We start from the raw sequence: 258,860 nt of genomic DNA, 5'->3' as shown, positions 1-258,860 counted from the left end.
TGTTTTATCCTGGTAGAGTAATATATATATTGCTCTACTTTCCCCTATTGTATTATTAATATGTAGCCTTAGAATGCCTAATCTCACAGACTTACCACTGTATATAACTTATCCCCACCTTCCCTTCTATATCTATAACCTCAGGCAATTAGATGTAGTAAAAAGACAAGCAGGAGTTAAGTTACACATAAAATAATGTATTACTGATAATATTCAGAAATAATAACAAAATGCAAAGTAGATTTGAATATTGGCAACCATACAACCTGATAAAATGGTGATGTGTAATTCAGGTGGCACACAGACTTGTAGTTACTTAAAATGTCTCTAGTTAAGGCATCGTTGGTGCTCAGCTTTCAGCCACATGTCTGTTCAATATGGCTGCTGAGCTGTGCTCTTCATTGTGTTGTCTTCATCATCACAGGTTAGCAAGAGAGATGCTTCTTCATCATATGTGGGTCAGAGAGAGAGAGAATGTGGTTGAGCAGCTACATTTATAGATGTTCTCTCCAATTCCTAGAGCCAATAGGACATCATGGTACTTAAAGGCCTCTGAGACAAGCCAATTCCAAACAGCCATACCTCAGACCAATGGGAGAAATAGGACATTTTAACACCTCAACCCCCCAAGACCATGTGTTACGCTAACCTGGTTTTGTGTGGGGGATCAAACTGGTTTAAGACATCCCCCCAAATCCTGTCATAAAATTACAAAGAGACAGTTGTAAAAAGGGGGGTGGGGGGAAGGCAAACACGAATACCTCTAAATGACATTGGTTTGCTTAAATTATAAATAAAGACATACAAAACATTTATCAAGTTATATGCAAAATCTCACATCACAACAGTTGTGAAACATTCAGGTTTATTAACATTTTGGATTGACTTATAGCACTGTGTTTGTTCCATATTAAAATGAATCCTCAAAAATACAACTTGCCTAATAATTGTGCACACAGTGTAGAGTGAAAAGCACTATATAATAGATAGATGGATAGATAGATACTTTATTAATCCCAAGGGTGAAATTCCCATACTCCAGCAGCAGCATAATGATAAAGAACAATATTAAATTAAAGAGTGATAACAATGAAGGTATAACAGACAATAACTTTGTATAATGTTAACGTTTACCCCGCCTGGTGGAACTGAAGAGTCTCATAGTGTGGGGTCTCCTCAGTCTGTCAGTGGAGCAGGACGGTGACACCAGTCTGTCGCTGAAGCGGCTCCTCTGTCTGGAGATGATCCTGTTCAGTGGATGCAGTGGATTCTCCATGATTGACAGGAGTCTGCTCAGCGCCCGTCGCTCTGCCACGGATGTTAAACTGTCCAACTCTGTGCCTACAATAGAGCCTGCCTTCTAACCAGTTTGTCCAGGCGTGAGGCGCCCTCTTCTTTATGCTGCCTCCCAGCACACCACCGTAGAAGAGGGCTCACCACAACCGTCTGGTAGAACATCTGCAGCATCTTATTACAGATGTTGAAGGATGCCAGCCTTCTAAAAGTATAGTCTGCTCTGACCTTTCTTACACAGAGCATCAGTATTGGCAGTCCAGTCCAATTTGTCATCCAGCTGCACTCCCAGATATTTATAGGTCTGCACCTCTGCACACAGTCACCTCTGATGATCACAGGGTCCATGGAGGGGCCTGGGCCTCCTAAAATCCACCACCAGCTCCTTGGTCTTGCTGGTGTTAAGGTGTAAGTGGTTTGAGTCCCACCATTTAACAAAGTCCTTGATTAGGTTCCTATACTCCTCCTCCTGCCCACTCCTGATGCAGCCCACAATAGCAGTGTCATCAGCTAACTTTTGCACGTGGCAGGACTCGAGTCATATTGGAAGTCTGATGTATATTGGCTGAACAGGACCGAGAAAGTACAGTCCCTGTGGCGCCCCTGTGCTGCTGACACAATGTCAGACCTGCAGTTCCCAAGACGCACATACTGAGGTCTGTCTGTAAGATAGTCCACAATCCATGCCCAGGTGTGAATCTACTCCCATCTCAGTCAGCTTGTCTCTAAGGAGCAGAGGTTGGATGGTGTTGAAGGCGTAGAGAAGTCCAAAACATAATTCTTACAGCACCACTGCCTCTGTCCAGGTGGGAGAGGGATCAGTGTAGCATGTAGATGATGGCATCCGCCGCTCCCACCTTGTCCTGGTATGCGCACTGCTGAGTGTCAAGGGTGTGGCGGACCTGTGGCCTCAGGTGGTGAAGCAGCAGCCCTCCATGGTCTTCATCACATGTGACATCAGAGCAACAGGCCGGAAGTCATTCAGCTCACTAGGACGTGATACCTTTGGGACAGGGGTGATACAAGATGTTTTCCAAAGCCTCGGGACTCTCCCTGTTCCAGGCTCAGGTTGAAGATGTGCTGTAGAGGACTCCTCAGTTCCAGCGCACAGGCCTTCAGCAGTCGTGGCGATACACCATCTGGACCCGCTGCTTTGCTGGCACAAAGTCTTCAGCTCTCTGCTCACCTGGGCTGCTGTAATTGTGGGTGGGATGTCTCACCTATGCTGGTATCAGCAGAAGGATGGTTGGAGGATGCAGTACTCGAGGTGAGAGTGGGTTAGGTGATCAAACCTATTAAAGAAGTTGTTCATTTGGTTTGCTCTCTCCACGCCTCTCTCGATGGTGGCACCCGCTCGAGCTGCAGCCAGTGATAATCTTCATCCCATCCCACACTTCCTTCATGCTGTTATTCTGCAACTTCTGCTCCAGCTTTCTCCTGTACTGCTCTTCACGCCCTGAGCTGGACTCGGAGTTCCTTCTGTACGCACTTGAGCTCATGCTGATCACCACCTTTAAAAGCCCTTTTCTTCTGGTTCAAAAGGCCCTTGATGTCACTTGTAATCCATGGCTTGTTGTTAGCATAGCAGCATACTGTTCTTACTGGAACTACAATGTCCATACAGAAGTTGATGTAATCAGTTGTGCATTCAACAGCCTCTTCAATGTTCTCACTATGTGATCCCAGCAATATATCCCAGTCTGTAGTTCCAAAGTCTCTCAGAGCCTGCTCTGCCTCAGGGACCACTTCCTGAATGAGCGTGTAGTTGTAGGTAGCGCCCTCACTCTTGGTTTGTATTGAGGCTGAAGCAGAACCAGGTTATGATCTTCTTTCCCAAGCACAGGCAGCGGGGTGGCGCTGTACGCGTCCTTAACGTTTGCATACAGTAGGTCGATAGTCCTGTTTCCCCGAGTGTTACAATCCACATACTGGGAGAAGGCAGGTAATGTTTTGTCCAGCGTTACATGGTTAAAGTCTCCAGCGATTAGCACAAGTGCCTCAGGGTGCTGTGTTTGTAACTTAGCAACTGCGGAATGGATGATGTCACTCGCTATCTCCGCGTTCGCTTGAGGGGATGTAAACAATAACAGCAATCACGTGTCTGAACTCTCTGGGCAAGTAATAGGGGCGCAGACTTACGGCCAACAGTTCGATGTCCCTGCAGCAAGTGGAGATTTTAACGTTTACATGTCCTGAGTTGCACCATCTTGTATTGACATAGAGAGCGAGTCCTCCTCCTTTCTTCTTTCCACAGGTACTTGCATCTCTGTCCGCTCTAACTGTGCTAAACCCGGGTAGCTCCACGTTAGCATCTGGGATGGTAGACGTTAGCCATGTTTCACTAAAACACAGCAAGCTGCATTCTCTGTAGGTTCTGACATTTTTCACCAGCACAGCCAGTTCGTCGATCTTATTTGGTAGTGAGTTCACATTTCCCAGGATCACAGAAGGCACCGACGGTTTGTAGCGCCACTTCCTTGCAAGCCGCTTCACTTTTATCTTAGCGCCGGCTCTGCTGCCACGGTACGACCTTCTTACCTTGTCAGGTAAATAGGGAACCACACCGGCGCGGGCATTTGTTCTCTACCCGAGAATGAGTCCCAACGATTCTCATTCATTTGATTTGTGAATGAGTCAGGAGGAGTTGTACGATTCTCATTCACTTGTGATTCATGTGCACCTTTAATGTGTTGCCATGCTTTGTGTATAAAAACAGGACACTGGCCCATAAATTGTCATGTTAAATATATAATGGACTAGCTGTTCACTGCGACTCCACCCACGTAGTAGTGAAACAGGACTGCGAGGAGGGCCCTGCCTGGCTCCACACTCCTGATTTCACACCTCTTCCACCCCTCGGTCCGCAGCCTCTGTCTCAGAATAGCACGAATATGTCGCTCAGCGTGATAAAAGATCTGGATAAAAAATCAACTGGAATGTTCAAGCAAATTATAGGAAAAAAAACCCGATCTAAATCTGTTAAGTAGTTCTCTTGTTTGCTAGCTCAGTGGAGGTAAGGGACGCCCTGAGGCTGGCGCGCCAGTGTGAAACTGCCCCGCAGCCCGCTGCGCCACTCTCGGATTCACGCAAATAAATCGGTGCTGCAATTGAACTATGATTCTTAGCGCGATGAGAGAAGTCGCAAAATATTAACTGGAATGTTCAGGAAAATTCTAGAAAAAACCCGATCTAAATCCGTTAAGTAGTTCTCTCGTGAAAAGCACACGGACAGACAGACAGACGATGGATTTTATATATTGAGAGATAATATATTTATATATTATTAATCATATATCTTCTTATGATTATGTGGCTGGCTGGCTGTTTGTCTGTCCAGGATTTTAAATCACCTGTAGCTCACAAAACCGTTTGAACTTTTTACCTGAAATTTGGTACACATGTCCGCATGGCGGCAGTGTGGCGCATGTATACGGGCACCGTTCTCAATCCTACCACCTTCACTGTCACTTCCACTTCCTCTTCATATCTTAACTCATTTTTGAGGCAGATTGAACACTTAAGTGTCATCTTAAGTGAAAAATTAAGAAAAACGTAATTACAACACAAACACTGACTTAATCGGGCGGCACAGTGGCGCAGTGGGTAGCGCTGCTGCCTCGCAGTTAGGAGACCTGTGGGTTCGCTTCCCGGGTCCTCCCTGCGTGGAGTTTGCATGTTCTTCCCCGTGTCTGCGTGGTTTTCCTCCCACAGTCCAAAGACGTGCAGGTGAGGTGGATTGGCGATCCTACATTGTCCCTGGTGTGTGCGCCCTGACTTAATCAATTTTAATGTGAAAAGATGAACGAAGAAAAGAAGTGGGCCTCTAAGGTGGAGAAATGAGCTGTTTGGGAAACAGCAAGTGTATCAACCTCTGAGCAAACGAATGGTAAACGTAAAGAGAAAGAGCCTGAAAACAATAAATCAAGTGTATTCACTGCAAGTTATCGTGCAGTATGCCATTACAAGTTTATTGATAATTAAAAATGAATTGACAAGCGGTAAAATTAATTATATATTTATACACACACAGACACACACATAAATTATCCGTCCATCCATCCATCCTCTTCCGCTTATCTGAGGTCGGGTCGCGGGGGCAGCAGCTTGAGCAGAGAGGCCCAGACTTCCCTCACCCCGGCCACTTCTTCAAGCTCTTCCAGGGGAATCCCAAGGCGTTCCCAGGCCAGCTAGGAGACATAGTCCCTCCAGCATGTCCTGGGTCTACCCCGGGGCCTCCTGCCAGTTAGAAGTTTCCGGAACACCTCACCAGGTAGGCATCCAGGGGGCATCCTGATCAGATGCCCGAGCCACCTCATCTGACTCCTCTCTCTACTCTGAGCTTTTCCCGGATGACGGAGCTTCTCACCCTATCTTTAAGGGAAAGCCCAGACACCCTGCGGAGGAAACACATTTCAGCCGCTCGCATTCGCGATCTCGTTCTTTCGGTCACTACCCATAGCTCATGAGGCGAGGGTAGGAACGTAGATCGACCGACACCCCAAAATACTGGCAGACTTCATAGAATTGAAGGAAAGACGAAAGGAGAAATGCAGCGGGACATTCTTGATAAGAATCTGCTGCCATCTACCAGGATGCTGAACATTTCAGCAAGACGAGGGTGCCAAACACACAGCCGAGGAAACTCTCAGTTGGTTTCAGAGAATTAAGAAAATAAAAACGCTGCTCGAATGGCCCAGTCAGTCACCCGACTGAAATCCAACTGAAAATCGATGGAAAGAACTGAAGATCAGAGTTTATAGAAGAGGAGCCTGGAACCTTCAAGATCTGAAGACAGTTTGGGCCAAAATCCCACCTGAGCAATGTGTGTGACTCGTTTCTCCACACAGGAGACGTCTTGAAGCTGTCATCACCAACAAAGGTTTTTCTACTATGTGTTAAATTTCAGTAAGTGTGTTCAACACTCATTCCCTGTGTCATTCCACTTTATTACACATAACTTAATTAATGGGCTTATTTGTGTTGATTGCTTTGTATGCGTCGATTACTTGGGTTGTTACCGACATCTGGAGAACATTTCATGTCAATAACCCCATCAGAAATATATTTGCTGAGAAAAACGTTGATGCGTTCAATACTTCCTTTCCCAGCTGTATGTATCTGTTTTATAAAGAGCCTTTCCTGTCCACCTATAATAAAGTACTTAGATTTTATATATTATATAGTGTATATTTCAAACTGCGGTGGGCTGGCGCCCTGCCCGGGATTTGTTTGCTGCCTTGCACCCTGTGCTGGCTGGGATTGGCTCCAGCAGACCCCCGTGACCCTGTGATTAGGATATAGCAGGTTGGATAATGGATGGGTATATTTCAAATCTGTCACTTATGTACAGTTGTGCTTGAAAGTTTGTGAACCCTTTAGAATTTTCTATATTTCTGTATAAATACGACCTAAAACATCATCAGATTGTCACTCAAGTCCTAAAAGTAGAGAAAGAGAAACCAGTTAAATAAATGAGACAAAAATATTATACTTGGTCATTTATTTATTGAGGAAAATGATCAAATATTACATATCTGTGAGTGGCAGAAGTATGTGACCCTTGGCTTTCAGTATCTGCTGTGACCCCCCAACAACTCAAATAAACGTTTCCGGTAACTTCTGATCATTCCTGCACACCCATTCCTCCGTACAGAACAGCTTCAACTCTGGGATGTTGGTGGGTTTCCTCACATGAACTGCTCTCTTCAGGTCCTTCCACAACATTTGATTGGATTAAGGTCAGGACTTTGACTTGGCCATTCCAGAACATTCACTTTATTCTTCTGTAGCCATTCTTTGGTAGAACGACTTGTGTGCTGAGGGTCGTTGTCTTGCTGTGTGACCCACCTTCTCTTGAGATTCAGTTCATGGACAGATGTCCTGACATTTTCCTTTACAATTCTCTGATATCATTCAGAATTCATTGTTCCATCAATGAAGGCAAGCCGTCCTGGCCCAGATGCAGCACATCAGGCCCAAACCCTGATACTACCACCACCACGTTTCACAGATGGGATGAGGTTCTTATGCTGGAATGCAGTGTTTTCCTTTCTCCAAACAGAACGCTTTTCATTTCAACCAGAAAGTTCTATTTTGGTCTCATCCGTCCACAAAACATTCTTCCAATAGCCTTCTGGTTTGTCCACGTGATCTTCAGCAAACTGCAGACGAGCAGCAATGTTTTTTTGGAGAGCAGTGGCTTTCTTCTTGCAACCCTGCCATGCACACCATTGTTGTTCAGTGTTCTCCTGATGGTGGACTCATGAACATGAACATTAGCCAATGTGAGAGAGGACTTCAGTTGTGGTCCTTTGTGACCTCGCCGACTATTACACGTGTGCCTTACTCTTGGAGTGATCTTTGTTGGTCGACCACTCCTGGGGAGGGTCATGATGGTCTTGAATTTCCTCCATTTGTACACAAGCTGTCTGACTGTGGATTGGTGGGGTCCAAACTCTTCAGAGATGGTTTTGTCACCTTTTCCAGCCTGATGAGCATCAACAACTCTTTTTGTGAGGTCCTCAGTAATCTCCTTTGTCCGTGCCATGATACATTTCCACAGACATGTATTGTGAAGAGCAGACTTTGATAGATCCTGGTCTTTAAATCACACAGGGTGCCCACTCACACCTGATTGGCATCCCATTGACTCGAATTTCACCTTCAAACTAACTGATCATCCGTGAGGTTCACATACTTTTGCCACTCACAGACATGTAATATTCGATCATATTCCTTAATAAATAAATGACCAAGTGTAATATTTTAGTCTCATTTGTTTAACTGGTTTCTCTTTATCTACTTTTAGCACTTGAGTGAAAATCTGATGATGTTTTAGGTCATATTTATGCAGAAATATGGAAAATTCTAAAGGGTTCACAGACTTTCAAGCCCATCTGTATTGTCTTTCATGCCTATTAGATTTATTGTATAGCAACTTTTATATCTATCCATTTAATAAATGCCTTTCCTATTGAGCTATCATACATTGAGTATTTCATATGTACAGTACAGTAAATCATATCTGTGTCATATAGCACCTTTTATATAGTGTGACATTTCCTATGTATGATATTGTGCCAGTTTATAGCATGCCTTTCATAGCTACAGTATATGACATAAATGTAAAACACGCTCTAATTCTGTATAGTATTTCCATTGTCAATCATATAGCACCCTGCCTATCTATTTATCTACTTTATGCGGTGCCTGTTTATGTCATATACAGTAATAGATGGGCAGACAGGATATAACAGTCTATATATATATATATATATATATATATATATATATATATAGTCTATACTAGATATAGAGAGATAGATACAAACCCAAATCAAAGTTGGAATGGTATGGAAAATGCAAATAAAAAAATGTGCTTTGACTTTATTTCATTGCAGACAGTAGGAACCCAAGATATTTCAGGTTTTCTTTGGTCAACGTCATTTCATTTCTTAGCATACGTCCATTACTGAATTTCAGGCCAGCAATACATTCCAAAAACATTTGGGGGACAAATTAGGGTCAATAATGAAGTGAAACCACAAAATAAATGATGTGATTACAAACAGGTGATGCCAACAGGCGACTGTAATCCTGATTTGGTATCCACGAGGAGCAAAGATGGGCCGAGGATCTCCAGTTTGTCGACACACGTGTGAGAAAACAATTGAAATGTTTCAAAGCAATGTTCCTCAAAAAGAGACTGGAAGAGCTTTGCAGATTTGTCCCTCTACAGTGCATAATATCATAAAAACGACTCAAAGAATCTGCAGGAATTTCAGTTTGTGAAGGGACAAGGGCGCGATCCTAAGCTGAACCCCTGTGATCTGTGATCCCTCAGACGGTCGTCACTCATCAATGATTACAAGGCCTGATGACTCTGACAAAGCTTTGTCAAGCACCACAATACGGAGTAACACTCACAAATGTCACTTCAAACTTTCCTGTGCAAAAAATAGCTTTATGTTAACCGTGTCCAGAAGTGGTGTCAACATCTGTACCAGGGACTTCCATGCATTTTTCAACAAGATGATACAAAACCACATTCTCTGTACCAGACAAATACAAAGAGTACACAATATGTGACTCCCTAATTAGACCGTAGATAGACAGCTAGATAGGAAAGGCGCTATATAATTAGACAGCCAGCTAGATAGAAAAGGCGCTATATAATTAGACAGACAGCCAGATAGGAAATGCGCTATATAATTAGACAGACAGCCAGCTAGATAGGAAAGGCGCTATATAATTAGACAGACAGCCAGCTAGATAGGAAAGGCGCTATATAGACAGCTAGATTGGAAAGGCACTATATAATTAGACAGATAGGAAAGGCACTATATACAGGGTGGTCCAGATCTAATTATGCAGATCCAGATCGTCTGGCTGACTTTGATTTATGCGGGGACGATTCCAGTTTGGCGTGAAGACGATTGTCGTTAGTTCGCACACTTCAATGGTCTGGGATTTTTCAGGTGATTATCTATGTAAAAAACTTAAGTTATAGTGTAATGAAAATTGCATAATTAGATCTGAACCACCCTATAATTAGATAGACAGCTAGATAGGAAAGGCGCAGATAGAAAAGGCGCTACATACTGCAATTGAAAGACATGAAAGGCACTATATGATCAACAGATAGATGTGAAAGGCACTATATATCAGATAGATGGATCACATACATACACGCTCTATAAAGCAGAAAATGACAAATGCTAATAAAACAAGCCATGTAACTAACCCGGACATTCTCAACCCCACTAGTTATTTAAACAAACACACAAAGGCCCACCAGACCATAATGTAATAATGGCAATATCTGGACATTCAGACTTAAGTTCTCGTCTATTAACAGAGTCAGAGAAATGAACCTCAAGAGAAAAATATAGAAATAAAAAGAAGTTCAGTAAATGGAAAAAATAATTTTAGAAGTTAAAGGGGTCCAATTACAGAAATAATTAATCAGAATTACAGAGAGAAAAAAAAAAAAAATCAATGTTAGAAGGCATACTGCGGCTTAGTCGCTAAAGTGATGGCAAATTCTAGGGATGCCAGTTCAGTTAAGAAGGCTGGCAGGACTAAATCAGGAACTCTGGTTATATAGTGCCTTTCAAGCAATGTCTATTTCTCACTCACTCATCCATCCATTTTGTAGCAATGTGAATATTAGTTTCATAAATAAATTTGGGCCACACAGGCTAAGATGCGAATACTGAGAAGAACATTTTATTTCATACAATGGCTTCATGATGCACGACCTGTACAGATTTTCAAAGACACCACAACTAGAAGATCAATTGTGTTCCTCAGATTATGAATCAAAAGGCTGGCGGGTGCACTTCACAAATTTCATATAGCGCCTTTAACTGCGCCCACCATCCCAGGGTGCCTTACAAACAATGGTTTCTATGGAGATATTAGCTCACCAGTAGCACCCCCACAGGACACACTAAGCCAACGGGCACGCCGATGTCCCCTCGGAGTGTTAAGATAAAGAGCGCTGGATTCAGGCGAGTGGATAGAAGAACTTTACGAAACTGAAAGAAGAGACCCCCGTACAGCATTGGCATCTTCAGTAATATGGCGGCATCACAAAACGACTGCCGGGCGCGGCTCCTCAGGCGCTCTGGTACGGCCGGTAGTGCCTCGTCTCCCGGCTGCTGCACACCGAATTCTTCCGGACTTCCCCGCAGCACGTGTAGCTCCCGTTCTCGTAGCGGCCCTCGTGGCTGATGATCGTCTCGTATTCGTACTCCAGGCTGTTGGCATTCATTTCGCCCACTTCGAGCGTCGAGCACACGTTGCCCTTTTCGTCCTTGTAATGCTCGCCCTTCTTATCCTTGGGGACCGTGCGCTTGTACATCAGCACCCCGTTGCACTCGAACGCCTCGATGCACAGGTTTTCGTAGGTGACGTCTTCAGTTCCCAAAAAGTGTGACACCTCGTGGATGAGCGTGCCCGGTTTGGAGTCCATACGGAGGTCGTCGGGTGCCCCCCAGAACTGCTTGCACAGGTACACCGTGCGGGTTGGGTCGTCGGGGATCACGTAGGCGAAGACATCTTCATACCCCACCGAGTTGTCTTCCGTGAAGCGGACCTCCCGCAAAGTTTTCAACACGTCTCGTAGGAAGTGTTCGGTGGGAACGGCGCAGAAGGTAAACACGTACGGGTCGTGGGGTACGGCGCAGGTGCGCGGGTACGGCGAGGGGGCGTGACAGCCCTTCCTCAGGGCGTCCTCCACGATGTCCAGCGCAGCCCTTCTCGCCTCTTCGGCACTCGTTGCTTTCGTTTCGGTTAACGCGTCGCCCTTCTTTATCTTCGCGTCCCGGCGTTTGCACGCGCAGTCGCCTTTTACTTTGGCCAGGATGGTGGACATCTCGTCATTAGATTCGCGGAAGGCTGTAAGTGAAGTTTGCGGAGACGACGGCTTTCAATCCTCAGGCCTCTTATAGTGGAGGCAGTGTAGGGGTGAGGGTTGGGGGCGTGAAAGTGGCCGGCGAATCAACAGGCCAGGTGAAAACAAAAAAAGTTTAAGGGCGGGGATTCGTGTTCAGCGGAAAAGGTTAACGAGCGGAGGTGGCGAAAGTTCTAGTGATGGGCGGAGTGAAGCCTCATGAAGCATCAAAACGTTTGAAGCAATTGTGTCGGAAATCGTATCGAAGCTTCGAAGCATTTGACACTCACCTCTCTAGTGACCCCTCCTGGCCATTTTCATTAACATTACACAAACTCATGATCCACTTCAATGACGTCTGTTATAACTCTTATTGCTTTTATTTTTTCGCTGCTACAGACTGACAACGAAGAGAAGGGTTCGTCAGCAACTTCTAGTGTCTGATGTCTAAAAATATAAATATATATATATATATATATATATATATATATATATATATATATATATATATATATATATATATATATATATATATATATATATATATAACTAACGCCGACAAGCAGAATGCACTATACGATAGCAAGAGTTAAAATAAGACGCCTCACGCATGGATTCCCGGCTCTTTCAATTAGTATTTACCTTTGCACTGTATCATTATAATCGCTCCTCTTATTAGTATTAGAATTAACCCTCATCTTTTCTTGAGATCACATTTAATAGCCTTAAATGTTTTCCTTGGTTTGACTTAATTAAAATGGAGTAGACGGAAAATAAAGGTTTATCCCTGTACTTTGCCATGATATAGGTAAGCACATTTGAGAAAGAAAAGGTGAAATCCTTAAATCAGTTGTTATTATTCGATCAAGTATTGAAATATTTTATTTATTAGTACTTTACAATATTTTGTGGAGCACGAAATAACGAATTAGCTACAACGAAATGACGCCGTCAATGGCACAATTAACTAAGATGGTTGCTTTTCAAATTCTGAACGTAGTGCTAGCCCGAGTTCGATCCCACTTAAAGACTCATCAAAATTAACAATAATAAAAAAAAAATGATCAGAATTGAAATCTTTATAACCAATTTGAACTAAATAATTTTGAGAGATACTGTGGAAGGATCACATAAGAGATCTGTTCGGGAATCACCAAAATCTCCATCAAAATGCGATGTCTAATTGCGGATGGCAGCTCACGTATTTACATTAATCCATTTCTATTCATTGCCATTTGACGTCCATGAACCCTCCATTGAATAAGGCAGTGGTTCTCAACCTGTGGGCGCGAAGTAACAAAAGGGGCGCGAAGATGTGAAAAAAGAAAACATCTGTTGGAACCAAAACAAATTAACTTAAACTACATTCTGATAATAGAACAATAAATACTGTATAGAGTTAGATAAATGTCGATAAAAGTTAAGTAGGTATAATCAAATATGCATCTACATTTCAAAAATGTTGGGGCGATTAAAACTGTTATGAAAACTCTGGTCTCAAATACTTAAAGGTTGAGAAACGCTGGAATAAGGTGATAACAAAGCCACTGTGGTAGATCAGGTTGAATTTGCTCTGCTGCACCAAACATTCAAAGGTGTCAATCCAGAGCACATCAGAGAGGCTGAGAGACGCGGCGCAGATCAGTCACCTGCACACCGACTCACGCGGGACACTCCAATGTGAGCAGTGCACATATCAAGGTCAGCATTAAAGATTGAGTGCTGAGGCAACAAAAGCAGCGGATAAACACATCTGGACCTTCTGTTGAAAAACATTTGCTTTTAACAGCAGCATCCCTCCCTCGTGAACACATCTTCAAGGTCCGGACAGGCGATCAGTAAAAAGTTTTTAGTCACAGCACAGTGCAATAATAAAACATTTCCTAAAACACATAGTTGTCCAGTCTCTATCATTCCTAAGCAATCTTCCAGTAATAGAGGCGCAATCCCAGTTACTAACACATTAACACTCAAAGCAAGAACACATTCCACCTTATCAATTTAATATTTAAAAATTTAAACCGCTAAACCCGCCATCAACAACTACAAAAACAGTTGAAATCGTTACTCAAATATTTTTTTTGTTATAGACATAAAATAAGATGCCCATTTCCATTTGATATATCTTTACTAGTGTTCTCGCCTTGCTCGCTTCTGGTCCACGCTGGAATTTGCTGTTTAATAAAAAAAAAAGAAAATCAGACTCTTTTGGGTCATAATTTACAGAGGGTGGACGTGGGACCCGACCCCACGTATGCTTTAGTATGAAGCGGTAACGCTACCGCCGCACCACTGCTATTTTCAGGAGGGTGGTATATAATGTATGTTTTTTAATGTATACATGTATGTATGTAGTGAAGACGAAAACAATTATATAAAGATGTTTACTATATGACATACCTTCAGTGTTGCATGAAAACGTTGCATGAGGCGAAGAATGGATATTTAGGAGAGTATTATAGTGAGAGATGTGTTGTCACCCGTATTGCTAAAGCTCTTCTTTGCAGCATTATGCATTCAACAAGTCGGCGTTTGTATGATGTATAATTTATAATTTTATTTTTTGCCACAACATATTATCGGGCACGATCATTTAACATGTATTGATCATCTACAAACTTTCATTTCAATGGTAATTCTGTTGAGTTTTTTAACTCTGTTGATGCCATATGTAGCCTACTTCAAACGGTAGCTCGTTGAACAAATAATGAGTGGAAGCTTTGCGCAGAGTACTGAGATTGCGTCATGACGGGCTTTGAACGGGTCTCCGAAGCCTCAGACATGCGTACTAGTGAGATGATGACGGAGCTACGGAAGCCTCAGACATGCGTACAAATGAGATCGCGTCATGACAGGCTTTGAACGGGGCACCGAAGCCTCAGACATGCGTAGTACCGAGATTGGATCATGACAGGGCTTCGAGCAGACATGGTCACTGGTTACTGAATCTTTGTAAAGCCTCAGCACACTGAAAGGCATTGACCTCTTAATTTTGAGAGTCTATCTGACACTTAACTCTCTAGTTATATTTTGTAATTCGTATTGACATTACACATTTCAGTTGATATGGTTAAGCTACAATTCAGGTAGTTGCTGAGAATTAATTATTGTTCTTGTGGATTGCTGTGATTTCCTTTGTCTGATACATAGTGTCAAAGATATATTGTCATATATTAACTTTATATATATATGAAAAGATTAGGTAAATCGTTCAACCTTTTTATGGAACACTTAATTTTGTTCAAAACCGTACGTCATATAGTATACATCTATACATATAATTTTTTCGTCTTCATTAGGAGAATACAACAATGATACTCTCGTATCAATTAAACCATTTTAACGTGCATATGTCAAACAACATATTTCATCCGCCGCAGTAAGAACAGTAGTAGTAGTTCAGTTGTGCAGAGCTCGTTAATTATCCGGATTAGGTGGCTCAGTGGTGTTGTCGCTCAGGTTCGCGTCGCTGATCCTCCTCTTGTGAAAGTTTTTTCTATTCCTCCATTTAACAAGCTTGGACGGATAGCGAGCGAATCGAGCTATCGAGGGAAGGTTGGGCCACCGTAGTCGGGCAGGTGGCACACGCCCCTAATTATATTGTGTATGTAAAGAGTTTCACTGTAAAATGTAATAAACTTCATATTTGTGTGTTTGGAGACCCTGGTGTCGTACTGAATTTGTATTGTAGAAAAATAAACTACTGTCCAGCATGCCTCAATGTGTCTTTTCGTGTCTGATCGCTATACGGCACTTCCAACTTGGGACAATTCGCTATAAACAGTTTCAGCCAACCAGCGCCTTCTAAACATGCAGGACGACAGTGTGAACCTTTATTATTACGGCGCAGCATCTTCGTTTCAGTCAGTCATTGTCCTGTTAGACTATTTACTGTTAAGTGCTGCTTGAGCTACCGTTTATAGTACAACAGGTGGCCTACGTAGTTCTTAAATCGATATTGAAATGCACACACAAGTCTCCTAAATTATTTATTGAAATGCCTACATTTACAGTGTCCGTTTTAGGAAGTCGTAGTTTTTACTTGTTCCCGTTATTAGGAATTATAATTTCTCAGTGTCACATATTATTCGTTACTACTCGCGAGTCCCGTATCATTGAGATTCTGTTTTATATTCTGTATAAGGAAACTTTTTAAAAGTAGCGTTGATTAAACTGACTATAGCAGACTTGTCATCTTCTTAAAATGATTTTATCGATTTGATATTGACAATTAATCATTAGGTCAAACATCAAGGAGAATTTGAGTTAGCATGGACTGCGCTGTTTCTTTTTTTTCGTGACATCGCGTCAGTAGAGAGTGCGTCACGTTAACAATGCATTCTGTCCTAAGTGACAGCGCACACACTTTTTTATATTTCCTAAAGGCCAATGTGTCTCAATTTTCTCATTAATATATTTTGACAGTGTCTTTTAGTGAGAATGATTATAAACATATTACCTGTGTTCATTTCCTATGTAGATCTGTAACGTTTGGGGAGTAGAAATAAAAAGTAACAACACATATAATAGTTATGTTGCATTGTTTATGATTAACAAAATTCATCGTTTATCTGAAATGTTCTACGTATACAGTCGATTTATTCCACTTCTGAAGGTGTACATTGTCGGTATTACTTTATTACATGTTATTACTGTAACATGGCCTTCTCATAACTTCACTTTAACTTAATCCTGATACTCTGTAAGTTCAATTCATCATAATAACTATTCATGGTGGCTCCAAAATCCATACTGACCCCAACTCTCTCTTCTGTTTCTTTTTCCGGTGGTCTGTGCCACCACCACCTACTCAAACCATCCTGATGCACCAACATTGATGGACTGAACGACAGAAGTCTACGTGACCATCATCATCAGGTCCTTCCATGAGAACCCTAAATACAAAGAGGACTGTTTGATTTATGTTAGGTAGAATGCCCAGAGGGGACTGGACGGTCTCGTGGTCTGGAACCCCTACAGATTTTATTTTTTCTCCAGCCGTCTGGAGTTTTTTTTTTTTTCTGTCCCCCCTGGCCATTGAACCTTACTCTTATTCGATGTTAATGTTGATTTATTTTTTATAATTATGTCTTTCATTTTTCTATTCTTTAATATGTAAAGCACTTTGAGCTACTGTTTGTATGAAAATGTGCTATATAAATAAATGTTGTTGTTGTTGTTGTTGTACAGATTTTATTTTTTTCTCCAGCTTTTGTTTTTTTTTTTTGTTGTTTCTGTCCACCCTGGCCATCGGACCTTACTCTTATTCTATGTTAATTCATGTTGACTTCTGTTTATTTTTTATTGTGTCTTCTATTTTTCTATTCATTTTGTAAAGCACTTTGAGCTAAATTTTTTTTGAATATGTGCTATATAAATAAATGTTGATTGATTGATTGATATTCTCCATTGCATTTTCCCCCGAGTGTAACGTGTGCCAGTGTAACCGAGGGATGGCAGACGAGCTCACGTAATGGGTGACAAGGCACATTCTCATCCTGATGTCCAGGCTCTTGTCATAAATATTCCCATCTTGTGCTTTTCTCGTTCCTGCAAGTTTACTATTATTATTGGACATGTAGAGGAAATGTGTTTTATTTTATGTCTATGAAAGGAAGGACGGTAAAGCCTTGAATGAAACTGAGTGTTGATGCTTTGGGTAACAAGACAGGTTAAGGAGCAGGGAACATTGAATGTGACAGTGACTGTGGGGGATTGTGTAACTGGAAGATGGTTTAAGAATACAGAAACGGCAAAAACTTAGTCTTTCAGTAATTCTATTTACATCAATTATTTACTCTGTTGTGCTGCACTTCGGAAGATTACTTATTTACCCCCCCAGCGCAGCCTTTGATAAGATGAATTCACAACTAAAGGAATGTTGCTGACAAAGTCAGGTGCTTTTTTGAAAGTTTGGCTCCAGATGTGCTTATCCAGCTGCTCCTTCTTCTCAGTACTTGAGTGATCTTTACGTTCACCTTTGGATGAATTTGCAAAGTTTCTTTACAACTTTTTTGTCTCATTAACGCAGAAATCCCGAGGCTTTCCTAAAATTGCAGAAGACACTGTTGATGGCGCTGATTCTGTTTTAAAGACAGTTGTGATTAGTTCTGCAGAACACGCTTTTACTCACATTGCTTTTTGGAAATCAATAATACAAATCAGCAACAGATCTGGGAATCACTGAATAGTAAAACGTTTAATGAGGAATGTCTTGCGCATATACTGGTGTAATGACCACGTCGGCTTTAGTGAAGCATTTCTTAGCCTCTGTGATATGATCGACATGGGGTAGAATAGATTCTGGATTGTTACAGTACGTGCTACCTTACGCAAAATATGCTCATCGATTTGTTACAGATTCTTGGTGGACACAATTCCACACCGAGGAAAAAGGTGCCCCATGTAAATCGTTCATAATGTCTCCAAAATATATTTGTTAACTTTCAAACAAGTACTACTTAACTGTTTTATACAAAATCCTCATTTCAACATATGCGAGCCCCAACTAGGATTTGAACTCGGGTTAGCGTATTTTATCAATATAGCACAGACAACCGCTTTTACGCTTTCAGCCAAAGCACTTCAGCAGACTAGTTACTGACCAAATCGACTGCTGACTGCGCGGATATCAATGACGTCATTACGCTAGCGTGCTCAAAATCACGTGACGGGCGCATTTGAAGCAAGCCTCGAAGCGGTGCTTCGATCTCCAGTGCTTCGATAGCTCGACACAGTGTCGAAACCTGAGTATCGAGCGGCCCATCACTAGACGAAACTCGAAAGTCACAAGTTCTTTACATAAGTGACAGTGTAAGTACCGACTGGAAAAAGTGACATTCAATAAAATATACTCGAGTTAAAGCGTAAAAGTAGGAGCTCCGTAAATCGGAATTTCAAAAGCGGGCATTAAACGGTCTTCCATGTTATCCATTACCGTTAGCATCAACTCTGTAGATAAAATAAACACATTAAAACAGAATAGCGGTTCAGACAAACGGCTGGTTTTAAGCAGGGGCGCATAATATTGTGCCCGGACTTATTTAGCGCTTATCTCCCATATATTGTAGCGAGCTTTGGGTCCGACTGAAGGGAGACACGCTACAAAGGTGACCGCGGTCTGCCCGAGGGGTGATAATTGAATAGTTAGAATAATTATTACTAATAATTAATATTACCATAAACATATAATAATTAAGATTAATTAGTCTATTAATAATATAATTATTGTTTTATTATTATTATGCACATTTACAGTGCCCTCTATAATGTTTGGGACTAAGACAAATTTTTCCTCTACTTCTTCCTCTGCTCCTTAGTTTAAAATGATAAATCAAACAATTCAGACATCATGAGTAAAGTGCGCATGCGGAGTTCAGTTAGGGTTTGCCAATATTTTGGCCCCCATTTCAGAGCACCATAATGTTTGGCACACAGCAATGGCCGGTCTATTAAAGCCACTGTCCTATTTAGGACTGTCGCTTATCCCTCACAAGCAATGACTGCTTGATGTCTGTGATTCATAGCTTGACATCTTTTAACAGGAGTTCTGTATTTATTTAAAGAGCTTCTGTAAAGAGCCACATTTCTCCCTGGGGACTATCTATCTATCTATCTATCTATCTATCTATCGATCGATCGATCGATCGATCGATCTATCTATCTATCTATCTATCTATCTATCTATCTATCTATCTATCTATCTATCTATCGATTATATATAGCGCCTTTCACATCTATCTATCTATCTATCTATCTATCTATCTATCTATCTATCTATCTATCTATCTATCTATTATATAGTGCCTTTCACATCTATCTATCTATATCTATCTATTATATAGTGCCTTTCACATCTGTTTATCTATCTATCTATCTATCTATCTATCTATCTGTCTATCTATCTATCTATCTATCTATCATATAGTGCCTTTCACTATCTATCTATCTATCTATCTATCTATCTATCTATTATATAGTGCCTTTCACATCTATCTATCTATCTATCTATCTATCTATCTATCTATCTATCTATCATATATAGCACCTTTCACATCTATCTATCTATCTATCTATCTATCTATCTATCTATCTATCATATAGTGCCTTTCACTATCTATCTATCTATCTATCTATCTATCTATCTATCTATCTATCTATCTATCTATCTATCTATCTATCTATCATATAGTGCCTTTCACTATCTATCTATCTATCTATCTATCTATCTATCTATCTATCTATCTATCTATCTATCTATCTATTATATAGTGCCTTTCACATCTATCTATCTATCTATCTATCTATCTATCTATCTATCTATCTATCTATCTATCTATCTATCTATCTATTATATAGTGCCTTTCACATCTATCTATCTATCTATCTATCTATCTATCTATCTATCTATCTATCTATCTATTATATAGTGCCTTTCACATCTATCTATCTATCTATCTATCTATCTATCTATCTATCTATCTATCTATTATATAGCACCTTTCACATCTATCTATCTATCTATCTATCTATCTATCTATCTATCTATCTATCTATCTAATCTATCTATCTATCTATCATATAGTGCCTTTCACTATCTATCTATCTATCTATCTATCTATCTATCTATCTATCTATCATATAGTGCCTTTCACTATCTATCTATCTATCTATCTATCTATCTATCTATCTATCTATCTATCTATCTATCATATAGTGCCTTTCACTATCTATCTATCTATCTATCTATCTATCTATCTATCTATCTATCTATCTATCTATTATATAGTGCCTTTCACTATCTATCTATCTATCTATCTATCTATCTATCTATCTATCTATCTATCTATCTATTATATAGTGCCTTTCACATCTATCTATCTATCTATCTATCTATCTATCTATCTATCTATCTATCTATCTATTATATAGTGCCTTTCACATCTATCTATCTATCTATCTATCTATCTATCTATCTATCTATCTATCATATAGTGCCTTTCACATCTATCTATCTATCATTCTATCTATCTATCTATCTCTCTATCTCTCTGCTTCCTTCCTGTTTCGCTGTCGCAGTGCTTGTTGGGAGTTTGTGTTGGCGCGGATGGCGGTTGTGGTGTGTGGGAGCGGATCCTGAGGTATGTGTTGTTTTGTTTAAACTTTAAATCAATATTCTTTTCTTTTCTAATTTTCTTACTTTTCTTTCTAAGTATTGGTGGAAAAGTTTTAAAAGTACTTATTGTGTGGCTTTAGGCCACGGCAGCCACTATGGCTGCAGGTTTGGAAATGTTGACTCGCCGGCATGGCGTTAAACTTGTGTCGGAGGATTTTATTCCTCTAGAGAGTGGAGAATTGGCTGTGGGAGAAGTTATAGGATGTGCAAACATTAAATCAGCGTCTCGTATGAATGGATCATTAGTATTATTTTTAAGTTCTGTTGATTTGGTATCGACACTTGTCGAAAAAGGAGTCGTAGTCGATGGTGTTTTTGTACAGGTGTATCCGCTGGCGGCTCCGGCCCGTAAAGTTATTTTGTCGAATGTACCGCCATTTTTAAGAAATGACGTACTAGAAAGAGAATTGGAGCGTCACGGTCGCCTCGTATCAAAGATCCGATATATTCCCCTTGGGTGCAAAGCTCCTGCAATAAAACACGTATTGTCTTTTCGAAGGCAGGTGTATATGGTGCTTAACCAGATGGATGTGGATCTTAATATTACTATGCGGTTTAGGCTTGACGGTCATGATTACGTTATTTTTGTTACTTCTGCCGAGATGAAATGTTTAGCGTGTGGCAGTGTGGGGCATTTAATTAAACAGTGCCCCGAAAAGGGGAATCAAAAGGTGGCACATAAAGGGGGAGAAGATGAACAAGGTGTACAGCAGGCTGGACCCTCATCAGCCCTAGAAAGTGCAGCGCAGGGGGTGTCCTCAGTGCCGGTAAGATCAGCCAGTGAGGGGGCTTCTGTTAGTGCGCTGGGGGACAAGGGCGCGAGTGTTGATGAGACTGTGAACAGTGAGGGGGGAGCAGTGGAGTCACAGTAGAACTACCTGCTGTTGTGGATGACAGTGTTTGGGGATCGATTGAAATGGAAGAAATTAAAGATCCTGAAAACAATGACGGTTTTAAACGACCGGCTCAAAAGCGCCATTATAATACAGTAGAAGGAGGTTCTCTGAAAAAGAGCAGCAACGTCGCGGCGGAATCGCCTGTTGCTGACCGAGAGCAGTGCGGCCGCCTTTCCGTCACTGAGAGCAGCTTTGCAGTTTTAGCAGCTGTGACGGAGGAAGACGCCGCGGTAGCTAGTGAAAGTGAGGAAGAGGAAGGCAGTATTTCTGATTCATCCACGGTGTCTGAAGCACAAGACCTAAAAGACAGGGGGGGTTACAGTGCCCAGAGTATAAAAAACTTTCTATTAGAGACCGCTGGGCGAAAAGGAGTCGATGAGTCCGAATTCTTTCCTGACATTGATCTGTTTGTCTCTTCAGTCCGCAGTTTAAGAAAATGTCCGTCTTCGTCCGCAATGTTCACCTCACAAGAGCTGGTGAGATTAAAGAACATACTAAGTAAACTGAAGAGAAAGTCCAAAATAAATAGTCAAAATGAATAGGAATATTAAGATTAACCCCCTTCTGAACTGGGGTCTTCTCGTGAATTGTTTTTTTATATCATCTGTGATTATGGCCAGTATAAAGATTGGGAGCATAAATATCAATGGGGGTAGAAATACTGGCAAGAGATGGGCTCTTTTGAGTTTTAAAACAGAAAAATCTGGATGTAACCTTCTTACAAGAAACTCACATTGATAAGGAAAACCAGTGGGAGTGGAGCCGGGACTGGAGTGGTGGGATATTTTATAGTAATGGGTCCAATGTCAGTGCCGGGGTGGCTGTGCTGTTGACAAATAATATCAATGCGGACATCTGTGGGGTGGATAACATACTGGAGGGGAGATTATTGAGAGTAAAGGCACAGATCCAGGGGAAGGTTTTTAACTTCATAAATGTCTACACTCCGAATGATGGCAATGAGAGAGTACAGTTTTTTAAGAAAGTTGAAGATCTTTTAGAGCAGTGCAGTTCGGAAGAACTCGTGGTGTTGGGAGGCGATTTTAACTGTACCATCAACTCACCATTAGATAGAAATAACGGGATTGAGCCTCATCCTCGCTCTGCCCAAGAACTGCTGAGGATACTGAGGGGAATGGAGATGGTGGATGTATGGAGGAGGAAGAATGGGGAGAGCAGGCAATACACGTGGGGGAGAGTAAGTGGTGGGGAGGTGTCACTGGCCAGACTGGACCGTTTTACACATTCAAACATCACCTTGGTCTGTTCAAATCGAGCTCCATCACACCCACTGGGCTGTCAGATCACAGTTTACTAACCTGCAGTGTGCTGCTTACAGCCTACACACCTCAAAGTGCTTATTGGTACTTCAGAATTTCAAAGAAATATTCAGGTTTTTTTGGAACACATGGAAACTTAAAAAAAGGGAGTTCATCAGCCGGCAACAATGGTGGGATTTAGGGAAGGTGCAGATTCGAGGGTTGTGTCAGCAATACACTAGAAATGTCACTAAATGTTTAAAATCTGAGATGGCTGAATTAGAAGCTGAGGTCACAGAAATCCAGAGGCTTCTCGATTTGGGCCCAACCACACAGCTTACAGAGAGCCTCAAAGATAAAAAGAGGGTCTGGCCCAGCTGTTGGACACCAGAGTTAAAGGGGCTCTGGTGAGATCACGATTTCAGAGCCTAAATGAAATGGATGCACCAACGAAGTATTTTTTTAATCTTGAAAGAAAGAACTCGCAAAGTAAAGTTTTATATTGTTTGCGGGCAGCAGATGGGACAGAGAAACAGCAGCCAGTGGAGATCAGGGAGATTGTGAGGGACTTCTATAAGACTTTGTATGCTGCAGAGACGGCTCAAGATGACAAGGACTGCCATCAGTTGTTACAGAATCTTCCTCAGCTTCCTAAAGGAGATGTCACAAACCTGGAAGCAGCTATAACTTTATCAGAACTTTCTGATGCTTTGAGGGGGCTTAATGTGGGCAAGGTTCCGGGTATTGATGGGATCCCAGTTGAATTTTATAAAGAATTTTGGGATCTCATTGGTCCAGACTTCCTAGAAGTGTTCACAGAGAGCATCAGGACGGGTGTCTTACCCCAGAGCTGTCGGAGAGCAGTGATAACCCTCCTTCCTAAGAAGGGAGATTTGAGTGAAATTCGAAACTGGCGGCCTGTGTCACTGCTGTGCGCTGGCCAACAGACTCAGGTCTGTCCTGACTAAAGTGGTGCATCCAGATCAGAGCTACTGTGTCCCTGACAGAACCATTTTTAATAATATTTTTTTAATTCGGGATATTTTGGCTTCCTCAGAGCTTCTTAATTTTAAAGTTGGCTTACTCTCCTTAGATCAAGAGAAAGCATTTGATCGGGTCAGTCATTCCTACTTATGGGGTGTGATGAGGGCTTTTGGTTTTGGGGAGAAATTTGTTAAAATATTCAGTTACTCTATAGTGACATTTCTAGTGTAGTGAAAGTCAATGGTGGCTTGTGCGCCTTTCACAGTTCAAAGAGGAGTTCGTCAGGGCTGCTCTCTTTCTGGAATGCTGTACGCACTGGCATTGGAGCCATTTTTAAAGGAGTTGCGAAGAGTGCTGAGTGGATTGTCAATCCCAGAATATACAGTGGAGCCATTTAAAGTTACGGCTTATGCGGATGACATTGTGGTTCTCATCAAGAATCAGGAGGATGTGGATAAGCTGACAGCTTGTCAAAGAGTTATGAAAAATGTCATCGGCAAAAATAAACTGGGCCAAAAGCAGTGCTCTGCTAGTGGGAGACTGGGCCGGGATAAGTCCACCCCAGCTTGAGGGGCGTCTGCAGTGGAGCACTGGAGGATTATTGTACCTGGGAGTCTACCTTGGCAATGGACACTTTGTAAGTAAGAACTGGGAGGGATTACTACAAAAGGTTCAAGATCGACTGGCAAAATGGCTGGATCCTCCCCAGATGTCCTATAGGGGCAGGATGCTGGTTGTTAATAACTTGGTGACCTCCAGCCTGTGGCACAAGTGCATCTGTTTGGAGCCCCCATCACAGCTGATCAAGCAGGTACAGGAGGCTATTGTGAACTTCTTTTGGGACGGTATGCACTGGCTGAGACGGAGTGTGCTGTACTTACCACTGGAGGAAGGCGGTCAAGGACTTATGGATGTTGGGAGTCGAGTGGCTGCTTTCCGTCTACAGACAATACAAAAACTGTTATATTCACAGGAGCAGCACCCATGGACTTTTTTAGCTCGGTTCTTTCTTGACCAGGTTGGACAGATGAGACTGGGGAAGAACATAGTGCTGTGTGAAGTGGACAAGATCAACACCTCACAGTTACCAGCCTTTTATAAAAGTTTATTAAGTGCTTGGTCTCTACTGAGGGTCACAAGGGATTTTGAAAGGACTTCCTTGTTTTGGGTACTGGAGGAACCGCTGCTGTTTAACCATCATGTCAGCTGCTCTTTGGAATTACAACATTTTGTTCATAATTTTGTACAGTGCCATATTACTAAACTTCGTCACTTAATTGATTGGGACAGATTTGGTTGGAAGGACACAACAACAATAGCAGAGGAGACAGGAGTGCACTCTCTGCGATTATTAGGAAAATTCTTGAATAGACTGAGAACATCATTGATCAAGAACTATTGTACACAAATAGAAGATCTGTTTGTTACAAAGATTTGCCCTTCCAGTGACTGTGATTTTCCTGCACTTGTGGTGTCCCCGGCATGTGAGTGGACTGACAGTAAAACTAATGGCTCACTGTCCATAAGCAACCTGCTGGACTTACCATTGCAGTGTGTGACTGGAAAACAACTCTACAGAATGTGTGTGACTGTCAACCATCAAACTCAGCTGAAGACGCATCCTGATACACCGTGGAGAGAGAAACTCACTGTTCTAGAGGGAGCAAAGCCGGCCTGGAGGTCGCTGTACAGGCCACCATTGGCTCATCGGGTGGGAGATCTGCAGTGGAGGCTGTTGCATGGCATTTTAGCGGTGAACTCCTTTTTAGCAATAATTAGTCCTGGGGTTACTGATACTTGTCCTTTTTGTGGTGAAAGAGAAACCGTGTTTCATTGTTTTATGTTTTGTAAGAGGCTTCAGCCTCTTTTTACTGTCATCAGAAATCTGACCGTTAGATTGGGTTTTGTTTATAACGAGGTGGGCTTCTTATTTGGGTGGAAGGCAACAAAACGAACAGCAAATAACGTGAACCTGGTGAACTTCATCATAGGGCAAGCAAAACTAACAATATGGAGAACCCGCAAAAATAAGATCAGTGGGGCTGGGCTTCAGGATACCATTGGGGTCTTCAAACTGTTATGTAAAAGTAGAATCTTAGTGGATTTTAATTTTTATAAATGTACAAAGAATTTGGAAAGGTTTAGGGATATATGGTGTGTAAATAGTGTGCTCTGTGAATGTGAAGAAGACGAGTTACACTTGATGGTATAATATCTCCACACATATACTTAATTAGAGAGTGGTAGGACAGATTGGTTTGGAAATGTTTTCTTCATTTGTTATATTGAATAAGATTATTTTTATTTTTTCTGTATTTGTGTTTTTTTGTCTGTTGGGTGGTGTTATATACTGTTTTTTAACAATTATATCAATAAAGGTTGTTTTTTAAAAATAAAAAAATATCTATCTATCTATCTATCTATCTATCTATCTATCTATCTATCTATCTATCTATCTATTATATAGTGCCTTTCACATCCATCTATCTATCTATCTATCCATCTATCCATCTATCCATCCATCCATCCCACTGTCTGTCATCGGGTGCTGAAGGTCGTCTCTGGTGATGCCCTGCCAAGCCTCTCTTGCAGCCATCTTCAGCTCCTGCTTGTTTCGGGGTGCTTGTCCCCTTCAGTTTTGTCTTCAACATATAGAAGGCCTGCTGTTTGTCACAGTTGGTGTCTCAGGTGTTTATGATTCCTCAGGTGGGTTTCATGGCTTCATAAGACCCCTCGACCTCCTTCTACCCTTTGGTGTCTGCAGTTGCCATTGTTCAACATGAGGACCAGAGCTGTGCCAATGAAAGTCAAAGAAGCCATCATGAGGTTGAAAAAGAAGAATACAACCGTCATAGCCATCAGTGACACCTTAGGATGACCAAAATCAACTGTCTGGAGTATCATGAAGAAGAAAACACACTAGTGGGCTTAGGAATCAGAAAGGGGCTGCTAGGCCAAGAAGGACCCCCACTGCTGTGGACAATAGAATCCTCACTCTGGTCAAGAAAAAGCCCCCAACGCCTGTCTGACAGACCAGACACAGTCTTCAGGGGGCCGATGTGTGTGTGTCAGAGACAACTATCAGCAGAAGACTTCATGAACAGAAACACAGAGGAGGACTCACTGCAAGATGGAGACCACAAAAACAGGATGGCCAGATGACAGTTTGTGACAAAGGACTTCAAAGAGCCTGTAGAATTCTGGGTAAAGGTCTTGTGGACAAACGAGATGAAGAAGAATCCCATCAGAGTGATGGTAAGAGCAAAGTGTGGAGATGACAAGGAACTGCCCGAGATCCAAAGCAGACCACCTCATCTGTTAAACGTGGCGACATTGGGGGTGTTATGGCTTGGGCATGCATGGCTGGCACAGGTCCTGGCACACTCCTCTTCATTGATGATGAAACTGCTGACAGCACAATGAATGCTGAGGTGTGTAGAAACATCTGATCTGCTCAAGATCCATTAAAGGCCCCCAAACTCAGTGGACGACACTTCATCCTACAACAAGATGAGGAGCCAAACACACTGCTGAGGACACACAGGAGTTTATCAAAGCTAAAAGAAGGGAAAATTCTGGAATGGTCAAGCGAGTCACCCGATTGAAATCAAATCGAGCAGGCCTTCCATACGCTGAAGAGAAAATGTGAGGGGTCAAGCCCCCCAAAACAAGCAGGAGCTGAAGATGGCCGTATGAGAGGCTTAGCAGAGCATCACCAGAGAAGACCCTCAGCCCCTGGTGATGTCTGTGAATCGCAGACAAGAAACAGTCACTGCATGTGAGGGATAAGCGACAAAGAATTAAATGTGACGACGACTTTCACAGACCTGCCATTGCTGTGTCCGAACATTATGGTGCCCCCCTGTAGAAACAGCGTTGGTGAGACTGAAATGTCTGCAGATCCCCTTAAGTGAACGTCTGCAGTGTGCACTTGAATCCCGATGTCTGAATTATTTGATTTGTACTTTTAAACTGTGAGGCGGAGGGGGAAAACAAGGAGAAAGGGGTCTTTGTGCCAAACATTGGGGGGCTCTGTATACACACACACACACACTCACGTTTTCACATTTTTTTATGTTGTCACCGTGCATTAAACTCATTTAAAGTCACACACACACACCCACACAGTGTAATGCACTTTAAAGTAAATTAAATTATTATAGAGTGTGGATTGTATGAATAGTTTTGAATAATCACGTGGCCTTAAATATATTCTAGTTATAAGTTGGTTATTTTCCATCCATCCATCCATTTTCTAACCCGCTGAATCCGAATAGGGTCACGGGGGTCTGCTGGAGCCAATCCCAGCCAACACAGGGCACAAGGCAGGAACCAATCCTGGACAGGGTGCCAACCCACCGCATGACACACACAAACACACCCACACACCAAGCACACACTAGGGCCAGTTTAGAATCGCCAATCCACCTAACCTGCATGTCTTTGGATTGTGGGAGGAAACCGGAGCACCCGGAGGAAACCCACGCAGACACGGGGAGAACATGCAAACTCCACGCAGGGAGTACCCGGGAAGCGAAAGTTAAAAACATTAAGAAAGTACATTTAAACTAATTAAAATGATGACATTATTGGAGTGTGTGGATGAGGACTTTCCTTCACATTCACTAACCACGTTGTAGAATATGGAGGAATATTTCGGACAAAATGAAATAAATAAATAAATGAGTAAATAAATAAAAGTACTGTGAAATGTGAGCATAAATAAATAAATGTGTCATGAAATGAGAGCATAAATAAATAAATGTGTCACGAAATATGTTTTTCGTTGCTTATTTATTTATTTCATTTTGTCCGTAACATTCCTGCAAACCGTCATGAAATACGACTTGAAATAAAACTGTCACTTTCACTCGTCAAAGTTGAGAGGCGGCTCTAACACCCTCTAGTTACTGATTGGTGAATCGATAGCACACGAATTAATTAGAAAAATGCTTACTACTGCCGATGAAATGGATTCTGCCGAAGATATTACGTATTTCAGAGAGAGAATTGAAGATTTATCGGAAGAAATGACAATGTTGGCGGCCCTTTTATATGGCGTTATTTCAGTGCCACTATTCTGAGCGCACGTAAAAAAAGATTGCAAGTGCAAGTGTTGCATTTTGAGGAGAAATTTATTTTGAGCGTACAAAAGCTGAATTTGAGTGAACAAAATTCATTGCTGCGTGCAAAAAATGTATTTCAGTGTTTGCGCTTATCCATATACACACACACAATAGCACCCCCTCTCGCTCAGTTTTTTCATTTGCGCTTGCTGCAATGTGTTGCTAGCTCACAACATTCTCTGCTGCGACGCTCAACTCTCTGTACACCGTTATAAGTGTGCCACAAAACCAACCAATCACAGACTTGGTTTCAAAAATTCTGATTGGCTCTTACGGTCTCCAATCAGCTCGCTAGCTGCTGCATTCCGGAAACAGTCCGAAATGTAGCTAAATCCAGCTAAACTCAATTAAACCCCAATTTGCGGATAATATCTTTAATTATTTTATTTTAAAATATATTATTTGTTAAGACTATCGTTGGTGTAGTATAATGTAGTTGCATTATACAACCATGCCAGCTAGTGAGCTGATTGGAGACCGTAAGAGCCAATCAGAATTTTTGAAACCAAGTCTGTGATTGGTTGGTTTTGTGGCACACTTATAACGGTGTACAGAGAGTTGAGCGCTCGCAGCAGAGAATGTTGTGAGCACAAGCGCAAATGAAAAAACTGAGCGAGAGGGGGTGCTATTGTGTGTGTGTATATGGATAAGCGCAAACACTGAAATACATTTTTTGCACGCAGCAATGAATTTTGTTCACTCAAATTCAGCTTTTGTACGCTCAAAATAAATTTCTCTTCAAAATGCAACACTTGCAATCTTTTTTTACGTGCGCTCAATATTTTTTTACGTGTGCTCAGAATAGTGGCACTGAAATAACGCCATACTTTTAGATCTGAGTATCTGACTCTTGTTTTACGAGTATAAAGTCAGGTGCATATTCGCAGCTACTTTTTCAAACAACTGTACAGCTCTGATCAGTGGTAAAGTTGTTCAGTTCAAAATATTAGTTGGAGCTGCTCTGGGTATTCCATGTCAAGGTACCTAAACTAATAGAGCCGTTGCAGCTCACCGTATATCAAACTGGCTCACTCGCCTTGTGATCGTCTTCTCTGATACACCATATAGATCTGCAATCTGTCGTACTTTTAAACCGCATAACAGAAGGTGTTCTGTTGACTCAGCTGGAATGGCAAAGGATGGACGTCCAGAGCAGGGAACTGCATCACCTGAACTGGAGTGTAGTCGAGTCCGTTCCACTTGTTCTTCGATAATTTCAAAAATAGTTTCATCTATATCGGAGTCTAAAAGGGCCGCCAACATTGTAATTTCTTCCGATAAATCTTCAATTCTCTCTCTGAAATACGTAATATCTTCGGCAGAATCCATTTCATCGGCAGTAGTAAGCATTTTTCTAATTCATTCTTGTGCTATCGATTCACCAATCAGTAACTAGAGGGCGTGTTAGAGCCCGCCCTCTCAACTTTGACGAGTGAAAGTGACAGTTTTACTTCAAGTCGTATTTCATGACGGTTTGCAGGAATGTTACGGACAAAATGAAATAAATAAATAAGCAACGAAAGACATATTTCGTGACACATTTATTTATTTAGGCTCTCATTTCATGACATATTTATTTATTTATGCTCACATTTGACAGTACTTTTATTTATTTACGCATTTATTTATTTCATTTTGTCCGAAATATTCCTCCATAGTAGAAAGCTACATAGGAATCAAAAGAAAATACCGTAAAAGAAATGCAAAAATATAAAGGGAGTTCTACAAGTTTCACCAGTAAATTTAAAATGGCTAACAAAGCACATAAAAACAGAAATAATGTTTAAAAAAAAAAAAAACATAAAAACATCACAGTGGTCTTTATTAGAAGTAAAAAGTGTGGCAGAGCGGCTGAGCAGATGCCAGTTCAGAGCCCATGATGCCCGGCTGTGTGACTCCTCAGAGTGACAGGTCACCTCCCAGTGCTGCAGTTCTTTCCAGTTGTGCCCAGTATGTTACAGCTGTGTGCGATGGTGTCCATGATGAAGGGCGCTATATGACCTGCGCTCCTCAGGACACTCGGCCTAATGCTTTTGGGAGAGAGCTGATGGATCTCAGAATGTGCCAGTCTCCTTCTTGGTGATCCTTGTAAAGTTTTACTTTGCAGACTTTTCTGCTTGTGAATGGCTCTCACAGTTAAAGGAGCGATTTACATTCAAAACTCTCTACTTATAGTGATATAAAATAATGAAGTCAAACGTTAGAAAGGCACAGTACTTAATTAGGTCCCCAGTGTTTAACCACGGCAGAAACAGCCATAATGTGAATTGGATAGTTATAAGAAAAAAAATGAAATCCTGTCATAGTGAAGCGCCATCAGGTGACGAGGACGTCATATTTGCTGTTTCCACTGGTGGCTCCTTTTGTTATTTGTGTTAACGAAAGACTAAAAGTCTCAACAAACAAGAAAACTGACGAACCTCCAGGATGGAAAGGCCCATGACTGCCATGAGCAGCTCCCTAAAACTCTGCCATTGGCACAGCGGGCAGTGAACTGAAGAAATGGCAAAGAACACGGGGCAGCTGAACAAAGAGCACCCGATGTGAGAGCCTGCTGCCCACCGGCCTTCCTTTTATTTTGCACTTGTCCATGATTAGCAGTGCGCTAAAGAGCTTTAGAAGAAAAGGGCTTTAATGTAATAATAATAATGATGATGACAATGATAATCATAGTATTAACATTAGTCATTTATTATTTTAGTAATAATATTGTTACTATGGTTATTATTTTTTTCTACTATAGGGTGTATCTATCTACACACATACGTATACTAACACACCCACGTATATATATATATCCATCCATCCATCCATTGTCTAACCCGCTATATCCTAACTACAGGGTCACGGGGGTCTGCTGGAGCCAATCCTAGCCAACACAGGGCGCAAGGCAGGAAACAAATCCCAGGCAGGGCGCCAGCCCACTGCAGGGTACACACGCACCAAGCACAATTTAGGATTGCCAATGCACCAAACCTGCATGTCTTTGGACTGTGGGAGGAAACGCACGCAGACACGGGGTCTCCTAACTGTCAGGCAGCAGCGCTACCCACTGTGCCACCATGCCGCTCTCAGCATATATATATATATACATATAAGTGCCACGGAGGACAGATGGGCATCCCAGGAGCAGTTCCACCACACCTTACGTTAGGTGGCAGTGGTGAGTTGGAGACGTCCCAGCTTAGACACCCACAGGGCTTCATGGGAACTGGAGTCTGAAAGTGCAACCCTATCAGGATCCTTGGGCGCCACAAGAAGGCGCTGTCATGGGAGGACTGTCCTGGTTCCCATACAAACTGAAAGTGTTTCCCACAAGTCGTGCAGGGTCACTGGAAGCCATTCCGGGTCCAGCATAAAAGGTGCCTGCTGCCTTACCTAGAGAAGTCAAGAGTCAGGTGGCAGCAGGGGACACTTAACTGGAGGTGGAAGGAAAGAAAAAAGGTTCATTATTTGTATGGTTATTGGCTGAGCTTCTTTGGAAAAGTGCCTGGTGAAGTAAAAATTCATCATTGGAATGTGACTGCGTTGGACATTATTGGGTCTGAGTCTTGGGGCTCAGTGGTGTCCCCTACTCATTAATGTATATATAACCCTTTTATATGTATATATATATATTGTCAGGGATGCCAGGGGCAACGACCCGGCCGGGACGCCGTGAGGGACCAGAAGAGGGTCAAGGCCCACCCTGGATCACGTGGGGGCCGCCTTCCCGGTTGCTCTGGGGGCCACGGGTTGAGGGCATGGATGACCCACCCTGTAGGGGCCCATGGTCACCGCCAGGAGGCGCCCCAATGCCGTGGGGACCTGTTACCTCAGCACTTCCGCCACACCAGGAAGTGCTGGGGGGAAGAATAAGGATGTTACCCGGAGAGCTGCCGGGAGAACAGCCGGCACTTCCGCCACGCTGGGGCGTGGCCAACGGGGGAGTGTCGGAAGCACCTGGAGCTCATGTATAAAAGGGGCCGTCTCCCTTCATTCGAGGCTGGAGTCGGGTGGAAGAAGGACGAGGCACGAGGAGAAGGCATTTGTGTCCAGGACTGAGTATTGGGGTGTTTTTGTGCACAATTGACTGGGTCTTAGTGACCATTATATTTGTAAATAATTGTAAATAAATGTGTGGTGGTTTGAAAAACAACATGTCCGCCTGCCTGTGTCCGGGTCGGCTCCACTATATATATATATATATATATATATATATATATAATATGCAGTCATGGCCGAAATTATTGGCACCCCTGGAATTTTCCCAGAAAATGCACCGTTTCTCTCAGAAAATTGTTGCAATTCCAAATGTTTTGGTATCCACACGTTTATTTCCTTTATGTGCATTGGAACAACACAAAAAAACAGAAAAAAAATCCAAATCTGACATCATGTCACACAGAACTCCAAAAATGGGCCGGACAAAATGATTGGCACCTTTTCCAAATTGTGAGTAAAGCGTTTTATTTCAAGCACATGAGGCTCGTTTGAACTCACCTGTGGCAAGAAACTGGTGCTGGCAAAATAGCAATCACACCTGAAGCCAGTTAAAATGGAGACAAGTTGACTCAGCCTTTGTGTTGTGTGTCTGAGTGGGCCGCACTAAATATGGAGAACAGAAAGAAGAGCAGAGGATTGTCTGAGGACTTGAGAACAAACATTGTGGAAAAATATCAACACTCTCAAGGCTCCAAGTCCATCTCCAGAGATCTTCATGTTCCTTTGTCCGCTGCGCACAACATAATCAAGAAGATCACAACACATGGCTAATCTCCCTGGACGTGGACGGAAGAGAAAAATCGATAAAAGACTGCAATGAAGGAGAGTCCGAATGGTGGATAAACAACCCCAATCAACCTCAAAACGTATTCAAGCTGCTCTGCAGACTCAGGGTGCCACAGTGTCAGCTCGAACTATCTGTCGACATCTGAACGAAATGAAACGTTATGGCAGAAGAGCCAGGAGGACCCCACTGCTGACACAGAAACATAAAAAAGCCAGACTGGAGTTTGCCAAAATGGACTTGAGGAAGCCAAAATCCTTCTGGGTGAACATCTTGTGGACAGATGAGACCAAGGTAGAGCGTTTTGGTAAAGCTCATCATTCTACTGTTTACAGAAAACGGAATGAGGCCTACAAAGAAAAGAACAACGCAGTACCTACAGTCCAACATGGTGGAGGGTCGAAGATGTGTTGGGGATGTTTTGCTGCCTCTGGCACTGAAGGCCATGACTGTGTGCAAAGCATCATGAAATCTGAAGACCACCTAAAGATATTGGGGCGCAATGTAGGGCCCAGTGTCAGAAAGCAGGTTCTGCGTCAGAGGTCCTGGGTGTTCCAGCAGCACAATGACCCCAAACACACCTCGAAAAGCACCCAGAAATGGTGAAAGACAAAGAGCTGGAGAGTTCTGAAGTAGCCAGCAATGAGTCCGCATCTAAATCCGATTGAACACTTATGGAGAAGGCGCCCTTCAAATCTGAGAGACCTTGAGCAGTTTGCAAAAGAAGAGGGGTCGGAAATTCAGTTGAGATGCGTAACAAGCTTGGTGATGGTTATAGGAAGCGCTTGATTTGAGTTATTTTTTCCAAAGGGCGTGCGACCAAATATTAAGTTGAGGGTGCCAGTAATTTTGTCCAGCCTGGTTTTTGAGTTTTGTGTGAAATGATGTCAGATTTGGCTTTATGTCTCTATTTTTTTGTGTTGTTCCAATGCACATAAACGTGTGTATACCAAAACATTTGGAATTGCAACAATTTTCTGGGAGAAATTGTGCATTTTCTGGGAAAATTCCAGGGGTGCCAATAATTTCAGCCATGACTGTGTGTGCTTTATTTATATATATATATATATATATATATATATATATATATATATATATATATATATATATATATATATATATATATATATATATATATATATATATATATATATATATATATATATATATATATAGGCTTCTCTGTCCAGGATTGTCTGCTGCCTTGTACCAAGTAAACAGAACTTGGCTTTACTGGAAGTCCTAAACTGGCCTAAACTGCCCGAGTTGTTCTCGGGTAATGATTTAGTGATTCATTTCACAAATCAAATAAATGTGAATTCTGTCAGATGTTTGCAAACCAAATGAAGGAGAAACGTGAGAGTCATTCGAGAAAAAAATGAACAAGAATCGTGTGAGGTGTTCGCCAATCAAATGAAGGAGAGTTGTACGGGTAGTTCACAAAATCAATACACAAGAATTGTGTGAGTTATTCTCGGGTAATGATTTAGCAATTCAAATCACAAATCAAATGAATAAGAATTGTGTGAGTCGTTTGTGAATCAGATGAACGGGACTTGTTCTCAGGTTATGGTTCAATTTGAACTTGGAAAGGATCGGTGATTTTTTTCTTTTTGATATACTTTATTAATACCCAAGGGGGAGTCAAAAATTGTTGCAGGGGTGCTGTACAATTTCCAGGTTAAAGATATATGTGTGATACAATTAATGAGCCCTAAAAAGTGTGCACTAAAATGAAGTTCAAAGCAAAATGGTTGATTGAAATTAGATTTTTTTTGTATTGTTTGGTTGTATGCATGCCCAGCGGTGGGCTGGCGCCCTGCCCGGGGTTTCTTTCCTGCCTTGCGCCCTGTGTTGGCTGGGATTGGCTCCAGCAGACCCCCGTGACCCTGTAGTTAGGCGGGTTGGATAATGGATGGATGGATGGTTGTATAAAAAAAATTGTTAAATGCACAAAGGAACATAAATTTGTTTAAAATGATGCTGATGTATACTGTTTTAAACACCTACAAATAATGAATTGTAAAAAGCAATACGTTCTAATATAAATGTGTTGTTACTGTATTGTACTTGTATGTTGAATGAGAAGGAATTGTCAATAGCAGAGTTTACGTTTTCTGCTAATGATTTAGTTGTAACTACAAAGAATCAGAAGAGAAGTGAAGGAGAGCCGCGAATCAGACAGGTGACAGATAGATATGTGAAAGGCACTATATAATAGATAGATAGATATATAGATAAGGCACTATATAATAGATAGATAGATTGATAGACAGATAAATAGATAGATAGATAGATATGTGAAAGGCACTATATAATAGATAGATAGATATGAAAGGCACTATATAATAGATAGATAGATAATCCCAAGAGGAAATTCACATACAGCGGCACTCGCACATGCGCTTTAGACTAAAGGCGGACGACACCACGCATGCGCTTTAGCTCAACCCTAAGTTCTACTGAATCGACCACAACCCCCGTAAACCCATTTTAAAAGAACGAATCTTTGGCGAATCGCCCGTCAGCGCAGCGCACCTTACATGTCATGTGCCAGCCACCAGTCCGCGCTGCCTGCCTACAATTCGCCCGCTCGTTATGTCATAATGAGACCAGATGCCACTTCCGCTAACCACAAATAGGCGGTGCGAGTAAACCGCATCGGTCAATGCCAGGGCAGTCAGGGCGCTGCTTTTGCGAATCTCTCGTGCAGATGGTAGTGCCCCGTCTCCCGATGTCTGCACACCGAATTCCTGCTGAGCTCTCCGCAGCACGTGTAGCTCCCGTTCTCGTAGCGGCCTTGGTGGTTGATGATCGTCTCGAATTCGTATTCCAGGCTGTTGGCATTGACTCTCGCCACTTCCTGCGCCGTGTACACTTCGCCCTTTTCCTCGATGGCACCGCGCTTCCCCATCAGCAGCCCGTAGCTCTCGTGCACCTCGACGTACACGTTCTTGTAGCTGATGTCTTTTGTACCCAAGAAATGGGACACCTCGTGGATGAGCGTGCCCGGCTTGGAGTCTTTGCGGAGGTCGTCGGGTGCCCCCCAGAACTGCTTGCACAGATATACCGTGCGGGTCTCGTCGTCGGGGTTCACGTAAGCGAAGGTGTTTCGGAACCTCGGCGAGTCGTTCTCCTCGAATCGGATCTCCCGCAAGGTTTTCAGCAGGTCTCGTAGGAACTGCTCCGTGGGTATGGCGCAGAACTTGTAGGGGTCCACGAGCTCCGAGCAGGTGTGCACGAACCTGATCGGGAAGCCGTAGAAGTTCTTCTTCAGCGCATCCTCCACGATGTCCAGTGCGGCCCTTCTCGCCTCCTCGGCGCTCGTCGCCTTCTCCCCGGTCATCGGGGCGCCCTCCTTTCTCATCGCGGCGGCCGCGGCGGACCCGTCCAGGTGCTTACAGGCGCCGTCTCCTTTCTCTTTCGCGAGGACGGTGGGCATCTCGTGGGCACAGTGGGGCTGCTTTCTTTAGCTGCGGTTGTTACTCTTTGAAATTGAAACGGGACCCTCCGCCATAGACGTCACGAGAAGGACTTTATGGAGAGTCGCGTTATCCGGTGAAAGTGAAACCAACTGCAGCCGCGAAAGAAAAACGTGGCGGAGCTCCGAGGCTGTTAATCAACAACTCGATCGAGAACAGCCCTGCGTGAGGAGCAGTAGAGGGGACTTCCTGGAATGGGACTGAAGTTAAAGTGACAGTTGATGGCTACCCAAACATAAGTTTTATAAAGTGTCTACAGCCCTCCATCCACCCATTTTAAAAAACCCAGGCATTCGGAGAAGAGTCGTGGAGAATGTGGAGCCCATCCGAGGCAGCATCTGAGGCAAGGCAGGAAGAATCCACAATAAAAGCAAAAGTTTCAGGTCAACATAAAATGAACACAACTGATTGGCAGTAAATAGTAGGGGCAGCCCTGTTAATATGCAGAAGGATACCAGGCTTCTCCTCTGGAGTCCCCCCTGTGTGGAGTTTGGATGTTCTGCCCGTGTCTGTGTCTGTTTTTTTCCCGGTGCTCTGATTTCCTTCCACAGTCCAAAGACATGCTGGGGTTTGGACTGGTGATTTAGAATTGGACACCGTGGACAGACCCCAGCTCCCTGTGACCCTCAGGTTTTTAAGAGTGATTCCAAAGTACTTCTTTTCACAGCATGTAAAGGTCTTTTAAGCATCATCCCTCCCTTTATCCTGAGCTGGGTGATGGGGCAAGCTGGGGTCTATCCCAGCAAGCAACGGGTGCCTGGAGGAACAATCCCAGGACAGGGTGCCAGTTCATCACAGAGTAAAGACACAGACACACACAATGTCAGGCCGTGAGAGGAAACTGGAGCACAAGAGATGACCCACGATGTGAACCCTGGTCTCCTTATAGCAAGGTGGCAGCGCTGCCATGTGGTGTTATGGGTCCACAGCTCGTGGAGAAAAGGCCATTGATTTTAAATAAATAATCATCGCACCCGAGCGGCTTCCGTGAGGGGGCGTTGTTAGCGGGGCGGGGCGTCGATGTGGGCGTTTCTCACCGTGTGCACAGGTGAGGAACTGCCCACATTCGTGATTGCTCCCGTGGCTAATGCTGCAGCTGTGATGGCCCCTCACGTTTTTAAAAGAAGCGCGAGTCGGTTTTAGGGAGAGAGAAAGAAACGATCGGAGAAAGGAAAGGAGAGGACGGAGGTTACCGGGAGCAGGAGAGGAAGCAGGTCGGTGAGAGGGAGAGAGCCGCGAAGAGCGGGCGGACGTGCGAGCGAATGAGCGCTCGTGGACAGCTGCATGGAAGCTGGGTGTTAGGCCGACACCCACGTGTTTGTGTTGATGTCGCTCCGCTGGCGAGCAGGTAGCGGGAGTGACCAAGGTGAAAGCGACGAGCCGCAGAAAGGCAGCGGAAGTCGGGAGGCTTGGAGTGGCAGTCCTTGGTGTGAGCGTCCTGGAGACCAAGGAGTCCAAGTCTCGAGGCTGGGATGAGAGCCAAACCGAAGCCAGGAAACGGGAGGTCTCCAGTCTTGCGTGTGTTTGAGGAGGGCAGCTGTAGAGAGCGTCTTGCCTGCTGCTTGGCCCATACGGGATAAGCAGGTGAGACGCTAACAGAAGAGCACCGTATTTGTTGATGGTTTTACGACTGCTTCCTAAAAAGATTTTAACCTCTCGTTTTTAAGGATTGTTTTTTCTATTTATTGGTTTTACTCCACGTTCTTTTTATGGATTATTTAATGAATTTGAAGAACTGCACTATTTATGAACACTGTTTTTGTTGACTGTTTTAAATAAAAGCACTTTTGCACTTTCTACCTTCCCCTTGCTCAGTAATTTGCCTCCATTGACTAGCTCATTCGGCAACATTATCGACGGTGTTGGGTTCAAGTGCTTCCAACATCAAAGGGAGTGTGGAGCCAGAACCCACATCGTCACATGCCACTGCGCCACCCCATTGAAACCCCTGATATCAAAGTGTGGCACGTCAGGGTCAAGTTTGTCAAACTTCACATACTTCACATGCCGCATTAACCCAATGGACTCTCGCACTTTGACGTAGCACACCGTCCTCTAAAAGTCAGCCTGCGTATATACTGTTTATATGCAGTTTAATTCAAACTGCAACCCTCGTTGGTATCTTTGTGGGAATCCCTCCATGCCCACCCTGCCTCAACCTGAATGCACTTCATTAGTATATCTTATAAAAGCATTAATTTGAACAATAAATACAGAATAAAGAAAGAAGGAAGCCCACATCACCAACTTATCTGTAACTTAATACCAGTACTTTTTATTTTTTTTAAATTTCAACTTGAAAGTGAATGTTTCGGGGTTTCTTCAGCATGTCTGGTGAATATCACGGCAGCACACGTCAACATCCTCTGAAGGCAAAATCACCTGTGAGGCCATCGCAGGACAGCTTCTGTGCAGGGACTGAGATGATGCTGGTGACAGCCGAGCTGCTCATAAGTGTGTCCTGATGAGCAGCAACTGGCAACTGGAGGGCAAGCACGAGATTTGGACTGCAGTGCAGGTATTTCAAGGCAGTGATGTAGAAATTGGATTTCTTTCACTCTATAAATGATAGACAAATTAGAAGCAGCAACATCATCATCATTATTATTATTATTATTATTAAATAGTCCAGGGTATCAATGTGCTGCTATTCTTTGTATTTTGATACAACCAACAGTATCACTTGTGGCATGTGAATAAACAACAACAACAACAACAAACAAAACAATTTTAATACCACCACCACCACCACCACTACTACTACTACTACTACTACTACTACTACTACTACTACTACTAATAATAATAATAATGGGCAGCACAGTGGCGCAGTGGGTAGTGCTGCTGCCTCTCAGTTAGGAGACCAGAGTTCGCTTCCTGCATGTTCTTTCTGTGTCTGCGTGGGTTTCCTCCCACAGTCCAAAGACATGCATGTTAGGTGGATTGGCCATTCTAAATTGTTCCTTGTGTGTGTATGTGCCTTGCGGTTGGCTGGCGCCCTGCCTGGGGTTTGTTTCCTGCCTTGCACCCTGGGTTGGCTGGGATTGGCTCCAGCAGACGCCTGTGACCCTGTAGTTATGATAGAGCAGATTGGATAATGGATCGATGGATAATAATAATAATAATTACTACTGCTATGACTACTACTAATAACACAAGTATTAATAATAAAGATAATATAAAATAATACAACAAAAACAAGCTACTACTACAACTAATAATAATAAAAATAAGAAGAAGAAGAAGAAATGCTACCACTACTACTAATCCATCCATCCATTATCCAACCCACACTAGGGACAATTTAGGATCGCCAATGCACCTGACCTGCATGTCTTTGGACTGTGGGAGGAAACCGGAGTGCAGACACGGGGAGAACATGCAGACTCCACACAGGGAGGACCTGGGAAGTGAACCTGAGTCTCCTAACTGCGATGCTACCCACTGTGCCACCACTAATATTAATAATATGATAATAATGTAAAATACAGCAACAACTACTACTACTGCAAATAATAATAATAATAACTATTATTTTTATCATCATCATCATAAATACTACTACTATGACCACTATATAAAATATTAATAATAATTATAATAAAAAATAGTATAACAACTACTACAACTACCACTGCTACTACTAATAATAATCTTCTTCGTCTTCTTCGTATTATTATTATTATCCATCCATCCATTATCTAACCCGCTATATCCTAACTAGAGGGTCACGGGGGTCTGCTGGAGCCAATCCCAGCCAACCCAGGGTGCAAAGCAGGAAACAAACCCCAGGCAGGGTGCCAGCCCACCGCAGGGCACACACACACACTAGGGAGGAAAGCCACGCAAACATGGGGAGAACATGAAAACTCCACGCAGGGAGGACCTGGGAAGCAAACTCAGGTCTCCTAACTACGAGGCAGCAGCGCTACCCACTGTGCCACCGTGCCGCGTATTATTCTTATGATTATTATTAGTAGTAGTATGATTAGTATCAAAATTAAAATACTACTACTATGATGACTTTTACTAATATTAATAATAAAGATCATATAAAACACTACCTACGGTGGGTTGGTGCCCTGCCCTGGATTGGTTCCTGCCTTGTGCCCTGTGCTGGCTGGGATTGGCTCCAGCAGACCCCCATGACCCTGTGTTTGGATTCAGTGGGTTTGATACAAGATGGATAGATGATTAAAACACTACAATAACAACAACTTCTACTATTACAATAACTGATAATAATAGTCATAATAATAAAGATAATAATATAAAATACAACTATTACTACTACTAGTACTAAAACAATTAATACTAATAATACTAATAATAGTAGCACTACTACTAATATTAGTAATACTGATAATAGTGTAAAATACAGCAGCAACAACAACTGCTCCTCCTCCTACTGTACTGGGAGTTTGTTGTGTAGACGGTGAACAGGAAGGTGACAGGACGGTTCCCCCCCACTCGAGGTGCTCCAGTATTACGCACCACCATTTCTTTCACGCAGTCCCTCAGCCTCACAAACTGCTGTCTATCGGTCAGGTGGCCCAAGAGCCAGGAGATTGTGGGGGCATCAAGATTCAGAGCCTTAGAATGGTGCTGAAGGTGCTGGAAACACGACCCTGACACTGGTGCCGGCTTTGTCCCAGTGGCAGTAGACTCTGTGGAGCATGAAGATCAGAGCATCCTCCAAATCTGTATGTGCCCGATAGGCAAACTGCAGCGGTCCGAACTGTTGTGAAACCAGGGGGTCACAGATGTTTGAGGACCAGCCTCTCAAAGGTCTTCATTGGGTGTCCAGTAACAGCAAGTGGTGTGAAGTCCTTGGCACTGGGACCACACAGGATCCCTTCCTCTGCGTGACCGGCTCATAGCCAGTCATTTGTCCAGACATATGGCAACTTCTAAACCAGAAGATGAACAGAAACGCGTTTGAGGAAATATGAAGTTGCCAGACTGGCCAATCAGAGTCACAGGGGTCTGAGCAGGGTTCATGCCAACACAACACCTAGTTACGTTTTTGAGGAGGTACACATGAGGCTATGGCATGATTAGGCATAGCTACAGTGCAGGCTGGTCACAGAGTTGGTATCAATCAGTATTTAGGCCACCTTGGTGGCTGCCCATCCGTGGGGCTCCATTTTGGTAAGTAGAGATGAGCACGCCCCAAACACCAAGCGGGATCCCTCATCTCCCTGCTCCTCAATGTCTCATAGTACTGACTGCCAGCCAGACTCTGGGGGTGCCATTCAGGTAAGTTAAAGGGTGCCCGCTCCGGTCATCAGGGGGACCCAAAGCCTGTGGCTCCATATGGGCTCCCACCATCAGTGGACTCAGGACCGATGACTAGTGCTTTATGTTCCACAGTTGTCTGTGCTTATGGAGGGTCCAGTTCATTTTAATGCACTGAGACTTTTTAGCATGGCTGTCCTACTCACAGTACCGGGTATATCTGATCCACATTCTTGGTAGCAGTGCCAGCACTTTTAGATCAATGCAGATGTTCCAGTTGGAGTCGTGGTACTGTATATGTTAACACACGTGCCTGCCTGGGAGATGACTTCAGGGCTTGTCGAGCTGAATTCTAGGAGGTGCTGCCCCCTAATGTCTCTCCTCTCATTCCTACTGCAGATCTGAAGGACCACAGGCAGATGACACATGACATCACTTCCAGGTTTGGGCATTTGACCCCGCCGCTTCTGCCTCATGAACTTCATACCCAGCACCACCACCCTCTCTCCCCAGTCTGGTCCGAGTTTCCAAATCTGTTAAGATGTATTTATGCAACCTTCTTTGTCTCTTCCGTGTACAACAATATATGGGGACCACCAGTCGGTACCCCGGCCCTTCACCTGCGTTTCCGTTTTTATAACAATGTATGCGGTGTAAAGCAAGTATGCTCAGGAGACATCTTCAGAGTTCAGAAGAGCCAGGCAATTCCACATCCCAGCAGAAAGGGGGTGCTGCCGTTAACATCACCAACAGTTCAGAGGCTCACCAGCCAGAGAACGAGTGACCAAGTCTCAACTCGTGTCCACAAAGACCACCCTATTTGGGTTGGCACCATAAAGATCCCAAAGCCACCAGAGATGGGCTTCCTTTGAGGACCGACATCTGAGGAAGTCACAGCGTACACCTCTGCAGCATCCTGTCTTCGCATGGCAGCAAGCCATTTATTGGGCCCTCTTGTGCAATTTCATGACTTCAGCTTTCCAGTAATTTATAAAGTTAGGTTTCTGGCTGCTACTCCAACTCCTTGATGGCTGACCTGTCTGATTTATCTTACAACCGGAGAAGTGGAAGAAACGTTAAACCAAAGCAAACTCGTTCTGCAGAATTACCTTTGTTAAGGAAGAAGGAAAGTCCTGAGCCCAAACCCACCCTAAACCCACCCACCCTTCTTCAAAGAGTGGGAGTTGAGTGCTCACCAGGGAAGGAATCTCCAGTTCCCTGAGGTCATACTGTCCACTACCATGAGAACAGACGTGGTTATCTGGTCAACAGAAGGGAAGGACATAATCACGACAGCGCTGACCAAACCTTGAGAAGACGGATGTTAGGGAGCAGCAGAACGGAAGACCAACAGAAACCAACGGCTAACAAACAAATGCAAAGAACAAAGGATGGAAAACCAAATAATCTCCAGTGGAGGCGGTGTGACGATGCAGGTCGGCTCCTTGCTCCCTCTTCATTTGAACCCAACAGTCATGAACGGGATGAGCGTGGCAGATGAGGATGCAAGGGGATGGTGAGAAAGTGCAAAAGTACTTTTAATAAAAACCAAGTCCAGAAGCGTGTTCAACGTGCAGCGCATAAACCACAATAGACAATCCAATCAAATGAAGGAAAAAGTTAAAACAAATAAATCCATTAAATGCAGAGTTTAAAACACGCAGGCATTGGATCCTTAATGTGCTTTTTGGTACCGTTTAGTTCGCAGGAATCATCGGGTAGAGGGGTCCTTTCATCGGATTGGCTGGCCCAGTGCTGACTCAGCTGTGGAACGGCCAATAGGGGGAGGCGGCTTGATGGCTGAAGTCTCCAGGACTCTCTGAACAAATCCATCCATCCATCCATTTTCTAACCCGCTGAATCCGAATAGGGTCACGGGGGTCCGCTGGAGCCAATCCCAGCCAACACAGGGCACAAGGCAGGAACCAATCCTGGGCAGGGTGCCAACCCACCGCAGCTCTGAACAAATCAGAATCCTCTTATGTGATGTCATCTACTGTTGATTTCTGCTCTGTACGTGTAATATTCCTATTGTACTATTATATTGTATCGCTTCATTATTCTGTGGCGCGTTTCTCAGAGGGTGATCTGGCTCATAAGATCCTCATTGTTGGGGACCCGAGTGGCAGGACCAGGCCAAGGGGTCGCCCACGTAACACCTGGCTGTGGCAGATAGAAGGTCATTTCTGGATGGTGGGACTGGACCATCTGGTCTGCCTGGGGGGTTGCAAATCGGGATCCCGAGTTGTTTCATCATGTAGTGGGTGAGGGAACGCGCTGTACCAGTGCAGGCTCCCCAACTTGACTTCACTTGACTTGGCTTCATTATTACGTGAGTAACACATCATAACTCGGGGACCCGTCCATTACAATCTCCCCGTATTATTGAAATGCAGTAATAATAACATTTCTGAACAAATCCAAATCCTCTAATGTGATGTCATCTACTGTTGAATTCTGCTCCGTACTTGCGATATTCCTATTGTACTCTTATATTGTATTGAGGATTACTTGTGTTCTCTTCTGTGTATTGTGTTGTGTTGACCCCCCTTTTTTTTGACACCCACTGCACGCCCAGTCTACCTGGAAAGGGGTCTCTCTTTGAATTGCCTTTCCTGAGGTTTCTTCCATTTTTTGGGGAGTTTTTTCTTGTCTTCGTAGAGAGTCAAAGCTGGGGGGCTCCTTGTGTGACTTTGGGCTCTACAAAAATAAATTGTGTTGTATTGTGTCCCCAGCTCACCCATAACTTGTGCAGCCGTCGGAGACTGAGCAGCCGCAGTCTTCATCACCTGACCCCCATCTTGGCTGCCTCCAAACAGCTCCTCCCATCATCCTTCACGCACATGCAGTCATACCTGGGGAGGTGATCGGCCATACTTGACCCACTCCACACAAATGATCGGCGGGGTGAACCAGCCCCTGGACCTCCAAAAGCTACGCTCCTCTGTAGAGCCCCTGATCGTGCTGCCTTTCCTCCCTAGGTGGCCGGATCGTCCTGCCTGAGAGTGCTCTTCAGGCTCGTTATTTTTAACCCCTGAAGCCAATTCTCTTCTGAAACCTTTCTCCTTCTCTCCTTTCTCTCCCCAGGACCCATGCCAGGTCTTTTTAAAACTGTTCAGGTGTGAGGAGCCCCCTGATTGATCCGCCCGCCTGTGTCAGACAGTCCCTCACACTCACTTAGATCCTGCACGGACACCGGGTGTGATCATTTATTGTCCCCCGGACCACACGTCACATACCTCCCCTCCACAGGTGGGTTGTCAATGTTAATTAATTAATTAATTAATTACTTATGTTAATTAGTGGGTGGCACAGTGGCGCAGTAGTAGCGCTGCTGCCTCGCAGTAAGGAGACCCTTAAGGGTTCGCTTCCCGGGTCCTCCCTGCGTGGACTTTGTATGTTCTCCCCGTGTCTGCGTGGGTTTCCTCCCACAGTCCAAAGACATGCAGGTTAGGTGGTCCCTAGTGTGTGCCCTACGGTGGGCTGGTGCTCTGCCCAGGGTTTGTTCCTGCCTTGCGCCCTGTGTTGGCTGGGATTGGCTCCAGCAGACCCCTGTGACCCTGTAGTTAGGATATAGCGAGTTGGATAATGGATGGATGGATGATGGAGCTCAAAGTGCTTTACATGATGAAGAAAGAGAAAAAAAGACAAAATAAATAAGAATTAAAAATAGGGAGCACTAATTAACAGTCAGTCAGTCATCATCCAACCCGTTATATCCTAACTACAGGGTCACAGGCGTCTGCTGGAGCCCATCCCAACCAACACAGGGCACAAGGCAGGAAACAAACCCGGGCAGGGCACCAGCCCACCACAGGGCAGAGCTACATCATTTGTATGAAAATGTGCTATAGAAATAAATGTTGTTGTTGTCAGGAATCTCCTACGTGGTCGGTCAGGAGTCTTCTAACCAGGATAGGACTGAAGAAGAACAGCCCAGAGTTCCAGAGAGAGCCTCCCTGTTTGACTGAGGAGATGAGCTGGAAGTCAGGAGGAGATGGGCAGTGAGCTGGAGAGGTTCATTGAAACACTTGAAGTTAGGTACCAGCTGATGACCCCTCCTCCTGGCCAAGGCTACGGGTAGACTCACCCCAGCTGGACTAGTTTGGAGCAGCAGCAATGCCAGCATTGTCTGAATTTGTCACGAGAGGTCCTGATGTTTTTGTTATTACTGTTAAACGTGCACAATCATTAAAAACACTCAGTCATACCAACCTCGATGGTGGCATCGTTTTATTTTTTGTGTGTCTACTTTAAATCATTTTTGTTCACAGTAGTTTTAATCCACTTAACAAATGTTGAAAATAAGCTGCCTGCCTACCTTTTCATGATATGTAAGATATGCCAGCCCATCAAAAGCAGAAACGGGAAAATGATATCCGTGTTAATATTAACCAACTAGCTGCGGTGGGTTGGCACCCTGCCCAGGATTGGTTCCCGCCTTGTGCCCTGTGTTGGCTGGGATTGGCTCCAGCAGACCCCCGTGACCCTGTATTCGGATTCAGCGGGTTAGAAAATGGATGGATGGATTAACCAACTAGACATTAAGCCCGTTACAATAACGGCCGCTAGAACAGTAGTGCATAAACATTAGTAGGAACAGTCAATATTAAATGGCAAGGGACCTCGTATGTGGCTGTAATATGCGTCACTGGATTGTGTGCCTTTCATTTTCTCTCTCAGGAATACTGGTTTGTATTTCCGTAAAATGCCTGTAATTTTGTATGACAGTAATACAGTGGAACCAAAGTAATTTCCCCCATAGGATTGCATGTAAATACAATTAATCCGTTCCAGACCGTATGAACTGTATGTAAATATATATTTATTTTTTTAAGATTTTCAGCACAAATATAGTTAACAATACCATTGAATGCACAGCGTAATAGTCAACTAAATGTAAAAACATTGAATAACACTAAGAAAACCTTGAACAACAGAGAAAACTAACACTGCAAGAGTTCGCGCTACAGCCTTACGACCCGCTCGCTAAAATAACTTTTTTTCAATGAGTTTTAAGCACAGGGGGAAAAAAATGAACATTTGAAAAATCTGTAATTTAATAAACAACCAAGAAAAGTAACATTGCAACAATGCACACGCGCGCGTGTGTGTGTGTGTCTGTCTGTCTGTCTGTCTGTCTCTGTCGTGGGCCTGCCTGTGTGTGTGTGTGAGTGTGTCTCGCCTGTATGCGTGCGTGTCTGTCTGTCTCTCGGGCAGGCCTGCGTGTCTGTCTGTCTGTCTGTCTCTGTCGCGGGCCTGCGCATGTGTATGCGTGCGTGTCTGTCCCCCATGCGGGCCTGCCTGTGTGTGTGTGTGTGTGTGTGTGTGTGTGTGTGTGTGTGTGTGAGTGTGTCTCGCCTGTGCGTGTGTCTGTCTGTCTCTCGCGCGCACGCACCTGTGTGTGTCACTCTCTCTCTCTCTCTCTCTGCACACACAGGGAATGCACAGGGAGAGACTGAACACGTGCCGTGCGGCCCCGCGCATGCGCACTTCACCAGAAGACACACACACGCGGACACCTGGACGCACACAGGGGTTTTATTAAAGAGGATAACATAACAACATGACTCATGGGGCCAGACCTGGTCGTCTAATGAGAATACACTGTGGAAACCCAGGAGGCGCTCCGGCTACCCCAACCCCGACCCAGGCAGGCAGAGACCCGAGTTCCAGCACAGGAAGTGCTTTTTCCATCGCTCCGCACAGCAGCACAGCACTATGCCTAATACACAAGTGCCTTTTCTTCTTCTTTCTGCCTCCACTTCTCCACGGTCAAGCTCTGTCCCTCTTCCTCCCGACTCTGGCACCCCGAATGAAGTGAGGCGGCTCCTTTTATGTTACACCTGGGAGTGCTACCAGGCAGCTCATCAGGATTAACTGGAACAACTCCCAGGTGTGATGGAAACCCAAAGTAGGGTTCACCAGCTCCTCCTAGTGGCTCCCAACAGGGCTGTGCCAAACTCCAACTCCCAGCATGCCCTGTGGGAATCCGTGATGGCACACAGACACCCAGGAAGGCTGCCCTCTAGTGTCTCAGGGAAGGTAATGCTTTATTATGGATGCTCTCTACACCGGTCCTTCCATCCCGGTGGCATCCCGGACAGATAATGGCCATTGATGCCTGTCACAACACAACTGGGGACATCCTGTTAAAAAGAATGTGCAGTGAACAGCAGTGAACTCTGTCACTGCAAAAGCTCCGCCCACATGGGTACCCATAATTCTTCCAGTCTGTGCACTGTAAACCACCAAGGCTCAGGGAGGGAGCATAAAAAATGGAACAGAAGACTTGATGTTGAGAGGAAATTAAACGATAAAAGTGCTGCTCTTCATTCAGGAGCTCTGTTTGGTCCATTTTTGTTTCTTTTGTTTATGCTAATATTGCATTATTATTGTTATTTTTTTTATATATTGCCTGTGTATCTAAGCCCCTTTGTTATGTGCATTGTGTTTTTGTGGGTGGTTTCCTAAGGGGCGGGTCCACCTGCCAATCACGGCCAGGGCCCGCCCACAGCCCTATAAAGTGCAGAGGGTTTCCCACAGTTCCTTGTGGTTCATTAATTTTTTATTTTTTTTTTGCCATTTTTCATTTTTATTACTATTTAATTTAATATTGTTTCTTTGTATCAGTATACTGCTGCTGGATTATGTGAATTTCCCCTTGGGATTAATAAAGTATCTATCTATCTATTATATAGTGCCTTTCACATCTATCTATCTATCTATCTATCTATCTATCTATCTATCTATCTATCTATCTATCATATAGTGCCTTCCTGTTCTATCTATCTATCTATCTATCTATCTATCTATCTATCTATCTATCTATCTATTATATAGTGCCTTTCACATCTATCTATCTATCTATCTATCTATCTATCTATCTATCTATCTATCTATCTATCTATCTATCTATCTATCTATCTATCTATCTATTATATAGTGCCTTTCACATCTATCTATCTATCTATCTATCTATCTATCTATCTATCTATCTATCTATCTATCTATCTATTGGAATGCCCTTGGGAGGTTTTAATAAGTTATTATGTTTCTACTGTGCATATTGTATATATTTTTTTTTTATTATTTAACACTTTATACTCTCTTTTGGATTTTTTGGATTAGGACTATGCTTGTATTGGATTGCTTTAATGTTTTATACAACTCCATTTTGCTTTTTGTGCTCTACGGAGCTTCATTCTTGTCGGAGAACATGTTTGTGTGAATAAACCTTTCATTTTATAAAGATCCTGGACTTCCCCTTACCTGTACAGTATATCTTGCCGGGGTTTGACTGTGTGCCCCCCTCTAGTGGGCATTTTTGAGCATTTTTTGGACTCTCGTGTCTTAACAGTTGTTAGTTGATGTCCTCCTGTTAACGTCACATGTTGTGAGTGGCTGTGATTGGTCAAATTTAATGTCAATTTTATTTTCGAAAACTTGTTATATAGACGTGTGTCATAAAATTGCTTTCCATTTATGTATCCATCCATTATCCAACCCGCTGTATCCTAACTACAGGGTAACTGCTGGTGCCAATCCCAGCCAACACAGGACGCAAGGCAGGAAATAAACCCCGGGCAGGGTGCCAGCCCACCGCAGCTTTCTATATATAAACTTTCGAAATATTTCTAGAGTTAAATGAACTCTTATAGTGAGAAAATTAGCAGTTTTGATTTTGCTGTGTCACTGTATAATTATTTGATAATTTAGTCAAAGGAGATGTTTATTAAGATGTATGTGTGCAGCATTAGCTGATTTCGTTTAAAGAAAATAAAAATTATAAACCTACGTCACAAAACAGGTTGGGCCAAAGAGAAATGTGGGACTTCATAGGTTGAAAGGTGCCCTGTACTGGTGCCATGCCAGGTTAGGAGGGCATCCTAGAGGTGTATGAAAATCTGAACGGAAGAGGAAATCTCAAGCAGAGGTGAGTGCAATAAAACGTGAAGATATAAATGTACAGGACAGAAAAACTGAAAAGTGATGTTTGTGATCAGCAGGCCAACAAGCCTTAAGTTTCCCCTCAGAAGTGTCCAGGAAGCAAAATGTTGGTTTATCCAGTGAAATGAACTCTGTCATCCGGTTTTTCTGATTTCCCACATTCGTGAAGGGTCACCATATTGGAGCAGCCTCCTCCACTCCCATCTATCGTACACTTCCTTCCTCTTTTGTCCTTATATATAGTCCATTCCCTTTCTCTTTGGTCGCCCCTTCCTCCCACCTCCGGACCCCTCCAATTCCACTCTCCTATTCCTCACATCGCTTACCTTTCCCCTCATTGGATGCCCATTCCACTTGAATCTTCTTTGTTGTGCTTCCTTATTGATTTCTCCAACTTCACCTCTGATTCTCCTGATCAGCTTCGTAATCCCACACATCCATCTCAACATCCATTTTCCTTTGTCTCTCACACACACATGCGTTTTTGGAAGTCTAAGCGCTTAACTGAGGGTGAGACGTCAAGTCAGGGGTTGATGAAGTGCACTAATGACTTTTCTCCCTCTTCCACAGACCACCAGAAGGGAAAAACACCAAGATCTTAACCCACTTTTGCTGCCAGGCCACGCCCTCCGACTGACCTCACATCAAGGCCCCGCCTCTTCCTGCCCACGTGTTAAGACCCAACCACCTCACCGTCTCATTCAGTTTCATTAAGACTCCATCTTTTATGATTATTGTGTTGGTCTTGAAATCAATTGGGGTCAGTCAGTGTCCAACCCGCCATATTCTAACACAGGGTCACAGGAGTCTGCAGGAACAAACCCTGGGCAGGGTGCCAACACACCGCAGTGCACACCCACCCACACACCAGGGACAATTTAGGATCGCCAATGCACTTAACCTGCATGTCTTTGGATTGTGGGAGGAAACCCACGCAGACATGGGGAGAACACGCAAACTCCATGCAGGGAGGACCCGGGAAGCGAACCCGGGTCTCCTAACAGCAAGGCAGCAGCGCTACCCACTGCGCCACTGCGCCACCCCATCAATTGGGATGGAACCCCAAATCTTTTTCTATTTCTGTCTCCCTTCATGTGCCATTGTAACCGCCCAGGTTTCTGATTCATAGAGCAATGCCAGTCTGACCACCATTTCATACACTTCACCCTTTAACCCCTTGTAGACGAGTGACGCAAAATCGCTTCAAACCGCTTCTGGCCTGAATGCAGCCGAGGTGGCGCATGTATCCTTCCAATGCCAGTGGATGTGTATTTCAAAACAACATCCCTATGATCGTATTGGAAGCACTGGTCACGCCGTCGAGCAGTCATGGTGGAATCTACATCCGCCTGATGGAAGCGAAGTGTTGGCATGGCTGTGCACATGGATATTGGCTACTAATTTTGAGCAATTGTCCAAATTTGAGGTAAGTTGCGGTAAGATAAAAACACGTACCAGCTAATTGTTTGCTATATTCACATTAACAATCTCCTCTTGATTTCAACAGAGTGTAATTGCAGACCGCAGTACCTATGAGGTCAGTCATGTAATGCCCTGATATCACGAAACGCCCTCAATGTCTGTCACGTAACGCCCATCACATTAGACTATGATTAACATTAGGGCCCCGTGGGTTGTAGGAGGCTTATCTGACTTAACGGGCGTTTTGTGACTAATGGTGTCGGTATTACTGGTCCCTTCTCCTTAACTCTTTCAGAGCAGATGTCGACTTTTGTCAAAATTCAGGGGTAGAGTACGGTAATCAGCCATAAGCTGCGACCAAACTCGCCCTTAACGCTTTAGTTCGACTCTCTTTGCTAGAAGGAAAGTTGCATACAGTAGCTGTGTTGATTCGACCTCGATTCCCTACACTTGCACGAGTAGCAAAGAACAAAACAACCTCTACAATGGCATCGACATGTGGCGAGAGACCAAAGCGAATGAATGGGCAAAACAAAATCCTCCACGGACGTTTTACGGAATTTCGTTGTCAGACTCGGAGTTTGATACAAGTGATCCGGAGATGGAGATCGAAAATGAAAGTGAGGTACCAGCATTATCTGATTGTGGTGCTGAGCACTTTCATGTAGTTTCATATCTGGGAGGACCACCAGGTATTGCGTTACACTGTGACCACAACCAACCATCCACCTGCTGTGCGAAGACAGCCAGGCAGCAGGCCCACCGTATCATTCATGCTGTCCACTGGGATGCCCCCACGCTGCCATTGCCACCTGAGATGCCGGACATGAGCCAACAGCAGCCAGGGCACGTAGCAACAAATGTTTCATGTTGATTTATGTGTGAAACAATTGCTTTGTGTGCTTTTTTAGAAAAAATATTCAGCCCTCAAAGAGTTAATCTAGCATCTGCTTGACAGCAAAAACACAAATCATTTCTTTTTTTATATAATTGTACATAAATGTAGGCAACCCTTAAACAGCCATAACCAGCTCCTGTATTGTCGGTTCCCAGTGCAATTTGCCAGCAGGCTGTAGCTGATCAGTCCATGCCATCCATTCGTCGTGCAGCCAGCTCAGGACCACCGGCGCCCCCTAGCGAATCAGCATCGCCGTCCCTGGGATTCAGCCGCTGCACTAGACTGGCCTGCAGGCCTCAGCACTTATGTCTGTGTGCTCACGTGCAGCCAGTTCAAGCGCGGGCAGCTCGGTGATTTACTGAATTTCATCAATGGCGTCAGTTGCACCTCATACATATAGTAAGAGATCGCTGCAGTAGCTTTTTATAGTTTTTACAGTTCATTGGCGGTGTGTAAAATGAGTAATTGTGATGCTCTTTGCATGGAAAAAAATAAGTGTTTCACTTTTATTTGGTGTATTGTGACGTGTCCTTAAAAAGTGCAGCAAAAAAGCATTTGGCGGTCGTTTGAGGTGCATTAACCCCACCCGGTATGTGGCGGTTTAAGGGTTAATCCTCGTTACGACTTTGGCTGGCACCTTTTTTTAAGGGGACTTACCACATTTGAGATACAATGGGGTCAATTACCTTTCAAGCACAGGCGGGTGAAGTAACTCCTGGTCATACAGGTGTCAGCAGTGGGATCTGAACCCACCAACTGAGGCTTTGAAGCCTTGACCAGTACACTCTCTGTCTGTCACATGACATTAGAACTCTCTAGACGAGGACAGGCCATTCAGACCAACAAAGCTCGCCACTCTTTATCCACATACCTTGATCCCGATTTATCCCGATATCCCGATTTTCCTCAGTGGTATCCTTCACAAAGTCCCACATTTCCCTGCACCAACTGCAGAGAGCGAGGCCCTGATTTCATCTCTTCAGACTTGTGTCTTTGTCCCCCTGTTGATGGTCACCCAACCGTCAGTCAGTCATTTTTTTAACCCACTGTATCCTAACACAGGGTCACGGGGGGTCTGCCGGAGCCAATCCCACCCAACTGTTCACACTTCTTGCAGGAGCCATTTTAAAGGAGTCATTAACCACCGATTCAAGTTAGATATGAAGAACATTTATTAGTTTCCATAATCTTTTGTACATCAAAAAGTACAACATTTAGTGATATGTAATAACAACTTGCTTGTATCATCCAAAGTTCTAGTATAGAAAGGATTGCAAATACAATTTGGTTTGTATTAGAATTACAGTACAGAGACTCAAAAGTAAGAAAAGTCCTAAAACAGCTTGCTACATACAAAACCCAAACATAAGAAAACCGGTGCTAACCATTTTCCAAGAAACAACCCCCCCCCACCCCCCGGAATATGTCAGTGGAAAAGTGATTAGCAGGAATATTGGCTCATTTTACAAACGTTGTGCTTAAACCCATTCTTGATTTTCAAAAACCAAGAGAAGAGTGGAAAAAGTCAAATTTAAAGAAGGTCCGCCGAAGAGAACCCAATGGGCTCGACTCAGGACATCGGAGAAAAAAAAAAAATTTCGCTTGAGCAGGCAAAGAAAAAAAAAAAAAAACGTGAAAATGTCGCTCTACATTCAGCACGTCCGAGGTTACGGTCATCGGAAAGATGACGGAGAGGTTTGTCCCATTCAGCCCGACGCTGGAGCCGCGGGATGCTTCGTATCTCTCTTCTAAAACTGAGAGGAGCATCCATTGACACCCAAAGGGGGGAAATTCACTCGAGGCCCCCTTAACACCTGAGGCAGTGGGCTACATGCGACTGTAAACGAATCCCGCTCCCTTCGTCTTTATTCTTTCAATTTGTGCTTTGTTGCTGTTGCGTTTTTTTCTTTTCTTCTGTTCTCCAAATTTGACTTTTTCCAGTAGACAGGAGGAGTACATTGGTGGTCCACTCGCCTGACTTAATCGTCAGGTTCTTGGTGAGCCGGGGGGCAGACGGATCTCTGTGTGCTCGGAGTGGGATTAATGGGTGTGATCCGTGTCTGTCCTCCGGATAATCAGAATATCAAATGTCCCATCATACATATATATGTATATACACAGACATACGTACACACGCGCACACACACACATACGTATATATTTATAGGTATACACACACACACACACACACACACACATACGCATACATATATATGTGTGTCATGAAATGAATACACACATGACTCAGAAGTACAAGTTTACATTAGATACAAAAAATAGATATGTATGTATATAGTGAACAAATACACGCTAACTCTAGGAACATGTCATCAAATGCAGGACAAGCAAACGTATTCGCTAAAACAGCACACACGCTGGAAACGTTTTGCATTACCAAAGAGCTACAGCAAGCCAGAACTATCTTGAGACAGCGTCGGCTCTCATATTTCGGCTGTCTTTTGTTTTTTTTTTGTCGCTACCTACAAGTCTACACACAAAGTGCAAGGAGGCACTTAACTCATGCGTGAAGAAAACGGTCCAACAGTTCATTACAAACATACCATGCTCCCGATTTGAGTCTACACTAAGTCCCTTCAGGGCCCAGCTCAGTTCCAAAGCGGTTTTGAAAGAAACTCACTCCTATTATCAACCCGCTGAAATACCCAGCTTTGCCCGGGAGGAAAATACATTTTTTTAATTTTTTTTTTAATTGTTTGAGAAAAATATAATTAAAAAAAAAAACAACTTTAAAAATAATAATTAATTAACAAACAATCAAGATTCACTAATGTGCTTGTCTTACAGTCTCGTATGCCTGTTATCATCCAGTTGATGCCAACTCTATTCAGTTTCAAAAGCACCAGGCGGGCGCGGTGGTGGCGCTCAAATATAAAGAATGCTGGCACTCACCTCCAGTTCGCCCTCTGGTGGTCGTTCCGAGTGCCAACTGGATGATAACATACATACATGAGCGCACGACCAAGAGAAGGGGGTGGGATAGGGCTGATTTCACCCTACAGTAATTTATAGTCGATCACACATTGACTTAGATAGATGAAATACCCAGCGTTGACCGAAAGGAACATAAAGTGTTTTTTTTCAATTGTTTGAGAAAAATATAATAAAAAAAACACAACTTTAAAAATAATAATTAATTAACAAACAATGAAGATTCACTAATGTGCTTGTCTTAGAGCCTCGTATGTATGTTATCATCCAGTTGACGCCAATTCTATTCAGTTTCAAAAGCACCAGGCGGGCGCGGTGGTGGCGCTCAAATATAAAGAATGCTGGCACTCAACTCCAGTTTGCCCCCTGGTGGTCATTCCGAGTGTCAACTGAATGATAACATGCATACAAGACCACAAGATCAAGGTAGAGGGTGGGTTTGGGTTGATTTCACCGTACGGTATTTTTAGTTGATCACATATTGACTTTTATATTTAAATACAACTATTTAAATGTCAAATGCAATCATTAGTGCATTAGTGGGCAGACACACTACACTGCAAATGTTAAGGCTGAGTACACCCAATAGAAAGAAAGAAATCATCTTACACACCTTCACAAAAGGACAAGTGTCTGTCTGAGGGTGAAGTCTCTATTATATGCCATTTGGAATGGATTGGTAAAAGCCAAGCTAATATTTGTGACCCGCTGTCTGTTAGAATGACTCATGTAATGCATTTTATTACTACACATGTTTGTGAAGCGCCATCTGTTGGAAGGACAAATGCAATGCATTATTTTTGCTTTGCGCCCTCCCCCTCCATAAGCAATCATCCATGAGGAAGGAGCGAAAGCTTGCAATTTGTCAAAAAGTTTGATCTCCGGTTTTCGACGGATCTCGACATTTTAGGGTCCCCCAATACCGAAATATAGATATCTCGATGATGGGTGTGTGTCCATCTGTCTGTGTGTCACGGTTTCTTGAGGACGGTCTAGAGCTAAAACGACTGGGCAGAAAAATACCAAGCTTGAAATGTAAGCCTGTTATAGAGATGGCGATGTGCTGATTAGTTTTTGAGCCAAATCGTGCAAGAGAATGAGGCGCTCTAGAGGAACACTCAAATACCATAATTCTGTCATTAATTCTTAAATTTTCTCGTCAATTACTATTCTTATTTTAATATCAGAAAGATCAGCATCAGAGCGGTAAATAATGACTGAAATATTATAGAATAGTTTGGGTAACTTGATTCATAGGGCACAAAGCCTACTGACGGCCACGTCCAAATTTTTTTACTATAAATGTTTGTGAACTGCTATCTATTGAAATTAGAAACACAATGCATTCTATTGTAAAAACTGTCTATGATGCGGCATCTGTTAGAATGACAATGCAGTGCATTTTATTGCAACATGCATTACAAAATACATTCCAACAGATGGTGCACTGCAAGTGTTAACATTGAACACGCTGTGGTCTGCTTTGATTACTTAGATTTCAACATGTCTTGCACAGGTAGTTATTAAATAGTGGCCTGATTAACCATGCAATTAAAAAAATAACGCTAAAAAGACAAAAAGAATTCTCATGCCTCTTCGTGCTGAGGTGTCACCCAATCCAGGTGGTCCGTTGTGTGGTGGGTGCGGCAACACGCTATCAGCGCATGCTCCCAACCTCAATTCCTTCTTCATTCAGTTTGTAATCTCTTGAGGGATACAACAAACACAAACTGCTAAGTAAGATTTTCCTCCATTAAAAGCAGAAATTGGTGAGAATGACAACCTGCACTGCAGCCTTAGGGGGCCTCCATGACTGAACTTTGAGAAGCCCACTTCAAGCTTACTAAAGAGAAGCTAAAGCAGTAAATGTCAGGCCACAAGGGGGCAGAAGCAGCAGCAGCTTCAGTCGGTCACCATGTCACTTCCTAAGCAGTGGTGCTCCAATGGTGCTTGTGAAACACCCGGGCAGTGTTCACTTTACAAAGGTGCTGTGCGAGAAACATACTGAGAGACATTTTTATATTTCCGTTTCCAACACATAACCCTTCTCATGGTGTTGCGTATGCAATAAATGTGAAGATTCGAGACTGCCTGCTTGATTCCCAGTCAGATCTGTGGGCAAGCGGTACAAATAGTAAAGAGCCAATCGCACGCGAGCTTCTACACCTCCAAAGAGCCCCAGGATTCTGTGCACTCTAAAAATACCTAAAATGAACCAGGAATCAAAGGCACATTTTAGAGTCCGTACTCCCCTCCATTATTATTACATAGACAGGAATTGTGGAATAGCAGATAAGACACTGGAAAGTTTAACTGCAAGATTGCTGTTTCTGCCTCCTTTGCAATATTGAGTCTAGAACAGGCTCATAGGGGATTGCACTCCCCCCCTTCCGAAGCCCCCCAGACATCACTCTGACAATTGTGCTCAATTTGCCCCTGATGATTGCACTCGACACACTAAGGGGGGCATTCCCGACTCAAACGACCGTACTTGATTCACCAAGGTTGCGAAGTCAATTGAAAATGATGTTGAATTCATCAAGGTTGGACCCCAGCCCAGCTTTGACGATTGTGCTCAGTTTCCCCCTGATGATCATGTTGGACACAGTAATCCCCCTTGCTCTGTTAATAATGCTAAATACACCAAGGTTGGACGCCCCATCTGTTCTGATGCTTGTGCTGGATTTATTATGGCTGGACCCCACTCCCACTCTGATGATCATGCTCAATGTCCCCATAATGATCATGTTGAACACAGTAGTCCCCCTTGCTCTGTCAATAGTGCTAGATACACCAAGGTTGGACGCCCCATCTTCTCTGATGCTTGTGCTAGATTTATTAAGGTTAGACACCCCCCATCCATGCTGACACTTGTGCTGGATTCATCAAGCTTGGACCCCACTCCAGCTTTGACGATTGTGCTGGATGTCCCTCTGATGATCATGCTGGACACACTAATCCCCCCTGCTCTGATAATAGTGCTAGATACCCCAAGGTTGTCCCCCAATCTGCTCTGATGCTCGTGCTGAATTCATCAAGGTTGGACCCCACTCCAGCTTTGACGATTGTGTTGGATGTCCCTCTGATGATCATGTTGGACACACTAATCCCCCCTGCTCTAATAATAGTGCTAGATAAACCAAAGTTGGACCCAATCTGCTCTGCTCTGATGCTTGTGCTGGATTTATTAAGGCTGGACCCCACTCCCACTCTGAAGATCATGCTCAATGTCCCCATAATGATCGTGTTGGACACACTAATCCCCCCTGCTCTGTTAATAGTGCTAGATACCCCAAGGTTGTCCCCCAATCTGCTCTGATGCTCGTGCTGAATTCATCAAGGTTGGACCCCATCCCAGCTTTGACGGTTGTGCTCAATGTCCCTCTGATGATCATGTTGGACACACTAATCCCCCCTGCTCTGTTAATAGTGCTAGATTCATTAAGGTTAGACCCCCCCATCACGCTTGTGCTGGATTCATTAAGGTTAGCCCAACCCCCACACCCTGATGATCACCCTCGATTTCCCCCTAACAATCCCACTCCACCTGATTCGCTGAGTATGCACCTCATCTTCACACTCTGACCATTGCACCAAAAAATGAGTCACGTGACCATCCATTTGTTTTCTTTTTTTTACATAGGAAAGCTGGAACCCATCCCAGCAACCACTGGGCTCAAGGTAGGAACAACACCTGGACAGGACGCCAACCCATCACAGGGTGACTTGACTTTATGATGTCCATGGAGTCCCGAATGAGGCACTGTAGGTGCATTGTGAGGGAGTGTCAGTAACGGCACTACGGCCCCGTGGCGTGACTACCCGAGGGTGATCCAGCTCAATGTTGAGGACCCGAGTGGCTGGACCAGGCCAAGGGGATGGCCACATAACACCGGGCTGCAGCAGATAGATGGGTGGGACTGGACTGGTGTGTCTGCATGTTTGCCAGTCAGGGTTGTGAGCTGTTTTGTCGTGTGGTGGGTGCTCTACCAGTGCATGCTGGCCGACCTGACCTGACCTGACCGACTAGTGTGTTCAGAGTCCAGTGTCTTATCTGCTAAGCCACTCTTGCCCATCCACGTCCTACTAATGTGGACACCCTTTGAGGAGGAGACATGCTGGTTTAGTTTATAACTGCCTGGTGGGTTCCATTATGAGCTGGAAATGCGATCCAATCATCTCTCGCCTTTGTTCCCATTGCTTTGGCTCCTGGAAGGCATGAGAAGCGTCACTTATGGTCAGATCCTCAATAACTTTGCTCTACACCGTTGATGAAGTCGAGAAGATCTTAGTATGAAAGTCACCCGGTTGACATTTAGCCAATTTTTTGAGCCTGCACTTGTCCTGAAAGGAACTTACTGTATCAAAGAAGTAGCAATTATCAGTTATAAAATACAAAAAAAGATAAAAAAGTAAAATAAAAACAGGTAGGTTTTTCTTACCTAACATTATTAACAAGAAACAAGAACTGCCTGCTTAGTTTTGCTTGTAAAATCTTCAAGGCATAGGAGTTGTCCAAAAAAACATAAAAAGTCACACACTTTCATACGGTAAAATACAAACATCTGGTCCCGTGGGGTTTTGCCATTGGGGTTCCACTGAGAGGTCCACTTCACGTCTCGTCGTCGGCAAGGAATGTTTGAGAGATCCTGTTTATCGAGTCGGAACTTTCCCTTTCTCGATAATCAGGCTTGTTACAGTAGCGAAGGTTAAAAATACGGAGCCACGTACTGGAAAGAGACACCGGCTAAGAGCCGCTAAGGGGCTTTAAGATAATAGCCTGGACACGTGTCTCCGCACATGACGGATAATCCGACTCTTAAACGGCTGTACGTCTTAAGAGACAGAGGATCAAGTCATCAATTCCCCCTTTTTGTTTATTTCCTTATGTGCATAGAATCTTAAAAGTAGACCTGATCCTGGAGTGTCAATGAGAGGTGGCGGTGGCAGCAGCAGCACCAGCAGCATGAGGACTCTGCTTACCAAAGAAGGAGAAGACTGCTTCACGTCTTCAGGTCACAGCAATCCACCATCTGAGACATTTGTGTGGTCCTTTATTTAATTATTCATTTGTGTTAATTCTCTCACATGCAATGGAAGGAATACATTCACAAAGGGCAGGGAGCTTCTGACCTCAGGGTGGCTGAGCAAGAAAATGAGGAAGGAAGCCATAAAACATGGAAGCAAAAGGCAACAGAACCTTATTAAATGACTGCCGAAAGACCTCTGCAGATACGTTCACTTTACACGTCCCGTTTCTTCTAGATTATTCCCATGACTTGCTCCTCATCTATATCCAGAGAAGATCCTTACAAACACCCAGAGAATGTTTAAACTCTACAAGCGATACGTCCAAACTGGAGACTGAGCCCAGGTCCCTGCAGGGCCCGTTTTTCATATCCGCTCAGACATACTGGAGTTAGCTTTAACAAAAATGAGGTGTTTTCTGGGGACTCTACAACTGTAGGGGACATGACTTGGTCGAGGTGTGCAGGCTGAGCCATCTTGAAGCTCAGTGCTACTAAAATCAAAGTGAGAGTGCCGGACTAAGCCCAGCCGCCATAAGGGGAATAGAAATCAAAGTGGTCCAGAGGTGGTACTCGGGGTACACCCTGCCAGGAATCTGCATTGGGCTGCCAACCTGCTGGAGTTGTCTGGGGATACCAAGGATGCTCAGGTTATTTTGGCGTGAGCAGAGCATTTGTACACATCTTTTATTTTAGCCTGAGGTTTCCAGTAAGATTTTCTGTGCAGTGTAAGGTTGGGAGGTTGTTGCAGTAGCATGAAAATAGAAGATGCCAACAAACTTAATATGTTAATCAGAAAGGCTGGGTGAATTCTGGGCACTAGCCTGGACACTCTGGCAGCAGGGGTAGAGACATAGAAATGAATATTGATTAAGCTACAGGCCATCTTGGACAACACTTTATAATCTAGGCATGACATCGAGGTCAACCCGTACTGCATGTATACTTTTAGTCAGCGTTAATCAGACTTGATGATATCCTCTGAATCGGGATGGGCTATTGGGGCAGCATAGCTATTAGCTAAATAAATAGGCCTGATGGACTGAATGGTCTCTGTCTGTCTGTCTGTCTGTCTGTCTATCTATTGTGGCAGATGGCTGGGACCATTACCCAGCCAGGGTGTCTCGACAATGGAAGGTCTGGGGGGAGAGAGCTTGTCCAGGACATTATCTCCCCTGGAACAGTAGAGGGCAGACCACCTGGCTTGAAGTGGTTCCATGGGTTTGGAGCATAGAAGCTCAACCCCGCTGAGGCCCATGGTCACTGCCAAGGTGTGCCCGGACATTTGCTGAGCCCTTTTTGGCAGTATTTCTATCACACCCGGAAGTGCTGCCAGAAGATCTATCTATCTATCTATCTATCTATCTATCTATCTATCTATCTATCTATCTATCTATCTATCTATCTATCTATTATATAGTGCCTTTCATATCTATCTATCTATCTATCTATCTATCTATCTATCTATCTATCTATCTATCTATCTACGGGAAGCTCTCTGTACCTGCTGGACGCAGTACTGTTGAATTAAAAACTAATGGCCATTATAGCCAATGCACATTTTCTTTGTGACACACCATCTTTTTAGCCAACAAGTTATTTTGCAGAAGTGTGCCAAGAAACGAACAAGGAACCCGTTAAGATGGGTCATGCTTCTGATTAGCATGCTTGCTGGACACCTCTCTGGGGTGGTATTTCAGCATGTCCAACCAGGAGGACACCTCAACAATAGACTCTAGCTGAAAACCGCCAGAGCTCCACTCCATGGAGGAGATTGTCGCTTTATATTATATATCAGTGATGACTGCCAGTGACACTGTGGTTAAGATTAGGGATTGAGGGAGGAGTTATCTTGTTCAAGTCAAGTAAACCAGGTGACAAAAACCGGCAATCCAATTGGCTGTCCAGCAGAGCTGTGGAAGTCTGCAACTGGACCCATCTTGACCTCAGGGCAGATCCAGGGTATGCTGGAGAGATTATATCTCTCATCTGGCAAAGGAAAACATCAGTGTCCCCCAGGAGGAGTTGGAGGAGATGATCAGAAAAAAGGGATGTCTGGGAATCATTGCCTAGTCTGTTGCCCTTGCGAGCTGGAAAATGAATCAATAGATAGATGGATGGATGTCAAGAAACTCCTCTTCTCTGTGATTATTAGCCAAGCCATTTTTTGTTAATTCTTGTGTATGTTTGAGATTGTTGTTATTGTCGTTTGTTATATTTTTATGAATGTCCAAAAAAAGCTAATATTTTCTTTTGGGAAATATAAGGTATCTATCTATCTATATGTCTGTCTGTATGTATGTATGTATATTGTGGTGAGTCGTTGGGGCTATGACCCGGCCGGGACACCTGGAGGGCCCGGAAGGTGGCACATACGTCCTCCGGGCCACGAGGGGGCAACCTCCCTGGAACAGTGGAGGACCACAGGAGAGGAACAAGGAGGCTTACGCCTATTTTAACCTGTGGCCACCGCCAGGGGGCGCCCCGAGTCTTAGGAGGCCCGGGATGGATTTACTTCCACCACACCTGGGAAGTTGGAGGAGCCCGGAGTGCTTCCAAGTGCTCTTCTGCCACACCAGGAAGTGACGTCAGAGGGAGCACCTGGAACACATCCGGGGGAGAATAAAAGGGCCCGCCTTCCTACAGTCGGAGAGCTAGAGTCGGGAGTGGGAGCAGGACAAGGCTCCCACGGAGAGACAGAGGAAAGGTCGTCCAAAAGACAGAGTGAGAGAGGCCTGGTATCAAGGTGATTGGGGCAAGAAGGCCCGGTGGACTGTGCGGGACTGAGTAGTGTAAAGAATGGAGGAAAAAATAAAAGAACTTTTTATAAAGATGCGGTGTCTGTCTGATGGTGTCCGGGCACGTCTCACAATATGTATGTATATTTTTAGTCAGCTTTAATCAGATTTGATGATATCCTCTGAATCTGGATGAGATATTGGGGCAGCATAGCTATTAGCTAAACAAATAGGCCTGATGGACTGAATGGTCTCTATCTATCTATCTATCTATCTATCTATCTATCTATCTATCTATCTATCTATCTATCTATAATATAGTGCCTTTCACTTCTATCTATCTATCTATCTATCTATCTATCTATCTATTATATAGTGCCTTTCATCTCTATCAATCTAAGTACACAAGGGTTAAATTGGAGCTTTGGAAGAAAAGCCATTGGCTTTTCTCCACTATAATCAAATGCCCATAATACCAGTTTAAAGGCCTTGTTTCTTGAAGGACACAGGTGGATGTCTGGGAAAAGCTGAATTTTCTTAATGTGTGAGGCCTTAAAATGGAGTTCTTTATGGAAAGGCGCTTTATAGCTGACAGTTTGACAAATGTAATTCCTACCCTCATTGACGTGTGTGACCCTGAATGAGTCACTGGGGCTGGCAAGTGGGTGTCGTGCAGCAGTGTGGCCTTTCTTCTTGACGTTCCCTTTTGTGTTTGTGAGCATTGGGTCACTTTGTAGATCCAGTGTTTGATGCTCAATTTGGTGCTCAACGTAAATAAACTGGAGTTTTAAAATGTGTTCTTATATTTGTTAGACAATCCTCAAATCTCACGCTTTCTTCATTTGCATGTAATTTTGGACGTGAGCAGTTTTCAGGTTGTTTGGGATCGTGGCATTTGGTGACTAATGTCAGATTTTGGATGACCCCCTGAAACGCATTCCAGAAATAAGAGGAAATGCAAACCTATCTGAAAAAAATGAAAAGGTTTCTTCAATATGGTGGCAGCATCGAGAATAAGAACTGTCCTTTGAAGGCAGCTCACTGTATCGTCTCATATGTTTGCATCAAGTTTTGGTACTGAGCATGTGAGACTCTTCCAGCTTTCCCAAATGAATGTTTTTCTGATGACGCTTACACCATTGTCAAGATTTAGCAGAGCAGGTCAACCATTTGCAGCACCTTCACTGTTGATTGCAGCATGGCTGGTGAACTGGCTTGATTATTTGAGCCTCAACTGACCTCCGAGGTGGAACAGAATCTGCTCCAATAAATAAAGTCAATGGTGCTCACTCTAACATGGACTCTCAGTGCCCCCTAAAGGGATGTTTGTTTGCTTTTTTATTTTTTTTTTGTGTTTTATTTCTTGGTTTAAGCTATTGAGCTGCCTTCTTATTCAAGGCTGTTAGGAAGATAAATTTGTCAAGTCATAAATTAACACAGAATGACACCCACGTAGACAGAGGAAGGGAAAAAAAAGAGGGCAGCAAACACCATCTGGAGAACTTCCACTAAATTCTGTGCTCAGCCACCACTGTGAAATCTGAAAGTCTCACATCCCACATCCCAACTAAGGACAGCATAAGGGTCCGAGACTCGACCACTGCCTCCCACCCTGATGCTGGGAAGATGCATGGAGAGAAAATCTCAAAGCCAGTATCATGGGGCTAAAATGACCATTGATCCTCAGATCTTAATGACACTAAAAATCACAAGACACACGTGCTACTGTCACGGTAATTGTTTGGTTAGCTGGTTAGTACATTAGAGCATTTCAGTCTGATTGTTGAGAGCGTTAATGGATTTTTTTCCCACTACATTATTACATTGGTTATTATCTGTTTTCTCATTCACCAGGACACACGTTTCTGGAGTTCAGGTTTAGGTGAAGCTGAGGGGTCTCTGTTCTTTATGTTTCACTTTTCCATGGTTCCTCCTCAACAACTGTGTACTCAGCAGCAGAACCATTTGTGGCCAGAGTAACCTGAAAGCAATTATTAGGGACATCTAACTGAAGGACCAAGGCACATGTCAAGAAAGAGAGACAAGAAACATCAATGCTGGACCTTCATGGAGCAGAGAGACCTCGTGTTCTCGTTCAGAGATTCATGGGTGAGCTAAGAAAGACTGAGAAGCTGCGCCTCCGCATCAGCCCTGTTGGCTTTTTCAAATCGGAATTTTGTTCCGTTCAAACAGACATTAAAAAAAGAGCCGTGTTTTGTCCACCAGTTATTAATAATAGAAGTGAATGAATGGTAAATGTTTACATTTTAATTAACACCAGGATAAAATGAATCTATATATTTATATAAACTTAAAATCTACCGGTCTGACCATAGATATATACACATACATATGTCTACCGTGTATCCACTGTTATGTGTGTGTGCATATGGGGAAACAGCTTGAAGGCTTGGGTGACTGCAGTTCTCCGCTGGGACAGGAGGTGGCACTGTGTACTAGCAACCTCTCCTCTGTCCCTTCTGCAGAAAGGATGACTGACAAGAATCCCATCTGACGTCACCTGCAGAGTTCCTTAACTACGGAAGAGCCGCTAACCTAACAGAAGTCGGGACGACTCACTTTAGCCTTATGACATGCATTTTCTTTATATTTACTGTTAGGAATGATACGGGGCTGGCTGCAAGGTAACCTCGTCCTGTGGTTGCTTTTACACCATGTATGCGCTTATGTATTGCTCCATCTCTTTGTCACTATATACATATCTATACATATACATACACATATATATATATACAGTATATATATATATATATTGTTACACATGTGCGCTTGTGTGAAGGGCCTGAATGAAATAATTCCACACAAGACCAGGTGGTGGCAGAGTGCACTAACTCTTTTTTTTGATTTTCTGTAGACTATTCACAGGAAATTCTGCCTGACCCTGATGACGTCTCTTCCTGTTCTGGGCCCGATGACGTCACTTCCGGTTCCTACCCCATTGATGTCACTTCCAAACCCATGGACAAAGACCCTTCTGGTTCTGGCCCTTTTGATGATGTCACGTCCGGGTCCGAACCTATGGACGAGGACCCTTCTGGTTCCACCTAGACAACCTCATCTCCTGTTGTGGCCTTTAAAGCCGCCATCTTACCTCCATACCATCAGTTCTATATTAAACTCAAACCTATGCACATCAGTGGCATAACTTATACCCTTTTGCAGCCAGGAAACAATACTTTTATTTCTCCTTGTCGAGACAATATATATATATATATATTGTGATGGACAGCCGGGTCCCATGCCCGGCCAGGACGCCCCTGTTGTGTATATTCCGGGGGAGCCACCATGGACAGTTCAGTGCCTCCCCCGGGACGCTTGGTGGCAGCCTCCATGGCGGACGGTGATTCCCCAACCACCCGCAGGGCTCCATGGGAGATGGAGTCCTCCACAGCCTGGTTGGGGGCTCGGGTGGCCACTAGGGGGAGCTGCATGGACTCCGCAGCCTGGCTGCTTGAATTCTCAGCCCCACCCGGAAGGGCAATTAGGACCAGGTGGTCAACCACCTGGAACTCTTCCGGGTGGGGTATAAAAGGGCCTGCCTCCCAGCAATCAGGGCCAGAATCGTGAGGAAGAGGACAAGGTTGCCTGGGAGGAGTGGTGGAGCAGGAAAGTGTGGGTTTGGTGTGGGTTTTGTGCTTGGGACTGTGTTAAGCCGGTGGGACACGGGGAAGACGTGTGCCCACAGCTGAAGAGCAGAAAATAAAAAAAGTCTTGAGTGTGAACACGTGCCTCTGCGTAGTCTGTGCCGGGTCGGGAGCTATATAGCGCCTTTTTCACTATATATATATATATATATATATATATATATTAGTGCTGGGCGGTATACCGTTTCATACAAAAAAACGTTTTTTATTTTTTTATGATATGGATTTTTCTTATACCGCAACACCGGTTTAAATTGCCTAAACGACATTCGGAGCATGGCGCAGCAGGAAACTGTTCAAGTTATGACCTTTTTCACTGCTACACCACCAAATAGTGGGCGGTAGCACCGTATGCCGTGCGGTGAAAATGGACAGAGAGCATTCCGAAACTGAACTAAAAGTAAAGTCGAACATGCTGTGTGGAATTCTCTGCATCATTTGCCAGTGTCCTGATCGACACTCCGGAGTGAACACTATACGTCCTGAACATACTAAAGATAAAGTGGTCCTTTGTACACGATCATTTTATGGGGCAATGCAAAACTGTATTAATACTAGTGTGCACATTAAAATGTTTTTTTTTGTACAATGTGCAATACTCTTGACAGTGGAGTAGGTTATTCTTAGCCAGTAATTGCAGTGGAAAATGTGGTTAACATCCACTCATGCATGGGGAAAAAAAATACCGTCGAATACCGTGAAACCGGGATAATTTAGAAAAATACCGTGATATAGAATTTTGGTCATACCGCCCACCCCTATTGCATATGTGAATATTTATATAGTAGATTCCACACGGGCTGGATGGACATGGAAAGGAAGCAGACCCAGAAGGAAGAAATGGACGGACATTTTTTTCCGGTTTTCTGTGGTGGCGACCTGTGCCACCACCACCTGATCAAAGCACCGTGATGTCCCTACATTGATGGATTGAAGGCCATCATCATCAAGTCCTTCCATGAGAACCTTGAATACAATGAGGACGGATCATTTATGTTAGTTAGAATGTCTAGAGGGGGCTGGGTGGTCTTGTGGCCTCGGGACCCCCTGCAGATTTTATTTTTTTTCTCTGCAGCCGTCTGGAGTTTTTTTTTTGTTTGTTTTTTCTGTCCTCCCTGGCCATCGGACCTTACTTTTATTCTATGTTAATTAGTGTTCTCTGATTTGAATTCTTACTCTGCCTTTATTCTCTTTTCTTCATCATGTGAAGCACTTTGAGCTCCATTATTTGTATGAAAATGTGCTCTAGAAATAAATGTTGTTGCTGTTATTCCCCCAGCACGATAGATGGCAGCAGTCCCGGATATCTCCACCCACTGGGAAGTCAGCAGGGTATGCCGGGAAATTTTGCCTGGCATGGCAGCCCTTCTGGAGGTCATGGAGGGCGTTCCAGGGAAACGAGCTCCGTGCTCAAATAATGGACTTCCGTGTGACTCTGAAGTACTTCCATTGGGCAATCGCCCTGGCATCCAAAGTACTCCCGGGTCTGTAATAAAAGGGGCCGCACCCTACCCAGGCGAGTCGGAGCTGGGAGGTAGAGAAGCAAACACTTGACTGGAGGAGGTCAGTGCAGTGGTGAGAGAACGTATTGCGGAGAGATAAAGACCAGGGGTTTGTGTGCATCGGTGATACTTTTTGAGGTATTTAAATAAAACCGGAATTTATTTTTGATAAAGGACTGTGTTTTGGTGTTGGGGTTTGGGGCTCACTGACGTCCTGGGTTTATTACAATATATAGGGTGGTCCAGATCTAATGATGCAATTTTCATTACTCTACAACTTATTAAGTTTATTACATACAAAATCACCCGAACCATTGAGAAGTGTGCAGACTGACGACATGAAGAATCGTCTTCTTGCTGAACTGGAATCATCCCCACATAAACCAAAGTCATCCAGATAATCTGGATCTGCATAATTACATCTGGAGCACCCTGTATAAATTTGTCATGCATTCGTGTCTATAGATCACTCTCTGGGCTCATCTGCAGTATGTATTACCACCCCGGATCTAGAGGGGGCGCTGGTGCTAACCTTCTGCTGTTCTGTTCTCTCCTAAGAACTACGAAGACACCCAGTGAAGACAATTGACTCCACCCTCTTTCTGGTCCCTCCCTTATAAATCCCACAGCCACGAGACAGAGGTGTTCCTTTCTGCACAGAATGCACCACAGGACAGAGCGCCTATCTGGGATTCTGAGAACACTAAAATACCAAGCATTTATGGCTTTATTTTCATTATTATTTGCAGTTGCCTTTACACCCTTAACAGCCATTTTTTTAATTTATTTTCCTTGATGGAATGTAATGGGTGTGACCAGGTTTGTGCCCCAACATTTATTCCTTGCAGTCCTGTCACTCGACCACCATATAATATACTAAATATATATATAATGCCATAGAGGAAGGAAAGGCATCCTGGCTGGGATAAAGGAAGACCATAATGGAAGGGACAGACAAGCAGGCTCACCAGGGGCAGATCATTTCCCCACATGACAGGCTGCAGTGTCCCTCCGACCTAAGCCCTATTAGGACACCCGCAGTGTGGCATGAGAGCTGCAGTTTGGAAATGTAGCCCTGTCTGGGTCTTTTGGGACCACCAGAGGGAGCTGTGGGGTGAGGACTCCCCTGATTACCCTGGCTTTGGAGGATCTGGATAGGTGACCAGGAGCAGTTCCCATCTCTGGTTTAAATGGAAGCCTGATGCGTTACGTGTGGGAAGTCAGGAGGCGGTGGGCAACACTCAGTGGGAGGTCAAGAGGAGGAAGAATTAATTTGTTTTGCATAATTGTGTCTTATTTTGGAAAGGTGCTTGGTGTAAATGAATACCTGTTATTTACTCGCAGAACATCTGCCGTTGGATTTGGGGCTCTCAGGTGCCCTCTGGTGGCCACTATATAAATATGTAGTCTCTACTAGTCTCTAAATGCCGATAATGTTCTGAATAAGATCCGCCAGATCCTAATCCCATTTTTCCTGTAGGACCAATGCTTCAGTATCACCAGTTTCCATTTTTTTAGGACTGTAACCCTGACAGATAACGGGAATTGACCGCACACATACGCAGTATGCATGTATCTATGGGTTTGCGGAGTAGAATCTCGACTTCCCCAGATTGAGAAGAGCCAGACGAGGAGGTTGGAAACTTAGTTTGATAAAAGATTGCAATTTATCCTGCTGTCACTTCTCCTTCTTTTTTTTTCCCCCGTTATAATTGCTGAGGTTACAAGCAGATAAACACGTTCGTTAGTAAATCAATTTGTTGTCGAGCCTTCTTAGTGAACCTCTGAAGAAACGGGTGTCTCTGCTCCAGTGCCTGTTAGAAGAACGACTGTGCGGCACTCAACTCACTGACGGGTGAACTACACATACAGGCTCATGCGTGTGGACTCACAGCTTAGCTGTTTAGAACAGCAGCCAACATATAAAAAAGAGGAAAGCACGGAAGCGGACGTACATTAGTAAGTCAATACACAGAAATTGAAATGGAGACAAGAGAGGAAACACAGACATAAAAAAAGAAAACAAAAGTGCCCACATATGTACAGTACGCAGACTCTACACTTGAGGCCGGTTTTGTTTCCAAAACACGAACGTGTTTAGTGCTAAGTGCATGCGATGCAAAGAATCCTGAATTTAGACTGCATCAGAATTGGACAATTGTTATAGTTATGCTTTAAAAAAAAATAATAAATAAAATGGTACATTGATTAAAAATATTCCAATATGAAATAGCAGCCTACGGGTATCCCATCTCAGCAATGTGCTGGAAGTGGCGGAGGGTCCTTCTCCGAGGAGCTCCCCCTTCATTTTAGAAGTCTTAACTCCAAATGTACATTTTGAAATAAATCCATTTGGGAATACAAAGTCAAAAATGATCCAAGGTTGTAAAAAAATGTTTTATATCAGCAAAGTGCATAAGCCTGTAAATCTGAGGGCTGAGGTTTTATTTTGTTTTATTTTATTTTATTAATCCCTCAGTGTTGATTGATGCAGACACTGGGCAGGATAGTCAGGTTGTTAAGTTGCTATGAAGAAAGGCACCAACTTGTACCATTAACTGAGTCAGGGGATGACTTGATCATTTGAGTGGGCTACTGGGGGGGGGTCTACTGGGTAGGTGGTCTTCATCCAGATCTGTTCAAATACTACTAATAATTCATGGTTTCATTGAAAGAGCCCATGGCACGGCAGACGTAAATTCTTGAGGGGTTAAATCACTGAGGACCACCCTATTTACTGTCACCTTTGTCCCTCTGGATCTAAGAGTAAGTATGGCGGCGTCCAAGTTGTCACTTTAGAAAAGGATGAACTCCAAAGCGTCATTCTGGGAAACATCGCGTCACTTGCAGAAAGAGTCATTTGGATCGGGTGACAAGATGTTCTCCAGAACCAACAATCTGAAGGCAGTACTTTTCAGGTGACACCAAAGAAGTGCAAGTCTTTATCATTTGAGTTTTTAGGGGGGACAGAGGGGGTTGTGGTCTTCATCCAAATCTGTTCAAATAGCGATGCACTTCATGAACGATTACTTCATGGATTTCATAGAAAGAACCCCTGGCACAGCAGATGTAAAGTCTCGAGGGGTTGATTCACTGAGGACCACCTTATTTACCGTCACCTCTGTCCCTGTGGACCTCAGAGTAAGGGTGGTGGGGGTAAAAGTTGTCTTCCTTTTCGGTGAACTGTTCCAGGAAACATTGCGTCACTTGCAAAAAGAGTCATTTGGTTCAGGTGACAAGATGTTCTCCAGAACCAACAATCTGAAGGATGGAACTTGGCAGTACTTTTCAGGTGACAACAGGAAAGGACAAGACTTGATCATTTGAGTGTTTCTTCATCCAAATCTGTTGAAATAGTGATGCACTTAAGGAAAGATTAGAGTGACCTTACTTCATGGATTTCTATTTACTGTCACCTTTGTCCCTGTGGATCTCAAAGTAAGTATGGTGGGGGTCAAAGCGGTCTTCCTCAGGGTGAGCTGTTATAGGAAACATTGCGTCACTTGCAAAAAGAGTCATTTGGTTTTTGGGGCAAGATGTTCCCCAGAGCCACCTGAAGTTCTGAAGAATGGGACTTCTTTGCATAAAAGAAAGAGACGCATGGGGGACAAAGGGACGAACCTGCCGGTGTGAATCAGGGACACATGGAGATCAAAGTGGAAGAACGGGATGACGCAGAAGCTGCTATTTCATGCATAGTTACAAATGTAGAGACGGATATTTATTAATATTTATAAAGGTATGTACAAACATGCAAAAATAAAACATAAAAAAAATAAAATCGCATGCGTGCGGCGCTATATACAAGTCTCGATATCCATAAAGGTGAAATGTACCTTGCACTCATCTACTAGCACAGAGTTGTGTGCTGCGTAAACGCACTGGTTGGAGTTGTTCTCTCGATGATTCTTGAGGTCGTCGTACAAAGACTGGGTTTTGGTGAGCTCAATGTCTTCGTGATGTCCGTGGTGGGCATCCAAACTCTCCAGCTCGGCTTTTGACAGATGGTAGACGATTCCGGCGCCGAAAGAGTCTCCCACCACATTCACTGACGTCCGCATCCTGTCCCTGAGGTGACAAAGAGAAGGTCACATGTCAATGGTTACCATCCAAAGCAGTGTACTTTGAAATCAGAGTCCGTTCATATATTGGCATATGGAATTGAAGAGTCAGGGTAGGGGTCCCCTTAGAGACTGGAGGGTGCTCATGTACTGTATTATGCTGTGCCTGACCCATTAAAGTGACATCTAATAGAAGAGAGAGTTACATTTGGATGGGCAGTGTCACCCTCTTAGAGCTGGCCCTACATTTATGAAGACACTTGTGAGGTCCTGTGCTCCTTCTTTATATCTATATCTATATCTATATGGTGGTTCACAAGGCTCTATCCTGGGTCTGCTGCTCTTTTCAGTTTACATGCTTCCGTTAGGTCAGATTATCTCGGGGCACAACGTGAGCTACCACAGCTATGCTGATAACACACAGCTGTATTTATCAGTAGCACCTGATGACCCCGACTCTCTTGATTCACTGACCCCAATGTCTCACTTGTGTTTCTGAATGAATAAGTAGTCGTTTTCTCAAATTAAATAAGGAGAAAACAGAAATATTTGTGATTGGCAATAAAGGATATAATGAGGTTATTAGAAATGAACTTGATCCATTAGGATTAAAAGTCAAGATAGAGGTAAAAAAATCCCGGGGTAATTATTGACTGTGACCTGAATTTTAAATCACATATTAATCAGATCACTAGCACAGCATTTTGTCACTTAAGAAATATAACAAAAGTTAGACCTCTTATAACATTGCAAGATGCTGAGAAATGAGTTCACGCTTTTGTTTCAGTCGACTAGATTACCGTAACGCACTCCTCTCAGGACCACCCAAAAAAAGACATCAATCAATTACAACGAGTGCAGAATGCAGCTGCTAGATTCTTAACTAGGAAAAGAAAATCCGAGCACATCACCCCAGTCTGAGCGTCACTACACTGGTTACCGGTGCCTTTTAGAATTGACTTTAAAATCCTATTTATGGTTTACAAAGCCTTCAATAATCCATTTTATATCTCAGAATGTCTCTCACCTTACACTCCAAATCGTAACCTTAGACCTTCAAATGAGGGTCTGATTAGAAGTCAAAGAGCGAAACTTAAAAGAAGTGGTGAGGTGGACGGCCATCTGCTGTTAGGCACCTCAAATCTGGAATAGCTGAGCAATAGAAATTCGCCACGCTAATATGGTGGAGCACTTTAGAAAACTGGTAACAACTCATTATTGTATCATGGCTTTCTCATTGCTTCATCTTAGTTTAATCCTGATGCTCTGTATATTCAATGTATTATCATTACTATTCATGGTGGCTCCAAAATCCGTACTAACCCCTACTTCATCTTCTGTTCTTCTTCTGCAATCTGCACCACCACCACCTCATCAAAGCACCGGGATGTCCCAACATTGATAGATTGAAGGCCAGAAGTCCACATGACCGTCATCATCAAGTTCTTCCATGTGAGCCCTGAATACCATGAGGACTGATTGAGGTCATTTATATTAAGGTGGTCTCGTGGCCTTGGTACCCCTGCAGATTTTAGCTGTCTGGAGCAATTTTTTTTTTTTTGTGTGTGTTTTTTCTGTCCTCCCTGGCCATCGGACCTTACTTTTATTCTATGTTAATTAGTGTTCCCTAATTTTAATTCTGTCTTTTTTTTTTCTCTTTCTTCATCATGTAAACCACTTTGAGCTCATCGTTTGTATGAATATGGGCTCTAGAAATAAATGTTGTTGTTGGTGTTCTCAATCAGTCAGGCCCGCTGATAAATGGCGTCTGGAGATGCCACCTCTTTTTACGTGCAGCTCCTAGCTGGTGGAGCGAGCTGCCCACCTCCATTCGAAATTCTGACTCCCTCAACGTGTGTAGGAAGCATTTGAAGACCCCCCTTGTTGGATGAATTTCTGTTTAACTGGTAATGGCTTTGTGAGGTTTGCGAAAGTAAGGAGGCTCTTGTACTAATGAGTCGATCAGTTTGGTCACCTTGTCGTGTCACCCTCAGTCATTCCCACACACCCACCCTGAACTGATGTTACTCAATTATGCTGACCTTTTTTTTTTTTTTTTGTAAGTCACTTCGGATAAAAGCGTCTGCTAAGCAAATCAAAGAAAAAGGGCTTGACAAAGGAAATGCTGGGCATGTTCAACGTAACAAATCTGCAAAGGTCACAGTGATCAGACCTCCTAGTGTCATAAATATGCACAAAAAAAAATGATTTTGTTGTAAATGTCGCGGTTTTGTGTTAATTATTGTTACCTTGAAAGAAACATTCATCTCTACATATAAAAGGCAAAGCCCTCACTGACTCGTCACTAATTCTCGCACTTTCCATTTAGATGAGGAAAGCTGAAATTCCGCGTGCTCATTCCTTGCAGTGTACTTACAAAAGTTAGGTATGTTTCATGTCCTATTGCAACACCCAAGGGGGGGAAAAACGGGTGTACCCCCTAAACTGTACGAGGGGGGACCCAAAAATAACCGGAAATATTTTTAAAACGTGTTTAATTTAATTTTCTGTACAAACTCCAATTAGTCTCCTTCAAAGTACTCTCCATTGGCGGAAATACACTTATCTAACCGTTTGTTCCATTGTTCGAAACATGAAGTAATGCCCATTAATGCTCTTCGACGTCAGCAAAACGCCTTCCTCATCTGAAAGAATGAGAAAGAAATCACGCGGAGCTAAACCCGGTGAGTAGGGTGGGTGGTTCAGGGCTGTCATACCGTTTCAATATCAATAGTTTCTGCAACACTTTTTTCAAAAAGAAAACAAAATTAGGGGATAATCGGCCATCGTAAAAAAAACGACGCTTGCACAAAACCGCTTTTACAAAAAAAAATCACTGAACACAAGCACAACCTTCCATACTGATGGCACTTGGCAGACTGACTTGTGAGGAGTGTAACCAGATTACCTTAGCGGCCCAACCACGTGCTGCAAGTACCAACCTAACAACAACAAAATTCCGGTGATTTTTGGGTGCCCCCTCATATACACAGATAAGGGAAACCCCTCCTGACTATTTCTGCCACTTCCAATATATGTAGGAAGCCTGAATTTCCCTTGCTTATCTTTTACACACGTTACGTATGTTTCATTTTGTGCTGTGCCCCGTAACGAACTTTCGAAAATCACGTCTTCTTTTTGGCGGGTCTCCCCATTATGCCGTAAGGAACTTTCAGAACTGACCTCTCCTTTTGGCGGTTTCATTGCTTATTTCCGTTAACAGAGGATTTATTTCACGGCAGAGACGCACAATGGCCGCCCCTGGTCCCGCTTCTTTTTTCCGCCCACCTACCCCGTGGTTGGCTTCCTGCCAATATACATTAACGACATCCCGCGCTCATGTGCCTCCTCACTCGCTTCCTTACTTTCCTCAGCTGTTTGTCGTGTTCACTGCTCCCTTCCTTTTTACTCCACCACTTCAAGCCTGTTACTGTTGGGGAAGAGTAGGGAAGGGAACTGGAAGAGAGAGTGAAGCCCCCCCACTTATGTGTATGTATTTATATATGTGAATTTCCCCTTGGGATTAATAAAGTATCTATCTATCTATCTATCTATCTATCTATCTATCTATCTATCTATCTATCTATCTATCTATCTATCTATCTATCTATCTATCTATCATATAGTGCCTTTCACATCTATCTATCTATCTATCTATCTATCTATCTATCTATCTATCTATCTATCTATCTATCTATCTATCTATCTATAGTGTCTTTCATATCTATCTGTTTATCTGTCAAGTAGAAATCCTTAAATAGCAGATCCCTGAGAATTTCATGGATGTAGGAACGACAGGATGAATGAGTTCCTAGGTGAATTAAAGCAGATTCCTACTCCATTTACACTGTGACAAATGTGATAATGTTGGGCATTTGACGCCTTGTATGTCAGCGTGATGAGTCCGTGCCGCTACAGCAGATGTGCAGATGTTTCCTACACTAAAAGGCACAAATTAGACGACTAGATAAAATGTTGAATAAGACATAACATCATGTAAGGTTTCTTAAAAATCCATTGCAAACAGTGAAAGCATTCATGTAGAAATAGAAAGGATGAAGGGTCAGACACAAACGGCTTCACTTGGGATGCAGATTAACGTCGTCACATCTCGCTGGACGCTGGCCTGTCATTATTTGTAACACGCTGATGAATTTCCCCAAATCCTTCAGAACTTTGCTGATTTTTTTTTTTTACTATAAAAATCCGACCCGTTCCTCCATTACCCTAATTTGTGAATTTCCCCTTGGGATTGATAAAGTATCTATCTATCTATCTATCTATTATATAGTGCCTTTCATATCTATCTATCTATCTATCTATCTATCTATCTATCTATCTATCTATCTATCTATCTATCTATCTACTATATAGTGTCTTTCACTCTATCTATCTATCTATCTATCTATCTATCTATCTATCTATCTATCTATCTATCTACTATATAGTGTCTTTCACTCTATCTATCTATCTATCTATCTATCTATCTATCTATCTATCTATCTATCTATCTATCTATCTATCTATCTATCTACTATATAGTGTCTTTCACTCTATCTATCTATCTATCTATCTATCTATTATCTATCTATCTATCTATCTATCTATCTATCTATCCATCTACTATATAGTGCCTTTCACTCTATCTATCTATCTATCTATCTATCTATCTATCTATCTATCTATCTATCTATCTACTATATAGTGTCTTTCACTCTATCTATCTATCTATCTATCTATCTATCTATCTATCTATCTATCTATCAATCATATAGTGCCTTTCATATCTATCTATCTATCTATCTATCTATCTATCTATCTATCTATCTATCTATCTATCTATCTATCTACTATATAGTGTCTTTCACTCTATCTATCTATCTATCTATCTATCTATCTGTCTATCTATCTATCTATCCATTAAATGCCAACGTTGGTTTAAGCTAAGTAACACTGACAGACAAACAAGATTTTTTTTTCAAGGCAGTTCATTACAAATGACCTTAAGTGGCCGAGTAATACTCACAATAGCCAATCCACTGCTACCAGCAGGCTAATGTCTTGAGTCGGCAGTCCGACGGCTGTTAGGATGAGCAGCATGGTGACCAGTCCTGCACTGGGAATGCTAGCAGCCCCCACACTGGCCAGAGTCGCCGTCAAGCTGAGGAGATAGCAGATAATAAACATCGTTTGAACAATTTAAAATGATGACATTTAACTCAGAATCAGCGTTTTTAAATGATCTAACAGGATGACATAACCAACGTTAGAACAATCTGGATGAGAACAGGACACTGAGACCCATAAAGCTCACCAGTCCTCACCTCTTAATTCTTCTAAAACAACATCAAGTTGAGTTTTAAAAGACCCTAATGTCCTCCTGCCCACCACACTACTTGGTCACTTACTCCATGTGTCTGTGGTTCTCCATATGAAGAAGAACTTTGTAATGCTAGTAGGTATTGTCAGAGGTGGCTGGGGTGGCAACACGGCCGGGACGCCCAGGAGGACCGGAGGAGGGCTTGTGCCTTCCCCAGACCATCTGGGGGCGACCGCCCTGGTTCCTTTGGGGGCCACGGGTACAGGGCTTTGAAGCTCCATCCTGTAGGGGCCCGTGGTCGCCACCAGGGGGCGCCCCCATGCCTTGACCTCAGCACTTCCGCCACACCAGGAAGTGCTGGGGGGAAGAGGAGCAGGGATACCCGGAGTGCTTCCAGGGATGCAGCCAGCACTTCCGCCACATGGGGGTGTGTCCATGGAAGATTATCACATCCGGGTGATAATAAAAGGGGCCGCCTCCCTTCATTCAGGGCGAGAGTCGGGAGCGGAGAGGACTGAGCCGGATGTAAGGAGGCTAGGAGGCGGCCTGAAGGAAGAGAGGCATTGTGTGGCCAGGACTTTGGGGGTTTTGTGGTGCACTTTGTGACTGTAAATATTGTAAATAAACGTGTTTGTGGGTAACATGAACGTGTCCGCCTGTCTGTGCCTGGGCCAGCCTCCACAGTATATACAGTACACAAAATAGTCATGTGAAAAAGTAAGTGCACCCCTCCGTTTATCCCTCTTCCACATCCAGCAGATTAGAATCAGGTGTTCCAGATGAGGTGCCAATGATTAGGACCTTCTTAAGGAGTATAAGGTGGACTGACTGTCTTATGTGAACTGGTGTCATCTATGCTATCTGCGTGTGGTGACGTCATGCCGAGATCAAAAGAGATCCCTAAAGCCCTTTAGAGAGGAGGTTATGGCTGTCCTGCAGTCTGGTAAGGAATTTCAAAAGATGGCCAGATGATCCGAAATTGGTAATTCCAATTTAAGGAATGTGGTGTTGATTTCAAACGACAGTTAATTGGTCCAAGATTGGCCGGCTCAGCATGTTCAGCCCAAGAGCTGACTCTTTGAGACCAAGAAGAGGGATGCCTTGCAAAGAGCAACATGTTTGGGAGTTCACGGCGGACCCCTTCCCACTTGTTGCTTCGATGCATTATTGGTTGGTGTGAAGTACGGTGAGATCGGGACTTTGCGGCAGACCTCTTGCTTAGAAGAAATCATGGCTTCATGGGGAAGATTATTGCTTTGAAATGCTGTATGGTACGGAGTGCCAGGTAGGCCGTGCCAAATGTATATGCTGAGGGAACAGTTTAAGGGCTAAGATAATTGTACGATTCCTCCAGAAAGCCAGGGGGCGCCGTTGACTATTTCCTTTTCTCTTCCTCTCTCTGCAGGCTGGAAGATTGACAGCCATGACACCTCTGATGTCACGTCCAGTTTCTGCCCACCTGGACCCGCCCCTTCCTGCCCAGGAACTTTATCTCCAGAAGCAATGCCATCCTGAATCAGTCTTATGGAGACTCGCGTCATTTCGACGTTTTTTTGAATGTACCGGGTAGACCCAAAGATTTCTAATCTCTGCCCGTCTCTTTATTACAGCGGCACTGAGGAGTGATGCGATGCGTTGACTCATAAGTCTTCAAAGTCTAAACTACTAACAGATTTGTAAGATGGCGCCAGTGCTTGTGCTCAACCAATCAGCACAATTTATCACCCAAGCCCCACCCACAATAGTTCCTGGTTGAACTTTCAAAACTCGACTTGATGTTTTCTTGGAAGAAATAAATGGATAGGACTGGTAAGCTCTGTTGGGCTGAATGGCCTGTTCTCATCCAGTGTGTTCTGATGTTCTAACAAGTTCATAGCCTGGAGATAGAGCTGAAAAAGTTTCAGGATCTCCCAAAGGTGCCTGAGTGGTTCTTCCAAGTGATGTCATAGGTAGAACATTTTTGGTGCCCATCCACATGAAGGTTCCAGAAAGAGCCCTCCCTTATTTAGACTGCAAGCAGCTCCATACAATAAATATCCACAAATAGATCTGTGAAACACCAGTGGGTCAGGATGGTAAAAGGGTCACAAAGTCCTGGTTTTCTGTATCTGTTGGTGTCCTGCTAGAGAGCTTACCCTACATTTTCAATTTACGCTCTTTTCTACACATTAGGAAGTCTTTCAAAGCACAAAGAATCAAATTTCATAGCCCAAGAATGAAACGGGGCTCCGTGAAGCGATGGAGGAACCACACAACCCAGTAAGAAACACCAAATGCCTTTAAAGAACCAGGAATTTGAAGAGCGTACCAGGAACTACAAATGGCTGAAAAACTTCAGGTTGTTGAAAGAACTTCCTGTGGTGGCCAAGCACCAAATGCCCGTGTCACATTAGATGACTTTCCTATAATGTTAGTCAGACGAAGGGCGGTGGGCTCTGTGCTCCTTTGACGGAGACCATCTAGTCTCCCATTGGCCACGATGATTTTGTCTTTGGTTGGAGGGGCGGGCTCTTTGTGTGTGAGAATTGGGAACCAATGAACACTCAGCATAGAATTTAGCGATGTTGTGGCGTACAAAATCTGTACATTTTGGTTTAAATTTCCATATATTTTGTTCAAGACAAAGCAACAGTTGAACTAAATTTAGGACACATCAAGGTATATCTTCTTCCCAGTTGTACCCAGTTGACAATAGATGGTGCTGCCAGGGAAGGACCTCCCTGGTTTTCCATACGACCTGGAATTGCTTCCAAAAATCAGATTGTGCAACCGGAAATACTCCTAGTTTCAGCTTAAAAGGAGCCTGGTGTCACACCTCAGAGAGTTAAAGTCGGGAGGCAGCGGGTGAAATTCACTTAGAACAGTAGCTCAGTTGGTAGAGCGGGTTGTCCAGCAATCGGAGGGTCGCAGGTTCGATCCTGGCTCCTGGCATGAGAATGCAGCTGTTGTGTCCTTGGGCAAGACACTTAACCTACCTTGCCTGCTGGTGGTGGTCGGAAGGATTGGTGGCGCCAGTGTTCGGCAGCCTCGCCTCTGTCAGTGTGCCCCAGGGCAGCTGTGGCTACAAAGTAGCTTATCATCACCAGCGTGTGAATGTGTGTGTGAATGGGTGAATGACTGTTGTGTTGTAAAGCGCCTAGGGGTTCTTGAACTCTAGTAGGCGCTATATCAAATACAGGCCATTTAGAACAGGGGTTCTTAACCTGAGGTCCATGGTGGGGGGGACGGAGGGAGGTCCATGGATGGGTTTCAGGGGGTCCTTGATGGTCACATAAAAATTACACATTTATATTCACTATACAGCCCGGTACTGTTGATTTTTCTTGCGTTTTTCTTCACGCGCGTTACGTCTCTCACCGTTATTTTTCCACGCGTATTATTTATCTCACCTAAGCCTAATGTGTGAGTTACGTACTCGTGAGAAAAATAACGAGCAAGAAAAATAACAGCGTGAAAAATGTCACACGAGAAGAATAGCGGTCCCCATACAGCACTCCCACTTGTCCCAATCCAAGGTTACCCATTGAAAGAAATGAAAGAAAACGCCCCACCCTGCCACTGCTTAGTGCGCAAAGTTGAATAATACTTTGTGTATGTCATATATGTAGGAGACAATTACATCTCGATAAATAAACTACTTTATATTCATTGCATGCAAAGTTGTGTTTATGTGAATATTTCTGGGGAAGGTGGGGGGGCAAAGCTTTTATCAGATCCTTAAAGGGGTCCGTGACTCAAAAAAGGTTAACAATCACTGACTTAGAGGATGGAAGGAGATAAGACAAGGCATTGGGTTTGTGATTATTGTTGGCTTTATTTATTACAGTGGTTCTCAAACTGTGGGGCGGGCCCCTCTAAGGGGGGCATGAAGTAACAAAAAGGGGGGGCGCGAAGATGTGAAAAAAAAGAAAACAAGAATCGAAAATATGAAAAATACGTCTATTGAAATCAAAACAAATGAACTTAAACTACATTCTGATACTAGAAAAAGAAATATAGAGTTAGATAAATGTCGATAAAAGTTAAGTAGGTATGATAAAATATGCATCTATGATATATCACTAATTAAAAATGAAGAAATTGGTATTAGTGGGCTCCTTTCAAAAAAACATTAGGGGGGCGCGATTACAACTGTTATGAAAATTTGGGTCGCAAATACGTAAAGATTGAGAAAACGCTGGTTTATTGTATTAATGCAGCTGCCTGGATTAAAAATCCGTTTATTGAACCTGAAGTTGTGTTGAGTCTTGTGTGGCTGGGGTTTGGGAGCTCGGTGGTGCCCCCTACTGCTCACACCTTATTGTTTCTGTGAGATCTGTTAAGAAGATCAGCTTCAAGTACATTGGCACTCTATTGTTCACGCTTTGTCGTTCGTCAAAGATTCAAGATGCTGACCACATTATACCAGAAGGAAGACCAGCATTCTGACGTTTGTCATTATTATTATTATTATTATTATTATTATTATTATTATTATTATCTTAAATATAAATGTCTACACCTGGAAGTGTGTGTGTGTGTGTGTGTCTGTCTGGCCAGGAAGTGTGAGGCTACAGCAATGAAGCTCAAAGAAATTGACTCTGTCGCCAAAGTGAAACCACCGACAAAAGATAAACTCGCTTAGCTGCTGATAAACAATGGAGGTGAGCACATCGGTAAAACGAAACCTCCGAGGAGAGAGAAACAAGTTTAGTCGCTGATAAACAACGGAGCTGAGCACATCGGCAAAATGAAACCTCAGAAGAAAGAGAAACTCGCTTAGCCGCTGATAGACAACAGAGGTGAGCACATCGGTAACACGATAACCTCCAAAAGGAAAGAGAACATCACTCAGCTGATGATAAATGATGGAGGCAAGCACATCAGCAAAACAAAAACTGCGAGGAGAAAGAAACTCGATTAGCTGCTGATAAACGATGGAGCTGAGCACATCAGCAAAAAGAAACCTTCGAGGAGAGAAAAGCTCAATTAGCCACTGATAGACAACAGAGGCAAGTCCGTCAGCAGAACAAAACCACAGAGGAGAGAGAAGCTCACTTAGCTGCTGATAGAGTACAGTGGCGAGCACATCGGCAAAACGAAACCTCTAAGGAAAGAGAACCTCACTTAGCCACTGATAGACAACAGAGGCAAGTCCGTCAGCAAAACAAAACCACAGAGGAGAGAGAAACTCGCTTAGCCGCTGATAACCAACGGAGGTGAGCACATCGGCAAAACGAAACCTCAGAGGAAAGAAAACCTCACTTATCCACTAACACATCAGTGAGGCGAGCACATCGGTAAAACAAAACCTTAGAGGAACGAGAAACTCACTTAGCTGCTGATAACCAACGGAGGTGAGCACGTTGGCAAAACAAAACCGCAGAGGAGAGAGAAACTCGCTTAGCTGCTGATAAACGATGGAGCTGAGCACCTCAGCAAAACGAAACCTCCGAGGAGAGTAATGCTCCGCTTAGCTGCTGATAGACAACAGAGGCGAGTACACTGGCCAAATGAAACCTCTGAGGAAAGAGAACCTCACTTAGTCGCTAATGCACAACCGATTGAAGTGCCAGAATCCATGGTTTGTGGGAGCTCGAAATTTTTACAGCATAAAGTAAGCAGTTCTAAGCAAAAAGTGCAGTTCTTCACATTTGCAGCCCAGGCCTGGAAAAGAAAGCATCTCAGGGTCACACATCAAGCTAAAGGCAGGAAATGAAGCTGCCACATTTTGTCTTAAATGTCCAGGGCTGAAGACGTCATATCACGTTTCCTACACTGAATCCATTTTCTGTTATCAGAATATACATTTACAAAGGAAATATCAAGTAAAAAAAGATGGAAAGGAACAACTCCAGGCAGAGGAAAGGAGGAAAGGTGAGAGGAGGTGAGAAAAAGCTGCCATTAGAGAAGATGACTGGAGAGATTAGAAAGTTAGTCGGCCATTAAGATCTGGAGGAATGAGTGAGCTCTGGATGAGCAGCTTCTGATTTTCTTTGTAAAGTGTCTTTGAAGTCCTGTGGATGAACACAAACCGAGAGACATCAATGTGGCTGTGATGAAATGATGTGAAGGCTTTGTGAGGTCTTTGATCTAAATAACTCGAACATCTTTTATGAAACGGTGTCTCCCTGTGTCACCTCATTGGATGGCTGGATACTTCCGACAAGAAACACAGCCAATCAGATTTTTAGACTGTTATTTAATTTTTAGTTTAACAGAAGGATCAGATATGGGAGTTTAGGAGAAGAGGGAGTAGAAGTGCTGAGAGATCAAATGTGGAAGATCTATGAAGAGGAGAGAAGAGCAGAGGAGTGGAGGAACAGGGGGATTGGACCCATTTATAAGGAGAAGGGCGATATTCAGGATTGTGGAAACTAAAGGGGGTTAAAGCTGATGTCACACCTGATGAAAATCTGGGAAAGGGTTTTAGAGAGAAGGCTTAAGGTAAGGACCACCATAGGAGAGGAGCAGTTTGGTTTTATGTCAGGGAGAGGAACAACTGATGCATCAAGGAGCATCGAGAAACACAGAAAGGTTTGCATATGGTGGTCATTGATTTGGAGAAGGCTTATGATGAAGCGACACGTCAAGAAGGTCTGGAGGAGTTTGTGAGGATTGTCCAAGACATGTGCGGAGGAGTGAGGACTCGGGTTAAAAGCAGTGTTGGGGTAACAGACAAGATCCCAGTTAGAGTTCGTCTGCATCAGGGATCTTCTTGAAGTCCTGAACTCTTTTTCATCAGGTGATGGATTGTGTTGACTCAGGTGATCAAACGCCAATCCTTCTTGTGCAGGCTTTGTGCTGACGACATTGTGTTGTGTAGTCCCAGCAAAGTGGACATTGGAAGACTGGAGAAGGGCTTTGGAAGACAGAGGGTTGAAGATAAATACGAAGACAGAAGAATATCTGAGGTTTAATGATGACCACCATTCAGAAGTTAGCCTGCAGGGGGAGCTCTTGAAATGAGTGGAGACGTTTAAGTATCTAGGATCAGCGGAAGCCCACGATGGATGATTTAATGCAGACACAGAGTGCAGTGTGGATAGAACAATCGGATGAAGGTATCAGGAATGTTGTATAATAATCGAAAAATTAAAGGAAATGTTAATGGTCAGGTTTTTAAAGACCAGCCATAATGGATGGAGCTGAGACACAGGATATCAAGAGAGCACAGGAGAGGAAATTTGATGAGGCAGAAACGAGAATGTGGAGATGGATGTGTGGAGCTACAAAAAAAGGAACAGAATGAGACATGAGACAATTAGAGGTACAGCAAAAGTGGGAGAGAAATATAAGAAAAGTACAGGAGAGTAGGTTGAAGTGGTACTGACATGTGATCAGGAGAGACAATGAAGACGTGGCAAGAGAATGATGGGAGTGGAAGTCCAGGGGAAGAGAAAGTGAGTGAGGCCAAAATGGAGGTGGATGGATAAAGAAAAAAGAAGAAAGGTTATGACTGGGGAGGAGGTGCAGGACTGGGTTGTTTGGAGTTGGCTGGTCAGAAGATAGAAGTGGGAAAAGATGAAGAGGAAGAGGAAGAAGAAGAGAGATGTGTTGGAGACATATGTGCACATGACACAGTGGCTCCTGTTACAGTGCCTGGTGAGAAATGCGACTCTTCTTTGTGAAGTGAGCCACAGAGAACAAGTTTAGGTTAGGTGGCCGACAAAAGAAGATCAAGGGAGGCTTAGGAAAGAACGAAAAAATACGAAAGTTTCATTTATTGTTAGGTTTATTATTGGGGTTATTGCTGATCACAACAATTTGTATCAATTCTGCAACATTTCAGTTAAATTTTTCACAATAAGAACAAATGTTTCATTTTATCAAGTCTGTTTCCATCTGTAATTACTGTATCTATGACTACAGCTGGAAATAATTACATATCATGCACATCAGTCTCTAAAGTCATAACATCCAGATAGCGAATTCCTTATAATTAAACTGAGAACCTACCTGACCGTCACAATTTGTCCCCCGTCTAACTGGATTCCATTCATCTGTGCGATGAAGATGGCAGCAACAGCCTCATAAAGGGCCGTGCCATCCATGTTGATGGTGGCACCAACCGGGAGCACAAATCTGGTGACTCGTTTATCAATTCCCAAGTTTTCCTCCAAACATCGGAATGTCACAGGAAGAGTCCCTGCGCTGCAAAGCAAAAAAAGAAGCATTAGACAAATTTTGTTTTACAAGGACTCCATTTTCTTGCATTTTCAAGATTTGGGCAAAAAGATGCTTGACTCCCGATTCCCTGGCAATACTTTTGAACTGAGACTGACATCAATGATTTTAGTTCTTTTATTATGAACCTGTCGATTATAGATATTTGTGATCTCTTGCCCTATGTGTACCTTCAGTGCCTTGCCTCTGTGTCTGTGTGAACTTTGCTTCACTGGCACTGCGTCTCTTGACCACATTCCCATAATACCTGTTTCTCACACCCTGTCATTATTTTTGAGGAGCTTTTCTCACACTCCTCTCCAGTTTAATACTTTTGAGCTTTGAAGGCCACTCTCCCAGCGTGTGCCTTTACTTCTCCTCATGTGCCTTCACACTCGCATTCCCTTTTTCATTGCATCACCAAAGCTAAACTGACCAATCAGATTGCTCAGAGGGACGGGACACACCATCCTTAGTGTTTTATTACTGTTTATAGTGGACAGTTTGGCAGATCTCATAGCCAGACTCTTCAGCCTCCCTGAGAAAACATATGCCAGGGTTATGGGATTGGGACTCCATCTGATTGTCAAACCTCAAATCTATGATCAGCAACGGGAATTCACCCTCACAGGACCGGGACTAATGCTAGATGGGATTCTAGTCCATTACAGGGCACACACTCGTTACTCACTCGTTTGAAGGATAAGTTTGGTACTTTGCAAGTCAATGTTATTATATATATATATATATAAACTGCCACACACGAGTGTTTAGAGGACAACCAAAGGTCCCGAATAAATGTAGTTCCACGCCGGACCAGGGGTGGCGAAGTGTGCTAATTCTCTCTTTCAATTCCTTGCAGACCATTCTCGGGAAATCCCGCCCGGTTCTGGGGCAGCCAACGACGTCACTTCCGGTTCTGGCCCTGATGACATCACTTCCCCCGCAAGGTTTTCAAAGCCGCCATCTTAAGACAATACTCAGTTCTGTTTTGGACTCGATTGTGTGAACCTGTCCTTGAATTTGGACAGATTTTGCAGGCGGGAAATATTATATGGGTGGCTGCCCCAAAATCTTCCCAATGTCTCTGAGGTTTTCTGTACAGATGTACAGATATAGTTATATGTAGATAAATATATAGATACATATATATATACTCGTATATATAGATATTGTGACGGACGTCCGGGGTCCATGCACGACCAGGATGCCCCTTCGTTATATGTTCAGGGGAGCAGCCATGGACTGTTCAATACCTCCTCTTGGATGCTAGATGGCCACCCCTCTGGGTTGGAGTAGTGCCTTGGTTTCCCACAGGGCTCCCAGGGAATTGGAGTTGGGTGCAGCCCTGTTGGGTCCCGTAGTCGCCACCAGGGGGTGCTGCAGTTGGGACTCCTGAGCCCATATGGGCAGCGTATTCGCCACACCTGGAAATGCAGCCAGAACTCAGCCATCAATCACCTGCAGCACTTCTGGGTGGACTATAAAAGGTTTATTTTTGTCCTTTTTCTCATTCTTCATCATGTAAACCACTTTGAGCTAGATTGTTTGTATGTGCTATAGAAATAAATGTGTGCCTCACTGTGTCAGTCTGTGTCAGGACGGCACCCATATAGCACCTTTTTACTATATATATATATATATATATATTGTGGCGGACTGCCAGCTTCCCATGCCGGTCCCCACCCCCAGGAGGCGCTCTCCCGACAGCAGGATCGTGCCCCGAGGTCCAGCAGGGCTGTGTATAAACCCTACAAAGTCCATAAGGCTCCACCAGGAGTCGCTGTGGGGGGGCTTATGGGCCCTGTGAGGCCGTATGACCCGGGAGTACGCCACGGTCACGCGGACGGGAAGAAATGTCGTGCTCCCGGGTTGAATAAAAGGACTGATTGCCCTGACCCGGAAGGAATTAGGAACTATGGATTGATGGGACAGAAACACCTCCGGGTCAGGGGCTGTAAAAGGACGGTGTCTCAGTCCAGACACTGAGCTGTGCTGGGAGGTGGAGAAGCAAAGTGTCTGGGCGAGGAGGAGAGATTATTGTGTGTATTTAGTGATTAGTAGTGGATTGTTGATTCTAGTTATTATTGTGTTGGTGTATGAGTAGTGTGGAGGGTGCTTGGTGCACTGAAGAACAAAATAAAAATTACTGGACTTTCACCCGGTGTCTGGAGTTGTACCTGAGGGTTCAAGGGAGCACTAGTGCCCCCTACTGCCACAATATATATATATATATATATATATATATATATATTGTGATGTATGGCCGGCTGTTCATCCCGGCCAATACCCCCACGCCACCAGGTGGAGCCCTCCCAGCAGTATGGAGGTGCCCCGAAGACCAGCAGGGCATTATGGACATTGGAGTCTTTATTCATAGCCCTGCTGGATACCATGGGGGCGGCCAGGAGTCTCTGCAGGGAGGCCCAGAGAGTATTTACCTTACGCCCAGGAAGTACTTCATAGTCACATGGACAAAGAGCTTCCTGGATGAAGAAAAAAGGATTTTTTCCGGGTCGAGGAGTATAAAGGACTGTGCTGAGCTGGGAGGCAGGGTGGCTAAGCATATGGGAATTAGGAGGATTGTATTGGTTTATTGTTTATTGAGTATTGTGGAGAGGAGCGTGCTTTGTGCACATTATTATTATAATAAATAATAATTGGACATTTTATCTGGTGTCTGACGAGTGGTCTGAGGGTACAAGGGTGCGAGGAAACCCTTATCTGTCACAATATATATATATATATATATATATATATATATATAAATATACTGTAGATAGATAGATAGATAGATAGCACTTTATTTTTCCTAAGGCTGAAGATAATATTTTAGAGAAGATCATTGGTCTAATGTGGTATTCAGTTGGGCTTTTCTAAGCCCGCACTGCCCATGGTCTGCCCACAGGGGGCCACTGTCTGCGTGTTTGCTGGGAAAGACTGGCAGCTATGCCTGCATGAAGGTTAGATTGTCCTGTAAGAGAGATTGCAATTTAACCAATTAGAATAAAGGAGATAAAGTGGTTTAACAAATCAGTGAAGTCTTATCAAGGTGCCTTCCTTTTTGTAGCCAATAAGATTTGAGAATCTTTTATATCATATAACTGAGATATGCAAATCTGACATGTGAGATGAGTGGGTATGAATCCAACTCTCTGAGACCCCCTTATTAAACCAGGATCAGTTTGGGGAGCGCAGAGACTCGACTGGCCAAATATTCCATTCCAGCTTCACAAATAAAAATAAAAATATAGGTGTGGGAATTCTTATACATAGAACAATCAATCAGACTCAATGTCTTTATTTGAAGAATCCTTCCTATTCATCCGTTAACTGTAAGGATCTTCCTTTTCATGAAATGTGCATAAAGGACAAGCTTCCTCCTGCCTGGTTCATTCAATTGCCTGGTATATAGACGGGGATCCTTTTCTCCCATAATGTGTGTGTTTGTGTGTTCGCCATTTGATAGACTGGCACCTTGTCCAAGGACTGTTGCTGCCATTGTTCCCTCTGCTTGTCTGGATTGCCTCCTGCTGCCCCATGAGCCTGACGCAGGTTAGGAAGATGGAGAAGAACCAACAAGAGGAGACCATTCAGTCCACTTGCCTCCCATTTGTTTAGCTAATCACTAAGCTGTCCCCAAATCTCATCCAGTTTTTCCCTAATGGATCTCAAGGTTTCTTCTTCACCTCCACATCCTAGTAGTTTGTTCCCGAGTCCCACATCTCTTTACATGAAGAAGTCTATTTAGGATGGGGGTGAGGTTTTGATCCCAGGACTCTGGAGCTGTGAGGCTGTAGCACTGACCACTGCACCGCTTTTCACTCCAGATGTCAGGTTATTAGCCAGCATTCTCAAAAGGGTACTGAAGTCAGCTTAGACGAAGGAGAAGCAGACATTGATGTCTACATTATTGGGAAATGACAGCTGGACACATACGAAAGAACAGTAAAGCACATGGATGCGATAAGATGTCATTGTGAAGCTGCGACGTACCTGGAGGCTGTGCCCAAGGCGGTAATCCAAGCCTGGAAGATTCCCCCGAAGAATGAGAACGGGTTCTTCCGCACGATCACAAAGTAGAGCAATGGCAGGAAGATGGCTCCATGGATTATAAGGCCGATGATCACGGTGACCATATACATTCCCAGCTGGCGGGCCACGACTTCCAGGTCTTTGATAGCGATGATCTTACCACAGATCAAGCAGGCGATACCCAGGGGAGAGTACCTGAAAATTAAAAAAAAAAAACATAGGAAAACGCCATTAGAGTTTGCAGCGTTAATCGTCCCATACAGTGGAGAATTTCAGGTTCAGAATTTGAGCAAGGATTGTACTATTGTGCCCGTTTACACAACAAACATTCAAGGAACTTTACATCATAAAAGCACTTGAAATACAAAACATATCAAAGGACAGCAGTTTAACATAAAATAAAAATAGATAAAATAGAGCGAGGAGTAGGGCCTTGCGGAAGTATTCATCCCCCTTGATGTTTGTTCTGCTTCGTCACATTACAATCTGGGATTAAAATGGATTTTCATTTGGATTTTTGGTCATGGACTTAACAATATAATCGAAATTGTTGAGGTGGAATGAAAATAAAACACCTTGTATCTCTCTCTCTGTATATATTGTGATGGACAGCCGGGTCCCATGCCTGGCCAGGACGCCCCTACTCCATCTGATCCGGGGGAGCAACCGTGGGCAGCTCAATACCTCCCCGGGATGCTTGGTGGAAGCCTCCCTGGTTGACGGTAATCCCCCAACTGGTCGCATGGCTCCATGGGAGATGAAGTCTCCCACAGGGAGCTTGGATGGCCACTAGGGGGAGCTGCATGGAGTCAACAGCCCGGCTGGACGAGTCTTCAGCCCCACCCGGAAGTGCAATTAGGACCAGGTGGTCAAGCACCTGGAACGGTGCTGGGTGGGCTATAAAAGGGGCCAACCACCACTACTCGAGAGCCGGAGTCGGGAGGAGGAGGACTAAGCTTGGTGAGGAGGAGTTGTGGACAAAGAGTATTTGGTGCTGTTGGGACTGTGTTGGGCTGTGTGGCACGGGGAAGACGTGTCCGACAGCTGAAGAATAAAATAAAGCCTTTGTTAATCTTGTACGTGCTTCTGCGTCAGTCTGTGCCGGGTCGGGCGTTATATAGCGCCGTATTACAATATTTAAATATATACAGTATATATACACAGTGGTACCTTGAGATACGGGTGCCCCAACGTACAAGTTTTTTGAGATAAGAGCCGTTACTAGGTCGATTTTTTTGAGCCAAAATTCAAAATACGAGCCATCAAAGAGCATTTCGAGGAACTACAGACGCAGCAACATACGGAGATTCTGCAGGAGATCGGTATCGCCGAGGAGCCAGAGCTGGAGGAGGTTTTCTCTTCAAGTGAGATAAAGGAAGTGTTGGCAATGTGGGAAAAAGTTTGGGACTTTATTGAAAAGAAACACCCTGAAAAAGTTACAACTGGTCGTGCGGCGGCGCTATTTAATGGCACTCGCCTAATTCATTTCGGAAACATTCTAAAGGGGAGGACTAAACAAAGCTCCTTGGACAGGTTTCTGTTGAAACGCCCTGCGAATGAAAGTGATGAAAGAATGACAAAAAAAAAACAACTAGGGAAGAAGAAAATTAAGTTAAGCAAAAGTGAAGTGAAAGAACAAAATAATACAATACGCTAACATCTGTTTATGTCTTTAGATTCTCTTTTATGTATTGGGTTTTATTTTGTTTGTATACAATATTTGTTCATTATAAATACATTTTTCTTATGTTGAAAACATTAAACAAAAAATTGGGGTGGTTTTTTGGGCGCTGGCACGAATTAAACTTTCAATTAATTTCAGTGGGGAAAACTGATTTGAGATACGAGCTGTTTGAGTTACGAGCTCGGTCACGGAAAGAATTCAACTCGTATCTCAAGGTATCACTGTATTAAATATATATATATATATATTGTGAAGTGTGAGTCGAGGCTGAGTCTCAGTGCTTTAGTAAAACCAACTTTATTCCACTTAAAACAGGAACAGCCCTGCTATTCACTGTAGCGGGATCTACCACTCTGCTATACACAGACACAGCAGTCAGGCAGGGTCATGGCCAAGTAATCCTGTTCCCTGCATTTCTGATCTTCCTTTCATCACCCATTGATGACAGGCGCTTATAGCGGGACCGCGGTCAGCTCGGATTTGCTTTTGCTAGAAGCCGCTACAGCGCTGGGAGCCTTCAGTTGCCCTGGCAACTGATAAACTGTCCATAGACGTGGGATTGCGCTTCGGGACAATGTTTGGTATGTTGTCCCATTGGGGGAGTCTCAAATGAGTTTAGAAATCTTACAATATATAAATATATAAATATATATCTATGTTTATAGAGAGGGGAAAATAAGTACTGAACGGGTCAACATTTAAATATATTTAAATATATATTACTAATGGGGCTATTGACATGAAATTCTATATGATAGATAGATAGATAGATAGATAGATAGATAGATAGATAGATAGATAGATAGATAGATAGATAGATAGACAGATAGATAGATAGATAGATAGATAGATAGATAGATAGATAGATAGATAGATAGATAGATGTGAAGGCACTATATAATAGATAGATAGATAGATAGATAGATAGATAGATAGATAGATAGATAGATAGATAGATAGATGTGAAGGCACTATATAATAGATAGATAGATAGATAGATAGATAGATAGATAGATAGATAGATAGATAGATAGATAGATAGATAGATGTGAAGGCACTATATAATAGATAGATAGATAGATAGATAGATAGATAGATAGATAGATAGATAGATAGATAGATAGATAGATAGATAGATAGATAGATAGAGCTTTATTTTTCCCAAGGCTGAAGATTATATTTTAGAAAAGATCAAGAAATATTATATCAAGCAGCAACAAACCCCTGAAACACTCACACAAATTAACCAAAATATGGTTCAGTTTCTGATTTCACACTCATTGCGCCTGAATCAGCCTAGTCAGCTGTTTTGTCCTTTTTGTAGTCTGGAGATCAAAACTGCACCCTGGACTCCAGATGAGGCCTCACCAGTGTGTTTTAAAGCTTTTGGTGAAGAAGGCGGTTCAGTTTCTGATTTGGGTAAAGATAAGAGGTCGGTCCCATTGGGGTCTTCTAAATACGTATTGCTGTTTGTTTGAAGGAGCTCCAGTAGTGTTTTTGGAAGCACTTCCATTGAATTAACATCTGTGTTACTCTTCATATCAGTCGGCCTTTGTGCCATCCTCAGTGAACCCACACCATACCACATAACTTAGCAGAGCCACTAGAAAGTGTCAGTGTATCAAATTAGCATTCTGGCCTTTTGATATTTCGTTGGCATGCACCTCGGTGCTTACAGGGCAGAGCGGTGGCTCTGAGGTTAAGGATCTGCATTGGCAATCAGAAGGTTGCCAGTGCGAATCCCACAAAATGCCAGAAGTGAGTCTACTTTGTTGGGCCCTTAACCTGCAATTGCTTTGTCCCAATCCAGGTGGTTTGTCATGTTCATGGGTGCAGCTATGTGATATCAGTTGTCACACATGTGCGCATGGGAGGAAGCTGATGGGCTCGAATGAAGGTAATTCCAAATCAGACCAGGAGGTGGCAGGTGTGTTAATCCTTTCTCTCTTTCACTGCAGACCAGTTACGGGAAATTCTGCCTGGCCCTGACGACGTCACTTCCGGCTATTGCCCTGATGACGTAATTTCTGTTTCCGGTCCCAACAACGTGACTTCTATTTCCAGGCCAATGATGTCACTTCCAGCTCTAGCCCTAAAGATTTCACTTCTGGCTCTTGCCCTGAGGATGTCACTTCTGGTTTTGGGCCCGATGACATCACTTCCAGTTCTTGCCCTGATGGCATCACTTCCAGTTTCCGGCCCTGACGAAGTCACTTCCGGCTCTGGCACTGACGACGTAATTTCCGTTTCCGGGCCCAACAACGTGACTTCTGTTTCCGGGCCAATGACAACACTTTTGGCTCCGGCCCTGATGATGTCACTTCTGGTTTTGGGCCTGATGACATCACTTGCAGTTCTTGTCCTGATGTTGTCACTTCCAGCTCTGGCCCTGATGATGTCACTTCCGGACTCTGGCCCTGATGATGTCACGTGTGGTTTTAGGCCCGATGACATCACTTCCAGTTCTGGCGCTGATGGCGTCACTTCCGGTTTTGGCCCCCTATATATTGTCACCTGTTGACGTCACTTCCAGTCCCGGCCCCTATGAGATCACTTGCTCAGCCTTTCTTTAAAACTGTCATCTTCACCTCAGCTGAGTCTGTTCTGTTTTTGGACTCCAATCGGTACACAATTGCGTAATCAATTTACCATTTTTCAGCCCTGGGTTCAGGTATACGGGAGAGTCCCCCAAACCTTTTTGTGGCTCTTTGTCTTTTCTATGACACAGTCCATGCTGCCAGCCCCTCAATGATTCCACTCATCTGTGGAGAGTAAAGTCAAGGATGACAGGCGTGCCACATATCATTGTTTTTCATTCTTTAGTCAGGATTTTTGCACCACTACTTTAATTGTCTCCAAGCTGAGGTGTCTCCTGCCAACTGTGCCCACTATTAAAGTCACAGAGGCTTCTTCTTTGAGCCGTTGCAGGCCACTTACTGAGCAGCTGGGTGTGCCCAGCATCTTTACACGTGACTTGAAGCCATGATGGGATATGAGTTGTCTCCAGGGACCACCCAAAATCACAAAAGCCCACTCTGCACTCTCTCTAAGGGTGAACTTAATCGGATTGCTATACCACTTTCAGGGCTGTTGACGGTCGGGACCCTTAACAGTACAGCATAAACGGCGTTATGATAAAGACAAAAAGAAGAGAATACTGACCACATGATCATGGTGACCAGCTTCATGACGATTTCATTGAGAATATTGAAGAACTCCAACATTAGCCGTGCCTGCTCTCCCATCTTTCCCATTGCAATTCCAAAAGCGATGAAGAACCCAATCAAGCCTGCGGACAACAAAGACGTGCAACATGAGCACACCTCACAAAAACGATATCTTATGTCCGGACTCTGCTCTTATATGCAAATTATGAAACGTCAGACTCCCTTAGGAAGTGAATGAGAAGAGAGGAGTAATTTTAATTTTTTACATTTTAATAACCCTTGAAAGAGCAGAAATAACTAAATATTTCTATTGAAAATGTTTCTGAAATCAGAACGACAAACCACGTAATGTTAAAGCGATTCCTTTTGAAGTTATAGTTTAGGCCCTGTGGTGGACAGAAGGCCCGTCTAAGGTTGGCTCCTGCCTTAAGCTCCGTGCTGCCAGGACAGGCTCAGGCTCCCTGTGTCCCTGATTTGGGTCAGGCAGCTTTGAGAAGCGGAGGTTCTGCTACTGTGTAGTAAAGTAACTACGTGAGACACAATGTGACGGCTGCTTCTCCTTCTGACTTGAATATGTCAGCCCTTAACTGAAATGACAGACACTCTGTCATACAGTGCTATGACAAAGTATTTGCCCCCTTCCCAATTTCTTCTTTTTTGCATTGTTGTCACACTTTTCAGATCATCCAACAAATTTAAATATTAGACAAAGGCAACCCATGTAAATACAAAATGCAGTTTTTAAGTGATGATTGTATTTATTAAGAAAAAAAAATATCCAAACCTACATGGCCCTATGTGAAAAAGTAATTGCCCCCTAAACCTAATAACTGGTTGTGCCACCCTTAGCAGCAGCAACAACTGCAATCAAGCATAGGTGATAACTGGCAAGGAGTCATTCACATGGCTGTGGAGGGATTTCAGCCCACTCGTCTTTGTAGAATTGTTTCAATTCAGCCACATTGGAGGGTTTTTCCGAGCTTCAACCTCTTTTTTAAGGTCATGCCGCAGCATCTCAATTGGATTCAAGTCCGGACTTTGACCAGGCCACTCCAAAGACTTCAGTTTGTTTTGCTGGTGTGTTTTGGATGATCATTGTCCTGCTGCAGAACTCAAGTGCGCTTCAGCTTGAGGTCACAAACTGATGGCCGGACATTCGCCTTCAGGATTTTATTGGTAGAGAGCAGAATTCATGGTTCCATCAATTTCAGCAAGTCGTCCAGGTCCTGAAGCAGCAAAGCAGCCCCAGACCATCACATTACCACCACCACTATGTTTGACTGTTGGTATGATGTTCTTTTTTTGAAATGCTTTGTGACTTTTCTGCCGGATGTAACGGGACTCACACCTTCTAAAAACTTTTGTTTCGTCAGTCCACAGAATATTTTCCCAAAGTTCTTGGGGATCATCAAGATGTTTTTTGGCAAAAGTGAGACGAGCCTTTATGTTCTTTTTGGTCAGCAGTGGTTTTCGCCTTGGAACTCTGCCATGCATGCCATTTTTGCCCCGTCTCTTTCTTATGGTTGAGTTGTGAACACTGACTGACCTTCACTGAGGCAAGGGAGGCCTGCAGCTCTTTAGATGTTCTTCTGAGGCTCTTTTGTGACCTCTTGGATGAGTCGTCACTTCACTCTTGGGGTAATTTTTGTAGGCCGGCCTCTCCTGGAAAGGTTCACCACTGTTCCATGTTTTCTCCATTTGTGGATAATGGCTCTCACTGTGGTTCGCTGGAGTCCCAAAGCTTTAGAAACGGCTTAGTGACCTTTTCCAGACTGATGGATGTCAATTACTTTGTTTCTGATCGTTTCCTGAATTTCTTTCTTCCTTTTTGGGATCTTTTGGCCTCCTTCACTTTATCTGACAGGTTCTATTTAAGTGATCTCTTGTTTCAACAGGCCTGGCTGTGGCTACTGACATTGAACTCAGCTTTCCAAAACATGTGACTGACCACATGATTTAACAAGGGGGGCAAATACTTTTTCACAAAATATTTTTATTTATAATATTTTATAATATCTAATATTTTAATTTGTTGGACGATCTGAAACATTAAAGTGTTAGAAATATGCAAAAAAAAAAAAAAAGAAATCAGGAAGGGGGCAAATACTTTTTCACAGCACTGTAAATCTACTCAGCTATGAAGTGTCCAGAGGTCATCCTCTGGCATCTCTAAAGATGTGCCAGTTAGGCTGGTTCCATCCAAATTGGCTTGTGTATGTGAACCTACCCTATAATGGACTGTTTTGTGCCCCCTAAGAACCTGAATTGGATGAAGGAGGTTTAAAAATGAGATGAGATGAGAACATCCGAACAGTGTGGATGAGAACAGGCCATTCGGCCCCCATTAAGCTTGCCAGCTCTATCCGCTTCATTCCTCCAAACTAACATCAAGTCGAGTTTTGAAGGTCCCTAAAGTCCTCCTGCCCACCACACTACTTGGTCACCTTATTCCAAGTGTCTGTGGTTCTTTGTGTGAAGAAAAACGTCCTAACATTTGTGTGAAATTTACCCTTCACAAGTTTCCAACCGTATCCCCATGTTCTCGATGAACTCATGAGTGTGTGTGTTTGCCCAGTGCCAGTCCTGGTGTTGTTCCTTCCTTGCACCCCATGATCACCGGGAGAGGCTCTGGCTGCTCTGTGACTCAGACCAGCAGGTTATGAAGATGGATGGGCGGCCTACCAGCCATTAGATGTTAGTGACTTACTTCTGATTTCAAACGTTGCATTCTTTCTCAAACCTAAGGAAAGTGTCATCGTTAAAGTCCTACAGAGCAGAGCACAGGTCGATGTTAATTCACAACACATACCCAGGACGTTCATTCCGCCTTTGAATTCGAGCCCCTTCTTGGTGACATACATGGGCTCCGGCGCGACAGTGGCATTCACCACTTCTAGGAAGTCGTCAACGGTGGAATTGCCTTGGTCAGTTGGCTCGGAGACGTCGGGGAACACCTGGACTTTCTTGGTGACGGTCTGAATCTGAACATGAGCATAAAGACAGTTTGGTTATTTAATATTTGAGGAGGCGTATGCAGAGACTTCGGTTAATTTAATACATCGTGTCTCCCCTCAGTGTGTATCTTCACGCAGTAACATAAAGAAATTTATTTAACTGTTCAACTAAACACCAGACTAAGCTCAGATGAACTGAGGAGTGGCAGGAATGAAGTCTGCTGGTGTTTCTCTACTGCCAAACGTCCTTCCAGAAAATTCCTGCTGTGAATTTTAGATTAGAGTTAAATAATTAGGAAGAGTGAAAAGCCGTGAGTGATAAAGAGAAGGGCCGCCAAAGACAATGGAGCCGACGACTTCACATTAACACACTCTGAACATTTACGTGAAGATCACTTCAGTGCATGGAATCAGGCGACGGTCGTTCTATCACAAGGACTCACCTGCTGGAAACAGGCCTGCACAAGATTCTCCGGGAAGAGATTCCTAATGAGGTCGAAAAAAGCATCCAAGCTGGACACTTCATCATTTTTGTTTCCTTCGCCAAGCCGCGCCTTCAGTTTAGGGTTCCCCGGGTGGATAAGCAGTACGAGGATGACCCCCAGGACGGCAGCGACGATCGTAGTCGACATGTAGTACACCATGGCTCGAGTTCCCAATCGGCCGCTTGCTTTGGCATCCAAGCCTGCCAGACCTGCAAGGATAAGAAAGGACAACTCAGAACCAGCCTGGGAGAAAATGAGAAGCCTGCGGACATCTAGGCACTCGCTGCACGTCTGAGTGAATTACTAAAGGCAGAGAGCGTCACCGACAAATTGGAGAGGCCATACCAGAACACTGACGTGGCGCTGTGACATGTCACGTCTCCATGGACCACAAGGCCTAGCTAAGGTCCATCTGCTCGGCTGCTGTGCCATACGGTGACATGACGTTCAAAAGGACAGGAGGATCCTGTAAATAACTTCAATTATTCAGTAAGCCGCAGGCGCTGAGCTCTGGAATTTTTGAGAGAAATTTTACCTTTTTACTTTCTCTCAGCTCTTTCATTCAGTATCTATCTATCTATCTATCTATTATATAGTGCCTTTCATTTCTATCTATCTATCATATAGTGCCTTTCACTCTTATCTATCTTTCATATAGTGCCTTTCACTCTATCTATCTATCTATCTTTCATATAGTGCCTTTCAATCTATCTATCTATCTTATACTACCTTTCACTCTATCTATCTATCTTTCATATAGTGCCTTTCTATCTATCTATCTTTCATATAGTGCCTTTCAATCTATCTATTTATCTATCATATAGTGCCTTTCACTCTATCTATCATATAGTGCCTTTCACTCTTATCTATCTATCATATATTGCCTTTCACTCTTATCTATCTATCTATCATATAGTGCCTTTCACTCTATCTATCATATACTGCCTTTCACTCTATCTATCTATCTATCTATCTATCTATCTATCTATCTATCTATCTATCTATCTATCTATCTATCTATCTATCTATCTATCTATTTATCAAAATCTGATATTTAGGGCACCTGAAAAGGGAAGTCAGAATTGGGTCATAAAAGACCTGGAATGAGGTCTGGAGGTTCAGTTAATGTTCACATCCCAGACCAGGATGCTCCCAGTGATTTGGGCCAGGGCCTGGTGTGATTGGCTGGTTTGAGTGTTTGTGTAACTGCTGATTTTCTGGGATTTTCTCACCCAAAGGTCTGCTGAGTTTACTCAGAATGATGTGCAAAAACAAAAGAACAACCATTGAGAGGCAGAGCTGTGGCAAAAGCACCGTGTTGATGACAGAGGTCAAAGAAGAATGGCCAGACTGGTTTGAGCCAAAAGAAATGCTGCAGGAGCTCAGATAACCAACTGTAGTGAGCAGAAAAGCATCTCAGAACACATCAAATCTTGAGGCAGGTGGGCTACAACAGCAGAAGACCACGTCAGATTCCACTGCTGTCAGTCAAGGCTGTGGTGGGCGAGGGCTCACCAAAACTGGACTGTTGAAGACTAGAAAAATGTACCCTGGTCTGATGAAGACTCTCGATTTCTGCTGAGGCACACAGATGGAATGGTCAGAATTTGAATCCATGCATCCAACCTGCCTTGTGTCAACAGTCCATACTGGTGGTGGTGGTGGTGTAATGGTATGGGGAATGTTTCCTGGGCACACTTTGGGCCCATTAATACCAGTTTATCATCACAAGAATGCCTCCGCCTACTTGAGTATTACTGCTGACCATATGCATCCTACATTTGAGTCATCTTCTGATGACTACATGCACCATGTCAAAAAGCAAACTGGTTTCATGAACATGATGATGAGTTCAGTGGTCTTCAGTTGGCCTTCTCTGTTGCCTGATCTGAATCCAAAAGTACACCTTTGGCATGTGGCGGAGTGGGAGACCTCAGCCTAAATGCGCACAGCTGGCAAACCTTCAGAAATTGTCTGGTGTGGTCACGTCAACATGGACCAGAATCTTTGAGGAATGTGTGTGACACCTTGTTGGAATCCATTGTCTGTTTTAGGAAGGCAAAAAAAAGGCCCTACTCAGTATTAATGTAGGGGTCCCACTACCCAGGCCCCATGGTAAACATTAAACTTCTTGTTTTTCTGTTCCACTAACTCAAGCAACACTAATTCTGGAGCCATTGTTTCAGGATGACTCGGTGACACCCTAAAGCCAACACAAGTCAGCTTGTTTTATGCTTCCCTCACAACATAACTGGATAAATGCTGGAGGGTCCTCATTTGACGAGTGCCATCAAGGAGGCAAGTCATGCCCCCATCCCATTGTGCCTATGGTTTGCAATCCCCACAAGGCTGGCTGTGCATGCTTTAGTATTGTCATTCTTTGTGTAGAATCCTGGCAAGATGAAAAGGTCCCTGTGTCTCCTAAAATATCAGAACGCTTCCAGCACAAAGAAAGGCCTGATGGAGGCCCAGAAGAAATTCATAATCTGTTTCATGCACCGGATTGCAGTGTCATTGTTGATTAGGATGAAGAACTGGAATGTTCTACTTAAGGCTTCATGGAGGTCAGGCCTTAGATTCATAATTGCAACGTTCTGTCGTCCAGCGGTATAGTGGTAGTGAAGTGTAGGAGATTTCCCCTTGGGATTAATAAAGTATCTATCTATCTATCTATCTATCTATCTATCTATCTATCTATCTATCTATCTATCTATCTATCTATCTATTATATAGTGCCTTTCACTTCTATCTATCTATCTATCTATCTATCTATCTATCTATCTATCTATCATATAGTGCCAATGGCCAGGGGGAAAGAAAAACAACAACAAAAAAAAAACTCCAGACGGCTGGAGAAGAAAATAAAATCTGTAGGGATTCCAGGCCATGAGACCACCCAGTCCCCTCTGAGGCCCCTTTGAGGCCCAGACCTCAAAGCGACTCTTTGGGGTTCATATATTTGTAAATCTGACTCTGAAGGAGTCACCAGCCATGAACCTCACCGAACGTCACCACACCCATCCATCCATCCATCCTCTTCCGCTTATCCGAGGTTGGGTTGCAGGGGCAGCAGCTTGGGCAGAGAGGCCCAGACTTCCCTCTCCCCGGCCATTTCTTCCAGCTCTTCCGGGAGAATCCCAAGGCGTTCCCAGGACAGCCGGGAGACATAGTCCCTCCAGTGTGTCCTGGGTCTTCTTTGAGGCCTCCTCCCGGTTGGACGTGCCCGGAACACCTCACCAGGGAGGCGTCCAGGAGTCATCCTGATCAGATGCCCGAGCGACCTCATCTGACTCCTCTCGATGGCGGCTCTACTCTACTCTGAGCCCCTCCCGGATGACTGAGCTCCTCACCTTATCTTTAAGGGAAAGCCCAGACACCCTGCGGAGGAAACTCATTTCAGCCGCTTGTATTCGCGATCCCGTTCTTTCGGTCACTACCCATAGCTCATGACCATAGGTGAGGGTAGGAGCGTAGATCGACTGGTAAATTGAGAGCTTTGCCTTACGACTCAGCTCTTTTTTCACCACGACAGACCGATGCAGAGCCCGCATCACTGTGGATGCCGCACCGATCCGCCTGTCGATCTCACGCTCCATTCTTCCCTCACTCGTGAACAAGACCCCGAGATACTTGAACTCCTCCACTTGGGGCAGGATCTCTCCCCCAACCCTGAGAGGGCACTCCACCCTTTTCTGGCTGAGGACCATGGTCTCGGATTTGGAGGTGCTGATTCCCATCCCAGCTGCTTTACATTCAGCTGCGAACCGATCCAGAAAGAGCTGAAGATCACGGCCTGATGAAGCAAACAGGACAACATCATCTGCAAAAAGCAGTGACCCAATCCTGAGTCCACCAAACCGGACCCCCTCAACACCCTGGCTTCGCCACACCCACATAGAATAAAAAGGCCATGTGCCTCACTGTTTCTCTCTCAGGTTGGTGTTAGCATATTGTAATCTCCTGAACCAACAGCACGAGTTTTACACATTCGACTTACTGTATATGGCCGACATTATAAAATCAAGCCCCGACTTAACTTATAATTCCCCCACTGTAGAGGATTTGTTCAAAACATTTTTTAAAGCCTGGCAGGACCTCATGAATGATATTTTAGAATAAGCCTTTATATTGGTGGAGAAAGACCCCTTTCTCTCTTTACTACTCTCAATACTTTTGCTCAGGCTGTTGGCCTTCCTCTCTTTCTCATGGGTACGGGTTCAATTGAATTTCGTTTTGTCAAGTTTCACTTGCTTGTATGGAATGTTATATAAAAAAAGATCAAATAAATAAATGACCGTGTAGCGGTATCTCTAAAGCCGCACACGGGTCTAGCGTGACGCACGGGCATTTCGGTACCCACCAGGGCCGGATCAAGACGAAATTGGGCAGCGCAAAATAGGCCTATTGTTTCTCGGCATTGGTGTCTGTGCATTCGACTCTCACCGTACACGCGCACTCAGACCGACCAACGAGCCTTAATTGCTTGCGACGCCACCAGCCAGACTTTATTGAGCATGAATAATAATAACGACGTAGTATCGTAACAACTCGAGATTAACATCAACTTTCAATAGCAATTGTCTGAAAAGTGCACTTAATGCAGAAAACCTCACAATCAAATACACAAAATTCTCTTACGAAACAGTGTAAGAAAAAATGAATTTGCGGAGACATCGGGTCAAAGTGACTCAGTTCAGGCTCTTGAGGGTAAAAATGTGTCCACGATTTAAATTTCATAATAGACCGGAAACCTGTCGAGGATTTTAAAAATTCTAAACATCCATGCCGGGCCGGCTCTTAGTTTTACCTTTATAGATAACCATTTAAATAGCCATCGATTTTTACTGTACAACTAACTTTCAAGGTGAAAAATTGACTACGTGGCACTTACCAAACAATTATAAAGTGGCACAAATCCCCAAGATATTGCAAAAAATGCAGCTAAATTACGAAGTAAAACGTTTAACGTAAAATCGATAGCATTAACTTGAAATCTTCGGTTAAAAATAAACACAATGACGTTATAGTTACGTCACAGCGCAAAGAACAATAGTAACTGTATAATAAGTAACGCTGTGTCCAGGCATCCGAAAATGGGACTCCAAATTTCATTCTAAGAATTATTTTGAGGTTAATATAGCAAAGGAAAACTGTTCAGCTTCCGGAAAATTCTCGTCTGTTTTCATCTGGGCCGATTTCAGGAATGGGCCTAATGCTGCAGCATCAATAGCACCCACCTTAATCCGGTCCTGGTACCCACCTGTAATTAAGCTCGAGACAATGAGGGGCAGGATGAGCATCTTCAGCATTCTCATGAGGATGTCTCCGGGGAAGGCAATGACCATAATGATGTCTTCAGGAAGTGGAGAGGCGAAGCGCAGAAGACACCCACATACGGCACCCATAATCACACCTGGAAAACAAGAGGAGAGTAAAGTGAAGGGTTAGTTAGAAACCAAACCTCAATGCATCCACCACCCTCTGGAGGAAGACCCTGCCAAACCCATCTTTCTGGACAAGACGACCACCCGGGGAATCATTCACAAAAGTATCCCTCCGAATGAAATTAGACTTTTGAAAAGCCTTCGACACCACACTGGAGATTAATTCTAAAACTAGAAGGTGTAGGCATCTGGATGACTTGCATCGTGCGTACTGCGCCAGCAATTAAACGGGTTTGTTAAAACCCACCAAGGTATTGTTTACGTGTTTGGGGGCCACACAAGAAATCAATTGTTGTTGTTGTAGAGACCCAACCAACCAAGCGCTCACTGGTGAGTTCATCCCAGAGACCCGTCTGTAAGGGCAGGACAAGATGGCCATGGGAATGCATTAGTATCCCTCCAGTTGGATAGGAAAGTGGACATCTGGAGATCTTTGACCCCCTCCCTGGACCCCATAGCACTGTTTTTCTTATTTTTTCTCACAATCCAACCTTGACCTTCCTGGTGTATTCAAGATCCAGAATCAATGTCGACACTCATCCAAGAAGAGTCAAAGGGGTTGGAGGAGGTGAGGGGGGTTCCCCTCCTAAGGAATCACCACCGACAATCATCCCCTGTAACAGAATTGCCACAGCAGGTCATAGAGGGTCTCTCCTGCTCCCTCACTTCACACCACTCTTTCTTCTCTCCCTCAATCATCTCTCTTTCATACCCAAACCCAGTTCACCTCTCAAATGTGGCAGATATGTGTATGAGATCATTATATAATGGCCATCATGCTTCCACTCTCAGAATGGTGCCATCCTGCAACCAGCATATGTCCCTTCAGTGGGAGGAACATAAGAAATTTAAGAAACAAAAAAAGACCATTCAGTCCATCAGGGGGTCAGGAATGTTGTCCCGCGCAGGACAGTGGAGCTCCATGGTGGGGTCACTCCTGTTGTGACAAGAGTGACCAACCGCTTTAACAGGGGTGGGCATGGCGGCGGGAACACGAAGAGTTGATTCCTGCCAAGGAGAATGTAAGGAACAAGCATAAGAAACCTAAGAAATCTGACAAACGAGAGGAGACCATTCAGTCCATTTGTCGCCTGTTTGTTTGGCTATTAGCTAAGCTGTCACAACATCTCAGCGAGGTCCTTCCTAAAGGTCATCAAGGTTTCTGCTTCAACTCCATGTCTTGGCAGTTTGTTGAAGATTCCTACAACGCTTTGAGAATGGAAGGGCTTCCTGGTCTCAGAACTAAATGCACTTCCTGGTAATTTCTGCTGATGTCCCCAAATACCTGCTTCACGGTGAACGTTAAAGGATTCTGTTGGATCTGCTTAATCAATGCCATTGAGGAGTTTGAAGACCTGGATGAGGTTCCTCACATGGTCTCCTCTGCTCATGACTAAGCAGGTGTAATTTTGAGAGTCTGCTGGAGTAGGACATGTCCTTAACTACTGGGACGCACCTGGATTCTGTTGTTCTGCACAACTTCACATGCTGCTATGTCTGTGATTGTGTCTCCTCTTATTCTCTGACTATTTAATCTGTAAAGGCTCAGCTCTTTTAATCTTCCCTCATCACTCATCCCCTGTAGCCCTGAATCAGCCTAGTCGCTCTTCTCTGGACCACCTCTTGTGCTGTTATGTCTTTATGGAGACCCAAACTGCACCCAGGACTCCAGATGAGGCCTCACCAGTGTGTTATAAAGCCTTGAACAGAACCTCCTGTGAATTGTACTCCACACGTCAAGGCGCTATATAACCTGACAGTCTGTGAGCCTTCTTAATGTCTTCTGAACACTGTCTGGCAGTTGATAGTGTCAAGTCCACTATGACTCCTAAATCGTTTTCATCGGGTGGACTTTCGATCTTTAGACCTCCCATTTTGTATTCAGACCACAAATTTTTACATCCTACACGTAACATTTACTGACAATAAATGCTGTCCATGTCTCTCTGTAACGATTCAATGGATTCAAGATCATCTATCCGTCCTCCTAGTTTGGTGTCATCTGTAAACTAAACCTGCTAATTGATTTTATTATTGTCCGGATTGTTCACGTAAGTTAAAATTAGCCGTGCCAACCATCTAAGGAGGGTTGAAATCAAAGTAATCAACATTGAGACCTCAGAGGTAACACTTGCAGTGCACCATCTATTGGAGTGCATTTTGTAATGAATGTAGTAATAAAATGCATTGCATTTGTCGTTTCAGCAGATGGTGCAATCACAAACATTTATTCTAATAAAATGTTTGTGGTGCACCATCTTTGGAGTGAGAAATGCAATGCATATGTCTCTGTTATCTCATTGGGTATGGGAATGGTAAAAGCAGCGTTAATGTTTGTGATGCACCATCTGTTGGAATGACAAATGAAGTGAATTTTATTACTACAAATGTTTGTGATGACAGAACCATAGAAACTGGGCTGACACGCACACATTTACCATTTTATTAAGTTGGACGGACAGCAACCCCTGCACTCCCACCTGCTGGCCACCACTCTTAACAATCACCTAATTCTGTAAAACTTTCTTTCACCATAACCCGTTGCTTTCCTGTGTTTTGGGCCAGTTTTGTACCCTGTGACCTTTAGGGGGTGTCACAGACCTCAGACACAATCACATAGACACAAGTCTTGGGTTCAAATGTAAGGGTTAATACAATCAAAATATCAAAATCAGATCAATCAAAAAAATCAAAAGGGTTTGTGCACACAGTTGTTGCTAAGCAGGAGCAAAATACAATTCTCTCTTCTTCTCTTCCTGTCTTCCTCTTCCTCCAATCCTCACAGGTGAGCTTTGTCCATTCTTTATACCCCACTGGGTGAGGCAGAGCAGCTCCTTTTGAGGAAGATCCGGAAGTACGTCTGGTGCCAGGGCATTGTACATTGGAAGCACTCATGGGTCAGGTGAAAGCCCCACAAAGCAGGGATCATGTATCCCCCTAGCGGCACCCATGGAACCCAATGGGCTTGTTCCATGGGACTACAATTCCCAGCATGCCCCGAAGGTGTCTGTATGAGCAGCATATCCCAGGGAGGCTGGCATCTAGCATGCTGGACGAGTAAACGATCACTCTGTATCTCTAATATCCTGGCATCCTAGCTGGTCAAGGTTCTTCAGTACCCTTCTGCTGGGATGCCAGCATATTTCCTTCCACATTGGCATCTGCCCTTCAAGCTTCTGTCTGAGGCAGAGAATGTCCTGCCTTCCTTAATTCTCAGTCATGACTCTGGCTTCCCAGCTGGGTACGATCCTGGGGGTCCTTTCAGACAGGAACACCATCATGGCAGCCCACTGTGGCCACTAGGGGGAGCCACACCACTCAGCCCGAACCCCAGACACAATGTTACCCAACACAATTCCGGGTCCAAATAAATGGATTTTCATTTTTCACCAAAACTTTTAAATACAAACACCAGCCAAAATACTCCAACATAAATCAATTTCCTCCTCCTTCTGTCTCTAGTTGCGTGTCACCCACTGCCTTCTGACTCTAAGCTGGAATGAGGAATGCTTCTGGTGCCACAGTGTGCCACTGGAAGGACCTCAGGGTCAAATGGAAACCATGGAGGTCCTCCCTGGATAGTGCCCTCTAATGGGACCTCTGACAGGGTTGCACAGCTGGACTCGAATTCCCATGAGGCCCTGCAGGTCTCTAAACTGGGACACCACAGGAGGACTGCTGCCACGTGTCATATGGGAGATTGAATTGCCTCTGGCCTGTAACATCTGCTGGTCCATCATATATATGACTCTGGCTGGGCAAGAAACTGTTTCCTCGTCCAGCATGGCGCACTCATCTGTCCTTCTGCTCTGGCTGGGATAACCTGTCCGTCCTCTCTGCCTCTTGTACCACAAACAAGCATACAGCCACACTCACTCATCCCTCACCGATTTAAAAAGTCCAACCAAGAAACACCAAACTCATCTGCGGTGCTGTGATGAAGCAGCACTAACTGCTGCGCCACCCTATCACAGATCATTCCTCTGATATTTTAACTTGGAGAACCTTGCAGTCAAAATCCTTAACTTCCAGTGGGCATCGGGACCTCGACACAGTGGTCTTTATCGGTGATTCACAGGGGGAGCCCAAGGTGCTAAATGCTCAAAGGTAACCACATCAAGTCTCCAAGTCTCCAGCTGCTCTCAGTTTCTATTAAATACAGACACACAGACGGTGCAGTTGCCTTTACGATTCTTTTGGGATGAAGATCTGCAGCCGAAGTCCAATTAAAAAAACGCTGCTTGGAACGCGAGGCGGTGACTCATTTCAAAGCCCCCCTTCCCAGCCATTCTACGCTGCCTTTGATGCCCTGCGTGCGGCTCAGCGTATTTTCGCTCGGCAATCCGACTGAAGAAATATTTGATTGAAAAGCAGATATTTTTAACAAATGCTATTTAAAGCTGCTCCTTTGAACTGCTGCATTCATTATGGTGGTCCTTGATAAAATGAATTGAATGCATTGTGGGAACAAAAAAAAAAAACCTGCAATGCCTCTGTGAGTGTGTCGTTTACTTAAAGATAATAAACTGATTGCACATTTGGGTGTACGGGAGAAAAAGACGAGTCCGGGTAACGTCAAACAAGTGAATAAGTTAGGTCCGTGTCGGCTCCTATATGCCCCTTAATAGACTGCAAGTGCCAGAACACCACTGTGAGTGTGGGACGTGACTGACAGGCGTGTTAATAAATGACGACACAACAAATAAGTGACGGCTAGCAGCATGTGGGGCAGACCAGTCGCGTTCCAGTCAGGGCCGGTGCTCCCTGCCATGTGTTTACAGTCACATGAAAAAGTCTGGGATCCCCTCTTAATTCTGTGGATTTTTGTTTCTCATTGGCTGAACTTCCTTTTAATATCTGACATGCCTTATGGACACAGTAGGATTTCAGCAGTGACATGAAGTTTATTGGATTAACAGAAAATATGCAATATGCATCATAACAAAATTAGACAGGTGTATAAATGTGGGCACCACAACAGAGATATGACATCAATACTTAGTTGAGCCTCCTTTTGCTCCTTTGAGCCTCTCGACGCTGTCCTCCTATAGCCTGTGATGAGTGTCTGGATTCTGGATGGAGGTATTTCTGACCATTCTTCATACAAAATCTCTCCAGTTCAGTTCAATCTGACGGACAGCCTGCTTCAAATCATCCCATAGATTATCAATGATATTCAAGTCAGTGGACTGTGACAGCCATTCCAGAACATTGGTCTTCTCCCTCTGCATTAGAACATTAGAACATTCTAGAACACTCGGACGAGAACAGGCCATTTAGCCCACCAAAGCTCGCCAGTCCTCTCCACTTATTTCTTCCAAAAATACAACAAGTCGAGTTTTGAAAGTCCCTAATGTCTTACTGTCCACCACACTACTTGGTCGCTTATTCCAAGTGTCTATCGTTCTTCGTGTAAAGAAAAACTTCCTAATGTTTGTGCGAAATTTACCCTTAACAAGTTTCTAACTGTGTCACCATGTTCTTGATGAACTCATGTTAAAGTCACCGTCTCGATCCACCGGACTGATTCCCTTCATAATTTTAAACACTTCACTCAGGTCTCCTCTTCATCTTCTTTTTCTTAAACTGTAAAGGCTCAGCTCTTTTAATCTTTCCTCATAACTCATCCCCTGTAGTCCTATAATCAGCTGAGTTGTTCTTCTTTGGACCTTCTCTTGTGCTGCTATGTCCTTTTTGTAGCCTGGAGACCATAACTGCACACAGGACTCCAGATGAGGCCTCACCAGTGTGTTATAAAGCTTGAGCAGAACCTCCTGTGACTTGTACTCCACACATCAAGGCGCTATATAACCTGACATTCTGTGAGCCTTCTTCATGGCTTCTGAACACTGTCTGGAAGATGATGGCTTAGAGTCCACTATGACTCCTAAATCCTTCTCATAAGGTAGACTCTCGATTTTCCACCGCCCATTGTGTATTCAAACCTCACATTTTCACTTCCTATGTGTAAATCTTTACATTTACTGACTTTAAATTTCATCTGCCACAAATCTGCCCAAGTCTGTCTGCTGTCCAAGTCCTTCTGTGATGATATAACGGATTCCAAATTATCTGCCAGTCCACCTATCTTGGTATCATCTGCAAACTTAACCAGCTTGTTACTTACATTCCTATCTAAATTATTTATATTTATTAAAAATAGCAGCGGCCATAGCACTGACCCCTGTGGAACACCATTCCTAACATCTGCCAGAATGAATGCCTTTGTAGATTTCCAGCTGTGTTTTGGGTCCTTGTCTTGTTGGAATATCCAACCCCTGCTTAAGTAACTTCAACTTTATGACTGATGCTTGAACATTATTCTGAAGAATTTGTTGATATTGAGTTGAATTCATGCGACCCTCGACTTTAACAAGGGCCCCAGTCTCTGAACTGGCCACACAGCCCCACAGCATGATGGGACCTCCACCACATTTGACAGCAGGTGGCAGGTGTTTGTCTCTGAATGCGGTGTTCTTCTTCTGCTTTTTGTTCTGACCAAATAACTCCATTTGTGTCTCATCAGTCCAAAGCACTTTGTTCTTAATGACTCTGACTTGTCTAAATGAGCATTTGATACAACAAGCGACTCTGTTTGTGGCGGGAGTGCAGAAAGGGCTTCTCTCCCATCACCCTGCCATACAGATGAGCTGAATTGTAGAACGATGTACAGATACACCATCTGCAGCGAGATGTTCTTTCAGGTCTTTGAGGTGATCTGTGGTTGTCTGTCGCCATTCTCACAATCCTGCCTCTCATATGCCGCTCTTGTATTTTTCTTGGCCTGCCAGACCTGCTGTGTTGGTTTAACAGCAACTGTGCCTGTGGCCTTCCATTTCCTGATTCCATTCCTTACAGATGAACCTGACAGTTTAAACATCTGAGATGGCTTTTTGTAGCCTTCCCCTAAACCAGGAGACTGAACAATCTTTTTTTTCAGATCTTTGGAGAGTTTCTTTGAGGATCCCATGCTGTCTGTCACTCTTCAGAGGAGAGTCATGACCAGCAGCATCGTACATCAACGTCGCCGCCATACTGCGAGTGTCACTGCTGTGTAGTGAAGTAATGGATAATGTTCTGCTTGGGATTGTACAAACCGCTGGACGCTCCAGACCAGATCCCGGGGGATTACATTTCATAGGTAAGGCTGAACGATTGTTGTGGTTATATTTGGCCATTAGAAAATCCCATTTTATAATCTTAGCACTCAAGGTCACCTTACAGTAAAATTAAACAACATAAGTAAAATTAAAACAAAGAGAATGATAAATCAAAAAGCAATAATTAGCAAACAAACAAAGATAACTGGCAGTAACGGTGCAAAATTCACAATTGGTATGCCAGTTTGAAAAGATATGTTTTGAGGGCAGTTTTCAAATGTGATATTGAGTCGAGCTGACGAATATGAGAGGGAAGAGAGTTCCCGAGTTGAGGAGCACCAGGAGAGACACTCGAGCTCCCATAGCACCGAGTCTGACGTGTGGCACAGAAAGTCGAGTTGCAGAGGAGGATCTGAGTGAGCGAGAGGAGTGCCAGTCTGGAGGAGATCAGTGAGGTGTGGAGAGCTTTAAATGTTCAGAGCGGGCTTGTGTATCGTATTCTGTAGTGAACAGGGAGCCAGTGAAGTGGAGAGAGAATCGGTGTGACATGTTCCTTCAAACTGAAGCGCCGAAGCCTTGGTAAAGACATATTTAGGTGGCCCCAAAGCGCACGTTTGTAATATTTTAATTTAACTTTATCACGTACGTACGAGATAAGGGTTGTCCTGTATTTTGTTTCACTGTGTGGTTCAGCGCTTCCGTACATTTGTATTGAATGAGTTTGAATTGTGGAATTGCAATGGAATATTTAGAACACGTGGAGGTTGAGGAGCAAATACGCTCTCTCTCGGTATAAATGTAACGTTCTTTCTTAGCATAATATGCGTCTTCCCTGTCTATGTGTGTGTAAAGAATGAGATATGAAACATAACCAGTAGTCAATGTGCAGGCTACCAATTGAACAGTGAATAAACGACTCTTTTGGGTTCATATATTTGTAAATGGGCGGCACGGTGGCACAGTGGGTAGCGCTGCTGCTTCGCAGTTAGGAGACCCTTAAGGGTTCGCTTCCCGGGTCCTCCCTGCGTGGTGTCTGCATGTTCTCCCCGTGTCTGCGTGGGTTTCCTCCCACAGTCCAAAGACATGCAGGTGAGGTGCATTGGTGAACCTAAATTGTCCTTAGTGGCTGTGAGTGTGTGCCCGGTGGTGGGTTGGCTCCCTGCCTAGGGTTTGTTTCCTGCCTTGCGCCCTGTGCTGTCTGGAATTGGCTCCAGCAGACCCCTGTGACCCTGCAGTTAGGATATAGCAGGATTGATATTTATAAATGTCACTCTGAAGGAGTCATGGACGTCCAGTAAAAGCCTTCAAGAAAGCTCCCCCCTTGTCATTTTTATGTCAATGTGCCGAGTTGTTTAAACTCTCAGCGGCCGCATTACACAGTGAGGCAGAAGAATGACGATTACACAGTTTATTGGTGCCCGGTGGCATTCCAGCTGCTCCAGTGTGATGATAAGTGGCAGTGTTGGCACACATAGAAAGACAGCAGACATATACAGTAGTGCCCTTAAAACCTACTCACGCCCTCGGATGCGTTTCCTTCTTATTGTACTGCAGCGGATATAATCTGACTTTTATGTCTCCGATCACATCAAAGTTTAAACAGATGTCTGCAAAGTGGTCTGAATGAATGACAAATAGAAGACAGGAAATATTTGATTGCAGAAGTAGACGGCATCCATGTACGGTACAAACTTGGCACAGACTGTGACACCACAAAGTCAAACAAACAGCCACGGCAGGGGGAGGCAGCAGAGTTACCAGTGAGATGAGGGTCTCCCCTCAAACTGAATAAACTGCCATGACTGTCATACTGAACAAGATGCCCATATGAATTTCTCCCGGTCGGTGACTGCAGCAGCCTTCACCCCAGAAGTGCTGTGACGTTTAAATGAGCCTTTTTGTTGGGCAAAATGACAATGAGGATAAATTAGACAGGAAGAGGCTTTGCTTTGAGTGGCGCAGTGGGTAGCGCTGCTGCTTCGCAGTTAAGAGACTCTTAAGGGTTCGCTTCCCGGGTCCTCCCTGCGTGGAGTTTGCATGTTCTCCCCGTGTGAGTTTCCTCCCACAGTCCAAAGACATGCAGGTTAGGTGCATTGGCGATTCTAAATTGTCCCTAGTCTGGGTGTGTGTGTGCGCCCTGTGGTGGGCTGGCACCCTGCCCGGGGTTTGTTTCCTGCCTTGCTCCCTGTGTTGGCTCAGATTGGCTCCAGCAGACACCTGTGACCCTGTAGTTAGGATGTAGCGGGTTGGATAATGGATGGAGGCTTTGCTTTATAAGTGAGTGTCTTTAAGGTAGAAGAAGGCAGCAGCCATTGCTCACTTTCCAGGGATGTCTCCATAATTTATGAGTCTAAGGGTCCTGTTGGAGGGACACCAGAATAATCAATACCATCAATCGCTGACACGCTCATTGCTAGCCAAAGGCATCGATTCTTGAGGTTGCTGTTAGGCCGGCCATAGATCAAGCACTTTAGATGTTTTGTTATCGTCATGTCATTTCTTAACTCATTTATTCTAATAGAATTCAGGATTAAAGGGGGTGGAGCCTATCCTGGCAGCACTGGGTGCCAGTTCTGGATGGGATGCCCACCCTGTAGCTAGCTCAAACACACTGAGCTAGGACTTGAATGAGCCCACAGTGCACTTGGCTTTGGTCATCCAGATACGAAGAACCCAGGTGGTGCGTGTGGGCATTCAAACTCCATCATCCCTCACTCCCAACACAGGGGCTCCACATGGCCGGGTGCTGAGTCCTCCACTGTGATTGATAAAAGGACAAAGTCCTGCAGGATTATTTGGAGTTTAAGAATTGCTGTTTTGCCAGAGAAGAGTCAAAGAGGAACAAACAAGAAGTCAGAAAGAGCAACAACAACTACGTGTTTCATGTATAACCCAAAAATCACTCAAGGAATGCATCGATGGGCTTTAACAGGCCCTCAGTAAGAATGATACATCTGTTCAAATCCAGGTGTGCAAAGCTTGTAGAGGCGTATCCTAGAAGACTCAAAAAGCGGGAATTGCTACCCAAAGGGGTGTGATGTAGAGGGTTGGTAATTGGTTTTATACAAATAAATGAATTGCTGACTCGATTTCTGTGGGTGTGCACAGAGTTGGAGGATCAGTCGAGACGGGGCACACCCGCATGTGACAGTGCGGTGCATCTTGATTCCTTCATTGGATTCCTGTGGTTTGTGTTGCCCACAGAAGAAAATCAATGACGGCAGGACAGGAGAGTAAGAGGTGAAAGTAAAAGGATAAGAGACTGGAGAAGGAAAAGATGGCACGCTTCCCATCCAATCTAACAGAGCTCGAGAGGACCTGCCAGTAAGAATGAGACAAACCCATTAAAATCCAGATGTGCAAAGCTGGTAGAGGCTTACCCAAGAAGACTCAAAAAGCTGGAATTGCTGCCCAAGGGGGTGTGATGTAGAAGGCTGGCATTCAGTTTTATATAAATGAATGAATTGCCGACTCGATCCAAACCCATAAGGACAAAATGAATTTAGTAAAAATCAAAAACGGAAGTCTCTCATTCCTACAAGTTCCTTTATCCGCTTCTTTGCAGAAGCCCCCTGTGGTGCGGTGGGTCGGCTCCACACTCCCTTCTTGGGAGCCTCTTAAACCTAAAAATCACTCAAGGAATGCATCGATGGGCTTTAACAGGCCTTGTTTTTTTTTGTTTTTTTTTTCACAGCCCCTCAGCAATGACTCCCTAAGAAAACAAGAAAAGACAGAACAATACCGAGTGACCGAACCAAAAAGGAGAAACTGTGCACGTAAACTGGAAGACAAAAGGAGAGTCAACTAATCAACTAACCAATGAACCAAGGTTTGTTGTTATCCACCCTGGTGATGCCACACTTTGCTGTAGTTAACCCGAAACATATTTGGCTTGGCCCCCTGAAATGACCCACGGTCATGCAAAAGAGTCCACAAATCGGGGAACTGCGAAGCACTGCGGCACTGCTTTAACCGCGAGACAAAATCGGATCATGTAATTAGCATTCATCTGACACATAATAAAGGAAACGCAAAAATGAAATTGAAAATCCTCACGAGTCCTAACAGTGCTCCCTCTACACATAGGACTTCATGGCTGCGCTCGCTTCTAATGTCTGTAAGTGACGGCTGGCATCTCAACCCAGCCGGGATGCCCTGGATATGGAAGGATGGGGGAAGTCAGCATTTTTAAGGGCACTGCGTCCCCCAGGATGCTAGAGGGCAGTTCCCTTGCATGGCATTGCTGACCTCGGCGCCCGGCCACAGGTGACGAGGATATTCTGGTGCACATAAGGGTAGAAGAGGTCACTTCAGAGCCAAACAAGTCCCCAGATGGTCTCCTGTCATCGGCCGGTTACGTAACGTGTGCATCTGTCCGGCATATTGAGCAGCGTAATCTGTGCACAATCTCTCTAAAGCTGCCTTCCCTCCCCTTTCTCAGCCTGCCTTTGCTCTTTACACCTCCTCCTCCTCCTCCTGTCACACTGCTGAGTGGCACTGACTCTGCCGCCCGGCGGGGTCGAGTCCCAGCTCTCCATTGACAGCCTGATGTTAGCAGACACTCGCGGCCTCCTGCCATAACCCTGTCATTGTGGAGTCAGGCAGCACACACAGGCCTACCAAGGAATACAAGGGTCTTGAACAGGGACGGGTGTCATGCGGAACCCCCCACCTCTGCTGCCTGATGTGTGACAAAGTGGTGGTGGTGGGGGGTGACAACAGTGGTGTGTCTGCTAGGTGACTTCAGTTGTCCCTTTGGCTGCACTTGGCTTTGCAGTGGTGATTTAGAATTTTGTAATCTTCAGAACACACGGCGCGCACGGACATGGACAAATGTGTCGGGACCCCTAAACGAAAAACAAAGAACCCGCAACTGTCTCTGAAATCACCTGAAACTGCCCACCAATGTTTATTCCAAATTTAGGAAAAATGAGACTTTTCTTTAGAGTTTTAATTTCGATAGTAACACAAATGAAAATGGCATAGAAAACAATGATGCGGGACCCTTAGAGACCCTTAGGGACAACCTTTAGAGTCTGCAATCCCTCCACACAAGCGACTCCTGGAGCTCTCCATGAGACATCTGCCACCTGTCCACAGGTCATTCGGCCTGCTCGTCCTGCACAAACCACTCCGGTGGTATCAGGTTTGAAAGGTGGTCTTCTTCAGATGGCAGGTTTCAGCTCTTTCCATAGGATTGAAATCGGGGCTCATAGAAGGCCACTTCTCAGCCATTCTTGGGTGCTTTTCGCTGTGTGTTTCGGCTCATCATCCTGTTGGAGGGTCCATGACCTGCAACTGAGGTACTGGACAGTATATTTGGCTCCAGAATGTCTTGAGATTTCATTGTCCCCCATTACACCCTGTGACACATGCAGAAGAGCAGCCCCAAAACATAACAGAGCCTCATTCATGTTTCACAGTAGCTCTGGTGCTCTCTTCTTTGAAAGCTTTCGGTTTTTCTTTTGTGAACATGGAGATGATGTGACCTGCCAGAAAGCTCCAGTTGTGTCCCATCTGTCCAAAGGACATTCTCCCAGAAGCCTTATGGCCTGTCGATATGCATTTCAGCAGCTTCCAGTGTGGAAACTTCTTCCATTGAGCCCACTGTCACTCAGATGGTGTGATCAGACACTGATGGGCCTGGACCTTGGAGTTCACCTTGGATCTCCTTCTGTCTGCCATTCTCACTCTCCTTCTGGCCATTCTGGGGTCAGTTTTTCCTCTTTGGAGGTGGGCTACAGTCCCATGGACCTTCAACTTCTTCATAACATTTGTTACAGGAACATCAAGCTGCTTGGAGATGGTGGTCTTCTAGACTTGGTCTTTCACATTCTGGTCTGTCATTTCCTTTCTGATCTCCTCAGACGACTCTCCTCTTTGCTTTCTCTGGTCCACATTCAGCGCGAGACACTCGATGACACCAAACAGCAGAGTGTGACGACTTTTCTCCATTTCAATCGGCTGAATGACTGATTGGAGACGTGTGCGTGATACTAATTCCAGAAAACAGCTGTTTTGAAAAATCCCTCAAATTCAGATATTTAGGGTCTTTCCTAGGCGTCCAAAAAAAGATGTCTAGTCCTTTATAGAAGATCTTTGTAGAGTATGGAACACTTGATCTCTTGTCACACTTGTCACATTTGCTTTGCTTTACTTGATGACACATCAAAGGCATGCAGGGACACAGGGGACAATTGCTTTTCATGTCATCACTTTTCAGGGGGCAGACAGCACTTTGTCAATGAGCTGGAAGGGGACCAACAGATTAGTCCACGTCTGTCATCCTCTCTTGTCCAAACTGCAGATTTTTATTAACGTTCTGTATAATTTAGGGGTTTGGTTTTCTTTGACTGGAAGAGGCCAGCGTGTAGAGGTGGGCAGAAGAAGAAGGATGAAGGACATGGTAGTACTGGAGGGGCAGGTAGGTGATCACCTGCTGTGAAGGGGAAATCCGTTTGTCTGTGATTGAAGACATCAGAAGCAGGGCTTGTTTGGACCTCCAGTCCTGGAGCACCTGGCCTGGACACTTCACTTGTTATGTTTTGTCCGTTTTTCAATTTTGAATGATTTATTATTTCTGTTAATAGCATTCTGTTCATTAGCCAATATGTTGAATGTGCGTATTACTGTTTTTGTTATGTTCAAAGATATTTTTGTTCCGTTTCTTTAAACGCCTTTGTGTTCCGAGTAGTTTGTGGGTGGTTCCCCAAGGGGTGGGGCCATCTGTCAATCACCATTGAGGCCCAGATCTCAACCCTCTAGAGACTCATGGGATTTGTAGTCCCCATTTTTTTAAACGCCTTCATGTTCCGTTTAGTTTGTGGGTGGTTTCCCAAAGGGTTAGGCCACCTGTCAATCACCATTGAGGTCCTTTTCTCAACCCTCTAGAGACTTATGGGATTTGTAGTCCCTCTGCCCTAGTAATTTGGTGAGATTTTCCCCAGTTTGCTATTCTTTATGTTTATTCATTTTTTGCTCCATTTAACTTGTGCTTTATTTATTAATACTTGTGTACACCTTCAGTTGTTTCTGATTATTTGTACGGTTCCTCATAGTGCTTACCAAGGCCACTGCTTACTTTGCAGCCATCTTGAGCAGCCGAATTGTTGGCGTTCCTTTATAAATCTTCTCTTTCAGGTACGTTTCAACTTCACTGCTCCACCACTAGGTTTACTTGTCAATAAATCGCATACCCTGGCTTCATCTGACCTCCGAACGTAGCCTCAAGGATGTGGCCGATGGCATTGCTCCGTACTGCATTAGCTGACGATTCGAGATTTATCACCAAAGTCCGAAGGGTGCTGAGTAGCGGGCATTTAATGTCTTATAACCTACCCCATTTGATTCGCTCGACCACGGTCATACTGTACGTGTCTTTGGTCAAATGAGGGTACTGATGGGATTGCGTTTACATTCATTGCCAGTCTGAGGTCCGACTGCCGTTTCAGCCAATAATTAATATGTGCAGAGTGGCCCCCTATGGTGTATGTGATCGTATCGGTCAATCGCTTCTTGACAACAACGAGATTGTTGAGGATATGATGGCCATCATCATTTTAGCTGACAAACCCATGACTCCTCCATGATCTTGGCTGCATCCATCTTGCTTTGATCCAATGTGGCCGTTGAGGTCTCCCCTAACTCTTTGTCACTGCTGAGGCCATCTTTTTGGTCCTTGATAGAATTGTTTGTAGCCACCATCGATGTTTGGCGCTTTCCCTCTGGACCATTTTGGGGTGACATCCACGCGTCATCCTTGCAGGGTGTCACACTCTCTATTGTGAATTAGTTAGCATATCGTGATCTCTTGGACCAATAACGTGAGTTTTCCGGCATTCGACTTATATGACCAGCATTATAAAATACCAGAAATTATACGATAAAATCAAGCCCGTGGGAGAACTTAAACGCGAGTATATACAGTAGTTGGTCTTCTGTTGGCTCACTCAATTCACGTTTCATTTCAGTTAAAGGAACGCAATGAAGCGATTCAGGGGAATGATGAAGAAATTCAGGGGTACAAATCGTAAAAAAAGCAAGTCAATTAAAACGGATTCAAAAGAAAGTTAATTAGCCGAACAAACCGGGCACTCAATTAACTCTTTCAAGGCTGATGTCGACTTTTGTCCAAATTCAGGGGTAGAGGACAATAACCAGCTGTAAACTGCAATGAAACTCGCCCTTACGTTTTAGTTCGACTCTCTTTGCTAGAAGGAAAGTTCCATAGCTTTGCTGATTTCACCTCAATTCCCTATGCGTGTGTGAGCGGCGAAGAGCAAACAACGTCTACAATGGCATCGACATCTGGCAAGAGACCAAAGTGAATGTGCAAAGCAAAATACTCGTATTAAACGTAACTTTGTTGAATAGGACTCTGACTTGTCGGACACCAAGTTTGATGCAAGTGATCTGGAGATGGATATTGAAAATGAAAGTGAGGTACCAGCATCGGCTGATCGGGGTGCTGAACACTTCGTGTAGCTGATGCGCCTACGGCGGCATTCGCCTGGGAGGATCGCCACTTATGATGACAAGAGCTACAAACCAGATTGCGTCACACTGCCACCATCGCCACCAACCTGCAGTGCGAAGACAGCCAGGCAGCCAGCCCACTGTGCATTCCTGCTGACCGTTGAGGCGCCACTGCCACCAGAGATGCCAAACATGCGCCAACAGCAGCCGCAGCACGTGGCAACAGATGTTTTATGTTGATTTATGTGTGAAATGATTGCTTTGTCTGCGATGGGCTGGCGCCCTGCCCGCGCCCTGTGTTAGCTGGGATTGGCTCCTGCAGACCCCCGTGACCCTATAGTTAGGATATAGCGGGTTGGATAATGGATGGATGGACGATTGCTTTGTGTGCTTTTTTGGAGAAAATATTCAGCCCTCAAATTAGAATGAAAACCTGCAGCCATGGTGGTCCGCCAGGTCTAGTAGACTTCCAACTCTGCCCTACTCTTTCCATTTCTACCTGGCTGGTTATTCAGCGACTTGGAGATTTCCTCGTCTCCGTCCCCTGACTCGTGCTTTTTCATGGAGCTGTTTGGAGTGCTCTTTGCTCCTCCAGGACCGGAGTTGGTGACCCCTGTACTAGAGCTGAAGAAGACGAGGGAGGGACGGAGGCCATCAAGAGACCTCTGAGAAATTCAGAAGGAGTGACAAGCTACAGTGAGTAACAGTGAAGAGACCGTGCAGACAACGAGTGGGCCCGGGTGTTTGACCAGTCGAATAGCAAAGAGGAAAAACACACAGGACTTCTCCGCAGTAGACACTTGGGGGGGATTCAAAAATCAGCTGCATGAAAATTCGAAGGTCTCTTGAGACCACAATTGAGCATTTTGGCTATCAGACATTATCACAAACACGCCTTCACTTTGGTGGTGGTAGCATCCAGTTATGGGGTGGCAACTCAGAAGAAGGACTTGTGAGGGTAAAATGAGTGCAGCTTAATATGTGGAATTCCTGGAAGGAAAACTGGATGGAGTCTCCAAGAGAGGTGCACCTTGGGAAGAGACAAGAGGGCCAAGCATAAAGCCAAAGCTTCGAAACAACAATAGGAATGTCTGGCCGGTCTTGACCAAAGCTGCTCAGTCAGTCACCTTGGGGACACTGAATTGGATCAAGTAGGTTGAAGATGCCAGGATGGACTCTTGCTCTGCCACGGACTGAGAGTTTGAATATCTAAAGTCAGTTTAGATTGCAACCCCCTGTCATTTGTGAGACCTGCAAAGGCGATCATGGCGGCCCTCGATGAGGTACGCTCAAACACTCACGTCGGGACCACCGTACACCAGCGATTAATCTAATGTTTAGAATTGTCTATCAAATTACAGAACTCAGAGAAGAAACAAAGGGAATGAATGGTCGTGAATTTGAACCCAGGAGCCCAGAGCTGTGAGGCAGCAGTGCCATGTGCTGTACTGTGCCCCGATGCGGTGCCATTTTCAAGCCATGATACACAAACCAAAGCAACAAGTACTGTAACCACCCCTAATCTACTCCTCTCCATGCTTTTTGGAATAAGACAGTAATTAATGTTATTTGAGAACACAACAAAGACCGCCATAAGCAGCTTGACACTCTAATTAAAACCTAATCCTACGCTGATATCTGTTGCTGCTGGTAAAGCTTCAGCCATGACATCTTGCCTGCTCGGTTAGAAAAGGCAGAGTAGCAGAAAACTTGAAGTAAATCCTTAGCGATTAGAGGGGAAAGGTCAGTATGATGCGTGGAATATAATATACCAAGAGCCATAATATTCGGCTTATTAAGATATGAGACCCGGCCGCGGTGGGCACAGCTGCTTCTTTCTCCTGGTCTAGCTGCCTTTCTTTGGTAAATTTTGAACTGCCAGTTTACCACACCATAGCACTCTCTCTTGAGGTGTGACATGCGGATGGACTAGGATGGACCAGGAATAATAATGGGCTGTGTGTTTCCTATATCATATGCATAATAAAACACTAATAACAGCATTCTCCTTTATAAAAGGATAGGTGTCTGTGTGTCTGTGTATTTATCCGATTGCTATGTCTGTCTCTCTCTCTCTTTTTCTCAAACATTTGTAGCCATAAAACGCACTGGATTTATCATTCCAACAGATGGTGCATTACAAACATTAACACTACTCTGATGAATCCCTCACCAAAAGATATAAAAGAGACATATGCATTGCCTTTGTCATTCCAACAGATGGCACAGCACAAACATTTATAATAATAAAATGTATGACAGTTGTCATTCCAACAGATGGTGCATTTCAAACATTAACACTGCTTTGATAAATCCCTCACCAAATTGCACATAACAGAGACATATCCATTACATTTATCATTCCAACAGATGGCACATCACAATCATTTGTAGTAATAAAATGCATTGCATTTGTCAATCCAACTGATGGTGCATTACAAGCATTAATGCTCCTTTTACAGATCCATTATCAAATGGCACATAACAGTGAAGCGGGGCCACATAGTTAGTGTTCAAATGTCAGTTCTAAATGTGTCTCGTTTCATTGTCCCATTGACTGTTTGTATGTGTATCAGTTAATGCCGTCCCCGTAAAGGAGGACGGATGATGGAAGGAGACCACAGCCGCAAACCTGGAAAACACCTGTGCTTAATCAACCAATTACTGCCGTCACAGACTATTTAAGAGGAAGGAGAGAGAAGAAGGGAGAACCGTGTTTTGTGTCAACTACTTCAACTTGCTTGCTGTCTCATCATATTGCGCTTTGTTCCAGTTTGTTTTTCATTAATCCGGACTGTCTTTCAACCTGCATCTGCTGAGACCCCGGGGTCGATTCATCATCCACCATCGCGAGGAATCACGGTGAGGTTGCTCCAAACGCCGGGAAAATCAAACACCACAATTGCCGCTAGTTCAGTCATCCGTATTCAGGACATTTTTACTTTTGGACTCAAATCCACAATCATTCTGTTTATTAGTCATTTTGTTGCTTGTGTTGTGTGTGTTATATGTTACAGGGACAAGGGAGGGGTTTTTGTATGTATATTTTGGTGCTGTCTTGAGGTTGCTGGGGTGGAGGAATATTTATATTTATATCTGTTTTGTGGCATGTCTTGTTTCATTCAATACATTTACTCCGTTTAATTTTACATTCTGCTTTTGTGTACCGTCGATTGTGGGGAAAAAGTTTACTTGTGTAGAAGTACAGCTTGATAGTTAGATTTCTCAGTAAATTATCCAGGCCACAGGTCTTGGAGGTGTAGCTGCCGGCTGGGTAAAGGGGTCGGTCGTTACAACAGTGACACATGCATTGCTTTTGTTATTTTCAACAGGCACGTCAGAAATACAGTATTTGTAGAAATAAAATGCATTGTATTTGTCATTTCAATAGGGTGGAGCATCACAAACATTAACACTGCTTTTAGGAAGTTCATACTAAATGACATTTACCAGAGACATATGCAGTGGGTTTATCATTCCAACAGATGGCACATCACAAATATTTGTAGAAAGAAACTGCATTGCATTTCTCATGCCAATAGGATGCAGCATCACAAACTTTTAGCACTGCTTTTATGAATTCCACACTAAATGACATTTAAAAGAAACAAACACATTGCATTTGTCACTCCAACAGATGGTGCATCACAAACATTCACACTGCTTTTACAAAATCCGTACCTAATGGCACATAACAGAGACATATGCGTGGCATTTGTCATTCCAAAAGAAACATTTGTAGTGAGACATTTTCTTATATATAAACATCTATGTGTGGAAGTGTGTCTGTCTGTCCCGCCTGGAAGGGAGAGGTGCAGTCGCCTCCAAGGAAACAGACAACTCGCTTAGCCACGAATAACACCAGCAAGGCCAGCTCATCTGCAAAACGAAACCTCCAAAGAAAGACAAAGTCGCTTAGCTGCTAGCATCAGCAACACGGTATCCCTTTTTACTTTTTCTCTCCCGCCGCTAATACACAAGCGATGCGAGCAAGTCGACAAAACGGATCTTCCTAGGAGAGAGACGCCCTGAGGAGTTCCTTTCAATTACCTGTCATTTCTTTTTTCTGACGATTTCAATAGTTTCTAGGACCCCAGGTTTTTTACAGCATGGGCTTACACAGCTAGTATTACTATAAATGTTTGTGATGCACCAACTGTTGGAATGACAAAAGCAATACTGCTTATGGTTTATAAAGCCTTAAATAATCTCGCCCCATCTTATACTGTATATCAGAATGCCTGACACGTTATATTCCAAATCGTAACCTCAGATCCTCAAATGAGTGTCTCCTTAGAATTCCAAAAACAAAACTTAAAAGAAGTGGTGAGGCGGGCAGGCGGCCTTCTGCTGTTATGCACCTAAAATCTGGAATAGCCTGCCAATAGGAATTCACCAGGCTGATACAGTAGAGCACTTTAAAACACGGCTGAAAACACATTACTGTAACATGGCCTTTTTATAACTTCAATTTAACTTAATTTAACTTAATCCTGATACTCTGTATGTTCAATTCATCATAATAATTATTCACAGTGGCTCCAAAATCCGTACTGACCCCTACTCTCTCTTCTGTTTCTTTTTCCGGTTTCTTTGTGGTGGCGGCCTGCGTCACCTCCACCTACTCAAAGCTTCATGATGCTCCAACATTGATGGACTGAAAGCCAGAAGTCTACGTGACCGTCATCATCAGGTCCTTTCATGAGAACCCTAAATCCAAAGAGGACTGTTTGACTTATGTTAGGTAGATTGCCCAGAGGGGACTGGGTGGTCTCTTGGTCTGGAATCCCTACAGATTTTATTATTTTTTTCTCCAGCCGTCTGGAGTTTTTTTTTTGTTTTGTTTTTTCTGTCCACCCTGGCCATCAGACCTTACTCTTATTCTATGTTAATTAATGTTGACTTATGTTTATTTTTTATTGTGTCTTCTATTTTTCTATTCATTTTGTAAAGCACTTTGAGCTCCATTTTTTTTGTATGAATATGTGCTATAGAAATACATGTTGATTGATTGATTGATTGAATACATTTATTATAACATGCATTACAAAATACATTCCAATAGGTGGCACAATGCAGATGTTAATGCCAAGGCCTACTCTACTCTACTTAGCCAGCTTAGACGTGTAGCACACTCGGTGTACTAGAAAACCATAACCCAGAGTACGGCTAATTGTAGTGATTACTTGATTGTAAGATGTGCTGAGCTGCAAGGTTTACCACACGAGCGCTTAGAAGCATTAAGTGGTGGGGTGGGGGGGTCAGGGGTGGTCAAGGCCAGCGTGGATGTAAAAGCACGAGGTATGTCCTGCTGTCATGGGTGACGAATGGAAGAATCGAGAAGAAAGGTAAGACCTGGATGGATTTGGTTGAGGGGCTGGGGGTAACCATGGGAAGGGTTTCAACCTCAAACTCTGCGATGCCCCATTAGGCCAAAAATGCTGCAAGGAATTGTGTAAAATATACCAGGGAACGCTGACAGTCTGGGGTCCACCCCTGCCACTGCAGCCAGAAAGACTGACCACTACGCACGAGACCCTTTTGGTGTCTAGCCTTTGACCAGAAGAGCTGCTCTCCATCCAGGTTGTATGTGGGGTGTCACACACGTGTGCATGGGGGGCAGCTAAAGGGCTCAATTGATGGTAACTCCTCGCCAAACCAGGAGATGGCAGAGTGCACTAGTCCTTGTTCTTTTCCATTGACAAACCAATCACGGGAAATTCTTCTTGGGTCTGATGATGTCACTTCCTGTTCTGGCTCCAAGATGTCACTTCCGGTCCTGGCCCTGAGGACGTCCCTTCCGGTTCCTGTCTGATGACATCATTTCCCATTTCCCACTATATAACCGCCATGTTTGCCTGTTTTATTGTTCTTATTCCGTAACATTGAACCATAACCTTCACTATTTTGGCAGCCAAATTCCCCCACACCTCTTTCTGTGTGCGGTGGGACTTATTGTAGGAGTAAATGTCCAAGCCATTTGTAATCACCTAGTTTCAGCTTTAGGCACATTTCCTTTAAAATCTGTTAAAAAATGTGATTATTTTTTAATCGCTATTCCTGACACCTTTTTGTTCTGACGATGGGTGCTGTCATTTTATGGCATCTTTGTTGCCTAATTACACAGAGATGTTCCCATGATGCACTGGGGGCTGCCCGATTTGTGATGTCATTGGTGATCCAGTATGAAGATCTCCGCAAAACAGTCTCCAGTACCCAAGATTGGACCTAAACTAGCAACGTACCTCTTTGTTCTCTTAATGACTGGTAATTAAATTCAAAGATCGGCTTTTTGACTCTGATATTTGGATTAATATTTGGCCCTGACGTTTATCTTTTGACCTTTGGCTTTGATGTTTGCTTTGTCCTTGATCTTATCTTGAAGAGACAAGGTGACACGCACAGACATCCTGAAGAGGAGAGGAGAGGAGCCCAATGAGGTGGTCTCAGGCATCTCGCCTTATGGAGGTTTTATGGGTAACATCAGGTGGGAGGAGACCCCACATGAAGACCCAGGGCCAGAGGGGAGGATTGTATCTCCTCCAAATGGCCTGGGGGCATCTTGGCAGCCCCACAGTGTGAGTTGGCAAGTGTGGCTGGGGAAAGGAATGAATGGGCCTAAGACGGTTTTTGCTGGTTGGGCTGGATAAGTGATGGCAAATTAATAAATGAATGAACAAACAAACGAACTAATGAATGAATGAATGAATTAATGAATGAACAAACGAACAAACAAATAATTGAATGAATGAATGAACAAATGAATGAACAAAAGAATGAATGAATCAATGAATGAATGAACGAACGAACGAACAAATAATTAAATGAATGAATGAATGAATGAACAAATGAATGAACAAAAGAACAAATGAATGAATGAATGAATGAATGAACAAATGAATTAACGAACAAAAGAATGAATGAATGAATGAATGAATGAATGAATGAATGAATGAATGAATGAACGAACGAACGAACGAATGAAATTGCACTTGACTCCATTCTTTCTCATGATTTTCACTCTTTATTTTTCAAGTGACTGTCCTTTTCTCAGTCAGTACAGAGATGACCTGAGTGCCCCAAAACACAAAGACAGCCCTGCAAATTCTTCTAAATGCCCAATTGGAGGGGATGTACCGTGAAACCCTGGCTAGATATTAAAGGCAAATACAGGACCTTTACACAATTTAAGGTTTATTTTTTAGCAAAAATGCTCTGATGCGCAAAAGACAAAGGGGAGACTGCCTGCCTGTAACAATAAAGGCAATGCAATGTAAGCAACAAAATCTGAGGCAAAGACGAACAAAAGAGCAAAATTGTCAGAAATCCCAAAAAATATTACAATAAGCACAAGACACACGGCAAAATCTCCAGAAAGTTACCCAAAAACTCCTAAGGTGGCCTTAATAGGTCCATGATGGGCAGATGGCCCTGTCATTGGGGGGACCACACAAACATGAAGAACAAAGTGCATTAATTATCGAAAGTAATATGAACATAAACTGTGATCTGTAGTGATAGTAGGGAACAGGTTGAGGAGACCCTGGAGATGTGGAGATATGAGAGGAGAGGAATGAAGGTCAGTAGGACCACCAAGACAGAATACATGTGTGTAAATGAGAGGGGGGTCAGTGGAATGGTGAGGATGAGGGGAGTAGAGTTGGTGAAGGTGGAGGAGTTTAAATACTTGGAATCAACAGTACAGAGTAATGGGGATTGTGGAAGAGAAGTGAAGAAGAGAGAGCAGGCAGGGTGGAGTGGGTGGAGAAGAGTGTCAGGAGTGATTTGTGACAGACGAGTATCAGCAAGAGTGACAGTGAAGGTCTACAGGACGGTAGTGAGAGCAGCTATGTTATATGGGCTGGAGACGGTGGCACAGGAGACACAGCTGGAGGTGGCAGAGTTAAAGATGTTAAGATTGGCATTGGGGGTGATGAGGATGGACAGGATTAGAAATGAGGACATTAGAGGGTCAGCTCAGGTGGGACGGTTAGGAGACAACCAAGTGAATGGCGCTTCAAGGATATCAATGTGTCCAGTTAGGAAGATAAGTGATTGTGAATGAACGTCACCTGCTTTGGTACAAATGAAAATGACAGCGGGTGACCTGGAGGGGACACAGCAAGACACCCCCCAAAAAAGGTAATGGTGGCCACAGACAGATTCTTCTGTAGTTTTACATTTTGCTGGTGCCCTTGTCACTACTGGTGGCATGATGCAGTACCCGTGGCCAATTCAGGTTGCACAGCTAGTCCAGCTCCTCCAGGATGGCACATCCATACATGCCATCACAAGAAGGTTTACACAGTCTCAAGAGCATGGAGGAGATATAGAAGATGGGCCGTTACAAGAGGAGAGCTGGACAGGTGCCATACAAGGACATCAACCCAGCAGCAGGACTGGCATCTGCTCGTTTATGTGAAGAGGAACAGGAGGAGTGCTGCCAAAACCCTACAAAATGACCTCCAGCTGGCTACTGGTGTGCATGTCTCTGACCAGACTGTCACAAAGAGACTCCATGAGGGTGGCATGACATATTCTTGTAGGACCTGTACTCACAGTCCACCATCGTGCCACACCATTGGCATTCGCCAGAGAATACCACAATTGGCAGCTCTGCCACTGGCACCCTGTTCTCTTCACGGATGAGAGCAGTTTCAGACTGAGTACATGTGACAGAGTGTCTGGAGATGCCATGGTCAACATCATGCAGCCTGCAGCATCATCTCGGATAATTTAGATCTATGAGAAGTGACCTTTATGTAGTCGTGCCAATAATGTCACACCAGACTGTTACTGTACATCAAGTCTCCAATTGAAACAAAGATGTCAGAAACAGTCCGGATTTTCTCACCTCAACCCTATATGGCACTAACTGGGTTCCGAACATCGATGGGTACGTCTTTTCTCTGACAAAATGACAAAGTTAAATGGTTCATGACAAAGTTGGCGGCTAAAAAAAAAATAAAATGTCTGACAGGTTGATCATTATGGAATGGCATCCTCAAACTCAGAAAACACCCTGACCAGCTGAGAGATGGCACTCTGGTCCCTGATGATGTGACACAGTTGACCTTTCATAATCTTAGCAGAGGTCTGTTGGTACGCCGGGAATCAGAAATCACCGAAAATTGAGAGGAAGACGAGGAGCGGATCTGTGGATTTTCATTTCACATTTCCTTTTCTCCTTTCTTTCGGTCACCAGCCTGTTACTTTGACTTAGGCACCTATTTAATCTTTGGGTGGTCAAGTGAGGAACGACAAATTGTTAGGCCGCTGACATGGCCATCCCCATTTAATTCTCGTTGGCTTTCTGCAGATTCAAAATAAGCAGGCGTGCTTTCGCGTGGATGCCAAACAGAATGAAGTCAGGCTGCCTCTTAGGGCATAAAACGCAGCGTTCTTCGAATGTTAGGTCACGTGGGTGGAGCTCCGTGCTGTGGGGGTGTCTCTGACCACAGAATGATGCCACTTACTGGCAGCCCGGAAGGGGTGGAGTCAGCTGCCCTCACTGAGGAGCGAAGGGAAGAGGACACGATTAGCACCAGCACTCCGTATCATCCCCTCAGTTGTATTATGTATCCCAGAAGCCCCCTGAGGGTGACCCTCTGAGACTTATAGGGGGCGGAGTCAACTGCCCTCACTGAGGAGGGAAGGTAAGAGATCACGATTAGCGCCCTGTATCATCTCCGCAGTTGTATTATGTATCCCAGAAGCCCCCTAAGGGTGACGCTCTGAGTCTTATAGGGGCGGAGTCAGCTGACCTCACTGAGGAGCGAAGGGAAGAGGACACGATTGACGCCAGCACCCCATATCTTCCCCACAGTGGTATTACATATGCCAGAAGCCCCCTGAGGGTGACCCTCTGAGGCGCATGCGTGACACTTTTTAATCATTTTCTCAAATCTTTATTCTGACGCTCAGAAACGAGACCTGCCATTTATTCTTCATCATAAACGAAAGGCCTCATCCTACAGTCCTGAGAGAGACGATGATTTGGCTTCACTCTTCATCAGTTTGTCCTCTTGCTGTGCCTCACAATTTAAACACGTAGTCATCGACACCAAACTCACAGGCTGATATTTTCAGATTCTGTGAAATGCGAGCTATTTTTACTGTGGCACGTGCTGACTGAATGACAGTCGGTTTGATTTGCACACGTTGCATGGGTGATGCTGATTCTTAATTTAATGAAAGAAATAATGGATGGCATACGGAGACTGGCATCTCGAAGACCCTTATTCTGGCTGGGAGGCCAGAACAATGGAAGGGATGGGTTGAGGAGACGAACACTGCAAAATATTTTCTTCTCCAATATGCTATGGGGCAGCCTCTCTAGGATCCCGCAAGGCATGCTGGGACCTGTAGTCCCATGAGGCAGCCTTATTGGGATCCATGGGGGTAACCAGGGGACGCTGATTGGAATTCACAAGCCCTACTTATTGGGACTTAACCCAGGAGCACTTCTGTACTGTTTGGGTCCAAGATACAAAACGAGACCACTTGGCCACATCCAGGCGAGTCGAAGCTCACCTGGAGGAGTGGGAGAAAGAAGGAGACGAAGTGTGTGGTTTATGTCGCTTTTGAAGCCTTTGTATGAGGTACTTGCCGTGAATGAGCCTTTTATTTAAGGTGGAACTGGCGTCTGAGGTTTTGGGTGCTGCAACGCCCCCTACTGGTCATGCCGTCTACGGCAGTGAATACTTCCACCATCACCAAAGGCAGCTATTGAAGGGATCAGTAGGTAGGATCCTAACATCTGTGGCATCAGAATGGAAGTGAAGACATTGGATCGGTCCTGATCCCTACCCTGATAGTGAGGGGTGGCACCTACCAGCACAGGATGGCATACCTTCCAGGCCTCCTACAGAAGAGGGAGAATCAAGATACTAATGCCACAAACAGTTGACACAAACTTTGAGGATATGATCCTCTACTACCACCAGAATCCTCGGTCTTCTTTGACGTCAAGTAAAGCAAATGCAGTAGAGGAGGGCAGGAAAACAGGTTTAAACCAGACGTGTCACTAGCTTCAGCACTTATTAGGGGCTTAATAGCAATAATATTTAACAATTCTTCATATTTTTATAGAGCTTTCCTCACGACTCAAAGCGCTCTCCACACAGGGAGGACCCCAGAAGCAAACCCACAATTTCCTTACTGCAAAGCAGCGGCTCCATCACTGGACCACCTGCTTAGCCCGTCCCTCTGTGATGACGCCATCACCTCATTGTCAGAGTCGGATGGACAAGCATGCTGTGGGGTCACCCGTGAAGTTATCATGCTGTCAACGACTGTGATCAGAACGGTAAATGGTGGGGCTCGTGAATATCAGGGGGCTAGAATCATATGTTCATTAGATGGGTAAGGAGGAGAGTTCTGATTGATCAAGGGCCCAAACCCTCGAGATCAGATTTATAGACCTTGGGAGTCGCCCATTATTAACACCCCAGCTCAATGGTGTCCACAAGACACCAACATGAAGAAATACGAAAACTGAGAGGCTGTCACTCTGAATCATTGTGACATTAACCGAGACTCTCGAAATGTTACCAGGGAATTCAGCAATCTGGAAAATAACCAGTAGACTTAGACTGTGTTCCTCTTGTTGTGTTGAGAACATCGGGCAATGGGCTCCCTCCATGGGGTCCACCACTTTCAAGTGCTTCAGCTTTTTCCCAAAACACATGGATGAGTTTGAGGTTCGGTGCCAGGCATTTTGATGTCAACCCCTACTCCGGTGGCTACTCGGGGTCAAGCCATACAAAGAATATGGCCTGCTAATGGGAGTCAACGGCATGTGACCATGATGTGGAGACTAACTGATTCATTCCGCTGTAGACGTTCTCATCGGTCACCTAATCAGCTTAAGGAATCTTGAGGATCTGCCGCATGGAGCGTTGGCACAAAACATTGATCTTCTTGTCGACACGCTGTTGAGATAACGATGGACATATACAATTGTAGACTGATCCTGATAAATTTCAATCAGGCTGCAGAACAAATCACAGCACAGAAACTGCACTCGTTAAAGTAGTAAATGACTTGTGGGTGAATGCAGACAGAGGCCATTTATCTGTTCTCATCCTCTTAGATCTGAGTGCTGCATTTGACACCACTGATCATAATATTCTTAGAAATCGCCTTAGTCAATGGGTGGGCCTCATGGCAGGGTCTTAAATTGGTTTGAATCCTACCTGGCAGGGAGAAAATTCTTTGTTAGTTGTGGGAATTACAACTCGAAGACACATGATATCCGATATGGTGGTCCACAAGGCTCTATCCTGGTCCTCTGCTCTTCTCAATCTACATGCTGCCGTTAGGTCAGATTATCTCAGGGCACAACGTGAGCTACCACAGCTATGCTGATGACACACAGCTGTACTTATCAATAGCACCTGATGACCCTGATTCTATTGATTCACTAACACAATGTCTGACTAGTATCTCAGAATGGATGAATAGTAACTTTCTCAAGTTAAATAAAGAGAAAACTGAAATCTTAGTGATTAGCAATAATGGATACAATGAGGTTATCAGAAATAAACTGGATACATTAGGATTAAAAGTCAAGACGGAGGTAAAAAGCTTAGGGGTAATTGTTGACTGTAATCTGAATTTTAAATCACATATTAATCAGATTACTAGGACAGCATTTCTTCACTTAAGAAACATAAGTAAAGTTAGACCTCTTATATCATTGAAAGATGCTGAGAAATTAGTTCACGCATTTGTTTTCAGTCGACTAGATTACTGTAACGCACTTCTCTCAGGACCACCCAAAAAAGACATAAATCAGTGACAACGAGTGCAGAATGCAGCTGCTAGAATCCTAACTAGGAAAAGAAAATCTGAACACATTTCTCCAGTTTTGATGTCACTACACTGGCTGCCTGTGTCATTCAGAATTGACTTTAAAATTCTGCTTATGGTTTATAAAGCCTTAAATAATCTGCTCCATCTTATATATCGGAATGCCTGACACGTTATATTCCAAATCGTAACCTCAGATCCTCAAATGAGTGTCTCCTTAGAATCCCAAAAGCTAAACTTTAAAGAAGTGGTGAGGCGGGCGACCTTCTGCTGTTATGCACCTAAAATCTGGAATAGCCTGCCAATAGGAATTCACCAGGCTGATACAGTAGAGCAGTTTAAAACACTGCTGAAAACACATTACTTTAACATGACTTTCTCATAACCTCACTTTAACTTAATCCTGATACTCTTTATGTTCAATTCATCATAACAACTATTCATGGTGGCTCTAAAATCCGTACTGACCCCAACTCTCTCTTCTGTTTCTTTTTCCGGTTTCTTTGTGCCTGTGCCACCTCCACCTACTCAAAGCTTCATGATGCACCAACAATGATGGACGGATTAAAAGGCAGAAGTCTACGTGACCATCATCATCAGGTCCTTCTGTGAAAACCCTAAATCCAAAGAGGACTGTTTCATTTATGTTACGTAGATTGTCCAGAGGGGACTTGGTGGTCTCGTGGTCTGGAACCCCTACAGATTTTATTTTTTTTCTCCAGCCTTTGCAGTTTTTTTTTTGTTTGTTTTTATTGTCCACCCTGGCCATCAGACCTTACTTATTCTATGTTAATTAATGTTGACTTATGTTTATTTTTTATTGTGTCTTCTATTTTTCTGTTCTTCATTTTGTAAAGCACTTTGAGCTCCATTATTTGTATGAAAATGTGCTATATAAATAAATGTTGTTGTTGTTGATCCTGAGTCAGAATGACACCAGCGACCAGATAGATTGGAGGCGGTGGAACACAGTTTTGGTGTAACCAGCATTCACATACTGTAAACTGAACCATTTGGAAGAGGCTTGAAATCCAGACAGCCATCTTCCCGACCCCACTTATCCATGGCAGGCGACATGGGGCAGCTGGAGCCTATCAAGGCAGGAAGAACAACTGAACTACACCAGCGAGACACTTAAAAACAATAATCGGAAATTAAAAATATTATACAGGGAAGAAGCAGAATGATCGGGGCATCATTCATAAGGGTTTGTTTCATTGGTTATCAAGATGAGATGATAGGTAACAGCAACTCATCACTCCTAAATGACCAGCCATCTACTATGTGACCTATTAAAGCACATGCACTTACAGACCATAGACACGTACTAGAAACCTGTCCAATGACAGGTGGCATCGATGACAAAACGAACTCCAAGAAGAAACTCAAAGCACAACAAAATTAGACATTACAGACCCCCTGAGTTCTGAACTTTCACAACAATTAAGTCTCCTTGAAGACCCTTTAATGGCAGGGGTGCCCAATACGTCAATCATGATCGACAGGTAGATCACGTTGCATTCAAAAAAGTTTTTTTTAAACGTTAGTCTATCACATCTCCTTCCGATGGCATTTGCCACTTGATTGACTTACAGGGCAGCCAGTCTGAGATCTCTTCTCTTCTAACACACTGGTCATCCCGGACGCACGATCAGACATGCGAGCTACTGCAAAACTCCGGCTATCTAAGTGATCGAGTTTGCCTTCCAATTTATATCGACTAAAGAAGGGATTTAAAAAAAATTGTTGTTTATGGGCTGGATGTGGAATGGGAAGAGGATTTTTTTTTCTCTCACGATGTCACAATCGAAGTGCGTTTGTCTGATCTGTTAATCTATCATTGCTATTCCAAAGAAGGAAAATGTGGAAAGGCACTTTCAAACTGTTCATAAAAACTACGAAACTGACTTCCTTCTGAAAAGCGATCTGAGAAAGAGAAAGGAGAGCGAACTAAAATCGCAGTTAATCAGGCAGCCGTCATTTTTCACTCGGCTGAATTTAAAAGCAATGGCAGACACACGGAAGCGTCGTTCCGGGTGAGTCACTCGATCATTAAGCTTAAGAAGTCCTTCCAAGAAGGAGAGATGCTAAAAGAGGCCTTCGTTGAGGCAGATGGCTAGGGAGAAATTCCTGCTGAGATTTTGAGACCCCTGGCCGGAGTTTCTCCTCGTCATTAAACATGCAGAATACAAGCAACTTAATAACGATCAATGGCCGCTAGACTTGGCATTTTTTTTCTGATCTGCCCAACATGTTGAATGAGCTTAATTTACAGCTGCAAGGAAAAGAGAGAACCGATATGGTCAATATGATTAGCTCAGTTAGTGCTTTCAAATGAAAAATGCAACATCTGTCCTCAGAGCTGCAGCGCCTTGATTTGGAGAACATCGAAAACCTCGCGTCAGAGCTGGAGACGCAATGGAAGGCGTGAGCGCAACTTGACAGCATCCGCTACACGGAGCAGATTGAAAATTATCTGTCAGACTTTGACAGACGGTTTCAAGACTCAGCTTTACTTGAGCCGATCGCTACATTTAAGTGCTGTCCATTTAGGGAAGATGTTGAGGGGGATTCACTCGCATCAGAAATTACAACACTGCTTCAAATAAAACTCCTCTACAGTGGAGGATGACATTCAGCTGAAGTCTGGGCTCATGGACAGTTTTGAAACTTACTGACAGTGGAAAAGTAGCCAAACATGAGGAAATGTGCTGCCTCCTTGACTGCATTGTTCAGCTCTACTTATTGATGCGAGTCAGCCTTTACCACATGACGATTATTAAATCCAAATACTGTAATCACCGAAATGTATTGAATTGTTATTGTGCCATAAGGGTTATTCAGTTATGTAAGGCACGACAACATATACTTTATGTAAAAAGCATACTCAGTGTGTATATATATATATATATATATATATATATATATATATACAGTACAGGCCAAAAGTTTGGACACACCTCCTCATGCAATGCGTTTTCTTTATTTTCATGGTAGATTCTCACTGAAGGCATCAAAACTATGAATGAACACATGTGGAGTTATGTACTTAACAAAAACAGGTGAAATAACTGAAAACATTTTATATTCTAGTTTCTTCAAAACAGCCGCCCTTTGCTCTGATTACTGCTTTGCACACTCTTGGCATTCTCTCGATGAGCTTCAACAGGTAGTCACCTGAAATAAAACCTCATGTGTTCATTCATAGTTTTGATGCCTTCAGTGAGAATCTACCATGAAAATAAAGAAAACGCATTGAATGAGGAGGTGTGTCCAAACTTTTGGCCTGTACTGTATATATATATATATATATTGTAAGATGTGATCGCACCCCAAGAGAACACAGACGCCCCTGGGAAAACCCCTGAAGCAGAGTCTACCTTCATATTGCTCCTTCTCCTCTCACTTACTCTATAACACGTAATAAAGACATCGCAGCGCCTGTCGGTTTTTGGAATTGATTGTTTTGCTTCTCGCTCTCTCTCTGACATTCTCTGCTCCAAGTGGAACTGTCATCTCTGACTTGTCATGGAGTACGTTTAAGCTTTTGAAAAAGAAACAAATGTTTGTTTGCAGTGTTTGAATAAAATTCCTGCTTTCTACAACCTCCTGTGTCTCTGTGCAAATATGTGATCCAAGCGTGACAATATATATATATATATATATATATATATATATATATATATATATATATATATATATATCAATTTTAATGTAGGTAGATCATTTCAACCTGGTCATTTTAAAAGTAGCTAGCAAGCCGAAAAAGTGTAGGCACCCCTGCTTTAAACATTCAGGTAATAAGAAACACTGTAGATGGGAGACCAATCGGTAAAGGTCCAGGTAAGTGCACTTCACTCCACTTCAAGACAGGCTGTCTGCTCCTGGAGGAGTCACACTTCATGATTTACAAATTGCAAGCCCATGTTAATATTACTGTACAGTAAGCCTCCCCTGGTTGTGATAATATTTTGCTATTATAAATGGAAACTTAAGGAGAAATTGAGTCTTAGAGACTGAAATGCTTTCAGGAGTGTCTTCCCAAAATGTACTTGCCGAAAATAAGATGTTTACACCAGAAAGCTTTCTAAGAATTTTTTAATGGTTTTCATAAACAGAACTCTTCAGAGCTCCCAGTTTTCACAAAAACAATTGTGCAGTGTACAACTTATTACCAAGAGTCACGTGACCCAAGGTTATACCATACCATTCACTTAGCCAACTTAATCCTGAGCAGGGTTGTGGGGCTGTAAGATGATGTCATCGTCCCACCCGCTTAACCCAAAAAAGGTTCAAAGGGGATGTTGGAGCCCAACTCAGCTGGCATAAGGTGCAAGGCAGGAGCAAACCATGGACGGACGCTAGTCCATCACAGGGGGAACGCACAAACACTATTTAGCATTGCCAATTCACCTAACCTGCATATCTATGGACAGTGGGAGGAAAATGGAGAACCAGGATGAAACCCACAACAGATCAATAGATAGATAGATAGATAGATAGATAGATAGATAGATAGATAGATAGATAGATAGATGTGAAAGGCGCTATATATGATAGATAGATAGATAGATAGATAGATAGATAGATAGATAGATAGATAGATAGATGTGAAAGGCGCTATATATGATAGATAGATAGATGTGAAAGGCGCTATATATGATAGATAGATAGATAGATAGATAGATAGATAGATAGATAGATAGATAGATAGATAGATATGAAAGGCGCTATATATGATAGATAGATAGATAGATAGATAGATAGATAGATAGATAGATAGATAGATAAACACTCTGTTCTTCTGCTTCTGCACTGTCATTTTCTTTGCCTTATTTTCCATTGCAACCACCTTAAGACATTAAATGAGACATCCATGGTGCCCCAGCTCTTCTGCTTATCTTATCTCTTTATACAATTCATAGATAGACGGACATGAAAGGGACTATTTCACAAATTGACAGTACTGACCAAACACCGTAAGTGTTAGAAGTAAATTCTTTGAAAGCTTCTGGCAGATCTTCTTGTAGAACGGTAGAGACGGCGCCTCAATTGGCTCCAGGTGGCTCTCATGCATCCTCACCTCTACTTGCTTAGGCATGATGTTGGCACTGCAAGAATTAATGAAAAAACAAAACAAAACATTAGTGTTTAACAAAAGTCCAAGTCAGGGTGAGGCTTAATCAATTAACCAGTTTAGGACAAAATGTTTAATTAGTCAAGCAATAATAATAATAATAATAATAATAATAATAATAATAATAATAATAATAAATTAATAATTAAAGTCGACCGTCGTAAATGTCATCTTCAAACCGACCCAGTTGTTAATCGCTATGAGCTTCTGGGCTTTCCTCCTGAACTGACAGCATCAGCAGGCAACATTGGCCACACACAACACCTTACATTTACGATATTCCAACTCTCTGCACATTTAGAATCCTTAGATTTACTAGGGGGCTTTGCCCCTTGCTCGCTTTGCTTGACTGCCCCTAAGGGGTACGCTACGCTCCAGCCACTTCATGTCTGTGAACGCACGCTAAGTAGATGCGGTCTGATCAGCTGCTGTCTTGCAGCAGAAGTATGAACAGGACATCGTTTGCATAACAGTAGCATCACGTCACGTGAAGTATAAATCGGCCCTAAGCCACCATTAACCTATTACATTATTTCTCCTACATGATTCCTTATAAGGGTGGCACGGTGGCACAGTGGGTAGCGCTGCTGCCTCGCATTTAGGAGACCCTTAAGGGTTCGCTTCCCGGGTCCTCCCTGTGTGGAGTTTGCATGTTCTCCCCGTGTCTGCGTGGGTTTCCTCCCACAGTCCAACGACATGCAGGTGAGGTGCAATGGCGATCCTAAATTGTCCCTAGTGTGTGCTTGGTGTGTGTGTGTGTGCCCTGCTCAGGGTTTGATTCCTGCCTTGAGCCCTCTAGCAGACCCCCGTGACCCTGTTGTTAGGGTATAGCGGGCAGGATAATGGATGGATGGGTGGATGGGTTACTTACAACCACATCACTAGGGAGGGGGATTGTCTTTTATATTATATCTATGCAGATTCAGGTTAAGTAACACGCCGCAGTCACAAACTAACTCATTCCCAAGTAATGTGCGCCCCCTAGTGGACCCACCTTGTGTCTTTGTGAATGTGATGATTTTGTTAATACCATGGTGTAGACGATGCTCTTCGCTCAAAGCCCCTGCCATGAAAATTCCTCCCACTGAACATTTCTCCGAGCCGCTGTATAGTGACCTGACACATACTGTAGCCATGGCATGAATGCACAACCACACGGGTGCCCGAGGCTTACAGAGTCAGCTTGGATTGAAACAAAACAAGCGATTTACTTTAGAGCAACCTCCTTAGAGAGTCCTTATGGCAACGGAAGACGAAATCTAATTAGTGAATAACCGCTGGCGCTGAGGATTGCCTAGCAGCTGGCACGTTGTCCGTCAGTGCTGGACAGATAATGTTTTGTCTGACATATGTGGGGATGTCAGGCAAGTGTCCTCTGCCTGCCTGCTCAGTAGCATGTGCATGGCTATGTGGAGCAGACCCTGGATATGCTGAAGAATGAGACCACTAAAGCCAAATACAAGGTGCAGGATCAGAAGGAGAGATGACGCAGAAATCAGTAAATCCATAAGACAACAGACATACTCAGCAAGACGTGCACTTGAAGAACATCACGTCACGTGTAGAAACGCCTTTAATCCAATTCAGGTTTGCTAGCGAGATGGTGCTTAACCTCTCAGGACTGGACACAAGGCAGAGGACAACTCTGGACAGGACACCAGCCCACCCAAGTGCTCACTTAAGCCCACTAAAACGCTGAGCCAATTTGGAATCACCAGTCAAAGAAACACATACAGCTTTCAGGGATGTGGCCGACAAAAAGAGAGCAGCCAGAGCAAAACCCACATAGTCACAGGGAGAACGTGCAAGCAGCACCGGGACAGTGACAAGGCACCGGAGAATGAAGCAGCAGCACTGCCCACTGTGCCACACCCCACCATGAAGAAGTGCTTTCTGACCAGTTTTAGAACCTCAAAGACCAACCCATCAGCCTGGCATGAACAGAGCGCTTCAACTGAGTAAATGTCATGTCTGAGTAATAATTACACCTGTGATCTCCAGTGAGGACATGCTGTGGAGAAAATGCCACTTTATCACCACACTGTAAGAGGGCGGTCACCATAATGTACAGGAAACACAGAAGAGGGTCAAGGGAAGGAACTCGCTGATAATCACACAGTGAACCAGCAATAGACTGATAGAGAGAGAAAAGCACTATATAACATCGATAGATAGATAGATAGATAGATAGATAGATAGATAGATAGATAGATAGATAGATAGATAGTAATGAAAGGCACTATATAATTAATCAGTAGATAGATAGATAGATAGATAGATAGATAGATAGATAGATAGATAGTAATGAAAGGCACTATATAATTAATCAGTAGATAGATAGATAGATAGATAGATAGATAGATAGATAGATAGTAATGAAAGGCACTATATAATTAATCAGTAGATAGATAGATAGATAGAAAGATAGATAGATAGATAGATAGATAGACAGTAATGAAAGGCACTATATAATAGATAGATAGATAGATAGATAGATAGATAGATAGATAGATAGATAGATAGATAGGACATGAAAGGCACTATATGATAGATAGATAGATAGATAGATAGATAGATAGATAGATAGATAGATAGATAGATATTAATGAAAGGCACTACAAAATTAATAGATCATTATGAAGGAATGACAGAGGGTAAAACAGTATATGAGTATTTTCTCCCCTGATATGCTAGTTGAGCAAACCAAAGCTTTATGTCACATCGTGCAGTCCCAAGCCCATCCTTACATTTGCTCCTCCTCCTCCTCCCCTAAATGTTTCCCCTCTTTCATTTGGGGTCTCTAGATCTGACCAGCCTCCTCCACTCTCGACTGTTGTACACTTCCTCGCCTGGCACCCCTTTTTCCCGTTGGCCTCACCTTCACACAGCCCACCCACTTCCTCTCTGGCAGTCCTCTTCTCCTCCATCCTGACACCTTCATATCCATGACTCCACTGCAATGGACTTTTTCTTTATTTCTACATGTGAGGAAGTGTCAGGTAAAAAGACTCAGCAATGCCTCACAGTGAATCAGTGATGATGTACTAAATGAATGCTACATACTATAATGACATAATTAGTAATAATTCATAATAAATTGTGTACTTTGTCTTCAATAAAGTCTATCTATGTGTAAGGCCACCAGTCTGTGGACACTTCTCCCAATGAATGAGTTCAGGTGTTTCATTGTTAACGGGTGCAGTAAATCAGCACGAAGCTGTGAAATCTCCATTGAGACATATCGGGTCATACTGAAGAGCTCAGTGACATTAAACATGGCACTGTCATAAGATGTCACCTTTGCCACAAGTCTGTACATGAAATGTCTGCACTGATAGCTCTTAAGGCCTGTGCTGACCAACTCTGTGGTGTCCGCTGTCACCTGCTCAGTTTGTCCCTAAAGCTCCAGAATATGCCGCTGCTGAGGAAAACATCCTACATTGTTCGTGTTCCAAAGAAGGCAGACGCCCCTTCACCTCATGACTGCACACCAGTAGCACTTGGGTCTCACATCATGAAGACATCTGAGAGGCTGGTCCTGGACTATATGAGTCCTCTTGTGACAGACCACCAGGACCCACTGCAGTTTGCCTGTCCGACATGAATTGCGGTGGAGGACGCAATGATCTGTCTGCTCCACAAGGCTGGACAAAGCTGGCCGCTCTGTGACGATGATGTTTATCGATGTCTCCATTTCCTTCAGTACCATCCAGCCATCTCTGTTAAAGAGGTCAACTCAGACATATGCAGGCGGATGAGCCTGTGGGGTCCTGATGATGTACTTACTATCTGTCGGGCAGACCACCATCTGTGAGACTCCAGGACTGTGTGAGCAACACTGGAGCACCACAAGGGACAGGCCTGTCAACTTGTCACTTCACTCTGCACATCTCAGACTAGAAATATAACAGCAGCTCAGGTCACTTGCAGACATGCTCAGATGATTCGGCACTTATGGGGTATATTGGTAAAGGGGGACGAGACGGAGATGATTGGAGGCCTTTTGTGTAATCACGTTTATGATCTTCGTGCCTGGGAGACCACCTGAGTATAATCAGCTGCACCATCGGTTGATTACATTGAATCATTACATTAACACGTGTGTCCCCCCCCTTTTAAGGAGATTTATGGAGCTTTAAGAAGACATGCAGTGCAGGTACTGGATACTGCAAACTGAGTGCCACTTGCTGGTATCTCCACCTGTTATCTTCTAAGAAGGATTCCGTCGCAGATGGAGACTCTTCCCAGAAGCCGTGGGTTTGTCAATTCATCTTCTCTGAGGAACTTTCGTGGAATTTCTAAGAACAAGCCAAGCACCTCACTATTATAAACCCATCATCTGACTTTGAATTTCTCAGCCCCGGCTCTATTGACGCCACCACAGACAGTCGATGCTTTTCTCGCCCTGCCGTGCTTTGACACAGACAAAGAGATCCACATATCTGATGCTAGCAGGGGACGCCAGGACCGCAGGGATTAACGCTAATCCGGAGTTCAGTAACTTTCGCAGGCGGCCTTTCTTCTTCACTTTCAATAATGAGACACGAGGGCCGACTTTCAAGTTGTAGGCGTCCCTCCCTTTTCAGAACGGCTTGATCTTTATCGATTTACTGCAGACGGACAAGCGTGGTGGCTGTGAACATTTCTCCCCATCTTCAGATCGCTTTGTCGGTCCATCTTGTTTGTGCCCTGCAGTACCAACACCGGCATTAGACCCCTGCCTGCGAGACCCTGATATACGATGTAGGACGTCATGAATTTTCAATGAATTCCTAGAAATGCCGGTGTTTCACAGCCGCCTTAACTGACAAGTTAAATGAGCCGCCGGCTTGCTATCATACAAATCAGGCTCTCGTGAGAAGCTGTCTAGCCTTCCATTTGTTCATTTCATTCTAATAAATAATTGATTTTCTGATCTGGAAAGTTGAATTTATTAGTTCAGGCGATGTCTGTTGGCTGGTGGGGTGCGCTCATTGTTCTTTTTGATTCAGGATATTGTCGGAATACAAGGCCTGAGGACTAAATCTCAAGACCCTTATTAAAAAAGTAATACATTTAAATTGGGAGGGCTCCTTTATTTGGTAAAAATAAGAATTATAAGGTGAGAACCTCCCCATATTTGAACAGGTGCTGCCTACAGTGTACCAGTTAGTAAACCACTGCTGCCGTGTGTTCTGAAGGACAGCCGTGGACTTTGTCCAGCAGGGAGGCCGATATAACAGAAGGATGGGGTGAGCAGATGTGCACAGGACAGCCCCCATGGGTTGCTGTGCCTCCACGGTTTCTCACCGGGCTTCATGGTACAGTCCTGTAGGGTTCCATGGGGACCGCCAGGGGGAGCTGCAGAGCTCTATATTGGGCTTTCACCACACCTAGGAGTGATCCCAGATCTGACTGGAGCCGCCTTACTCCACTCGGAGAGTCAGAGTCGGGAACAAGAGGATGAAGGAGGAGCGGAGCTAAAACGAGGAAGAGGGAGAAAAAGAGGCACAGAATGTGCTTGATACTGTGGACAGTGCAGCATTTGTGGGAAACGTAAAGGAAGCGTTTCCCACTATAAAGAAACGTGTGCTGTGTCTGGTGTGTTCGGGTGTTTGGGATGGATAGAACGCCCTGGTGGTCCACAGTATTCAGAATGTCTTCAGACCCCTTCGCTTCCAGCAAACACGTCACACTTAAACTTGACCATGAGATCTTGCTGTTGCAGCTTGAACATCTTGTTGGGCTTAAAGGGGCCGCTCTTAACTGGTTCAGGTCAGATCTAACTGGTAGACACTTTTCAGTGACTTTAAATTCCTCTTTTTCGTCTACTGCTCCTCTTAAATGTGCTGTTCCTCAAGGATCCATTTTGGGTCCTATCTTATTCTCTATATACCTTCACCCTATTGGAGCTCTTTTTAAGAAATCTAACATTTCTTTTCACTGCTATGCTGATGATACTCAGGTTTATATTCCCGTCTGCAACTCTGCAATAAATCAACTACACAACTGTCTCTCTAAACTAAGATCCTGGATGGCTGATAATTTTCTTGATCTGAATACAAAATAAAATGGAGGTGCTTATAGCGGGTCCATCAGCTAAAGCCCAAATTGGTCTTGGACTTCTCGGCTCTCTCTCTGTCTTTTGCAAACCTCAAGTCCCCAATCTTGGTGTTATCTTTGACAGTAACCTCTCTTTTGAGAAACAGATTCATTCTGTAGTCAAGAGTTGCTTTTTCCAGTGTCAGGGATGCCAGGGGCAATGACCCGGCTGGGACGCCTTGAGGGACCAGAAGAGGGTCTATGCCCACCCTGGATCACGTGGGGGCCGCCATCCTGGTTGCTTTGGGGGCCACGGGTAGGCCAACCCTGTAGGGACACGTGGTCACCGCCTCACCTCAGTACTTCCGCCACACCAGGAAGTGCTGGGGGGAAGAGGAGCAGGGACACCAGGGAGAGCTTCCAGGAGAACAGCTGGCACTTCCACCACACTGGGGTGTGTCCAGGGAGGAATGCCAGAAAACACCTGGCGCATGAGGGCATACATACATGCAGCAAGGGGTCGGTGCAAAGAGTGACGGGTACTTCATTAAAATCAAAAAACCAAACAGTGTTCAAATAAATAGTGCAGTCTGTCATTATCTCTATTTATATAAAATCCAACGCCTGTCTCTTCGCTTTTTTTACGAGAGAACTACTTAACGGATTTAGATCAGGTTCTTTTCTAGAATTTTCTTGAACATTCTGGTTGATTTTGCAACTTCTCTCATTGCGCCTTGTATCATATTTCGCTTGTGGTACCGATTTATTTGTGCAAATCCGTGAGAGATGCAGCAGGCCGATTCCCTTTCTCACTAATGCACCAGCCTGGGGGCATGGACTGTACTCCCACTTAGCTAGCGTACAAAAGAACCACTTAACGGATTTAGATTGGGTTTTTTTCTAGAATTTGCTTGAACATTCTGGTTGATTTTATGACTTCTCTCATTGCACCTGTCCTCACCTATGGTCAAGAGTTCTGGATAGTGACCAATGGAATGAGATCATGAATGCAAGTATCAGAGGTGAGCTTTCATCACAGGGTGTCTGGGCTCAGCCTAAGAAAGAGAGTGACAAGTGCAGACATACGGGAAGAACTCAAACTAGAACCGCTGCTCCTCTGTATTAAAATGAGCCAATTGAGATGGTTTGGGCTTCTGATTAGGATACCTCCTGGATGCCACCTTGTTTCAGTCAAATCTAACTGTAAGGGGACCTCTCTGGGGACATTATACCTCTCAGCTGGCTTAGTCCTGGAGGACTTGGGGGGAGACAACAAGGAAAAGCGATGTCTGGGTACCTTTACTTAGACTGCAGGCCCCCCACAACCTGGACCCAGATAACCCAATATGGAGAAAAGTATCGAGACACACCTCTTAATTATGAATTATTCAGATGTTTCAATCAGACCCATTACCACAGGCATATAAAATCAGCACTTTAGCTATGCAGTCTCCATTTACAAACATTTGTGAAACAAAATGGGTCGTTCTGAAGAGCTCAGTGACTTCAAACTGGGTACCGTGATAGGATACCATCTTTGAAATAAGACGATTTATGAATTTGCAGCCCTGCTGGATATTCCACGGTTAACTGTAAGAGGTATTAATGGAAAGTGGAAGCGTTTTGGGACAGCCACGAAGTGGAAGACCACGTAACGTCACAGAGCGGGGTCAACGACTGCTAAGGTGCATAGTGAGCAAAAGTCAGCAACGAGTTCCAAACTTCTACTGCCATTAACTGTGTGGTGGGAATGTCATGGAATGGGTTTCCATGGCCGAGAAACTGCCTGCAAGCCTCACATCACCAAGTCCAATGCCAAGCATCAGATGGAGTGGTGTAAAGCACAATGTCACTGGACAGTGGAGCAGTGGAGACGTGTCCTCTGGAGTGACACTCAGATGGGCAAGTCTGGGTTTTGACGGATGCCAGGAGAACGTTACCTGCCTGACTGATAAGTTGGTGTTTGGTGGAGGAGGGATAATGGTGGGGTGAAGGGCAATCTTAATACTTCTGCATAACAAGACATTTTGGACAACACTACACTTCCAACTTTGTGGAAACAGTTTGAGGTCATTGATGTCCATGAGGTCACTGGAAAGGAGTGCGTGGTGCTCCTGATATCTCTGCAAAAGGATGAAGAGTCCTGGTGCTTCCTGCTTGTGAGACATGGATGCCATCCAGTGACCTGAGATGAAGACTGGACTCCTTCATGTGTGTCTCTCCAGAAAATCCTTGGGTCCCATTGGTTTGACTTTGTGTTGCTCATGGAGTCCCGAATGAGGCACATCACCCTCATTGTGAGGGAGCGTCACTTTCGGCACTACGGTCATGTGGCGCGTTTCCCTGAGGGTGATCAGGTCTTAAGATCCTCATTGTTTGGGACACAAGTGGCTGGACCAGGCCAAGGGGTCACCCACGTAACACCTGGCTGCCGCAGATTGAAGGTCATTCCCGGAGGGTGGGACTGGACCCCGCGTCTGCTTGGTTATGCCAACCGGGATCCCAAGTTGTTTCGTTGTGTGGTGGGTGCGGCAATGCACTGTCTCAATGCATACTTCCCAACTTGACTTACACAAAGCAAGGTCCATAAGGACATGGTGGGATGAGTTTGGTGTGGAAGAACGAACTTGAGTGGCCCACACAAACCTCTGACCTCAACCCCATCGAACGCCTTATTGATAAACTGGAACGGAGATTGTGAGACAGGCCTTCTCGTCCAAAATCAGGGCCTGACCTCATAAACGCTCTACAGAATGAATGGGCATCAATTCCCACACTCCACACACTCCAACATCTCGTGGAAAGACATTTTCCAAAATGAGCAGAGGCTGTTAGACCTGCAGAGGTGGGGAACAACTCCATATTAAAGTCTATGGATTTGAATGCAATGTCATTAAAGTCCCTGATGGCGTAATGGTCAGTCGTCCCTGTCCTTTTTGTTCAGGTGGTGTAAGTGGCAGAAAAGGGAGAGATGGATGGACTTTGCATTAGAAGCTTGTGTAGGGTTTCCTGATCTCTGACCCTGCTCATCTCATTGCTGTGAGACTTGATTTGTCTTAAATGAGCTTTTGATTTTTTTTTCCAAATTACTCGATGACCTCTGAAATGACTGCCCTCTCTCTCCGTTTCATCAATCTGGCTACTTTTGAATATTGAATGCTCCGCTGATGCCTTGTGGGCTTTGCCGCCTCTCACACGGAGAGAAGGTAATCACTTTAAACAGTAAATCTTATTTTATTGTAGCCGGGCTGAATGGTAATCAGTCTGGGGAGAAATGCGATGAACATAATGAGTTGGCTTGTGTTAATGGCAAAGGGTAGCAGCTTCTGTAAATGATGGCCGTGCTGTCTATTGTGGGCTACAAAGAAGGCAAAGATGAAGTCTGTCGTGAGTTGTGATGCCCATATCGTCGTGAGAAGGAGTAACACAAAACGCAAGATTGTAGGAAGACTACATAACACTTCTGGACTGGCCGTCACTGGATTATATGGCCTGGAGATTATCTAAGAAAGATCCCTTCAGGCGTGATTGTGGACAACCGAGTTCTGGGAGGACCCCACCTGGTAAGGATTCCAGATGTCTGTTGCCGGCATCATGTTGCTATGACATCTAAGCAGGAAATGGATGTTTCCGCGGGAAGAAGAAGGCAAGGATCTCGAGTATCTACGCTTAAGAATATTTCATGATCAGACTTCACCCAGGGATGTCTGCCATTCGTGGGTGGCCACCCCGAAGTTGAAACAGTGAGGCGAATCCCTGAGAAGAGGCATGGGCTTGTGGTATATGGACCTGAAGTTCTCTGGGTAGCCCCCGTTGGTGAGTCGTCCTCGTGTTTTTGGTTCTTCGGGCTAGCCAGCCACCTGAGGACCGTTTTATTTACCTCTCCATCATTCAGTAAGAACTGTACTACGGGATTCTTTGCCGTTTCACACACTACATTTAATCTCTCTCTTTCTGAGATCCTTTTTCCTTAATGCATGTGGGGTTTAAGATTTGATCACTGAGGAGGGTGTCCGGGGAAAAATGGATCACTAATGAGCACTCAGCACCGGGCGTGTAAATGTATCAACGTTGGATTATAATCATCATCATCATCTTCCAACCTGCTGTATCATAACACAGGGTAGCCAATCCAAGCCAACACAGGGCGCAAGGCAGGAACAAATCCCAGGCAGGGTGCCAGCCCACCGCAGGGTACACACACACACACCCACACACTAGGGACAATTTACCAATGCACCTAACCTGCATGTCTTTGGACTGTGGGAGGAAACATGGGGGGAGAACATGCAAACTCCACACAGAGAGGGCATGGGAAGCAAACCCGGGTCTCCTAAGTGTGAGGCAGCAGTGCTACCCACTGCGCCACCGTGCCACCCTGGATTACAATACACTTGCTTATTTAACCAGTCCAACTACTATCTGGTTTCTTTCAAGTATTGGTGGGCACGTAAAGGGGAGAAGAGGGGTTGAGAAACTGAATATTTTAATGCTATTGTATCCTTCAAACATCGTCCACTTCTGTCTCAGGTGGTGAAGTCTAGCGATCGCGTCTCGTATTGACGTTTGTTACAAGATAACGACGGAGGTGGTGGTGAGCTTCAGAAAGTCTTGAATTTCCCCTTGGGATTAATAAAGTATCTATCTATCTATCTATCTATCTATCTATCTATCTATCTATTATATAGTGCCTTTCATATCTATCTATCTATCTATCTATCTATTATATAGTGCCTTTCACATCTATCTATCTATCTATTATATAGTGCCTTTCACATCTATCTATCTATCTATCTATCTATCTATCTATTATATAGTGCCTTTCACATCTATCTATCTATCTATTATATAGTGCCTTTCACATCTATCTATCTATCTATCTATCTATCTATCTATTATATAGTGCCTTTCACATCTATCTATCTATCTATTATATAGTGCCTTTCATATCTATCTATCTATCTATTATATAGTGCCTTTCATATCTATCTATCTATCTATTATATAGTGCCTTTCATATCTATCTATCTATCAATCTATTATATAGTGCCTTTCACATCTATCTATCTATCTATCTATCTATCTACCTTCTTCACGGTTCGTTATGTTACAGCCATTTTGATTTTTTTTCCCCTCGACGAACAACACTCACTGCTCTCAATGCTCCAGAATAACAAAGCAAAACAGGATTTTAGTATTTTTTTTTTTTTTTGCAAATGAATTCAAAGTAAAACTAAAATATCATCTAATGACACAAGAATTCAGACCCTGTACTCAGTTCTTAGTTGAAGCTCTTTTAGCAACCATTCCATCCTGGTGTCTTCCTGGGCCTGAGGTGACAAGCTTCACACAGAACTGAATTTGGGGATTTTCAGCTATTCATCTCCACGGATCCTCTTAAACTCGGTCAGGCTGGATGGAGACCATCGGTGGATGGCTATTTTCAGGTCTCTCCAGAGATGTTCCATTGGGTTCAAGTCCAGGCTCTGACTGGGCCACACAAGGGACATTTTCCAAGTTGTCCCTAAGCCACTTCTGTGTTGTCTTTGTATGTGGTGGAGGAGGGATAATGGTGGGGGGCTGTTTATCAGGGTTTGGGCCTTCCAATGAAGGGCAATCTTAATGTATCAGCATACTGAGACATTCTGGACAACACCAAGCTTCCAACTTTGTGGAAATAAGTAAGTAATCAGAGCAGTCGGGACTTGTTAAGAGAAGTGACCAAGGAACTGTCCACCGATGGTCTCCAACCAACCAGACAGAGTCTGAAAGGATCTGCAGAGAAGAATGGAAGAAAATCCCCAAATCGAGGTGTGTGAAGCTTGTCAGGTGAAACCAAAGAAGACTCCAGGATGGAATCGCTTAACAAAGGAGCTTCAACTAAGAACTGAGTAAAAGGGGTCCGAATACTTGAGTCAGCGGGACATTTCAGTTTTATTTTGAATTGATATTTCAAAAATATCCCATTTTTCACTTTGTCATTGTGTGGCATGGAGTGTCTCTTGAGGAGGGGAATAAAACAAATTCAAACAATTTCAGCTGAAGCCTGCAACAAAATGTGTCAAAAGTGAAGGAGGGGTCAGAATGTACAACTGGCATTGGACAGGATTGCCATGTTTACCCCTGTCATAAAAATGACAAAGAGACATGAAAAGGTTTGGGGCAGCCACCCGTATATTGGTGTCCTGGCTGCAAAATCATCTGAATAAACGTTTTACACATCAGAATCCCCAACAGAACTGATCTGAGATGGTCGAAAACGGCAGTCTTAAAGGCAAGCAGAGGAAGTGACGTCATCGAATGGGGCCGGAACTGGAAGTGGTGTTGTTGGGCCTGGGACAGGAAGTGACATCATCAGTGATCATGGGACTGGAAGTAATGTCATCAACGGGTAAGGGGGGGAGGGGCGGAACAAGAAATGGTGTCATCAGGCCCAGGGTCAGAAGTGACATCATCAATGGCCATGGAACCGGAAGTGATATCATCAAAGAGTAGGGGGCAGGACCGGAAGTGGTATCATCAGGCCTGGGACTGGAAGTGATATCATCAATGGGTGTGGGCAGGACCAGAAGTGGTGTCATCAGGCCTGGGACCAGAAGTGACACAATCAATGGCCATGGACCTGGAAGTGATGGCATCATAGAGTAGGGGACAGGACCAGAAGTGGTGTCATCAGGCCCGGGACTGAAAGTGACATTATCAATGGCCATGGGGATGGAAGTGATGTCATCATCAATGGGTGGGGGCGGGACCAGAAATGGTGTTGTCAGGCCCAGATTAGAAGTGACATCTTTAATGGCCATGCAACCGGAAGTGAAGTCATTATAGAATAGGGGCAGGACCGGAAGTGGTGTCATCAGGCCTGGGACTGGAAGTAATGTCATCAATGGGTAAGGGGGGTTGTCCTGGTGGAGGTACTACTGGTGATATGTCCTCTCCCTAGGTCCTCTCCTCAACAGGGTGTCCCGAACGGGCAAGGTCCCTGGCCGTCTATCACAATAGCATAGAGAAAGTATAGGAATCATGAAAACATTTGACCTCGAGTTTTTGACCTTCCTGAGTTTGAAAATTCCATTTTTGAAATGTTGTCTGTGTGTCTGTCTCGATTTTGTACACCTTCTTTTTATCAAAAATAAGGAATTCTATCAACTTTTGGGCCACTTCCAGCACTCGGAGCTTGATGGACAGAATGGCCTCCTCTCGTCTTGTCCGATTTCTCAAGTTCGTTCTTCTATGTTTGACACAGAAGTGCTCAGGGTGGCACCGAACTCACACATTCCTGCACTTCTCAGCTCCCGTCTGATTCTCACACTCTCTTTCCCAGCTTCATGGTTACCAGCAGCAGCATTTCAATGGCCTCAGCCAAGCGCGGCCTGCTCCTTGTTGAGGGTGTTAGGCCCAGAGACAGCCGGGCTGAAGCTGTTTGAAGTCTGCCGTTTCCCTAAAAGAGTTCTTTGTGCTGCCATCGCCAGGAAAAGCCTGCCTGTGTGAACACCGGGGTTAAAAGGGTGACTTCGTGGGGAGAATACGGCCACTTTCAGCCAGGAGCGTTTTGGTGATGTCACCTGTCGGCCATGAGAATGATGCTCAATCCTCCGGATCCGAGGAGTGAATGAACTATTGTGGCGTATAATTGGAGTTGATTATGCCACTTCATTTATTCGACTTTCTGAGTTTGTGAGATAGAGACTGGCTTTCCAGGCTGCGCCGTTTCCCTGGATTTCAGCTCAGTTGCTATGGCAACATGACCGAACACCTAGGAAGATTAAAAAAAAAAAAAAAAAGGGATATTGGGCGGCCTGGTGGGAGAGCAGATTTGGGAAAGATCATTTACATCTCGCTGCCTGCTTCTTTCAAGGTGTTCACAAAATAAATTCCACTCACAGGTAATTTATAATGAAACAAATCGCCGGTCGGCGGGAAAATGACCTGTCAGCGAGATTTATAATGTTCAGCTAAAACAGTTTCTGCTGCAAAGAATATTCATATAATTGGTCACCCCACCATAGGGCGTTTAGTCAACGTGGAAAGAAATGTGGAAGTGAAAAAGGTGCCTGCCATGAGCCCAGGGCCGTCTTAATGCATGGGCATGCTGGGCAGGGACAGGCCCCCCCGCCATGCTGATCTATGTATGTTGTGACTTGCTGAGTGGTTGTGTAGGTAGGGGTCGCAGTACACTGCTTTGCCCCCGGAGCCTATAATGCTGTTAAGACGGCCCCCTATGAGCCTTCTTCTACCGTAAAGTACCCCCTTGTGACTACACGGCTCCTGCCCAACCTTCTAGCCAACCTGCTCTTTTCTTAATTATGAGAGGGTCACGTTGAGCCAAAGTCTATCCCTGAAAAGCAAGGGACACCTGAGACAAAATGTTGATTCATTGCAGGAAACACGTCTGCATGCTCTGCCACCAGGCCAATTTATAGTCTCTGTGACTTCAAAAAGCATTCGATGAGGTGCCACATGAGAGGGCGGGCATCAAACTAAAACAAGGGGCGGTTCAGGGTGTGGCGTGTAGATGGGGGCAGAATTGGTTCAGACACGGGAAGCAGAGGGTGATGGTGTGAGGAACCTCATCAGAATTGGGTGATGTTAAAAATGGTGACCAACAGGGGGCAGTGTTAGGGCAGCTGCTATTTTTAATATCTAGAAATGATTTAGATAGCAATATAAGGAACAAGCTGGCTAAGTGTGCAGACGATACCAAGAGAGGTGGATTAGCAGATAATTTGGAATCCGTTATATCATCATGTAGGGATTTGGACAGAAGACATGATTGGGCAGATTGGTGTCAGATGAAATTTAATGTCAGTAAATGTAAAGAATTACGCATAGGAAGTAAAAATGTGAGGTTTGAATACACAATGGGGGGTCTGAAAACTGAAAGTCCACCTTATAAGAAGGATTTAAGAGTCATAGTGGACTCTAAGCTATCAACTGCCAGACAGTGTTCAGCAGCCATTAAGAAGGCTAACAGAATGTCAGGTTATATAGCGCCTTGACGTGTGGAGTACAAGTCACAGGAGGTTCTGCTCAAGCTTCATAACACACTGGTGAGGCCTCATCTGGAGTCCTGGGTACAGTTTGGGTCTCCAGACAACAAAAAGGACATAACAGCACTAGAAATGGTCTAGAGAAGAGCGGACTAAGCTGGCTGAGGACTGAGATGTGTGAACTATGACCGAAAGAGCTGAACCTCCTTAGTGTTCCTCGTGAGAAGGATTTAGGAGTTGTAGTGGACCCTAAGCTATCGACTTCCCGACAGTGTTCAGAACCATTAAGAAGGCTAACAGAATGTCAGGTTATATAGCGCCTTGACGTGTGGAGTACAAGTCACAGGAGGTTCTGCTCAAGCTTCATAACACACTGGTGAGGCCTCATCTGGAGTCCTGTATGCAGTTTGGGTCTCCATAAAGACATAACAGCGCTAGAGAAGGTCCAGAGAAGAGCGACTCGGCTGATTCAGGGCTACAGGGGTTGAAATTTAATGTCAGTAAATGCAAAGAATTACGTATAGGAAGTAACCTGTGGTCACGTTCAGTTTCATGGCCTGGTTTAATAATCTGACAAACCAAAACTCCAAAAAGCTCCGGCAGATTACAAAGTGTGCAGCTAAAGTTATTGGGGCCGATGGAGATGATTTGACTAGTAGTGTGTGTGTGTCAGAGGGCAGGCAACGTTAAAGAAACTGGAAATCATCTCAACTGGTGACCGACGTCCATTACATGGAGAACTAAAGTTCAGTAAATCAGCAAGGAAACCCACACAAATCGCTCCAGGAACTCCTTTGTTCCTCCTTGTGCCATACGACTGTTCAATAAGAAATATCGGAGATAATGATTAAGGTTTTGATAGATATCCTGTTACCTTTTTTTTTTGTGTGTGTGTAAATATGTATTATCTAACAGCCTTACCTTAACCTTTCTTGTTTCTATTTGTCTGTTTTATTTCATTCTGTCTGCTATTGGATACAACTGAGAAGGCAAATTTCATGTTTTCTTGTGTAAACCTGACTGAATAAAGAAACCTTAAACCTTAACCTGAGTACGCCTTGAGACCGCCCTGACTTTCTCGTATACAAAGTATAGGAAAATTATGGTAATTGTCCAAAAATTCAATGTCGAGAATTTGATGAATCTCGATGTTTTTAACCTCCCTGATTCTGAAAATACCATTTTTGTAAATAATGTCCTTGTTGGGCTGGCACCCTGCCCGGGGTTTGTTTCCTGCATTGCGCCCTGTGTTGGCTGGGATTGGCTCCAGCAGACCCCCGTGACCCTGTAGCTGGGATATAGCGGGTTGGATAATGGATGGATGGGTGGATGTCTTTGTGTGTGTGTGTAAACACGATAACTTGAGTACGCGTTCACTTCGGTCAACCAAATTCTGCATAGAAGTATTACATACAAAAAAACTTTTGGGCTATTTCCGCTAACCGGAAGTGTTACTTTGCCTTTTATTCATGCAGCTGCAGAGTCCGATTTATTCAACTATATTTTATAATAATTGTTCAATACATTATTTATTTGATTTATTGTTGATGGCTCTTTAATGTACTTAATATAAAAATATAATCCTCGTCTTGCGGCTTACTCCTCAAATCTCCATCCCCATATCTGAATATACAAGGAAGTCGAGGGGAGCGCACTCGGGATTTTTTAAAATGGTGTCTGTCTGTGTGTAAACACGATAAGTGGACCACGCTTTGGTCTCAGTCAGTTTTATACACCTGCTTTATATCAAAAATTATTTTTTTAATGATTACGTTGGGTGGCATGGTGGTGCAGTGGGTAGCGCTGCTGCCTCGCAGTTAAGAGACCCGGGTTCGCTTCCTGGGTCCTCCCTGTGTGGAGTCTACATGTTCTCCCTGTGTCTGCGTGGGTTTCTTCCCACAATGCAAAGACATGCAGGTTAGGTCCTAAATTGTGCTTGTTGTGTGTGCCATGTGGTGGGCTGGCGCCCTGCCCGGGGTTTGTTTCCTGGATTGGCTCCAGCAGACCCCCGTGACCCTGTAGTTAGGATATAGCGGGTTAGATAATGGATGGATGATTGCGTCTCGCCTGAAGAAGGGACCTGAGTTGCCTCAAATCCTTGCAAATTGTAATCTTTTTAGTTAGCCAATTAAAGGGGTCATTGAGTTTTCACTACTATCAAAAATAAGGAAACTTTTGGGCCAGTTCAGTGCTACTTTAACTGAAAACGTTTGTGAATTTTCAAGTAAGCTATGGTTCTAATTACAGACAGACGATTCAAATTTCGTGTAGATATTTATAATGATGAAAAGCAAACAGATATGAAATTTGAGAAACATTACTCAGCCGGAGGTAGTGTTTTATTTAAACGACCATCTGAATTTTTTGTATCATGGAAATATAAATGTGCACACGATATTAAAAGCTATATTCAATATAGCGCATATTCTTTCAATAGCTGTTACTAATTTATACCTCATCTGTTTGACAATAACGTGTAAACATGCCACGTAAATATAAAGATGTCATGGGAACAATAAGCTGCGACGTCTCTGTCGCATTCCTGGTAATAAATTTAATTGAATGATTTTTTTTTTTTTATTTCTGCCATCATTATCATAAATAAGAGTAACTAAATGTAGTTTTACCTCTAACAATTTATTGAAACAAATATTACGTAATACTAACACTTTTTCTATGTTTTTAGGTGACTAAATCTTTTTACTTTGCAGGTAATCTCGGTAACGCATGTGTAATCGAGAAAAAAACTTTTATCGACCTCCCTAAGTGCGAAAATAACATTTTAATATAAAGTCTAATTATAAATTGAGATAAATGATTGTGTATCGATATTATCAATTAGGTATGATGACAAACAAAGAACTATCACGTAACTGGCAGTGGTTCTGATGGCCTTTTCCTCCAAGTCGAGGGGCGCGCACACACCTGATTTTTTTTTTAGTTAAACGGGACGACCCAGTTGGGATCCCAACTTTTCATTCTTGTTATTCCTGCACCCGTCCACAAATATTGTAAAAAATATTTCCCTATTTGGGATACTCATCAGGGATCTACGGCACTGCGGCTACTGGAACTTACTGCCTTGAGGATGCCAGGCTACACGTTGAAGAATTACAGATTGTGTTGGGTTAAGTAACTCCCATACAACTTCTCAAACCAATTTCACATTTCCTATCACGAGTATCAAGAAGAATCGGCACAACATGAACAAGAAGGTCCCATCTTTGGCAGGTGGAACTGTTGATGTTATTCCTTCATCCAGAATGAAGATTTCAAATGGCGTTCCTCCATCTGAATATCAGCGAGACAAGCAGAGATGTGGTCTTCTGGGTGGGGGACAACTGGTACAGATGTGTTTCATTAGCATCGCACTGATAAGAGAAACCAGGCGACTGGATGATGAGGAGTGAAGAGGTGAGGGCTCAGCACTGATCCTTGGGGCTCCCCCATGCTTGCCTGATGCACCCTTGATATCTCTCTTCTCCAGGAGACAACGTTTGCAGTTTGTCCCTGAGGTTTTATTTCATTTCATCTGATCTTATTCACTGCGGTGAGCTGGCGCCCTGCCCGGGGTTTGTTTGCTGCCTTGTGTCCTATGCTAGCTGGGATAGGCTCCAATCTATATGAGACCCTGGTCTGGATTAAGCGAGTCACAAAATGACATGTCATCATGTGACACAGCTCTGTAGATTACATTGGTTTAGAAACTCTGAGGGCAGCACGGTGGTGCAGTGGGTAGCGCTGCAGTTAGGAGACCCATCTGGGTTCGCTTGCCAGGTCCTCCCTGCATGGACTTTGTATGTTCTCCCCGTGTCTGCATGGGTTTCCTCCCACAGTCCAAAGACATGCAGGTGAGGTACATTGGTGATTCTAAATTGTCCCTAAGTGGGTGTGTGAGTGTTCTTGCGTGCCCTGCCCGGGGTTTGTTTCCTGCCATGCGCTCTGTATTGGCTGGGATTGGCTCCAGCAGACCCCCGTGACCCTGTAGTTCGGATATTGCGGGTTGGATAATGGATGGATGGATGATCTTATTCATATGAGCAGAAACCAGACACGCTTAGGTAAGTCAGTTGACAGAAACGTCTGTTAGACAAGCCGGCTGACGAAGGGTGGGAGACTCCTGGCACAAACAACTGGAAGGCAGCACGGCAGGACGGTAGCCCCATTTGCTGTGTGGCCAATTGAAGCATGAATTCCATGGGCTGCGGATTTGCATTGATCAGAGCAGGCCTGACTCGTTGTCTTGAAGTTAATTTCAGAGCCATGCAATTCAGCAGAGAGAGAGAGAGAGAGACAGAGAGACTGGCAGAGAGATGGACACATGATGGCTGGACGGCAGGCTGGAGAGACAGACAGAAGACATGCCAAGTGCACACAAGTGGGTGTCACACGCGCACATCAGAGACAGCAGCAGGGTCCAGTTATTGTTGAAGGACCGCATGACACTGATCATGTGCACTAATACCGCCTCCCCTTCTTTGCAGGAACAATTAAGAACAACTTCCTATTTCAGCATTAGACCGCCCCTGGGATGATGTCACTTCCCATTGATGACCCGCCTCTTTCTCCCTCTCCACCCTATAAACCCGACAATCCTCCTGTTCCTCAGTCTGCTATATGACTAAGTCCAAAACGACTCTTTGATAATCAAAGATATTTTGCCTTACAGCAATCCAGACAATATACGGGGCAGATCCCCCCAAAGCCTTTATCTTGATCCCTTTGTTTTCTTACATGGGATATTATAAAATATGGTTAAAAACTAAATAAAGCCTGTGATAAATGATGAGAACGGGTGAAGGTATTAACCACCAGAATTTTATGAATATATAGATATGTGAGTGGTCATAATGACAAGGATCCAGCATGAAGTCAGAAGGGACTCTACACAGACAAACATTCCTGCCGAATGGACATACAGGTGACAGCGTCTCCCCAACCTGAAGAACTGGCTGTGATGGTGGTATTGTTCCTTGGCTTCTCTCTCGGGCCTGAATCTGTACGTATAATTGGATTATGCATTGTACGAGGGTCGTTCAAAAAGTTTCCGAGCTTTTTATATTTTTGTTGGAAACGGTGAAGGCAGGAGGAGAAGTGATTGGCCGCGTCTGAGAGTGTCATGTGACAGGTTCTGTCTGGCACGCCGGCTGCCCTTGCAGTTTAGTGCAAGAGTGAAGATGGTGTAAAAGGCGCTATATAGCGCCCGACCCGGCACAGACCACGCAGAGGCAACGTGTACAAAAACACACAGGTTTTATTTTCTTCAGCCGTGGGCACACGCCTTCCCCGTGTCCCACAGGCCCAACACAGTCCCAAACACAGTCCCAAAGCACAAACTCACAATTCTCCACCACTCCTCCCAGGCAAGCTTCGTCTCCTTCTTCCTCCCAACTCTGGCTCGCCGAGTGGTGGTGGCTGGGCCCTTTTATAGCCCACCCGGAAGCATTCCAGGTGAGTAACCACCTGGTCCCGATTGCACCTCCGGGTGGGGCTGAAAGCTCGTCCAGCCGGGCTGTGGGAAGCAGGCAGCTCCCCCTAGCGACCACGCCGGGCCCCAACCAAGCTGTGGAGGACTCCATCTCCCATGGAGCCCTGCGGGTGGTTGGGGAGTCACCGACGGCCAGGGAGGCTGCCACCAAGCGTCCCGGGGGAGGTATTGGACTTCCCATGGCGGCTCCCCCGGAACATAAGCAGCAGAGGCGTCCCTACCGGGCATGGGACCCGGCTGTCCTTCACAATGGCTTATAAATGGCACCAAAGAGGAACAGCGTTCTGTCATACGCTTTTTGAGGTGCTCAAGTTTTCTCTCGTAGAGTCGTCTATGAGTGGATTGAAATGTTCGAAAATGCCCGTACTAGTGCGACAGATTCAGGGCGCTCCGGATGTCCAGTTACATGTGATGATGATGAAGATGTGAAAGCTGTGGTGCATCAGTGGCTACAGCATTAAACAGTTGGTATGACGTTGGGAAAAATCGCATAGCAAAGGAAGGTGACTATGTAGAAAAGTGACGTCATTTGTTTTTGAAATTCCTGATAAACAGAGTTGGGCGGCGTGGTGGCGCAGTGGGTAGTGCTGCTGCCTCGCAGTCCCGGGTCCTCCCTGTGTGGAGTTTGCATGTTCTCTCCGTGTCTGCGTGGGTTTCCTCTCACAGTCCAAAGACATGCAGGTTAGATGGACTGGTGATCCTAAATTGTGCTTGGTGTGTGTGTGTGTGTGCCCTGCACGGGGTGCGTTTCCTGCCTTGGATAATAAACAGAGTTAAAATAAAAGCACGGAAACTTTTTCAATGTCCCTCGTATTATGGGAATAGAAGTTATCATTTAAAGCAAGTTAAATACATTCTGTATGTTGGTGATGTGGGATTTTGCATATAACTTGATAAATGTTTTGTATGTCTTTATTTATAATTTAAGCAAGCCAAGTGGTGAGAGGTATTCATGTTTGCCTTCCCCCCACCCCCCTTTTTACAACTGTCTCTTTGTAATTTTATGACAGGATTTGGGGGGATGTCTTAAACCAGTTTGATCCCCCACACAAAGCCAGGTTAGCTTAACATATGGTCTTGGGGGGTTGAGGAGATAAGATGTCCTATTTCTCCCATTGGTCTGAGGTATGGCTGTTTGGAATTGGCTTGTCTCAGAGGCCTTTAAGTACCATGATGTCCTATTGGCTCTAGGAATTGGAGAGAACATCTATAAAAGTAGTTGCTCAACCACATTCTCTCTCTCTGACCCACATATGATGAAGAAGCATCTCTCTTGCTAACCTGTGATGATGAAGACAACACAATGAAGAGCACAGCTCAGCAGCCATATTGAACAGACATGTGGCTGAAAGCTGAGCACCAATGATGCCTTAACTAGAGACATTTTAAGTAACTACAAGTCTGTGTGCCACCTGAGTTACACATCACCATTTTATCAGGTTGTATGGTTGTCAATATTCAAATGTACTTTGCATTTTGTTATTATTTATGAATGTTATCAGTAATACATTATTTTATGTGTAACTTAACTCCTGCTTGTCTTTTTACTACATCTAATTGCCTGAGGTTATAGATATAGAAGGGAAGGTGGGGATAAGTTATATACAGTGGTAAGTCTGTGAGATTAGGTATTCTAAGGCTACATATTAATAATACAATAGGGGAAAGTAGAGCAATATATATATTACTCTACCAAGATAAAACACTGTATATCCCTTTTTGTACTATATTTCTCTCGTATAATTATTTCTGCCATGGTTACAAAAGGGATGGTATTGGCTGTAGTCTGTTCTGTACGAAGAAACACATCAAATGTGGCACCTGGTGCCACGACCCACCTGCCAAGTTGTTTTGCCTGCCTATGGTAAAGTCATTCCTGATGGAGGATCAGAGGAATCATGGGAAAGAGGGGTCCTTTTATCGGATTGGCTGGCCCAGCACTGTTTTTAGCCGTGGAATGGCTCCAGTCTCCAGGACTCCAAAAATATCCAAATCTTATTATGTGATATCATCTACTGTTAAATTCTGCTCCGTACTTCTAGAATTTTTATTCGCCAGGCAAATACAGTAGAGCACTTTAAAACACTGCTGAAAACACATTACTGTAACATGGCCTTTTTATAACTTCACTTTAACTTAATCCTGATACTCTGTATGTTCAGTTCATCACAATAACTATTCATGGTGGCTCCAAAATCCGTACTGACCCCAACTCTCTCTTCTGTTTCTTTTTCCGGCCTGCGCCACCACCACCTACTCAAAGCATCCTGATGCACCAACATTGATGGACTGAAAGCCAGAAGTCTACGTGACCATCATCATCATCAGGTCCTTCCATGAAAACCCTAAATCCAAAGAGGACTGTTTGACTTATGTTAGATAGATTGACCAGAGGGGACTGGGTGGTCTCTTGGTCTGGAACCCTTACAGATTTTATTTTTTTCTCCAGCCTTTGGAGTTTTTTTTTTTGTTTTGTTTTTTCTGTCCACCCTGGCCATCGGACCTTACTCTTATTCTATGTTAATTAATGTTGACTTATGTTTATTTTTTATTGGGTCTTCTATTTTTCTATTCTTCATTTTGTAAAGCACTTTGAGCTCCATTTTTTTGTATGAATATGTGCTATAGAAATAAATGTTGATTGATTGATTGATTGATTTTTATACTGTATTGAGGGTTTATTATGTCCTGTGTATTGTATTGTATTATATTGACACCCACTGCACGCCCAACCTACCTGGAAAGGGGGTCTCTCTTTGAGCTGCCTTTCCCAAGGTTTCTTCCATTTTTCCCCTACAAGGGTTTTCTTGTCTTCTTAGAGAGTCAAGGCTGGGGGGCTGTCAAGAGGCAGGGTCTGTTAAAGCCCATTGCGGCACTTCCTGTGTGATTTTGGGCTACTATACAAAAATAAATGGTATTGTATTGTAAACTGTAAACACATCCCAGGGGAGAAAGAGCACCCCAGCTGGATGCAAGTAGGATCAGCTCCAGAGGTAGGACTCCAACCACCTGAGGGCAGTCTCAGTGATGCCAAGTAGCATCAGATCCTGCATTAAAACACACAATGTCATCTCCATTAAACATCATCAAAACAGCAACTGAAGAGTGGGAGGCAAAGAATTTCAAGAGCGGCACAGTGGGTAGCACTGCCAACTTCCAGTTCCGGAGACCTGAGTGTTAAGGTAAAGGCCCGATCGACTTGTGTGGCTCCACTGAGACATTCCAGCCAGCCATGGAGGTGGCGCCTTTCAAGGTGTTTTTTAGATAATTGTATAATTTGTGGACCCCTCAGACAATTTTAAGGCCTTCGATGAATCTGCATTACCAGGCGCTGACTGTCCAAAACAGCCAATAACAATGGGAGGTTGAGCTTTTAGTTACAGGACCCCGAAGCGGAGGAATGGTCTGTCTGCTAATATAAGGAATGCCCCTCAGTCTCAGGCTGAAGACTCGCAACTTTAGTCTGGCATACCCTGACTAGAGCTGCTGATGAGCTCTGTACACTACCTCTCTGTCTATTAGTCATTGTTACAAAAATACAAGTAATACAATATTTATAAACCGTTACTAACTTTCCTCCATTTGGTTTCTTAATGTGGCACTTGGTGCCACCACTTCACTGCCAATCTGCTCTTCTGCCCGTACAAAGTCATCTCAGATAAAGTAGCACTGGAATCATTGGATGGAAGGATTCTGTTGTCAAATTGGATGGATCAGCACTGACTCCACTACAGAATGACCAGAACGGGGTGGACGGCCAGGGGGCCGAGGTCTCCAGGCCTCTGACTTTGTCTGTGATCTTCTCTCTTTCAGTCTTCTGGCTTTAGTTCAACAATGAAGTAATGGACAGATGTTCCTGGTTTCCAGTTTCTTAATCAGTTTTACTCTGATTTCTGTCTGTTTAAACAAATCGTCATCTATAATATTATGTGTACTAATGTAAATATTCATTCTGTATTTAGTAATTTGTACACTCTACCTGTATACTTGCATTTTACCTGAGAATTTGTCACAGTGCCCTACACCTTCACTCAGTGGAGAGAGCCATACAAAAATAAATTGCATTGTATTGTATTGTTGTCACATTTCTGGTTGACCTTACCTAACAATGGCATAGCAACCACCAACAGAAAGATCTCATAATGGAGACACGTTAAAGCAACAAGTCAACTCAAACACGGGATTCCTTGCCTTCTAACTAAAAAATAAACGATGTTAGGAATATTTTTAAAGACCAAAACACCAGTTAGAAAAATGACTATTAAGAGGGAACAAAATTTGGAATAATGAGTACAAACTCATTTTCTTGTTTTCATTTGTAGCATGGATGATACTGGCATCACACACCCGAAAGATATTGGATGAATTTCTGGCAGAGGTTTGCACCTTCCCATGACGTGTCATTTCATACCATCTGCTCTTCACAGAATAGCAACCAACATCATTGAAGATGACACCCACCTCCATGAGACGGAACTTCCTAGGTGCAAGAAACATTTCCAAAAATGGAACGTCTCCAATGCCTTGCCTGCTCTTCTTCTTCTATAATCTATGATCCTGTGTGGATTCACAACTGTGAAGGGAATTGTGAAACTAAAAAGTCAAGAAGATCATCAGAAGCAGCCTCTTGAAACAAAAATATTGGCCATCAAAATCATTATTGTGACCTTAAATGCCTGGCAGTCCTCAACACAGGACTTGATGGGCGTCAGAAATTCTGCACAAACACACAATTGGTGTTGTCAAAGCCTGCGGTGAAATTCCATTTCAGTTACTTGGAATCCTGAATATGGAGCCATTTCTGAACGATACAGTGGATTGAGAAACTATTCAGACCCCCTCCTTTTCCGCACATTTTATTGTATTCTATCTATCTATCTATCTATAGTGCCTTTCATTTCTATCTATCTATCTCTCTATCTATCTATCTGTTAATGTTTTTCTTATGCATCTATTATATAGGAACTTGCATGTGTACACATTTTGACCTGTAGGGGGTGTTGCAGAACCCTAATTCCCAGACACAACTACAGCAACACAAGTCCCAGGTTTGAATAAACGGAGTATTAATGCAAATACCTTTCAATACAGGCTTCTTGTTAAACACATAAACGCAATATAATAAAATTCGTCCTTTCTCTATTTTTCTCTCTCTACCTATTCTTCTTCCTTCCCTGGTAAACAATGCACCATTATATACAGTACAGGCCAAAAGTTTGGACAGACCTCCTCATTCAATGTGTTTTCTTTATTTTCATGGTAGATTCTCACTGCAGGTATCAAAACTATGAATGAACACATGAGGTTTTATTTCAGGTGACTACCTGTTGAAGCTCATTGAGTGAATCCCAAGAGTGTGCAAAACAGTAATCAGAGCAAAGGGTGGCTATTTTGAAGAAACTAGAATATAAAACATGTTTTCAGTTATTTCACCTTTTTTTGTTAAGTACAGAACTCCACATGTGTTCATTCATAGTTTTGATGCCTTCAGTGAGAATCTACCATGAAAATAAAGAAAACACACTGAATGAGGAGGTGTGTCCAAACTTTTGGCCTGTACTATATCTATTATACTGTATAGTGCCATTCATATCTATCTATCTATCTATTAATTATATAGTGCCTTTCATTCCTATCTATCTATCTATCTATCTATCTATCTATCTATCTATCTATCTATCTATCTATCTATCTATCTATCTATCTATTATATAGTGCCTTTCATCTATCTATCTATCTATCTATCTATCTATCTATCTAGTTGTGCAGAGTAACATTCACACACCTTTTGTCATCTGCTGTGTGCTGTCACTCGTGGTCTCACACTTGCAGGGACCAAAATAAACGGTGTTACCTTCAAGCCCAACCCTTGGATGTTATGGATGTCGACTTTAATTAGCGGACTTATCCGAGTTGATCTCGCCTAATCCAGAGAGCGCATACGCAGAGACGTGCCAAAGAGCTTTGAATGGTGCGCTACACGAGACTTTCCTAACAAAGGCTTAGAGGCTTTGAGAACTCAGGAGAGAGCAGTGGTGGCCTGCAGAGCCGCCTGTTACACATGAAGAGCAGGAGGTACCAGGGAGGCCTTTTTGGAGATTTGTGTTTTTGCCGTGTGTCGGGTACAATTGAAAATATCTCATGTCCTTAAGTTATCCACTTTAAATACACAGGAGTTTGATGTTCTGTTCCAAAAGATTAAACTACGGCAACTTTAATATAAATCTTTGTTTTTCATAGCAGTTAATAGTAGCAGGGTGTTGTACGATGTTAGCCATGATGAATGCAGTGAGAAGTCAAGCAAAATGACTCCTTTGACTGGCTAACTGAACAGATTACAATATGCAAGCTTTCGAGTCAACTCAGGCCTCTTCTTCAACCTGCCTGAAAATGGGGTCGGAACTTCCTCAAAACTTACATATTGTAATCTGTTCAGTTAGCCAATAAAAGGAGTCATTTTGCTTGACTTCTCGTAGCAGTTAGGTAATTCTTGACTTAAACTGTTATGGATAAAAGCAGCACAAGAAAGTCACAGGGCCTTACAAAAGACTTCTTCAGTTTGGCACATTTCATTATGTTACAGCCTTGTCCTAAAATTATTTTAATTCATTTTTTTCTTTCATCAAGCAACACTCAATACCACCGCTTGTTCTAGTAAATGTAGTTATCTGCCAAGCAAGGGGTTGGCGCTGTTTGTTCTAGGAAATGTAGTTATCTGCCAAGCCAGGGGTTGGCGCTGCTTGTTCTAGTAAATGTAGTTATCTGCCAAGCCAGGGGTTGGCACTGTTTGCTCTAGTAAATATAATTACCCCCCCAAGCCAGGGGTTGCCGCTGTTTCCTGATCCTTTACTCTCTCTTTCCCTCTGTAGACCGGGTGATTGACGGCCCTTCCATCATTGATGTCATCACCACTGTCCGTCCTCCTGGACCCGCCCCTTCCTACCATCATTTTTCATAAACCAGCAAACCAGTTAAGTACTTCAGATGTGTTTAGACTCGTGTCTGTAAAGGGGGTTACCAAGGTGGTACCCCAACTCTCTATCTGTGATCGTTGCGTCATTTTACGATAGTTACATACTGTATATACAGTGCTAGTCGTCTCCTGTGGCTCCGTACACATAGTAGTGAAACAGGACAGTAAGGAGGGCCCCACCTGCCGGCTCCCCACTCCTGACGTCATGTTTACCCCCTCCCCTCGACCCCCAGCCTCTCTCTCTTGGATTAGCATGAATTCATCGCTCCTGCAAGTGAACTCTGATTCTTAGCGCGATGAGAGAAGTTACAAAATCAACTGGAATGTTCAAGCAAATTCTAGAAAAAAGCCCGATCTAAATCCGTGAAGTACTTCTGTTGTGTAAAGCGGACAGACAGACAGACACATAGACAGACGTTTAATTTTGTATGTACACTACCCGTCCGCTGCGGCTCCGCCCACATAGTAGTGAAACAGCAAAGTGAGGATGGCCCCGCCCAGCTCCCCACCCCTGACATCACGCTTCCCCCTCCCCGGAGCCTGCAGCCTCTCTCTCAGATTAGCGCGAATCTACAAAACCCGTTCTAAATCCGTGAAGTAGTTCTCTCGTTCACTAGCTAAGCGGAGGTATGGTACACGCTCCAAGGCTGGCGCATGAGTGAGGATGGCGACTGCCCGGCTCCCCACTCCTGACGTCACGCTTCCACCTCCCCTCGGCCCGCAGTCTCTGTCTCAGATTAGTGCAAATATATCGCTGCTGCAAGCGAACTGTGCTACTGAGCGCGATGAGAGAAGTCGCAAAATCAGCCGGAATGTTCAAGCAAATTCTAGAGAAAAACCAAATCCAAATCCGTGAAGTAGTTCTCTCATTGGCTAGCTAAGCGGAGGCAAGGAATGCCCTGAGGCTGGCATGTGAGTGAGGAGGGCTTTGCGTGTCTCTTGAATTTGCTCAAATAAATCGCTCCTGCAAGAGAACTATGATACGCAGTGTGATAAGAGAAGTCATAAAATCAACCGGAATGTTCAAACAAACTCTAGAAAAAAACCAAATCCAAATCCGTGAAGTAGTTCTCTTGTTCGCTAACTAAACTGACAGATGAACGGACGTTGGATTTTCTATATCTAGAGATTGTGATATTGGCGCTTTATTGGCGCCGACCCGACACAGACTGACACCAGAGGCACGGGCAAATTAAACAAAAAGTCTTTATTTTCTTCAGCCGTGGGACACACAGTGGCCCTTCAAAGTCCCCAAACACAACACCCCAAATCACACTTTTCTTTCCTCCACTCCTCCGAGGTCAGCCTCCCGACTCTGGCGCCCTGAGTAGTGGCCTGCAGGCTCCCGTTATACTCCACCCGGAGGTGCTTCAGGTGGTAATTAACCTCATTAGACTGCACTTCCGGGTGTGGCTGCGTTGTCACCCATACGGGCTCAGGAAGCCTTGCAGCTCCCCCTGGTGGTGGCCACTGAGCCCAACCAAGATGAGCTCCAGTGTTCCATACCCAGGGGGCTGCCACCGTGTTCTGGGGGATGTAGCGTGAATCCCATGGCTGCTCCCCCGGATCCAGTGTCGAAGGGGTGTCCCGGCCGGCCGCCACAAGATATACATCTTTACTTCTTGTAATTCAGCATCACAATCTCAGAGGTATTGTACAAGACAGAGACCAAGTCCAAAATGGCTGTCACTCCATCTAAGAGCTCACGAACTCCCACCGGCCTGTTTTACTTTTCTCGGTTTTCGTTTGGGTTGTGAAATGAACCTGCAATATGCCGAGAGGAACAAAAAACTCCCGCCGGAATTAGAAAAGAGTGGAAGGAAACGCATGAAGACAGCGACTGGGATGGGACTTGCATCTGTAGGGCACCCTGCACAGCATTAATAACCAGCGGCAGATGAACGGATGAACTGTTACAGAAGTGAAATGACATTACAAATGGGATTCTTCTTATAAAGAGTGGGGAACTCAAACTTGTGTTTATACGCCAGGCTCTGCGGTGGAGCACGGCCGCCCGGTGACGTGAGGCGATTACTGACATGAGACTCGGGGCTTTTCCACTTTGAAAGGATTAATTACACAGCAGGTTCACAGAGGCCAGGGCCGAAAAAAGAGACGCACAGCACGAGACTTACAGCTTGTGTCACGTGAATGTGTGCTGCTGTCTGCTTCGTGTGAAGCCTGGAAGCCCCCATAAGTGAAATATACAGTCATATGAAAAAGTTTCTGACCCCCTCTCAGCCTGCATAATAACTGACTCTCCTTTCAACAGTAAAGATAGCAGTGGCATGTCTTTCATTTCACCATCTGAGTACTGCGGTGTTTTCTGAACAAAGATTTTTAGTGACGCAGTATTTAGTTATGAAATGAAATCAAATGTGAAAAACTGGCTGTGCACAAATGTGTGTCCCCTTGTCACTGTGCTGATTTGAATGTCTGTCACTGCTCAATGCTGATTACTTGGTTGGATGAACTCCTTAAGCCTTGAACGTCATAGACAGGAGAGTCCAATCATGAGTGGTCAAAGGTATTTAAGGTGGTCAATTACAAGTTGTGCTTCCTTCCCTTTGACTCTCCTCTGAAGAGTGACAGACAGCATGGGATCCTCAAAGCAACTCTCCAAAGATCTGAAGACAAAGATTGTTGAGTCTCCTGGTTTAGGGAAGGCTACAAAAGCCATCTCAGAGGTTTAAACTGTCAGCTTCAACTGTAAGGAATGGAATCAGGAAATGGAAGGCCACAGGCACAGTTGCTGTTAAACCAACCCAGCAGGTCTGGCAGGCCAATAGAAATCCAGGAGCATCATATGAAGAGGCAGGATTGTGAGAATGGTGACAGACAACCACAGATCACCTCCAAAGACCTGCAAGAACATCTCGCTGCAGATGGTGTATCTGGACATCGTTCTACAATTCAGGACATCTGTATGGCAGGGTGATGAGAAAGAAGCCCTTTCTGCACTCACGCCACAAACAGAGTCGCTTGTTGTATCAAATGCTCATTTAGACAAGTCAGATTCATTTTGGAACAAAGTGCTTTGGACTGATGAGACAAAATGGAGTTATTTGGTCAGAACAAAAAGTGCTTTGCATGGCGGAAGAAGAACACCGCATTCCAAGACAAACACCTGCTACCTCCTGTCAAATGTGGTGGAGGTCCCATCATGCTGTGGGGCTGTGTGGCCAGTTCAGGGACTGGGGCCCTTGTTAAAGTCGAGGATCGGATGAATTCAACTCAATATCAACACATTCTTCAGGATAATGTTCAGGCATCAGTCACAAAGTTGATGCTATGCAAGGGTTGAATATTCCAACAAGATGATGACCCAAAACACAGTTGGAAATCTACAAAGGCATTCATGCAGAGGGAGAAGTACAATGTTCTGGAATGGCCGGTCACAGTCCACTGACTTGAATATCATCGTCAATCTATGGGATGATTTGAAGCAGGCTGTCCATCAGATTGAACTGAACTGGAGAGATTTGGTATGAAGAATGGTCAGAAATACCTCATCCAGAATCCAGACACTCATCACAGGCTACAGGAGGACAGCGTCGAGAGGCTCAAAGGAGCAAAAGGAGGCTCCACTAAGTACTGATGTCATATCTCTGTTGGGTGCCCACATTTATTCACCTGTCTAATTTTGTTATGATGCATATTGCATATTTTCTGTTAATCCAATAAACTTCATGTCACTGCTGAAATCCTACTGTGTCCATAAGGCATGTCAGATATTAAAAGGAAGTTCAGCCAATGAGAAACAAAAATCCAAAATATTAAGAGGGGTTCCCAAACTTTTTCATGTGACTGTACAAATTATATGAGGAATAATAATAATAATATAGCACTGCTGCCTCGCAGTAAGGAGATCCGGGTTCGCTTCCTGGGTCCTCCCTGCGTGGAGTTTGCATGTTCTCCCCGTGTCTGCGTGGTTTCCTCCCGCAGTCCAAAGACATGCAGGTTAGGTACATTGGCGATCCTAAATTGTCCCTAGTGTGTGTGTGTGTGCCCTGTGGTAGGCTGGCGCCCTGCTCGGGGTTTGTTTCCTGCCTTGCGCCCTGTGTTGGCTGGGATTGGCTCCAGCAGAACCCCATGACTCTGTAGTTAGGATACAGCAGGTTAGATAATGGATGGATAATAATAATAATAATAATAATAATAATAATAATAAAAAGAAATGTTTTACACAATAATTCCTAGGGTAGCAGATATGTTCATAAATAATTGTTTAGTACTTGCATCTATGAACGAATCTGGAACTGTGTCAGGTAGTGTTCTCGGCGAGTGAAGACCACCAGCGGCGCCTAATAGAAATAACTAATTAATCAAATTCAATGTTCACCAGACAAGGAGAAACCAGTAAGCAATCCAAAAACTCCATATTCTTAACACACTTACCAAGGACTGCGATGGGCTGGCGCCCTGTCCAGGGTTTCTTCCTGCCTTGTGCCCTATGCTCCTGGGATGGGCTCCAGCACCCCAGCGACCTCCTTCAGAAATACATAAATCACTGACTGACTGACTGACTGATCAAGGATGGAAGCAATAAACTCTGGAGATGAACCAGGCGGGGGTGGGATACCAGTGGCACCCTCATGCAGTTGTTAGGCAGGCCGTGTCTAAGAGGTCATTAATATTATTATGAGAATTATTTATTCTCAGTGCTATCAGAACATATTTCTTCTTCTCTGTGGTTTGAACGTCTTCCGCGATTGATCTACCATCATGAGACCATCACATTTTCGGTCTACTTAAAGAGGCCCTACGTGGTTGCAGGTTCACCTCAGATGAGAAGGTTATAAGGTAGCGGTGCAGACCTGAATTGGGGAGCAGTAGAGGAGCTTCTTCTCCCACGGGATGAAGACATCATTGGAATGATACGAGAAGTGCATCGACCTGCGTGGAGACCACGTGGACAAGTGACAGAACGCTTATGTTCATCTGCTATTAAAGGTCAAGTCGCCTTGACTTTTTGATTATCCCTCGTCACAAATCAGCAGCACATCTCTAACTCCACTGATAAGGACATTGATGGAGTCCAGTCCTGTAGCACTGACGGTCAAAGAGTTAAGATTAATTCATCGTAAAAATGGTTAATGGAGGGCTTCAAAAATGAAACGATAACGAGTAAGTAATTAAGACGCCGTGCTGACATCTCTCGTGCCACTGGGCAGATGTAGCCTTGAGGTGAATGATGTCGCTTGTGCTGTTAATGAGGGGTAATTAGCGGAGCTGCACATATGTCTGCCATTTATAGCCTTCCTTTTGAATGTGATTTTGCTTCGGATAAACTCTGTGATGGAAACCTGGGCGTCAGCGAGCCCCAAACATGATCACACCAAGAGTCCTGGGTTCAAATAAAGAAGTGTTTATTAAACACAATTCCTCAAGTAACTAAAGCATAAGCACAATATCCTCTCTCCTTTCACTATCCCTCACCACTGCACTGCCCTCCTCCACTTGAGTGTTGCTCCACATCTTCCCAGCTTTGACTCTCCTTAACCCTTTTAGTAAGGACTACTTCCGGCGCCAGGACCACAACCCGACAGAAGTACCTCCGGGTCATACTGAAGTCCTACTTATTTAGGGAGCACATCTCCCTGCAGCACCTCCTTGTGGCCCCCATGGTCCCCAGCAGGGCTGTGTTGCTGGACTACATCTCCCAGCATTCCCTGCTGGTCTCCAAATGGGCACCGATACAGAGAGCTGCTGCCATCTCGTTTACTGAGGGAATAATCTGAACCTTGCAGCATCTTTCATTCCAATCCAGCCATTACTTCCGGGTCCGGCTTCTCCTTTTTCCTGGCTGCGATGCCCATGTGGCATTTACATCTCGTGTTGCAGGTAGAACATTGATGTGTGTCAGTTGAAAATGAGCATTTCTTACAGTTGGCTTTGATGGCTTTGAGTTGGGAAGACAAATGCTAGCATGTATGGTACTAATCCACGACTTGTGTTAATGACCACAGTACACAAAAAGATAAAAATGAAGAATAGTGTGACATAAGATATGGAACAAGATGATCCGCTGTGGCAACCCCTAACTGGAGCAGCTGAAAGAAGAAGAAGAAGAAGCGCAACATACACAGGGCTTTGAATTGTACTAAACTGTTAATCCATCCATTATCTGTATATAACTACAGGGTCACGGGGGTCTGCTGGAGCCAATCCCAGCCAACACAGGGCTCAAGGCAGGAAACAAACCCTGGGCAGGGTGCCAGCCCACCACAGGGCACTCACACACCAAGCATAATTTAGAACCTAACCTGCATGTCTTTGGGAGGAAACCCACACAGGCACGGGGAGAACATGCAGGGAGGACCCGGGAAGTGAACTCGGGCCTCCTAATTGCGAGGCAGTAACGCTACCCACTGCGCCACCGTGCCGCCCTGAACTGTGCAATGACTCTTAATTGGTCTGTCAGCCATTTTGTAGATTTGATGCCCTTTTGATTTTCAGTACACAACTGGACCTTGCTAGGATCATTGATAAGAAAGGTGCATAACCTATACATTTGCAGATCTTTTTTATATTCCTCACTGTGAAATACATCCATCCTTCCATTATCCAACCCACCATATCCTAACTACAGGGGGTCTGCTGGAGCCAATCCCAGCCAACACAGGGCACAAAGCAGGAAACAAACCCCAGGCAGGGCACCAGCCCACCACAGGGCACGCACACACACACACTAGGGACAATTGAGAATTGCCAATGCACCTCACCTGCATGTCTTTGGACTGTGGGAGGAAACCCACACAGACACGGGGAGAACATGCAAACTCCACACAGGGAGGACCCGGAAAGCAAACCCGGGTCACCTAACTGCGAGGCAGCAGCGCTACCCACTGCGCCACCATGCCGCCCTTGTGAAATTGAAAAAGCATTCGGTGTCATATTAGGGTGTTCTGAAAAGGGCGGGACCGTAAAGGTCGTGTGACCGTAACGTATGCAAATGTCCTTAAATGAAAGTCAGCAACGTGCACTTTAATCTACAATTCAGACCCCTTTATTGTGTTGTACATTTAAATGAAAACGACTATTGTTGCCCATCAATCTGCACACAGTAACCCATAATGACAAAGTGAAAGGTTTGCAAATTTAACAAAAATCAAAAAGTGAAATTTCTAATTCTTCGAAGTATTCAGTGCCTTAATTCAGGGTGTTGAAGAAGCCCCATTGGTAGCAGTTCCAGCTTTGAGGAAGTCTCTACAAGCTTTGTACACCTGGATTTGCTCAGTTTTATCCCATTGTTCCTGGCAGATCCTCTCAGGCTCCGTTAGGTTGGATAGGAAGCAACATCTGTAGACGGCCATCTTCAGGTCTCTCCACAGAGGTACTATTGGCTTTACATCTGGGCCACTCAAGGACACTCAGAGACTTGTCCCCAAGCCACTCTGGCGTCATCTTGATCAGGTGGTTCTGGTGATTGTTGTGTTGACAGGTGAACCCTCACTTCTGTCTGAGGTGCTGTGCTCTTCAGAGCCCTCTCTGGATTTGACTACAATCATCCTTCCCTCAGTCCATGTCACCGCCACTGAAAAGCACCTGCTGTCACCATGCTTCACCATAGGGGTGGTACAGTGGTATTATTGGGGGGATTCTGGCACTTTACACTCTGATCACTGATCATTGACCCTCTTCAGCCACAGGTGACGCTGCCCTAGCCGAGTAGAATAAAAAAAAAAAATGAAGTAATAATAATCTAAGGTGGGCTGGCACCCTGCCCAGGGTTTGTTCCTGCCTTGTGTCCTGTGTTGGCTGGGATTGGCTCCAGCAGACCCCCATGACCCTGTAGTTAGGATAACGCGGGTTGGATAATAGATGGATGGAAGTAATAATAATAATAATAATGTTATCAACATGAATGACCCACGGTCAGCTTTGACCGACAGAGGCCTGCCATTTTACCAGCCCCTAATCCCAGATGTCCAGCTGCTCATCAATTAAAGGTCTTCCCCTTTACCTGTCCAATGCCCTTTAGATATCTAGCCCCCGATGTTTGCAAATCCAGCCCTTGTTCCTCTCATTTCACCATTCTGACAATACTAGCTGACCCCGTGGACACTCCATAGGGGACCCCCACCCAGTTTGTCAATCACTGGAGAGGAGAGGCTAAGCTCCTAATAAGTGATGAAGCCAATGGGATGGTATTAGGCAGGTGATCAGCAGTCACCAGACATGGTGCTTGGAGTTCTGCCCAGAGAGTTCCACTTTTGTCTCGTCAGACCAGAGAAGCTTTTTCCTTCTTCTCTCAGAGTCTTTGAAACTGTCACATGCCATCTACTCAAGGGGGACTTCCCTCTACCATAGACATCTGACTGATGGAGTGCTGCTGAGATGTTCATCCTTACTTATCATCTCAGCAGAGAACTTCTAAAGCTCCGTTAGAGTGACCATTGGGTTCTTAGATCACCTCCCTGGCCAAAGCCCTTCTTGCCCGGTTACTCCATTTGGCTGGAAGTCAAACTCAGCAAAGAGACCTGGTGGCTCCTAACGTCTTCCATTTCACCAGTATGGAGGCTGCTGGGATCCCGGGAACACTCTAAGCTTTGGAAATGGTTTGATCCCTTGGCCCTCATCTTTGCCTCACCACTTGTACTCTACACGTCAAGGCACTATATATACCTGACATTCTGTTAGACTTTTTAGTGGCTTCTGATAAGATAACACTAAAAGATTTTTTGTAATTTGTGTTCTTCATATCCTAGAAGCAAAGATATTGGATGGCAAACTACAGAGATGCTGGTTCACTTCCACCCTTTGACCCCAATATATAGGGTGGTCCATATCTAATTATGTCATTTTCATTACGCTATATTTTATTACATAGAAAATCACCCAAAAAATCCCGGACCATCGAGAAGTGTACGAACTGACGACATGAAGAATCGTCTTCACGCTGAGCTGGAATCGTTCCCGCATAAATCAAAGTCATCCAGACGATCTGGATCTGCATAATTAGATCTGGACCACCCTGTACTGTAAGACCCTGAGTAAGTCTCTTCTGTTATTGGCAAAGTTCTTCATTATGGAAGAACACAACACAATGTGGCACCTGCTATAGTAGTCAGTGTTGCCACCTAGTGGTTAAGAGATGTAACTGTATTTTCCTGTGTTGCACATGTACCAAGTTGCCAGTTTTTTTTTTTTTTTGTTATAGTCCCCCCTTCTTTAACACAAAATCTTCATTCCAACCCATCACACTTGACACTATAGCAGAGCGTGGTATAAATTGGGTACGTTTAGCATCAATTCATGTTCAACTGAGCATTGGACAGGGCAAAACATGTGACCTTAGTGAGTCTGAATTTAACACGATACTTGACACTCAGGATGTCTGTTCTGCCATCCATCAAATGACCATCATCCTGGGCTTTTCAAAGGTTTGTAGAGAATGGTGTGAAAAAACAAACCCTTAGGGAGAGACAATCCCGTGGATGAAGACAGTGCAGGGATAAGCGGAATCAAAGGAGATTACCTCAAATTGGAACAGCAAAGAGAGGGTCCACAACCTGGGATATCACCACCTACAGGGAGTGCAGAATTATTAGGCAAGTTGTATTTTTGAGGATTCATTTTAATATGGAACAAACACAGTGCTATCAGTCAATCCAAAATGTTAATAAACCTGAAACCTGAATGTTTCACAACGGAAATGTGAGTGTGAACATCATCAGGGAATACATATGTGCACAATTATTAGGCAACTATTAGTGTGCAGATTTATTATGCAACTAAAGGAAAAATGAAAATGTTCCCATCTCACTTGTTTCTTTTCATCTGTTATAGTGAGAATAATAAACAAACACCTCAAAATCTACAAATAAACATCTCTGACATTTCAAAAAAATCAATCAATCAATCAATGACCAATATAGCCACCCTTCTTTCCAATAACAGTCATAAGCCTTTCCATTCATGGAGTCTGTCAGTTTCTTGATCTGTTGACGATCAGCTTTTCGTGGAGCAGTGACTACAGCCTCCCAGACACTCTTCAGAGAGGTGGATTGTTTTTCTCCCCCGTAAATCTAGCGTTTAAGAAGTGCCCACAAGTTCTCGATAGGGTTTAGGTCAGATGAGGAAGGGGGGCCATGTCATTATTCCTTCATCTTTAAGGCCTTTACTGGCTGGCCACGCAGTGGAGAACTTCGATGCAAGTGATGGAGCATTGGCCTGCATAAAAATCATGGTCTTCTTCCTGTATCACTGTTTGAAGAAAGTGTCTTGAAAAACTGGCAGTAGGTTTGGGAGTTGATTTTGAGTTCATCTTCAATGCAAAAGGTCCAACTAGCTCATCTTTAAAAATACCAGCTCATACCAGTACCCCACCTCCACGTTGGAGTGGAGCTCTGTGCCCATTACTGATCCACAGGTCCATCCATCTGGTCCATCAAGAGTCACTTCCATCTCATCGGTCCATAAAACCTTTGAAAAAAATCTGTCTTCAGATATTTCTTGGCCCAGTTTTGACGTTTCAACTTATGTTTCTTGTTCAGTGGTGGTTGGGTTTCAGCCCTCCTTACCTTGGCCATGTCTTTGAGCACTGAACACCTTGTACTTCTGGGCACTCCAGGTAGGTTGCAGCTCTGGAATATGAAAGTACTGGAGGATAATGGGTTCCTGGTAGCTTCACGTTTGATTCTTCTCAAATCTTTGGCAGCTAATTTGCGTCTTTTGTTCTCAACACGTTTCTTGCGACCCTGTTGACTATTTGCAACAAAATGTTTGATGGTTCTGTGATCACACACCAATATCTTAGCAATTCCAAAAGTGCTGCATCCCTCTGAAAGACTTTTTACAATTTTTGACTTTTCAGAGTCAGTTAAATCTCTTTTTGGCCCGTTTTGCCCGAGGAAAACTAGCTGCCTAATAATTCTGCACACCTTGATATAGGGTGTTGATCTCCTTAGGCCACACCCTCCCTCATTACACAAATACACATCACCTGACGTGCTGAAATCCAATAAGCATTCAAGTTAATACAGCTTGGAGTTGGAATATACGCATTAAAAATGATGATATGGTCAAAATACTCACTTGCCTAATAATTGTGCACACAGTGTATATAGCAGAACGTAGTATAAATTGGGTATTTTTAGCAGCAATTCATGTTAAACTGAGCATTGGACAGGGCAAAACATGTGATGTTAGTGACTCTGAATGTAACACGATACTTGACGTTCAGTATGTCTGTTCTGCCATCCTGTCAGTGCTGCCTCCCAGCGGTTAAGAGATGTAACTGTATTTTATTGTCTCGATCTTTGCCTCACCACCAATTTGACGGTGGAGGTCTACAGAGAGTTCCTTGGGATGCATGGATTGTTTTCTGTCATGACATGCAGTGTGAATTATGGGACCTTCAAAGACACAGGGACACGATGTTCAATCGATTCAATGTGCCACTGGTGGACTCCAATCAAGATCTGCAAACATCTCAAGGAGAATTAAAGCAAACAGGAGGCACCCAAATGCAATTTAGAGAGAAATACGGCAAAGTCCTTCTGGAAATGAGAGATTTCAGTTTCTGGTTTCTAATAAATCCGGTGACCCTTCTGAACACACGTTCTCACTTTGAAATTTTGCATTACTGAGTGTAGAGTGATGGGAAAAAATGGCTTTGGGGAGGATAGCGGGGGCCCTTACCTGGCCGGGACAACTCGACAGTGGAAGGACTGGAAGAGACAGCTTATTCACTGGCTTTACCTCCCCCAGAGCGCTAGGTGGCATTCTGCTTGCACTGGTGCTTTATTATTGTAGACTATGGGGCACGGAGGAAACGTTCCCAGACCTACCAAACACATCCATTTTCTAAGCGTAGACAGCTGTTGAATATTGATCTAATGATCTTATTGGTCTTATGAGTACAAACACATTGTGAAATAGTTCATACATGTCACTTTCGAGCCAAACAAGAACACCGGCCATTTTGAAAGATGACCAGCCGTGCGGTGTGCACACTCATATTCTTCTTCTGCAGTAACCTTTCACCCCTCCCATTCCTCGATTCCTCCTGATGGATCAAATCACAGTAAAATGTTTCGTGCCATGTTGTTAATTTCGTTTTGCTTTATGTGAGAATTTGCACAAGCGAATGGAAAGCCGATCCTTACCATGAGAATAACAGAAATAGGAAATAAAAGGATTATTTTCAGATCCATTTTGTTGTAGCAAAAAACACGGAAGCTCGACAACTGTCTGGGTTTGAAAAATGGACGTATGTGGTAAGTGTTTAAGCTTTCTCCTCCATGCCACATACCCTACATTGCCAGGCACCAGAGTAGCCAAGATATATATTTGTTTTAATTTAGGGAATGTTTTTTAAGTTTACAACACAATTTTGCAACGCAAAGGCATATATAGGATGTCTGCAAAGAAATAACTTTGGCTTTCTACTTGACTACCAAACTTATCCTTTAAGTTCTCCATAAGGTTGACCAGCAGCCTTTTCTGACCAGCCCAGAAGAGACTTACTGCAGACGAGCTCGGCCCAGAAAACCACTTGCAGGCTTCTGGCATAGCGGGCCCCAAATAGGGCAGCTGGCTTTGAAAGTTAAAAAAAAAAGACTCTAAAAGTCACAGAATATACAGAAACGACTTTCTAGAGAGAGAAACCGTGAAAAGTCTGACTAACAGAGACAAGTCTGACAAAGAATCTCGAAATATTGATTGCAACAAAACTTGAAAACGCAACCAAATGCTCAAAAAGAGATAAACACAAAAAATTGGGAGTGCTCTCCCTTCGACTTTCTCGTATACTCGGATATGGCGATGGACATTTGAGGAGTAAACCGCAAGACAAGGGTTCTATTTTTATATTATGTACATTAAAGAACCATCAACTTCAAATCAAATCAAATGAATAATATAGTGAACAATTATTATAAAAGTGAAGCTGAATAAATTGGACTCTGCAGCTGCATGAATAAAAAATTTGCAACGATAATTTTATTTCAGTAAGCAGAGGTGGGTCAAAAGTTGCAAGAGACTTTAGTGTTGTGTGTAATGTAATACTTGTACACAAGATTTCATTAACGTAAAGCAAAAATGTTCTCTATGTATCACCATTTGAACGTCAAACGGAAAATTACAATTACCTCAAAAACCGTTTTTCGAAAACAAAAAATGCTTAGAATGTGGCGCTTTGCCATAATATGATAAGAAATTATCACATTTTTTTATATTTTTCGGGATAAGTTTCAGGTAAAATACCACTTCCAGTTAGCAGAAATAGCTCAGATGTTGATAGAAATCTGTTTTGTACCTGATACTTGTGTGCAAAATTTGGTTAACCAAAGTGAAAGCGTACTCAAGTTATCATGTTTACACACACACACACAGACATAATTCCAAAAATGGCATTTATCAGGCTCGGGTAGGTCTGAAACATTGAGATTCATCAAAATCTCGACATCAAATTTTTGGGCGATTCCAATACTTCCCCTATACTTTGTATACGAGAAAGTCAGGGAGGTCTGAAATGTCAAGATTTATCAAAATCTCTACATCAAATTTTTGCATGATTGTAATACTTTCCCTATACAGTGGAACCTCGGTTCACAACCATAATTCGTTCCAAATCTCTGGTCGTAAACCGATTTGGTCGTGAAATGAAGCAATTTCCCCCCATAGGATTGTATGTAAATACAATGAATCCATTGCAGACCATACGAACTGTATGTAAGAACTGTATGTACTTTCTCTATACTTTGTATACGAGAAAGTCAGGGAGGTCTAAAACATTGAGATTTATCAAAATCTCGACATCGAATTTTTGGGCGATTGCAATACTTTCCCTATACTTCGTATACGAGAAAGTCAGGGAGGTCTGAAATGTCAAGATTTATCAAAGTCTCTACATCAAATTTTTGCATGATTGTAATACTTTCCCTATACAGTGGAACCTCGGTTCACAACCATAATTCGTTCCAAATCTCTGGTCGTAAACCGATTTGGTCGTGAAATGAAGCAATTTCCCCCCATAGGATTGTAGGTAAATACAATTAATCCGTTGCAGACCATACGAACTGTATGTAAGAACTGTATGTACTTTCTCTATACTTTGTATACAAGAAAGTCAGGGAGGTCTAAAACATTGAGATTTATCAAAATCTCGACATCACATTTTTGGACGATTGCAATACTTTCCTTATATGAGAAAGTCAGGGAGTTCTAAAAGATCGAGATTTATCAAAATCTCGACATCGAATTTTTGGGCGATTCCAATACTTCCCCTATACTTCGTATACGAGAAAGTCAGGGAGGTCTGAAATGTCAAGATTTATCAAAATCTCTACATCAAATTTTTGCATGATTGTAATACTTTCCCTATACAGTGGAACCTCGGTTCACAACCATAATTCGTTCCAAATCTCTGGTCGTAAACCGATTTGGTCGTGAAATGAAGCAATTTCCCCCCATAGGATTGTATGTAAATACAATGAATCCATTGCAGACCATACGAACTGTATGTAAGAACTGTATGTACTTTCTCTATACTTTGTATACAAGAAAGTCAGGGAGTTCTAAAAGATCGAGATTTATCAAAATCTCGACATCGGATTTTTGTACGATTCCAATACTTTCCCCATACTTTGTATACAAGAAAGTCAGGGCGGTCTAAAAGATTGAGATTTATCAAAATCTCGACATCGAATTTTTGGACGATTCCAATACTTTCCCTATACTTTGTATACAAGAAAGTACCAATGCAGATGAAATCCAAAAACAGAAGCAAAAATCCAGAACCAGAGAATATTAATGGGAAAACATTACTTACAAATTCTCCACCAAACGACTGTCCACGATGCACTGGCTGCCTCTCTCACTTTGTCCTCCAGATAAAAGCAGAGGGAGGAGTCAGCATCAGTGATGTCAAGGTGGCCCCGCCTCTTGGGAACTCCACCCACATGTTTAAAGGCACAGTACATAAACACAAAGCTAACAGAAAACACATTCAAATGTGAACCATAAAAATTCAAAAATGACAGTCTATTACTTTGTAAAACACTAAGGTCTGTGTGTCCAGTCCCGCTGTGTGTTCATCTGAATTTTCAGTCAGAGTAATTAGAAGCTGCTGTTGATTTGTTACTTATTCTACAATGAAAAGCAATTCAAGATAAAATGTATTCTTGTTGGGACATTAAAAAAACTAAACTAAATTTATTAAATGTGTGTGTCCCTTTGCTCCGAATTCCATTTGATCATAAAAATGACATTTCTGGTTAAGCACGTTATTTTGTCTAAGGTGAACGGGCAGAATTGCGTCACTTCTCGGAAAATTTGGGTAGGTTTGTTCTCCCCGAGTTATCCGACGTGTCGCTCTGAGTTCATAGGGCATTTATGTGGAGTTTGTGATGAATAAACTCGTATTTACCGTCAGTCCAACAGCATGTGATCACAGCGTTACAACCCCTGGATTACCTTTATTGGCTCGACCTTTTTGCCTTTTCTTATGCTTTGCCTGTATTTCCTCCTTGCTTGTTCATTTAATGAATTGTGAAAGGTGAAAGGAACATTGTTTTGTGTTGTCCCTTTTAGCCAGAGGTTTATGGTTCTCCTCTCCCTTGAAGAACATATCTGTGTATTATTGTGATGGTCAGGGTGGGCAACACTCTCTCTTGTCAACCCAGAACTGTCGATTGTCATAAACTGAGATGAGCTGCGCACAGGACGGGGCTGATGCAAAAAACGTCAAGTGCTTTTACTACAAATCCAAACCAAAACAGTGTTCAAACTGTGCAGTGGGTCAGTTCTTCCATATTAATAAATAATCCCTAAACCCAGTGATAAATATGTAGAGGTTAAAACATCCTGAGAAATGAATCCAATAAAACGAGGTTAAGATCCTGGGACATATAAGTCCTAGTGCTTCCTTCTACACCCTGATGTCACCTCTGCTTGTCCTACCTGGACTTTGCAGTCAGACGAGCCAACCACAGGAAGGTGCAATCAACCATAAACACCTAACTTGGGTCCCCATTGCCAGTCCTTTGGCTTCCAATGAGGTGCCACGCTGAGCTGCACACACGCCTCCTGCTGCCAGTCCCTTAGTGTCTGAGGGAGACACCTCATAACGGGACGCTCCAACTCTTAAGCAATTGGCACATCCTCAGCCCCAGGCTCTTCTCCCTGAGACCCACACCCGACCTCCTGCCTCTATTCCTCCTAACCATTGGCTCTCCTGATCCTGCCTCTCATTCTCATTCTTTCATGTTAACCTCCGTTCTTTCTTTTCAATCTTTCCATCTCTCTGTCTCTTGTCTCGTTCTTTTCCCATTCTGCCATCCTTTATAAGTCCTGATTGGGTGCAGACGTGACCCTCTGCCCACTTTGAGGTGTGAATGAGGCCCCTGATTGATCTGCTCTCATTTTCACGTGAATACATGATCAGCCAAGCACCACAATCAACCGCCGGAGTGGCACCATCATGTGCACACCCGCACCCGTCCTGAGCCCACACACTCTCGGGACGCCACAGACCACTCATCACAATCAGGCACATTCTTGAAATTTTAGCTCCATTTTGTTCCTGTGTGGGCCTTCATGCTTTCTTATGAGTTTTGGAGCCAGGCTGCCTGGGGTGAGACCTGTTCCTAAGGCACACCAGTGAAGGCCTCTGCTGTTTTGCCATTTTGTGGGGACTTTGTAATTTAAAATATTCTGCAACTTTTCCTTGCCATTTTAGTACAAATCTGAATATTGACTTTTTGGGTTTCTACCACAGGGATGTTATTGATGACATCAGTTTTTCACTTCCGGTCTTACCATTAATAACGAGGCAAGAGGATAAAAGTTCCCTGCGAGGTCGTATCGGCATCCGAGTTCATGGATTCCAAATACAAGTCCTTCCTATTAGCTCTGTTAACAACCGACTAGCTTCAAATCTTAAGGTTTCGATTTTAGTCTTCATACGATTTGCGCCTCCTGGCTCACCGGTATGAGGAAACCCACACATATGATGTACAGTTTCACTCATCTTGATGTCTAATTATGAATAATGTCATTTTTTTGGGGGGGTCTTCCCTAATTTTGGCTCTCTAGACCACAAACGTATAATCAGGCTGTTTAGAGACCCTATTTTGTGCAGGAAATGAGACCCTTATGATGAAGAGTAAAGCCATAGGTGCCTTCAGCACAAATAGAAGGACCTGAAGTTCTGCGTTTCCCATCAGTCAGCTCCAGGGGGTTCACCCCCTAATGGGAAACAAGGGGTCAAAGTTACTCCTTGTCACAAAACTTCAAAAACAATGGGGGACTGGCAACTGGGGCATGTGCTGTTTCAAATTTAATGATCACTAATATGATAATATTTTTGACATCTGAATCTTCACTGGTGGTCCTAGCCCTGTGAGAGCCACTGCCAGTAGACGGCAAATTTTAAACATAGGCATGGGGGGTATCATTTTATACTATTTCAAGGTCACTGATTATGAATATGAGGTTATTTTGGGTTTTTCACCCTTCACTAGCCCTCTATGGACCTCCATCACAGGGTGAAAAATGACAAATTTTAATTTCAAATGAGAAGATTTAGACCGGCATTTCTCAACCTGTGGGTTGTCTCTGTCTCTGGTGACTCATCCTGTGAAGTCAGTAGACGGATTGGGGGAGCATGGGGGGTCATGAGGTCGCTGGAAAGGGGTGTGCGACGCTCCCGATATCTCTGTAAAAGGACGAAGGTCCAAGTCTTTAGAGTCCTGGTGATTCCTGTCTTGCTATATGGTTGTGAGACATGAACACTATCCAGTGACCTGAGACGAAGACTGGACTCCTTCATATATGTCTCTCCGGAAAATCCTTGGGTACCGTTGGTTTGACTTTGTGTCGAATGAGTGGTTGCTCACGGAGTACCGAATGAGGCACTACGGCCATGTGGCGCGTTTCCCTGAGGGTGATCCGGTTCATAAGATCCTCGTTTTTGGAGACCCAAGTGGCTGGACCAGGCTAAGGGGTCATCCACGTAACACCAGGCTGAGACAGATAGAGGGTCATTTCCGGAGTGTGGGACTGGACCGCGTGTCTGCCTGGGGGATTGCCAACCAGGATCCCGAGTTGTTTCGTTGTGTAGAGGGTGCGACAACGTGCTGTACCAGTGCAGGCTCCCCGACTTGACTTGACTTGACTTGGGTTGTAGAGGCATTACAGGTGGGTCACGGCCCGATCCAAGGTGAAACTCTGATGCCCCGCTCCACCACCGCTCTGACAATCGGGATTGATACACCACGGAGAGAAAGCATTGACAATCGCGCTCGATTCAGCTAATGGTGGTTGCGCATGATGCCCCCCGACTCCGTTTTGATGATTATGCTAAAATTTACAGTGGATGAGCCCTTCTGGTGGGTCCTGTTAAACTAAGGAAGGGTTGTGTTAAATGCACGAAAGGGGACTCGGTGCCCCCAAAGGCGATCTGAAAACTCATTGGCATGTCAAAGGTAAGGTTGTGTCCTGACAACCCCAAGGTTGGGATACACTGATTTAGAATTCAAACATTTACATTAAAGCACACATTTTAATATTTCAAATATCTGACCCAACTTTATATCTTTATATGTCTTATGAACACCCCGAATTAGGTGGTCTTATGATAATTCAGACTTTTTCGACTCTGATCCCTGCCTTGCGTTTTTTTTTTTTTTTTGTTTTGGTGCTGTAATTCTTGATTCCTCCCAAATCCAGCATCCCCCGTCCCACCCGACCACTATCTGACCTGTTTCTGTCTTCTGTTCCCCAGGTCACCTTTAAAAACCCTTCCTACCGTCCAGCAAAGCATAAAACGCGCTCTTTTTTTGTTATGCTTGTATTGCAGGAATCACAACATCAACTAAAAAAGATTTAAAAAAAAAGCCTCAGCATGAGACCCATGACAGAGAGAAGAGAGATCAGAACACTACAGGACAAAAAGAACCGCCACCAAATCATCACGTAATTAATGTAGACACCTTTGCAGAGATCTGCCTTCACTTTGACTTTAAAGTCTTTTTCTGTTGTATCACAAATCAAAGCTCATTTCAATCCATTGTGATTTAATGGTATATAAGAATAAAATGTGAAAACTTCCAAGGGAGTGAATACATTTTAAACACACCACAAATATCCAACTTCATAAAGGGACACGTGTCTGTGTATCTGTGTGTCCATCCACATCCTATGTCCCTGTCATTCCAAAAGAAGGTGCATCACGACCATTACCACTTCTTCTTCTTTATCTCATTCTAAATGCCATATAACAGAGACATATGCATTGTATTTGTCATTCCAACAAATGGTACATAGCAAACATTAGCACTATTTTAACGAATCCCTTACAAAAAATGGCAGATGCCAGAAACATATCTGTTGTATTTGTGATTCCAGCAGATGACGCATCATCAATACAGTATTAGAACTGTTTTTATGAGATCCATACCAAATGATATATAACATATAGACTTGTACATTGCATTTTGTCATTCCAACAGATGGTGCATCACAAACATTACCACTATTTTTATGAATCCCACACCAAACAGAATAAAACAAATATATACATCACATTTTGTCATTCCAACAGATGGCACATCACCAGCATTAACAAACCTTTTACGCATCCCACACCAAATGGCATATAACAGTGCATCGCATTTGGCATTCCAACAGATGGCACATGACAATCATTATCACTGTTTTTTATGACCCCCATACAAAATGAAATATAACAGAGACATATGCATTGCATTTGTCATTTCAACAGATGGCACATCACAATCACTAATACTGCTTTAACAAACATATCAAATGCCAAATGCCAGACATGTATCTATTGTATTTGTCATTCCAGCAGATGGCACATCATAAACATTAAAACTGTTTTTACGAACCCCATTCCAAATGACATATAACAGAGACTTGTGCATTGCATTTTGTCATTCCAACAGATGGCACATCACAAACATTTGCAGTAGTAAAATGCATTGTATTTGTCATTCTAACAGATGGTGTATCATAAACATTTGTAACAATGCATTTTATTACTACAAATGTTTATGATGTGCCATCTGTTGGAATGACAATGAAGGGACAAATGTCTGTGTATCTGTGTGTCTATCCGGATACTATGTCCCTGTCATTCCAACAGAAGGTGCACAAATATTACCACTATTTTTACAAAACTCATTCCAAATGGCATATAACAGAGATATGCATTTTATTTGTCATTCCCACAAATAAAATAAAATGCACTGCTTTTGTTATTGCAACAAATGGTACATCGCCAACTTTAGCACTATTTTTATGAATTCCTTACAAAATGGTAGATACTAGAAACATATCTAATGTATTTTTCATTTCAACAGATGGTGCATCACAAACTTTAAAACTGTTTAAACAAAGCCCATACCAAATGGCATATAATCAAAGACATATACATAGCACTTTTCATTCAAACAGATGGTGCATTACACATTAATGCTACTTTTATGACTCCCATACGTAATGGCATATAACAGAGACATATGTTTTGCATCCATTACTCCCACATATGGCGCAAAACAAACACAAATGCTGCTTTTATGAATCCTATACCAAATGGGGTATAACAGAGACATATGCATTGCATTATTTGTTCCAACAGATGCCACATCACAAACACTAACACTGCTTTAATGAATCCCATTCCAAACAGAAAATAACAAAGGTATCCATTGCATTTTTCTTTGCAATAGATGGCACATTACGAACATCAGCACTGCTTTTACAAATCCCATACCAAATTGCATATAACTGAGACATGTGCATTGCATTTGTCATTCCAACAGATGGCACATCACAAACATTTCTAGTAATACAATGCATTGCATTTGTCATTGTAACAGATAGTGAATAGTGCATCACAAACATTTGTAACAATGCATTCTATTACTGCAAATGCTTGTGATGTGCCATCTGTTGGAATGCAAGAGCAACATATTTTATTACTACAACCATAACACAATGCATACCAAGAGATGGGGTACTGCAAACGTTAATGCTGAGGTCTACATTTATCATTTAGATTTCACCAGATCTAGAAGGGCAGTGCAGCTAGTGAGGCTAGTGAGACATAATTTGATATCTATGCTTTTCACTTAGTATTTTTTTTTTGTAAGATTGTATATAATGTGATAATTTTTGAAGGTAACACTTTCAAACATTTAAAAAATTGTTTACCACATCACTTGTAGTATAAAACAAAGCTGCGGTGCTTTGATCTTTTCAATATAACCCGAGAGCCTCAAATGGAGCATCTTAAAGAATTACCAATTAGAAACACACACACAATAAGAGAACAAAGCCGTAAAGTAAACTCCAAAGGAAGATCCCGTGTCTTCGCCGGGGCTTATCAAGTGATGCTTTATTTTTAGCAAACTTTACTAAAGAGTTTAATTTTAATGCGGAGCTAATCCCCGATGGCCGCTTCGTAAAGCTGATTCCTTGTATAAGACCCTCAAACAGAGATTTGTGCAGCAGAACAGAAACGACTCCAAATCTCTTAGCCATTCGTAATCCCCTTTTACAACAGAAAATGTGTAAAGCCTTCATTGCCACTTCAGCGCAAAGGGCTGTCGAGTCGTTGCAATCCAAAGCGCCGTCACGTCATCGCCATATGCATTCTCATTTGTTAAGGATTTCCAGCTGCTAAAGTTTAGAACAAGTCCTTTAAACATCAGGACATCCCATAATCGATATTGGACAACAGCCTAGATGTCACACCCTCCCAGGTGACAACGGACAGCCTACATGACATGTCTGATGGATAATAAAGTCACGCTTAGGGTGATGACGCGTCCCTTCACTGACACCTTCATCCAAGGTAACTTACAAAGTCAGGGTGTGTTTCATCTGTTCACAGGCACTTAAGTGACTTGCTGAGGGTCCCACGGCACCCTCGTGATTTGATGTCTGCTGCCTCACCCGCCACACCAAGTGTCCTCATCACGGAAGGAAGTCAAAGAGCAAAACGGATGAAGAAGAGTCAATGAAACCGTCGAGGTCAACATACAGATGGTGGTCCAGTGCTGCGCAAGTTCACATCTCACAGGGACTCGCTCAAAGTTCAGTTCACGCAGATTAAAATGAATCAATTCACGCTCATAGTTCACCATTTCAATTTGGAAGTAGTTCATGTTCGGTTCATTTGGTATTTTTTAAGGAGTGAGAATAAATGACCCTTACAATTGGGCTATTACAGTGTTCTTGAATAAGATACAATGATTATGAAGACGTTTTGATTTAAATTGAAACACCTATAACCATATATGCTAATATCCATCCATCATCCAACCCGCTATATCCTAACTACAGGGTCACGGGGGTCTGCTGGAGCCAATCCCAGCCAACACAGTGCGCATGGCAGGAAACAAACCCCGGGCAGGACACGCAAAAACACACACACTCACACACCCACTTAGGGACAATTTAGGATCGCAAATGCACCTAACTGCGGGAGGAAACCCATGCAGACACGGAGAGAACATGCAAATTCCACGCAGGAGTGGAACCCGGGTCTCCTAACCGCGAGGCAGCAGCGCTACCCCTCGCCCCACGCCATTGCTAATATCGTCCCGGTCAAAAAAGAAATGAAATAGATGCGAGTATACATAGTGGCGTGGGTAGGGGCGGGCGGAGGGGACGGTCCGCACATCTTTAGGGGCGGCATTATTGGCCAAAAGGCTCAGTACAATTCGTGGGTAAGCAGCAGGGTTCGGAACGATATCACTGGTGAATGAAAACAGTCAAATGATCTGATTTTTATCCACAAATGCTGCAAAATAATGTTCAGACTGTCCTACTGTGACGGCAGTTGAAATTTATGAAGCTATAACAAAAATAAACCTAAACATTACACCGATGATAATTTCTAGGAAGATAAACTAATTTACAATTTCGTTTCGGTATCAATCCGAATGCGTTCTTGCTCTGCGCAAAAACATCCCCGCCTATCACTTGTACACTACACTGGTTCTGATTTATTATATTAAACTAATAATTAGAACACCTTTTATCAGTGCGTCGATACTATATTCGTGCCTGATGCTTATAAATAATTATATATGAAAATGATTGCTGATTCTGTATATATGAATAAATCTATGCAAAATGTATTATTATTTTTTCTCTATACGTCATTTTAATTTTCTATTTAAACAGGTTAACATATTCAGATATGCTGGAGGGCGGCAAATTGAAGCACCGCCCCGCCTTGCCCGGAGCAGCACGAACTGAATCTACGCCGCTGAGTATCCACATAAACGACCGCTCAGTTGCCAACTGTGTGACACAAATGGTGACTGCTGAGCCAGCGTGTCGTGAACTAACCGATTATGCTGCCGGTCAAAACTCGCTTCACATATTACATGTCCAACGGGGGAAAATATAAAGTGGCCTCGCGAAGTCCAACCTTTTCCTAAAAGCGAAAGTGGAGCTTCACCGCGTGATCGTGTCAGTTGGGGTGCAGCTTAAGCACAAGCAGGCAGACACAGGCAGCGCCAATCTGATTTAATGTTATATTTTTTCCGAATACAAATAAATAGCAAAAACATTCACACGAAATAAATATTTGTAAAAAATCTACTAATTGTACTTATTGGAATACCGTATTTGGATTCGACTCTACCCCGACATTACAAGGTACGGCAAAACGTTTAATCTGAACCCAAACCAGATCGAGAATGCCACCTAAAACTGAATTTGAAGTTACGTGAAGTTCACCGTTCTATGAAAAGTGAGCTTGATTAATGGACGCGCTCTTTTGAACGAGTTCATGCACAACACTGTGGTGGTCACTTTCTGAAGTCCACCCACGTGGGTCCCTTTTATTCCTCTAAAAATGGGGGTTTGTTTCCTGGGTTGTGCCTTGTGCTGGCTGGGATTGGCTCCAGCGGACCCCCGTGACCCTGTAGTTAGGATATAGCGGGTTGGATAATGGATGGATGGCTGGAAAGAAACTCTGATCTTGTCCAATGTGTGTGTGTGTGTATGTGTGAGAATACATCCTGGTATTGACAGGCATCCCATTTGGGTTTGGTTGCTGCCCTGCTTGCCATGCTGCAAAGGTAGGCTCCTGCACCTTTGCTCTTGAACTGTACTAAGAGGCCTTTTAAAGTGAATACGTGGATGATCAGTTGGGCAGTGTTAGGATGTAGCGGGTTGGACAATGACAGACTGACTGAATATGTCGATATGCTGAATTTCTGAGAAGGGTCGCGCAGCAGCTTGCAGTACCTATGAGAAAGATCAGGTGATGCCCACAACGCCAGTCACAAGACGCCCTTTGACTCACACAACGCTACTACATCCCTAATCTTAACCGTAGTGTAATGGGGTCCTGTTGTTAATCATAGTCTAATGTGATGGGCATTACATGACTGACATTGAGGGCGTTTCGTGATATCGGGGCATTACATGACTGACCGCGTAGGTCCTGCAGTCTGCAATTACACTCTGTTGGAATTTCTTACATAACGCCAGGTAACTCCATTGTTTGCAGTGCATGTGGCCGTGTCAGTTGTACTCATCTGTTCAAAGTAAATTAAGTTCTTCAAACATAGGGAGCTGCATGAGGACATCGTCCCACTACAGGACATGCTCAGACCACACAGACACGCACACAGACACACACAGACACGCGCACACACACTGGCACACACAGACACACACACACACACAGACACACACACACAAACACATATCTTTGAAACATGGCAGCACGGCCAGGGTCCCTACATAAAGCCCCCATTGACTCGTTGCTGTCAGCTGTACATCTTTAGGATGTGGCAGGAAGAAACACACAGAGATTTGGAGGGGTTTGAAGCCGCGTCTGAATTGAGGTCAGTGACTTAAAGGGGGCTTTAAGTCCCGAGTGTGAGAAGTGGCAGACGCCAAATATTCCACAGCTTGCTAAAGATTAACATTTCCATGCTCTTCATGATCGGTGGTCCTAATCAACGAGGATCAAGAATGCCTGGGCTAGCAAATCAAAGGCTGCTGGTTTGAATCCATGACAGTGACAGAAGTGATGCCACCGCATTGAGTCCTTAACCTGGAATCACCACGGGGTTGCTGTACAAAATAGTTAACCCTGTGCTCTGACCCCAAAGAACTCTCTGGAGGGTAAGTTGGGGTACCCAAAAAATGACAAACTGTATGGCAAATAAAGAATAAAAAAACGCTTAAAGAATACATAATAAGAAAGATCTATAAGGAGTATGAAAGGCGCTATATTCAGACCATTCTGTTCTTTAAGGCTCAGCTGCTTTGTTTCTCCAGTTTGGGTGATGGATGTCAGTCTACACAAGCGACAGCTCCAGAGCAACACGTGGACCACTTCACTAAAACACACGTATAGTAAATATCAAGATATCAAGATCACATCTGGCCTATGGCATCAGTATTCAGCACACAAGACCCCCGCCGGTGGACTGACCACTTCACCTCAGCGGCTCATTCACATTTTTAAGGCTCATCCCCTGAAGCACAAGTGGACTCGCTCAATGAGGCTTTTCTCAACCTTTCCTGTTCCCACCACTTTGCCTGTGAGTTTCCTTTATGCAGACCACCAACAACCCCCCCACTTCTGGCACTTAGGATCCATGCCAGCCTCATCTTTTCTCACATTGCTCTCCTGCTCTGCTTGCTGCCAACTTCACCTCGGGCAACTTCAATGTGTGTCCATTTCTTTGTGTTACACCTTCCTGTCCTTCCCTCGCTTCTCCTCTCCATGCGCCTTTGTGCACAAAAGGAATTAGACAAAGACCCCCTGAGCAGTTTTACTTCTGTATATAAACCTCACATTTCCTCACATTCCATATTTTGATATAATTTAATCTTAAATTTCAAATGATGAATACATCACTTGACACCTTAGGTTAATATGACAACTCTGAGGGGTTCAGTCCGCATGACAAGGGTCCTTTAAATGTGACCTTTCAAGTTTTCCTTTCAGGTTAATTCCTATGAGCTTATTTGTTTTGTTTTTTTTTTTATTGAATTTATCCATTTTTCAAATAGTCTGTCATCTGTTCTTCTGGACAAGTTGTAAAGCCCTTTGAGCTACCAGCTATGCATGAAAACGTGCTAAAGAAAGACATGTTGTTGTTTTCGATACCTTTGTCATCTTGTAAATCAAAAAGAAAAAGTTACTGTAAAACAGCGCCCCCTGTGGTCATTAAAAACACGCAGACGCATAGGATTTATCAAGGAAAAAGAGCATGGAAGGTAAATGTACTAACATATCCATAATGCTTGCATTTTAGTTAAAAGAGGAACAATGTTGCCATTAAACCACACAATATTATTATTATTATTATTATTATTATTATTATTATTATTATTCACCAGAGTACAGATATAGCATGTTAAACGTCCACTCCGTCTTGAAATTTGCGACAAAGTCAAAATACAGCATGTAGAAAAGAAGAACCATGCTATTTTAGATTGAATTTCTTTCTTTCTTTCTTTCTTTCTTTCTTTCTTTCTTTCTTTCTTTCTTTCTTTCTTTCTTATCACTGTAGTTTAATATGTTGAACATAAAATTGTAAGCATTTTTGAATGAAGGGTTAAATTCGACTTTATTAGAGGCGGCCTCACCTTGCCCCAAGACAATCTCTATGTAAATGTAGCATGGCAGGAGAAAATGAAAAAAAAAAAAATACAGCAGCCTTACTTAACACCCCCTAATGTGGCACTGGGGGAGTCATGGGATGTGGGATCCATAAACATGAAGGTGAACATACTGGACTGCGATCACTTAAAATATTGTTCTATTATTTATGTGAGGGGGATTGTTGCTTGGCACAATATTTATAACACTTTATGTATTTATTTATTTAAAAAGCTTCTGCAGAAAAACAAATTTCCCCCTCCAAACAAATAAAGTTCTATCTATCTATCTATCTATCTTAGATAGATAGATAGATAGATAGATAGATGGATGTGAAAGGCACTATATGATAGATAGATAGCTAGATAGATAGATAGATAGACAGATAGATAGATAGATGTGAAAGGCAGTATATAATAGATAGATAGATAGATAGATAGATAGATTGATAGATAGATAGATAGATAGATAGATGTGAAAGGCAGTATATAATAGATAGATAGATAGATAGATAGATAGATAGTGTGAAAGGCACTATATAATAGATAGATAGATAGATAGATAGATAGATAGATAGATAGATAGATAGATAGATAGATAGATAGATAGAGGGCAGCACGGTGGGGCAGTGGGTAGCACTGCTGCCTCAGTTAGGAGACCCGGGTTCGCTTCCCGGGTCCTCCCTGTGTGGAGTCTGCATGTTCTCTCCGTGTCTGCGTGGGTTTCCTCCCACAGTCCAAAGACATGCAGGTTAGGTGGATTGGCGATTCTAAATTGGCCCTAGTGTGTGCTTGGTGTGTTTGTGCGTGTCCTGTGGTGGGTTGGCACCCTGCCCGGGATTGGTTCCTGCCTTGCGCCCTGTGTTGGCTGGGATTGGCTCCAGCGGACCCCTGTGACCCTGTGTTAGGATTCAGTGGGTTGGACAATGGATGGATTGATAGATAGATACAGAAGCCCATCAAATAAATAAATAGATTGACAGGATAGATGTTAAGGCCTTTTTGTAATCTAAAAAGGGCAAATTTGTAACTTTTAGGGAACTTTTGTTACATGCCAAAAAAAGGACATTTTTGTATCCTGAAATGGTGACATTTAATCAAATGTTTAGCTGTACCACTCCTATAGATCGTTTCATTTATTTTAAGCCCATTGTTCCCACAGTAGGCTGCGGCTCCCAATGCCTTCATACTGGACAACGATGTCTCATATAATCAATGGGCTGGTGCCATTAATAAACCTTAAGGATGTTCACCCAGTACAGCATTAGATTAAAGCACTCTGATAACTGGCAATATGTATTTTGATTTATTTTTTTCATCCTACTCTTAGTATTTCTATTTGAGTATAGTATTCTCTATGCCTGTACAGTACTCTATTTGATGTTTGTTCATTTAAAATTTGAATATTTTAGTTGTTTTATTTTGCTCACATTAGTCCTTTAGGTCTGTTGTGTCGTTATACTCAGTCCTGTATTGTTGCTGCATGTTTATTCAGCAGTAGATCATAAATTTTCATCTTTTTCGTTGTATTATAAGACAAAGTGACAGTAGATTAAATGACAGAACTGCACAGGGTTGCCCAGCTGACATTTGACTGTGAGAAACAAGCCCCCTGTGAGAGTGGAAGCAGGCATGATGAGGGTCTCACTACCAACTGAGCACTTTTACATGTTTCTGTACTTAATAGGAACTCAGCAGGCCAAGGCCTTCCCAGTCAATGTGATTTTTTTTTTTTTTTAGAAAAATCAATAATCAGAAGATAGAAACGCTAGAAGAATATCACAGACCGCTGACCCTACACTACTGTTGTGGTCCAGAATTCCGGTGGGCGGTTAGTGGTCCACATTTTCACCATTTATTCCTGAAGGTTTGCAGTTATTTGATTTGCAGGTCTGTCTCGGTCACGTTTTCATGTCCCCCATATGTCTGTATGGCTTTGTGTCCCACACTGCTGTGACATGCTGGTCATTTGAAGTGTCCCTTCAAACTGGAACAGTACATGTGACAGCAGGTGTCGTCTGGCTGCCCTGTCTGTAACTGCTGAGTGGACGAGTTCTGGTGCTTTTGATGCTGAGTTGGAGGGAATAAGCAGGACAAAAATAATTGAAGTATTCGATAAAGCATATGCACTAATAATGATTCAACATGCATTAGATTAAATGCTGAATTTTTCTTGATTTAAAATTGAGACGTGTCTTTTGATGTGATTTACACATGAAGTGATGACACTCCCAGACCATATAACAAAAAGATTGTTTTTTCAAACAGGACAATATTTCTTTATTTTCTAATTCCAGATTTTGGGATGAACTTGTCCTGCGTCCGGTGGAAATGTTTTTAAAGCGGCTCCACTGCTCTTTGCTCTCTGTCTTATTCCAGTTTATCCCTTTCATGCTCTGCCACCTCTGTTTCTCTTCGCTCATCAAAAACGCTGAGAATTGAATGCTATGCTGGTCAGCTGACCCCAGTGGTCCAATCACATGCACACCCTCAATTCCATCGGATTATTACAAACTGCAGACAGGCTCCCCCCTCACTGGTTATGGTAATTAGTTCATATTAGTAAATTATATTGCTGTCTGCACTGGGGGTCTGTAACACACTCCTAAAATTAGGCCTCATCCCTGACAAATCCAGACGTCCTCACTTAGGTGGGCTCATCGTCCAAATGAAGAGGCCTTGAGTTTTAAATTCTGTCTGACAAAAAGAACAACAAGGCCCCCCTTCTCACTTCTGTCTGTCCTTCCTGTTAAACGTCTGCCCCTCCATGTCCTGGTTTCTGTTATTGCTGTAATATCATAATTATGCTTAGCAACATATTATTACAATTGATTTATTTGACTCTCATTATTGATAGCATTCAGGTAAGCGTTTTTAATGTGCTGCTTATTTGAGTTTTGCACTTTAGAATTTACCGTACGTTACTATGGATTCTTACTTGACTGCTGTTCATGTTAGAGAATTTAAATACAATATGACATCATAAACCTTCTGAAATACAACAAGCAGATCTGCATGTGCGACACAATCATTTAGACTCCACTCGATCAGCAGAAATGATTTACATTACGTTATATTTTATTTTTATGCAATTACAATAACACATAGCGTCACTTAAATCATATTGTTTTTTGTATAGAGTGACAATTGCATCTTAGCAAGACCATTTACATTTAATAAAATAATAGCAAACACAAAGGCCTGATACAGGGACGCTCTTAGGCTTACGCCAACTAATCTATAGACATCAGACTTTCAATATGACTCGGAGTCCTGCCACGTGCAAAAGTTCACTGACGACACTGCTATGGTGGGCTGCATCAGGAGTGGACAGGAGGAGGAGTACAGAAAGTTAATCAAAGACTTTGTTAAATGGTGCGACTCAAACCACTTACACCTTAACACCAGCAAGACCAAGGAGCTGGTGGTGGATTTTAGGAGGCCCAGGCCCCTCATGGACCCCGTGATCATCAGAGGTGACTGTGCAGAGGGTGCAGAGCTTTAAATATCTGGGAGTGCAGCTGGATGACAAATTGGACTGGACTGCCAATACTGATGCTCTGTGTAAGAAAGCTCAGAGCAGACTTTACTTTCTGAGAAGGTTGGCATCCTTCAACATCTGCAGTAAGATGCTGCAGATGTTCTACCAGACGGTTGTGGCGAGTGCCCTCTTCTATGCGGTGGTGTGCTGGGGTGGCAGCATGAAGATGAAAAGACGCCTCACGCCTGGACAAACTTGTTAAGAAGGCAGGCTCCATTGTAGGATTAAAGTTGGACAGTTTAACATCTGTGGCAGAGCGACGGGCGCTGAGCAAACTCTGTCAATCATGAAGAATCCACTGCATCCACTGAACAGTGTCATCTCCAGACAGAGGAGTAGCTTCAGTGACAGACTTTTGTCACCGTCCTGCTCCACTGACAGACAGAGGAGATCGTTCCTCCCCGACACTATGCGACTCTTCAATTCCACCCGGGGGAGTAAATGCTAACATTAATTCTATTTTAATTTTTTTTCATTTTTATTACTATTTAATTTAATATTGTTTCTTTGTATCAGTATACTGCTGCTGGATTATGTGAATTTCCCCTTGGGATTAATAAAGTATCTATCTATCTATCTATCTATCTATCTATCTATCTATCTATCTATCTATCTATCTATCTATCTATCTATCTATCATAAAGTGCCTTTCACTCTATCTATCTATCTATCTATCTATCTATTATATAGTGCCTTTCACTCTATCTATCTATCTATCTATCTATCTATCTAAGCATCCGACCGTGAGGGGGGCCCCGACTTACAATTTTTTTTTTGTTTGTTATCGGGCTGTGGGCCTGGTGCCCCTGTCATGCCCCTGGCACTACAGCCGTCTGTGCCAGTCCCTGACGTCGTGTGTCACGCATGAATGGCATGGCATTAACATGGCATTCCCAACCTACCTGGTCTCTCTTTGAACTGCCTTTCCCGAGGTTTCTTCCATTTTTCCCTACAAGGTTTTTATTGGGAGTTTTTCCTTGTCTTCTCAGAGAGTCAAGGCTGGGGGGCTGTCAAAAGGCAGGGCCTGTTAAAGCCCATTGCTTTACTTCCTGTGTGATTTTGGGCTATACAAAAATAAACTGTATTGTATCATTAACATCAATTGAGCAGGATGTTGGCCAGACCCTTGATTATTCGGAGCTGATAAAGGATTTCACCAGGATGAAAGTGCAGAAAGTCGATTTCTTAAGTTAATTGAAGTCTTCAGGAAATTCAGTTCTGTGCCTCTCTTAGTCTCATTAGCAATGGTAATTTATTATCCAAATTGCAATCTTCACCTAAATCCCTAATAATATTGTCACGCCATTGTAACTTTGCCAAATGCACTTTAGCAAATGTTAATATTAGAGATTCATTTTGGAATTCATTCAGAGAGATCCCCATCAAATCATGAGATACCCTGTATTACCGGCCTTTACCAGATCCAGAACAAAATCAATATTTTAACACTCTGCATTCACACAAGCATACGTGTAGGTCTACTGGTCATCTATTAGAACACCTTCCTGGGCTCAAGACGACTCGCCCCCATTCAGGGGGTGCACATTTCTGAACCGCGTAGGACCCCCAAACTGCTAAGAACGGCCCTGCCTGATATTGAGGCCTTCTAATATGGCAGTCATCACGGAGAGAACTTCTCAAAGCCAAAACTTTTCTAAACATGACACTATTGCCTTTAATAGAGACGGTATGGTGACAACAATCAGATGATTATAATTCTTAAAAGGTTAATGTGAAGAATAAACTGTAGAGTAATAAATGGCTTTATTTTAACTTGCAGTATTAGGCATTAGGCCCTGAGGGCCGAGTTGCCTCGAAAGCTTCCATATTGTAATCTTTCTAGTTAGCCAATAAAAGAGGTCATTTTTGCTTGACTTCTCACTGCATTCATAATGGCTACCACAGTACAACACCCGAGTACTACAGTATAATAAAGTTGTCATTGTCTCCATGTCTTTGTATATTTTTCACAACATTATGGAATTTCGCTGTCACATCATGTGGCACAGGGTGGCATGTTGGCACAGTTGTGGCACTGCTGCCTCGCAGTAAGGTGACCGGGTTTGCCGTCCCAGGTCCTCCCCGTGTGGAGTTTGCATGCTGTGTGGGTGTCCTCCAGTTGCGCCAGTTTCCTCCCACTGTGCAAAGACATGCAAGTTAGATGAATTGGTGATGCTAAACTGGGCCTTGTGTGTGTGTGTGTTTGGGGTGTGTGTGCGTGTGTGTGCTTGCTCTGCGATGGACTGGCGCGCTGCCCAGGGCTTGTTCCTGCCTTGTGTCCTATGCTAGCTGGGATAGGCTCCAGTCTATATGAGACCCTGGTCTGGATTAAGCGAGTCACAAATTGACATGTCATCATGTGACACAGCTCTGTAGATTACATTGGTTTAGAAACTCTGAGGGCAGCACAGTGGTGCAGTGGGTAGCGCTGCAGTTAGGAGACCCATCTGGGTTCGCTTGCCAGGTCCTCCCTGCATGGACTTTGTATGTTCTCCCCGTGTCTGCATGGGTTTCCTCCCACAGTCCAAAGACATGCAGGTGAGGTGCATTGGTGATTCTAAATTGTCCCTAAGTGGGTGTGTGTGTGTTCTTGCGTGCCCTGCCCGGGGTTTGTTTCCTGCCATGCGCCCTGTGTTGGCTGGGATTGTCTCCAGCAGACCTCTGTGACCCTGTAGTTAGGATATAGCTGGTTGGATACTGAATAGATGGCTGGATAGAAACTCTGATCTTGTCCAATGTGTGTGTGTGTGTGTGTGTGGGTGAGAATACATCCTGGTATTGACAGGCATCCCATTTGGGTTTGGTTGCTGCCCTGCTTGCCATGCTGCAAAGGTAGGCTCCTGCACCTTTGCTCTTGAACTGTACTAAGAGGCCTTTTAAAGTGAATACATGGATGATCAGTCGGGCAGCATGGTGCCTGCTGGGTGGTGCCACTGCTTTACAGATCCGGAAACCTGAGTTTTACTACCTCACCTAACTGTTGTCCATGTGAACTCTGCATTACAAAAATACAGGCAGGGTAAGTTGATTTATGACTCATAATTGGCCCCAGTATGTGAATGAGTGGGACACGCGTTAGACTGACACCTTAATAATAATAATAATCCATCCATCCATTTTCTAACCCACCGAATCCGAACACAGGGGTCTGCCGGAGCCAAACCCAGCCAACACAGGGCACAAGGCAGGAACCAATTCTGGGCACGGTGCCAACCCACCGCAGGACACACACAAACACACCCACACACCAAGCACACACTAGGGCCAATTTAGAATCGCCAATCCACCTGACCTGCATGTCTTTGGACTGTGGGAGGAAACCCAACCAGACACGAGGAGAACATGCAAACTCCACGCAGGGAGGACCTGGGAAGCGAACTTGGGTCTCCTAACTGCAAGGCAGCAGCGCTACCCACTGCGCCACCGTGCCAATAATAATAATAATAATAATAATAATAATAATAATAATAATAATAATAATAATAATAAATTTTATTTATATAGCGCCTTTCCCATATTCATGGCACTTGTCCAGGATTTGGCCATTTAACCCTCAATTGGATGAAGTGCGTTTGAAAGCAAATTAGGTGTTATGTCAGTTGTCTGGGAATATCAGTAAGTTACCAATAAATAAATAAATAGTATTCTTAAAAGTAATATAAAGATTAAACACACTTTTAGAAAAAAAAAGAATTAAAAAAAAGATCTTTAGATTGCGGACACTTGAAATTATAATATACAGTAAATGTTTTTACCCAGTAATTCCTGCACTCGAAGTCCACATTCAGTTTATAAAAGTTGTATATAGCGCCTTTGATAGCGATAATAAATTGTGTTACAAAGCACTTAACATAATACAGATATGTATGTTTGGAAAATTAAACACAGATATACTTAAATGGATAACTATATGTTTGATTAAATGGAAAATTATTAAAGTTTTACACTGAAGAAAACCTGATTAAATAACATTTGCCGATTGACTTCCATCTAGGGGGCGCTCTAACAGTAAATAGCAGCCCTGAAGCCCTCTTCCGAAGCACTATCCTCTGCAGAACCTTACTGGAAGTGTCGGTTAACAGCATGTTTTCAAGTTGCAAAGATCCCCAAATTTATAAAAACATAAAAACATAAAAACAAAAAAATATATTTAGGAAATATATGTGACAAACCACAACAGACTTAAGCACTCCTGATTGTTATTAAACAAATAAAAATAGTTATAAAGTAGTTTTCAAAATGCTCATGCTAGGGCAATTTGAAACTTCATTAGAAAACAAAAATATTAATAACTTAAAAAATATAAGATGAAATTCAATGCCGTTTGGAAGACTTAAACACGCAGAAAAAATCAAAGCAATTGGTGACATGGATCACAATATTTTAATTTGTTATTTAAGAACCTCTAAGCAGGTGCACTTTGGGCGACAGGTCGATCAGAAACCTAAGACATGGCAGGGCATTTTTTGGAGCAACATGATCACCAATTTTAAAGGTTGCTGACTTCTTAGATAATTATGTGTCAATTAATAATCATGTCTTCCCCCAAATAAGTGCAATTCTTAACTTTTTTTCATGTTTTATGACCACAACAACAAGTAGGGGAATTTTGTACCTTTAGCACTACAAAATTGCAAATAATAATAAAAAACACATATTCTGGAAAAAAAGGTCATTAAGTCGAAGAGCAGATTAACATAAATACAAACAACACAAATCCTGCTCTGAAAAAAAAAAATTAATAATTTTTATGTGGAAAAAGAGAGAAGGGTGCAAACTAGCCCTACGGTGCATCTAGAGATAGATAGATAGATAGATAGATAGATATGAAAGGCACTATATAATAGATAGATAGATAGATAAATAGATAGATAGATAGATAGATAGATAGATAGATAGATAGATAGATATGAAAGGCACTATATAATAGATAGATAGATAGATAGATAGATAGATAGATAGATAGATAGATAGATGTGAAAGGCACTATATAATAGATAGATAGATAGATAGATAGATAGATAGATAGATAGATAGATAGATAGATAGATGTGAAAGGCACTATATTATAGATAGATAGATAGATAGATAGATAGATAGATAGATAGATAGATAGATAGATAGATAGATCCCATAATTTCCAGTTTGTAATGAAGTAGCACATTAATTAGCTCATATCAGATTTATTTATTTATTGTAAATCCATCCTAAGTAAAATTTCCAGATGTGCTGGACGTTTCGCGGACCTCGGCATGTTTGTTCCCCTTTCAGTTATACGTGAGGTTTATCCTACATGGCAATGCATTATTTATGGAGGGCGGTGGGCAGGGCACAGATGGAGGTGTTAGAGGTTTTGTTGAAATTGCATTTAACAGAAAAACAATCCGATTTATCAAGTTGCACCATTAAACACAATGTATAGAAGCGCAGTATAAGTGGTTATGTGGCCCACTCGAAGGCCGTGTTGCTCTGTTATCAGAGTGATATACAGAAGGCCTTGCAACGGTGATTTTGCATCAGGCCAGGAGATGTCGTTCATGTTGAGTCTCCAGTCTTGGCCTGGAAATCAGTTTAACGCTTGAGGTAAAAATAATCCCCATTTATTAAAACAGTGGACATACTATATATATAGATAGTTATGGAAATATATATTGATATAGATATTGATGTATATACTGTATATATAGATATAGATATTGATATAGATTTAGATATTGATATAAATATATATATTGATATTGATATATGTATTGAAATAGATATCGATATTGATATTGATATAGACATACATATTGATATATAGATACACAGTACGCAGACAATATTTTCATAATTCAATATATACAAATGTCCGGTGTTTTGTCCATTTTAAAGCTTACAGTGCACTGCAGGTCGGGGTGATCACCTTGAACAATCTCAGTCTTGTGTTCTTAGCCTCTGGTTTTTTTTCTGGTTAATGGCTCATGGCATTCCAGTCCTGGACTCGGTTCACAGCCCTCTTGATATTCCCTACCAAAGAGGTGGGACTCACATCACTCCAGGACAGTCCCAGTGTTGCCAAGGTTAGAGAGGGTGGCGAGGACTGTGGAGAGCTTAACTTCTAGAGATTTTTGGGTGTGATGATGGCCAGCCATTTTGATTTGAGGTACAAGATAATCACTTCAAGAATACTAAAGAGACACTTTACAGTCAGTTAATGAATCGGACCCTCTCACTGTATACCCGCCTTGCTTTTCTGTGCCTCTACCAAACTTGCTGAAACTACACATTGGAATTTTTGCCTCGACCGTCCAGAGCTCTGTCTTCATTAGTGGTGACAGCCAGCTGTTTTTATGTCACTGTAGCCTGCCACCAGATCATTCGTGCTGATCTCCTTCTCTCACTTTCCACAGCGGTCTCCGCTCATTCTGGTTCCTTTCCTTGGCCACACCAGCTGCTAACGCTGTGGCATGATGGGGGTCTTTTTTGTTTGCGTCCAGTGCTATGTATTCATTTGGAGCTCACATCGGATGTCATGGTGCACGGCGAGTTCACCCTCCACTTCCCTGGAGGTGTCACAATGCCACTCAGTGTGTCATTTGCACTGCTGTCAAAGTCCTGACCGGCAGCTGTTGTCACCTTCTGTGCAGCTGCATGTGTGCTGATGTGCGTGGCAGAGCGCCCTGTGAGTTGCTTCTCTTCTCCACGAGTCAACTGTCGACACCCCGTGGAGACATTGGCACGAAGCAGGCGAGTTTATTCTTAGCAACAAATTGGCCTGGCACCTCGAATGAGCGGTCCTACACGCGGCGTGTCATTTTCTTCAGCACTCCGCCTGTACACAGGCTGTAATTCATGCACCGGGCAATCAGGAGATGTGAGCGCATGCCAGCTTGGACACCACAAGACACTCAGCAGCATCTCTGTGCTAACGAGCTCAACGAGGCAACAACCATTCATCGCTGCAGACCTGACAACGTCAGCACAATGGTGGGATTTGAGGCTTGCATAACCTCCGGGCAAAAATGAATAATGTGAAGCCCAGCGTGTGTCTGAGAAAATGAAAAAGAACAGCAAGGTGATGGCCGCCAGGAAAACACGAGAAAATAGATTCGGTATGTCAGACGAGCGGCGTGATGAGCAGCATGGCAGCCAATGCCACTGTCTGACAATTCCATAGCTCTGGGTTTGAGTCGGTTTCACTCCTTCAATTCTCATGTTCTGTCAGTCTCTGGTGGGCAGTGCCATTTTACTAGACAGTGGCATGCTGAAGTTCTGGGATGAGACAGTGACCAGACCAAGACTCAGCTCATGGAGGTGAAAGGCGGCAACACTTCCCACTGTGCCGCACTAGACGTAAGGTTCATTCTTCTAACATGACGGGACAAAACTAAAACTGAAATCCTACAGTGTGTTCAGAAAGTCTGCAGACCCCTGCACTTTCTTTATCGATTGGTGGATACGTTTGCCACTTTGACCCATCGATCCCCACTCAATAACCCACAACGACAAAGTGAAGACGCGTTTGCAGAAAGGTTTGCAAATCTCTCCGTTATACAGAGAAAATCCTGCGACGAGACGAGACTTTTTGGAAAAGATTTTTTCAAGTCCCGCAAGACTTTGGTCATGAGATTTTGTCAAGTCCCACCCCCCTCTCAACCATTTTCAGCCACGCCCACAATCCTCTCAGCTCTCATTCGTATGAATGTTTTTGTCAGACACACACAGTTCCTGCTCTCTCGGCTCTTATAAATGTTTACATTTTCCTCACTTTAAGTTTCCAACTAAAGAAGATGTATTACGTCCAAATCTTATTGAAGAATTTCATCCCAAAGGGTTATCAACAGAAAAAATGAGGACACGGGCAATCCTAGCACCGAGAAACGATGAAGTCAAACGAATTGATGTGAAAATTGTCGATGGGTGACACGGCAAATTGGTTAAATGCGTAACAATAGACTATGATGAAGCAGTTGGTGGTGAGGATGAGGAAGATGAAAACATCAACTTACTATATTACATAGAACAATGGTTCTCAAACTGTGGGGCGGGTCACCCTAGGGGGGCACGAAGTAACAAAAGGGGGGTGCGAAGATGTGAAAAAAAGAAAACAAGAATCGAAAATATGAGAAATACATCTATTAAAACCAAAACAAATTAACTTAAACTACATTCTGATACTAGAAAAATAAATATACAGTTAGATAAATATCGATATAAGTTAAGTAGGTAGTATAAAATATGTATCTCTGATATATCATTAATTAAAAAAGAACAAATTGGTATTAGTGAGCTTCTTTTAAAAAAAACGTTAGGGGGTCGTGATTAAAACTGTTCTGAAAACTGACATCGCAAATACGTAAAGGCTGAGAAACGCTGACATAGAATATCTACAACCGTTAACACCGTCTGGTCTTCCACCACACGAATTACTGTTGAAAGAAGGACGTATCGTAATGTTATTGCAGAATTTATGTCTGAGTGATGGGCTATACAATAGGATAAGATTAGTTGTGTTCAAAATTGGTCGAACAATTCTGACATGTCAAATTTTAACAGGCGACAAGAAAGGTAATGTAGTCCACCTTCACTAATGACATTAGACACCAAATGAGATCTTGATATGCTATTTGTATTAAAACGTTAACCGTTTCCCGTTAGAATAGCTTTTGCTATGACAATTAACAAATCACAGGGACAAACATTCGAAAAAGTCGGTTTATTTATTAGAAAGAAAGAAACAAAATTCTCTCACGGGCAGCTATACGTTGCGTTGTCACGATGTAAGTCCAAACACGGAATCAAAATTCAATGCGATTTTGACGAAAAGTTAATTCCAAAAATTGTTGTCTAAAGTTTTACAGTAAAAGTGTAAGTTTAAAAATATTTACGTGTTCATTTCAAAGCCAAACAGAACGAAATCGTATTACGCAATGAAAAACTCAAACGCGACATGAAACATAATTTACATTCAAATTATTACATGTTACTATTTTTTATTAATTACTCGCTGTAATGTAAAACAGTTAGTTCTATTATGCATATGCAACAATTCCCATGAAAATAACAAGCCATTTAAATTGTACATCCACTTCCCCATACGTGAGCGGCACAACCGCAAACAGGCTAGCGTGTATCACCAGCATGGGGGTTGGCAAGTGAAGCTAGCAGTGGGCAAAGTCCCCCAGTTTATTAAAAAATCAAAATTAGAAACCTCTCCCTCCTAGAAGTATTCAGACCCTTTCAGAAGCCCCTCCGGCAGCAGTTCCAGCTTTGAGCCTTCTTGCTCAAGTCTCTACAAGCTCTACACACCTGGATTTGAAATTTGTATGCCATATGACAGTCAAATCAATTGATTGGACCTGACGAGGAAAGGCGCCCACCTGACAAGCTATAAAAGGTCCCTCAGCTGACAAAAACCAGGCCGTGATGTTGGAGGAACTGCATATAGAGCTTTTAGAGAGAGTACGGTGTTGAGGAGCAGATCTTAGGATGGACAAAAACGGTCCGGTGATATAGCGGGTCCACGGCTCAGAAAGAATGGCCAGTTTTAAATAAATAATCCCCACACTTGTGGCTTAAAAGAGGGGGTGTGGTAGTGTGGCCAGAGTGGTTCCTGGGCTCAATGTGGGCATGGAGTCGTTTCTGCACAGTGGACAGGTGTGGGATCGCCCCTGTCCATAATTGATGCCGGGAGCTGCTAATCGACATGCCTGTGCCACATCCACGAGTGTGGAGGGAGGACGAGATCTAAAAAGAGAAGGATGGAGGTTAAGGGAGAAGAAGGCTGGAGAAGGAGAGCCGGTGCGAGTGAGCGAGCTGGTGGTTGCAGGCAGCTGGGAAGAGTATGGAATGTGAAGAGAATGGATTGGGTCACTCCTGCTGAGTTTTTCAGAGGAGCAGAAGTGAGGACATCTCTCCACATAAGGCCGCAGAAGGCAGCGTGAGTCAGAGTCTTGGGAGGTTGAAGCACCCTGGTAGCTGAAGAACCCGAGTCTCGGCCTGGAGGGAGCCGTACGGAGCCATGGGTAGGAAAGCTACCAGACCAGCAGTAGGAGAAGGTCAGCCTCAGGCAGAGCGACTGCCCTGGTGCAGGGCCCGGATGGGAAAAGCAGGGAAGCCACCAGCTAAAGAATGGCACCGGGTTTTTTAAAGGACTGCTTCTAGCCATTATTGATTTTTTAACCTCGTTTGTCAGGAATTTTTATTGAATTATTTTTAACTTCCACATTGCAACTTATTTATTTATGGACATTTTTGGAGGACTGCACGTTAGTTGAACATTTTTGTTTTTTGGTTTGTTTTTTATAGCACTTTGCACCTTCCCCTTCCTTCGTTTGGTGTCCTCATTGTCCAGCTCATCCGGTTACATTGCCGACGGTGTCGGGTTCAAGAGGCTCCCAGAAGAGAAGGGAGCATGGAGCAGGGCCAAAGTAAACCGTGCTTCCTAAGGAGACTTAGGGTTAGGGTTAGGGGTAGGGTTAGATATGTGCAGCAAGCTGTTGGAAATGTTCTACCAGACCGTAGTAAGCCGGTGGTCTCCTGGGGATACAACTTGAGTACAAAAGACTACACACAAATGCCTGAACAATCCAATCAGAAATGTCTGCTCCATCCCGGGCTCACTCTGGAAACACTAGAAAAGAGGATGGTGGCAAAACTGGGTGGCATCATGAAAAATAACCTCCAGGAGGCGCTCCCTTGGAGCACTTTTAGTCAAAGGCTCATTCGAGCATGCTTTGCTGCAAAGCTCCCCGGGGGTCTTTTCTGCCCACTGTTATCAGGCAATTCAATGCTTTCTTCTGACCTCCAATACTAAATACTTGTACTCTTTATGTTCTATTTTTTGGTATACTGTATTAATCCCTGAAGGGAATTTCTCTTAATTTTCCACTTACTCAGAGTTTTAGGGGCAGAGCACAAGGTCAGCACCCCTGGAGCAACTTCAGCTTTAAGGGCTGACACACACACGTGCATGGGAGGCAGCTAAAGGGTCTGAATGAGAGTAATTCCACGCCAGACCAGGGGCTGGCGGAGTACACGGACTCTTTCTCTCATTTCTCTGCAGACCAGTTACGGGAAATTCTGCCTGGCCCTGATGATGTCACTTCCGTTTCTGGCCTAATGATGACATCACGTCCAGTCCCAATGATGGCATCACTTCTGGTTCTGTCCTAATTGATGACATCACATCTGGTACCAACCGTGATGTCACTTCCGGTTCCAGCATAATTGAAGACGTCAGTACTGCCCCCAATGATGACATCACTTCCGGCCCTGATCCCATTGACGACGTCACTTCCTCTACTTGCCTTTAAAGCCGCCATCTTGATAATCTCAAATCAGTTCTGTTCTGCACCCCAACCTGTGCACTTCAGTACAATTATTCATTTGATTCTGCAGAAGGAAACAAAATACGGGGCGGCACGGTGGCGCAGTGGGTAGCGCTGCTGCCTCGCAGTTAGGAGACCTGGGTTTGCTTCCCGGGACCTCCCTGCGTGGAGTTTGCATGTTCTCCCCATGTCTGCGTGGGTTTCCTCCAACATTTCAAAGACATGCAGGTTAGGTGGATTGGCGCTTCTAAATTGTCCCTACTGTGTGCTTTGTGTATGTGCCCTGAGGTGGACTGGCACCCTGCCCAGGGTTTGTTTCCTGCCTTGCACCCTGTGCTGGCTGGGATTGGCTCCAGGAGACCCCCGTGACCCTGTAGTTAGGATATAGCGGGTTGGATAGTGGATGGATGGAAACAAAATACGAGTGGCCGTCCCAAACCTTTCTGTGGCTTTTGTCGAATTTGTGACAGGGCCTGCAAGGGCCCAATTGAGAGTCACTGCCAGGATTCGAAATAGCAACCGTCGAGTTTCCAGCGCAGATCCTTCACCCACAGAGCCACTACACGTGTATTTATTGATTGAATTGATTGTGTTACTTGTCATGTGAGTCGGTATCTTTGCTTTTTAATTTTTTTTTTTGCTGCTGTATGTATCTAAATTTACCCTTAGGGTTAATAAAGTTTCTATAATCTAAATACAGGGTGAGCCAAAAACATGTACGACATTTCAAACGTTACAAGATAAAATACATTTCATTATGACACAAGAAAAGGTGTACAGAATAGATATTTGTCAATGTGTCTTAAAAATGATGTTGTTAAGGTGGTGGCCATCATTAGCAATACACTCTTCGAGATGATTTCTGAACGTTCACATGACTCGTTCGGCCATTTTGTGGTGAATGGCGTCCTTGAGGGCTTCAAGGTTTTGAGGTCACTGTGTGGAGACCTTCGACTTGAGAGAGCCCCACACGGAGTGAGATCAGGCGAACGTGAAGGCCACCAGACATCGCCACACAGGGAGGTCACCTTCACCGGAAACTTGCGTGGATCTCCGCGCAGGCCGTATGAGCTGTCGCTCCATCCTGTTGACACCACATCCATTTCTTGCAGTTCTCTAGCATTTCGATGTAACATTCTGAAGTGACGGTGACCATTGCTCCCTCCTCCTCCTACAACCCTAACCCTAACCCTACAATGCCAAATTCAGCAACGGCACTCCAAACTGTAACACGTGTGCTCAACTGTGCGGGGGTCTCTGATGAAGTTTACGAGGGTTGGTTCCAGCCCAATAGCGAATGTTTGGCTTATTTACGTAGCAACCATTCAAATTGAAATGTGACTCGTCACTGATGTCACATGACGATGGCATCTCGATGAACGGTTTGCAGAATGTTGACGCTCAACTCTCTACGGGTCTCCCAGTCTCTCTCAGTGAGTTCCTGCACTGCCATCATTTTGTATGGATGGAAATGAAGGTCCTCATGCAAAAGTCGTGTTGGAAATGCTGAAGGCCGAAGCGCACTGAACATCTAGGAGACAACAAAATTGATGCTCTTTTATGTTGCAGGCGTTCGTACAGTCTGAGGACTGCCTGGAGATGTTCTGTTCAATGTTGTACCCGTCTGTCTAAATTTAGCCACCCATTGAAGAATCGTTTGGGATGTCAGCGTGGGGAGGAATGCTGAAGTGCGTTCTGATGTTGGATTTGTTGTTTTTGAAGAACGCTTCGACAGCGAAAGCATAGTGCGCACTTTTACCAAGGAATGAAAACTTCAAGGGATCGCCTATCAAAGGACCCCCCAACCCAACCCACTCGGCTGACTCTACCTCAAGCATTGACCTTGAGAAATCTGCTACTTCATTTTGTCTCACCCTGTAAATTCTACAGCACTGAAGGTTTCCAACAGCACAGTGGCCTCCATAATTCTTAAATGGGAGACGTTAGGAACGACCAACGACTGGCCAGCCAAACTGAGCAATCAGAGGAGAAGGGTCTCGATAAGCGAGGTGACCAAGAATCCCAAAGTCCATTCTGACAGATTTCTTAGAGAACCTGCATGAAGACAGGAGAAACTTCCAGAAGAATAACCACCACTGCAGCACTAATCTTGGCTTTTATGACGGAGAGGCCAGATGACACACGAAAGCCGATTGGAGATAACAAGAAAAGGTACCATCCTAGAAACAGCCGGGTGATTTATTTACTGAGCTGAACCAGGAGAAGAAACTGAAACTAAAACAAATAAAAATAAACCTGGCTAACCAAACCCTAACGAGAGACAAGAGTCAAAGTCAAAAAACACAGGCAAAGAGGTCAAATCAAGCGAAACTCACAGGAACCACGATAACAAAAGATTTATGTTTGGTATTTTTTATTTTTATTAGGAGGTTTGTATCCGCAGATTGAATAACGAAAGCTGACATTTTATTCTATTGTGCCGATCACCCGCAGGTCAGGGCCCAAGAAGTTCACCCAAGCAACGCCAATGATGGCTCAGAAAATGGCAGCAAAAGAAGAACCTAAAACGTTATCAGCAAGAGTGATGGTCTGTGAAGGTCTACACGGTAGTGAGACCAGCTGTGTTTTATGGGCTGGAGATGGTGGCACAGGAGACAGAGCTGGAGGTGGCAGAGTTAAAGATGCTAAGATTTGCATTGGGTGTGGCGAGGATGGACAGGAATAGGAATGAGGACATTAGAGGGTCAGCTCAGGTTGGGACGGTTGGGAGACAAAGTCAGAGAGGCGAGATTGTGTTGGTTTGGAGAGATGCTGAGTATATTGGGAGAATGGTGCTAAGGATAGAGCTGATAGGCAAGAGGAGAAGAGGAAGGTCTAAGAGAAGGTTTATGGATGTGGTGAGAGAGGACATGCAGGTGATGGGTGTGACAGAGCAAGATGACGAGGACAGGAAGATATGGAAGAAGATGATCCGCTGTGGCGACCAAATAAAGAAGAATTTCTCAACTGAGACCCTCCACCTGCGTCCTTGACCCAATACCAACAAGTATCTGACATGCTAATTGATAATATTCTTAAAATAGTGAACTCATCATTAGATATGGGGGTCTTCCCAGACTGTCTTAAGACTGCTGTTGTTAAGCCCCTGCTGAAGAAAAATAATCTCGACTCCTCTGCTTTTGAACATTTGAGACCGATTTCTAACCTGCCTTTCTTAATTAAAACCCTAGAGAAGGCAGTCATTATGCAGCTAAAGGACCACCTCAATAAACCTGCTATTCTTGATAAGTTTCGGTCGGGTTTCAGAGCAAATCACAGCATAGAAACTGCACTCGTTAAAGTAGTAAATGCAGACAGAGGCCGTTTATCTGTTCTCATCCTCTTATATCTGACACCATTGATCATAATATTCTTAAAAATCGCCTCAGTCAAAGGGTGGGCCTCACTGGCAGGGTCTTAACTTGATTTGAACCCTACCTGGCAGGTAGAACATTCTTTGTCAGTTGTGGTAATTATACTTCAGACACATGATCTCCTATATGGTGTTCCACAAGGATCTCTCCTGCGTCCGCTGCTCTTTTTGATCTCCATGCTTCCATGAGGTTAGATTATCTCATGGCATAATGTGAGCTACCAGAGCTATGCTGAAGACACACAACTGTATTTATCAATAACGCCTGATGACCCCGACTCTCTTGATTCACTGACACAATGTCTTACTTGTGTTTCTGAGTGGATGAGTAGTCATTTTCACAAACTAAATATGGAGAAATGAATATAATGAGGGTATTAGAAATAAACTTGATCCATTAGGATTAAAAGTCAAGATGGAGTTAAAGAAGATTTGCATTGGGTGTTGACGAGGATGGACAGGATTAGAAAAGAAGACATTAGAGGGACATTAGCTCAGGTGGGACGGTTGGGAGACAAAGTCGGAGAGGCGAGATTGTGTTGGTTTGGACGTGTCCAGAGGAGAGATGCTGGGTTTAACGAGAGAAGGGTGCTAAGGATAGAGCTGCCAGGTAAGAGGAGAAGAGGAAGGCATAAGAGAAGGTTTATGGATGTGATGAGAGAGGACATGAAGGTGATGAGTGTGACAGAGCAAGATGGCGATGACAGAAAGATGTGGAACCTCTGACAGCTCGGAGCAGCTAAAAGAAGAAGGAAAAGAAGAAGAAGAAGAACCTAAAATGCAGTGTTCAAGGTCTTAGGAAATACCAGATGAGTTCACGCGAAATCATGACACCTAATGGATGCTCAGACACTAAGAAACAAGATTTTATGGTCTGATGAAACCAAAATGAACATCATGTCTGAAGGAAACCAGGCACTGCTCGTCGGTTGTCTAATACCATTTCAATGGCGAATCATGGTGGTGGAAGCAGCATCATACTATGAGGGGTTTTCTGAGTGACAGGGACTGGAAGACTAGTCAGGGTTGAGAGAAAGCAGAATGGGGCAAAGTTCACAGATATCCTGAATGAAAACCTGTTCTAGATTGCTCTGGACCTCAGACTGGGCCAAAGGTACACCTTTCACGACAGGACAACACATGGAATGTCCTCGATGGTCCAGCCAAAGCCCAGGCGTGAACCTGATCAAGGTCATTGACCCCACAAAGAAGCAGAAAAAAGATGAAGCAGAAGAAGAATTAGAACAGGGTTGTCCAGTGCCAGTCCCGGTGGGCCGCAGTAGCTGCAGGTTTTCATTCTAACCATCTTCTAAATTAGTGAGCCTCCTTTGCTGCTTGTTTTGCCTTCATTTTAATTTACGTGACTCAGAACCCCCTTAGTTGTTTCTTCTTCCTTAATGAGCAGCCAAACAATAATGAGATACAAAACAAGCCAGCTAACCTGAAAGTAAAGAAAGGTGAAGGTCTCGGTCACGTTGGTCTGCTCAGGTCACCAAAACATCTTGACGGTGGTCTCAGAAAAAACAGAAAATCAACAGAATGAGAGCAGCAACAAGTCCTGATATTCACTGATGGATTTAATAACAGCAAGAATCTGCCTTTCATTAAGAGACTGGTTGTCGTGAAATTGGTTGGAGTTTGATGTTCCAGTTTAGCTCGTTTCACATCTCATTTCTGTTTGGCTGCCATTTAAAGAAGAAACGAATCAAATCAGAGGACTGAATCCTTAAAAACAGGGCTATGAAAATGAAGGGAAAAGGAGTTAATTGGCAGTGAAAACTGATTAGGAAAAGGGGTTAGAGTGAAAATCTGTAGCCACTGCGGCCCACCAGGACCAGTGTTGGATACCCCGAACTAAAAGAATTTCAGACATTTCTAGGAATGAACAAATCCTTTTCTAAGTGACATCACCTCTATTGAGAAACTTAGCTTTATGTGTTTCTGGTGCCAAATACATGGTGTGGGATATTTAGAGATGAATCACTTTTCTCACAATGCCCCCGTAATAACACTTTATGTGTTATTTTGAAAATGAACTTCCTCAGACGAGGTGAGATACCGATATGCTATATAAGACGGCTCTCACAACCACACACGCTAAATCTCAAGGCAGCTGACTCAACACAAAGAACTCTGAATGGCTCCCTGACAACAGGCAGGTTCCCAGGAGGATTATTTAGAGAACAGATGCCCAGCTAGGAGAAAAAAGAAAATGAAGATTTGGGCAGAAAAAGCTGCCAGCCTGAGAGCATTTTATATATGGTGCCAACTCATTTCTGCCCACTGATTAAGTAGAAGATGCTAGGACACTGATGGATGGGCCGAGGAGACGCCTAAAAAGTGTGACTGACAACTTGGCAGGACCGTCCTGGTCTGCTGCGCCCGCTCTCGTACCCCACTTTCATTCAAATGGCACCTCGGAGTTCAGTAGCTTTACCATCTCTCACCTTCTCTAATGCTTGACTTCCATCTACACGAGTCCAGTTCAAGATCTCCAATTTGAATTCTCTTACCGATAACGCTGCTCACTTCTTTCTTTTTGCCCTTCCTTTCTCCCACACAGATTGGCTCACTGTCATGTCTCCCCTTCCCTGGAAAAGCAATCGTCCCACTTCTAACTGAGAACTTCTGAGATGATTTTATTCAACATTCTGCAGCCTGTGAGATCTCCATCAATGTCTAAAGCTTGTAGCAGTGCTACTTAAATGGATTTCAAATCCCAGCAGCCCCGGGAGTACTTCACCATTGTTAAGCTTCTGGTGTTGCTACAGGGATTTCTTAGGGAAATAAGGCATGACGCGGACATTAAAAGTGAGCCAGGAGAAGCTGGTAAGATTGCGATCGTCTCTGTCTTTCTGTTTCTATGCTTCACCCTCAATCAGATTACAGACACCATCTTGGATTACTTGTCGTTTATGTGATTTCGTCTCAGTTGGATATATCTTTGTTTGGAGAGCGCTCTAAATAGCTTCACATCTTCACATAACAGCTGGAACTCGGTTGAACAACACTTTCATAACATTCAGGAGGCTGATCACTTGGACATCACCGTTGGCATCCGTGGAACCGGACTCTTGGTGGAATGTAACTTGAATGTTTGCCGTTTACAGTTTTGTGATTAGTGTTTTGTTGGGTTTCATTTGTTTCTTGTTAATTTCTATTGGTGGAAATGAGGTGGGAATTATGTGTGTGTTGTTTGTTTTGCCTTCACTGCATGTTTAACTTTGTAAAATGGTGCGACTCAAACCACCTACAACTGAACACCAGCAAAACCAAGGAGCTGGTGGTGGATTTTAGGAGGACCAGGGCCCTCATGGACCCTGTGATTATCAGAGGTGACTGTGCAGAGGGTGCAGACCTATAAATACCTATCTATCTATTATATAGTGCCTTTCACATATCTACTATCTATCTATCTATCTATCTATCTATCTATCTATCTATCTATTATATAGTGCCTTTCAAATCTATCTATCTATTATATAGTGCCTTTCATATCTATCTATCTATCTATCTAACTTTCTATATATCTATCTATTATATAGTGCCTTTCATATCTATCTATCTATCTATCTATCTATCTATCTATCTATCTATCTATCTATCTATCTATTATATAGTGCCTTTCATATCTATCTATCTATCTATCTATCTATCTATCTATTATATAGCGCCTTTCATATCTATCTATCTATTTTATAGTGCCTTTCATATCTATCTATCTATCTATCTATCTATCTATCTATCTATCTATCTATCTATCTATCTATCTATCTATCTATTATAGAGTGCCTTTCACTCTATCTATCTGTTATATAGTGCCTTTCATATCTATCTATCTATCTATCTAACTTTCTATATATCTATCTATTATATAGTGCCTTTCATATCTATCTATCTATCTATCTATCTATCTATCTATCTATCTATCTATCTATCTATCTATCTGTTATATAGTGCCTTTCATATCTATCTATCTATCTATCTAACTTTCTATATATCTATCTATTATATAGTGCCTTTCATATCTATCTATCTATCTATCTATCTATCTATCTATCTATCTATCTATCTATCTATTATATAGTGCCTTTCATATCTATCTATCTATCTATCTATCTATCTATCTATCTATCTATCTATCTATCTATCTATCTGTATAGTATATTCTTTAGTGTATTTTTATCAATGTCTTTGTGCTGCTGCGTTACGTGTCTCAGTGTTGTGAGTGTTCATGTGCCAAGGTAATGCTTGGTTCATTCCTGGTGTCAAGTCAAGTCAAGCTGGGGAGCCTGCACTGGTACAGAGTGTTGCTGCACCCACCACATGATGAAACACTTCAGGATCCCAGTTGGCAACCCCCCCAGACAGACACATGGTCCAATCCCACTCTCTGGAAATGACCCTCTATCTGCCGCTGCCAGATGTTACGTGGGCGACCACTTGGGCTGGTCCAGTCAGGCCTGATCCCCAACAATGAGGATCCTGTGAGCTGATCACCTTCAGGGAAATGCGCCACATGGCCATAACTGACGCTCCCTCACAATGAAGGTCATGTGCCTCATTCAGGATCCATGAGCAACATAAAGTCAAACCAGCGGGACACAAGGATTCTCTGAAGAGACACACATGAAGGACTCCAGTCTTCATCTCAGGTCACTGGATAGCGTCCACGTCTCACAAACAGGGGGCACCAGGACTCTACAGACTTGGACCTTCGACTTTTGCGTCACACACTCCTATCCAGCGACCTCATGACCCCCCAATGCTCTCCCCATCCGTCTACTGACTTCATTGGAAGAGTCACCAGTGTCAGTCACTGTCTACAATGTGGCAACTGTCAGACACTAAGCCATGAGCTGTGGTAACCGTCGACTGTGAGGATCAGGCAATGACATTCTACCCTCATGTGTGCAAGCAAAAGAAGAAATGAAACATGACAAAACAAGCTTGTACTGTGTGATATATGGTTGGCAGTTTATCCCGGCCAATACCCCCACACCGCTAGATGGAGTCTTCCCTATGCCTGTCTCGTAGCGCCAAACTGCACCCAGCACTCCAGATGTGCTCTCACCCGGGCATTATATAATCTAAGTATACCTTCACTCGATTTAAATTCCACCATTTTTACGATATAACCTGACATTTGATTTGCTTTGTTCATCACTTCTGCACATCATCTAAGCAATCTCAATCAGAGTCGCCCTTCAGTGTGACTAAGTCTTTGGACTGCCAGAGGAAACTAGAGGACTGGGTGACCAAGAGATGCAATATCTGCCATTATGTATACGCCGGTCCCTGCTTTGTGCCCAGACGGTGCTTTGCTGTGAAGTTGGATTAAGATGATGGATGAGCGGACGGATAGAACTGAGTCAAAGCCTGGAAGAGAAAATGAGAGTAAATTAACTAAAGGTCATCCATTCATTTGGCAAAGCCTTAATCAGTTTCAGGAGTGTGGGGTATACGCTGGAGTAAAATGATATTCTCAAACCAGTTAATCCAGTATAGATTTGTGGGGAGGCATCTGGTAGATTAGATTACATAAACTCTATTAATTCCATGGGGAAGTTCAGAAGCTAAGAATCAACCAATGGACTGTGTGCCAGCAGGACCCACTCAATTTTTGAAGATGTGGAGGAGAGCCACAGGAAGAACGTGGGGACTGCACAACGACAGTGTGACCTGTAGGGGGCGTTTCAGGACCCCAAACCCCAGAGTCAAATGTACACAAGTCCCTTTCGTCCATCGTTATACCTTTACAGGTTTTCTTCCAGAACACGTGTCTTTCTTTGTCCATCTCCTACCGTCTCCAGCCCCCAGAGTGAGGTGAGGCAGCCCCTTTAATGGCGGACCTGGGAGTATTTCTGGTAGCAGAACATTGCACCCAAGAAGCACTTCTGGGTCAGGTGGAATTGCCATAAACGAAGGGAGTCTTCACCAGGCAGTGCCCCCTGGTGGCACCATAGTAACCCTACCGGCCTGCTCTTCAGAACTACACTTCCCATGCAACCTTGCAAGTGTCCAAAGTGGTGTCATGCCAGGGATGCACTACCACCTGACATTCTGTCTCCCTCTGTCCAGTAGACTCAAGAAGGGAATAGGAACCTTGCCAGCCAGGTGCTGTCCTTCCATAATGGCCTCCTGGCCAGATCATGGACCACTGCCCATTCCAGTTGGAATACCAGTCCATCCATTACTTCTGTCACATTAGCCATGAGGGATAGGATTTAAACAGAAACCACTGGGTTTGTGAGAGAGAAACATGAACCTCTGTGCCACCATAACATAGCATAGCATAACACTGTGAGACCCACTTAATTATAGTCTAGGTGATGATATGATGGCACCTGTGCCAGTAGCACGGGGCACAATGCAGAAAAGAAACCGTGGATGTGATATACCCGTCTTTCATACAGACCACTCACATACACATCCATACTAACATGGGGCCAATTTGAGGTGGGTGGGCAAACCTAGACTACCTGTGGAAAGCCCACATAGTCACAAGGAAAACATCTAATCTCCCCATGGGCACCAACAGGGCATGGCACTTGAACCCAGGAGGCTGAATCCATATTCAGTAACAAAAAACACATCTTAACTGCATAAGAAATAAACAACTATGGCAAGCATCACATGACAAGTGAAGATGAAGAACACCACAAACAAGGAGCTTCACACTTTGCTAGTTTTGCAGGCACTAAAGACGTCATGCTAATTTCTCAAAGTGTCAGAATATCAGACCTTTAGACTTGAGGTGTGACGTTGTCAGAAATGCTGCCTCTCTGCCAGTACGCTTGTGTGAGAAATGCCAGCCTGCTTATCATTCATTAAATCATAAATGTCATGGCAGATGCTGTCACATTTGCATTATGATATTTATTTAGCTGTTATTTTTAAGCAAAGCGTCTTACAAATAAAATTCTGAATCCACGTAAACTACACTTTAGAACACTAGAACCTTCTCTCATAATTCAACCCCTGTAGCCCCTGAATCAGCCTAGTCGCTCTTCTCTGGACCTTCTCTTGTGCTGTTATGTCCTTTTTGTAGCCTGGAGACACAAACTGCACCCAGGACTCCAGATGAGGCCTCACCAGTGTGTTATAAAGCCTGAGCAGTACCTCCTGTGACTTGTACTCCACACATCAAGGCGCTATATAACCTGGCAGTCTGCTAGCCTTCTTAATGGCTTCTGAACACTGTCTGACAGTTGATAGCTTAGAGTCCACTACGACTCCTAAATCCTTCTCATAAGGTGGACTCTCGATTATCAGACCCCCTCATTGTGTATTCAAACCTCACCTTTTTACTTCCTATGTGTCATTCTTTACATTTACTGACATTAAATTTCATCGTCCACAAATCTGCCCAAGCCTGTCTGCTGTCCAAGTCCTTCTGTGATGATATAACGGATTCCAAATTATCTGCTAATCCACCTATCTTGGTATCATCAGCAAACTTAACCAGCTTGTTCCTTATATTCCTATCTAAATCATTTCTATATATTAAAAATAGCAGTGGCCCAGCACTGCCCCCTGCTGGTCACCACTCTTAACATCCCAGTTCTGATGAGGGTCCTCACACCATCACCCTCAGTGTCTGAGCCAATTCTGCACACATCGACACCCCACACCCTGAACTGCCACTTCTTTAAGTCTGATGCCCAACCTCTCATGTGGCACCTCATCAAATTCTTTCACCCAGTGAGACAGTGGTGGGGATCGAGATGGCCACATCCACTGATTACTTATATTTCATAGTGTAATTCACTAGAAATAATTTTCAGATGTTATAACAAGTTTCTGCTTTGTTATAAATTGAAGAGGACAGCCAGCTGAAGAGGAGAGCGTGTAAGCAAGAAGGTATAAGAAGAGTGGAGAGAAACAAGAGCTGGTGTTTGCTGAAGCTTTTATGCCAGTGCAAGAAGAAGGATACCACTAGAGGGCAGTATGATGCATTGGATGGATATGGCATGAGGGATGAGTAGGACAGGTCAGGTAAAATTTCTCTTTTTTCTTCAGCCCGGAAGTATATCATTTCTTCCATTCCCGTGACTTTGAAATACTTCCGGGCTGTATGGAAAATATAAATCCCTGGGCCTCCCTGTAGCGACTCCTGGCGGCCCCCATGGTATCCAGCAGGGCTGTGTATTATGACTCCACTGTCCATGATTCCCTGCTGGCATTCGGGGCACCTCTATGCTGCAAGGAGGGCTCCATCTGGCGGCCTGGGGGTATTGGCTGGGATGAATGGCCGGCCATATCTCACACAGCCTATGATAAGACATGGGTGGTATGGGTCGTTTTGAATCAGGCAATGACATCCTACCCTCTCGTGCTTAAGCAAAAGGAGAAAACATAAGAAAAGTGTGCAAAGACACATGCGTCCGTTGTCCCAGGTGTGACATTAGGTTGTCCATTGCTGACTATTTCAAAACATATCCTACATCGTACAGACCTTTCCTACTGTATTTACAGTATATTGATGTTTTGATATTTATATGTTTCTGTTACAAAACAATGAAAGCTTTAATTAAAATTCTGATTACAGAATTAGACACCTTGGGTGGCACAAACCACAAAACAACACCAAAAGTAGATTTCTAGCTTCAGGGCAGCCTGAGAAAAATTAAACTTAGAGACATCTCTACATTAGGCCTGTCTAGGCTGAAGCCTGCAGGGTAGCCGTTTGGACTGGCTGACTCTGGGTTGGCAAGAGAAGACCCCAGCCTGGTTTGGTGGATTTAGTTATGGAGAGTCCGACTCACAATATCTACAGAGAGTTGTGCTTCATGCTTCAATGACAAATAGCCCTGACCCCAGAGGTAGTTGTGGTCCTGGTAGAGAGGCAGGCCCTTAACCTGCAATTGCTGAGCGCTTTGAGTAGTGAGAAAGGCGCTATATAAATGCAAAGAATTATTAGATGTGTACTGAGATGAACACATTGAAGGCAGAGTCTGGAGGTGAGCTGGACAAAGGATTCATGGACTGGGTGACCTGGCCAGTAAAAGTGAAGAGTTTGATGGTACTATGGGGTTGGGGGGTGGCAATTGAAAATCATTATTTCATATGGTGGAATAAGAAAATATAAGTAGGAACTGCTAAAGCCACATACTTGGGCCAACCATCCATCACTGAAAGCCCATGCAATTCTATAAAGGTCCTTAGGGGGCTGAGTAAAATATGGAAGGTATACAAGAAAAATAAACGTCCCAATCCAGCCATTAATAGTCAAAGGGAAGTGCTGAAGAACCGTCTCGCATCTGCTCGCATATCACACAGACACCGTGGGCGCACTTGATGTGTAGACAACGCCATGCAGCACGCTACTGTGTGATGATTATAAATGAGCCCACAATGTCAGGCCCAATTCACTCAGATGGCTGCAAACTGTCCCAGGAGCTCTGACGCAGTCCTGGACAAGGTGCAGGGCCATTTCAGGGCATGAGTGAGACTTTTCTGATATTATAGAAGATGTGAGTTGTGCGTCCACACAGCTGCTGTCACCCCCCACACCACCAGCACCATTTTGAGGAGCAGCATTGTCACATGTAATTGAACGATATTGCAGCCCAGTGCTGCTGATTGCTTTGGTGCGGCTGGTTTATGGCTGTCCCTGATGGGCCATCAGCTACATGATTGATTTTCTCATTTCATTGTGGTTCAACCTAATGGGCTTGTCTCAGATATTAAAAAAAAAAAAAGAAAAGAAAATGAAATCCGTACCGAAATCAAGTCAAAGATTTGTGAAAACAAAAGTGGAAACGCGTCTTAACATCGGTTTCTATCTCCATTTCCGTTTTTTGTCTATGTCTTTATTTATTGTTGTGCCGTGAGGCAGTAAAATGAAAATGAGCCTTTGCCTTCTTCAAAGATCTGCCGGTCCTCCTGAATCTCTTCTCCCTTCCCCTGAATTTGCAGGAGGTTCCCCAGCTGTGGCAAATATCCAGTGCCAAAGCAACTCCATCCCAGTGGTCCCAAACACTTCAGACCACCTGTCCCTTACTTCATGCATCATGATGACCTTTGAGAGGCTGGTCCTCAAACTGCAGTTTACCTATCTGACCCATACAGGTATGGAGGATGCTCTCATCTCATCTGCTACCACTTGGACAAACCCAGCAGCACACTCAGGATTGTGTTCTTTGACTTTCCCAGTGCCTTTAACGCCATTCTAAGACTTTGACTCTTGATGCTCCCCCCCACAATCTCCTGGCTCATGGGCTCAACCAACCCTTCCTTTGGCACCACCACTCCTCTCAGGCAACCTTATCCTCTTCCTCCCGAATCTGGCTCCTTAGTGATGGATGCTAGCCCTATTTATAACCCACCCGGAAGTGCTCCAGATGTTTGATCACCTGTGGCTAATTGCACTTCCGGGTGGGACTGTGCAGGTGTCCATAAAGGCTCCGGGGTCCATGCAGCACCCCCTGGCGGTCACCCCAGATCCCCACAGGGTTGTGGAGAACTCCATCTCCCATGGAGCCATGCGGGAAACTGAGGCACCAACGTCACCCAGGGAGGCTGCCACCAAGCGTCCCAGGGTAGGTACTGAGGAGCCCATGGCTGCTCCCCTGGGACATATGCAGAAGGAGTGTCCCGGCCAGGCATGGGACCCGATCACCCGCCACACAATATAAAGCCATAATGCTAAGACACAACTAGACAGAACAGCCCTGGCTTCAAATACATGGAGTTTCTGAATCCTCTTCCCAGGTAACACCATACAATAGCAGGCTTTTCGTTTCTTCCTTCCACACCTCTCACATTGTCTCATCTGCCTCCTCTCAACTCTGACTACCATAGAGAAGAAGATGCCTTCTTTTTACGCTGGACCCAGGAGTCCTTCCGGGGTCACAGCATTGCACCTTGGGAGCCCATTAGTGGTCATGAGGAAGTCTCTCAAAGAAGGGGTAAGGTTGCTCCCCATAGCATCCCCCAGAAAGCCCAACAGAGCTGTCCCATGGGACTACAATTCCCAGCCTGCACTGTGGGTATTCGTATTGTAGCCCCCTGAGTGGGACGCTGCCACCAAGTTTACCGGGGGCACACCTAATCCTGCTTCATAGACACCACCATCTGTTCTTCGGGTGTCCCGTCCTGATAAGGAACCAGCATCTATCACGGCTGGTATGTCTTTTGTCACACACGGGCGCATGGGAGGCAGCTAAAGGACTCAAAAGAAGGTTATTCTCAGTCAGACCAGGGGTTAGTGGAGGGGATTAATCCTTTTCTCTTATCATCCCGCAGACGAAATGCATTAAATTCTGCCTGGGGCCGTCCTCATTTTTGGTTCCTCCTTCCACGAAACCATAGCCCGATGACCTCATTTCCGGTTACAGTCCCAAGATCCCTCCTCTTCCTGCCATTTCACTCTACATATCTGCCATGTTTTCTAACCTGGTCAGTTCTGTTTTGGACTCTTGACTGTAAAGACCATTTTCTCAAGTAGACAGGAGGCTGCCCCGAACCTCTTTGTGTGTCAAGGCCTGCTATTTACCACACATTCCATCCTCAAAACTTCTGTTATGGATTCCCACCCCTGTAAGGATCCAACACTCATCCCAGTTGGGACATCCGTCAATCTTTGTCCTTCTGTTATGGCCTTCCTACCTGGCAAGAAACCATAATCTATGCAGGCTGGGATGCCAATCCATCCCATGTGCTGTCTCACAGCATGGTGACACATGTGGACAGTGCATAGGGAACATCTTAATGGCTCCTTAAGTTCTGTGAGAGAGGCTGCCAGGAGGAGGTCTATTATCGCTCTAACATTTTAGCTTTCTCTCAGGCACCTATGTGTATAGGGGACATCTTAACGGCTCCTCGAGTTCTAACATTTCCACCCCGCACAGAGAGGGGGTGCTGTCATTGACTACCTCTTCTTTTTTTATACACAGTTCCCAAGAGGACCAGTGACCCATTTCTGCTTTCTCTCACGCCCCAGTCTGAAGTATGAAATGAAATCAAATGTGAAAAACATTTGATTTGAATGCCTGTCACTGCTCAATGCTGATTACTTGGTTGGAAAAGAGCGCGTTAAGCCTTGAACTTCATAGACAGGAGTGTCCAGTCATGAGTGGTCAAAGGTATTTAAGGTGGTCAATTACAAGTTGTGCTTCCTTCCCTTTGACTCTCCTCTGAAGAGTGACAGACAGCATGGGATCCTCAAAGCAACTCTCCAAAGATCTGAAAACAAAGATTGTTGAGTCTCGTGATTTAGGGGAAGGCTACAAAAAGCCATCTCAGAGGTTTAAACTGTCAGGTTCAACTGTAAGGAATGGAATCAGGAAATGGAAGGCCACAGGCACAGTTGCTGTTAAACCAACCCAGCAGGTCTGGCAGGCCAAGTAAAATACAAGAGTGGCATATGAAGAGACAGGATTGTGAGAATGGTGACAGACAACCACAGATCACCTCCAAAGACCTGCAAGAACATCTCGCTGCAGATGGTGTATCTGGACATCGTTCTACAATTCAGTGCATCTGTATGGCAGGGTGATGAGAAAGAAGCCCTTTCTGCACTCACGCCACAAACAGAGTCGCTTGTTGTATCAAATACTCGTTTAGACAAGCCAGAGTCATTTGGGAACAAAGTGCTTTGGACTGATGAGACACAAATGGACTTATTTGGTCAGAACAAAAAGCGGAAGAAGAACACCACGTTCCAAGACAAACACCTGCTACCTACTGTCACATTTGGTGGAGGTCCCATCATGCTGTGGGGCTGTGTGGCCAGTTCAGGGACTGGGCCCCTTGTTAAAGCCGAGGGTCGCATGAATTCAACCCGATATCAACAAATTCTTCAGGATAATGTTCAAGCATCAGTCACAAAGTTGAAGTTACTTAAGCAGGGGTTGGATATTCCAACAAGACGATGACCCAAAACACAGTTGGAAATCTACAAAGGTATTCATGCAGAGGGAGAAGTACAATGTTCTGGAATGGCCATCACAGTCCCCTGACTTGAATATCATCGACAATTAATGGGATGATTTTTTAGCAGGCTGTCCATCACATTGAACTGAACTGGAGAGATTTTGCATGAAGAATGGTCAGAAATACCTCCATCCAGAATCCAGACACTCATCACAGGCTATAGGAGGACAGCGTCGAGAGGCTAAAAGGAGCAAAAGGAGGCTCAACTAAGTATTGATGTCATATCTCTGTTGGGTGCCTACATTTACACACCTGTCTAATTTTGTTATGATGCATATTGCATATTTTCTGTTAATCCAATAAACTTCATGTCACTGCTGAAATCCTACTGAGTCCATAAGGCATGTCAGATATTAAAAGGAAGTTCAGCCAATGAGAAACAGAAATCCAAAGAATTAAGAGGGGTTCCCAAACTTTTTCATATGACTGTATTAACAGCCATACAGCTGGAAGTCACCGTTCACTTCCCTTATAAGTCTCTGGAAAGTTGAGCGTGACTGTCATAGTGGGGAGGCACTGAGTAAAATCTTCAGAGCTGGAAGACCCCCTTGGTGAAGCGAGCAACCCACTGCCCTGCACTACCAGGATAAACGATCCCAATTCATGACCCTCTGACGGCCACCTGTGACAGAAATGATTCACTTTGCTTCCAACACTCAGTCTCACAAATGCTGGGGACTTCAACCAGGGGATCTTTGGAAGGAACACACTTTGGATGGAGCAGACCTCTCTTGGTATGTTCAGTTTGTAGACACAATAAGCTGGACCTGCAGTGCCCAAAGGCTGTTAATTAATGTCTTTAAATGTCACATAAATGTCAAATGTAGGCTGATCTGAGCACATCACACTGCCACCTAGAGTACACACCTGGTACAGACAGCAGCAGCAGCTGCTGGAAGATCTTGTGTGTGTTTTGGTGGGGGGAAGATTTTGGGGAAGGTTTCTTATAATATTTATATTTTTCTTGAGCTTCTGTAATTAAACGTTTCACCAGGCGGTACGGTGGCGCAGTGGTAGCGCTGTTGCCTCACAGTTAGGAGACCCGGGTTCGCCTCCCCGGTCCTCCCTGTGTGGAGTTTGCATGTTCTCCCTGTGTCTGCATGGGTTTCCTCCCACAGTCCAATGACATGCAGGTGAGGTGGATTGCTGATCCTAAATTGTCCCTAATGTATGCTTGGTGTGTGTGCCCTGCGGTGGGCTGTTGCCCTGCCTGGGGTTTGTTTCCTGCCTTGCACCCTGGGATTGGCTCCAGCAGACCCCTGTGTTAGGATATACTGGGTTGGAGACTGACTGATTGTGACCTTGATCTTGTGTATAATTGTAGGTGACAAATAAAATTTGATTATTGTTTGTTATAATATTTCTTAAGCTTCTAACAAAACCAAATGTCCCCTAACATTACACAATAAAGTACTTTTTATCATTCTACTGTCTGGGGACCACCTTCCTGGGTCTGGTAAGGTAAGCAGTTCCACCCCAGGACGAGAGGGGGCGCCGGCATCAACATCATTGTCTCCTTCCTTCTCTGTAGCCAAGACAAAAAAAGTAGAACGAGTGATCCCACCCAGCCATCCAAAAAAAACTCCACCCCACAGCCCAGAATAAAACCCACTCCACTGCCAAGATAAACTCCACCCCACTGCCAAGTAAAACTCCACCCCACTGCCAAGAAATAACTCTGCCCCTTCCAGTCCCCGCCCTAATAAACTGGCCCATTCCTGGAAGGGGGCATCTCATAACAAACTGACTCTAGCAAAGGTCAGAGGTCCTGCATGCCTACTCGAGTGCTAAAACCTTGAATTATTATTTTTCTGTTTGAGTTATATCTTGGCCATTTTTTTTTTTTTATGATTCAAAGGGGTTGCCATGGGGGTACCCCAACTTTTTGACTCTGTGAGTTGTCTGCTTATCTTGGCACCCTTATACTATCCTTCTACCTGAAGTGGGATGCCAGGAAGCCAGTGTCCATCCTCGCAGAAACCATCCCTGACGTGGACCCAACACAAGATGAGTTCTGTCCACTAATTAAGATCACATGTGTTGTATTCACTGTAGAATTTATTGATTCTTTAAAAAAAACCAATCTGAAGTACTAACATAATATAAAACAGTCCCACAGGGATTAATTACTTTTCTTCTTAGAAATCTGTTTTTGAGTCATGTAAAAATGCCACAATATCAAGATATTTTATTCCCATGAATAAATCATTTTTACTAACCGTGTGCTGAGCTCGCTGAATTTCTTGTTTCTTAAATATTAACAAAAATCCATCCGTGCCTTTTATAAACCTGCTTATCCAGAGCAGAGTCACGAGAAATCTAGAGCCCACCTCAGCAAGAATAAAGTTCAAGGCAGAAACAAACTCTGGACACGGTGCCAGCACATCGCAGGATGGGCACACACACACACACACATACAGACAGACAGAGACACACGGACACAAGGGCCGGGGCTAATCCACCAGACCTGCATGTCTTTGGACTGTGAGAGGAAACCCACACACACGCACAGGGAGAACATAAAACAATCAACGCAAGGGAGCAGCCAACCTAATAACAATAAACATATGGAAAAACAAACTGATTGCTATTTGTAACTGTTTTACTTTATGTTCAATGAAAACTAATAAGTCTTTATACATACTTAAGATAAATGTGACACAGTGATTAGCATGGCTGCCTCATCGATCCATTTTCCTTGGATATGAATCACTTGCCCAGATGTTGTCCACTTGGATGATACCAACTCTCACAAAGTCTACACAGGTTTTTCTGATTTGTGTGGTAAATCAATTGACGATTCACAACTGGATAAGCTTGAGTGTGCATGTGTGTGCCAGTGTGCCCTACAGTAGGATGGTACCCTTTCCAGTGATGGCTCAACCCTGTGAAGTTAATCTGGACCGCGATACTCTTCTTAGCAAGCAGGGGGCGCAACTGTCATAGAAAACTGGGTGCCCTTCTGAACAACGCTGCACATCTCTGACACGACAACACTGAGGACTTTCTATCTCTCAATATAGCACTTTTCATATCTATCTATCTATCTATCTATCTATCTATCTATCTATCTATCTATCTATCTATCTATCTATCTATCTATCTATCTATCTATCTATATAGTGCCTTTCACATCTATCTATCTATCTATCTATCTATATAGTGCCTTTCACATCTATCTATCTATCTATCTATCTATCTATCTATCTATCTATCTATCTATCTATCTATCTAGTGCCTTTCACATCTATCTATCTATCTATCTATCTATCTATCTATCTATATAGTGCCTTTCACATCTATCTATCTATCTATCTATCTAGTGCCTTTCACATCTATCTATCTATCTATCTATCTATCTATATAGTGCCTTTCACATCTATCTATCTATCTATCTATCTATCTATCTATCTATCTATCTATCTATATAGTGCCTTTCACATCTATCTATCTATCTATCTATCTATCTATCTATCTATCTATCTATCTATCTATCTATCTATCTATCTGTCCATCTATTATATAGTGCCTTTCACATCTATCTATCTATCTATCTATCTATCTATCTATCTATCTATCTATCTATCTATCTATCTATCTATCTATCGCGGCCATTTATATGTAATTCTCTTTCAAAAACTCATTTTTAAAGTATCTGCATATCTTGCCTTGTGCCTCTCATTGTCATCTCATCTCCCGTTCTGGCCTGCACGGTGCACTTTGCTCCATCACACGTTTCAAAGTCCCCTTAAATTCTCTGACATTTACATCAATCGGATCGCGCCTGTGCTTTACAAGTGAATGCGCCGGGAAATACGCGCTTACAACAGGGGCGCCGTTCGCACACAGCGGGCCCCCTCATCTTTTTGTGTTTATCTCCATTCATTTCTCTGATTCCATTTTTAAGTCCTGTTAGTCCTGAGCCTTAATAATATTTTCAGGCACTTGTGTTTTTTTTTATAATGTCTTGTTTACAAATCAGATCCACAATATGTGTGTCTAGACAGCCAGTCAGTTCAGAGAACTCTATGTGCGCACAAAATGAGAAATGAGATAACAAATCGTATACAAGTTTCAGAAGATAAGTACGGTTAGACATGAGAGGCACGAGCTGAGGTGCTGCTGGGGGGGGGTCTTCACTTCAGTGTGTGCGCGTGTGAAGGGGGCGGGTGAGTAAGGGGAGGTTTAATATTAACAGCTGTGTTATCACTTTAAATTAGCAAACAGTCAGCCGCTCGGTGCTATAATTCAATGAGGACTCAATAGCCCAGAACGCTATTTGATTTGTATCGACTCGCTCCACGGAGCCGCGCTGCCTGCCCGTGTGTACGGCGATGCTGTGCAGGTCGGCCAGCCGCTTAGCAGGTTCTCTCACATCGATGTGCGCTGATCGGGGCTTTATTGACTGATGAGGTGATGGCACTCTGCTTATACAGATCTAACCGTTTGTTTGTTTTTTAATCCCGCTTCGTGCTCGTGATAGCGCACGCTCATTTTATTAGAAAGCATTTATTGTTACGATACAGCCACTTTCCATTTAAGAGAAACACAAAACTGTTTAACAGGAAAGGATCAGCGCCCTGAATCAGGCACTCGCACATACACGGTATAAGACGCATGCAGACAAACACAATCCGCCAGGCACAAACCCTACAGTGCGTGCCAGAAACGTGAGCGTTAATTAGCGGATCTGCGCTGTGTGCGTGAATGTGCGGGGCCGCTGAAGGGCTGGCATCGCAACCAGGGCTGCTTCTTGTAGGATAGGCTCCGGCACTTCACTGAATTAATGAGGATATATAATATAATAAAATATATTATCATACAATATAACCCTTTAATCACACACATATTATCCATCCATCCATCCATTGCCTAACCCGCTGAATCCGAATACAGGGTCACGGGGGTCTGCTGGAGCCAATCCCAGCCACCACAGGGCACAAGGCAGGAACCAATCCTGGGCAGGGTGTCAACATATAATAATTCTTTGCATTCATATAGCGTTTTTCTCACTATTCAAAGCGCTCAGCAATTGCAGGTTAAGGGCCTCGCTCAAGGGCCCAACAGAGTCCCTTTTTGGCATTTGAACCGGGAACCTTCCGATAGCCAGTGCAGATCCCTAGCCTCAGAGCCACCACTCCGCCTACATGTTGATTTATGTGTGTGTGTGTGTGCGTATAAAGGGGTGGGCAATATAGGTTTACAGTTGAGAGTACGCCAAACACAGAGTTTATCTTTGTATTATTAATTATTGTATTATTTACTATAATTGAGTTAATAAAGCTATTGTAATAATCATAACCTGCGTGTCTTTTCCATGCGAACATCTGTAAACCTACTTTTGCCCAACCCTGTATATATAATAACACACACACACACACACACACACACCAAATCCTTACGTATTCATACCGTACAAGCTGAATTTAAATTAATAAATGTTTTTGCCTTTAGGTGCTTATTGCACTCCCGAGTAAATCGAAAATTCTGCAAGTTTTACAAAAATGCTGCCTGACACACCACAACGTCGTCTGCGAAGTCTGGTATTTTACGAATCTACCTTTACACACGTAAACAAAGACAACACGACTTAACAAAGCACCTTTCGCCTTTGGGGTCACCCACACTTGATAAAGGTGGTCCCTAAACAGAGACGTACCTTCCTGATTGCACCCCTGACTTTCTAAGCTTACATTAATACTGACTTGAGTGGTCCGATGCGTTTTTTTTTTTGTTCTTTTTATTTCATTTGTCACTCTGTTAAGTCCGTAGCTTACCTCTAACCTCCACCACCCATCCACACTCCCCCCTCCCGTTAACAACCCCCGCCCATGGTGAATTAGTCATCAGGAGAGGTTCCCCTTGATGGGAGCTGACAAAGCTGAGGGATGATATAAGAAGGATTACCCAGGGAGTTACAGATGTATCGAATCGTGACAGGGATCAAACAGCAGCCATCCCTTTCCCACAGGCAGCCGTTTGTCACTCGCGTGCACACAATGCACGATAAATAACAACGCGCAACGCACCCACTGCTCGCGGCGTATGGAACATGCCTGAAAAGATGCTGGCATCTCGGACAAACCAGAGCTGTGGGAGTCTAAAGCATAAAGACTCGTTAAAATCCTATCTATCTATCTATCTATCTATCTATCTATCTATCTATCTATCTATCTATCTATCTATCTATCTATCTATCTATCTATCTATCTGTCTGTCTGTCGGGTAACAAAACATTTCAATTACAAGTCGCAATTAGTGACAGTTAGGTCCACACAAAGTAACTGAAGTCCAGTCACATTTCAAACGACTTATTATATTCTACAAATGAAGGAATGCCACTCACCTTTAAATTGAAAGATTTGTAGAAACTGCTTTCGAAGATGCAAACTCAAGTTTCCCGGAGTCCTCACTATAGAATCATGTAGCTTATTGTTGAGTCAGACGGCAAAAATAATTATTATTTAAAGAACAAACAAAAAAAATGCGAAAGCGAGCTAGCCGGTGCATAAACTGTGGAGAGCGAAGCGGCGCTCTCTGTAATCCGTGGATCTCCGTTCACAACAATCCTCTGAATGAACGAGCGAGCGGCAGTTGCGTCCTGTCTCTCTCTCTCTCTCTCTCTCTCTCTCTCTCTCTCTCTCTCTCTCTCTCTCTCTCTCTCTATCGCTCGCTCGCTCTCTCACGTTATCCGGATTTTTGGTCTTCATCCGCGGTACACACACCCTCTTGTATGTATACGCCGCCCCCTTATATATTTTTGAACGATTTTAGCTCGCTTTTCGATACCAGCCAGCACCCCTTATACAGTGGTTTCTTTTCTCGCTATTCGGGGGTATTCAAGCTTAGGGCTGCTCTGGGCTCAGGGGTCAAACTCCCGGCTAAGATTTTCTTAGTCGTCAATGATGGGATTTGCAGGCGCTTTCACTCCCTCTATTTCTAGCGCTGTCACATGGCCAGGTGAAGGAGCCTCTTAATTCCCGAGCCTAGAGGTGGCCATTGGCGTCTGTTGAGAAGCCACCTTCGCTCGCATAACCCCATCCCCCAGTTCGCCTTGAGTCGCCGGCAGCACATGCAATTCCGTTCAATGGCACTTCAGCCTCGTTTCCTTACAAACCAGGGCTCCAGTTTTTTTGTTTTTTTTTTGTTTTTCATTACTGTTTTTGTATTTTATTATACAGTAAGTGAACTGGCACCACCGGGGTCTTCTTAAATGAGCTTTGTAACCGAGGTCCACGATGAAGCTGCGCTGGTAAAATGCGCTTTAATGCCGAAAAAAAGATGAGGTGGCGGTACGAGTCGGTGTCGAAAGAACGAACGAAAGAAAGAAAGAAAGAAAAGCGCGTTTGACGTGATCGGTTTAATTCTCTGGACTAGTTGTTAACGAAGCGAGCTGCCGTGGTGTCTCATTTAAACCAAACTACTCCCGCCGATGCCATCACGAAGAAGCGCTTGGCATGAAGACACCACCAGCTACTCATTCGATAGGAATCACGAGAAAGCGACAGCTTCAGGACAGCAAATCGATAGCGACGCTCGAAGGATGTTAAAGTGTTCAATAAAGGCACGTCACGTGTCCCTTAATATGTAAGAATCATCGCGCGCACGCATGTAAAGATCGTTAAATAAGGACTGTGGAAATATGCCTTCTTAATAATAATCGTCCTATTGTTTATAATAATAACAGTCCGATGCGCGCACTGAGTGAATTCTTAGGATCACGTGTCCACCTGCTTAGCCATACTATTATCTGGCCAGCCAATCAAGTGGCAGCTGCAGCAGCAGTACAATGCATAAGGTCAGGCAGATGCAGGTCAGGAGCTTCAGTTCATGGGCACATCAAACTCCCGAATGGGATCTTGGGTATTTGGACAGTGGCATGATTGTTGGTTTTGAGGATTTCTATAACAGCTGATCTCCTAGGAAATTTACACACATGAAATCTCTAGTGCAGGGGTCTCCAAGTCCGATCCTGGAGGGCTACTTTATTTTTATATTGTATTGAGGATTGCTTGTGTTCTGTTCTGTTCTGTGTATCGTATTGTATTGACCCCCTTCTTTTTGACACCCACTGCATGGCCATCCTACCTGGAAAGGGGTCTCTCTTTGAACTGCCTTTCACAAGGTTTTTTCCATTTTTTTTCTCTGCAAGGGTTTTTTGGGGGGCTTCTTCTTGTCTTCTTAGAGAGTCAAGGCTGGGGGGGCTGTCAAGAGGCAGGGTCTGTTAAAGCCCATTGCGGCACTTCTTGTGTGATTTTGGGCTATACAAAAATAAATTGTATTGTATTGTACTGTGGCTGCAGGTTTTCCTCCTAACCTTTTTTATTTCTTACTGCTAATTAACATCTATTCCCTTCATTTTAATTGAATTGCCATTTAAGACTCAGACCCCTTAATTTTTTCTTTTTTTTGTGTCCATAATTAGCAGTCAAACAATAATGACATACAATAAGCCAATGCATCATCAGCTAACCTGCATCCATCATACATCATCTGAAAATAAAGAAAGGTGAGGGTCTCAGTGATGTTGATCTGCTCAGATCCACAAAACATTTGGACAGACGGTGTTCTTGCATGGAAAAAAAAGAAAATCAACAGTTTTGGAAATGTCTGCTGTAGCAGAATGAGAGCAGCAACAAGGCATGGAGATAAAGAACAGGTTTAGTGAACGACAAAAGTCAGCAATTAATTCAGAAACTGGTTAAGAGTCTGAGGCCCACACTTAGCTGGTCATCTGTGGACCCACTGACTTCACATCTCATTTCTGTTTGGGTGTCATTTAAGGAAAAATCAAAGCAATTCACAGGACTGAATCTTAAAAAATAATAATTGAATTAAAATGAAGGGATATGAAGTTAATGAGCGGCAGAAATGATCATTGATAAAGGAAAGGGTTAGAAGAGTCTGCTCTAGAGCCGTGAAAAAACAAATCCAACTTCCAATGAGCGGCAGTCCTGCGGATGGAGACACCTTTGACAGCACCTCCAAATCTTTTCCACAATCTTCATATCTCCTTCCACTAACACGAAATCTTCTTGTCTCCTTCCACACCTCCCAGGTAGCCACATCCACTCTCCTCCTGATGTCACATCACCACCCATACAGGTAACTCAGCTTTTCTAATACTGGACCAGGGAGCACTTCTGGTGCCATCACATTGCATCAAGGGAGCGCTTCCAGGTCAGACGGGGGTTCCTTAAAGTGCAGCTCCCCCTGGTGGCACCCATGGACCATGACAGGGCTGTCTCATGGGACTGCAATTCCCAGCCTGCCCTGTGGTTACTCACACAGTCACCACAGCCCAGGAAGACTGCCACCTATTGTATCGGGGGAGCAAATAGTTCATGTGATTGGTCCCCCCTGGCCTCCCGCATGGGAAAGATACCGCGAGCCATCCCGGCTGGAACGCCAGCCAATGACAATATAGATATAGCAATATGGTTTTTTCTGTCCAAACTGGCCATCTGACCTTACCCTTTTTCCTTTGGTGCTTATTCCTTAATATCACGGCCTAATCTATTTTGTTTTTCATTTCATATAAGTATCTTTTTGTCATCTTGTAAAGCACTTTGAGCTACATTGTTTGTATGAAAATGCGCTATTTATTAAAAAAGACTTTATGAAGCACACCTTCCCAACCCCACCTTATTAACCTGCTGTGTGTCGCCATTGATTCCTGCATGTCTATTCACTCTCCTCTGATGAGGACAGCTGGCAGGTTATTGAAAGCTTAGGAATAGAAAAGTATTTTGAGATATGTGACTCATTTTCTCCCTTTCTGGATCTCTAGCTACAAATAGAGAACATGCAAACTACACGCAGGGTGTGTGTCACTGTGCTGCCCTATAGAGAGATGTGTGTGTGTGTGTGTATTTAACTACTTATTTTTTTTTTGTCCATTTTTGCATCATTGTAATACACTGTGAAAAAATGAAATTACTAAAAACACAGTCACATTTGACAGCATTTTCAGATTTTTTGAAATACCAGATATCTTCTGGCATAAAAACTGTTTTGTCTGGTGCTTTACATAAGAACAGTAAACCTAAGCCTAAATCCTACCAATGACAAACACAATTTAGTTTTTATTTCGCAATTCAAGTTATCACAGACCCTAATCATGAAAGTAGGGTACAAATTATGCAATGGGTGCCACCCAAAAACCTTACAATGACAATCAAAAAAAAAAAAAAATGAAAAGCTTGAAATGCCCTGAAAATCACAATAACGTCTCTTAGTTACAGCACTAGGTGGCAAAAGAGTGTCAACTCACAGACACCCCTTGTGGTCTGCAGGTAAATGTCACGTTCTTCACATATGAAGTGGATTTAGTTACATCAAATTTGCTAAAAGAATGAAGACATCTAGTAAAATGTCCCTTGAGTGGTCCCATCTTCTCCTGACTGACCACTCTTGCCAGACCACAGAGAGTATCACAAGGCCCGTATTTATTTATTTTTGTCACTAGTCAGTTGGTGGTTACCACTCTACTCAGACATCCTCACCACCCTTCATTCTTTGCCAGCTCCACGCATCTCCAAATCACTGTGCAGAATTTCAGATTTCAAAATCTCCAGCAGTGGGAAGCATAAGACCGGCACATCTTGTAAAGTTGTACATCGCTGTAATTGTGAAAAAAAAAAAGCTTGAAATAAGCTGAGTGTCAATTTTAATAACCCATGCTACATTGAAGCAGTGCAGCGGTAGCCCAGCGTTCAAGTCCCCTGTGTTCCCTGCCCAGAGTCTGCACAACCGTGGGGGTTTCCTCCGCCAGCTCCGCCTTCTACCCTGAGCTTGCTGGGGCTCCGCCCAGGAGAAGTGGGCGTGGAAAATGAATTAAAGAAAAAAAAAAATCATGAGCCTTCTAGAACATTGTCACCCCTTTTAGGAATATGTAGGATTACGAATAGGCTCTGTAAATATCAATCTATTTTGAATATTTTTACATGGATGTACTGCACATTTATATTAATAGGCTGATATATTGAAGAGATATCTGCAGTTTTTTAGGATTTCAATACAGATTTGAAATACTTAAAACTTTGAAATTTGTGAAAAACATGTTTTTCAACAGATATTTATCTTGAGAATCAGAATCCCTTTTGTATTCTTATTTACTGTATTTTATATTGTATTTATTCTATTATTTATTATTATTATTATTTTATTTTAGATTTTTTATTATTTTACTTTTCTTTCTTTCTTTCTTTCTTTCTTTATTTATTTGTTGGTTTGTTTGTTTTTATTACAGGATTTTGACTTCTTCTTTCGGCTGCTCCCATTAGGGGTCGCCACAGTGGATCATCTTCTTCCATATCTTTCTGTCCTCTGCATCTTATTCTATTAATCCCATCACCTTCATTTCCTCTCTCACCACATCTATAAACCTTCTCTTAGGCCTTCCTCTTGTCCTCTTCCCTGCCAGCTCTATCCTTAGTACCCTTCTCTCATTATACCCAGCATCTCTCCTCTGCACATGTCCAAACCAACGCCATCTCGCCTCTCTGATTTTGTCTCCCAACCGTCCCACCTGAGCTGACCCTCTAATGTCCTCATTTCTAATCCTGTCCATCCTTATCACACCCAATACAAATCTTCACATCTTTAACTCTGCCACCTCCCAGCTATGTCTCCTGTGCCACCTTCCCCAGCCCATATAACACAGCTGGTCTCACTACCATCCTGTAGACTTTCCCTTTCACTCTCGCTGATACCCGTCTGTCACAAATCACTCCTGACAGTCTTCTCCACCCATCCCACCCTGCCTGCTCTCCTCTTCACTTCTCTTCCACAATCCCCGTTACTCTGTACTGTTGATCCCAAGTATTTAAACTCCTCCACCTTCACCAACTCTCCTCCCCTCACCCTCACCATTTCACTGACCTCCCTTTCATTCACACACATGTATTCTGTCTTGGTGGTCCTACTGACCTTCAATCCTCTCCTCTCTAGAGCAGATCTCCACCTCTCCAGTGTCTCCTCAACCTGCTCCCTACTCTTACTACAGATCACAATGTCATCAGCAAACATCACAGTCCATGGGGACTCCTGTCTAATCTCGTCTGTCCATCACCATTGCAAATAAGAAAGGGCTCAGAGCCGATCCCTGATGTAATCCCACCTCCGTCACGCCTACCGTAGACCTCACCATGGTCACACTTCCCTCGTACATATCCTGTACCACTCTCGACTTCCTCATACAATACCACAGCTCCTCTCTGGTCACCCTGTCATCTGCTTTCTCCAGGTCCACAAAGACTTCTCTAAACTTCTCCATCAACACCCTCAGAGCAAACATCACATCTGTGGTGCTTTTTCTTGACATTAAACCATCCTGCTGCTCACTAGTCATCACCTCACTCCTTAACTGATCTTCCACTACTCTTTCCCATAACTTCATGCTGTGGCTCATCAGTTTCATCCCCCTGTAGTTACTGCAGTCCTGAACATCCCCCTTATTCTAAAATATCGGCCCACCAGTAGACTTCTTCTCCACTCCTCATCTTCCTCTCACTTTCCAAGATTCCATTAAACAATCTGGTTAAAAACTCCACTGCCATCTCTCCTAAACACCTCCATGCTTCCACAGGTATGTCATCTGGACCAACGGCCTTTCCATTCTTCATCCTCTTCATAGCTGTCCTTACTTCCTCCTTGCTAATCCGTTGCACTTCCTGAATTCACTATCTCCACATCATCCAACCTCTTCTCTCTCTCGTTATCTTCATTCATCAGCCTCTCAAAGTACTTTTTCCATCTGCTCAACACACTCTCCTCGCTTGTGAGTACATTTCCATCTTTATCCTTTATCACCCTAACCTGCTGCACATCTTTCCCAGCTCGGTCCCTCTTGTCGAGCCCACCCGGTTCTTTTCTCCATCCTTAGTGTCCAACCTCTCATACAACTCATCATTCACATTTTCTTTAGCCTTCGCCACCTCTCTCTTCACCTTGTGCCTTATCTCCTTGTACTCTTGTCTACTTTCTGCATCTCTCTGATTATCCGACTTCTTCTTCACCATCCTCTTGCTCTGTATACTCTCCTGTATTTCCTCATTCCACCACCAGGTTTCCTTTTCCTCTTTCCTCTTTCCATATGTCACGCCAAGCACCCTTCTTGCTGTCACCCTTACTACATCTGCTGTAGTTTCCCAGCTGTCTGGTGACTCCTCACTACCACCCAGTGCCTGTCTCACCTTCTCCCTAAACTCAACCTTGCAGTCTTCCTTTTTCATCTTCCACCATTTGATCCTTGGCTCTGCCCTCACTCTCTTCCTCTTCTTGATCTCCAGCGTCATCCAGCAGACCACCATTCTATGCTGCTTAACTACACTTTCCCCTGCCACCACCTTGCAGTCTTAAATCTCCTTTAGATTGACTCTTCTGCATAGGATGTCATATACCTGTGTGCATCTTCCTCCACTCTTGTACATCACCCTGTGTTCCTCCTACTTCTTAAATACGAATTCACCACAGCCATGTTCCTCCCTTTGGCAAAATCCACTATCCTCTGACCTTCTTCATTCCTCTCCTTGACACCATACCTACCCATCACCTCTTCGTCTCCTCTGTTCCCTTCACCAACATGCCCACTGAAATCCACACCAATCGCCACTTTCTGTTCACCACTTCATCCAATTCACTCCAAAAATCTTCTTTCTCACCCATCGCACACCCAACTTGCAGTGCATATGCACTAACAACATTCATCATCACACCTCTGATTTCCAGCTTCATAATCCTCACTCTGTCTGACACTCTTTTCACCTCCAAACACTCTTGACGTGCTGTTCCTTCACAATAACTAACTACTCCATTTCTCCTCCCATCCGCACCATGATAGAACAATTTGAATCCACCTCCGATCCACCCAGCCTTACTCCTCTTCCATTTAGTCTCTTCACACACAATATATCAACCGTCCTTCTCTCCATCATATCTGCTAACTCTCTTCTCTTACCAGTCATACTGCCCACATTCAAAGTTCCTACCCTCAGTTCCACTCTTTTTACCTTCCTCCTCTCCTCCTGCCTCCGAACACGTTTCCCCCCTCATCTTTTCCTTCTTCTTCTTCGGCCAACAGTAGCCCAATTACCGCCAGCACCCTATTGGCTAACAGTACTGGTGGCGGTCGTTGTTAACCCGGGGCTCGACCGATCCGGTATGGAAATTTGTATTGTTATCCGCATATTGATTTGGCAAAGTTTTCCACCGGATGCCTTTCCTGACGTAACTCTCTCAATTTATCCGGGCTTGGGACCCCCACGAAGAAACACACTGGTTTGTGCATCCCTTGTGGCTGGGCTAACAGAAATATTAGTTAATAAAGAAACAACTTGTACAAAGTTGCAGAGTACTGCAATCATAAAGGAGACGTGCAAATGCTGATGTGCAGGTGAAAGTGTGAGTGTGTGGTGTGTATGCATGCATTGTGGTGGACGGCCAGGGCCCTTAGCCAGCCGGGATGCCTGAGCGTTCTCAGGGCATTACTACCCCCTGGAGTGATAGATGGAAGCCAACCCCTGGGATACAGAAGTGTATCAGGTTCCCACGGGGCTCCATGGGAGTTGGAGTTTGGTACAGCTCTGTTGGGTGCCACCAGGGGGAGCTGCAGGGGCTGCAGAGTCCTACTACAATGGGCTTTACCTGCTAAAGCTAATGAGCTACCAGAAGTGTTCCCAGGTATGGCATAAAAGGATCCCAGTGCCTTCATTCAGGGAGCCAGAGTCGGTAGGGAGAGAGAGGGGAGGAGGAATGGAGGTGGAAGGAGAAAGAAGGAGAGAAGATGAAAAAAGAAGACAAGTGTCCTTATTGTGCTTTATACTGCACTGTGCCGGCAGAAATCAAGTGTAAAGTGTTTCCTCCATGAAAAAATCAAAAAAGCGTGTTCTGAGTCTGTCTGCGTTGGGTTTGGGGAGCTGAGCAGACCCTGCAGGTCACTAAATACACACACACGCGCACTCACACCTTCATATGGTACATTAGAACAATAGAACACTCTAGAGAAGGACAGGCCATTCAGCCAAACAGTCCTGTCCAGTTATTTGTTCCAAAAAATCAAGTCGAGTTTTGAAAGTCCCTAAAGTTCTACCACACTGCTTGGTCTCTTATTCCAAGTGTCTATCGTTGTTTGTGTAAAGAAAAACTTTCTAATGTTTGTGTGAAATTTACCCTTCACAAGTTTCCAGCTGTGTCCCCGTGTTCTTGATGAACTCATTTTAAAGTCACCGTCTCGATCCTCTGGACTAATTCCCTTCATAATTTTAAAACACTTCAGTCAGGTCTCCTCTTCATCTTCTTTTTCATAAACTGTAAAGGCTCAGCTCTTTTTATCTTTCCTAGTAACTCATCCCCCAGAAACTGTTTGTGACAAAAGCAGGGCAGTCCTGTCTCATTAGTGTCCTCTGGGGGCACCCTAAAGACCCCAACAGGGCTGAATTTCTGGACTACAACTCCCATGTCACCCTGCAAGTATCCTAATTGGGTTCAGCGCTAAGGAACACTGCCACCTGTCAATTTTTCCTCATCACTCATCCCGTGTAGCCCTGAATCAGCATAGTTGCTCTTCTCTGGATCTTTTCTTGTGCTGTTATTTCCTTTTTGTAGCCTGGAGACCCAAACTGCACCCAGGAGTCCAGATGAGGCCTCACACCGTGTGTTATAAAGCCTGAGCAGAACCTCCTGTGACTTGTACTCCACACATCAAGGCGCTATATAACCTGACAGTCTGTTAGCCTTCTTAATGGCTTCTGAACACTGTCTGACAGTTAATAGCTTAGAGTCCACTACGACTCCTAAATCCTTCTCATGAGGTGGACTCTCGATTTTCAAACCTCACATTTTTACTTCCTATTTGTAATTCTTTACATTTACTGACATTAAATTTCATCGTCCACAAATCTGCCCAATCATGTCTGCTGTCCAAGTCCTGCTGTGATGATATAACAGATTCCAAATTATCTGCCAATCCATCTATCTTGGTATCATCAGCAGACTTAACCATCTTGTTACTTATATTCCTATCTAAATCATTTATAGATATTAAAAATAGCAGCGACACCAGCACTGCCCCCTGCTGGACACCACTCTTAACATCTGCCAGTTCTGATGAGGTTCCTCACACCATCACCCTCTGCTTCCTGTGTCTGAGCCAATTCTTCACCCATCTACACCCCACACCCTGAACTGCCACTTCTTTTAGTGTGATGCCCACCCTCTCATGTGGCACCTCGTCAGATGCTTTCTGAAAGTCCACATCAATAATCTCATCTGTTCCTCTCTGGTCGTATCCTTGTGTTGCCTCCTCATAGAATTCCAGCCTATTTAGTAAAACTCGACCTCCCTCTTCTGACCCCACGCTATCTTTTCCTAATAACTCCTGTCCTTGCCATGTGCTGCTCAATCTTATCCTTAATAATTCCTTCCATTCATTTTCCTGAGATTCAAGTTAAGCTTACTGGCCTGGTAGCTGACAGAACACATGAATATACAAAGAAGACGGCTAAATGACTGGTTTGAGAGGGTGACGGCTACGGCTCTAGGAAACAAACTGTTTAGGTGTCTATTAGCTTGAGGTTTAATTGACCTGAAGCGTTTGGGGTATTCTTGGGGTATTTTCTGTTTTTTTGTTATTTTTTTAAACTGTGGTAAGTGAACCTTAAAATGTTTTTGGTTGGCATATTGTGGCTGTACCATATTTGTATGATTTTTTTTTTTTATATCGCATCATTAAATTTTTTTTCGTTCATTCCATTTGTATGAGATGCAGCCACTAGGGGGCGTACCAGCTCCCGAAACTGTGACACGACTACATCAGGACAGTCAAGTGTTCATCCATCCATTACCCAACCCACTATATCCAAGCTACAGGGTCACGGGGGTCTGCTGGAGTCAATCCCAGCCAGCACTGGGGCACAAGGCAGGAAACAAACCCTGGGCAGGGCGCCAGCCCACCACAGGGCACACAAACACACACACTAGGGACAATTTAGGATCGAAAATGCACCTAACCTGCATGTCTTCGGACTGTGGGAGGAAACCCATGCAGACACGGGGAGAAGTGAACCCGGGTCTCCTTACTGCGAGGCAGCAGTGCTACCACTGCACCACCGTGCCACCCGTCAAGTTTTCAACCAAAGATTATTTTTTATTGGCAAACAATACCTCAGTAATGCACAATTCAATCATTTCACATCCTTTTCTTTTCTTCTCTTTTTTTCTATTCTTTCCTTTTCTCCTCCATTCCTCCCAGGTTAAGTGTTAATTCAGCTCCTCTCCAGGTCAAGAGGGGGGCTCTCTTTTAAAGCCGGACTCTCAGAGTGTCTCCAGTGCACTTCCAGGTCAGACAGGACCACAAGGGTCCTTGTGCCATCAGGTATCTGCCCGCTCTCCACAGGGCAGCTCTATGGCTCCTCCACTCCCATGCTGTCCATACTGGCACTCGCCTAACAGAATGCTACCACCCAGGGTATGAGGATGTGGTGCTCCGGCCATAGCAGTCTGTCGCCCACTGTCCTGACCTTCCAGGCTCCCAAGCCTATCAAGTGTGTGACGTTCCATGGCTGCTAGGAGGCCAAAACGTGTGGATCCACATCTTGGCTCAAAAGGGGACCATCCCAGCTCCCTGGCTGACCTTTCTTTATCCTGGATGAGCAATAGAGCAGGGCCCACCCTGACTGGTGTACTGATCTGTCCCTCACTAGGGGTAAACCAAAGAGAAGAGGTGATTTGAAAATGACGTGGTAAACGGCGTTCTTGAACAACACACCACAGTGAGAATCCTTTGGGTAGCGGAAGTGAAGCCTGCTGAAGATCACCAAAGGATTTTGGCTCACAGAAGCCCACATTGACATGGAGGATGCCTTCATCAGAGATTATGGCGTCCACTGTTGCTGCACATTTAGACATCGGCTCTGGATCTACGTGTGTCATGTTGCGTGATCACTTAGGGTAACGTAAAGTGTGAGCAAGACAGGCATCCAAACAGCTTACTGATCCGCACGAACCAACACCCTTCGCTGATTTTTAACAGGTTTCACTCCGTCTGGCCAAAGAAATCTCACTGCAGCGCATTGTTCCAGAGTGGTGCAGTCCCACAGTGCACCTGACTTTGACGTCAACTCGACTAACGGCAGAGCGCGGCGCTCTACAGGATTGAAGTACCCATAAGCCATCGTGAGCGTGCTGGATTGCGTCAGCGTCAGTCCATTGGAGTTACCACATAATTCTCAAATTGTTTAAACTGTTGGATTTACCCTCCTGTGTCTTGAATTATTAATTAACCCTCATTTGGTTATCATCACTTTGTTTACTTGATGTGCAGTTTTTTGATCATAGCAGTCATCCCATGTTTCCAATTTTTGATTGATTTACACTCCTGTTATACCTGTCATTAGTAGTTCTTGCACCACAGATGAGATGTTTGCTCTGAGGGTGTTGATGGAGAAGTTTAGAGAAGTCCAGAAGGAGCTGCATTGCGTCTTTGTGGACCTGGAGAAAGCAAATGACAGGGTGACTGAGAGGAGCTGAGGTATTGTATGAGGAAGTCGGGAGTGCAGAGAAGAACGTAAAAGTGGTACAGGATATGTACGAGGGAAGTGTGACCGTGGTGAGGTCTGCGGTAGGACTGATGGAGGTGGGATTACATCAGGGATCGGCTCTGAGCCCTTTATTATTGTCAATGGTGATGGACAGGCTGACAGACAAGATTAGACAGGAGACCCCTTGGACTGTGATGTTTGCTGATGACACTGTGATCTGTAGTGAGAGTAGGAAGCAGGTTGAGGAGACCCTGGAGAGGTGGAGATATGAGAGGAGAGGAATGAAGGTCAGTAGGACCACCAAGACAGAAAACATGTGTGTGAATGAGAGGGAGGTCAGTGGAGTGGTGAGGATACAGGGGAGTAGAGTTGGCGAAGGTGGATGAGTTTAAATACTTGGGATCAACAGTAGAGACTAATGGGGATTGTGGAAGAGAAGTGAAGAAGAGAGTGCAGGCAGGGTGGAGTGGGTGGAGAAGAGTGTCAGGAGTGATTGGTGACAGACAGATATCAGCAAGAGTGACAGGGAAGGTCTACAGGACAGTAGTGAGACCAGCTGTGTTATATGGGCAGGAGACGGTGGCACAGGAGACAGAGCTGGAGGTGGCAGAGCTAAAGATTTGAAGATTTGCAGTAGATCTGACGAGGATGGACAGGATTAGAAATGAGGACATTAGAGGCAGTGGCGTAGCTCGAGTTCGTGCTGCTCGGGGCGGGGCGAGGCGGTGCTTCAATTTGCCGCACTCCAACATATCTGAATAAGTTAAACTATTTAAAAAGATAATTAAAATGACCTATAGAGAAAAATTATGATACATTTTGCATAGATTTATTCATATATAAAGAAACAGCAATCATTATTTATATGCATTTATAAGCATCAACTAGACAAGAATATATAGACGCACTAATAAACCGTATTCTAATTATTAGTTTAATATAATTACGCTACGAAAACCAGAACCAAAGTAGGGTACAAGTGATAGGTGGGGATGTTTTCTGCGCAGAGCAAGAACGCATTCGGATTGATAATGAAACGAAATTTTAAATAAGTAAATTAGTTGTTTATCTTCCTAGAAATTATTATCGGTGTGATGTTTCTGTTTATTTTTGTCATTGCCTCATACATTTCAACTGCTGTGTCTGATGCAGAAGGACAGTCTGAACATTATTTTTCAAGTATTTGTGGTTAAAAATCAGAGAATTTGACTTTTTTCATACATGAGTGATATTTTTCTGAACCCTGCTGCTTACGCACGAATTGTACTGAGCCTTGTGGCCAATAATGCCGCCCCCAAAAATGTGCCGCCCAGGGCGGACCGCCCCCTCCGCCCGCCCCTAGCTCCGCCCGCCCCTAGCTCCACCCGCCCCTAGCTATGCCACTGATTAGAGGGTCAGCTCAGGTTGGGACACAAAGTCAGAGAGGCGAGATTATGTTGGTTTGGACATGTGCAGAGGAGAGATGAGGGGTATAATGAGAGAAGGGTACTAAGGATAGAGCTGCCAGGGAAGAGGGGAAGAGGAAGGCCTAAGAGAAGGTTTATGGATGTGGTGAGAGAGGACATGAAGGTGATGGGGGTGACAGAGCAAGATGATGAGGACAGAAAGATATGAAACAAGATGCAACCCCCAACTGGAGCAGCCAAAAGAATATATTTATTCAAATTAACTTTATAACAATTGTACACTCATAAGTAGAAGGGCCCTTGAATTGATTGGAATTTTGGAACTCATTAAAATCAAAAAGGTCCAAAAGCCACGCTAAGATCCCTTCATCAGGATGTCATTCATGCAATAAAAAGCTCAGAAAGACTGAAAGCAGCCTCTCCGTCACGTCAGAAGGCCTTTCTGTTTAAACATTTTAACGCATCTCTCTCTTGTGATGCCTCACTCTTCTGCTCATGTTTGATCTTATCTCATTATCATCGCTCTGAATGCACTTTTAATTTCTGTCAGCTACTCAAATGCTGTTTATTTTTGGCATTTTTAGGGTGACTTTGTTGTCTCGTCGTTTGGTTTTCTCTCTCAAGTGCGTTTTGAAAGTACTTGCTGGCAAAAGTGCAGACTGGTGATTGGTGACTCAGTGATTGGTTTCCAAGAAACTCGCTTTGAACTCTCATCCCACTTACATATATATATATATATATGGGATGGAGTGGTGGCTCTGTGGCTAAGGATCTGCGCTGGTATCCTGAAGGTTGCCGGTTTGAATCCCCATCACTGCCAAAAGAGATCCTACTCTGCTGGGCCCTTGAGCAAGGCCCTTAACCTGAAATTGCTCCATAGGCGCTGTACAATGGCTCACCCTGCGCCCTGACCCCAAGGGGTATGCGAAAACTAACAAATTCCTAATACAAGAAATTGTATAAGGTGAAATAAAGAACTACAAAAAAACGATATTTCTCAGCGTCCTTGTGAGGACTTTCTCCAAGTACCCAACTTGATTTTTTCTCCCGAAAAACTTTCATTTGGTGATTCTATGCTGGCACCAGTGAGTGTGAGGGTCATCTCATACAGTGGTCTATAGAAGTTTACTTCAATGCAGCGTGACATACAAATCTGATGTCCAAATAGAGATGAAGTGATATGCAGCAATATGAAGGTGGTGCAGAGAAGATCCAGATGATCTGGTCTCTTCTGAATTTTCAATCCCACTGTGTAATGTGTGGCGCAGAACCTCATGATCACAGCTTAGCATTGTGCGAGTAGATTGGTTCACGGGAGATGAACCAGGATGACCCCCAAACAAAATCTTGGAGTGTTCCGTCTCTGAAAACCTCTTGCAGTTTAACATCCAAAAAGACAGCTGAACAATCATCACTAATGGAAACCGAAAGAGGAGAGACGTGTGCAGAAAAGCTCAGACATTGGACCAAAACCAGATTAAGACCCTTATGGGCCCCTTGGGTGACGTAGCTCCTTCACAGAGAGTTTATCATACATTTAACAATGTAGCACGCTGACACCGGGTCATCTAATGCAGCACAATATTCCTCATCGGCATTAGGCTTGATCACTTCATTAACGTCCTTTGGGTCAACTTTGTAATTTCTGTGCAAGAATACTCCATTGTTACATCAAGTGCGGGGCATTCCCCTGGTCATTTCCAATTCAGATTACTAGCTTGTTTCCTCAAGGGGTGGTTCTCCTTGGTCAATTCCATTCACAGATAGTAGATTATTTTGTTGAGTGGGAGCAGGGAGTCCCCCTTGGTCATTTCCAGTTGTAATTACTAGATTGTTTCCTCAAGGGGTGGTCCCCCTTCATCATTTTCAATCACAGATACTAGATTATCTCATTGAGTGGAAGTGGTGAGTCCCCCTTGGTCATTTCCAGTTGCGATTTCTAGATCCTTTCATCCATGGCTGTTTCCCTTTGGTCATTTCCAATCACTGATACTAGATTGTTTCATTGAGCAGGAAGTTCCCCTCGGTCAATTCCAATTGTGATTACTAGATCTTTTCCTCAAGGAGAAGTTCCCCTTGGTCATTTCCATTCACAGATACTAGATTATTTTGTCGAGTGGGAGCAGGGAGTCCCACTTGGTCATTTCCAGTTGTGATTACTAGATCTTTCCCTCCATGGCTGTTTCCCCTTGGTAATTTCCAAACGCGAATACTAGATTGTTCCATCAACCGGGAAGTCCTCCTTGGTCATTTCCAATTGTAATTACTAAATTGTTTCCTCAAGGGGTGGTTCCCCTTCATCATTTTCAATCACAGATGCTAGATTATCTCATCGAGTGGAAGTGGTGAGTCCCCTTTGGTCAATTCCAGTTGCAATTACTAGATCTTTTCCTCAAGGAGAAGTTCCTTTCGGTCATTTCCTTTCACAGATACTAGATTATTTCGTCGAGTGCGAGCAGAGAGTGCTCCTTGGTTATTTCCAGTTGTGATTACTAGATTGTTTCCTCGATGGGTGGTTCCCCTTGGCACTTTACAATCACTGAACTACATTGTTTCATCAAGCAGGAGCAGGGAGTCCCCCTTGGTCATTTCCAATCGCCGATACAAGATTGTTCCATCAAGTGGGAAGTCCTCCTTCGTCGTTTCCAATTGTAATTGCTAGTTTGTTTTCTCAAGGGGTGGTTCCACTTGGTCATTTTAAATCACAGATACTAGATTATTTTGTTGAGTGGGAGCAGGGAGTCCCCCTTGGTCATTTCCAATTGCGGATACTAAATAGTTTCCTCAAAGGTTGGTTCCCCGTCATCATTTCCATTCACAGATAGTTGATTATTTCGTCGAGTGGGAGCATAAAGTCCCCCTTTGTCATTTCCAGTTGCGATTACTAGATTGTTTCCTCGAGGAGTGGTTCCCCTTGGTACTTTCCAATCACAGAACTACATTGTTTCATTAAGCAGGAGCAGGGAGTTCCTCTTGGTCATTTCCATTCACTGATACAAGATTATTTTGTCGAGTGAGAGCAAGGAGTCCCCCTTGGTCATTTCCAATTGTGGATACTAGATTGTTTCCTCAAGGGGTGGTTCCCCTTCATCATTTTCAATCACAGATACTAGATTATTTCATCAAGTAGGAGTGGGGAGTCCCCCTTGGTCATTTCGAGCTGTGATTGCAAGATCTTTTCCTCCATGGCTGTTTCCCCTTGGTAATTTCCAGTCGCGGATACTAGATTTTTTCATCAAGCAGAAGCAGGGTGTCCATTGTTCCATCAAGTGGAAATTCCTCCTAGGTCATTTCCCATTGTAATTACTAGATTGTTTTCTCAAGGGGAGGTTCCCCTTGGTCATTTTAAATCGCAAATACTGGATTATTTCATTGATGCAGGAGCGGGGAGTCTCCCTTGGTCATTTCCAGTTGAACTTACTGGATCTTTTCCTCCTTGGTAATTTCCAATTCCCTTGGGCATTTGCAATCACAGGTAATAGATTGTCTCATTGAGCAGGAAGTTCCCTTTGGTCATTTCACATTGTAATTACTAGACTGTTTTCTCGAGGGGTGGTTCCCCTTGGTCATTTCCACAGATGTACATCCATGACACTATCTATCAGATTATAAATACAGCCACCTTGGATTAAGGCTTCTCCCGGATTTACTGCTTTGTAAGTGTTTACCACCACCCGTTTTGCACTTAATGTTTAGTTGGGTTCCATTTTCTTCAGCATTAGTTAAATAATTAGTGCCATCAGGGAATTGAAGGGGTTTTGTGTGCATATTGCACGTTAATTACTTTTGCCCTCGTTATTTGATTAACTTATTTCTTTAATTTGTGCTGCCATGTGTAAGTCTCTGGGTGTGTGAGATTTGTCAAGGCTGGGTGCATTCCTGAAGTTCCCGCAATCAACTAAACAAACCACCGTGAGGACAATGTGAATGTGAGTGTCACGCAGCCTTTACATCCTTGTAGCTCCGCTGCCGTTTCGTTCACCGAATCTCCCATCTGCAAAACCTTCTCACTCCTAAGGTAAGCGCTGTTAACTATTTAAACAAATGGAAAAAGTCTACAAATATTGAGACGTATCTAGAAAGTCCACCTGTGGAAAATTGAATTGACAGGACGCTGAGGAAGACACATGTGCAACTGCGTATAGAAGGTCGCAAAATTCACACTGCATGTCGGGACACAAGCTAAGCCAAAATACAAAACCAAACCGACTGTATGACTCGACCCGTCACACCGACACCCTTTCCTCATCTTCTATGCCAACTTCAGTCTACACTCCGGCACAACAGCAGCCCTCATTGTGCGTAAGCCGGATATCTTTAAACAATCAGACTGAGCCCACCCAATAACGGCCCACTGGCCTCCCATTAAAAGTGTTCCATCTGCTCGATGGTGAGCCGAGTCCAAGTGCATCTCCATGCCTGATGGGGCATTCGAGAGGAATGCTCCCGAAGTTCTCCTTAATCATATCAGCGGTGTCATTCTCTGTGATAGTGCCCCTGCGATGAACTCGCCATCTTTTACTACGTTAGGAACTGTGAGTTTCGTCACTCCCATGATGAGTGATGTAGGAGAAACTGAAGGACAAACCATAAAACCCATTAATGCCATAAAAACGTCTCCAAACGAGGAGATACCGGGCAAAGTGCAAGTCTATAGGCTGTGAAAATGTGACAGCGGTGAAATAGTGACAGTCATTTAATGGAAACGTCATTCAAGGGTGTGTAAAAAGCAAAGCGATAGGTGAGAAGGAAACAAGATGGACAAATTAAAATAACATTAAGTCCCACAAAATCCATTTCAGGGTCACGGGGGGGTCAACAAAGCCAAAGAAAAATGGACTTTCTCAAGTGAACTATGAGTGTTTAATAGTAAGAGAATGAACTGCTAAAAAAATGGAATGTAAAAGGTACAAACAGCAGTGAAGTGGTCCGAGGCGATCGAGGAGGATTGCTAGCTTTCCTGGCTGATTCTGAGGTGACTTTCGGGAGCAGAACAAGCGACGTCGTTAAGTGACAGACTCGAGATGACCGCAAGTAAACTGGCAACCCAGTTAACACGACACCACACTGTCAGCCCAGATGGCAATGACTTGTCAATGTTGTGCCTATTAATGTCAGCTTTTCCAAAGGGACCTCTTTAGTAATGAACTCAGGGCATTTGAGTTGTAAAATGAAAAGACCAAATAAAAATGATACATCTTGTGATTACCGCGGGAGTCCCCATTTGTGATACCCCACCTTCCCCGTCATTGTTTGGGGAAGCCTGATTTGTTGAACTTTTTGGTCGTCCCCTACGAGGCCCAACTTCTTGGACAAACATATCTTGTGCCACACTACTGAGGGACCACCAGAAGATGGGAGGGATGGGATGGGGGGAATCCACAGAAAGGATAGGGGCCAAAATGCAGTGCCCTCCATAAACACATAGACACATTTGTCCTTGATTTCCCCCTCTGCTCCACAGTTTAAAATTAAAAATGAAATAATTCAGACCTGGTGGCACAGTGGCACAGTGGGCAGCGCTGCTGCCTTGCAGTTAGGAGACCCAGGTTTGCTTCCCGGGTCCTCCCTGCGTGGAGTTTTCATGTTCTCCCCGTGTCTGCGTGGGTTTCCTCCCACAGTCCAAACACATGCAGGTTAGGTGCATTGGCCATCCTAAACTGCCCCTAGTGAGTGTGTGTGTGTGTGTGCCCTGTGGTGAGCTGGTGTCCTGCCCAGGGTTTGTTTCCTGCCTTGTGCTGGCTGGGATTAACTCCAGCAGGTTGGATAATGGATGGATGAACACTTGACTGTCCTGATGTAGTCGTGTCACAGTTTGGGGAGCCGGTACGCCCCCTAGTGGCTGCATCTAAATATAAATGGTGTGTGTGAGCACCCTGCAATGGGCTGGCGCCCTGCCCGGGGTTTGTTTCCTGCCTTGCGCCCTGTGTTGACTGGGATTGGCTCCAGCAGACCCCCTTGACCCTGTAGTTAGGATATAGCGGGTTGGATAATGGGTGAATGTATTGCATATCTGTTATCGGATTGGAGCCTTTCCATTTTAAAGTCCATGTCCGTATCCCTCGCTCTCATTTCTTCTGTATTTTGCATTTTGTACACTTAAACCTTATGCCATTCGAGACGACGATTTCCTCGCACATGATCTCTGCTGCTTTTTGACAAGCTGCTTCCTCCGACATCGATCGATTGGGTGACCTTCCATTGATGAGTTTGGGAATTTGTCCTTCACTTGATAGATACGTCAATAAGTTTCAATCTGATTTTAGGGGATTATCGTTGCACCCGTATGCAGCATTAATGAAACTATTTTAAACACCACTGTAATGGTTTTTCTTCCTCTTATTACTTATCTCATTTGAATGGTTTAAAAAATAAGAATAAGACACACGTCAAAAGTGGTGGAGATACTTTGATTTCATCCACTTTAATTGCTTTAAATGATGTCAGGTGAGGTCTGCCAATAGACTCTAATATGGAGTCACTTTACACTCAGCAGGCTTAGAGCGCCACCTGCGGGCATAGGTGTCTAGAAAAACAAGAAATGCCAAGGCGGGGAGTCAAACTCACATCCTGGAGGGCAGCAGTGGCGGCAGATTTTCATTCCAGACATTTTCTTAAGGCTCAAAGACAAAGAACTTCCTTATTCGTTATGTTAAACTAGACATTAAGCAATAGACAATAACGGGCGCTAGAACAGTAGTGCATGAACATTAGTAGCACCAGTCTATATTAAATGGCATGGGACCAAGACCTCATTCTGTTTCTTGTCTACATTTTTTTTTTTGTCAAAAATATTTTTGCAAGAAGCCTAAAGTAAAATAATAATAAAAATAAAATAGAAACGTATATGACAATACAGTAAGTATAATTAATATCGCCTTAGTGTAAAACTTTGTAACACAATTTCTGAAGAAGATATTTAGGAAAAATTTTCTATATTTTTACCTCATGAAATGTTTCTATACATACAATTTCATTATAGACAGCATTTCTTGTAAATATTCTGTCTGAGTTTGGCAACAGTTTGCCTTGTTCAGGACCATCTACAACCTTGACAGCAACATCTGGGAAACTTCTAACTGTCGATAATGCAACATATAACTAACTGACTGTGGCTGAATGCTGGCTCTGGCAAGTAAATGACAACTTTTTCTAAGGTTTGCTCTTCTGAGTCTTTCTCTTTTAGCGTTTTTCTGACGTTCATTTTCTTTTTCTTCAATCCATCTGTTTGCTCGTATTTTTCTTTGTCTTTCAGCCTTTCTTTTGTTGATGTTTACTTGTTGAGTTGACCGTTCTTCCAGGAGATGTTGCTTATATAGGATTTGATTGTCTGTGTCTTTTGTCCTACTTGACGTGTCCCTTTTTTTTTGGGTGGCATGTTATTAGTAGATACGTCCGTGATATTTTCTCTTATAGTAATACTGGCTTGTACGTGGCTGTAATATGCATCACTGTATTGTGTGTCTTTAATTTTCTCTCGCAGTAATACTGGTTTGTATTTCTGTAAAATTCCTGTAATTTTCTCTGACGGTAATACTGGCTTTGATGTCCGTAATATGACTTTATTTTTCTGTCACAACATTGGGCAATCAGCAGAGTGTCCCCAGCAACTGATGTAATGTGTGTCGTGTAGCTGATAATCATGCCCGTGGCGTCTCCCCAGCAAGTACTGTTTAGTTCCCCTAAAAGTATTTTAATCTGTGCTGGCGTGCAGCTGATTATTATTGTATGTATGGCGTCTCCCCAGCAATGGATTTGACTTCACCAAAAGATACACACGCACGGACACCTGGACGCACACAGGGGTTTTATTAAAGAGGACAGTCTGAGTTTATGGAGAAGAAATAAACTCTGATAGCATCTTGAAATAATCATTCTCATGTTAATGTTCCAACTTTGGATTAAAATCTCAAAGAATGAAGGAGAGTCAAAAGTAAAGGAAACTTACCCTTTAATACCTCGAGCGGGTGAACCGTAACAACCGTTCTGTCACTCGTGCACATGGCCTCCCTACTGCTTGAATTGTTCTATGAAGTATGCTAAAGCTGCAGAAAATCAGAAGTTTTGGGCAAACGCTGCTACAATTTTTTGCAGAGGTGGTGCACTGCTACAGGTACTTGGGGGTCCACATCAATGACGGCTGGAGTGGTCTTGTAACACAGAAGAAATGGCAGAGCAGATTCTTATTTTTTAGTGACATCCTTATCATTATCTACAACTTGGCCAGTGCAGTGTGATGAGCTGGTAACATCACTTCAGGAGAAGACCACCAAATCAAAAAGCTAATTAAAATGGTAAATCAATTGACGATTCACAACTGGATAAGCTTGAGTGTGCATGTGTGTGCCAGTGTGCCCTACAGTAGGATGGTACCCTTTCCAGTGATGGCTCAACCCTGTGAAGTTAATCTGGACCGCGATACTCTTCTTAGCAAGCAGGGGGCGCAACTGTCATAGAAAACTGGGTGCCCTTCTGAACAACGCTGCACATCTCTGACACGACAACACTGAGGACTTTCTATCTCTCAATATAGCACTTTTCATATCTATCTATCTATCTATCTATCTATCTATCTATCTATCTATCTATCTATCTATCTATCTATCTATCTATCTATCTATCTATCTATCTATCTATCTATCTATCTATCTATCTATCTATATAGTGCCTTTCACATCTATCTATCTATCTATCTATCTATCTATCTATCTATCTATCTATCTATCTATCTATCTATCTATCTATATAGTGCCTTTCACATCTATCTATCTATCTATCTATCTATCTATCTATCTATCTATCTATCTATCTATCTATCTATCTATCTATCTATCACGTCCCAGTGAGCTGAATGACTTCCGGCCTGTTGCTCTGACGTCACATGTGATGAAGACCATGGAGCGGCTGCTGCTTCACCACCTGAGGCCACAGGTCCGTCACGCCCTCGACCCTCTGCAGTTCGCATACCAGGAGAAGGTGGGAGCGGCGGATGCCATCATCTACATGCTACACTGATCCCTCTCCCACTTGGACAGATGCAGTGGTGCTGTAAGAATTATGTTTCTGGACTTCTCTAGCGCCTTCAACACCATCCAACCTCTGCTCCTTAGGGACAAGCTGACAGAGATGGGAGTAGACTCACAACTGGTGGCATGGATTGCGGACTATCTTACAGACAGACGTCAGTATGTGCATCTCGGGAACTGCAGGTCTGACATTGTGGTCAGCAGCACAGGAGCACCACAGGGGACTGGACTTTCTCCGGTCCTGTTCAGCCAACATACATCGGACGTCCAATACAACTCGGAGTCCTGCCACGTGCAAAAGTTCGCTGATGACACTGCTATGGTGGGCTGCATCAGGAGTGGGCATTAGAAGGAGTATAGGAACCTAATCAAGGACTTTGTTAAATGGTGCGACTCATACCAATGTTGAGGATGCCTTGAGCGACGACCCGGCCGGGACGCCTTCCGGGACTGGAAGTGGCCGTGCGCCCAACTGGGATCACGTGGGGGCCGCCATCCTGGTTGCTTTGGGGGCCACGGGTAGAGGGCTTGGAAGCCCAACCCTGTAGGGACCCATGGTCACCGCCAGGGGGCTCCCCAATGCCTTGGGGACCCTGGACCTCAGCACTTCCGCCACACCAGGAAGTGCTGGGGGGAAGAAGAAGAGGGACACCCGGAGAGCTTCCGGGAGCACAGCCGGCATTTCGGCATTTCCGCCACACTGGGGCGTGTCCAGGGGGGAATGCCAGGAAGCACCTGGAGCTCATCCGGTACCAGATAAAAGGGGCCTTCTCCCTTCATTTGGGGCTGGAGTCGGGTGGAAGCAGGACGAGGCAGGAGCAGAGAGTGTGGAGGCGGCCCGAAGAGAAGGCATTGTGTGGCCAGGACTGTATTGGGGTTTGTGTGGCACTTAAAACATTGTAAATATTGTAAATAATAAACGTGTGGTGGTGATTAGCAACATGTCCGCCTGTCTGTGTCCGGGCCGGGTCCACACCACCTACACCTGAACACCAGCAAAACCAAGGAGCTGGTGGGGGATTTTAGGAGGCCCAGGACCCTCATGGACCCTGTGATCATCAGAGGTGACTGTGCAGAGGGTGCAGACCTATAAATATCTGGGAGTGCAGCTGGATGATAAATTGGACTGGACTGCCAATACTGATGCTCTGTGTAAGAGAGGACAGAGCCGACTATACTTCTGGCTGGCTGACGTCCTTCAATATCAGCAATAAGATGCTGCAGATGTTTTATCAGATGGTTGTGGTGAGCGCCCTCTTCTACGCTGTGGTGTGCTGGGGAGGCAGCATAAAGAAGAGGGACAAACTGGTGAGGAAGGCAGGCTCTATTGTAGGCACAGGGCTGGACAGTTTGACATCCGTGGTAGAGCGACGGGCGCTGAGCAGACTCCTGTCAATCATGGAGAATCCACTGCATCCACTGAACAGGATCATCTCCAGACAGAGGAGCAGCTTCAGCGACAGACTGCTGTCACCGTCCTGCTCCACTGACAGACTGAGGAGACCCCACACTATGAGACTCGGGGGGGTAAACGTTAACATTATACAAAGTTATCGTCTGATATACCTGCATTGTTATCACTCTTTAATTTAATATTGTTCTTTATCAGTATGCTGCTGCTGGAGTATGGGAATTGCCCCTTGGAGATAAATAAAGTATCATCTATCTATCTATCTATCTATCTATCTATCTATCTATCTATCTATCTATCTATCTATCTATCTATCTATCTATCTATCTTTCTAATAGTGCCTTTCACTCTATCTATCTATCTATCTATCTATCTATCTATCTATCTATCTATCTATCTATCTATCTATCTATCTATCTATCTATCATATAGTGCCTTTCACTCTATCTATCTATCTATCTATCTCTCTATCTATCTATCTATCTATCTATCTATCTATCTATCTATCATATAGTGCCTTTCTATCTATCTATCTATCTATCTATCTATCTATCTATCTATCTATCTATCTATCTATCTATCTATCTATCTATCTATCATATAGTGCCTTTCACTCTATCTATCTATCTATCTATCTATCTATCTATCTATCTATCTATCTATCTATCTATCTATCTATCTATCATATATTGCCTTTCAACATCTATGAGACGCTCAGAACCAATTCACCCAAACTATTCTCTAACATTTATTAATTATTTACTGCTCTGACGCTGATCTTTCTGGTGATCAAATTAGTCATTACGGTAGCAATTGACAAGAAGAACTAATTAATTGCAGAATTCCGGTATTTGAGGGCTCCTCAAGAGTGTCTCATTCTCTTGCACAATTTGGCACAAAAACTACTCAGCACATCGTCATCTCATAACAGGCTTACATTTCGAGTGTGGGATTTGTCCGTCCTGCCATTTTAGCTCTAGAAACTGTGACAAACAGAAAGCCAGACACAGATCCATCATCGAGATATCAGCGGATCCTAAAATGTCGAGATCTTTTGAAATCCGGAGATCGAAATTTTCGATGCACCTAAAGCCTTCACTCCTCTCCCATAGTTTGTAGGTTATGGTTATGGTTAAGCAAAAAATTGGGAGTTGCCTCCCCTCCACTTTATCGATATTCTCAGATATGGGAATCAATATTTGAAGAGAAGACAGCAAGACAAAGATGATATTTTTATATTATGTTCATTAAAGAACCATAAACAAATCAAATTAAATCTATACTAATAAAAGGCAAAGCCCTCACTGACTCACTTATCACTAATTCTCCAAGTTGATGGCTGCCGCTGAATTGTTCAGTTGTCGCTTTCAAGTGTACCGAAATGGCCAAATATTTTACACCTTTGGACAACCGCCAATGCCTCTTAAACATCTTAGATTGACAGGTGACGCTTTCAGTAGTGGACACTTTGATGTTTATGAATGTTTAAACTCTCAAAAGCTGGATGTGATTTTATTGATGAAACCGGTTGTATGCTTACAACGCTTGACAGATGCTGAATGTCACTTCAGCATAAGTCCTACAAATACAGTCGTCATTGAAACAAACCATGAAACTCAAACCGATTATGACAGCAGCAATCCAAGCTGTGAGATTTGAGACAAGATTACTGTTCACATGGCCGACTGTACGTTACATGCTCAAGAGTAAGCTCAGCGCACAGCTTGGTCAGATTACAACCGGAGGGCCGAACTGACAATGTGGAATACAAAGAGATCCTTAACAAATAATTATTGGTATATTATCCCTCAGTTTAAAAAGGTTTAATTTTCTTCTTAATAAAAATTTTAAGGCAGTGCTTCACCGCTGCGAAGTGCGGGTATTTTGCTAGTTAATAATATAGTGAACAATTATTATAAAATTAAAGTTGAATAAATCCACTGCAGCTGCATGAATAAAAAGTACAGTGACACTTCCGTTTAGCGGGACCAGCCCAACAGTTGATAGAAATCTATGTTTTGTACCTAATACTTGTACGCAAAATTTGGTTGACAGAAGTGAAAGTGTACTCAAGTTATCATGTTTACACACACAAACACACACACACGTGCGATTGGGAAGCAACTAAAGGGCCTGAATAATAGTAGTTCCATGCCAGACCAGGGGGTGGCGAGGTGCACTGACTTTCTCTCTGAATCCTCTGCAAACCATCCAGTCAGGATGACGTCACTTCTGGTTCAGGTCTCAATGACATCACTTCCTGTCTCGGCCTTTAAAGCTGCCTTCTTTGCCACATGTCTTCAGTTCTGTTTTGGACTGGAACCTGAACACAACTCATCAACCAAGCCACATTTTCAGCCAGGGCACAATACATGGGTGGCTGCCCCAAACCTTTTTGATGTCTTCTTGTTATTCTTTTGACAGTACACACATACATACACACACACACAAGATAGACACATAGACATAATTCCAAGGATGGTATTTTCTGACTCAGGTAGATCTAAAATATCAAATATTTGGATGATTACAATACTTTCCACACAATTTGTATACAAGAAAGTCAGGGAGGTCTAATCCTTTGAGATTAATAAAAATCTCGACATTGAATTTTTGGACGATTCCAATACTTTCCCTATATTTTGTATACGAGAAAGTCAGGGAGGTCTACAACGTTGATATTCATCAACATCTCGACATTGAATTTTTGGACAATTCCAATACTTTCCCTATACTTTGTATACGAGAAAGTAAAAAGGGCCTGCGATTTAAAAGCGTATCCACAATCCATTATGTGGGCTGGCGTTCATATTGATCCGTTTCTCAATCATTTTGTGAAGCTGGATGGTGCTGAACATTGAAAGAAAAAATCCCAAAATAGTGGACTAACATATGACACCCTGGCTTATCAAGGAAAGAGTAGACATGATGTGAGATAACAAACAGAGCGTTGTCTACTCTTTGGTTTGCACAGAAAGCAAATTGTTAGTTTTCTTGAACGGTCTTAAGATTGTTCAGAATGGAGGTGAGTCTTATTTGTCAATAGTTTGGCTCAGAAATTTTGGGAATTGTGGTTCATAACTGGAGAAAGGAAAGCAATGCTAAGAATTGGGAATCCAATTTTGGCCCGGTTAAAAATTTTTTTTGGTTCGGGAGATTTTTATGTTTTGAAATCTTAATTTTGCGCTTGGTTTCGTGCTTTGAATTTGTTCTTTTTTCCTTCAAATGTTATGTTTATCGCATCCCCATTTTAGAAACTACTACAAGTAGATGATAAGGCGCTCGATGAACCTTGACTGCTTGCTAGGGACCACCTCACTGACTCAAATGAAGACGACGCGCTCATAAATTAGAGTGCCACTTCTTTGTTCAAGTATGCGGATTTGTAACCTGAAATTCTGCTTTGGACTCGGAGCTCTTTTGTCTCGGCTCGTGTTTTGACTTTGATAGAGTAACAGAATTTTGGTGAGCGACTCTCTGTAACTTTTTTCTGATTGCAATTACGATTCAATCCTCACAATCTTTACAAAAGGCTTCCTTCTCTTTTCAATCCTAGAAACAACATCTTTTGTTTCTGATTTTATTCCCCATAGAAATGTGCATCTCCTGGTTATCTGCTTTAAACATCCTATTAGTTGCTCTTAAAGCACTCAACAGTTACATAGTGCGGGAAAAGACGGGTGGCTGGCATCCACACTGAGAAGACTAAACCTCTTTGTGTTCTCATAACTGATGTAACATGCACTGCCAGGGGTACAGGGTCATCCTCTCTCTTCTTAAGGCTGCCAGATGTTGGTAAGCAGACCCGGTGGGCCAGCGGTCAAAGTTCTTCATCTGGGTCAGCAGCTTCAAAGCTATGGAGGAAATCGATTTGCCTTTGGGCAGTAAACCTTTCTGTGTTGCCGTGAGTTTTGACCCCATAAATGCAGCCAAATGTTCACACCCAGTTTGAGGAGAATTGCTGAATTGTTTCTAGGAATTTGAGTGAATTCATGCCATGGTGAACATTAAAGTCATAAAAGGAAGAGCCCACACAGAGCCGACAGGCCCGATGCTCCGTCTATAACCTTAATACTTCTTTCTATAAAAAAAGCTTTCAGATGAAAGCCTAAATAACTCAAATAAGGCGACTGTAGAGAGTGACATGTGACGGCCCCCAACTGTCACAACAGGCGCTCACCCCAGACATGTGTGAGTGACTGTCATGAGCCATTTAGCCCTTTTGTTTTGTTTCTCTTCTGAAGCTGCAGGTTGCTGATCTGCGGGGTCACCTTTCTGGTCATGGAATGTGAGAGAGACACATGAAGTATGAAGAGGGCAGAATATTTTAATAGAATTTCTCGGGTTGCTGTGATCGTGCGGTTTATGCACGGTGGTCAGGAAATCAAATTGTGAATGTTTTTTTTTTTCTGTTGGAGAAGTCCATCTCGTTTTTAATTAATTGTTTGATTTCAGCATGCCAGGACACGGCCCACGTTGAGAATGGCAGTCAAACAAGTCATAAAAAAAAATTGGATTCCAGAGCTTCAAGGCGAGCCTCATGTATAATCATCATAATGCGTAGTCTCCTAAAATATGGGTTTCTTAAAAAAATGGGCCATGGGTTGCCAGCTTTTGGGTCATTCAGAGTCGGAACTAACCATTGTGTTCATATGGGAAAGGGTCACACAAGGTTTGGGAAGTGTTGTGCCATTCGTCACCCCAGGCAGTTTAAGGAATTGATTTTGCTCTGCTATGACTGTAGGTGGTGATTCTCAAAGACAGACCCCTGTATGTGGTGATTCTCTAAGAGGGGCCACAGTATGTGGCGATTCTCCAAGGGAGACCCCTGTATGTGGTGATTCTCCCAGAGAGACCCCTGTATGTGGTGATTCTCCAAAGAGACCCCTGTATGTGGTGATTCTCCAAGAGAGACCCCTGTAGGAGGTGATTCTGCAAGGGAGACCCCTGTATGTGGTGATTCTCCAAGAGAGACCCCTGTATGTGGTGATTCTCAAAGACAGACCCCTGTATGTGGTGATTCTCAAAGACAGACCCCTGTAGGAGGCGATTCTCCAAGGGAGACCCCAGTATGTGGTGATTCTCCAAGAGAGACGCCTGTAGGTGGTGATTCTCAAAGAGAGACCCCTGTAAGAGTCAAGAGACCCCTGTATGCCTCAATCCCCCTCCACCAGGATGATTGAATGAGGTGATTCTTCAAAGGGGACAAGGAGATGACTGTCAGCATCAATTCTCCAACTCTCCATCCTCAGGATTACTCTTGGCTGTGGTTCTCCATGGGGGTCTCGATTGATTTGTGTGAATAAAAAGGTATGCAAAGTATATTGAGAGAAGGGTACTAAGGATAGAGCTGCCAGGCAAGAGGAACAAAGGAAGGCCTAAGAGAAGGTTTATGGATGTGGTGAGAAAGGATATGCAGGTATTGGGTGTGACAGAACAAGATGCAGAGGACAGGAAGATATAAAAAGAAAAGAAGAAGATGATCCACTGTGGCGACCCCTAATGGGAGCAGCCGAAAGAAGAAGCAGAAGCACTGTCCTAATGGACTGATTTTTATTAATGCGCCAATAACTAAATATGCTCAAAACAGAAGAAGAAAAGAGTTCAGCGACAGAAAAAACTCAATGATCGTATCCC

General features: G+C 43.7%; 1 protein-coding gene and 1 long non-coding RNA gene across 2 annotated transcripts; one reads left to right on the top strand and one right to left on the bottom strand.

Moving 5' to 3' along the window:
• Positions 1-20,760: 20,760 nt before the first annotated feature.
• LOC120523046 lies at positions 20,761-46,823 on the top strand. Its single transcript, XR_005632554.1, has 3 exons — positions 20,761-20,829; positions 45,705-45,869; positions 46,494-46,823. It is a non-coding gene; the product is annotated as an uncharacterized LOC120523046 (long non-coding RNA).
• Positions 46,824-63,929: 17,106 nt separating this feature from the next.
• slc1a2b (solute carrier family 1 member 2b) lies at positions 63,930-229,420 on the bottom strand. The gene is made up of 11 exons (XM_039743982.1): positions 229,188-229,420; positions 137,423-137,562; positions 103,880-104,032; positions 98,578-98,828; positions 97,990-98,161; positions 95,176-95,302; positions 90,291-90,524; positions 86,088-86,282; positions 77,856-77,990; positions 72,605-72,836; positions 63,930-65,582 (listed from the first exon to the last, which is right to left on the bottom strand). Exons 2-11 carry the CDS (start codon positions 137,550-137,552, stop codon positions 65,508-65,510), a joined length of 1,704 nt encoding a protein of 567 aa, XP_039599916.1. The 5' UTR covers positions 137,553-137,562; positions 229,188-229,420; the 3' UTR covers positions 63,930-65,507.
• Positions 229,421-258,860: the final 29,440 nt, after the last annotated feature.

The sequence above is a fragment of the Polypterus senegalus genome, chromosome 1 (genome assembly GCF_016835505.1).
Source record: "Polypterus senegalus isolate Bchr_013 chromosome 1, ASM1683550v1, whole genome shotgun sequence".
NCBI lineage: Eukaryota > Metazoa > Chordata > Cladistia > Polypteriformes > Polypteridae > Polypterus > Polypterus senegalus.
This window is presented reverse-complemented; position numbering and strand designations above follow the sequence as displayed.

Coding starts and splice junctions, on each gene's coding strand:
- slc1a2b (XM_039743982.1), bottom strand. CDS start 137,552: ATGCCTAAGCAAGTAGAGGTGAGGATGCATGAGAGCCACCTGGAGCCA. Junction 86,283..90,290: donor GCCTTGGGCACAGCCTCCAG/GTACGTCGCAGC, acceptor TTTGCTTTGCAG/CGCAGGGACTCTTCCTGTGA. Junction 77,991..86,087: donor GGACAAATTGTGACGGTCAG/GTAGGTTCTCAG, acceptor CTATCTCCTCAG/CTTGACGGCGACTCTGGCCA.